This window comes from Myodes glareolus, chromosome 9 (assembly GCF_982192425.1).
Source record: "Myodes glareolus chromosome 9, mMyoGla1.1, whole genome shotgun sequence".
Classification (NCBI taxonomy): domain Eukaryota; kingdom Metazoa; phylum Chordata; class Mammalia; order Rodentia; family Cricetidae; genus Myodes; species Myodes glareolus.
The window spans coordinates 61,223,200-61,487,988 of record NC_142034.1 but is presented as its reverse complement, the minus strand read 5'-3'; the positions used below and the strand labels follow the sequence as shown (position 1 = coordinate 61,487,988).

At 45.2% G+C, this 264,789-nt stretch overlaps 7 protein-coding genes, 1 long non-coding RNA gene and 2 other non-coding genes across 13 annotated transcripts; 6 read left to right on the top strand and 4 right to left on the bottom strand.

Annotated features, from left to right (window-relative positions):
- Window positions 1-1,160: 1,160 nt before the first annotated feature.
- Trnaw-cca (transfer RNA tryptophan (anticodon CCA)) lies at window positions 1,161-1,232 on the bottom strand. The gene has a single exon. It is a non-coding gene; the product is annotated as a tRNA-Trp (tRNA).
- Window positions 1,233-12,028: 10,796 nt separating this feature from the next.
- Znf624 (zinc finger protein 624) lies at window positions 12,029-25,918 on the bottom strand. The gene is made up of 3 exons (XM_048448236.3): window positions 25,840-25,918; window positions 15,680-15,775; window positions 12,029-14,143 (listed from the first exon to the last, which is right to left on the bottom strand). Exons 2-3 carry the CDS (start codon window positions 15,750-15,752, stop codon window positions 12,234-12,236), a joined length of 1,983 nt encoding a protein of 660 aa, XP_048304193.1. The 5' UTR covers window positions 15,753-15,775; window positions 25,840-25,918; the 3' UTR covers window positions 12,029-12,233.
- Window positions 25,919-33,898: 7,980 nt separating this feature from the next.
- Window positions 33,899-34,025, bottom strand: LOC125409602 (small Cajal body-specific RNA 4). The gene has a single exon (XR_007234837.1).
- A 727-nt stretch (window positions 34,026-34,752) lies between these two features.
- On the bottom strand, window positions 34,753-55,425 carry Znf286a (zinc finger protein 286A). The gene is made up of 8 exons (XM_048448238.3): window positions 55,069-55,425; window positions 51,162-51,253; window positions 48,336-48,811; window positions 47,855-48,021; window positions 46,884-46,969; window positions 44,388-44,502; window positions 43,197-43,289; window positions 34,753-39,714 (listed from the first exon to the last, which is right to left on the bottom strand). The coding sequence occupies exons 4-8, from the start codon at window positions 47,883-47,885 to the stop codon at window positions 38,483-38,485; spliced, it is 1,557 nt and encodes a 518-aa protein (XP_048304195.3). The 5' UTR covers window positions 47,886-48,021; window positions 48,336-48,811; window positions 51,162-51,253; window positions 55,069-55,425; the 3' UTR covers window positions 34,753-38,482.
- Window positions 44,913-45,476, top strand: LOC148120933 (profilin-1). The gene has a single exon (XM_087910524.1). It carries the CDS (start codon window positions 44,991-44,993, stop codon window positions 45,411-45,413), a length of 423 nt encoding a protein of 140 aa, XP_087766650.1. The 5' UTR covers window positions 44,913-44,990; the 3' UTR covers window positions 45,414-45,476.
- Window positions 55,426-79,246: 23,821 nt separating the features above from the next.
- Window positions 79,247-101,190, top strand: Trim16 (tripartite motif containing 16). Its single transcript, XM_048448240.3, has 6 exons — window positions 79,247-79,960; window positions 89,348-89,443; window positions 94,914-95,147; window positions 96,408-96,573; window positions 96,927-97,022; window positions 100,293-101,190. The coding sequence occupies exons 1-6, from the start codon at window positions 79,460-79,462 to the stop codon at window positions 100,874-100,876; spliced, it is 1,677 nt and encodes a 558-aa protein (XP_048304197.3). The 5' UTR covers window positions 79,247-79,459; the 3' UTR covers window positions 100,877-101,190.
- Window positions 101,191-108,757: 7,567 nt separating this feature from the next.
- On the top strand, window positions 108,758-140,809 carry Fbxw10b (F-box and WD repeat domain containing 10B). 3 transcript variants are annotated; one of them, XM_048448242.3, is made up of 14 exons: window positions 108,758-109,498; window positions 112,394-112,555; window positions 114,531-114,731; window positions 114,832-114,959; window positions 116,816-116,938; window positions 119,536-119,645; window positions 121,624-121,824; window positions 124,330-124,451; window positions 128,059-128,207; window positions 129,517-129,659; window positions 135,414-135,572; window positions 136,701-136,963; window positions 137,615-137,707; window positions 139,963-140,809. In XM_048448242.3, exons 1-14 carry the CDS (start codon window positions 108,985-108,987, stop codon window positions 140,760-140,762), a joined length of 3,168 nt encoding a protein of 1,055 aa, XP_048304199.3. In that variant the 5' UTR covers window positions 108,758-108,984; the 3' UTR covers window positions 140,763-140,809. The 3 variants fall into 3 exon arrangements, with proteins under 3 accessions (XP_048304199.3, XP_048304198.3, XP_048304200.3); XM_048448241.3 differs by having other exon boundaries at window positions 137,615-137,725; XM_048448243.3 differs by lacking the exon at window positions 135,414-135,572 and having other exon boundaries at window positions 137,615-137,725.
- A 1,898-nt stretch (window positions 140,810-142,707) lies between these two features.
- Window positions 142,708-176,583, top strand: Tvp23c (trans-golgi network vesicle protein 23 homolog C). Of its 2 annotated transcripts, none has more exons than XM_087910523.1 (7): window positions 142,708-142,863; window positions 145,029-145,111; window positions 146,826-146,970; window positions 149,059-149,148; window positions 150,089-150,220; window positions 155,090-155,218; window positions 176,127-176,583. In XM_087910523.1, the coding sequence occupies exons 1-7, from the start codon at window positions 142,852-142,854 to the stop codon at window positions 176,175-176,177; spliced, it is 642 nt and encodes a 213-aa protein (XP_087766649.1). In that variant the 5' UTR covers window positions 142,708-142,851; the 3' UTR covers window positions 176,178-176,583. The 2 variants fall into 2 exon arrangements, with proteins under 2 accessions (XP_087766649.1, XP_048304203.1); XM_048448246.2 differs by lacking the exon at window positions 176,127-176,583 and adding an exon at window positions 157,455-158,570.
- Window positions 176,584-179,117: 2,534 nt separating this feature from the next.
- Window positions 179,118-181,350, top strand: LOC146892947 (uncharacterized). Its single transcript, XR_015003415.2, has 2 exons — window positions 179,118-179,301; window positions 181,105-181,350. It is a non-coding gene; the product is annotated as an uncharacterized LOC146892947 (long non-coding RNA).
- Window positions 181,351-240,909: 59,559 nt separating this feature from the next.
- Cdrt4 (CMT1A duplicated region transcript 4) lies at window positions 240,910-249,617 on the top strand. Its single transcript, XM_087909575.1, has 4 exons — window positions 240,910-240,928; window positions 241,037-241,111; window positions 241,270-241,372; window positions 249,018-249,617. The coding sequence occupies exons 1-4, from the start codon at window positions 240,910-240,912 to the stop codon at window positions 249,538-249,540; spliced, it is 720 nt and encodes a 239-aa protein (XP_087765701.1). The 3' UTR covers window positions 249,541-249,617.
- The last annotated feature ends 15,172 nt before the right edge of the window (window positions 249,618-264,789 follow it).

Below are 264,789 nucleotides of genomic sequence, written 5' to 3'. Positions count from 1 at the left end.
ATGAAATTAACCCCTTATTGTAGCGATGAAGCTGACTAGTGTGCGTGTGTGTAAATAGCATTTTAAGAAGTTTTCTTTCTCTTATCCGTATTTTTTCTTTCTCAGAAACACATTTTTGTCTGGACTTTTTATAAAATGTATGGTTATTTTGATATTTGTATAACCCGGGAAACAAATCCTTGCTAATTTTAAATGAGTTCAAGTTTAAAACTGACCACTGAAAACCTGTACGCACACACATACAAACCAGCGAAATCTGCTTTTGTAATAAAGAGGAAATTGCAAAGATAGAATATTATCTGACAACTAGGCCTTCTAGAATTTCATTTATTCATATGAGAAGGGGAAATTTTTAGCAATTCACAATCTTGAACATTAGATATTAAAAGTGTTTCCACAGAATTAATCCTTAGGATAGAATGCTGAAGAGAGACTCATTGACTATAAAAATTTTGAAAGGTTGAAGAGTCTAATGAATTTAAAGTTTATATTTAGCGCTGAATTAAACATGAATTATAGGAGTTGTGAACGAATGCAAAGCTATTTCCTGTCTTAGGGGTACCAAGACTCAGAATGCATTTAAAACCTGCTACTTTAGTTATGCTAAAAGAAAACAACAGCATCAGGAACATGCCAGAAAACCTCCCTAAGCCAGCTGAGTGAAGAAAAAATTCTTTTATCATCATTTTAATTCCTTTCATTCCTGGGTTTTAGTCTCCACTGTACTCCACAGCTTGAACTGTGGAGGACTTGAAGTGAAGGGCAAAGGACTTCAGCGAAAAATTTTTGGTCCCCAACCTCGGCTTAAATGTATTAAGCCCCAACACCCGAAATAAACCTCACCAGCCAATCAAACAAAACTCAGAGTTTGATTTAAAATTTAACTGTCATTCTGTTGTTTCTGTTCATATATTTATCAAATAACTTATACAAGCCCTCTGCCAACTGAGCTACGTTTCTAGCCCCTGTTTGTTCTTCTGTGAACTGATTTGGTCTTTCGCTTAATTCCCATAGCAGTGGGGGAGGTGGTTCTGCATTTAAGGAGTCAAATTCTCTGTCAAGGTAGAAGGGTAAGTCTTTTCTATACGTTTGAAAATGTCACCACTGTGGCCTTTCTAGTTCACTGAAACAACAAACTATTACGGGAAAACAGGTACATATGACCCCGACGTGATTTGAACACGCAACCTTCTGATCTGGAGTCAGACGCGCTACCATTGCGCCACGAGGTCCCGGACGCAAGGTTATTTTTGATCCTCTAACACTCCAACATTCTGGCAGCTTCCTGGTGCAACTCCTCTTCCTCCTCTTTCTCCTCCTCCTCCTCCAGGACCTGAGCGGAGAGCTGAGGATGCAGCCGCGAGGCAGGTCCTGTCCCCAGGGCGGGGGAGCAAGGAAAACCGCCCCAAATGACTCTGAAACAGCACTGGAACAGAACGCTCCGAGTTATGCCGTTTTTTTTCTCTTCCTTCTCTAGCTATAAAACTTAAAAGTGCTGAAAATTGGATATCATGGAAAAGGGTACCATCATAAAAATTAGTAACCACACCCACCGCCTTAAGCGTTCAGTTGCTGACAGCCAGGAGAAGGGACGGAGCCAGCTCTGCAGCCACAGCCCTGTCGGCCAGGCGCAGTCACCTCTCAGGGCGTGGTTTTACCGCCACAGGTGTACCCACCCATAAACACCGTGGCTTTGTCTGAGACGTAGCTCACTTTTAGTCTTCGGGAGGCTTACTATCCATCTGCTTTCCCTCACAGCCTCCCCTCCTCATCCTCTAAGGGAATGGCGGAGCATCCGGCATCCTGAGGCGGAGGTGGTGCATGCTGTTAGCAGGCTTTACCACTTCGATTGTGTGGTTGCAAGGGGTCCGGCTGAGTTTCTTCATTGTAAAGCCACTCTCCTCCCTTTTATAATAATACAGAGCTGGGATGGGCATACTATCGACCGCGCACGTTTCTTCGCACTGTTGCCGACACGGGTTGAGTCCCCATTTTGCCTGTACCAACTACTACTGTGGTATTTGATTAATGGCGATTTTCATTTGCAGTTATTTTTTATATTTCTCCTTTGACAGAAAGCTGGCTTTGTGTGTATTTGCACTGGCCAGATTTATGTCAACTTAATACAATCTTTAGTCATCTGAGAAAATGCCTCCATGTGATCGGGCTGCCCATCAGCCTGTAGAGCATTTTCCGTTGTGGGTGGTGCCGCCCCTGCGTGGTGGTCCTGGGTTCTGCAAGAAAACCGGTTTATAGCAATGTGGGTAAGCAGCACCCTCCATGGCCACTGCATCAACTCCTGTCTCCAGGTGCCTGCCCTGTTTGAGTTCCTATCTTGGCTTCCCTCAGTGATGGACTAGCATGTGGAAGTGGAAGCCAGATAAACCCTTTCCTTCCCAACTACTCGCTTTTTGGTCATGGTGTTTTGCAGCAACAGAAACCCTAACTAAGGCAACAATTCAATTACTTATTTGCACCATACAGACCCATGGATATTGTTAATTCATAGAGTTTTATTCTTCTTTCTGTTGCTGAGAATGTTTAACTCCAGCCATTATAAGCCCCTTCGGGCGGGCTCTTGTCCTTATGGTATACCACCACCTTCCGACTAAAAAACAGTTCGATGTATTTTATGTTTTGGATATCCTTTTCTTTTCTAAATTTACACTATAAATTTTCTTCACAATAAGTGATTTGCCATTTCGTTGAGCATCTAACCCAAGCTTGTGCTAACACAGTCTCTGTCTAACTGCAGTGTCTTCTCATTAGCGTCTAAGAATGTATTCCCGTTGCCAGCACAGAGTGGTGCAAACTCTTCCCCATCCTGGATGCTCCTCTTCTTAGGGGGCAGCATCTTCTGCATCTCTGATGGCACCTCAATAGAATCTCATCGTTTGAATGGCACACTCATAGGCACAGCACAAAAGACAGATGCTAGCAACAGGCGCTCATGTGTAGACAACCAGGAAAAGCAGCGAGCCAGTGGAATCCACTGTGATAAAAATGCCACAAGCACCCGCTAACTGCTGTCAAGAAGACGTTTTCTTTTTTCTTTTCCAATACAAAAGTTGATGGTCCAGGAGTTTGACAGGTTTGTTTACAGTGGTCTTTTAGATTTGTTTGTTTTGTTTTTGTTTTTAAGACAGGGTTTTTCTGTAGTTTTGGAGCCTGTCCTGGAACTCACTCTGTAGACCAGGCTGGCCTCAAACTCACAGAGATCTGCCTACCTTTGCTTCCTGAGTACTGGAATTAAAGGTGTGCACCACCACTGCCCGGCTTGTTTACAAAGGTCTTAAAGTTGGGCTGCTGAAGGTGGCTCAATGAAACACTGCCTTGCACACACAGAGGAAAGAGGAAAATGGTCAGTACTTGATTCCTACCTCCTGTTTTTCCACTTAAAATTACGTATGTATGTATGTATGTATGTGTATACACACACACACACACACACACACACCCATATATAATGTAGTTTTTTTTAATTCCACCAGGAAAAATACCCTAGTATTCAGAACTACCAGTGAATGTGAAGAACAGAAGTTTTGGGAGTGCATGTGTGAAATGTTCCTCACCAGGATGGATGGGGAAGCACTTTATTCTGGCATGCTGATGCCCTTTGGCATAGTTCTTACACATCTGTAACAGAAAATGTATTAAGTTGGGGACTTGGAATGGGTACCCTTCTGCTCATTTTGTATTGGCTAGTTGAGACAAATAAAGGGGAGTTAATAGGTTCACACCTTCAAGTAAACAGGTCCAGGACTGGCCTTGAATTTACCCAGCCAGCCTAAACAGTCAGTTGGAAGGGGGGGGGGCAGCTGCTGGTGGAGAAGGCCTTTGTCTTCTGGCAAGGAGAGTGAAGAAAAAGCCAGAAGTTTGCTGTCTTTGTTATTATTAGTGGCCTCTCTCTCTGTGTGGCTCCTGGGTTTTCATTTTCACCCTCTCAGAGGTCACCCTAACTGCTGCTGGAGTTTTGGGGGAGGTGTGGACCACTCTGCTTAAAGGGCACCGTAGGAAGGGGCCAGCAGTCAGAGTCCCTCCCAGGAGGGTTGGTCTATGCTGGTGAAGTGGTGCCTGTACCACACACAGTAAGGTCACTAGTATGACTATAACCCCTGAGAGTGTATAGGAAGACAGCTGGTCAGGCTTGCCCTTATTAAAGGAACAGAACAAACCATCCAAAGAACACCTGGTCAGTTTTGTCACAGGGTCAGGGAACTTGATGATGTCTTTGCCACCACTGCCCACCTTAAGGTGGACATCACAAAGAAGGCTGGTGGTCTAATTCAAGAACTTGAAGGTTTTCATGGTCCGGCTTCAGTGTAGAGCTTGGCCACTGGGTCTATTACAACTTTGTGGGAGACATTGGGAGAAAAGGTCAACGAGAACTCCTCCTCCTCAGGATTGCTATATTTTGTTTAATAAGGTTAAATGAAGGCGCCTGCTGAAATCTGGGCCCCATTCTTGATGAGGACACAAGTAGACACCAGCCTCTAGTTGACAGGCTAAGAAAGGAATACACTCCGTTGTCTTATAAGACATCCTATGATGCCCTGTAAGCTCGACTCAGGTATCTCAAACAACTTCCCCTAACCCTGTGAGTTTGACAATAGGACACTGGTAGCCTCTTTTAATTAGAGAACATGGATGATCAGGGTACAGAAGGCCATGTTACAGTTGTGGAAAGCAATCTTTCTGAGTGAGCATGTTCCATAGTTGGTAAAAACACTTTTACATTTTGTACTAGTGGTTGGGAAGGTGAGCCTGTTTGTCTTGGCCGCAGGTAGGGGCTGCAGTGTTGAACTGAACAGAGTCATGGAGTTCTATAGCTGAACAGCGTTCTCTTTATCAAGGAGAAATAAGTAGTGAGAGATCATTGTCTAAATGATGTCTCACAGGGTTAAACCTCATGTCTGCATAGTGAAGTCCCTTGAACTGTTAAAGAACCATGTTAAAGCTGAATGGTGGTGATGGACACATTTGATCCTGGCACTTGGGAGGCAGAGGCAAGTAGGTCTCTTTGAGTTCAAGGTCAGCCTGGTCTACAGAGTGAGTTCCAGGACAGGTTATAAAGCTACACAGAGAAACCATGTCTCAAAATATAAAAAGAACCCAAAAAATAAAAATCAAGCAAACACAAAAACCATTAGTCATTTTAATGCTTGGTTATACTTTTCTGCTGGGCACTTAAGACCACACAGGTGGTCAAAATCCATAATTTTCTTCATTGTCAAGGCCAGTTGAGGATTTAGTTCTCTGGGTACTTGGACTTGGAGGGACCTCTGGCTTCTTTATCCTTCCTTTACCAGTTATCCATCTGTATCAGGATAAGTCAAAGGCCTTGCTTGACCAGCTGGAGGAATTTCTCCTGTGTGTTGACCCTCCTCTTAGATGGGACACTGGCTAGAATTTACCCAGGGGATTTCCATGGCTTCCTGAACAAGAGAACAGGAAACTCATCAGAGACATGGCCACAGTTCCCTGGGATTTAGGTGACTTTGGAAAGGAGGAGGATATATTTTCCCTTTTATTCCCTCTGACCACATCAGTGCAGGACTCTAAGTATGGTTTATTGATCATGTCAGTTACTCCAGTCCAGTATTTTTAATTATTGTGTGATGCTTTGGTTTTACTTGAGCAAAACCCAAACACTTTTAAATAAGTTTTGGTGAGATACACATTTTGTTTTTGTTTGTTCGGGTTTTGTTTTGTTTTTGTTTTTGTTTTGTTTTGTTTTGTTTTTTTTTTTCTGAGACAGGGTTTCTCTGTGTAACAGCCCTAGCTGTCCTGGAATTAGCTCTTGTAGTCCAGGCTGGCCTTGAACTCACAAAGATTCACCTTCCTCTGCCTCCTGAGTGCTGAGATTAAAGGCGTGTGCCACCACTGCCCGATCACATTTTTTTAAATCTGTATTTAGAATTATTACCAAGAGTAGATTAATAATTTATGAGAACTACATTGCTTATTTCATGTAGAGGTTTGATGTTAATTAGTGTATTAGACTTTAAACTTAGAAGTTTTGATGTCATATCTATCATCTCCAAGTCTCATCTTTGCCTACTTTACATGACATCCTCAGCTCTTTCATAACATGTTTCAGGCTTTTTAGATCCTCTTTCCATTTTGGAAAATCATCCAAGCATCTTCATCGCTGTGTACAGATAATTTTATCTTTTTCTTAAAAAATATTTATTTATTTATTATGTATACAATATTCTGTCTGTGTGTATGCCTGCAGGCCAGAAGAGGGCACCAGATCCCATTACTGATGGTTGTGAGCCACCATGTGGTTGCTGGGAATTGAACTCAGGACCTTTGGAAGAGTAGGCAATGCTCTTAACCACTGAGCCATCTCTCCAGTCCCTGTACAGATATTTTTTTTTTTTTGGTTTTTTCGAAACAGGGTTTCTCTGTCTTTGGAGCCTGTCCTGGAACTAGCTCTTGTAGACCAGGCTGGCCTCGAACTCACAGAGATCCGCCTGCCTCTGCCTCCCGAGTGCTGGGATTAAAGGCGTGCGCCACCACCGCCCGGCTCTGTACAGATAATTTTAAAATATTTTATTTTTATATCTTTTTAAACAACTCTCTTACTTACTATCACTTTTTTTTTTAAAATATCCTTAAATGAGTTGAAACCAAATTACTTACACAACACATTGTAGGAAATTAAGATTACCTATTGTGGTGGTTTAAATGAGATGTCCCTCATAGTCTCCGATGGCCTTGCTGAAATATATCCCTGCAGGTGGCCTTTGGGGTTGCAAAAGCCTTTCTCCATCTACTCTCTCTGCTTCCTGTTGTAGGTTTGAGATGTGAGCTCTCAGCTTTTCCTGCTGTCATGGTGCCCTCTGCGATGGTGTCCAGTTACTTTCTATTGTTGTGCTACGATACCGTCATATGACCACGGGAACATATAGAGCAGAAAGTTTGTTGGGCCTTACAGTTTCAGAGGGTGAGTCCCTGACCATCATGCATGTGGGAAGCAAAACTACAGGCAGGCATGGTGCTGAGCAGTAGCTGGGAGCTTACATCTCAATTTACGAGAGAGAGAGAGAGAGAGAGAGAGAGAGAGAGAGAGAGAGAGAGAGAGAGAAACCATGCAGGCGCTCTGGATGGGAAAAGCCTTGGCTTTTGAAACCTCTTGAACCCTCCAAGCCTGCCCTCAGTGGCACACCTGGCCATAGTTCCAACAAGGCCATAGTTCTAATTCTTTTTTGTTTCTTTTTGTTTTTTAAGATGGGGTTTCTCTGTGTAGTTCTGGCTGTCCTGGTTCTTCTCAAACAGTTCCGCCACCTGGGGACCAGGCGCACTCAAATATACAAGCCCATGGGGGGCATTCTCATTCAAACTCTCACAGATGGAACTGGAAGCCCAAATGTTCCTTTCCTTGTATAAGTTGGGGTGGGTCACAGTGCTTTATCATAGCAAAAGAAAAGTAACTAGGACACCTGTATAGATATTTAAAAATGTATTTACTTTCATGTGTTTTGCCTGCCTGCATGTATAGGTACCAAATATGTGCAATGCCCAAGGTGCATTGAATCTCCTAAACTGGTTTTTACAAATGGTTGTGAGTTGCCACGTATATGCTGGGAATAAAACCTAGGTCCTCTGGAGGAGCAGTTTTAACTGCCATTTTTTTTTTATCATGTTGGTCATTCTTTTATATTTTTTTAAATTTTATTATTTGCTTTTGGTTTTTCAAGATGTTGTTTCTCTGTGTAGCTTGTCCTGGAACTATCTCTGTAGACCAAGCTTGCCTTGAACTCACAGAGATTCACCTGCTTCTGCCTCCCAAGTGCTGAGGTTAAAGGTGTGCCCCACTATCTCCTGGCTGGGCATTCTTTTTAAAAGTGCTTTTTTTTTTATTTGTGATATTTATTTATTTATTTAATTTTAAAAAAATATTTATTTATTTATTTATTATGTATACAATATTCTGTCTGTGTGTATGCCTGCAGGCCAGAAGAGGGCACCAGACCTCATTACAGATGGTTGTGAGCCACCATGTGGTTGCCGGGAATTGAACTCAAGACCTTTGGAAGAGCAGGCAATGCTCTTAAACCACTGAGCCATCTCTCCAGCCCCCTATTTGTGATATTTGTTAACTATTTTAGGATTTAAAAAAAAACTGTATTCTTTTGATTCCTTCCCTACATTAAAATAGGGCAGAGAGGGCTTGTGGGCTTCCTCCTTTTCAGTCTCCATTTCTTCATGATCGATTCCCCAGCAGCTGCTTCCAGGTCTTTCTGTCCTTTCATTTGTAGTTTGTACAGCCCAGAGAAGGCTCTATGCTAGCTGTACTTTTGGTTTTGAATTACTGAAAGTAGCATGTAGATAAGACAAATAAAATATCCTCAACTTGATGTCTACAACATTCCCCAAATCAACCAGGCCCTGTTAGGTCTATTATGTTGGAGTTACTGGCTGAGAGGCTCCTGGGTAGGAAGTCTTCCTCATCTTCTCCGTGGACGAACATTCCGTTAACTGATCTTACTATAGACAGAATAAACAGAGGTAAACAACAGCTTTCCAATAGTCTATCGGAAGCAGTTTATCCCTTAGCGGTCCTTACTGGCACAATGCCTTTACTCTTGGGCAGTTTCATTTTCTTTTTCCTTAGACCAACCTGACTTGGGACAGGGGCTTTGGAGGACTTGGGTCAGAAGTAAGAGAGTCGAATCCCATCTCCAGAGCTTTCTCCTCAGGGAACATAAACAGCACATGGTATTGGAACCAAGGACTGACAACAGACAGAAGGTCCTTTCTCCCCTTCAAGTGCTATGAGAGACAGAACACTTGATTTTAAAGGGTCATCCTCTGATTTCTTTAAACTTTATAAGGTCATGTCTTGGATTTTCCATGTAATCAGTTTTAACAACGTAAGCTAACATATAGCTCTATTTTTAAATTATATAGTTTTTCATGCCATTGACCTAGTGTGGAGGGCATGAGGTCCTGGTGCACACAGATAAACACCAGGGAAGCCAAGAATGTTAAAATGTAGGCTTGTCTCTTCAGTAGAAGAGATGTACACCTGCTTCCACCCAGAAAGCTGCAAATGGATGCAGTTAATCACTGGTAATCTATGCTAACTGTAGGGCCAGGCCTTACCCGAACCCCCAGATCACTATGTTTATCCCAGACTCTTTCCCCCACAGACCTTTATCCAAGCATTGTTTCTCAGTCAATGAAATCCATTTTTATGGAAGTGGTCACATGTTCTTTGCAAAAGAGTTTTGGTGTAGTCATGCCTTAAGCATTATTGTGATAACTATCACCAGAAAACTTTTCTCCAAAGTTGTATTGTGTTTAAATATATCAAAAGTTAACTGCCCAGGGTCAGACTCAGAAGTTCAGCCAACACTGGCTAAGTCGTGTTGAACCAGATTGCCTTCTTGTCTCATGTGGGTCTGCTGGCTGTGGCATTTGCAGGGACCTCCACAACTGAGAGACAATTGCATGTGTGAATGTTATAATCATTTGCTGAAAACAACAAATAAGTCAAAAGTGATCTTATACAGCAAACATCCATCTGCCATGTGTGCTGGAAGCAACATGTAGTTACTGTTTGATGAGTGGTGTGTTGGCAATCCTGTTTGTTATCTGGGTCAGTTGGAGTCAGTACCTGACCTCTTGTAAAACTCTGCAAAGAGTCCCTCACTCCTTCCCCTGTGATGTTTTTCATGCTGTTAAATATAGAACAACATCCCTAGTTACTGACACAGAGTCAGACAGTAAGAAATCAGGCAGGTGTCAACAGACACACAACAGACTACAGGCTAGCAAGAAATCATGTGATAGTCAGACAGAAGACACGGAGAGAACTGGAGAATTCAAACAGGGGCCCAGTCTTTGTCAAACTAATATAAAGGGTTTTCTGCCCCATGTGATTCCATAATGTGTTTAACCCATGCATCCAGTTACTGTAACAAAAAGCTTGAGGCAGTCAACTTACAAGGAGAGAGGCTTATTTTGGCTCAAAGACTTGGTGGCTCCGGGACATGATCAACTGGCCTTGTTGCACTGGTGTGTGATGAGAGAGAAGTGTGTGTGATGAGAGAGAAGTGCATTCTGGCAGGTGTGACTCAAATCCACATTACAGTTGAGGGAGTAAGAAAAAAAATAGGGCCCATGATACCATAATCCCTTTCAGGGGCAGGCCCCCAATGAGACACCATCTCTCAAAGGTTCTACTACTTCCAAATGATGTGTAGCATATCATGTCTTGATTTTTTGGGGTATCAAGCCCATGGTCTGGTAGAGCTTCTGGTACCTGGGGTACAATCTCTAGATTCTCTTTTGGCTCCAGGCATTTCCTAGTATTCTCAGAGAGTACTGATGTAGGGATGCACAAGTTTCTGACTGTTTCCTCTCCATGCTTGACCAAGAAGGTCTGAGAATATGCAATGAACCATCTATTGGAATCACTTTTGGTGTCGTGTGAAAGTAGAACGACTTTCTGAGGTTGTGACCATCTGATGCACATCTGATACACATCTGGTGCACAACTGATGCACATCTGGTGCACATCTGGTATACATCTGGTACACATCTGATGCACATCTGATATACATCTGATGCACAACTGATGCGCATCTGGTGCACATCTGGTACATATTCGATATACATCTGATGCACATCTGGTACACATCTGACACACAAGTTTGGGACATTGTTCAGATTTATTTTTCATCTGAAACTTCTATCACTACCTCAATGGAAATCCAGGTTAGAAGAACAAGTTGGTGAGTAACTTACCTAAAATCTTTGCAGCATCACAACCTGTTCTGTGTCCTCAGGTCTAGTGCCTAAAATGTACTTCATGGAACACAGTAGTTGTAAATTTTTTTAAAAGAAAGAAGATTTTTTCTTTTTATGTAAACATTACATGTTTATTGCAGACACATTAAGGTACAGAAAATAACAGAATCATCAAGTAACACCTGCTGGTATGATAACTCTGGAACAACCACCAACTTTTTAGAGACTATTTCTTCATTCATCTCTCTCAGAAATTCATAGAAGTACCACTATCACATGTAGTTTTATAAAACAATGCTATATTCAAATTTTTCTATGTTTATAGTCTCTTCACCCTGTAATCCTTTCTCCTTTTCTGCCTTCCCTCAGGTAGCTAATATTTATAGCCTGACGTACTTTCTTCTATATCTGTCTTCACGAAAAGCTAGTTACTCTTGTAAGTGCATGGTACTGGTGATAATTAAATCATATGTATATACATTTGTTATAACAAGCAATTACTCATAAAAATTGGGGTAATTCTGAAATTAGCATATCTATATAACTCATCTTAAAAGTTACCCAGGCTGTTCCAAAATATGGATACATCAACATTTATCTATTTTCCTATTAATTGGCATTTTCTAGTTGTGACTTTTCTGCCCTAAAAAACAATACTTCAACAAAGATCCTTATTTGTACTCTTACACTTGAGGATGCTTATTTCAATGGAGCAGATTCCCAAGCAAGCATGGGTAATTTAAATGCTATGCAACCACTGGGTTGCTGGCAGAAACATAAGCAACACAACTTTTAAGTAAGAGTACATGGTTTCCCAAAACCCTACCCTCAATGAAAGGTTAAATTTTTCCAACTCTATAAAGTAGAAGTTTCAGTTTATTAGTTTAAATTTGAATTTCCCTGAATACTAAGTAGGTTAAAATCTTTTCATGGGCTCATAGTCATTTTGAGTCTCATTCAACAGATATTCAGTCTAGATTTACATTTAAAGACTTAAACATAAATACTAAATTATCAAAAAATGTCAAACAAATTTAGATTATGTATAATTTAGGCACCAAAGATAGGCTTTCAAATAAAAAAATCAAGAACCTAAGATGAAAAATTTCACTGTAAAAATGAAAACATTGTGACTTTAGTATATAGGAGTTTAAAGACAAATATTAAATTAAGAGAAACATTTGTTACATATGTGGCAAAGAATATAGAAAAATATACAAAGCATTTAAGAAAAGACAAACCCATAGAAAAACAGGCAGAAATATATAAAGACAATTAACTTTAATTTGTTGATTGAGTAAAGTATGAACTATGGATGAAGGTTTTCATTTGTCTACTTTTAATCTCATTTGAATTATTTCTAAGAATATAACTAAATTCTTCTAACATCCATATTTAGAGTTTTTAATTTAGTGTACAGGAGCTAATTAATTTCTACTGATAAGTTCCCTAAAGTTCTTAAATACAGCTCACAGGATTCTGTGATTGAACACTGTATTGGCTGAGTCCCTCTCTGATGGAGTTTCTGCTGCACGGGGAGGCTTGAGCTGCTCCCGAAGGCTTTCCCAGTCATTACACTTGTAGGGCTTTTCTCCGGTGTGCGTTCTCAGGTGCGCAGTCAAGTCTGAGCTAGGTCTAAAGGCCTTTTTGCATCCCTCACATCTACAAGGCCTTTCCCCAGTGTGGATTCTCTGATGCACAGTCAGCCGCGATGTATTTGTGAAGGCTCTATCACATTCCTTACCTTTGCAGGGCTTCTCCCCAGCGTGCCTTCTCTGATGCACAATAAGGTAGGATTTGGTCCGGAAGAACTTCCCACAGTCGTAACACTTACAGGGCTTCACTCCGGTGTGAATTTTCTGATGCTCCCTGAGATTTGTCATTTTGGAGAACGTTCTCTCACAGTTAGTGCATTTGTTCGGCTTCTCCCCAGTATGAACCCTCTGACGCACGGTCAGGTGCGACTGTATCCCGAAAGACTCCCCGCACTCATTACACAGGTAAGGTTTCTCGTCAGTGTGAACAGGCTGGTGTATAAGGAGCGATGGAGACCGCGTGAAGACCTTTTCACACTCGCTGCATTCATAGGGTTTCTCTCCTGCGTGCACCCTGTGGTGGACAGTGAGGTAGAAAAAGTTAATAAATGCTCTTCCACACTCGTGGCATTTATAGGGCTTCTTCCCTGTATGGATTCTCTGGTGCTCTGTGAGATTTGCTATCTGGCTGAAGGCTTTCCCACACTCACTACATGCAGACGGTCTTTCCCCAGCGTGAGTTCTGGTGTGCAAGACGAGGCTTGAATTGCTCATATAGGCCTGCCCACATTCGTTACATGGAAAGGGTTTCTCTCCGGTGTGGGCTCTTTGATGGACATTAAAAATTGTGGTATTCTTGAAAGATTTTCCACACTCACTGCACTTGTATGGCTTCTCCTCAGTGTGGATCTTCTGATGGACACTAAGATAGGATTTATTTCTGAAGGCTTTCCCACAATCATCACATTTGTAGACCTTCTCATGGTTGTGCGTTTGCTGGTGTCGTGCAAGTTTGGATTTATCGCTAAATGCCTTCCCACACTGGAAGCACGTACGGGCTTTCTCTCCAGTTTGCATTCTTTGATGCTGATTAAGGCGGGCACACTGGCTAAAGGATTTTCCACAGACATTACACTGGTAAGGTTTCTCCCTAGTATGAGTCCTCTGATGTACCATCAGTGATGAAGAAGCAATGAAGGTTTTTCCACACTCACTACATTTATAGGGCTTTTCTCCAGTGTGGACTTTTTGATGCTGACTTAGATATGAGAGCTGGCTAAACATCTTCCCACATTCATTGCATTCAAAAGGCTTTTCTTTAGTGTGAGTTCTCTGATGTTGGGTGAGCAGTGGCTTACAACAGAAGGCCTTCTCACATCTGTTACATTTACAGGGTTTTTCTTTAGTACCGGATTTTTTTGTCAAAATAAATTCTAAAGTCTGCCTTATGGTTTTATGGTCTTCTGTATCCTTGCAAATCATCTTCCCCAAATGGGTATCTGTAATCAAATCTAAATTCTCTGTGAAATTTTTCTCATGTATTTGGCATTTTCTGCTCAGTTCTTCTGCGATAATTCCTGGTTCTGGAAAAGGAGCAGATCCAAGTCTAATACCCCTTTGAGCAGCAACAGTTTTCTTCTCTGCTGTGAGTCTCTGGCTCAGATGACTCTTCGGAATGTTCTGGAGTCTTAATATGCTGTTATTCCATTTCCTAAACCTTCCCACTCTGGAGCTCCATGGGCCATTCTCTGTCAGTTTCTTTACAATGATCTTCTGTGACAAATCTTTTTCAAAAACATTCTCTGATAGTGTAGCATCCTTAGTTGAAGAATTGGTTTCCAAGTCTGAGGGAAAGAAGAAAAATAAATCAAATTGCTTTTATTTCCTAAACTGGGGAACTCTCACTAAACAGGATTTTAAAAAAAGTAAAAATTGGGCATATAGTGAACATATAGTTTCACTCTTTGATATTTAACTTTATTTTCTAGGAAAAAATAGAAAGTAGAACTGACGAGAGGGTGGAGTTGAATAAAGGACCAAAATAATGAAATGTTTGTATATATGCATGTGTATATATATGTATGAGACATGTATCTCAAATTGGCCTCAAAGTATGGAGCCAAAGATGACCTTGAATCTTCCTGCCTCAACTTCCAGAATGCTGGGCTGATAGCCATGCACCACTACATCTAGGTTATATGTTGTTGGGGATTGAACCCAGGGATTCATGCATGCTAGGTATGTACTCTACCATCTGAGGTACAAATTATACCCCGATAATTTTTCTATTAAAAATCATTCAGGAGGAGGGCCAGAGATAAGGCATTTCATGACATGAACATCCGATTTTATGGTATTATCTTTATATGTTGCCAATTATTCACCTGAGTGGACACTGTTCCGACCCCTCAGGACTCTAATATCTCCCCACAGTGACCTCCCCTGGCCACTCTATTTTAAGGAGATTGTGTGTGTGTGTGTGTGTGTGTGTGTGTGTGTGTTGAGTGCCATCCTCACATGCTCTCCACCTTTTTTTTTTTGAGCCAGTCTCTCACTGAACCTGGAGCTCACTGATTTGAACAGACAAGCTGGCCAGCTAGTCCTAGGAATCCTCCTGTGTCCAGCTGGCCGCACTGGGATTACGAGCACACACTGTTTGGAGCCACCTCCCCATCCACTAGGGATGACAGCCTCCTTCTCATCACTGCTGTTCTTTCACATCCCATCCACCTCACAGCTATGAGGCATCACCATGGCTACTTGTCCACTATCTAGTTGTTGAACTAAATGTTTATAAAGACATCTTATTCATTTTTGTTGCCTTAGTATCTAACCTAATTCATAGTACTCAGGTGGATAATAAATATTAAATATTATTTTGATTCCAGCTGATTCCTTGTTTAAATTCTCAATTAGTTAAGAACCCAGAGAAGGATAAAGTGAGCCTTGTTGAGGACCCTGCAGGTGAAGAACACATAAATCGTCAGCTCAGCTCAGAAGGGATCCGGGGTGGCCCTTACCGCATTTTCAGAAGAGAAAAGGCACATCAGATGCTGGTGAGATAATGAAAGGCGGAAAAGGCACAAAGTTGACTGAAGGAGCAGAGAGGGGTACGCTATGGGATGTCTTCACACAGAGGAATAACTGTGAAAATTGTGCTCCCAAGAAAATAGGGTTGGATAGGGTTGGACAGAATCAAAAGCAGAGAAGGGAGGAGTTGGAGAAAGCGCAGAGTGAGGGGAGGTGATGGACACAGGCTGAGGAAGGGACTGGGAATGTTTCCCTTGAGAAAGCTTTGGGAAAATAGTTCACATCTTTGTTCGTATCCTCCAATGACTGTTACTGGAAATGAACCCATCTTCCTGGTTACATTAACTTACCTTCATAGGAAGTTCTTGAAGTTTCTCTCACCACTGCCCATGAACCTTTCCCATTTTCCAAATGAGATATCATGTCTGGTTTACAAACTACAAGCCCTGGTCAGAGGGAAAAACGAGAAGATTATTGGAGCTATAAACAAATACTGATAAATTCAGTCTCAGTGTTTAGCCTCTGCCTGGGGTGCTCATTATAGGAAGTTCCATCATCCAATACAGTCACCAGCAAGGTTCAGAGTACGTGACAAAGGATACTTTACCATTAATGCCTATAGAGTGATCACCTGCCAAATTTAGGGCTGCCACTACCAACAGAAACCTCCAATGGATGCTGCCAGCTCTAGGCTTCCATACCTCTCCAAGCATTCCCTGTGAACTTCCAATGAGCTGGAAATATAAGGACAGACCCAGAGGCAGTAAGGCACTTGCTCTTAATACCCTTCACAAATGATGGTAGATATCACCTTCACCGGGCTGTGTAACCTCAGAACTCTGAAGGGACACAGGAAAGGAACACTCAGTCACTGCCTAGAACCCTCGGCCTCCGTGGGCACCACCAAGCCCTGCAGCTGGAGTGCAAGTGATGGATGACCTCTTCACTCATTTACTTAGGGCTGAGATTAGGGCCCCTAATGTCCAGTCAGCATCTTCTTTCACACTGTTTGAAATGGTGACAAACACTCATAATGGAGAAAGATAACTGGATATTTTAAAAGTTTTTAAACAATAAGCCTATCAAAATAAAAACCTCGTAATAATAGGGCCGTTAGATACTGCATGCATCTCTTTCTTTCATATGGGGACTAGATCTATTTCTTAGAATTTATCTGTCGCCGGGTGGTGGTGGTGCACGCCTTTAATCCCAGCACCCTGGAGGCACAGGCAGGTAGATCTCTGAGAGTTCGAGGTCATTCTGGTCTACAAGAGCTAGTTCCAGGACAGGCTCCAAAGCTACAGCAAAAACCTGTCTTGAAAAGACAAAAACAAAACAAAAGATGCATCTGTCTTGTGCAAGAATTATTATTTGACTATTTCCAAAATCTGTGAATACCATCTGTTTTCTACAATGGGAAAGTCAGTCCAGGTCTGGGTAGACAGCCCAGCTGTGAAGTGTTGTCTTGAAAGCTGAGTTTGATCTGACACTCACAGAGAAAATGCTGGTGTGGTAGCACACACTTCAGTCCCAGTGCTGGGGGAAAGGAGGATCCTGGTGCTCACTATCCAGACACTGAAGCATTAGTTGGTGAGCTTCATGCCAACAAGAGACCCTGTTTCTCTTGGGGCTGGAAAGATGGCTCAGGCTCAGCAGTTAAGAGCACACACTGCTCTTTAGAGGACTGAGTTGGTTCTCAGCACCTACATTGGGTAGCAGCCACCTACACCTCTAGCTCCAGGTCTGAAACCCTTTTCTGGGCCCTGTGAGGAAATGCGCTCACTTGCAAGTAACCCCACACAGACATGCAAGTATATATATAATTGAGAGAGAGAGAGAGAGAGACAGAGAGAGACAGAGAAAGAGACAGAGAGACAGAGAGAGACAGAGAGAGCCCCAGTCCCTAGGGAGCTGGATAGAATTCCTGAGGATGACACCCAAGACCCAAGGTTTACCTTCTGGCCTCTACATGCACCCATATTTTCATGTGCACCTGAACACATGTACACACATAAAATAATTTTAAAAATAAAAAAATTTAAAAGAAAATTCAGTACAGTGTTGGAGGTGGGTACTAGTAGGGATGAGTATGTTTCAGTTATTATTCAAGGAATATTTCAGAAATATTCATTCATAACACTGTTTTCTTCCAAACCTGAGAGACTACATCTTTATAAGGGCTTAATTTTGATGAATGTCATTAAATTTTACATATTTTCTAGCAGTGCTTATCCATTTTACATTTTCAGCCATTGTTTAAAATCTGGGTAATAAAAACATTTCACGAGAAAATGTTATCCTAGCTATGTTCTCTTTGAGTCTTCACCTAAAAAACTAACAATACCCAGCTTCCAGAAAACGGGTGACAGTGTGAGCCACAGCTCAGGTGACAGGAAGGGTGGGAGTGATCCAGGACGTGTCACTACACGGAGCTGAATCTGCCCACGTACAGCACTTTGGTGTCCATTCATGCTTTCCTTCAACAAGTCCATATGCACTACAGAGTCTGACGACAAAGATTAATAATCACGAGTACAGGTTCGTACAGATCGTCACGTGGACAATTCTATACTTGCTCATATTACTTTTCTTCTGAATTGCCAGTCACTTCGCAGGGACTGGTATAATACAGTTTTCACCACGTTAATACTCCTCCCATACACACTTAAGGACGCACACACCTTCAGGGAAACATGAAGGTATCCAGTTTTCTCACCCTTGCATCCCCTTCTCACGGCAGCATTTTCTCTATGGAAGCTGACTCCCAAATTCCACCTGTGAATTATACCTAAATCTACTGATCCTCATGAGTTTCCATAACGAACTTAGACAGCATCAATATTCCACTCCTTTCCTTATACAGCATCCGTCTTTTAATATACTATTTGCCTAAACACATTATATAACTTTATTGTTTTCTCTTAATGAGACTGTAGCGCCTGACGGCCAAGCACTGTCTTACACACCTTTCTATGTCATTTACTAAGCTTGAGAGCATCTTAATGGGTAGAAAATAGAGATCACTAAGCATGGGCAGGAGAACCTGTGAAGTTAGGGGAACACACATATCTGTGCATGTGTGTGTGTGCATGTATATATACCCCCCAATTTCCTTGTCAATTGAAGACTATGCCATCCTACTACCTTAAAAATCAATTTCCTGTAAGACATTCCAAAATAAAATTTCAAGACTGGTATAATATTTAAAAATAACCCAGAATTTTTGAAAGACCAGGTATCCTGGTACTTTATCTCATATGTAGAGTTGAAGCGGCCCTGTAGGTGTCCAGGTAGGGCAGCAAACCGCATAGAGGTGAGACTGGAACTGCTCCGATTGGCTCTGCCAACCTGGATCAGACGTGGGGCATCTGATGCCAGATGGTTCATTAGCATATTTCAAACAGTATAATTTGGGAGTGGTTTCCATTCACCCCAATTCCAGGTGCACTCCCCCAAATGAGAGTATCAAAGATTTAAAAATGCCTGGATTGCTGACATAACTTTAAAGAGATTCATTTGACAATCCTAAATGCTTTTAAGTAAAAAAGTTTAAAAATAATTAAAACATTAAACATTTAACTAGAGAGAAAAAATAATTAAGCAACCACAAGAGGAAGAAATATTTTTTTTTTAAAAAAAACCAGTGAATAAGTCCAAAAGCTAATTCTCTAAATAATGAACTATACCAGCCACTGGCCTGTTCAAACAAAAAGGAAAAGGAGCCAATAAACCAAACAGACAGAAGTGAGCTGTAATAAATAAGTGCTGTAAAACTGTCAATAAAAAAATAAAAATTTTCAAAGAACAACTTGTGTTCAATGAAATTTCTCTAAAGTATGGGTTAGTGAAATGGCCCAGCGGGAAATGGGGCTAGCCGCCAAGCCTAATGAATCAGAACTAATGTTGGATGGACAGGACCAACTCCCACAAGGTGCCCTCCGACCTCCACACATGCTCTATGGCATGCATGTGCCCTCTGCCATAAATATGTTTAAAAATAATTAAAAGTTCTCTAAGGCTGACTCAAAGAGCGAAAATAAGTGGCCAGTGCGAAATCACCTCGCAGCATCTGTTCCCCCTTGTAACCACAGGAGCTACCCGGCTACGCAGTGTCCAGCCTCGGGGGAGGCGGGGTGGGTGGAAGCCACACCGTGTTAAAGATTCTACAAGGTTGGTGGACAAATACAAACTTTGGTGATTCTGGAGAACTAGAATGTTGCTGGTCTGGGGCCAAACTGTCGTGGACTGTCTTTAGCACTCGCAACAGCTACTCGGCCTACCTGAGTTAGCGTCTACCCTGTAACTGTTAGGTAAATCCTTTTATAATAAATAAACTTTTCTTTCATCTACTGCACAATTATCAGCAGACTTAAGGAGAAACCTCACAACCCCCCACCCAACAAAACAAAACAAAACAAAACAAAACAAAACAAAACAAAACAAAAAAGGAAGGATGTAGGCTCTGACTGGGAACTTCAGCACCTCGGACCAGCCCAGTACGACCTAATCAATAACACTTTATTCCAGGATCGTGCCAGGGAACAAGTGGCTTAAAAAGCGATCATCTTAAATGCCTTAAAATCATTTTACGTGAGGAATCAGAGCAGCTCTCAGCCCAAGCCCAGCTCCCGTGCGGCCGGCCTTGGACTAACCGCTCTCCACTCGCACGCGGGTCCACGCGAGTGCGCTGCTCTGGCGCGTGGCAGGGTTGGCGTCCTGGTGGAGCCGCAGTCCCCGTGCTCTCAGCCCTTCGCCAAGCGTTCAGGCTCCCCGGGAGGCCGTTGCTGGAGACTGCAGCACCCGGCCTCGGTGGCTACGGGCCCAGCACGCTCGCCTCTGGGATCGGCGGGTCCGCCAGGCTAGATCCGGGTCGGCCGCTCCCGGCACACCGCCCCAGCCCAGCTCCCAGGAAGGGCGCGCGCACCGGGTCCGCACGGGGCAGGTAGTACCTGGCGGCCTCTCGGTGGACTGCAGAGGGCGCTCGCACCGAGGGAACTCGCACAGCAACGGCTCCTCACGGCCGCCCGCGTCGGGCAGGCAAATGCGCCTGCGCAACCCTCGGCCTACAGCACCCAGAATCCCCTTTGCTCCTCCTAGAGTTTAGGAACAGTTATCAACCCTCGAGGCTATCTAAGAATTCAATCGTCTTGGAAATTTTGCATCTAGCGTCTATGGCCGTGTCACTCACTAGCACTAGGTACCTTAAGATCTTTCCCTCAGGTCACTTCTGTGGAGCTAAGGAAAGCCACCCGGAGAACAGAGAGGCCACCTATAACTTTAAGCAGCAGAAGATGGCAGAGCTGGTGAATGTCCAAGCTTTTGTTTGACTTGGAGTTTCTGGATCGAAAAGATTGGCGACACCTACCTACACTGTAATTTCTGGTTCTGTAACCTTCCCGAAAGGAATGAAAATATGCTAAAGGGGCCTGGTGCCAGCCAGTGTGGAAACTTGTGTCCCGGAAAGAGATATCGCACAGTTCTGACAACATACCAGTCCACGCTCTACAGCAGACTGCCTGGACCCTAGAAAGGTGACAGACAGGACCACACCTTGACCAAGACTGCCCTCTGTTTAAACCTAAACCTCAGGCCGGGGCTGTGAAGATGATCTTGGGGTGGAGGTCTCATTGAACTTCTGTTCCTTTTGTGGTCACACTGTGTGTGTATGCTGTGGGGATGTCACTAGACCTCTTTATTTGTCCTCAGTGTGACCGCATTGAATAGGTCCCAGTGGCCTTCCCCCACCGCAGTTTCAAATGGGACTGGCTGGAACCAGAGACCTCTGAGAATTTCATCTTTCTATTCACCATAGCCGCGCAACAACCCATTCCATAAGTAGTCATTCGAATTTTTATTATTTAATCTTCAGTCTGGCATACAAAAATCTCATGATGGTTTTGCTTTTGTTGGCATATTGTGATTAGGTTTTAGGCTTGTTTTCCGTTTCCCTACGCGGTCTACTATATAGGTTTCACTCACATGTCATGTACTCTATTTCTAGGTCTTCTTTCTCTCATACTTATTTTCTCCTTTAAAAAAAAAACTAATTTATAACCTTCTGTAGCTCAGATAGGTCCAGAAATCTGTCCAAAGGCATCCAAGCTTCCCCTCCTAGCTACACTTCCCACCTTTTTTTAAGCAGATGACCCTCACCCACCCTCCTTTTTCATAGGTTCTGTCAGTGGAAACATTCGTGGGACTTTGTTATGGCAGAGTTGAAGTGCGTAGTTCAGACAATAGCTCCTCAGTACAGACTCTCAGGTCGGCTGGTGCAAGAACACACAGCTGCAGGGTGTCACCACTATGCAATGCTGTACTAGCCAGTTAATGACAGTGGCCCCTTTAGCTTCATAACTGTTGAAGGGTAGACAGTTGAGTTTGTTGAGGGGTAGACAGTGAGTGGAGCATACTCAGAGCTTAGTTAGTGATTAGGGGCAGGGGCATAGAAGAAGAATCTCATTCTGAAGGCATAAAAATATTTTCAAAAGAATCATACTAATATCGTAAGTTAGGAAAAGAGGTGCCAATCCAGATTCTGGGGCATTAAAGACACCGAATGGAAAAGCCCAGAAAGGAAGCTTCTCTCGTCATCTTACAACTCAGACACTGAATATGTCAGACAAAGTCAATTTCAAATGGCAAGAGAGAAACATTAAATCACATATAAAGGCAGACCCATCAGAGTAGCAGTAGACTGGTCAATAAAAATTTTAAAAGCCTGGAAGGATATTTTTCAGGTTCTCAAAGACAACTGCAAACCAGAAAAGCTATCTGCCATACTGAAGGAGTAGCAAAAGCTTTTCATGGTAAAAATAGGTTGACGTCCTTATAACCATTAAATCATATTTCCAGAAGAAACTTTGACATCCTTCAGACTGCCGAGAAAAACAAATCCATCCATGGGGGTCACAGGAAAGATTAAACATGGTAGAATAATAACTAAGCAAGAGAAGAGGAAGAAAAAGCCAATCATCACAAAGTTAAGAAATGGCAGGGACCAATGCACATCTTTTAGCAATGATTCTGAATATCAATGGTCTGAGTTTCACAGCTCAAAGATGGACTGGAGACTGGGTCAGAAAGCAGGAACCATGCATTTGTTGATTCTAATAAACCTATCTCACCATAAAAGAGGTAGATTTCCTTCGTGTGGAAGGATGGGAAAAGATATTCCACGTACATGAACTGAGAAATAAGTGGAGCAATTGTTCTAAAATCTGCCAAAACAGACTTCAAATCAAAATTGTGAGAAGAGGTAAAGGTCACCTCATACTGATTAAGGACAGTCCATCAAGGAGACATTGCTATGCTAAACCTATCTGCCACAAACACTGCGCCCAGCTTCATGAAATAGATAACAGAGGTAAAGTCGAAGATTAGCAAGAGCAATAGGTGACTACAGTACCCCACTCTCAAAAACTGACAAACTACCCAGACAGAAAACAGAGAAATATTGGAATTTAGTGACATCATAGATCAACTGAACCTAACAGACATCTATGGAACATTCCATCCAAATACCTCAGAATATACATTTTTTTCACAGCTCATAATGATATGTATATGATAGATCATATACATCCAAAGACACACATTGGAACAAAGATAACCTCTCCAACAATTGGTGTTGGGAAAACTGCATCTCTACTTGTAGCAGCATGGTGGGCTCATGTTTACCAGAGATCCAAGAGGTAGATTCATCAAGGACCTTGGACATAGTATGAGGCTTCATTGGCTTTGTTAAGGCATGTGGTAGGATGTATGATCTTTATACTGTAGGATGGGCTTTGGTGGATCTAAGTGATCTATGCTGACTTCTAAAGTGGACTTACAAAAACCGTAAAACAATTTAGAAGAGATAAGAGAAGGGCAACCTTCTATGTAGCAACCTTCTAAGTAGCAACCTTCTATGTAGCAAGATTTGGGTCACCTTGGCATTCCTAGGGGAAACCCAGAAAGCCCAATGATGTGCTTGTGAGCTTCTGGAGGTTTTAAAGCCTGAGAAGTTCACAGGGGACATAACTGATAAAACAATACAAATTTAAAAAAGAAAAGGTTAATCAGGTCCTAGGGGTGGGTACTGGGGGTATGTGGTCTGACTTTTCTTTAGGCCGCCAGCTCACAAATATTGACACAGAGACTTATTATTAAGTATGAAAGTTTAACCTTTAGCTTAGGCTTGTTTTCAACTAGCTCTTACAACTCAAGTTAGCCCACTTATATTAATCTATGTACTGCCACGTGGCATTGCCTTTCTTCCGTCTTGTACTTCCTGCTTCCTCTCTGTCTCTGGCTGGCAACGCGGCCTTTCTTCTTCCCTGTGTTTCTCTCTGTGTCCAGAAGTCCCGCCCATACCTCCTGCCTAGCTATTGGCCATTCAGCTTTTTTATCTTTCCGATCACAGCGCTACATCTTCACACTGTGTACAGATATCCCCCAGTAGGGGTGGGGATTAGTGGGCTGTTCTGAGATCCTTTCAGCAGCTAGATGTGCTCAACAGAGAGGTGAGAGCCATGGTGCTAGTCTGGAGCCTGGCACGCCTAAGGAAGTGGCTCCCTGGCAGGCAAGCTGGCTGGAGCGCAGCCCTTATTCAACAAGACCAACTCAGAGACTGACTGGGGAGGGAAGTGCACAGTGAGCCCACAGAAATTATAGCTGATAAGGATGCAGCCAGGTGGATAAAAGGAAAATATCCGTGGATCAAAGAGCGCCAGATGAGGAGGTAATATTCGCCAATTGTGTCGCTGTACCTGACATTGCTCTTTCGACGGAACAACTGAGAAAAGCGACGGGATATTTCTATACTGTAAGCCCCTCAAGGCACAGGAGTGGCCAGGCCCCTCCCCCCAGGACCTCTAACTGCCAGGTTCCACACACAGAATACTCTAACTGCCCTAACTGCCAGACCCTGCCCCCATCCTACAGAGTGACAAGCCCAATCTATGGACATGAAATCCCACCAGTCTCCACTCTGGAGACTCCACCCCCTTGCCCAGAAACTCTCTGTCAGTTTGCTGCTGTTTATCACCCAAGCAGAGGCAGCCACCCTCCTGGGTTTTCCCCTCCCAATAAATCTCTTGTGCGAGGTTTGTTATGCGGTGTAACTTTGTGGTATTTCTTGGCTCCCGGCGGCCAGGTCCCTTTCCACTGGAACTGTAATGCTTACACACACTGCACTGGATCTTGCTGATGTTTCTTTTTCAGTATCTCTGTAGCTAAGATCAACTGACACTGATGTGGATTATGGTGAGCCTGCAGAGATGCTGCCAACTCTCTATAAATAGGTTTCTTTCCGTAATGCTAACCCCTGAGCATCTTAGAGATGTAAAAACATCGGGAGAAGCAGTGAAGACAGCAGATGAAAGTTTAAATGACAGCGCCCTGCAGGAACAGAAGTACTTCTGAGACTCATAAAAATGGTTGGGTAACAATGCAGTATCAGAAGTGGACGACCCCAGAAGGAGTTCTTGGCCAAAGAGACTGTCTCCCAGCAGCAGTTACTGTGATAAAACACAACCAAAAGAAACCAGTGGAAGAGTTAAAATATTTTGTCTTACATTTGCGGAGAGAGATTCTATAATGGAGAGGAAAGTAGGGTAGAAGGGAGCTAGAGCCCAAAGCTGGCTGATTACGAGAGTGAAGAGGAAGTGGGGAAAGGCTAAATCTCTCAAAGCCCACCCCACATTCTGAAAGTGCCTTAATCTCCCCAGAGAGCCCTTGCTGAGTCTCATGGTTTTTGTTTTTTACATTTTGCACAACTGTTGGAGGGTACATGTATTCCAGGTCCCCCTTTCCTGTTGTTGGATGTGTGAGTCACCCTGGTGGGTTCACCTGGATTAGTGTGCATCAGAAAAGCCGACTGTCACAGTAACTGTCGGTTTGACTGGGGTCCCAGTGTAACACTATGCTCTTGTTCTGTGTCCCTTATAAGGTCTGGAGACAGGAAACCCAGTTGCCCAAAATATAGTTTACAGTTTGCTTTTTCTTTCTTCTTTTTTCCTGAGCTAGGAATATCAGTGTTTAAAAACTGAGTGACAGGGGAATGTGGGAGGGAGTAAAAGTTGAGAATGAGGAGAGTACTTCCATGGGGTTGGTGGAAAGAAATAACAGGGAGGATATTGTTTATTAGCCTTGGAGAGGACAGAGCCTTTTCTTGGAGGACACAAGTTAAACACTTAAGGAGCAAAAGCATGCATGCTGAGAAAAGAACGGAAAATGTAAAACGGTATATACAAAATGAAAACATGAAAATTAAGTTTTTAAGGACAGGTATTGCACCGTATGCCTTAGAATACATCCAGATGGATCTCTGGGAGTTCAAGGCCAGTCCAGTTGGACACCCTGTCAGAAACATACATATGTGTGTACACACAAATGAAATAGAAGGTATTATGGATTTAGTCGATGCTTCATCATTGGAGAGTGCTCTGACTGTATGTTAAAAGTGTTAGTTTGTGTGTCAGGATACATATAAAGTTCTGCAGCAAACTTCCAAAGACCCAAATAGTACCTTCCTGCTAAGGCCAGAGTGAGAGATGCTGAGACTCTCTTAGCTTGACTCTTCCACCTCACTTCTGCTGCCACGCCCATAGTTTGTTTAGCTTGTGCTCTGTTGCTTGGATCCAGTGCTGTTCCACATTCCACATTCCGCTGCTTTCCTTTTCCAGGGTGCGGAGAGAGCTTTTGTTCCACGGGCAATATTGGGAGTGGGAGGATGATGAATAGGGCCAGTCTCTCAATTCTAGGGTTCCTTACCTCTCTAGAGCTGTGTCCGGAGATTCCCTAGTTGTTCTTTGGTGGTGGACCCAGCTGGGCTAAGGGCAGCTCTTCTAGGCCTCGGTGAGTTAAGGGGAGTGTGAGCTTCGGAAATCTCTCCATTTCAGATTCCCAGGCCTGCTCAGCACTTGGTGGAAATTTGTTCTTTCGCAGTTCATGACATTGATGTGGCTCTCTCTAGAATGGCTTCTCATTTGTACAGGAAGATATGGAAAACTTTCCCATAATCCCTGCTATTGAGGGCTTCTTTCCAGTATGAATTCATTGATGTTTGGTAAGTTCTGATGTCTGACTTAATCATTTGCAACATGCATGACATACAAAGGCTTCTAGTATGGGTTTTCAGAGGTTGGTTAAGATGGCCATATTCACAGATAATCTATGCATCTCTTTGGCACAAATTCCCTGAAGAAAAAGGAAGAACTTAGAAAACTATGAAATTTTTTTTTTAAATTTTCATTGTATTTTTAGTTTTTCTCTACTCTCTGGTTTTAAATGTTGATTAAGGATTCAAGTTGACTAAAAAGTTTCTCCTTGTTATTTCCAAATTACGGAGTCCCCCAAAAATCAACAAGGAGACTGAGTCTCGTATGGAAAAGCAAAGAACCTTTATTTAAGCTTAAACTTGAACTCTCCATGTGTCCAATGCATTGGCACAATTAGAGAGCCTTGAGCTTCGTTGGGGTGGGGTTTTATCGTAGCAGAGGTTGGGGTGAGGGATTTCTAAGGCTTAGGACCCCTGATTGGTCGACATTTGTCTAGGGCTGTCTTGGTGAAAGGGGATGGGTGTGAGCTGGGTAGGGGACATCAGGTGATCCTATCTACAATGGTTGGAACGGTAGGAGTTTCCTTTGGAAGGTTAGATACTTTCCCCTCGGATGGTGCATTCCTGTGTGGTGCCTGGGTGGTCTCTGTTGAGCCTGTCATGGCTGGGCCCTCTATTCCTATTCATAGATTTTACATTGTTTCTCTTTAGTATGATTTCTCTGATATTAAAAATGGCAACCCTTCCCATGTACATTGCATTGAGTTTTCTTTATTCTACCAATTTTCTCTGGATGTGAGGACTGCCTTACATTTTGATGCTGTGTTGCTTGTATGTATGTATGTACGTGTTTGTGCAATACTGAGGGTTTTGGGCATACTAAGCAAGCCACTACCACTGAGTCATATACCTAGCCTCATCTTTGACACCATTAATTGGCCTAGAAATTTTCTCTCTCAAGCAGGTTCTTGATTGAGCATCTTGGAATTATCTTTCACATATAGAATTCCATGAAATGCTGACAGACATCTGTTTGATATGGATAGATTTCTTAGGGTCTGACATCCTATTAATGTGCTATTGTTTGATCTTTGGAAAACAGCTCATTTGAAGTAGACAGACAGAAGAAACTGAATAAATTTACATGCTGAGGTCTGTTTTCTGACTGCAGTTTTTACTTGCCCAGACTGTTTTTGATATGCTGACCTCACCCTCTGTGCAAGCTGTGTGAAGAATCGACTCTGCCCTCCATTGCTCCAGGATTTGACATGCACTTAGGCCTGAGTAGTGAGAGGCAGTAATAGTTCAGTGGTCAGTAGAGCTCAAGCAAATTTTATGTCTTAGTTAGGGTTTCTATTATAGTGAAGACACACCATAATCAAGGCAACTCTTATAAAAAAGCATTAACTGGGGCTGGTTTACAGGTTTAGAAGTTTAGTTCATTATATTCATGTCAGGAAGCATAGTGGTGCACAGGCAGGCACGGTTCTGGAGAAGGAGCTGAGAATTCTACACTGGATTTGCAGGCAGCAGGAAGAGAGAGAGTGATACTGGGTCTGGCTTGAGCATCTGAAACCTCAAAGCCCACCCCCAGTGACATACTTCCTCCAACAAGGTCACACCTACTCCAACAATACCACACTTCCTAACAGTGAAGCTTCTCTATGAGCTTATAGGGACCACTTTCATTTAAACCACTACACTATGATATGTAGTCATATAATAATGCAAAACTGCATTTAGTTCAACTTTAAAAGTCTCCATCCACAGTCTCCACACTCTTTAAAAGTTCAAAGTCTCTTCTGAGACTCATGGCAATCTCTTAACTGTAACCCCCAGTAAAATCAAACTGAAAGAGCCGATCATATACTTCCAAAATGCAGTGTTACAGGATATGCGTTACCATTCCTAAAGGGGGAATACTGAACCAAAGCAAGACTGAAAACCAGCTGGGCAAACTTCAAATTCTGTATCTCCAAGTCTGATGTCAAACTGCTTTTCAGATCTCCAACTCCTTTAAGCTTTGTTGACTGCAACACACTTATTTCTCCTGGACTGGTTCCATTTCCTGTTAGCATCTTTATTCAGCAGGTATCTCATGACTCTGGGATCTCTAACATCTTGGGGTCCCCAACGTAAATCAGGTTTCACCTTCACAGCTTCACACAGTGGCCTCTCTAGGCCCCCATGCAGGGACACCATGGCACATGCCTAATGGTAGGTAGTCTTCCTTAGATGCAGAGGGAGATTCCATAACCTCTTTCTTGAATCCCCGACTCTAATGCTAGAACCATGTGGCAGAAGCTGCAAAGTTCTGCTTGTTGTGACTGGAACATGGCCCCTTGTTCAAATACATTTTTGTTTTTTTGCCAGCTTTCTGTTTTTGATAGTTTACTTCACTGCCTAAATTTGGATGTCCTGGAGCTTGTTTGGTAGAGTAGGCTGACCTTGAATTCAGAAATCTACCTGCCTCTGCTTCCAAAGTGCTGGGATTAAAGGAAGTACCACCACTCCAGACCCTATGAACTTCTTTAATTTCCTTTTACAAGTTGGAATCTGAGCTGGGTGGGGTCTTGCCCTGAAGTCACCACTCCCTTTATTTCATTGAGTGGCAGGCTTTACTTTAATCTGGTTATCTCCTTGAACACCTGACTTCCTGGTCTCTCTTTTCTCCTCAATCTGTTCATTTTGTACTTTTTCTTGTTCAGCTTGCTCTTTTTCATTACAGATCTGCATATGACTAACTACTAGTGACCATGTGACACACAAATAGGCTGTTCTGAAATCTCTTTTGCCAATGCTCTTAGTCCAAACCTCTTCAGTTTAACCTCAGGCAGATTTTTTGGACAAGGGCAAAACAGTCAGTCACATTCTTTATCAAAATATTACAAAAACAGTCTCTGGGCCACTCACCAACACTCTTCTCCTCTGAAAACTCTTGAGCCTGGCTCCCATAGTTCAGATTTCCCTCAGCACCACTGTCCTACTAGGATGGCTCTTAATCCAAGGTCCCAAAATCCACATTTTACCAAGAAGCATGGTCAGGTCTATCTAAGATTTCAAGTGCAATATTAAATAGGCACGGAGAGAGCAAACATCTTTGTCTTGTTCCTGATTTTAGTGAAAATCTTTTGAATTTCTGTTGAGGATGACGTTGGCTTTGAGCTTGCTGTTAATTGACTTTATTATGTTTAAGTATATCCCTTATATTACCAGTCTCTTCAGGACTTTCAATTATGACCGGATGTTGGATTTTGTCAAGGTCGTTTCTGCACTAATGAGATGATAACGTGATTTTTGTATTTTAGTCTGGTTATATTGTGGGTAATGTTGATTTATGGAACCATACTTGCATCTCTGGGATGAAATTGACTTACTCCCAGTGGAGAATCTTTTTTTGATGTGTTTTGAATGTGGTTTGCAAGTATTTTATTGATAATTTTTGCATGTGTTCATAAGGGGTATTGTTCTCGAATTTTCTCTGTTGGATCTCTGTGTGGTTTTGGTAGGAGGGTAATGGTAGTTTTATAAAAATAATTATTAAGCCAGGCGGTGATGGCGCATGCCTTTAATCCCAGCACTCGGGTTGGGGGCAGAGGCAGGCGGATCTCTGTGAGTTCGAGGCTAGCCTGGTCTACAAGAGCTAGTTCCAGGACAGGCTCCAAAGCTACAGAGAAACCCTGTCTCGAAAAATCAAAAAAAAAAAACCCAAAAAACAAAAAAAACAAAAAACTATTAAATGTTCCTTCAATTTCTATTTTGCAGAATAATTTTAAGTTTTGGCATTAGTTTCCTTTGAAGGGTTAGTAGAATTCAGTAGTGCCATCTGGCCTTGAATTTTTTCTTTGCTTGGGAAATTTTTAATTACAGCTTTTATTTCACTAGTAGTTATGAGTTTATTTTTCATCTTTGATTTAACTTTCATAGGTCGTATATATAAGTAAATTCATCCACTTCTTTTAGGCTTTCCAGTTTGGTGGAACAGAGATTTTTAAAACATGTCCTCATGATTTTCTGAATCCCCTTGGAGTTTATTGCAATATCTTTCTTTTCATCTCTAACCTTATTAATTGGGTCTTCTCTGTCATTTGGTAAATTTCACTAAATATTTGTCAATCTTGTTGAAGTTCTCAAATAACCAATTCTTCATTTTGTTGATTCTTGTATTGGTTTGTTGTTTTCTATTTCATTGAATTTCAGCCCTGAATTTGTTGATTTCTGCCTACTTTCTTTATTACTTCTTCCTGTTGTTTTAAGAGTTTTCAAGTGTGTTATTAATAAGATTTCTCCAGGTTTTTGATGTAGGCACTTAGTGTTAGGAATCTCTCTTAGAACTGCATACATTCTAACTCTAAGATTTGGGTATGTTGGGCTTTCATTTTCATTCAATTCTAAAATGTTTCTAATTTTCTTTTTATTTCTGTTTTGATTCAATTACCTTCTCTAAGTTTGTATGCTTTCTGCCATTTCTATTGTTGATAACAATTTCTACTCTGTGGTGGTCACTGTGATACAGTGGGTTATTTGAACTTTCTTGTATCTGCTAAGACTTGCTTTATGTCCTAACTTGTGGTTAGTTTTGGAGAAAGTTCCGTGAACTGCTCAGAAGAAAGCATATTCTTTAATGCTTTCGCGCAATGTCCTATTGATTCTGCTAGGCCAATTTGATTTACAGCATAATTTAACTCCAGAGTTTCCTTCTTCAGTTTTTTATCTGGGTGGCCTGTCTGTTGGCAAGGGTGAGGTTATCAAAGTCATCCAGTGTCACATCAGCATCTATATGTGATTTTACTTACAGGAGTTTCTTTTATGATTAACTGTTCTTGGATTATTTATTTCTTTTCCCTCTTGGGTATAATTAACCTTCTCTTCAGACTCGAGTATTCACTTTAGTGCTTTTTGTAAAGCTGGGCTGGTGGATAGAAATCGGTGATTTGTTTGCATTGTGATTTTTTTCTTTTCCTTTTTCTTTTCTTTCTTTCTTTCTTTTATTTTTTTTTTTCCTTTTTTGAGACAGGGTTTCTCTGCGTAACAGCCTGGTTGTCCTGGAACTCTGTAGACCAGGCTGGCCTCAAACTCAGATATCCACCTGCCTCTGCCTCCTGGGTGCTGGGATTAAAGGCGTGCGCCACCACCACACAGCTATGAAAGGTTTTTCTTTCCATCAGGTGTGATTGATAGTTCTGCTGGGTATATTAGTCTGAGATAGCATCTGTGGTTTCTCAGAGCTTATAGAATATTTATCTAGGCCCTTCTGGGTTTCAGAGTCTCCAGTGAAAAAGTTGTATTTTACAATGGGCCTGAATTTATATGTGAGTTGGTCTTTTCTCTTGAAGCTCTTAATAGTCTTTGTTCTGTATATTTAGTATTATATTGTTTTGTAGAAATTTCTTTTTGGTCCTGTCTATTTGATGTTCTGTATGCCTCTTATACTTTGATAAGCACCTCTTTCCTGGGATTGGAGACATCTTCTTGGTTTTGTTAAATATCTTTCCTGTGCCTTTGGGCTGGGATGCTTCTTTCTCTATAGGTATTATTTGCAAGTTTTTTTTTTTCATAGTGTCCCAGATTTGCTGGATGTTTTGTGCCTGGATCTTTTTCTACATGTAACACTTTCTTTGGCTTAGATATCTATTCCTTTTACTTTGTCTTCAAGACCAGAAATTTTCTCTTGCCTGTCTTTTAATCTGCCAGTGAGCCTTACCTCTTGATTTTCATTTGACTTCTGTATTTTTCATTTCCAGTTTTAATTTCAGTTGTGTCTTCTTTAAGAATTTTAATTTATTGAATTCTATTTTCATGTCTTGAATTTTTTTCATTATTTCATTGAAATCTTTTGTTTTAATGTTCCTCATTCAGGCATTTTTTTATCCCCTTTGAGGTCCTTGAACGTATTCATAACTGATAGTCTGAAGTTCTTGTCTATTGCTTAGCTAAATTACTATCTTCAGGATATTACAACATATTGCTGGCCACTGAGGTCAGCCTATTTATATTATGTGCATTAGTGTAAAGGTTTCAGAGCCCCTGGAACTGGAGTTGTAAATTGCCATGTGGGTGCTGAGAATTGAACCTGGTCCTCTGGGTGGAGGGGGCGTATTATATTGGTTGTTCATGGTATTGTTTTTGTGTTGGCATCTGGGCATGCGGAGTTATGTCTGAAGTATTTCTTGATGTAGATATCTAGTCTTTTCTTTGCTAGGTGGATGTTCTGCTATTTGGTTGCCGCTGTCCACTCTGGGTCCTAGCCAAGTGTGGGGGCTGTGGGTTCTCTGGTAGAGAGCTGTTCTGTACATCCTTTGGGAGTTACAAAAGAACAGAAATGGGCTAAGAGGAAAGGCTGAAAGAGGTGGCAGGGAAGGACTAGAGAGACCCTGGGTCTGCAATAAGAGGCCAGGGTCCAAAGGGATGGAACTAGGAAGAGGGGCCCAGGTGGGCAGACTGCAGGTAGGGAGAACACTAAGTCCAGAGAGACTAGAATGGAGGATAGGAAGGAAGATAAAGGTCACCTCCCTGGGTCCCAGGCAATTGTGGGTCCCTGGCAGAGTGTGATTGTGCAGTTCAGTGAGAGTCACACAGGAATGAAGATGGGCCTGTAGGAAAAGCTGAAAGGGGCAGCAGGAAAAAACTATGGAGATCCTGGACCCACACCAAAAGGCTAAATCCTAAGTGAATGGATATAAATCAGCATAATCTTAAGGCAGATTATCTCGGAATAAAGACATTATATGGTGAAAATATCTAATTACTTGACAACAACAATCAAATTATACAGAAGCCCATAAACACCATGTTATATGTATGACCACAGGGGAAGAGACCCTCCTCACATCTTGCCAATAAAACTTATGGTAAGGGTATCCCCTGTGGCTCTGGGCACCAAATGATCCAGGTGAATCCTTAAAGGAATTAAATAAAAAAAGGTATTGTGGCTAATTTTAGTGTCAACTTGATGTAGGCTAGTGTCACTGGGAAGAGGGAAACTCAACTGAGAAAATGTCTCCAGAGTGGTCTGTGGGACATTTTCTTGATTAGTGATTAGTGAGCCCCCCCCCCCCCCCCAGGGAGTGGTGTCGCACCGGAGTGGGTGTCCTGAACAGCATAAGAAAGAAGGCTGAGCAAAAAAGCATGGGGAGGAAGCCAGTGAGCAGCTCTCCTCCATGGCCTCTGCATCAGGTTCTGCCTTCAGGTTCCTTCTTTGAGTTCCTGATCTGATCTCCCTTTGTGATAGACTGATCGGTACACCACGGCTGAAATAAAACCTTTCCTCTCCACGTTGCTTTTGATCAAGTTTTATCACAGCAGTAGAGTCTAAGACAGAAGAGAAAATGAGAAAACATGGCCCACCTTGAGATTTTCTGTTTTGTTAAAAGTGAAAAATACATATGAAAAAATAACTCTGAAAGACTTGATAATCACACTAGTTACCTGACAAATTTGTAGTTTTTTTTTTACAGTGTTGCATAAGCATATCCACTTCTCTTCAATTGATGCTTGATTTAAAAAGAACAGCACAGAGAGTGCTGGAAAATGTTGGGTTGTAAGTCAAACCTGTGGTTTTCTCAAGTAAGGGCTGCTCTCCCCACCCGTTTCTCTAGGAGGAGTGTATCAGCCAAGTCCTACTTCATCAGACTCAGCCTTCCTGGCCTTCCAGTTACAGCTGGTAGTTTTATGCAATAAGTTTTATATTCTGAATTGGTGACATTAGCTTCCTCAAGTTAGATGTAATTAAAACAGTAACACTAAACCTTGGGTGTGTTCACGCACAGGCATGGGCACGTGTCCATGTGTGCTGGTGGCCAGAGAGCAATGCCAAGTGTCCTCCTCAACCATTCTCCACCTTAGTTTTTGAGATAGGCTTTCTCTTGCTGAACCTGGAGTTCACTGATTTGGGTAGGCTGGCTAGTCAACAACCCCCAGGAACCATCCAACCCGTCTCCCTAGCACTTGAGTTACTTGGGTATACTGTCATACTTGACATTTTACGTGTTTGAGTGCTGGGCCTGACGGCAGGCCCTCAGGCTTACTGACTCAGCCATTGATTGCCTGATCCCCTAAATTGTTTGTATCATGCAAAGCCTACTGTAGCTATGGTTCCCAGAAAACTCCTCTCTCCTTTCCCTTACTCATGCTAAGTGAGTGGTACTGTATCTGGCCTGAGGAATCAAGTACTGTTGGTAGAAACTCCTTTCTTTTACCCCATGACCTTCTCGCAGACACATGGCTTGCTGAGGGGTATCCTGATCTGATGCCACCAGAAGTTGTGAAGTTCAAATAAACAATTACTGGTTTATTTGAATGATATGAATGTTTATGCTTGGCCTTTCTTTACAGTTTAAAATAAACTTTAAAATATCGTACACAAGCTTCTGACGATACATATAAAAATAACATGTTTATTGACAGGCCATTAGAACAGTCAAATTCAGTTTATAAGTATCAAGACATTGAAAATGAAATAACTAAAACTTTCAAGATTCATATTCGAATACAAACATGTAGTTAGATTGAATATAAGGCATAAAAGGGACAAACACTGAAATATGAAGGACCAGAGTTCCCCAAGGAACTAACATAAAGCAAACCCGTAAGTGTGATTTAAACTGCACACTCGAGCCCATGGAACCATAAGATGGATCCTGCTTAATGATATTCAAAAGGGAAGATGGTAGTTTCTGCAGTGTCTCAAGAAAATCAAGAATGGAAGCAATGGAAGCAAAACCAGAGATACTGAAGCACCACTAAGATGGGCCAGAGCGCAGCACGGACACACCTCCGTCAGCAAACCAAGAGTGATGAGATGTACTTACGCAGTTCGCTCTGACTGATACACAGCCACTTCATTAGAACACGTATTGAAAAATATGTAATAAGTTGTGTTTATGTAAATAAAGAATGAAAGTGCTTGATAGTACACATGAGCAAGTGGGAGGACACGGTGGTGGGGTAACGTGTACTAGGCCCTTTATAAATACTGTCATCTTATTATTTATGTAATATAGTTTTTTGAGACCACATATTTGCTAAATGTGAATGGGAGAAATCAGACTCAACTTTGAAAGGCTCACATTGGTCTTATTTCACTAGCCAGATTTTGGCCACCCATTGAATTGTTTTATTTACGCTTTGAGGATACTGAAAAGGTCTTAATAATGGAAAAGTCTGTTAGTGACATGTAGTCACATCCTAAGTTAGGAATATGTGTTTACTTCCCCATTTTACTGTTCTCAATATCCTGTAAAAATCAACCAGATAGGGCTGCTGAGCTCCTGGCAGTTGCAATGGGTGTGTTCATTTGTTCTACTCTGCTTATTGGTCTGGCCTAGGAGGGTAAGTAGAATGTCTTCATTCCTGAGTGAAGGGGAAATTTGCCACCATTACGACTTCTCTACTTCATCTGACTTCTTATTGGTTTTAACTCTCTATCTGACTCCTTGACACCGGTGAGCTAGTATAGGGCCAGGAAACATTTTTTGTAAAGAGTCAGACAGCAAATGCTGTAAGATTTAGGAAATGATCCGCTACGGACGAAATATGTGCTTCCACAACTCAAGTGTTGGTACTTTAGCTCTGGGAGATGACTGGATCACTGCAGCAGAGTTCTCGTTAAGAGAATCGATATTCTTAGAAGTTGAAGAGACACCAGTTCTTGGCTCATTCTGTGAGGCTGAGGTGCCTTCTGGGAACAAGGAAGTAGCCCCTCACCAGACCCAAACATGCTGGTGTCTTGTTCTCTAGTACAAAGTTCCAAGCCTGGGTTTGAGTTTTCTCTTGGGTCATCAGGTACAGATCTGTTGTCTATAGCTCCTCAGGTTTATGAAATCGGCTACAGCGGACAACCTCTGAGCAGTCACTCCATTCTGATGTCTCACACAAAAGCAGCCAGACAGCATGTAAACACCGAGTGTAGTTTGATTTATAGACATGAATGACTTATAGAAATGAATTTGATTTATAGAAATCAATATGATTTATTAAAATAGGTGGTGGCTAGGCTCCGTCAAGAATTCCAGACCTAGTTTGCCAAATCCTGCTCTTATAGATGCTATACCGACTAAAGTAATGAAGGAGCTGAGCGCCTTTCCTGAGTCAGCCATTCTCCTGACTTCAGACCCTGCACTGGCTGGTGTTATGTCAACTTGACACAAGTTAGGGTCATCTGAAAAGAGGGAACCTCAACTGAGAAAATGCCTCCATAAGATCCAGCTGTAAGACAGTTTCTTAATTAGTGATTGATGGGGGAGGGCACAGCTCACTGTGGTTGGTGCCATCCCTGGACAGGAGGTTCTTGATTCTATAAGAAAGCAGGTTGAGCAAAGCCATGAGAGTAAGCCAGTAAGCATCTCCCTCCATGACAACTGCATCAGTTCCTGCCTCCAGATCCTACTGTTTTTGAGTTCCTGGCCTGACTTCCTTCAATGATACTACTACGATGTACAAGTAAAAGCCAAATAAACTCATTCCTCCTCAAGTTGCTTTCGGTCATGGTGTTTTATCACAGCAGTAGAAACCCTAAGACAGATACTAAGTCTTTCCAACCAACTTACCCTCCTCGAGTGAGTTTCTGTTCATCCACAAATGTCTTTATGAAGAGCCCTTTCTCCAACTTCCTGTGATTTCCGTCACTACCGAATTCATACTTCATTCACCCACCAGACAGTTCTTTCCGCTACCACCACTTCTTTAAAGTAGCCCCTAGCTTCTCTTAGTCATAATATGCAAAGTGTACTGAAACACATCATAGTGGGGAGGCAAGAGCATGAACTGGAAGGGTAGGACCCAAGAGATGAGACACTAAAAAATGGTGACTACTTTTTCCCTATAATTTTTCTGTATTTTCTTCTTATATAACTTGAAATACAGAATAATGAAAAACTGACATTGTGTATTGTTTCACTAAACACTTACTTGAGCTTTTGTTTGTTTCCCATCCTCTCACTGGCTTTTGGTCACCTCTGTCACACTAATAGATCAATATGATTTCATGCCATGTTTACTTAAGAGGTCAGGGATAAAGACCAACCAATGTACGGAAGAATAACAAAATAATGTGAGTGAAACATGAAATCCAGATAAGAGGAAGGAAGAAAGATGTTTATCCTCAGGTAAGTCACTTCAGGCTTGTCCCCATACTTGACAGGAAAGTATGTCATGGTGCCTCACAGTTCCTTCAGCTCTCTTCTTGACTGGGACCTCTAATAAAATAATGCATTGACCCCTATCAACTTTTCAGATATATTCAAATTGCAATACACCTAGGGAGTTTTCTAAAAGTGACAGAGCATAGTTCACAGAAAGCTAAATAAAGTAGAGGAACGAATGCTCCCTGATGATCTGATTATAGAAAACCGAGTGCTCCATCAGTGCCAAGATGGGCAGAGAGGATCCTGGCCAACCAAAGTGAAGACTCGGACCCATTAAGTACATTAGGATACCAAGGGAACTAGAAAATGAATCTTCAAAACAAAGGGATAACACTGTGATTCATGAGAATCAATGACCAATATTCTTCATGTAAACCTAACTTAGAACCTATTATAAACACATTTTAGTTATGTTCATCAAATTAGACAGCACTTTGTAGGGGATGGAATCCTAAGCAACTTTCACCTCTCAACCTTTCCTTTCTAACACAGAAATTAATCTCTAAGAAAATGATAGCATGTGTCTCTCTGAGTTCAGAGCAACGACTTTGTGTCTTCCCAAGGATAAGGCTGTTAAGTCTTAAGCCTAACCTACAAAATAAGATTTCCTTACTAAATGAAAGGCTCCAGCAGGCCCTGTTCTTACTAAAAACCACATCACTACTGTCTCCCAAACATTTCTTGAACCAAAAAAGAACAGGGTATTTGAAATTTTGGAAATAAAAATTTTGAGATCTATAGCCAGAATTTTTAAAATATTGAGTATTTGGAAAACTGGGAATAAAACATTTTGAGACTGAGATCCAGAGGTTTTCATTATCTGTTGTTCAAATTCATACACTGGACGTGTGAAATCATTTACATATACAAAAGTTCCCAAGGGTCCTTTCATGGACCTTCCATTTAAATATTCAAATATTAAACACAGTGATAAAGCCAACTTACAGTTCTTAACAGTCAGTAAGATCTCAGGGTTGCTCTGCAGTGTGAATTCTCTGATGTCGGATGAGGGATGAACCGCACTTAAAGCTCTTCCCGCACTCCTTACATCTAAAAGGCCTCTCTCCAGTGTGAGTTCTCTGGTGCTGAATCAGAGCTGACGAATGAATGAAGGCTTTCCCACACTCACCACACTTGTAGGGCTTCTTTCCAACATGAATTCTTTGATGCTTGGCAAAATTTGAGCTCCGGCTAAATGTTTTCCCACATTCATGACATTCATAGGGCTTCTCTCCAGTGTGAATTCTCTGGTGCTGAACGAGGTGCGTGCTCTGACTGAACGTCTTCCCACACTCGCTACACTCATAGGGTTTTTCTCCGGTGTGAACTCTCTGGTGCTTCGTAAGGGACGAGCAATGACTAAAGGCTTTCCCACACTCTTGACACTTATAGGGCTTCTCTCCAGTATGAGTTCTTTGATGTTTGATGAGTGCTGACGAATGGATGAAAGCTTTATCGCATTCGTTACATTCATAAGGCTTCACCCCAGTGTGAATCAGCTGATGCTGGGCGAGGTGTGTGCTCCGGTTAAAACCTTTCCCGCAATCGCTGCACTCGTACGGTCTCTCTCCAACGTGAATTCGCTGATGGACAGCGAGGGATGAGCTTTCCAGGAAGGTTTTCTTGCATTCACAGCACTTGAAAAGAATTCTAGTGTGTGTTCTCTGGTGCTTAGTTAGATTGGCTCTGTGGCTAAAGGACTTGGCACATTCACCGCAGGTGTAGGGTTTCTCCCCAGTGTGAACGCGCTGGTGTCGAATGAGGACAGAGTGGTATGTGAAGAGCTCACCACAGTCAACGCATTTATGAGGCTTTTTTTCTTTATGAGCTCTCTGCTTTTTCATTAAACTTGATTTCTGCTTCAATCTTCTCCCAAGTGTCTGAAAGTCATAGGACCCTTGAGGAATTCTCTCCTCGGTCATCAGGAGAGATTTCTGACTGTCATTTTCCCAATAGATATCCTGTTCACGATGCTTTTCCACAGGGAGTGAGTTCAGGTGAGTGAACATTTGTGTTAAGTGCTTTTCCTGGCTTCCTTGCTGACGCTCTACCCAGTGTTCTCCATCATGAGCTGCTTCCAAGCTGCAGTCAGAAACGGTATTTCGTGTCTGTTTTTCTGCTCTTGTAACCTGGTTTGATTCTTCTGTGGAAAACTCTTGCACTGAAGTTGAATCCTTGCTTTCAGGTCTAATTCCCACATCTGAAAAGACATTGCAAATGCAAATTTTCTGTGTTTTCTGGGCTTAACAAAAACATAGGTCACAGGTAAGAATTAATGAAGACAAAAGAATGCTTGTGTGGAATTAGTAGAGCTGACACTCTTATTGAATGGTTTTTGAAAATGAAGGAAATTGAGGGAAATAAATATGAAAATTAATAGACTTTATCTATGAGAATCAGATGGGGGAAAACGATCAGAAATATAAGAGGGAAAATGATGAAAAATGTATCTGTAAGGAGCAGCAATGAGTACATTAGATATGGAGAGTAAAAACCACATTTTATAGAATACCTTCTGCCACAATATCTAGGAAACCACATATAAAGATAGCTAAATATATGTTCATTTAATGATATGTAGCATTATTGTATAATACTATGCTATCATAAACATTATTCAGTCAAGTAATTAGAACAGTGTGGTACTGAACCATACTGACAAATAAGCCAAGAAAGAAATTCAAACATATGTAAGGGAACTGGGTGTAGTGGAATATCCCTTTACACTGTGTGAAGACGTGTCACGGTGATTGGTTTAGTAAAGAGCGGAATGGTCAGTAGTTAGGCGAGAGAATAGGTGGGATTTCCAGGGAGAGAGAGGAATGCTGGGATGAATCTCGGCACGAAAGAAATGCCAGCAAGACACTGAAGAAGTTGGATGTATGGTAGAGCGGGGGAGTAACAGAGTCACATGGCAGAATGTCGATTAATAAAACAGGTTAATTTAAGTCATAAGCATTAGTTGGGTAAAGCCTAAACTAAGGCCAAGCTTTCATAATTAATAATAAGTCTCCATGTCATTATTTGTGAGCTGGTCGCTCAAAGGAACATCTGACTACAATTAGGTTTACCAAAAGGTAGCGTTACAAATCACTGATAAATGATTACTCAATCAATGATGCTGGATTATAGGCTGTAAGATCCATTTCACATTATTTACAAAAATAAATGCCTGCACAACAAAACTTGATTATTTTATAATAAAATTCAGATTATCTTTCTGACACTGGTATGATAAAACAAGTCACGAAGAGCAAACTTAAAATTAGTGAGGATTTATCCAGGTGTAGTGACACACGCCTTTAATCCCAGCACTCAGGGAGGCAGAGGTAGGCGGATCTCTGTGAATCCAAGGCCAACGTGGTCTACAATGTGAGTTCTAAGACAGCCAGAACTATTACACATAGAAACCCTGTCTATAAAACAAAAAATTAAGCCGGGGGGTGGTGGTGCATGCCTTTAATCCCAGCACTTGGGAGGCAGAGGCAGGAGGATCTCTGTGAGTTCGAGGCCAGCTTGGTCTACAAGAGCTAGTTCCAGGACAGGCTCTAAAGCTACAGAGAAACCCTGTCTCAAAACCAAAAAAAAAAAAAAATATTAGTAAACGCTGGGGTTGGAGAGGACTCAGTTGTTAAGAGCACTTACTGCTGTGGTAGAAGACCCAGGTTCAGTTCCCAACACCCACAGGAGGCTCCTAACACGCTATAACTCCAGTACAAGGGGATCCAACACTCTAGCCAGGCCCACACTCACACACGTAAAGTAAAAATAAACGTTAAAAAATTTATCTTTAACTATGTATGTGTGTCTATATGTGGGCATGTATGTGTGAGTTGGATGCCCACAGTGGCCAGAGGCTTTTGATCCCCTGGAGCTGGAGTTATAGGCGGCTACAAGCTGCCTGATGGGTGCTCAGAATCATGCCCAGGTCCTCAACAAGAGCAGTACCTACTTCAGCTGCTGAGCCATCCTCCTCGCCCCTAAAATGATGCTTGCTTAGTGTCCACAAGGTTTTGGGCTTCAACCCCATAACTGAAAAATAGAAATCAGTAAATCTGACCTTAAAATTTAAAAGTTTAATATCCTGAATTTGGGGCTTATTAAGAAGGCCCCAAAGTGGATGAATCAATTCCTCCTCATTTGTAACACTACTGCTATCATATATTAGAATCTAAAATATACAAAGAGCTGCAACAAATGAAGGAAACTTGAATAGGCAAGAATCTCAAATGCTCATGAGGCTCGTATTTAGTCCTCAGAGAAATACAAATAAAAAAATACAAAGTGGTATTTTATATATATATATATATATATATATATATATATATATATATATATATATATATATATATATATATATGATGGACAAGAGCTACTAAGTCAAAAGTCAACTGGTGGATAAGATGGGGAAGGACCTTAACAAATCTAATAAAACTAGCAGGTGACACTAAGACCCACACATCCCCTTCCAGTCATCTACTTTAATGTCAGCTCTCAAGAGGAACACGAAGAATAATGGTCATGCAACTCTGCAAGGGCCAAAGGGAGAAACTAACTGCCCAGTTTATTCACACGACGCACCTACACCAAACTATTTAAAAGAAATACATACAATTCATGACATACTAATATAGATTGTTAACAAAATGAAATGCTGGAGCTTCTAAATAGATTACAGAAGAAAAATTGTAAAAATACACACATTTTAATGTCCATGCGTGTATGCATATATATACCTGTACACACAAATACAAGAAGAGTCACGCCCACTTCAAGACAAAGTGGTTACTTCTAGAAAATGAGACAATGAGAGGACTTTATCCGAATCTCTAAAATTTTTATTTCTTAAAAAGCAAAAGACACCACATAGCCATAGGAATGGCTAGAGTAAATACAGATAATAGTAAGTGTTGGTAAGTACACGAAAAAACTAGGAGTTGTGAGTTCTCTCAATGGAAGGATTTTTGTAAAGTCTCTTTTGCAATATCTATATTATACACACACACACACAAAACACATATATGCGTTCATAAAAAGACATGTGAAAGAACGTATACAGGAACAGCATTCACACAACCGAAACTGCACACTATACACATAGCTGTCTTTAGAAGAATGGGCAAACTGGGCTACTGCAATAATGAAAGGCTACACAGCACTGAGAACGAACTAATCTCAGCAAAATGCCACAGCATGGATCTCACTGTGAAAGCTCAGAGAAGGAAGCCCATCTCAAAAGAATATACAATGATTCCATTTAAATGAGGTCCCACAACAATCAAAACTAACTGTGGTGTTACACGTTGGGATAAGGCTACCCGTGGGAGAGCGGTGACTGCACATCGGGCACAGGGCTTCTCAGGAGATTAGTGCTTTCTTCATCTAGGCAGTACTTACATGAATGTGTTCAATTTGTAAAAATTCATATAAACGTTATAATACTTTTATGTATTTTATTGTTGCAATAAAAAAGAAAGATGAAAGGAGTGGAAAGTGAAAACAGTTTTAATTTTAGTGGTGGTTGCATTATTTTATTTTGACTTACATATTTAAAAGCTTCAAACTTTAAAATATTTTGAAAATCAAGGTGTGTAGGCATCTCTAACACTCACTCTCAAGCTCGGCAAAGTGCTATTCCGTTGCTCTTCTGCGGGACTGAAGCGCCCCGTGGGGCTCACCTACCTGAGTGAGTGCCTTTGGGAGGTTTTTTCTCAAGTTTCAATAGTTCTTTTCCATCATCCAAATTATAGTTATCAGGCTTGGAAACGGGAAGCCCTGTTTATTAAAAAGAGGAGGAGAGGAAGAGAGTAAAATGAATTAAATATGGTGGGTACAGAGATCTCTGCTGGAATTTAGTTCCATGCCTTCATCTGGACAAGATGCTGCATCTGGAGTGAGGGAGGAAGGACCTCTCAACGGGGCTTAGAATATCTGCAAGAGTCTAAGACTGGTGCAAAGTTAAACTCAGTTTATAAAGATAAATTTGTCTGTGGTAAAGGAACGGAAAGTCTCTCAATTTCCTTATTGTTTGTGGGAGTCATAGATCAATGCTGCAGATTAATCGTCATTTTAGAAAAGAATAGGTATAATAGGGGACTTTAGCGGCACCCCAAAATTGTGGCTGTTGAACTACAGTTTTTATCTTTTAATAGTTTTTTCTTTTTTTTTTCAATTACTAAAATTTTGATTTAGTACATCAGGGTTTGACATTGACCACAACACCGTGTAACACCCTCAAATAAAAAAATGCACACACCACACACACACACACACACACGCATGCACAGTGATGCGCATAGGATTTAAAATAGGCCACAAGCACCGCCTCTTTGCTCTATACTGTTTATCTGATGGATATATGCCCATTAGTTGGATTTTCAAAATATAAGTATATCTTTGCTCAGCTTTCTAACTGGAAGAATAACCTAACCCACCCGCCCACAGCAGCTGATGCCATCCTGGCCACACAGGGGTATCCTAAATTAATAGATACAACGGCAAAAACAAGCTAGTTGACTTTAAACAAACAAACAAATAAAATTCCACTGACACTTTTGTTTCCCTAAGTTCCTCCCAGTGAAGCCAGTGTATATTAGGCTGCCATTGAATCTTGATAAATAAAATGTCTAAACATCTCACCAAGGACCTAGGACAGGAATGGGGTGGCACAGAGCTCAGTGGCAGTGTGCAGGCTCAGCCTATGCAAGGCTCAGATTCAATCCTCAGCCTCCAGCAAAACAAAACACGTTTTTCCTCTATGCCCAAAAGAAATGCTTTATGACTTCTAAATGGAAACTGAAGGCTCATTAAAACATTTTATTCATGTCAGCCCCATGAGTGGATTTCAGAGCCACGGGGAGAAGCTGTTCTTACAAAGCGAGACCAGGTTCCTGTAGTTCTCCAGCATCACGGCCCTATGGGCAGGATCCAGTTTCCCCCACTCCTCTGGTGTAAAGTCCATGGCCACATCCTTGAATGTCATGGTTTCCTAAGACACAAACAGACTTTGTTCAGAGTCCTCTGGACAGTACTCTAAACTCAGCAAAATATAGAAAAACACACATCACACGGAGATTCTCTGTAGAAAGAGGTGAGGGACTGATTTGGGGAGGAAAGTTATCATACCTATATATTTCTATATTCCGTGCTGCTTATTAAGCTAAATCTAATATACATATTTTCTAAACCTACTAAGAAAAGATTTAAAAAACTTAATCAACCCAGATCTGAACACAAAAGTTCCAATATTAGCATTAAATAAAATCTAGTAAAATTAAAAAAAGAAAGTCTTTAAAAATATCCATAAAAGAAGTGGCGGTGCGAGGGCTGCTGCACAGCTAACAGAGCCGCGTTCCGGACGGCAGCGCGTGCCCCGAGCTCTCTGCCTCCCCCCCCCCCCCCCCCCCCCCGCCCGCCAGCCCGAGCCCAGCCCGCGGCCCCAGCAGCAGCCCGCAGAGCAGCCCCAGCAGCAGCGCCATGGCCGGGTGGAACGCCTACATCGACAGCCTCATGGCGGACGGGACCTGTCAGGACGCGGCCATCGTAGGCTACAAGGACTCGCCCTCCGTCTGGGCCGCCGTCCCCGGGAAGACCTTCGTTAGCATTACGCCAGCTGAGGTTGGTGTCCTGGTAGGCAAAGACCGGTCAAGTTTTTTCGTGAATGGGTTGACACTTGGGGGCCAGAAATGTTCTGTGATCCGGGACTCACTGCTGCAGGATGGGGAATTTACAATGGATCTTCGTACCAAGAGCACCGGAGGAGCCCCCACCTTCAATGTCACTGTCACCATGACTGCCAAGACGCTAGTCCTGCTGATGGGCAAAGAAGGTGTCCACGGTGGTTTGATCAACAAGAAATGTTATGAAATGGCCTCCCACCTGCGGCGTTCCCAGTACTGACCTCATCTGTCCCCTCCCCCACCGCTCCCTTCAGCTTTTGCACCCTTTCTTTCCATACACACACATACCATTATTTTTTGGGCCATTACCCCATTTCCCTTATTGCTGCCAAAACCACATGGGCCGGGGGCTGGGGCTGGACAGACAGATACCTCCCCTTACCCATACCCCCTCCTGTGTGTGTTTGGAAAAAAATTGTTTTGGTTTTTTTTTTTTCTGAATAAAAAAGATTCTACTAACAAAAAAAAAATATCCATAAAAGACAATCCACCATGATGATATAACAGTCTTTAATCTGGTATCAAGATAATGAAATGTACCACCTGTCCGCCCTTCTTTTCATATCTGTCTCCATGCTGAGCCACTCAACCCTGTGGAGAGCAGCTGGAATGTTTGGAGTCAGGGCTGGAATGTTTCTACTTATGTGTGCATTGGTATACTCCACAATTCCTCCTGGACAACACCAGCAACGGTGTAGGAGAAGACCTTATACACTGCTAGAAGTCATCCCAGAACTGGGGGAACAGCGAGCCTTCAACCTTGAAGACACAAGCCTACGCCTGTTTGATGAGGGTTCCAGAAGAAAAGCCTGTTTAAGAGCAAACCTCGTAGAGTTTTGGAAAAGGTTAACAAAATGGACAAGCCGGCTCTCCGTGTTATGGCCTAAATCCTTAACTAAACTTGCACTTTCAGTTGGGTGGGTCAATAAAGACCTCTCTTTGCACAAGCCAGTTTAAGATGAGTATCTTCAGCCTTCACTGAAGTCTCTTGGGTTGGTAAAGTCTGCGAGACTCACAGCGCAGTTGAGAAAAGTACAAAAAAAGCCACAAGTCATTTCTACAAGCATTAACATCCAGCGGAGGCTGACAGGAATCTCTGGTAGAATAACGCAAAACGAACACAGTAATTAGTGTAACCACCACCCATTGTGTATCCCATAGTTCTCCCTTGACACACTTGCTCTTTGTGGGAGGGACAAAACAATAAGCCTACGCCTTCAAAGCGGGAGGAAACTAGACCTAATGCTCCAGATTCATCCCCAGGGAGGACCGCTTCCTATCCCCAAGCTTTGAAGTCTTCAGAGCCTAGATTATTATTCTAATCACTTCCACATTTAAGATGTTTCCTAAGTTCCCATGTACCATCACAGGTGTGCTGTTTCCCCACAGAGAAATGTATGTACTGTTCCCTTAAAACAGCTTTCCACATGACCACATACAGAAATTAGCATAGCAGGGGAGGGGGGAGAAATGTGGCCCACCTGCCTGTAGGGAGACAAAGTACTAGATGGAGAAGAGAGGTGCCTATGAATAAGCAGAAAGTGTTTCCTACCAAGTCCATTAGTCTCTTGGAATTAGAACTCAGGTCTCTAGATGGGTTCTGTGGACAAAGAAATCCCACATCAAAAGGGGAGTGCACCTGCGCTCTCAGACACAAGATGGAGCTGGCTCTTAAGCAGTAGAGACTCACCTGGGACTTGGCTGTGAGTCTCAGAGCGGACACTTCTCCTTCTGCACTCTTCTCCTGGGAAAGGAGGGAGTCCTGGGAAGGCAGAGCTAAGGGCAAGCAGGCAGCAGTGACAGGGTTGAGACCCATCTCGCTACTCAGATCCCCTTCATCACACCACATGCCCTCCCTCCTAACAAAGACTGCAGAGAAACCAAACCAAACTGCTACTTTGCAGTACGGTGGGGTATGCCCAGGGACTTGGCTTCTTTGGACTTACATTCAGTTGCTCTATACATCCCAGAAACCAGAACTCTCCGGATTATAAACTAGAATAAGTAAGTTCCCATCATACTCTACTTAAAATCTTCGAAGCAGACTCATTTTTTTTTTCTCTAGGCTCTCTTAAAGCTTACTTAAGATGGAGACTGCTAAATCTCACCTCTAACCTCTAAATTATGATTGGTTGAGTTTGAGGTGTCATCTCGAAATTCGACAAGCACCCTTGAAGGGAATTCTGGCATAGAAGGTCATAGACTAAAGTTCAAGATACACTGGTCTAGTAGTGTTGATGTCAGCCCCACACTTCTGTGCCTGTCAACACATTCTGAGTTATCTGTCAGACCGTACAGTTAACTGTGTGGATAAAGTGGGATAATAGGTGTGGAAAATATTTTTGTCAATTACAAAGCTGAATTTTTGTATCCATGATGGAAACCAGGATGGGACAATAATTTCGAAGAACTTGTGCTTAAAGTTCGATAATGTCCCACTAACCCCAGTGCATTCCATTGTGCACCCATTACGTAAATAGGGACTGACCCTCACAACTGCTGCAACTTCTCAAAGCCCACTAATCCTCGGGTCAGTGTTGACAAGTCGCCCTCTTTTTCAAAGAACCACCTAACTCGAGGCAAAGGTGGGCTTTCCCTTCAAAGGGAAGAATTCAACTTTCTTTTTTCCACTGTGCAGAACCAGCCCATGCGCAACTCTACCTCTTTTCTGGGGCACTTCAACCAAATCCATCTCCACGATCACCAGCTCTTCAATGTCCCCAAGCTTCCACTTGTCTCCGGTTAGCACAATTAGGTATCAACGGAGCCTCGAGGAGCTTCTTCCCTCTGGGTCTCAACGGAGAGCGTCACTCGCATCACGTTGAGATCTGGAAACCAGGGAAAGCATCCTAAATAGGGTCCTCGCATGCCTGTCCCTGGCGCCTGGAGCTTTTCTTAGGGGACCAAGCACCTGAGAGATGGCACAGGGTACAGACAACCGCGCCTCGCACCCAGCACCTCCCGCCGCTCCAGCTGCTCCTGTCTGCACCCGGGATCCGTAGTGAGCGATCCCGGCCGGCGCGTGGGGCGGAGACGGGACGAGGCTCAAGAACTGTGAAGTTCAGTTCCATCTGGCGTGGAACCACCACTGGACCACAGCCGAGGCAAACGGAGGACCGTAGCATCCCACCAAGCAACTCACCTCCCATCCCGGGCCCGACAAAAGGCTACGAACTTCTCGGGTTAGCTCCAAGTCGCGCATGCGTGACATTCTGCGGGGCAAGGCCAGAAACTACGACTCCCAGAAGCTCCTGCGCGCAGTCAGACCCCCCCCCCCCGTTTCTTGACAGGTGGGACCTTGCATGGCTCAGCGATAAAGCGGGATTCCTCTTTCTCGCGAGAGAAAAGGGTGCATCGTCTACGATTAGGTTCCACACTTACCCGAAAGTGGGATCTGGGAGACGCGGGCTAGGTGGCTGTCTATGCGCCTTGTCTACACAATTACCTCTGTGCAGCTTCAGCCCAAATTTCTTTACTGTAGGCATGAGTATATGGTTTTTAGCCATGGTTTTGCCTTCCGCAAACTCATCCTTTGTCTTCAAACTATATGAAAGCTGTAGTTTTAGATCAGGATCCTGGCTGTACACTCATTCATTCTGATGGTCTTGTATCCAGAGACTATTTGCAATTCAAAAAAAAAACCTCATATGAGCAGAATTCAAAATATTGAGCCAGTTTCCACACACTTGAGCAGTAAGTTCTTTGCAAGAAAAAAAAAATGTTCAGCATTTATTAAAAAAGAAAAAGAAGTTGGTTTCTCAAGGGACCATGGTTAAGCCAATCCAGTTGGGAACTAACCTACCCACTTCCAATTTAACATGACTAAACAGCCCCACCTCAGTGGATGCTTTTCCTGCTAATGCATCATTTGCATCTGCCAGAATCAATATAACCAACTCTTGGTTCTCACCATCTAACCACCAGATCCTATTGCTATATTTTACCTCCCAGTTTGTTCATTTCTATTTCGGCTATGGCCTCTATCTTCTTCTCCACTTCCTTTCTTGTACCTGCATTCCCTTCCTCCTCCACCTCTTCTCGATGACCATCACGATTCCTGATGAAGACATCCCATTTCCTCCCCTTCATCCCCAGTGGTCTCTGCTTGACGTCCCTTTGTGCTCTAGAAGCCAGAGACCCAGCCTCTGTCTTTGCATTGGGAGAAGCCCTCCCCTTCCTTAGTCAGAGGAAAATTCAAGGAGAGAGAGGACTCAGAGGGAGGCAATGGCCCTTCCTAATCTGTCTCCTTTTTACTTCAGATCTATATAACTGCAAAACCTCCAACCCCTCTTTCTCTGAAAAAAAAAAAAATCCCAAGCCCTGACTTTTCTCCTAGAATTTGTCCTCTTTTCCCACTACCTCACCCGGAGTGATTGTCAACAACTTCTTATGACTCTGTTGACTTCAGTGGACCTCAAACAAGGGGCAGAGGCAAAGAAGGCCTTTTGCTCTTGGTTGCTGGTACTGATGGGAGCTGAGAGGCTGCACAATTTTGAAGAAGCCTTCCCATCCAAATGCCCTGATTGGGACCCTAATATGCATAGGGTAAAAGGGCTAGGGAAAGAACATCCTGGCCCCGACTTGACCCCAAGACCAGGTACAAGGCAAAGAACACCACCAATCCCTGAGCTTGCCCCAGAAACAGACCACAAAAATCCACCAATCCCAAGTCACCCTGGAAAACTCTGACATCTCCTCTTCCCATATAAGCCCTGTATTCTGTTCAGTTTTCTGCTGCTTTCTTATGATAGCAGAGGCAGCCCCCCCCCCCCCCGCCTCCTGGATTGTTCTCTCCCAATAAATCTTTTGAGTGAAGTTTGTTGTGTGATGTGACACTCGCTGGAGCGTCAGCTGTAACGACTTTTACCAGGGCAGCATAGAACTATAACTCTTCCATGGGGCAAAGCTGTAATGCTTACAGTGACTTTGTGGTATTGCTTGGCTCCCAACTGCCAGGGATACCTTTCCATCCGAGCTGCAACACTTACAATATGTCCACCAGTTCTCAAGACTGGATCCCTTTTTGTTGCTATCTTATGTCTGGAATTTGGGGTTCTGATCGAACACCCACTAATTTGTCTAAGACACCTGAGATTCTCTGTGAACTGGAGGAATCTCCAGTGATTACAGGAAGGCTTTCAAATTAACATGCCTTTTCACCCACTGACTCCAGAGAACCACAGGGTATTAAATTTGGCTTTTGTGACTCAGTCTGCTCCTGATACCTGCAGAAGGCTACAAAAGCTACAGGGTTTAGCTGAAATGAATACCTCCTAGCTCACAGAGACAGCCCAAAGGGTTTTCTGTAACTGAGATACTGAGAAACAAAAACAAGTAGCCATGACCACTGATCAAGTCACACATAGACAGAAAAAAATCATGATGGTTGCATTCCAGTCAGCTCACCCTGAGCCCCTAACTGCTCTTACCCAGAGAAGAGACCCACCCCCAAACAAAAAGTGGGGAAGATGGAGAACCCTGCACTGGAAAGGAATCCATGTGCCTGTAGTGAGGAAAAGGGACACTGGAGGAACCAATGTCTGAGCCATTCCAAACCCAAGAAAGCACTGACCTTCCTAACAACAAGGGAGCTGGACAACAAATCAGAACGAAGGAACCAGGGCTCTGTTCTCTTAGGCCTCCAAGAGCCCTTGGTTGAAGTATCAGTAGGCGGTTCTCCAGTTAAGCTCTTGGTAGATACCAGAGCAGAGGCTTCTGATTTTAAGAACTCTGATGGGGCTGTTTGCCAATAAAAAGAAGAGGTTCAGGGAGCCAATGACACAGTTAGGAACTACCACCTTACCCCTGAAAGGACAGTTAGCTTGGGCCACAAACAAGTGACACTTCTTTGTAGTGGTCCCAGATGGTCCCTTCCCCCTCTGGGAGAGATTTTAAAAAAAAAAAAAAACTAAGTAGAGCCATCACCTTTACTCTCCAGGAGACTAGAATTTCCTTTGCACCTACCTACCAGCTTAACTGCCCCTCTGTCTGAAGAATATCTCCTACTCCTTCCAGACTCCGCAGCAGAGGCAAACAGATTCTGGAAGCCTGCTCTGGAACCTGCAACGACAGTTTCCTATGGTATAGACTGAGACAAATCCTCTGGGCTTGGTGGCACACCACCCACCCATTGTGGTAAGTCTTTTGACTACAGTTGCACCCGTAAACATCCTGCAATACTTCATGAACCGAAAGGCTAGACCAGGAAATACCACTCATATCAGAAGGTTGTTGGAAACAGACATCCTTCCCCGTGGCAGTCAACCTGAAATATGCCTTTCCTGGTCCTTAAGCTGGGACCTCTCAGTCCAGGATCTCTGGGAGGTTAGTAAACAGACTAAGACCATTCATCCTACTATTCCAAACCCATAAACTTTGCTCAGTCTCCTCCCACCAGATCACCAGGTTTCTATGGTTCTGGACATTAAGGATATTTTGTTTTCCATTTTCCTGGTGCTGGTGAACCAGCCCATATTTGCATTTGAACATATCCAGTGTCCTGTGAGATAAGTCAGTCACCCTGACACAGCTACCCCAAGGGTTTAAAACTTCCTGTATGCTCCTTGGAGGAAATGCCTCAGGAAGACTTGATAGGGTGCAGAGTGTCCCACCCTGACTCTGTTCTCTCCAGTATGCAGAAGATTTCTTTCTGATAGCAACCTGTTTGAGAGAAACCTGCTCCTGCTGTTCTAGACATTAGGCTACTGAGTCTCTGTGAAGAATGCCCAGCTTTGCCAGATGGAAGTTTCTTATCTGGGGCACAAGCTCGTGCAAGGTAGGTGAGCTCTCAGTGCCACCCAGAAGGAAGCCATCCTCTAGCTTCCCACATTCCAAACTAAGTAGCAAGTATAGGAATTTTTGGAGCCAGCAGGATCCGACTCTGGATTCCGGAGTCTGTCCAGAGAGCCCAGCCTCTTTGTTCTGTCGCGGGAAACTTTAGTCTTTAAACTGGACAGAGGCAGGCAGAGGATCTGTGCTTTTAAGAAATAAAGCAGGCCCTAGCCCTAGCCCCAGGGTTCATTCTACGAGATGTCACCAAACTGTCTCACCTTTCCATTCATGAGACTCAAGGGCTCACAAAGGGTGTCCAGCTCAGATCCTGGGACCTTGATGGAGGCTCATAACATATCTGTCTTAAGTGTTTGGATCTGGAGGCTTCAGATTGACCATTCTATTTGAAAGCCATAGCTAAAAACATTGCACTAGTAAGGGAAGCTGAAAAGCTCATTTTAGGCTAAGGTCTGACAGTGACAGTTCCTCACAATGTGGAGACCCTCCTACAGGGGTCAAATGGCCAAGAGATGTTGTTTTACCTTACAGAACACACAATACCTTATCTTCTATGCCCTCTTGGTTAGATATCTCAATTGGATAAGTCTCTAGTTGCCTTCCCACCTTCCCTGTCTAACAGGAGCCCAAATCCTCTGCAACTGCAGACCCATGTTTAGCAACTCCTAGGACTATGGTAACTAACTCCCTGCTTGGATTCCTGCAGTGTCTGACCACCACCTCCTAAATTACATCCAACCTAAAATGGCTCAAGATTGCTGCATCTGTTTAAAGGCCTGACCTTCTTACTCTGCCAGGGAGCAGAGCCCCCTACAGCTGTGATCTCCAACTGCTCTGCCTGTCTGCATCCAGAAACCATCATTATGCATTCTGAATTAGAAGGGACCAGTTGATTTTATTCCCTTTCAGGCAACCCTACTGGAGGGATAGGAGGGCCACCCTATTCCTCTTCTCAGTATGGGTAGGAATGGAGGTGACAAGAACCTTTGCCTCACATACTCTGGCCCTAATCAGAGGAGAAGAGGGCCTAAAACAGATGGATGTAGACATTAGACATCTCTGGTTTCCTGTTGATACACACTTCATGCCCAAGTAGAGTCCTTAGCAGAAGTAGTCTTCCCAAACCAGCAAGAACTCAGAAGTGTCATTTGCCTTTAATCCCAGCACTTGGGAGGCAAAGGCAGTTTGAAGCCAGCTTGGTCTGCATGGTGTGTTCTAGGACAGCTAGGGCTACATAGAGAGACCTTGACTGGAAAAACAAAACAAAATAGAAAACAGCAAAATCAAAACCCAAACTTGGAAGGTTTAGACTTGATCTTCATGCCAGTCGATGGGGGTGGTGTGGGATCTATGTGAAGCTTGTTGCTTCTATGCTAACAAATCAGGACTTATGTAAGAGACTTTACAAAAGACTAGAGATAACCTAGAAAGAAGACAATAGGTGCATGAGTCAAATAACTCCTGGTACTCCAGATTGATTGGAACCCATGACTCACAACCCTTCTCACTGCTCTCGCTGACCCTATATTCTTCCTTTAAGTAGGACTTGCTGTGGGGCCCAGTATAATAAATTGCTTTTTAAAAATTATAAGACAAAGATTGACTTGACTAAGCTACTTCTCCTCAGGACCCAATATTTACCTTTTTGCCAGTTTGAAAGTAAATAAAAGAAATGGGGGAACAAGTGACAAAGGTAACACCATCTTGTCCTGGGTCTATTTTTGTGACTGTTTGGACATGTCTCAACATTCTACCCCACCCCCACCCCAAACAGCCATGTCAGTCTTGGCAACACACTTGAGATTGTCCATGACTCTGATTGTGGTACTGTGAGATAATGCTCATGTACACTATAAAGACTTGTTACTCATATTGGTTTAATAAAATGCTGATTGACAAGGAGCCAGGCAGGAAGTATAGGCAGGGCGATCAGACTAAGAGAATTCCGGGAAGAGGAAAGGCAGAGATGCAGTCATTAGTCAGACACAAAGGAAGCAAGATGAGAATGCCTTACTGAGAAAAGGTACCAAGCCACATGGCTAAACACAGATAAGAATTATGGTTAATTTAAGTTTTAAGAGCTAGTTAATAATAAGTCTGAGCTAGTAGTCCAAATAGTTTATAAGCCTCTGTGTGTTTCTTTGGGACTGATTGGCTGCAGGACTGGATGGGATAGAAACTTCTGTCTATAGGAGATGTATTAACCCAAATAAATAATGTTTGTACAAACTAAACATAAACTAAAATAACTGAATAAAATACTATGATATCTGATATAAATACTATGTCCTGCCAAAACAAACGTTGCAAAGTTATCCTGAGCCTCATCTAAGATTAATGTAATTATGGTCTGTGTGGTCTTTGGTCTTTAAAACCTCTGTACCCTCGAGCTTCTGTACCAAGAGTCTTTCTGAGTCTTTAACCCAATCTTGGTTGCTGGACAAAAATAAAGGGCTCCTTATACTATTTTTCTTATTATTTTCTTCTCCTTTTTCTTTTTCTTTTTTATTTTTGTTTTTATTTTTGAGACAAAGTTTCTCTGTGTAACAGCCTTGGCTGTCATGAACTTGCTTTGTTAGACCAGGCTGGCATTGAACTCACAGAGATCCATCCGCCTCTGCCTCCCGAATGCTGGGATTAAAGGCGTATATCATCACCACCCAATTAGACTCTTAATAGGCTTAATAAGTACAATGGTGTGTGACTTTTTTGTGTGCATTACTTCAATAAGACAACATCAATGGGTGAGGTATGCCATGCAGGAGAGAGTGGTGGGTAGTCCTTAGTGTGCCCCAATAGCCCCAAAGCACCACACAGAGCAGGGCCACCCCCTGATGAGAGCACCTCTGGATCATTTCTCTGCCCTTCAACTTGAAAGTTAAGGAATTCCCAGCTTGAAACATTAACTCTAACACTGACCAGAAGCTTACAGTGTTTAGACTCATTCTGAATGGCCACAGAACCCATTACCAGGCAACCTGGTAATTCACCTTAGGTGAATGCCCTGGGGTTGACTCCTCTGTCCAGAATACAGCACAGAATCAGAGACCCTCGTGCTGCCCCCAAAGGCCCTCTGAGCTCCTTACCCCATCTTTTCATACAGGTGATGGGTGAGTCCTTGACACCATAGATTTCTGTAGACTCCAGTAATGTCACCTCTATTTCCTTGGCCTGCAGTACTGTTCCTCCCAGTGACTTGCATCTGCTGATGTAGAGAAATACTTAGGCAGGAAACCAGAGGAAACCTTTTTGCCCATCAACTTTACCACAATGCTGTTGCGGCAATACCAGCCGAGGGACCGATATGTCGGTTCATTACACAGTGACTCCACCATCATCTGCTGGAGCTTGCCGTTACTCCCTCTCCTTCTGCACAACAGACGACCCTCTGATCTCATCTTTGTCTCCAACTATGGGTGACAATTGTGATGAAGCCGTCCATCTCCCCAGAGGGTGATTACGACGACAGGTGTGACTCTTCAGGTTCTAGAACAATGAACACCTCATCCCTACGTGTTCCTGTGGGTAGTTACCACCTACTCTTTCTGTCCCCATCTGCTGTGCACTCTTCCCTCTTGTGTGACCAAGCGATTAGACTGGACATTCTACACATTATCAAGAAAATGTAATTTGTTTAGTTTCTTGTCCTTCACTGGAGAATGGCAAATAGCAACTCTGCTCCATGGCTCTAGTGCTGGTCTCCGAGAAAGAGCATCTGCTGCCAAGAACCATGTGGAGGAAGGCGGGGGAGATGGAAGACTTATAGAGACCTATGGCTGAAGGACCACTTTACTCCTGAACTCCACATGGAATGTTCAGTGGAATAATGAATGAGTGACATTTGGTAAAAGGATTCCTCAGGATACACGGAATCTAACGGAATTTGTTTGGTTGCCAACGGACTGTGGACAGGAACAGTATACTCCGACTCTCAGAACCTCTCGTTCTAAGGCAACCAAACTTCAGAGTGGACGGCTTGGGTGCTCATTTGAGCATTCCCTGTCTTCAGAGACAGACTCCATTGAGAATTGTGTTGTGTGAGCTGGGCGGTGGTAGCCCACGCCTTTAATTCTAGCACTCAGTTGGCAGAGGCAGGTAGGTCTCTGTGAGACTGAGGCCAGCCTGGTCCACAGAGTAAGTTTCAGCGAGTTACACAGAGAAACCCTGCCTCGAAAAAAAAAATTGTGTTGTCTGATAGTTTGGTTGCATTCTGACAATAAAGTTTGTTTTGAATCAGAGGGTGGAGCTAGCCATTAGCTGACCAAAATTAACCATAGAGGTTTTGGAGGACTGAGAACAGGTAGAGAGGCAGGGCTTAGAGAAGATCTCAGCTTTTTGGATAGAGGAACAGAAGAGATAGGAGGTCACTGGTGGCTTCTCCACCACTTCACTGATCATTCTGGTTCTTTCCCCAACATCTTACTCCCAACTTTTTATTGATAAAGAATAAAAAAAGAAACATATCAGAATTATTCTTTTCACAGGACGGAATCAAAAGCCTGATTATAGCTTGAAGCCAATCACAATTTTGAATTGCAAGAACTGCACTGTGAGTGAGCACAGCTTTGAGCTCTGCCAGAGTGCTGTAGCGAGTAAAGGATTGTAGGAAAATAAAGATGACAAAAACCAATAGGAAACAAACAACACAAAAATGATGACGGAAGACTCCAATTCCGAGAGATTTCTCTTGCTGTCTTTGATGGAAGCAAGTAGTCGGGGAGATCCGTATCGAAGGCTCCTGCCCTTACTCATGAAGATGGCATTGCACCAACAGCCAGCAAGAAGGTGTTGCTCTCGGTTCCACCATCCACAGAACCTGGAATATTCCTGACAGTGTTCCCAGCAAGAACCCAGTCCTACCTGACCCCGTGACAGCAGGGCACAGAGAGCGCAGTTAGCAAGTGACGCGACAGCCACAAAAGTGACGAGTACGAGTTGGTTTAGGCTGGGGTGGTGGCACACGCCTTTAATCCTAGCACTTGGAGAGGCAGAGGCAGGCGGATCTCTGAGTTCCAGGTCTGCCAGAGCTACATGGTAAGACCCTGTCTCACAGGGGGAAGAGAAGGGATGGTGACAGTCAGAGAGAGGTTTTTTTGGGGGGGGGAGGGAATCCATACTAAGTATGTGATTATATTGTTAGTCAAAAAAGAGAAAATATAGTATTCTAACAAACACAATAAACAGAAAGTTTAAAAAGACACCATATAGTATAATTAAATATAGCAACATTAAAAACAAACAACACCTCCCCAAATGCATGAGGTTCTTTTCTAGAGACAAAACACAGATTCCCTAAAAATACAAAGAAATTACAATGAAAAGAAAAAGTGAGTATCCATGGTGTCCAAAGCAGTGCCTGGAATTTGTTCCCTTTCAACCAATATTAAACAGATGAACTTGATTTAGCAATAGTAGTATCGACTACAGAAGGAAAATGTAAGGTTCTTTTAAAATTCTAGAACATAGAACTCTGAATATAGAATTTTATATTTTGGGAGTTTGGAGATAGCTCCATTGTTAAGGTGTTCATCCTACAGAGGACCTGAGTTTCAATCTCCAAGCTCACATTAAGGGGAAAAAATTCCAGTACAGTAGAACAGTAGAGGTAAAGAGATGTGGGTCCCTGGGGCTCCCTGGTTAGCCAGCCTGGACAACTTGAGTTCTAGCCGATTCAGGGACACTGAGGGGCTAGGAGTGGAAAGGTGCTTTTTTTCTTTTTCCTTTTCAGCCAGAGTTTCTCTGTGTAGGCCTGGGACTTGCTCAGAGATCCACCTGTCTCCTGGACCACCACCACCCAGCATGCTTTATCTTTCACACTTGCCGTCACCCTGAGTAAGATTTCATTTCTTAGACCTGAGATCATCTCCCAGCGGGAACGAGTCGTAAATCTAAGGAGGCAAATGCAGGAGGGAGAGACTTTAAAAATTATCTGTGCATCCAGGAAAGAACAAGACTGATTAAGTTAGAGCTTCTTGCCAAAGTCCCCCAGGCATGTAGAAAATGAAGTTGAGCTCTGTAGACTTAGCTTCACTGCCGTCATATCCTGATGATTTACCTCTATTTGTTCGGAACCTCCAGGAAGAAATACATCCTCTATAAAATGGTAACTCCGGCCAGCGGATGCATTTGTGACTCATCCCAATATTTTTGTGAGACCATTTGCTATTCCTCTTACCTTCATTTACTTTGTCCTCATCATAGCTTTCTCTATAGTTTCTAGAGATTTATTATTTTATGCTTCAGTGTTTGCCTGCATGTATGTATGTGTGTCACGTGTGTGCCTGGTGTTTGTGGAGGTCAGGGCTCATGAAACTGCAGTCATGGATGGTTGTGAGTCACTGTGTAGATACTGGGAACTAAGCCTGGGTCCCCTTAAAAAGCCTCAGAGCTCTTAACCCCGGAGCCATCTCTCTAACTCTATTAGATCTACTTTCTGCTCTCGAAAATGTTAAGAGGATGAGAGAACTGTAATAATTTTGCAGATGTAAAATTGAAGGAATTTTTCTATGTAGATGTTTGAGGTAAAAGAGTAATAAACAACATAATTGCCAGGTCTCTGTTTTCAATGTTGTGTTTATCATCTTTGCATTATTACAATGAAATATCTGCAGAAACCAAGTCTATAAGGGGGGTGCATTTAGTTCCTTGATTCCTGCTGAGGCTGCTGCCCCACTGGCTTGGCTTCATGTGAAGTCTGTAAATGTCATCAGGAATATCTTGAGTGTATTAGTTAGGGTGTCTATTGCTGTGAAGAGATACCAGGACCACGGCAACTCTTGCAGAGAAAACATTTAACTGTGGTGGTTCATTTACAGTTCAGATGCTCAGTTCATTACCGTCATGAACAGACATGGCGGCTTGTAGGCCAAGGAGAGGTAGCAGTTACATGCTAGTATGTAGGCAACAGGAAGTAGACTGGGGCACTGGGTGATATCTTGAACATGGGAGACCTCAAAGCTCACCCCTATGGTGACATACTTCTCCTAGGTCACATCCACTTAAAAAAGGCCACACCTCCTAATAGTGCCATTCTCTGAGATTATGGGGCCAATCACATTCAAACTACCACAAAGGGTTAAGCATGAAAAGAGTTACAGAGAAGTCTGGAACCCTGATGAATATACATAGTTACAAACTACCAAAGGAGAAGTATTACATGTATACCTCACATATAATATTCCAGGAATAAATCTATAGGAAATAAAAACTAGTGTCTCAGAGAATTAAGTTGGCAATTTTAAATAATGAGGGCAATAAAAGAAAGTTACATAATTTTTTTTAATTAATTTTTTTTTCAGCATAGGCAAAGACATACTCAGAGTAGCCAGAACAATGAAGCAAACCAGGTTTGACTCATGGCGTGGACCTGATGGAAGGGGGTGCTTCAGGGAGAAAAGGGTTTGTAGCATTTCGTGATCAACAGTCAAATAAAGGGACCTGAGAAGTGTTAGTTAGACAATACTGTAGGTTGTTCAGTTCCTTCATTTGTGGGTTAGTTCTTCCTAACATGTCTGTTATGCACTTTTCTGCACTATGGAAGATTTCCAGAGCCACAGTGAGATTACTTTAGAAATAGTTCTCAACTTTTGAAGACACATGTGCTGTTTGTTTTGCCTGTAAAAAAGACTGAAAGAATTTTAAAGAGACTAGGTTACTCTGTGTAATCTCGACTGTCCTGAAACCCACTCTGTAGACCAGGCTGGCCTCAAACTTTGAGACCTATGGGCCTCTGCCTCCCAAGGGCTGGGGTTAAAGGTAGGCACCATCACCATCCAGCTATAATAGATATTAAATAAATGATCTTTTGACTGCCTGCCTTATTTTTGAGATTAATGAAATTGAGAGCCTTGTTATCTCCTCTCCATACTAGTGATTTCTTGGTGGTGTATGAAATATTCTTACCACATTCCATCTCTGATGTGGAGACAAGAGAGACAAAACCAAGGAAGGAACTATCTGGAAAAGAAAATCATCCTAGGGGAAAGATGTGGAGAAAGAAAGAGGCCTATGCAGAGATCTCTAGTGTCACAGAGGCCGGGGGACATGACGACTCTTGAGAAAGGAACTCAAGACTCTGGAAACAAGTTACATACACTTGCTTATGAGAAAGACCTGTAGCACACAGTAAGCCACATGTCCTGGGTCTGGCAGACATGTTGATGTGAAGCCAGACTCTGTCCTACAAGCAAGGAATATTCAAGAAGATAAAGATAATACAAATGAAAAAAGTGAGTCATTGTAATGAGTTGGTAAAACATTTAACAACTGTTCAGTTTATGTTCAACATTAGGAACCGAGATACTGTTCACTAATAAAATTACAGTTATGAGGCAACAATGAAGTAAGTTTATGACTTGGGGTTCTTCCTGAGACCATCAGAAATATGTTTTCTAATATTTGAGACCCACAGATTGAAAATGGCTACTATAGCTAATTTTAGAGAAAAAATGGAATATAATCATGAGAAGGCTTTAATTTAGAGAAAAAAATGGGATATAATCATGAGAAGGCTTTAATTGCCATTACACTCAACATTAGAAAACTGACATTAGAGAGAAAACTTATGAATGTAGAAAGTTTGTACTTTCATACATTCATATACTTTACCAAATACAAAACTATTCACAAGAAAGAATGTAATCTGCATAAAAGAACCTTAGTTCAGAATACCTCCTCATTTACAATCAGAAGCTTTATGAGTGTAGAAAAACTTAGTCATGATTCTTTCTATCATACATCATAGACTCCATACTAGAGAGAAGCCGTGACTATAGGAAGGCTTTTACTTCAGATAATGGACTTTACCAACAGCAACAGATTCATACTGGAGAGAAGTGTTATGAATACAACATATGTGGTAAGAGCTTTTGGAGTAGGTCTATATGTTACTTTCATTGATTAAATAAAAAAGCTGCCTTGTCCTTTTGATAGGCCAGCCCTTAGGTGGGTGGAGTAGACAGAACAGAATGCTGAGAGAAAGAAAGCAGAGTCAGGCAGATGCCATGAAGCTCCAGCCGGCCTGAGATGGATGTAGGTTAGAATCATCCTGGTAAGCCACGACCCTGTGATGATACACAGATTATTAGATATGGATTAAAGCAAGAGAGAGTTAGCAAAGAAGAGACTAGATATAATGGGCTAGGCAGTGTTTAAATGAATACAATTTGTGTGTTGTTATTTCAGGGTATAAGCTAGCTGGAAGGCGGTACACAGCCCGCAGCTGCAGCTTCTCTTTACAACAGGCTTTAGTCCCAATTCATCCCATAATGAACATCAGTGGGGTCACACTGGAACAAAGCCCTCTGAGTGCTGCGCGTGTGGGAAACCTTCCGTCACAGTTCTTCCTTATTACCCATCAATTTACCCACACTGGAGAGAAACCCTGTGTGTAAAGAATGAGACATTGTTTTCAGTCAGAGGTCAAACCTCTACCAACATCAGAGAATTCACACTGGAGAAAAGCCTTCGATATGTAGTGTCTGCAGAAGAGCCTTTAGTGACCAATTGGTACTGACTCCACTCCTCAGAAATCACACTGTGGAATAACCCTACAAAAGTAAGGAATGTGGTAAAACCTTCGGTCAGAGCTTAATGTTTATAAAACATAAGAAAACCCACACTGGAGAGAAATACTATAGTTGTAAAGACTGTGGGAAACCCTTCAGTGAAAGTTCGTCCCATACTCAACACCAGTGAGTTCATATAGGACAGAGACTGTTCAAATGCCAGGAGTGTGGGAAAGCCTTCAGTGAAAGTTAGTCCTGTACACAATGTCAGTGAGTTCATACTGGACAGAAACTGTCAAATGGCAGGAGGGTGGGAAAGCCTTCAGTGGAAGTGCCCATCTCACTGTGCATCAGAGGATCCACCATGGAGAGAAGCCTTGTCACTGTAAAGAGCATGGAAGAGCCTGCAGGTATAGCTCAGCCCTAAATAACATCACAGACTTCACAGTAGAGCATCACCCTAAACATAGATACAAATACATTCATGCGATTGAGGTGTTTTCATTTTTTTTTATTTTGAGTGGTGACCCCATTTTTTTTTTTTACAGCAAAGTATTAGCATCCAGGATGTCACACAGCCAGATGAAAAAAAAATATCAAAAACATCAACCTCTTTGTATGTGTACAAGTGCATTTTTTATCTGTGCCTGAAAATGACTGATGTTATCATGCATTGGTCTCCCCGTCTCCTAGCCTTAAAAATAAGCCAAAGAATTGCAGTTGTTCCTTCTTGGGCTGATGGAGATTATGCTGTGTCCAATCAGAAGAGACATTTATGGCTAATTAAGTCCCAACCCTATCTTCCCATAGGTCTTTGAATACATAGTCATTCCCCACTGCATTTCCCTTCCTGTAGTCAGCTATTGTCTGCTTTACTTTGTCCCATTGTTGTGTTCTCGTCAAAAGGAACCCCATCCTCAGTAATAACCTAAATATCAGAAGCAATGACACTTCACATGCCGTGTATTTTAAAAAGAGGGCAAAGATACAAGTTGGCCCAGGATTCTGAGAACAATGAGTAGGTTCGGGTGGGTCTTTACAGTGACTGGAGTCAGGTGCACTGAGAACTCATCATGGATAGGCTCACAGGATCCATGTTTCCTGCCAGCATTTACTTATTGTTTATCTGGGAGCTGCAAGGATCGACTCCAGAGCCTTGCACATGCTGGGCAAGTGGTCTGTCACTGAGCTGCAGCTCCAGGCCTGGGTCTCCTTAGGCATCAGACTTTGATCAGATTTTGTGGGGAATGTGGGGAGAAAATGGGGGAAACTCAGATGCTGTTGATGACCAGACATCAACATATGGGGTTAAACCCTTACATTTGTTCACCTCTCTCTCTCTCTCTCTCTCTCTCTCTCTCTCTCTCTCTCTCTCTCTCTCTCTCTCTCTCTCTCTCTCCTTGGAGCCTGTCCTGGAACTAGCTCTTGTAGACCAGGCTGGCAGGCTGGCCTCAAACTCAACAAAGATCCACTTGCCTCTGCCTCCCAAATGCTGGGATTAAAGGCTTGCCCACTTCTTTTAAATAGCTGCCTAATAGTGAGGATTTCTGTTAAGGACGAAACTAATTTTTCTTTTTCTGTCTTTCCCCTTCTTATTGTGTTTTGTTCTTTTCACTTTCCTGGAGGCTGAACTCGGAACTCTTTTTTTTTTTTTTTTTTTTTTACAAGACAGTGAGGAAATTGGCAGCCTGACCCAGTATCTCCATCTCCTGTTTCTGACGGAAGTGTTGGAGTGAAACGAGCCGACACTATTATAAAACATTTTTTGGGGGGTGGGGAGGAAAGTGCCTGTATGAATATGTTTCAGAGGATGACCAAGTTACCTGTAGTCTTCTGTAGAAGGGGCCTGTGTGTGACTCTAAGAAATTGGTTCCAGTAATACCAATTTAATTGCTTACAGAATATTTCTTGATGCAGACAATTCTTACATTGCCATAGTCATGGGATGTCGAGAGCGGGTCTTTTCTAATCGTTGATTAAAAAGAGACTTCAAACATGTAGCACAGGCCCCTTATTTACAAATGAGAACACAAGGGTCTGGAGAGGTTCAAGGGAGGGAGTTTGAGAGTTGGAGGGCTAAACTTTCATAGATTTAAAAAAAGTTCACTCAATGGCATGAACACCACAGAGGAGGAGTCCTAAGACCAGTAGACATAGATGGTGCTTCTAATGGGTATTAGGGGCTGTCCCCCAAAGCTGGAGGAAGGCCTCTGTGCTGCTGAGAGGTAGTGGATCTTTTTAGTAGGAAAGCAGTGCGCATTGACCAAGGTCTGGGGACACTATCCTTGGAAGGGATTAATAGCCCCCAAAAATGTATTTGGTGGAATTAATTAACTTTTGGGTAAGCATACCAAGTGTTATGCTTTATTGTTGAGCCATGTGTAGGGTGCTTTTCAAGTCTGTGGTTGACAGCAATAGCATCTTGTGTTTTAGGGCATTGCCATTAACCCTGTTTGGCCTATTAGCTCAGGCTTCTTATTAACAAACTCTTACATCTTAAACTAACCTATTTCTATTAATCTGTGTATTAACATGAGGCTGTGACTTATGGGGTAAGGTTCTGTTCTGGTGTCTTTCTCCTTCAGCAGCTACATGGCATCTCTCTGACTCTGCCTACTCTTTCTCTCTATTTCTGTTCTGATTTCCTGCCTGGTTTTAAGTCATTGGCTCAAACAGCTTTATTCATTAACCAATAAAAGCAACACATATATAGAAGGACATTCCCATACCACTGTAAACCAGACTGGCCTGGAACTCACAGAGAGCCACCTGCCTCTGCCTTCCAAGCACTGGGATTAAAAGCTATGTTTTTTTTTTTTTTTTGAGGAGAAGCCCTGTTCATTATAACCCTACCTTGAGCAGTTCATTATTTCTGCTCCCCTGTATTTCCACAGAGGCAGCAAGCACTGTCTTTTTAGAACCCTCTTTCTTCATCTTGGGGATTCTCTGAGGTCATAGGTTATAATCTATCAGAGGAATTATAGTTCTCCCAGGAATAAGGTTATCAGGTGGTTTTGTCCTGGGGTTTAAAACTATTTCCCCCTGGGTCATTGAACTATCTTTTGTTTTATCTTTGTTGTCAGAAATTCCAAAAGCCACATTTTGCAGCTTGCCCCTAATGCTGGGAGCAAATGTGCTGGTGAAATAAATACCCAGTAATATCTGACCATAGCAAAAACTTCGACGATCTTTAATTGTAAATGTGATCATATGCATGCTTCTTTACATTTTAATTTTCACAAATCTTCTCTGTGATTTACCTGGAACTTGTGAAAATGTGCTTAAGCATTTTGGATTTGTCCCCTCTTCTTTTTACTATTTCCATTTTGGGACAATCCTTTATTTTTTGGACAAAACTCTCATCTAACATTATTTCTCATCTCAAAGAATTTCCTTTTTTTTCTTTAATCTTCTGTATCAAAATATTCCAAACCAATAACTTTTGTCTGTTCTTTTTTACTTGATGTTTCTTTTCTTTTCTTTCTTCCTTTTTTTCTTTTCTTTTTGTAGACCAGGATGGCCTCGAACTCACAGAGACATGCCTGCTTCTGCCTCCTGAGTTCTGGGATTAAAGGTGTGTGCCACCACCACCTCGCTGTTTCCTTTAGTTTTATTTGTATTAGAAACCATTTGTTTTTAAGTGAAATAACTATATTGCAATGAAAACACAGGAAACTGTGTCTGGGATCCAGCAGAGCATGGTAGTGGTTCTTGGGCTTGCTCTTTCTTTCCTTCCTTCCTCTTTCCTTACCAATGCTTTTAAACCAACCAATACACTTGATATTTAAGTCCTGTTAGAGTAGGTTTTTAGTAATGGCTTTTGGATGCTGTCATAATTCAGGCAAGAGGCAGTGACGACTTAAGCTGTAGCAATAGTTGTGAAAGTATGACAGGTGAAGGGTTGGGAGATAGTTGGAGTGGAAAATGGTGATGGGATGGAATCAGATTAGGAGGGAAAGGATGAATGAGGGTCTTAGTTACTTTTCTATTGCTGTAATAAAATACCATGGCCCAGAAACTTACAAAAGAAAGTATTTAGTTGGGCTTATGGTTTCAGAGGAAAGTAAAGGCATAGATGAGATCTCACATCTTGATCCACAACCACAAGGCAAAGAGAAGAGAATGCTGGGAATGGCAAGTCTTTTGAAACTTGAAAGCCCACCCCCAGTGACATACCTCCTCCAACAAGGTCATACTTCCTGATCCTTCCCAAACATTTCCACCAGCTGGGGCTCAAGTATTCGATCATGTGAACCCGTGGGGGTCCTTCTCATTCTAACTACAGTTAGGAATGCTCCCAGGTTTACTTACATATCTGGTGAGGTACTGGAAGCAAACCCTGAGAAATGTGAGTAGATCACACTGGGGAAAGATCAGGGAAGGTCTTCAATTTAATTTGGGGAATGTGATTCAAGTTCATTGCTTACACCTCGTCCTTGGATGTACAGATCTGAAAGTGTGGACTGTGGACATCCATTTGGGAGTCTTGTACAGGTGGACACTGAAGCTTTAGAAATGTATGAGCTCATCTGGGGAGAGAGAATGGGTCGAGAAGGAGAGGTTACCGTCTTGGGTTGAACCTCAAAGAGTTTCCCACCTTAGTCAGATGGAGGAACAAGGAAAACGGGCTGAAAGCAATGGCTATGGGTGTGGGGAAAGGCAGTGTGGTACCTGTTGAAGGTTATCCGTTCATGATCTCGTTTCCCAACACACTCAGAGATAGTGTTCAACTTCATTCCCCTAGTGGGCAAGATAGCAGTTACAACTAACATGACCATAATCATGCCAAGCTCCATCCCTGCTAGGTTTCAGGGACACAGAATGGAGGGGAGACATTTCCAATGCTGGAACCTCTTCAGATTGTCACGTCTGAGGACAGGTAACCTGAACCATCTCTTCTAATGTGAAGAGCAGGAATTAGGTCCAGTGAGGAAGGCAGAAAACTTTGAAGGCCAGTCAGGGAGGAGTCATAAGAGGACCACCGAATGCAAGTAGCAGAAACCATGCCTCTAAGGGTTGAGGGCCATGTATTGACTGAGGCACCATCAAGTGTAGACTTAGCAGTGTTTGTACACGCTTTATGATCCAGGCTTCCTGGCAGGTGTCATTTCCTCCGGAATATTGCAAATGTCAGTTTGGGGGTAAGCTTGAAGTTAGGATTTTGTGGCAAAATAATTTGGTTACTCTCGGAATGTGGGCTTTGTGCAAAAAAATCTTCATTAGGATGTTTTCAGACTTTCTACAGTTCTAATACAAACACTTTAAAAAGAATCAATTTAAATATCAGTCAAAGGAATTATTCAGGACCATGAATGATATTTATTTGGAACTAACAGTATTTGATGGGAACACTTTTGCCATAGTAAGCTATGGGCACATTCAACACAGTTCAGGCAAAGGGGAATTTTACAGGTGGGAAAGGAGACCGCTCTTACTCCACTTAGACACACAGGTCCTTGGTCTTGGAGATGAGAAGGCTGAGTTCTTCCAGCTCACTGGTGGTGCCATCGCTTCGGGAAGAGAGCATCTGTGCGCACTGCTGCCATCTACTGAATGTTAAAGATAAACAGGACTACCGAAACCTGCGCTAAGAAGGCCAGTAAGGCTCGCTCTTAGAACCGGAAGTCTCTTGTAGGGCTTTGAAAAGTCCTTGAAGAAGAGTTTGTCTCAAATAGGCAGTCTGGCCCTAATTTTGACTAGGGGAGTGACGGGGGTGGATGGGGTGGGGTTGCGTTAATGCTAAACCTGAGAATCGGGAGAAGACGCCAAATCTTTGACTGTCCAATTAAAGCCGGCTGTATTTTGGGGTGCACTTGGGACTGGCCAGCCGGATGCCTCACCCTAAGTTGGGATTTGAGAGAGCAGCCCCCGCTAGCCTCTTTTAATCTCTTTTATAGGAGAGATAAGATGTACACAGGGGTGAGAGAGTTGTGCGTTGTTAGAAAGATGCAATGAAAGAAAGGGAGCACAGGCAAGGAGAAATATGGTGTGAGCAGGGTCGCAAGCAGTTCACATCTGAGAAATGGGAACTTATCCTTCATTACAAACAGAAACCTTAACTTGCAAGGATTTAATGCAGGACAACAGGAACTTCTTTTTTTCTGTATTGTTCCTTTTTTAAATTTGTTTTTAATTAAGCTATGTATTTTTCTCCACTCCACTCCCTTCCTTCTCCTTCCCCTTCTGCCCTCTCCCATGATCCCCGTGCTCCCTATTTACTAAGAGATCTTGTCTTTTTCTATTTCCCATGTAGATTAGGTACATGTATGTATCTCTTAGGGTTCTCTTTGTTGTCTAGGTTCTCTGGAATTGTGAACTGTAGGCTGGTTTTTCTTTGCTTTATGTCTAAAAGCCACTTAGGGGTAAGTATATATTATATTTGTTTTTCTGGGTCTGGGTTACCTTACTCAATATGATGCTTTTTAGATCCATCCATTTGCCCACAAATTTCAAGATGTCATTATCTGCCCCTCTCCCCACTCTCTGCTGTATAGTACTCCATTGTGAAAAGGTACCACATCTTCATCCATTTTTTGGTAAAGAGGTATTTAGGTTATTTCCAGATTCTGGCTATGACAAATAATGCTGCTATGAACATAGTTGAACACGTGTTCTTGAGGTATGATGGAACATCCTTTGGGTATAGGCCCAAAAGTGGTATTGTTGGGTCTTGAGGTAGATTGTTTCCTAATTTTCTGAGAAATCTCCATATTGATTTCCAAAGTGGCTGTACCAGTTTGCACTCCCACCAGCAATGCAGAAGTGTTCCCTTTACCCCACATCCTTTCCAGTATAAATTGTCATCAGTGTTTTTCATTTTGGTCATTCTTACAGGTTTGCATTTCTCTGATGGCTAAGGATGTTGAGCATTTCCTTTAGTGTATTTCAGCCATTTTAGATTCCTCTGTTGAAAGTTCTCTGTTTAGGTGTGTACCCCCATTTTTATTGGATTATTTGTTCTTTTAATGACCAACTTCTTGAGTTCTTTGTATATTTTAGAGATCAGCCCTCTGTCTGTTGTTATTATTTTTATATTTTGTTGTTTTGAGACAGTGTTTCTCTGTGTGTAGTCCTTGCTGTCCTGGAACTCACTCTGTAGATCAGGCTAGTCTTGAACTCACAGAGATCCACCTGCCTCTGCCTCCCAAGTGCTGGGATTAAAGGCATGTACCACCACGGCCCAGCTCAGGAACTTATTCTTAACTGTCTTAACTGCAAACAAAACCCTTAATTGCAAGATATGTCTTTCCTGTTTTGCTCTCCCATTAACCTACAAAGTATACTGCCCCTGTTTTTATCTCACATTAACGAGGAGCAAAGCTTGGCTAAGTGCCAGACTAGCTTGTCAGGGCCATCAGGGTCTAGTTTTTAACCCTAATAATTCAAGCAACATTTCTACCCTGCCTCAGTCTTGGGCTGTTGCCTTAGTATGTGGGGAGATAAGCCATGAAGTTTGAGTGTTTATGACATGTGTATTCTCCATTATATTCATCGACTTTTGTGACCTGCAGAATTAGGGTTTCCTTACGTCTTAGGGGCAAGTGACTAGTCTTGGGTCAGTTTTTTTTTCCCCATCTTAAGAGAACTCATTTGAAGAGGGCTTCAGTTCATCAAATTTCATGAGTATATGACCATATTAATTGCATATGAATTCATTCAGCATTTTTATGTCTTCATTACTGTTTTCTCACAAGCCCCAGTGTAAGGAAGTTACAGTGAATACTGTGTTCCTATTTGGCAGATGAGAAAAATGACACACACACACTCCAAAGATGAACCAACCAAGGCCGCACAGCCGGTAGGTGCTGGAACAGGGACTCTGACTTCTTTACACTGCTAATTCCACATTGTTTCTCTCACTGTTTCTGTAATGTGCTCACAACATATAGTCAAATATCCTGATTACAAGCCTACCTCTTCCCCACAAACTGTCCTCTGTGAGACAGTGGTCATTTACTCTCCTTCAAGTGGCAGCTCTTGTGCCTGCTGTTCACCACAAGCCCTGGGCTGGTGTTGAAAACCAGCCCACAAAAGCATGAGGAGCCGAGTGACAGAGGAAAGAGGTTGTGATGGGGCAAGACAGTGCAGCAGCTCCTCCATCTTGTATTCTTGCTGACGATGTTTCCAGGCCTAACTGGAATCTGATCTCCATGACAAGAATCCCATGGAAAACTACCAACTGGTCTAGGAGCCAAAGGGAGGATATCCTAGTTACCCTATCTTAGCTTTTGTTAAAACTGCCTGTTTGTGAGGAGCTCCACAATTAATCACTTCTCTTAGCTTCTGTTAAAACTGCTTGTTTCAGACAGCTTACTTCTGCGAAGCCCCATGCAGCTGTCAAGCACAATGCCAGGATGTGGTTTCTGTGTATAAAAATACCGTGTTTTGGATACTCGGGGCCACACCTAGGTCCCTGAACACTTGGGTATGGCCCAGCCAGCTGGAGTAAAGACTTCCAGTTGACTACATACACAGTGTCTGAGTGGTCATCCCTGGTGAGCTCCCTGCAACCACTGGGATTGCACAAAGTACAATGTACTGGACCTCCAGGTTAAAGTGTCTTAGGTAGCAGCAGAGCCAGGAGAAAGGAAGATGAAAGACCCCAAATGTCAGGGGGTCTCACTTGGAGCCCTCTGTTCAAGAACCAGTCCACTGGATGCAAAAGCACGAGGTAGTTTATTGGATACACAGGCGCCTGTGGATGCTACAGCAACCAAGTTACTGAGCATGCCGGGCTGAAGGCACATTATGTATTTATAGGGATTTAAGAGTTATATAAGAGGCTGCATAGCAACAAGCATTTCATTGGTTCTCAAATTAGCGGGCTTAGCTCACCCCGGGAATGGCCCCATGTCTATTCCCGAATTTCCCCAAAAAACTAAAAAGCTAGATAGAGAACCCTGCAGCAGGTTGACAGTTTTGGTAGAATGCCTTGGGGGTGAGGTACTCCCTCTCTTCAGCCTAGTCAGCGAGTCTGCAACCCATAGATATCCTGTTTTAGCATCGTCTGGGCCAGGGGGACTTTCCTTCTATGGCCCAGCTAAATTTCGCAGAGTCATTAGCTGAGCCTGGGGGCTTTTTTCTCTATGGCTCAGTCAAGTTTCAGCAGAGTTTAACATAGTATGTGGACATGGGGGTCTTTCAAGTATGGGGGAGCCTTTCAAAGAAAGGGTTTATGCTAAGTAGGCAAAAGTAAACTACAGGCAGTATATTCTACGGCAGTTAAGAAACAGGCTATCGGTGGGTTGCACTACACACATGGTTGACTATCTTAGGATTTTGATAGGCCTGTAGGATTTGGGGTATATACCACAATCACTGGGTGAACCAAGCAGTAGTTACATGTTGGATGGCTGTAGTCTTGTTAAATTGAATCCCCACTGTTTCTCTTGGGCATCTTGGTGCTGTGTGTACTCCCTAAGTCTATTTGCCATTGTGTTATCCAGCCTAGGAAACTGGTGTGTGTGTGATTCCTCCCCCAGACAGCAGAAGGAATAGTTGTGGAGTAAGACCAGAGCTTCTTTGGCTCCTGAGACAGAAGCCATCCCTTGGGGACCTCAGCAGTGTCAGGTCTAAAGGAAACTTCAATAACCTAAACTCCAAAAGGCAGGCCAAATATCCAGAAAGGAGCTCAACCTGAACTATAGGGTTTCTGGTGGTCAGATAAAAGCCAGCATTCCTCCGGAATTTGTGGAGCTGATTCCCCTCTTGTTAATCCTACCGATTGAGAATAACAAAACTACCACAGTTTAAAGCCAAATTTGAAGCAAGTTTTAACTAAATACTTGCCAGGTGGATGGGCTCTGACCAGGTCCATACCCAGTTCCTGGACAATAGCCCAGAATCAAGTATGACAAGGGCTTAAGAAGAAAAATGCATAATTCATTGCATTTCCCATCAAATCCAATCAGGGGCAAACATATACCCTGACATATATATGTCCTGCCTATGTACCTCCCGCCCACACGTGATCAAGCACATCTGGTGCAGATGGGTCAAACAAGATGTTTAGGGGAGTGAAAACATGTGACTTGTCATCTCCCATAAACAACGGCCTCCAGCATTTCAGATACTGTCTGTCCTTGAGCAAGGGGCTTGCAGTACAGAGGGGTTTTTGTTTCAAGGACTTCTAAGGTATAGCAATAAAAACTTAAAATGCAACTTTAGCTCTGACAGTCTTTCAAAAGATTCATTTCCCTTGCCTCTGGCAAAAAGGGGCATAGGGCTCTCCAATTAACATATACCTATGATGCCTGTTAGCATATCAAGGTCCATGCTAGCTTCCAGGTTCCCTCAGTCCCTGTTCACAAGGACTGTACTTTTCACAGTCCATGTTAGCTAGCATCCTAGCCAATCTTACCTCTTTCTCTGTCCGAAACTCCCTCCAGCTCTTGGGTTTCCTTCTCCCAGATGCTCAACCTCCTTATAAACTGATTATTCTCTCTGTTCTCTGCTCTTGTCATTCTCATTATTTATTTTCTCCTCTCTATTCCCCACTATCCATCCTCTCTATCCCCCACTATCTGTCCTCTCTATCACCCACTATCCGTCCTCTCTATTCCCCACTATCCGTCCTCTCTATCCCCCCACTATTCATCCTCTCTATCCCCCCACTATCTGTCCTCTCTACCCCACACTATTCGTCCTCTCTATCCCCCCACTATTCGTCCTCTCTATCCCTCACTATCCGTCCTCTCTAATCCCCCACTATCCATCCTCTCTACCCCCCACTGTCCGTCCTCTCTATCCCCCACTATCCGTCCTCTCTGTCCCCTGCTATTCTCCCCTCTCTCACAGATGGCCCTGGCCTTGTTGTCTGCTGACCCTGTTCACTCTACTTCTTTCTCTCTCTCTGCTCTGGATTCCTCCAGATGCTTCAGGATCTTTTCTCTCTTGCACATCTACGGTAAAAACCTTAACCTTAGCCGGGCAGTGGTGGCGCACTCCTTTAATCCCATCACTCAGGAGGCAGAGGCAGGTGGATCTCTGTGAGTCTGAGGTCAGCCTGGTCTACAAGAGTTAGTTCCAAGACAGGCTCCAAAGAAAGCTACAGTGAAACCCTGTCTTGAAAAACCAAACCAACCAAACCAAACAAAACAAAAACCCAAAAAGCCTTATGGGTCTTTTGTACTGTGGAGTGGTCGTGTCAGCAGCTTCTTTACTGCATCCCCACCTTGCACACATCTGGAGCCGAAACCCTTGCATCCAGGTAGGGCAAAGCATATATTGTTTATCTGGAAAACGACACGTGTTTTCTGACCCTATTTACATGTTAAACTTTTGGACCTAGAATGAAAAAAGGTGTGTGTGGTGGGGCGTGTAGTGTGGGTGTGGTGTGGTGTAGTGTGAATGTGGTGTGGTATGTGTGTGTGTGGTGTAGTGTGTGTAGTGTGTGTGTATGGTGTAGTGTGTGTATGTGTGGTGTTTTCCTTCCTTTAGTCAGGGCTCTGAGTCTGTAGTCCCTACTTAGTGTTAAAGATGGAAGTGTGAATTTTTCTAATTACGGCTGTTGAGAAAGTATAGCATGGGGATGACTCTCCGAGATTCCTTACTACTCTGAAGGTCTAGACCTCACTAGTAAAAACGAAACCTGGATGCTATACCCAGATCCCTCTGTAGACCCTTGCCTAGCAAGACTGACGTGCCTGGCCATTGGCCACCTGAGTTGGTGAGGCCTTGAACTTTGCTGACACACCTGGGCTGGTCTAAGGTAATTCTCCTGTTTATGAAGGTGAGTGCAGCTTTCTGGAATGCACAGCAGCCCAGCAAACTGTGAAACAGGAAGAAGGCACCGTGACTGGGGGCTGGGTACTGCCCAAGTTCCGGACGACTGGTACTCTAAACAACAGCGACTTGGGACCTCTGTCCAAGCCAACCTTGACGATTATGCTATGTCCCAGGCAGGAGGGAACATCTCACACATATTTTAAAGATTTATTTTGCTTTCTGTGTGTGCAGCATTCTGTCATTCTAGTTGGAGCCCATGAAGATAACGAGAGTTTAATTTGGGCTATTGCTCTGAGACTTCTTAAATCGTATTTCTTAGCACTGGGTGAAGGGCAATGAAACACGGGTTCAAATGTTCTAAAGAGGGTGCCTCTTAAATGCCATATTCTGTGTCTGGAATGTGTAAGTGGGGTTGGAGCCAAATTTTTACTCTTCATTCTGAGTGCATTATGGAATGCACCCCTGCGCACACCGCCCGCAGGAGGATCCACAATGAGGCTTCTGCTAGTCTTGGCCCTGTTGAGCCTGGGAAATAACAGGGAAGCTAAGAGCAGTCTGAGACCTTCTGCCAGTCAGGAAGAAAACTTGCTCTGGCGGTTTCCGAGGCTAGTGGGTGCCTCTGAAAGAGCTGAGAGAGTCCAAAGCTGATATCAGCCAGTTTTCTTTGCCCATAGCCAGAATCTTCCAGGCTCTGCTCTATTTGCTGAGCAAGACAAGCAGGCCATATTCTTCTTCCTGTGCTATTAGCAGGCTGTCCCGTGCACCACGAGAAAGTTCTCCTATGTTTGTGGAGGAAAAGCGTGTGCAATGCCCCGAGGTGACCCCTCCTTTCTGGGAGTGTGCGTCACTATCCCTGAATGAGATGTGGGAAGCTTGGTGAAGGGGAGATTACAAGAAGTATGTTTTGAAATTAGAGCAACAATCCCATAAGCCTTTGCTGCTCGGTCCTTCATTTTGTTGCCTGGCTTTTCTAGCAATAGATACTAAAGCTATCCAAGGACCTTCCTGGTATAGGGGGAAAGCTGGGCGAGAGGCTTAGACCAGGGGCAAGTTCCCCCTTCCTCATCACAAGGGGAGCCAGAAAATTCAGGGCTGTTTTCCAGAAGGGTGACACAATTTCAGGTCCAGGAGTTCTGGGATTTACGGGGTTTGCTAGAAAAACTACAAGCTAAGGTTAGAGTAATGACTTAGATCTAATTCTTCCACACAGCCAGCTGTCCGTCTCAACAGTATTCCTTTCTATTCTGCACTATTGCTTTGCTTTTGAATGAGGTTTCCCTGACACTTTGCAATCTGTGTGGCCTTTTCTGTCATCTCCGAGTCAAACACCCCCGCCCATATCCTCTCCACCAGTGACTGGTGCTCTGAGAACCTATCAGCTGCCAGGAGCTCAACTCAGAGAACAAGCTGTCATCTCCCACCCACCTGCTCACCAGTCATCCATTGGCTGTGTGTAAAGTGCGAGTCATCATTATTCTGGGTAGGGAAACCTCTTTGTATCCTTGGAAAGGACAGTAAACCACACCTGGTCCTCACATTCCTGGTGGCAGGGTTGTCCTTGGAATTAGATAAAATTATAGTGACTTTGATGGGACGGGAGAGGCACTTCAGTGCACAAGAGGCAGAATGCTTGGGGTTCCATGAAGCCAAGGAGACACAATTAGTGCCCGATGAATGTGAGGAATCTCCTCCCCCATGTGGCAAGCGAGCTTTGGATGTGGTCAGAGAGTAGGCTTACCAGTTCATAAATCTCGAGGGGAAGATTTGCAGTGGATAGGAAGTCGGGAGTGAGGAGGGAAATCTGCCACATGCTACAGCGTGGGTGAACTCTGACGATATTACGCCAAGTGGAACCAGCTAACCAAAAAAATGGTGAACACTTCTACAAAGTACCTAAAATAGTGAAGCTGGGCTGGAAGGTAGAAGGATGGCTTCAGGTCTGACGGGATAGACAACGGGGAATTACTGGTTCATGAGGGCAGCCTGTCGCTTGCGCAGGATGAAAAGCTCCAGAGATTGGTGTTGCTTGTTGCTGGACACCCCTGAAACACACACTAAACATTGATGAGGTAGACAAGTTTTTATTATTTGTGTCCTGTGCTATGGACAGTTTTCAATAATTTAAAAAGAAACCTAGGTATAACCAAAAGTTGGTGAGAAGCATTCAGAGAGTTTCCGAGATGAGCGGCAGGTGGTGAGGGAGGCTTGCATTTTCCTTCACTTTGGGGAGTCACTGGGAAGCTGGCAGAAGACAGGCAGGAAGAGAGGAGAAGATGGTACTGGGGGCAGTGCTATGGTTTATGTGAGGGTGTCCCCCTAAAGATTTGTGTGCCGAACACTTTACTCTCTATGCAAATAGACTGCTCTATAGAGAAACTGAACTTTATGTGCGGCTCTTTCTGTACATGGCTTTGTTATGTGACCAAGGGAACTTTGACCAGAAGTCAAACAAATGAAATTGTATGATCTGCGGCTTTTAGCCTCCCAAATGTGAGTTAACCCCCCTTTCTTCATAAAGTTCCAGCCTTGGATGTTTTATTCTATAGCAACAAAAACAGACTAATACAAGCAACATTTGTGAGAGGGCTGGGGAATGGCGTCTAGATATTGTAGTGGCGAAAGAGGACTCCTGCATTTGACAATTATAAGATGTGAGAAAGGGGCTAGGGCCAGTTGAGAAGTGGCAGGAGAATCAGAGAGAGACATTAGGGGACATCGAGTTTCAGTTACTGTGTAAGGGGGCAAAAGAAACTGACCAAGTGACTAAAATTGTCAGAACGGCCTGGATCTTCATGGAAAGGAGGTGTGTGTGTGGGAGGGTCATTGTGGAACACTTGGTTCAGTAGAAAATTAGAAATTGACTATAATAGAATCCATGATGTTATATCTTCAATCTTCTGGTGTTGAGGTGTTAAAGGGCCTTAAAAGCATCTGAGGGTTGGGGAGATGAGTTCCAGTCTTTGGTACTGGAGTCAACGCTTGGGCCCACAGTGACACCCCAAAGACTCTGCTTTGTAGGCTATTGTTGAAGCAATTCAGACATATTGTTGACTCCCGTGGTCCTAGAGGCTTGAGATGTGCCTATAGAGAGACCGCTGTCTTCCACTCCATGTCTCCATAGCGTTATTCCCATTCCCAGGGAGCTTGGGCACACATTTAGACCTTCTTAGACATAGTTCTCCAGGAGCCAAATCAGAACTGTTTACCAGCCTTGGCTTCGGTTGGTGTCTCAGTTAAGAAGGCAGATGATATAGCAGGTGAAGTTGGGGCCCACATTTAAGTATCACATGACTGTGTGATATCTGTTAACTCAGAGCACTGATCGAGGGACTAGCACTGCCCATGCGCTGCATTAAAGCGCTAGCAGAAAGGGCTAATGGAGATAAAGGCTGGGAATGAGGTAGTGGAGGAATGAGGGGTGAGTGGATGTCACTTGGAGACTGCAGACTCTGTTCTTTCTCTCCCACCTTAGAGGCTGTAGAGTGAGCCAGTCAGGGCAACCACTTCGCTTCCTCCTTCTGAGAAAGAGCAGAGGCATGTGGGCAAACTAGTTGAGCTTCTGGTAAGTACTAGGTCATTCTGGAAATGTTCGCTGGTATTGAAGAAGTGACTGAGAATGAACTGGGCTGGTTGGGCAAGCTTTCTTCTCCTGGCTGGGGATATACAAACCATGAAATTGGGTTCTGGGAAGCATCTTCTGGGGATCTTCTGAGGGCGGTGCACTTAGGAACAAGGACACTTGGGTCACTGTACATGGCCTAAGTACAGACACTAGGAAATCACGGTATGGGTGTTCTATGGTGTCTTCAAAGGATGCAAGGCTGCATCTGAGATGAGCTTGCAGCCTTGCAAATACTCTGATTCTGAGAAACCTGTGGATTTCTTGGGTTTTTGACCTGGGCTGCTCAGAAATATCTTTGGGTCTGTTGAGTTTAACTCCAAGGATGCAGATGCCATAGCAGAACAACCCCAATCTTTAAGTCTAGAGCTCACTGAACCCAAACTCTTCTTCCTCAGTTTGTCTCTTTCTATTCTAAAAGTTCTCCAAACCCACCTGAGTCCATATAGGGATCTGAACAAGTCCCGGGGGGAACTTAGAACATCTCTTGGATGCAGAAGTTGGAGGTACATGTGCCCTAGAATGATCCTGCTATTAAACAATGTGTTGTGGGCATGCCATATCCAGGGGAGCTCCCATTCCATCCTCTGGCTACATGCCACGAGCAGAGTTTCACCCTCTCCTCATTCCCAAACTCACACACTGTGTTACAACCCTGGTATCTTGGACCATGACTGCATTCAGAGGTCAGCCTTTGAAAGGTAATTAAGGCAAACTGAGGTAAGGACACAGATAAGCATAAGACAGATGGTGTGAAGAACAGGGGAGACACACAATCCAAGGAGTGAGGCCTCAGACAAGGGCTACGGTCATCTCTGTGCATTCCTCTCACATTGCAGAACTGTCAGGAAAGTAACTGATTTCTGTTGTCCAAGTCATCCAGTCTGTGGCACTTTGTTATGACAGCCCGAGAAGGTGAGGATGCTCTATCTAGGAACACTTTTATTAGATGGATTTAGGGCTAGGTTAGCACTTGACCCTCCCTGGAAATCTTGGCCTGGAAAGGTTGTGTGGAGCTATCTGTGAAGGAACTAGTGTCTTCCCTAGTCTCCTTGCCTCTTCCCCACCATCACCTATCCCCAGCCAGCTCCAGGAATGCACTAGAAGCTGACACTGGAGGGTCAGGATTAGAAACATGCATCATGTCCTACAGTTAGGAACCAGGTTGCTGCACAGGATGACAAATGCGGAGACCAGGAGTTTTGCAAGAGAGAAAAAAAAACTGTATTTAAAGGCAGTTGAGGTGGGCACAGAGGGAAGAAGCGCAATCAAGGGCAAGTCCTGGAGGGTGGGGTCTGGTGACATTTGTGGGATAAAGAAGCAGGGTTGGGGAAGGGTGGTGGAGGTGATGTGCTTGGTCTTCATGGCTCCTCATGGGATGCATGATCAGAACATTATCAGTGATAGAATGTTCTGAAGATAGAAGCTTTGATCCTCTGATGCCAAAAGGTCACCCCCTGGGTCACCTGTTCAGATCCAGATGAGTCAATTTCAACAAAAAGGCCTTTGAGTTTCAGAGGAGTGACCCAGACAACCATTATCATCAGACTCCACGTGAGAGGTGCTCAAGGGAGAGAGTGGAAGACCAAGAACTGGCCCAGCTGTGGGGCTCCTCAAAGGAGAGAGTTTTAAAAAAGTCAACTTGAAGTGGGGCTAGGACGATGGTCCAGTGGGTAAAGCGCTTGCGAGGCATGAGTGAGGACCCGAGTTTCATCACCAGTGCCCATGCAATGGTGCTCCATGCAATGGTGCTCACCTGTAACCCCAGCACTGGGGCAGGGAGACAAGAACATCCCTGCGACTTGCTGGCCAACTGCTCTAGATGACCTAGCAAGTTCCAGGTTCACTGATAGATTGTCTCAAAAGATGGGGTGCAGAGCAACTGAGAAAGACATCAGACTTTGAACTCTGTCTGTCTATCTGTTTGCCTATTTGTCTTTCTGTCTCTCTGTCTTTCTGTTATATATATACACACACACACACACACACACACACAAACCTACACACACATAAACAAAAATAAAATAGAAGTCAGCTAGTCAGCAAGTTATTAAGAGCAAATGGAGCTGGACGACATTATTTATTTATTTAGGTCATAGTTTTTGTGGTGGTGGGGGGACCAAGCTGGTGTCTCATTTAGGGTAAGCAGCTGCTCTACTGCCAAAGTTCTTGCATTTTGGATCCCTTTAAAACATGCAAAGCAAAATATGGCTTGTGGGAACACATAAATCTACGTAACCTTCCAAAAGAACTTGGGAATCTCTTGCTGTTTTCCAGACCCACAGGAACACGTGGTCTCCCGCAGAGCCTTTGGGAGACCAACTATTTCCATAAGAATAGAAGTTTCTGGGCTGGGCTAGGAGTGGGGAGGAGAAGTCTGAGCCAGTGAAGAGACTTCAGAGCCAAAAGGAAGTCCTGAGCCTTGTCACTGCAGCTGGCTACTGGCCAATCTGTAGGAGCCCAGTCCTGTCTGAGTGAGCTTCCTCGGGAGGAAGGGAGGGAGGAAATAGTTAATGTCTCAGGGCAGCTGCAATCAGCTAGGCGTGGCTCTTTGGTCTGACTTGGGCTACACAGCTCCCGAGCCAAGGGGCAGAGGAAGGACGCCTTAGTCCGCAGAGCCTCCAGATGGCCGAATTGGATCTGATTGCCCCAGGGCCACTGCCTGGGATCACCGTTCACCCTTTGGCCCCTCTTGGCCCAGACCCTGGGTCAGCTATCCCAGTACAAGAAGAGGACACGGACTCTCTGGGGAAGCCAGGAGAGGAAACCCAGGAGCAGGGCTGTGGTCCCGCACAGGTCAGGGCTCCTGGTGATGAGGGGGAGGGGGAGATCCTGTGTGACTTCTGTCTTGGGGCCAGCAGAGTAAAGGCAGTGAAGTCTTGTCTGACTTGCATGGTGAATTACTGTGAGGAGCACCTGCGGCCACACCAGGAGAACAGCAAACTGCACAGCCACCAGCTGACGGAACCGGCAAAGGACCAGGATCTGCGGACCTGCCCTCTTCACCACAGCCCTCTGGTTGCCTTCTGCCACACACACCAGCAGTGCGTCTGCCAGGAATGTGGTGAGGGTGAGCACAGGGACCACAACACTGTTTCCCTAGATACAGCCCGCAGGAACAAAGAGGTGAGTGATGGGGTCTGTTCACATGGGAGGGGGCAGTGGGAGATGGTGTCCCTAGGCAGAGGTCGGACATGCTGCCATTCCTGGCTCTGTGGATGTCACTTCGTGTTCTGAGTTCACAGGCAAGGACTTTAGCTTGTAGTGCCTGGGTGTTGGTTCGGTGTAAGTCAATATCTATAGCCAGTGGCTTTGGAAACAAAAGTGGGTCACTGTCCCAGTCTCTGTGTCCCCGGTACGGTGCTGTCTCTATTGTCTCTGTCGCTGCATGGGAATTTCCTCCTGTTTCTTGTTAGTGTTTGGTAACGTGTGTTTGGGTGTGGGCTGTAGAAGTTTTGCTTCAGGAGGGTGGTATTTCTCCCTGCAGGATCTGTGAGGCACAGATACTATCAGCCCACGAAATACAAGCCTTGGCGGAAGTCCAAGAGAAAAGAATAAACCTCAAAAGAAGCCAGTCTAAAAGGCTGCAGTGGAGTTTTTTTTTTTTTTTTTTTTTTTTTTTTTTAAAAAAAGCCAAGATAACAGAATTTGAAACACACATTGAGGTTAATGCCAAGGACGACTTAACTTACTGGCAAATAAAAGTTTCTTACTAGATAGGGTTGTAACATGACGGGGGCCGGCTTGTTGGGGCTTCTGTCCCGCCCGGTACCCCAACAGCTGGCAAATCCCAAAGAGAAATTACACACAGGACTCCATAAGGTTATAAACTGATTGGCCCATTAGGTCAGGCTTCTTGTTAACTCTTATAACTTATGTTACCCCATTATTCTTATCTATGTTAGCCACATGGGCTCAGTACCTTTCTCAGTGTGACAGCTTACATGTTGCCTCTTCGGTGGTCTGGACAGGAATGACAGAGGAACCTCCTTGCTTCCCAGAATTCTCCTGTTCTCATTGCATCACCTCTACTTCCTGTCTGGTTTTCCCACCTATACTGCCTACCTGGCCAATCAGCGTTTTATTAAAATATGATTGACAGAATACAGACAATTCTCCCGCATCATTTCCCTCTTTTTTTTTTTAACAAAGGAAAATACCCACAGTCCATTTGTTGGGAATGTGGGCGTAGTATTTCAGGCTACTTCCTGTTGGTTGGGGGCGCTGATAGTCTTAAGGGGACCTAAAGAAAATTTAGAGTTATAATCAAGTCATGACTGGAGTATCCTGTGAGTCTCGATCATCTCAGGCAGTAGTCTTGAATCTGTTCTGGATGTAGAACTCAGACATCTGGGCCATCTGTTCCTATCGGAGATTTTTCAGGTGGCCTCCCTTGGTCAAAGGTGATTATTCTTAACTCTGAATAAATCCAGAGTCTCTCGTTTTCTGTGGAAACAAAAGCAAAATCTCTTCTCCAAAGTAACATACCTTTTGACTTCAGTTTTGAAGCCAAGGTATTTTCAAAATTCCTATCTTGGGTTAGTTCAGCAGCATTTATAAACAAAAGTCTTTTAGCAGTTGTTGCTCCTTCCTCAGCAATCAAACAATTTAAAGAGAGCATAATAGCATACAGTATGAAGATTCTCTGTGCATTTTCCATCTTTATGTGGCTTTATTTTAACCTCTATTTCTTTTATTTTTACTTTTACTTTTTGAGACAGGATCTTTGTATATCTTTGTCCTGGAATAACACTGTAGACCAGGCTGTCTTTGAACTCACAGAGATCCTCCTGTCTCTGCCTCCCCAGTGCTGGGATTAAAGGTGTATGCTACCACACCTTGAACTCACAGAGATCTGTCTCTGCCTCCCAGGCATTGGGATTAAAGGCGTGTACTACCACACCTTGAGGTCACAGGTCAATCTACCTCTACCCCTTGAAGTCACAGAGGTCAATATGCCTCTGCCTCCCAGGCATTGGGATTAAAGGTGTGTACCACCACACCCAACTACTCTCTTTCTTTCCTTTTAACTTTAAGAACTTTAACTTTTAGCCTGCATATACACACTGTAAACCATTTAGAGGTTTTCTTCCTCTTTGAATCTCTCTTTATTGTATATTTTTCTTTTTCTGGCTATATGAGTCTAAAACCGTGGCTTTGACGGCCAGACTCATGGTAGAGGTACCACTGGAGCCTTTTACTGCCACAACTTATGGCGTTTCAAGGTCCTTGCCAGCAAGCTGCAGCATTCTGCTCACAGACCACACTCAGTCGGACTGCCTGCCTGAAAGAGTCAGAGTTTGCCCTGGCAGGACAGACAGCATTTTAAAACAGCGCAGCTTTTTTCCTGCTATGGCTGAAAACCGAAAAGCATGCGTTCAGCTTTTCCTCAACACAGTTTAAGTGTTTTGTGGCAGGACCTCTTAAAAGAGCTGCAGGGTTTTGCAGCTAAAGCTGAGTCAGGAAGCCTCTCTTATTTGAGAGCCTTGCTTGCCTCTAGCAAGCAAAGTAGACCCGAGAAATTGCTGCTATCAACAAAACATGCTTTACTCTATTCGATCCCAAGCTTTCTCAAGCTTTCTGTGGATTCAGTTATCCACGTCTGGGCGCCATATGTAACATGACGGGGGCCGGCTTGTTGGGGCTTCTGTCCCGCCCGGTACCCCAACAGCTGGCAAATCCCAAAGAGAAATTACACACAGGACTCCATAAGGTTATAAACTGATTGGCCCATTAGGTCAGGCTTCTTGTTAACTCTTATAACTTATGTTACCCCATTATTCTTATCTATGTTAGCCACATGGGCTCAGTACCTTTCTCAGTGTGACAGCTTACATGTTGCCTCTTCGGTGGTCTGGACAGGAATGACAGAGGAACCTCCTTGCTTCCCAGAATTCTCCTGTTCTCATTGCATCACCTCTACTTCCTGTCTGGTTTTCCCACCTATACTGCCTACCTGGCCAATCAGCGTTTTATTAAAATATGATTGACAGAATACAGACAATTCTCCCGCATCATAGGGTTATCAGGAGTGGTGGGGAAATACTGTGCTCTGACACTTTACTTCCATCAGATAAAGAAACCATTTCTGGAGCACTGCTCACCTTTGTCCTAAAGCCAAAAAAGCCTGGACGAGGTCTCGGGGCACGGACTCCACAGTTTCACCTGCTTTCTGGCTCCCACTTTGAGTCTTTCCCAGCAGAAGTGGGATTGACTCTTGTCCTGCTTCACACCCAAGGCCGTCCCCTCTGTGCACTGCCCACAGTTGACAGGGCCACGTGCTCTTGGGCAGTAAAGGGAAGAGGTGCCTGGGTAAAGGACTTTCCTCACCAGGGTATATGAGAGGTAGACTCTCTCTAGTCTTTCTGGGCGTTGTTCTGGAAAGTTCTGCATTCCAGATGCTAGTGAGTCACCATTTCCGGCCTGGGAAGCTACTTGTCAACTGTGTCCTGTGTTTCCACGATCAAGGGATGTCCTGTAAGGAAAGTACAGAAATCAGCAAAGGCATCAAAGGAAAGGGCCCCGCCCAACCTCCGGAGGGAAATCACCCTTGATGGGTATTGTCACTTCAAAGTTCTTTTTGTGGACTTTCCCATCCAAAATTTCAGTGATTATTGTGACGGCTCTGACTGTCTCTACTGTACTTGTTCACGTTCACACAGTTGAGTGAGGCACGGAAGCTTCTGAAATGCCACCTTATTGGAGAAAAATGAGGGAAAACTCAAATCACAACATTGTAATCTTAATACTTATCTATCTTATATGTGGGAGTCTGTGTGCATGTGGGTTTATATATGTGTTTATGCATGTGGAGGGAGAGGCTAACTTTAGGTATTGTCCTATAGGCATGCAATGAAATATGATTATATGTACCTCCTCCCATCCCCCTCCTCCTCTTCACAGTATGTCCCCTCCCAACTTCTCATCATTTGTTTGTTTGTTGGTTGGTTGGTTGGCTGGTTTTTCGAGACAGGGTTTCTCTGTGTAACAGCCCTGACTGTCCTTGAATTCACTCTGTAGACCAGGCTGGCCTCAATTCACAGAGATCCACCTGCCTCTACCTCCCGAGTGCTGGGATTAAAGACGTGCGCCACCACTGCCCAGCTGGAGCCAGAGCTCCGAACTGCTGAGCTATCCCTTCAGCACCCCCAGCTTCTTCCAATGTATGGATGTGGGATTCATGTCCTCAGGTTCGCACAGCAAGCTCTTCACTGACGGAGCTGTCTCCCCAGACCTAACTTTACTTAAAAAAAAATAACAAAACAACCATTGAAACAAAGAAACAAACCAAAAACCAAGCAAGATCTGGTGTACACACATTAGAGACATTTGGGCACAGCATGTTGCTATTCTCTTTGGAAGTAGAATCTGAATTTTACGAATTTTTAACTGGAAAACCTATGAATGAAGATGTTAAAACCAATCTCTACCAAACAATGCACCAGATTTGAGAAGTAGGGAGGAGATTCTCCACCCCAGTTCCAGATCCCATATCCACAACCTCTGCTCAGAACATCTACGCTTGGTTCCTTCAGAAATTCTCTGAGCCTATACCAACATGGATGCAATACAAACTGAAGGCTAGACCGCCTGGTACCACAGAGACGTGGGTGAGCGCTTTGGGCAGGAGGAGCAGTGTGTAGCACGTACGGAGCCCCAGATGTAGACATCTTAGGAGAGAGCTGTGCAACACCAAAGCCTGACTGAGAGGCTGTGTGTGTGTGGGGGGGGGGGGGAGTACAGTGTAACAGACCTGTGTTTTCTGGTTTACTTTAGAGAGTTGTGTCCTTTCCATCCCGTGTCCTTAGTGTTAATTCAGAGAGCAAATTTACTCTGTAGGCTCGGCCACACTCTGAGCGGCTCCACCAAGTCTGAGAAGGCAAAAGGTTTATTACAAGGAGCCCAAGAGCTCAGCTCAGAAGACAGTACCTTGAAGAGACAAGCACTATTAGGACTGTTTGGAAAGACTTACTAGACATATCGAAGATTCCAGAGACCCAGTGTCCCTTTCAGCTGGCCCACACCGCCTGCAAGTAAACTTGCTTTCTGAAGGTCACTCTGGAACCAGCCAAGGGCTAATAACTCGTGCAGGCATGTTGTGTACAGGAAATGGCAAAGCAAGGTCAGCTGGGAGGGCACAGAGTGACGTTTCCGGCAGGCATGTGAGTCCTTTCTGATGTGCCCATGGTTCCCACTGGTTAGAATGATGGATGAAAACCAGGCGTGGAGAGCTGGCTGCACATGACCTGATGAACTTCCTGATGAACTTCCAGAGCTCAGTTGCTCCTAACAGACCTCAATGCTCTTCTCGGCTCTAGATCATCGTCCTGAGGCTACTTTTATCTTGTCAGAATCTCAGGCCTGCCAGCATGGAAATGAGATCTCCATCTCTGCTGTCATCCCTAGCCTCCAACCTGTCTGTGAGTGTGAGTGTGAGTGTGTGTGTGTGTGTGTGTGTGTGTGTGTGTGAGGGAGAGAGAGAGAGAGAGAGAGAGAGAGAGAGAGAGAGAGAGAGAAACTTAGGTTCTTGGGACTACTTTTGTTATTTTCTTTGCTCCCAAAAGTGCATGTAGTTCCCTCCTGCTCTTCAGAGTGCACTTGACAGGTTAAGTGGGACATTGGCTGTACTGTGTACTCTCAGGGAATTTGGTCCAGGAAGGTATGACACATGCTATGACTTCACGGCATACCAAGGGATTGGGGCAACACAACTCGGCATGATTGAAGTGGGGAGCCGGCCTGGAAGTGAAGTCAGGCCAGTGCTCCTGGGAGAGGGAAGGCCTGAGTTAAGCCATGCCTTCGATCTTTGAAGACCACTAGTTCCAGGCTACCAGCTCAAACTTAGTATTGATTCCAAAGGTCAAGATGGATCCCGATTGTTCACACAAGATGGATCTGTGAAGAGAAGGTACCAACCATCTGAGAACTGGAAGGTTTAGAACTCTCACCCAGCATCACCCAGTCTGTTTGCTGGGAGTCAGTAGGTGCTCCAGGGCCACGCAGGGTAATAATTTCTCACAGAAACCCAAACGAGTGCCTTTGGGTCAGTGTTATATAACTTGCTTACTCACAAGCACCAGACTATCCCACTACGCTTTCCAAGAGCCAGGAGTGTGTGGCTTAGCTGATCTTATTGGCATGCAGCAGGTCCCGGTCCAGCCACGGAGGAATGGAGTCAGAGTCCAGGTCTAACTCTTGTGATCCTAAAGGCAAAGTTGGCCTTGCAGCAGAGCAGAAACTTAATGACGCTACAAGATCCTACAGTCAGGAACAAGGTCTTCAAACTCCAGTCAGCTCCATTCTCAATGCTCCCCCACTCTGCTCTCTGGGAGAAGACTGGGCTGTCTGGGCTCCCAGCCTGCACTGCCCTGCTCCCAGGCTGTTGCACCATGGCCTGGATGAGTGCAGGGCCGCTCTCTTAGGGGACTCTGAGGGCAGAGTCTCAGGAAGCCCATCATTTTCTTTCTTTCCTTTTCTTTCTTTCTCTTTTTTTTTCCTTAGCCCATCATTTTCTAGGAACAGGAATAACTGGAGAGACAAGACTCCCAGACAGTCCCGCCTTTTGTGGTAATCCGGAGTGCTTTCCTTCGTGGTGACTCAGAGGGGTCCTCCTTTGGTGCGGAGGCATCCCTTTCTCCTTTTATGGAAGTCTGAGGGCAGAGGCGTGAAGCTCCTTGCTGGATACCCTGGGTGTCTCTCGAAGGGATAATGGCTTTAAAACACCCTTGAGGCATCGCTGCTCAGATGAACCAGCTTGCTAGGGCATGCTCTGTTGTGTCTTCCGATTCCTTCAAACGAGCAGCTTGCTCGTTTCTCTCTTTGACCCTGGGACTGGGTCATTGCAAAGGTTCCAAGATTGCCCTCAAATAGGCAAGGCACCCCTCCTCTCCTTTCCCCACTCTCCACTCCTAGACATAAGATCTCAAGTGTCAAGGGTGCCATGACCGAGTCACCCTCAGCTTTATTTCAGAGACCTAGGGCTTTAGCAAAGTCTGCCTATGGGCCCTCCACAATGTCTCCGTGCTCTGCCTAGAGTTGTTCCTTCAGTGTGTGTGTGTGTGTGTGTGTGTGTGTGTGGAGGGGGGAGGGCAGGGGTGAGGGAGGTGTGAAACTCCCCCAGGCTTTGTGGGAAAGCAGCTAGATGCTTAATTTATGACTTCTGAGGTTTATTGGGCATAATGACTTGGTTGGCAACACAGACCAAAGCTATTAAAAGCACTGAGAGCTGTTTATTAAGTGTGTGTGTGTGTGTGTGTGTGTGTGTGTGTGTGTGTGTGTGTTTTGCTGTCTCACTGTGGACGTAGGAAAGTGGCAGTTCCCCTGAGGTTTGCAAAGGCTTAGGTACTCTATGTTGGCAGATTGTCTTTTTGGCAGATGACGGTGTCCTCTGAGCCTAGAAGACAAGAGTGAAGAGTCAGGACAGACAAACCTAAGATTCTCAGGCAGGCCCTTGCTTTGGCTTGGGCAGGGGTGGGGTAGGGAGGGCAGAACTTGCCTCCAGGTGCAAACACAGAGCAAGAATAGAAAGCAGTTACGGGAGCAAGCATGGTGGTGACCGATCACAGAAAGGATGAAACTATGGACACTTACGGCTCACTTACAGTGTACCTGGTGCTGTAGAGTTCTTATTAATTTCACTTAGTTTGTTATCTCATAACCTGAGAAGTAGGCATTGTATCCCTATCTCCCAGGTAAAGAAATGGATCTTTAGAGACATTATGTTGTGAAATAAAAAGAAATGCACAGATGTCGACAGCTTTTCTTGGTGTTCTGGACGAATACCTGACAAAGAGCAGCTTATGGAAGGTAGAGTTTCTGCCTTCTAGGTTAGGAGGGGTGCAGTCTGTCATGGTGGGAAGGTAAGGTGGCAGGGGCTTGGACAGCTGGTCACAGAGAGCCCAGGCTGGAGCGATGACTCAGCAGTTCAGGTCACTTGCTGCTCTTGCAGATGACTCAGCAGTTCAGGACACTTGCTGTTCTTCCCGGGGACCCAGCTTCCATTCCCAGCACCCAAGTATTCAAACACATGAGACTCTGGGAGACATCTCACTTCCAAACCACAACATTCTGCCTATCCCTGACCCCCGCAGGTACATGGCTATATCATAATAAAAAAAGTTCAAGTTACTTCTGAGACTAAAGGCAATCTCTTTCCTGGAACTAGTTCTTGTAAACCAGGCTGCCCTGGAACTTACAGAGATCTGTCTACCTCTGCCTCCCGAGTGAGTGATGGGATTAAAGGCATGTGCCGCCACCGTCCAGCTAAAGGCAATCTCTTAACTGTGGACCTCTGTACAATCAAACACAGTTTACACGGCTCTGATAAACAAGGCACAGAGTAAATATTCTCATTCCAAAAGGAAGGAATGGGACATAACAAGAAAAAAATTAAGCCAAATCAGGGTTAAAAACATATCCTTCATGCCCAGTTCTGAGACTGGGATGGAATCATCTGGGTTCCAGATGACACCCCCTATTCTGCTGACTGCAGCACACACGGCCTTTTTCCTGGGCAGGTTGTGTTCCATGTCCGCAGCTTTCCTCCGCAGTTATGACTCTGGAATGTCCTCAATTTCAACTTCCCTTCATACGGTGCCCCCTCAGGGTCTCTGCCACACACTGCCTGGTCTCACTAACTTCCTGGAATCCTGGTGCAACCCTCCACGACCCTCTGACTCTTGCACTATCATGTTTGCAAAACCAGGACCATGTGGGTGGGGTTCCTGGCTCTACTGGCAGTTCAAGATGTAGCTCAGCCCCTTGAATGACAGCCTTAGTGGGCCCTGTGTCCATCACTGGCTGAATCTTCTGAAATACATCACCAGGCAGTTGTTTCTGAGCAGAGAAACCCTGCTGTGACAGCCTTAGTTCAGAGCCTCTCTTTTCAAGTATATTTGCATCTTCAAAACCTGGCCCTTTCGATGATGAAAAGTCTTGCTCTCAAAGCACTTTCCCAATGTCCCGTGCAGACCACCGAGGATTCTCTTCGATATGGCTCATCCCTTTATTGATTGCAGATCATTTAGAATCTACCCTTGTCTGCATCTTTAGTTTCTCGTGCTAATTTCCTTGACAAGTTGCGTATTTTTTCCTACCTGCTCACGGCCTCTCTCACTGCAGACCTGGATGAGGGTAGTGAGCAGTAACCAGGACTTAGCCTGAATGTTACTCTATTCTGAGATGTCCTCTGCCTGACAAATTAGTCTATTACTTTTGAATTCACCCTGAATGAACTTCTCAGGACATGGACAGAATGCAGATTCTTTGCCAGAGTGGGACATAAATGACCCTTATCTCAGAACAGTTCAAGCTGAATTCAGTCCCAGGAGGCCACTAACACCTGTCTGTCCCTTTGCGCCTCTAGGGTGGTTTCTGAGATCAGCTTTAAAGGTCATGCTCTCCTCCCAGGGGAGAAAGGCAGGGATGCGAAGGACAGAAAGTGCTATCCTCCTTGGGGACTATCTGTATACACCAGACTCTTTGCTCCTGAATTCTCTCCTTCCTCTTCCTCAGGCTGACCTTCGGTGCACACAGCTGGAACTGGAGCAGAAGCTCAAGTTGAATGAAAACGCCATTGCCAGACTCCAAGCCAACCATAAGTCTGTCTTGGTAAGGGTGACTCGGGTGACCTCTCTGGCTTCAGCATATTTGGCTGCCACTGCAGGAGACCCATTTGGGGCTATAGGACATGGGTTAAAGATCCAGCAAAGGTCTCAGTAAGTGAAAGTAGTAGGCACAGTTGGCCACATTATGAGGTGCCTTCACCTTGTCAGGATTTCTTATAAAATTGACTTAAGTAGGATGAAGAGATGGATCAGGGGTTAAGAGTACCAGATGCTATTTAGGAGGACCCCAGTTCAATTCCCAGAATCCACGTGATAGCTCACAATTGTCTTTACCTTCAGTTCCAGGGGATCTAATGACCTCTTCTGGCCTCTATGAGCATCAGGCATGGGTATACAGACATAAATGCAGGCAAAGACCCATACACATAAAATAATAGTAAGGATATTTTAAAAATTGACTTAAGTATTAAAACTAGTTAAATGATTCACCTTTTAATAATATGAAATACACCCGGATTAGTCCCCCACCCCGCCTTCTCTGTCTGTCTCTCTCCCCCTCTCTCTTCCTTCCTCTTGGGTGGCACACACTCCCTCTTTCTTTTGACAATTTCACTTTGTAGCTCACACTAGCCTAGAACTCACTATGTCGAACAGGTAGGACCAAATTTAGCAATCCTCCTGCAGCAGCCACTCAAGTGCTGCTGGGATTCATATCAGGATTATATATGTTTTCTTAACTAACGGAAATGTGTGTGTGTGTGCTTGTGATTAGAGGTGTTTAGTCAGAGCTCCAGGAACTTTGTGTCCCCTGGCTTCTTCTATCCCAGTAAGGTGGTCTGGAAGCTGGAGAAAAGAATCAGGAACTCCTAGATTAGTCAGTGGCATTTGGTGAGGCCAGTGCTATGACAGGCAGCTTAACTTTAGTCTCTTCTGGTTTGATTTTAATTTTCCAATAGTAAGTTCCATAAATACCTCTCACTGGTAACAAGACATGAGCTACCACTCAGAAGAGAATGTAGGACACCTGCCCTGTGTCACTGAGTTGGAAATGTCATCTTAAATGCTAAGAATGAATGATTCTGTCTACTTGACTCTCCACCAGTCACCCACACTTTATCCACTACCTATTCACCTACTTATCTGTTTATCTACATACCTACCCATCCGTCCGTCCGTCCATCCATCCATCCATCCATCTGCCCATCCATCCATCCATCCATCCATCCATCCATCCATCCATCCATCCATCCATCCATCCATCCATCTGCCCACCTGTCCATCCATCTGCCCATCCATCCATTCATCCATCCATCTATCCATCCATCCATCCCCCATTCATCCATCCATCTATCCATCCATCCATCCCCCATCCATCCATCCATCCATCCATCTATCCATCCATCCATCCCCCATCCATCTACCCATCCATCCATCCATCTATCCATTCATCCATCACCCATCCATCCACCCAACTATCCATCTAATTATCCATCACCTACCCACTCACTTATAAATTTATTCTATTCTAGTATCCAACTTAATCTCTGTCTCCTGAATGTTTATAATTAACTAGGTGCTGAAGGATAAAACCCTTCCTAATCAACAGCTGTTAGGTCACAAGCCTTCTAACTACTGTGTTTTCTGTACTTCTTAGCAGTCAGGCCACACCTCTGAAGTCTCTCCCTCTTAGACACACAGTTGATAAGCTGGGCCTCTCCCTTGCAGCTGCAGGATAGGTTTATGGTCCTACTTTGTTCTTCCCTTAATGCCCCTTAGCATATAGGCTAAGATCAGGCTTACCCCTGATCTCCATAAAAACCTATAGGATGGAGGGACTCCCTTTGTTCTAGGGGCTTAAGGGAACTGACATATCTAGAGTCCTGCCTCTCTCTTCAGGGTCCTGCATAGCTGCCAAATGTCATGGGATGCACGCTCTGAACAAAGCTAAGCAATCTCTAATGTCAGATATCAGTGTCCTCTGTTCAGATCTCATTTTCTTTGTTATAGGGACAGTATCTTTCTAAAGAAAAAGAGTTGCTTCTGTAAAGTCTCAGAGACTTGATCTGTAAGTTTTGGATGATTTGGAGGATCACACAGGGCACTGTTCTGGCTCTTTAATCTGAGTCCTACTTAGTTCCCATAAAGACATGGTGGCCAGAGAGATAGTGCAATGGCCACCAGGAGTATGGAGCCACATAGAGAGTTGTTAAGACTGTCTTGGACTCTTCTAATTGACTGGATGGGAGAATATGGGATTGTTGTTTTCTTGTCCAAAGAATGATTCAGTACATCTGAATGGGTGTGTGCACATCCTCAGATTTTTAAAACCATCAACTACTGAATTTGCATGGCATACTTGTCATGGCTTGGGAAGTAATTAACATTGTTCACACATTTCATTCATATACAAATAAACATCTCCCAATGGGAAGGTTTAGGAAGGAGATGCCACAGCAGGAGCCGGAGCCTCATCCACCAACATCATCCATCATCAACATCATCCACCATCAGGTGCCTCCCTTAGGCTAGCCTTCATCAGGATGGCCACTGATGGAATGGGGAGGGATTTAGCCTTGAATTTTGTCTTCAGACTAATGCCATCTAGCCTCACATAACTGTTCTTTTCTGAGGAACCTACATATTGTAACTATGGAGGTTCTTTTCCCATGCCACCCTCATATTGATTTCCATGTCTTTTTCTGTGCCTGGATTTTAGAATCTGTTTTAAAAGTGTCCATAAGCCAGGGAAGCCAAAGTCAAGCAATGCGGCACTGCACTGATCGTAGTAACACCACTTACTAGTCTAGGAATTCTTGACTCTTTTCTCCAGTCTCTAGCACGTATGACAGGGAATCTGCTCTGCTCAGACAGAACACCCTCCGTGAGAGAAGCAGCCCACGTAATACAATTCCTGGATCTCTGAGTGAAAAGCTACACTCAACCCCTACCAGGCAAACACAGCCTGGTTCAGAAAGCATACGCAAGCTTGTCATGGTGACTCAGACCTGTAATCTCAGCACTTGAGAGGTTGAGACAGGAGGATTGCCGAGAGTTTAAAGCCAATCTGGACAGAGAGTGGGAAGGACAGGGAGTCCCTACTTGTTTCTATGACTTGTAAAACATGGATTCCTACTGCCTGATGGGTGTGAAGGGTGACTGAGCCAGAGAGCTGGAACGAGTTACTTAATGTGGAGCTTGGATGAGATACCAACAGCTCTACAGCCGCCACTCCAACCCCTTAAAGCAAAGTCTGTAAGCAAAACTGACTTGTCTTCCAAGGTGAATTCCTCCATCCTTTCTTTCATATTCTATTTTCAGTATTAAAATATAATTTAACAATTAGATTGAAATCCAGTCATGTGCTGAGAGAGTGTACAATGATGAGTTCATATTCCATGGATATATATATGCTTGAGCTGAGTTCTTTGTAAATGAAAATAAGTTTGGCTCCGTTTTGGAGGTTCATAATTGTATGTGTTCAAGGTGGGTTCTGTGAGGGTCTCATGGTGGCTAGCGTCACCGTGGCAAGAATGTGTACAGAAGAGAGACAAAGAGAGGCCAGAAGAGCAAGACTCACTTTCCTTTGTTTTGTTTTCATTTTTTTGAGACAGGTTTCTCTGTGTATCTCCGACTGCCCTAGAACCCCCTCTCTAGATCTGGCTAGCCTTGAACTCAGAGAACCACTTGTCTCTGCCTCGCTGAGTGCTGGGATTATAACAGTCCTTTCACAGGAACTCATGAGGGGTGGGGCCCAGGCAAACTACCTCAGTTCCTCCTGAGGGTACAGGCAGAGCCCTCTATGACTCTTTCATTTCCTTCTACTACAGTGCCTAACACGCTGGGGACGAAGTAGCCCAGCACATGGACAAACCGCATCTGAACCATGGCTGTCATCAAACACACGGGTGCTGATTATAACTCTTATTTTGGGCAAATCACTGAATTGCTGGTGTCTCTGTTTCCTCATCTCAGTAACAGGGAGCATCATGGAGTCTTCTTGTTAGGGTGTTTGCGATGCGAGGAGATGGGACGTTTGCTCCAGTTTCTGCAACAGAGCAGCGCTGACTCATCCTGGTTGCTGCACTTATAATTCCATATCATTGTACAAGTAACCGGACAGGCAACAAGGACCCTAGACCGCTTCATGCTGTCCTGGCTCCTGCACAGGACCACTTATCCCAGGGCTATTCCTGGGCTGGGCTGGAGGAATTTGGAGAAACTCTGTTCTCTGCATTCTTTCTTAATGGTACCACAGCGTGTGTGCTTCACGTTCTATCCAGTCCTAGCCTGAGGAAACCAGCAGATAATGGAAAAACTGACATGCAATGAGTGTGTGGGCATTCCATACACTCCTCAGGACCCCCTCCAGGAGGGATGCCCCTCGCTCTCTCCCCTTCTGCCATCAGCCGTAGATCACAAAGGCTGACTGGAGACTGTGCTCTCCCAGCCTTTCATTCCAAGGTCCAGCCTGAAGCAGGCAGTGGCTCTCCTATCTACTGCCATCTTTCCTTCTTGTCTTCTCTTTCCAAAGCTGTTGGCTCCCACCGGCACCGTGACAGCCCTTTCCTGACCAGGATACTCATTTTGAGTTGCTGCCTCCTCGGAGAGAGGGGTGCTTCTGTGCCTCCCTGAGGACATCAGCCGCTTTCACTTCTCTCAGAAGCCTGATGTAGGCCTAGCCCTGGCCCTAAATTGGCAGAACTGAAAACAGAACCTGGAGAGAGAGCTCAGCTATGTGGGCAGTGGGGGTGTGGAAGATGCTGAGGCAGGCAGAGAATGGGCCCTGGGCTATCGGGTGGGGATATGGGGATTAGGACAAAGGAATCTACATCCAGGACTGTCTCCGGAAGTGCACTCAGTGATGTGCAAGTGTTTGGGTGCCGCAGTCACCAACACTCTCTAAACCTTCGTGGGGACTGCCTGCTGGAGACCCTGTAATATCAGATGTACTTTTGGCTCAGCTAATGGTCATTTAAACAAGGCATAATTGAAACAAGGTTAAGAATACTTAAACAAAACAGCACAATCATTTCTCTCTCTCGAAATATATTTATCAAATATACTGAACACTACTACTGCCCTTATGATAGTCAGTACAGTGGTTATCACAACTTGTGGGTCACAACTCCTTTGGGGTCCAATGACCCTTTCATAGGGGTGCTACATCAGATATCCTGCATATTAGATATTTACATTATGATTCATAACAGTAGCAAAACTACAGTTATGAAATAGCAACAAAAATTTTATGGTTGGTGGGGTCACCATGGCATGAGGAACTGTATGAAAGGGTCACAGCATTAGGAAGTATGAGAACCCCAGAATTAGTGTATACCGAGAAGAGTACATCTGCTTTCCCGGGAACCCGGAATTCCCACAAGCACAGAACTGCCTCTTACGGTCTGGTGTCCCTTAATCTTTGGACTTCTCAGCTTCCTGGTTGTGGGTGTTGTGCTCTGACCACGCTGGAAGACTGATGGAGTCTCGCCTACCTCCCACTTCTTCCCTACCAGATGTCGGTGTCAGAGGTAAAGGTGGTCACTGAAGAGAAGTTTGGGGAACTCCTTGCAGCTGTGAGGAAGGCCCAGGCTGATGTCATGCTGTTCTTAGAAGAGAAGGAACAGGCTGCATTGAATCAGGTCAACGGCATCAAGACCCACCTGGAGTACAGGAGCATCGAGATGGAGAAAAGCAAGCAGGAGCTGGAGAGGCTGGCCGCCATCAGCAACACTGTGCTCTTCCTGGAGGTACGGAGGCTGGGGGCAGGGCAGGAACCCTCCATGCATCTGGCCTGAGACACACCCGTGAACGGGACTGTCGTTTCACACAGGGAACTGTAAAAGCAGGAGAGTCAGGGCTTGATTCATCCGGAAGCGGTAATCCAGGAGGGACAGAGAGAACCGCGCAGAGTGGGGACGATCCTGGAAGGGGACTCTCGCTCTAGGTTCTGTATGCGGCGCCAGATAAGAGACCACCATGTGCAAAGACGGGACTGTGAGAGACCATGACTGGCTCAAGGAGCCAAGGTGCTTTGACAAGCCATCTTGCAGGATAACGCTACACATTGTTTTAGATCTGTCACTAGATACCACTGTGAGGCATTTTTAAAAAGCCACCGAAACTCTCAAGGGTGTCATATTCCTCACTTACCAAACCGACAGGTCGGAGTAAAGAATCTGCGACTTTTCTTTCAGTTTTACGATTTCAAATACAAACAATTTCTTGCTTTTGCTTTTTAAACAATTCCTTTTTGTTTGCAGAAAATCAAATACAGTGAAAACCAGAAATATATGAAAGAAAAAACAAACAAAACAAAAAACCAAATGTGGATAGTCTCTCTCTTTCTCTGCTTTGTTTTGCTTTGCAATTCCAAACACAAAGAAAACATGGAGATTCTTTGGGTTGACAAGGACTGAGGGTTGGCTTGGGAATCTTTAGATGCAGCAGCAGTAGCCAGTTCTTCTATCCTTACCACAACCTGTACTTAAGCTATGGAAAGAGAAAGAATCAGAAATAACCATGGTAAGACTGTTCTTACTCTCTGGTCCTCAGTCTGTTTTATATATGAGAGCTGTCTGTGCTCATACATCTTTTGACAATAAGAAACCCACTTTCCAGACGGGAATTGGTGGTGCAGACCTTTAATCCCAATGCTTGCACTTGGGAGGCAGAGGTGGATGGATCTCTGTGAGTTTGAGGCCAGCCTGGTCTACAGAGTGAGTGCTAGGACAGGCTCCAAAGGTACACAGAGAAATCCTGTTTCGGAAAAAAAAAAAAGAAAAGAAAAGAAAGAAAGAAAGAAAGAAAGAAAGGGAAAAGAAAGAAAGAAAGAAACCCATTTCCCCACTTGATTTTAAGAAGACTCACTTCCTCTGTAGGGCCCAGAAGCATAGAAAACACTTTATAAGAACTTTCTCTGTGAAGCACGCGTTGCCATCAGCCCATTTCACAGATGCAGGAAGAGATAAGCTGAGAAGAGCTGCCCGACTCTGTTTCCCTTTCTGCAGGAGTACTGCAAGTTTAAGAAGACTGAAGAGGCTGCCTCCCCCAGCATTTACATAGGGCTGAAGGATAAACTCTCAGGCATCCGCAAGGTCATCACAGACTCAACTCTGCACTTAATCCAGCTGCTGGAGAGCTATAAGGAGAAGCTCCAGGAGTCTGCCAGGGAAGGTGAGGAACTACGAGGAAATCTGGGAAGGGAGGGAGAAAGAAGCATTTCAAAGCCGTTCCTCGGCTAGGCCATTGGTGACTCTTCTCTCGGCTTTGTAATTGCAACCTGAAGGAAGTAAATCTGTTATATTGCATCAGCATTTCTGTGACTGGCTTCTCAGGCTGCTGGTGTCTGGGTTTTGAGTGGCTTCTGTGTCAGCCTGGGGTCTTCTCCAGTAGGGTTTGTCTGGTACGTGGAGTGTGCCCAGGTTCCCAGGCACCAGACCCTCCAGAAGCCTGGGGGAGGGCAGCCTGTTTCTTGGGTTCTCCCAGCTACCTGGACAGGTGCTAGTAACAATTCTCTGATTTTCTAGAGGAATATGACATCAAAACTCAAGTGTCTGCCATTGTCCAGCGCAAGTATAGGACCTCAAAACCTGAGCCCAGAACCCGGGATGAATTTCTCCAATGTAAGTTGTGAAAGGTATCCCCTTCCGCATGCTGATGGCAGTGTATTGCTTTTCCAAAGCAAGAACCACCGTATCTTAAAGAGGATTTAGGTTCTTATAACCTCTCATCTATACCTAAATGATATAAAGTTTCTAACTAAAAGATTTCTTCCTAAAATAAATTAAGAAACACAAAAAATGAATAAAAATTTCTCTATACATACCTATCACTCAGTTTCTCTAAAATGTTGATGTCGTACATAACTGTGATACATCGTGCAAGAAATTAGCTTTGTTGCAATATTATTAACAACTTTGCAGATTTTTTTTTCTGGCTGTTCTAGTTACTTTTCTATTGCTGTGATACAACGTCATGACCAAGGCTGTTTACAAAATATAAAATAAAGTGTTTATTGGGGGTTGACAGTTTTAGAGGGTTAGAGTCCACGACCATTATGGCAGGGAGCATGGTAGCAGGCAGGCATGGTGCTGAAGCAGTAGCTGAGAGTTTACACACTGAAAGACAACCTAGAGGCAGAGAGAAAGAGACACTAGGAATAACGTGGACTTTTGAGAGCCCAAAGCCCATCCCCAGTGACACATCTCCTCCATCAAGCTCACACCCCCTAATCCTTCCCAGACAGTTCCACTCACTGGAAACCAAGTATTCAAATAAAGGAGCCTGTGGGGGGCCATTCTCATTCAAACCACCGCATTGGTCCAAAGTTGAACTCAGGAACACAGATGTGTGTTCTGGTTTCCTTTCTGTTGCTCTGACAACAGTCTGAACAAAAGTAACTTAGGGGAGAAAAGGGTTTATCTCATCCTACATTTCTGGGACACAGTCTCTCATTACGGAAAGTCAGGACAGAAGTTCAAGGCAGGCACTTGAAGCAGAAACCACGGGGGATGCTGCTTGACGGCTGGTTTAATCACAGCCTTATGTTTATTTAACCAAGGGCTGATGACACCCACAGTGGGCTGGGCCTTCCTGGATCAATTAATAATCAATACAACCTCCCCAGACTTGCCTACAGACGAATCTGATTGAGACAATTCTATTGGTGCTTTCGTCTTAGGTGACTCTAGGCTGTGTCAAATTGACAAAGCTAACCAGGACCCATGTTCTCATGTTTTCTTAATCCTCTCCAATCCATATCAGTCCCTCAGACTTCTTTGCATTTCATGGCTTGATATTTTGAAATGTCCTGTCCACTTACCACATGGATTATTTTTAAGTCTGCCTTGACAAAAATCTTGTTATTATTACATTGATGCGGTCTGGCAGCATTTTGGGTTTTTTTTTTTTTTTTGACATAGGGTCTCCACATGTATGTAGCCCAGGCTGGCTTTACACTTATGGTCCTTTTGTCTCTGCTTCCCAAGTGCTGCGATTAGAGATGTGCGCCCATACCCAACAGTTACCATTTTCAAAAGCACTGTATTTCTAACCAGACATTGTAGAACATGTCTATAACCTTGGCAACCTCTAAGCATAGCACTCATAAGGCCAAGGTATGGGAATGGAGTGCTCAAGGCCAGCCTAGGTTACTTGGTGAGATTCTATGTTAAGTGACCAACCAGTCAGCCAGCAGTCACTCAGCCACCTACTCAACCAGCCAGCCAACCAACCAACCAAATGAATGAATGAATGAACAAAGTACAAATAAAAGCAAAATCAGAGCTGGAAAGATAGTTCAGTGGTTAAGGATACTTGCTGCTCTTGCAGAGGATCCAAGTTCAATTCCTAGAACCCACATGGCAGCTCACAATTATCCAATTCCAGTTTCAGGGGATCTAACAACCTCTTCTGGATTCTGAGGGCACCAGGCATGCATGTGGTGCACAGACATACATGCAGGCAAACATTCACACACAACAAATAAAAGTACCCCATGCCTAAGCCATAGTTTGTGATAGAACACGTTTAAGAGGCCTATCATACAATACATGCTGTAGACTTGCAAAAAGGAAGCATCCCCACCACCCATATACAAAAGCAATGCCTATGATATATATGTGATGTTACATACATACACATGGCAGGATTTAGCCATCCTATGGTGAAAACATTTTTCCAAATACCATGTGGTATATAATAAATGCAAGCAAATGTCTATATGTCAGGCGGAACTTAAAGTGATGTGGTAGTCGACAGGTCATCATTTCACCTCCCAGCAGAAGGAACTTCACTGCAGTCAGTTGATTTTTGTGGCATCCTTCTGGAACATGCAGCTGATGCCTGCTATGTGGTTTTGGGGAGCAACCACTGTCTCCCCATTTTTGGGGGGCTTTTTTTAGTCCTGCCCAGAAGTCCTTAGCTATGTCTCGCTCTTGCTGCAACCTCGAATGTTTTGGACTTCTCCCACTTTATTCTCTCCTGTTTCCTGTCCAGAACACATATATATTTTAGAGACAAGCATAATATTGTACACTAAAATGCCATTTGGTCATAAAATGAAAAGTTAAGTATATACTAGCATTATTTGTCTTTCTTTACAAGTGTTCTTACATGTGTTAAACTTTTTAAAATATTATTTTAGGAAATAAAACAGGGTATCTTTTGAAATACTATTTTTTTATTTTTGTTGTTTTTGTTTTGTATTATTCAAGACAGGGTTTCTCTGTGTAGCTTTGGAGTCTGTACTGAAACTTGCTCTGTAGACCAGGCTGGCCTCAAACTCATATTATTCTTACTGTGGACAATAAACAAACAACTTATTACACTATACCAGGCAACAGTTGCCTATGGCTTAGATGCAGGCGAAGCAAGAGGCTTGCTTAAAAGGAGTGACTGGAGCCTACAGGACCGCCTGCTGTCTGTATCGTAGGAGGGACGAGGGCAAAAGAAACACGAGAAATGATTTTGTGTTTGACTTGAGTAGATGTGCATGGAGGTGCTGTTATTATTTTGGGGGCTGAATGCACTTGACGGCATGTCTAAGACCATGTTCAATGCTAGTCAAATGCTTAACAAATGAATGAGTGGATCACATGTAGGTATATGAGGATCTGAATCCCTGAACTCACTCCAGACCCATACAATAGTGCCTGATTTCCTGTAAACAGTCTATGAATGGATGAATGAGTTAACTTCTTTATTCAGTTCAGATATTACAGCAAGTGCCAATCAATTTGGCCTTAGAAAAGAGTGTGTTCTCTCCGCTGGTTTTCACCTACCCCTTGTGCTAGGGGAGCATGGGCTGGGTAAACAGAACCAAAAGATGGGTATATTCTCACGACTGCCTTAGGGACCAGCTGGGTTTAAAGCTGTCTTCTATGTTTCCTCAGATGCATGCGACATCACATTTGACCCAGACACAGCGCACAGGTACCTTCGCCTGCAGGAGGACAACCGCAAGGTCACCAACACCACGCCCTGGGAGCACCCCTACCCGGACCTCCCCAGCAGGTTCTTGCATTGGCGGCAGGTGCTGTCCCAGCAGAGCCTGTACCTGCACAGGTATTACTTTGAGGTGGAGATCTCTGGAGGCGGCACCTACGTGGGCTTGACTTGCAAAGGCATTGACCGTAAAGGGGAGGAGCGAAACAGCTGCATTTCCGGAAACAACTTCTCCTGGAGCGTTCACTGGAACGGCAAGGAGTTCACAGCCTGGCACAGCGACACAGAGACCCCACTCAAGGCTGGCCCTTTCCGGAGGCTCGGGATCTACGTCAGCTTCCCAGGAGGAACCCTTTCCTTCTACGGCGTGGAGTATGATACCATGACTCTGATCCACAAGTTTGACTGCAAGTTCTCAGAGCCAGTCTACGCTGCCTTCTGGCTGTCTAAGAAGGAAAACGCCATCCGGATTGTGGATCTGGGAGAGGAGCTCGAGAAGCCTGCTCAGTCCTCAGTGGAGGCTGCTCCCTAGATTCTAGGATCCGCCTCCCAGACTTTGCTAACCTCGACGACTGGCCGCAGCTGGTGTTTTAAGGTGGTAGCTGGCTCTGGGAACTGTGTGGGTCCTGATGGAACGAACTTAACTGCCTGCTTCTCATTACAGTTCATGTACAAATGCAGAAAGTCTGAGGCACTAAAGCCTCCCCTGAAATCTTCTAGTGATGGGTCTGCTCAGGTCGTTGTCACCCTTTACCCAGAATTTATGACCAGGGCTCTTCAAAGCATAACAAGACTGCACAGGAATCATAATAAATCACAAACACATCGTTGTGCATTTCTTACGGACTTGACGGTGTCTGGAGTGTTTTCTCTGTGTTGGTTCATGTCATCTTCATGGCGCAAATTGTAGCCTGAGGGCTGGCTTGTTGGGGTTTCTGTCCCTCCCAGTACCCCAACAGCCGACAAGCAACAAAGAAAATCACACACAAGACTCCATAAGGTTATAAACTGATTGGCCCATTAGGTCAGGCTTCTTGTTAACTCTTATAACTTATATTAACCCATTATTCTCATCTATGTTAGCCATAATGGCTCCGTACCTTTCTCAGCTGGGCAAGTTACATGCTGCCTCTTCGGTGGTCTGCGCAGGAGTGCTGAGGGAGCTCTGCTTCCAGAATACTCCCAGTCTCTTTGCTCCACCCCTACTTCCTGTCTGGCTTTCCCGCCTATACTGCCTGCCTGGCCAATCAGCGTTTTATTAAAATGATTGACAGAATACAGACAATTCTCCCGCATCAGCAAATGTTTACATTGTCCTCATGCTAGGTAGTAAGAGACAGTGCTAGGACAGTTAGCTTGCTTGTTCATGGTCAGTCTGACCACTCAGTAAATGAGGCTTAGAGCTGGGATTCAAGTCTGGGCGGGATGTTGTTGAACTTGGGACCATGTGTTATGCTTACCTCATTAGATCATTGTGGTGGTTTGAAAGAAAATGGCCCCCAAAGGAAGTGGCACTGTTAGGAAGTAGTATGTGTGACCTTGTTGGAGGAGGTGTGTTACCGTGGGAGTGGACTTTGAGGTGTCTTTTCCTCAAGTTTCCTTCAGTGTGACAGTCAATTAACTTCCTGTTGCCTGCAAGGCATAGCCATGCTTTCCATCATGATCATAATGGACTGAACCTCCGAACTGTAAGCGAGCCCCCACAAGTGATTTTCTTATAAGAGTTGCCGTGGTCATGGCGTCTCTTCACAGCAACAGAAACCCATAACTAAGATAGTCATGAACGTTATGGATAAGTGCTAAAACCACATGCTAAACTGCACAGCCAACAAGCAGTGTCTTCGCATCGTTCTTAGAGTTTGCTCATCTTTTTGCATGTGCCAGGCTCAGCCTGGCCATCCAGCCTTCTACCATCCGAGCCCTCAGCTCTCACACGCAGCAACCCGTTATGGTTTTGAACAGCAAGGTTTAGAATAAATGTTTTAGTGAGGTCCTTTAGGAAGGAGTCTTTGTCCTCTCCTCTAAAGTTACTCAGACTTCATGGACTTGTCTAGTTTTCTTGTGCAAAGGACTAGTTCTTCAGGAGTTTGGGGACAGTGCTCACCTCGCTTAGGAGGCATTCCATGTTTGTGGTAAGGTGATACCTCCTGCCATGGTTCCCGTGTCTCCCCAACACTCTGTTGACCCCTCCATTCTCCTTCAGACAGATGACAAACATCCACCAAGCCTTCAGGTACACCATCTTAAAGCAGATTTCTATAGACCTGAAGTCCCAGGTGGGATTTACCAGAAATATTATTTCCGTGTCTTTTCCCATGACCCGTGTCAAGGCAAAAATCTCTTCCTGTTCAACCAGTCTTGTGATCCTGTCTCAAGAGTGCTTTGCTTTAGAATTAGACTCTGCACCTTGGTCTCTAAGGACGTGGGCAGTGTGGCATTTCAGGGCTTTCGCTTCCATCCTCACCTCTGCCATGTGGAGACACTTTCACGATCGGTCATCTAGCATAGTACCCTCCCTAACAAGTAGATTTCTGGCAGATTCCACCGTCTTCTCTCAAGTTTGAATCTTGTTGGTAGATACACTGATTATGAGGGGGCCTAATCCAGAATGTTGCAGATTTGCTTAACTCCTGGGTTGAGTTACACACCAGTTACTCGGGGGTGCAGCGTCAGGGTCCACTGTTTTCTTCTTGTCCACTGGACACAATGAAACACTTCTTTCCTTTTTACTTGAGATCGGGCCTTGCTATGTAGTCTCAGCTGACCTGGGATGCACTACCTATCCTCAGCTGACCCGGGATGATCCTCAGCTGGCCTGGGATGATCCTCAGCTGGCCTGCGATGATCCTCAGCTGACCTGGGATGATCCTCGGCTGGCCTTAGACCCACAGTTTTCTTTACTCACTTTCAAGTGCTGGGGTGTAAGCATGAGTTACCAGTGTGATGCTCAGCTCAGTGAAGGACCTTCCCAGGAGCAAAATCCAATGTCTGAATTTCTTGGATATAGCTGTTAAAGGATACTCTTTGAAAGGGAAAATCATATCATCTTGGCCTGCCCCTTCCTTTTTTAAGATTAAATTTCTTTGTCTTTAATTTTAGTTTTAATTGACACACAATGAGTGTGTGTGCTTATGGAATTCAGTGTGGTGCTTCAATACATGTACATAATGTATAATAACCAAATAAGAACAACTAACATGGCTATCACCCCACATATTTATTCATTTGTTGTGAGAACAAATCCTGTTTTCCTATTGTTTTGAAATAAGCCTGCTCTGTATTATTATTATTATTGCGAGTAGTTGCCATTTTAATTACTATAGACTATCCGATAAATCATTTTAGGACTCTGCTTTAGATTAATGCAACATCTGTGAGACTGTTGTTTCCAGGATATTTTTTTGAGAGAGAGGACTCATAAATGCCGAGATTACAGGTGTGTACCACTGTGCCTGGTTTACTTGGCGTTAGGAATGGAACCCGAGGTTTCATGCATTCTGTGCAAAGCACTCTACCAACTGAACAACATCTCCAGTACTTAAAAAAAATACATTTATTTATTGACTGTGTGTGTGTGAGAGAGAGAGAGAAAGAGAGAACCACGGCACGCATGTAGAGGTCAGAAGACAACTAGTAAGTCATTTCTGACTTGAATTTATGATGTTTTTTTCACCTCAGTATTACCACAAAGCCAGGGATTTTGTGTACCACCAAACGTGATTGTTTTTAAGAAAAAAAAAATCAACAGTGCTCTCGTCTCCACCCTTCCCTCCAGTTTCTCAAAGATTCAGAGTCCTGAAATGGAATTTGATTAGGCCAAAATATCCAAGCTCATACAAAAAGAGCCATTTAGCTATTTCTTTACCTGGCTTGAACTTCTGCTTTTCTAACAGCTTTTGCCCAGTAGTTTTCAGGTTTAAGATTCCCTTTGATGTAATATATCAAAGCAGAATGAAAGAGTCTCACATATTTGCTTGCTTCCTGTCCCTCGCCTCAAGTGATAGACATACCACTTTCCGTTTTCTTCGAAAACTAAAAATTAACTATAGCACACAAATAAAAACTAAGGAAAGGAAAGAAGAGAGAGTGGGCAAAAGACTACTTTTCTATTTCTAACAAGCTGTGGACGTTCCCCAAGCTTGAGGAAGCGTGTGCGACTGTTTGTGTTCTGTCCCCTCCATCCCCGCCCCGCCCCCCACATTGTGTGACTTATCTGAAAAACAAAGCAAAGAGCAAACCAGACCTCAGAAGTAACTCACTCTGATGCAGTCAGGTGTAATTTTAGCCACTGCCTGGTTTATTTTTAAAAACAATGTGTGCACATGTGCACACGTGTATGTGTGTGTGGTGGGGGTATGTTACAAGTACACAGAAGTAGGACAACCCGGGGAATCGGTTCTCTCCTCCTACCATGCTGGCTCCAGAACAGAACTCAGGTTACCAGGGCTCTCAGCAAGGGCTTTAACTTACTGAACCATCGCCAGCCCTGACTGATCCTTAGCCTTTCGAAAGCAAAGTCCATTTTCCAGGAATCTTATGAATTCCGAGTCAGTCTCCCAGGATTGGTGACATCAGTCGTGATGAGACACCAGGGTTCTGATCTCTCGGTTTCAGTCAGGTTTGTGTTGCTATATCAGAACGTGAAAGACTGAGCAAACCGTAGAGAAAACCAGTGTGTCATTCACACCACTGGGAGGTAGTAGATACGAAGTCAGGGGCTTTGCCTCTCATCTGCATCATCTCCGAGTGGAAGGGAAGGGCAAGGAGGCCAACCTTGCAGCCTTGAACTCTTTAAAGTTAGCATTAATGTACCCATGACAATGGAATCCTCATGACCCAAACATGTCCCATCAGGCCCCACCACCCCACCTCATTTCATGGGGCATCAAGTTTTCAACACGTGTCTCTAGAGCCACATTCAAGCCACGGTACTTTTCAACTTGCTTCAACATATTTTGGCAAGGAATGCCTGCAAGTCAGGCCGATTCAAAGTGTGGCCTTTACAGTGTATGGTCTGAGACTAACCTAGAAGAAAGCAAGCCTTGTCTTTTGATCACAAGATACTGATTTAAACTGAAGTGAAATCCGTTCATAAGAGAAGAGAGAAACAGGAATCGATTCTTTAAGATGATAACAGAATACTTATGACTGCATCTGAATTCACTGCTTCTAATTCAACATCTTTTCTTGGCTTCTTCGGTGGCTGAGTTCTGTAATGTGTTGGCTACTAATCTCCCTGGTTGTTGGCCGTCCTATAGTGGACGGCATCAGAGCCTCCACTACATTAGCCTGGAGACTGGAGAAAGGAGGTGTGTGGGTTTCCTCCTTTAGAAAGATCCCTTCTGGTTTAGTACTAATGCCCAACTTTCCATCTGTATCACTCATGTATCTGGGTGTCAGGGCAGGTGACCCTTGCAGGGCCGGTCATTGTGCCACATGCACCCAAAACCCATATGCACAGCACAGATTGCATATAGCACAAATTCTAATTGTTCTTAATAATAATAAAAAGAAAACTCAGAGTCAGATATTAGGCAGGGAAAGATGAGAGATCAGAGAAACAGTGCAGCCAGCCACTAGAGAGACCTTTTACCTCTACCAATTCTCAGACCAAAGGGGCAATCCTGTCCTCAGATGGCCTCCTCAGACGGTGTCCTCAGACTGACTGCACAGACTGCACCCTCAGACTGCATCTGAGTTCCTGTCTCCTCCGGCCTTTTATTCCTCTCTCTGCCCAGCCATATCACTCCTGTCTCCACCTCTCTAGTGCGGGGATTAAAGGTGTGAGCCATAACCCTTTGGCCTCTAGTGACTTAGCTCTGCACTCTGATCTTCAGGCAAGCCTATTTGCTAAAACACAAACAAAGCATCACTACAACTGTATAACTTGCAGAGCGTGAGCCACTTAGTTTGTGAGAACATGCTTACTTTTTACCTTTAGCTTTGATTTTCTTGGAAATTGTATTCAGGAAATCCCATTGTCTTCCAGGAAGACCAGATACCAGAAAAGATGAGTGACATTAGACCATTTATAAAATACTGAGGATCAGTTCAGCAGTGCTTGGTGGTGTAATGTTAAAATCCTTTCCCCCTTGGGCTGAAGCAATGACTCAAGTGGTTAAGAGCACTGGCTGCTCTTCCGGAGGACCTGGGTTCAATTCCCAGCACCCATGTGGTAACTCACAACTGTCTGTAACTCTAGTTCCAGAGGATCTGACATCTTCACACCAATGCACATAAAATAAAGCTAAATAAATTATAAAAAAATCTTTTCCCCCAAATTAATCTTTTAAGTAGTAATGTTGCTAACTATCTAAGGAAAAAGGAAGTCATGTGTATATATGCACAAATATATATTTTTTTGCCTTATGATTTTAATGTAAACTGTCATTACAGGCTTATGTGCAGAACATTTGTCCCCCAGCTAATGCTGTTTCCTTGGGAGGCCGTGAGCATAGGAGATCTCAAAGCCCACCTCCGCAGTGACACACTTTCTCTAATAAGGCCACACCTACTCCAACAAGGCCATACTTCCTAATAGTGCCACTCCCTTTGGGGGCCATTTTCTTTCAAACCACCACAAATGCTATTTTTGAATATTGTTTCTCATTTCTTCTCTCACTCCAATCCTGGCATCCCTGAAACACGGATACTGCCTTCTCCATAACATAGATGGAAAGGGAAACATCTCCAAGATCAGAGAGGTTAAGAGAGGCCATTCTACAAGAAATCATGATGGAATTACACAATGCATCCTTATGTCTAAAGTGAGTAACTCTAACTGCTTCTGGATGCAGGTCAGTCTCACAGATTAGAATTCTAATTTAGTCAAGCCTTTGCAAACCAGGTACTTTCAGCTGTGGCACTTGTGAGGGTTACGTCCCTGCTGTTAGGTATTTTGGTGGTGTGCTTTGTGCCTCCTCTTCCTAGCTGCCTGCTTTGTGGTGACTCAGATCTCAATGCCCTCTGCCTGTTCCCCAGTTCTCTCTACACAGAAGACAGTGAGCTTTTAGAACTAACCTCATTTGTCCCCAACCCTGGGCCTTACATGTGATCACCAGTGCAGGCAACTACAGGTGATGATTTCCTCTGCCTTCCCCAACTGTTCTAGCCTTCAGACGGGCACTGGAAAGCCATCTGGTGTTACATAACACCAGAGGAGTAATGAAAATAATAGCATCAGTTGAGCCCGTGGGGTTTATCTAAATCCACGCATCAGCTCTAACACATCTGCTTTCCTCCCTGAAGGTCTCCTAAGTGGAGACACTGAGGCCAGCTCAGAGGAGCTGTAGCTTGCCGAAGACCACATAGCTAAGACATGAGCCTCGTCTTGTATGAAGGAGGAGAATTATCTCAGCGCACCGCAGTGACTGCTGCTAGGCCTTTTCCCATGATCGCTGTGCCCCATCTTCATCAGTCATTTGGAAACATTTCAGATCTCTGAGCTCTAGAACAGCGGACACTCGTGCACTCCTCATTCATTCTCACCAGTGCTGAGAATCTGGTTCTGCTTCATGGTGAATGTTTTATGAAGCTCAGGGAGGACCTCATTTTCTCCCAGGATGTCAGGGTGAGCAGAACTCTTCTTGAGGAGCCATATGTTACTTGTTACTTTTGGGGTATCATGAGTCAGGGCTGAAGGGACAATATCCCCGATAGCAGGTAAGATATACATTTCATGTGGTTTTTCTTTAAAAACACACACACACATACACACACACACACGCACACACACGCACACACACACACACACACGTGCGTGCACGCGCACAGAGACTCCTGCAGTGATGACAATGATGATGGGGCGATACTTACTGCATAGTGAGGGCGATGTAAGCGCTGGGCAGTCTTTCAGGTGTGCAGCATCTCACTTTGTCTCCACTTTCAGGCAAGGAAACTGAAGATGATCACGCGTCCTACTGGTGGCCACAGAGCAAGGAGCAGCTGCACTGGGGACCAGACTCCAAAGCCGCACCCCAGACCTCACAGTCTTCACTACCAAGCCACACCCCCCCCCCATGGGTGGGCACATGACCGAGGCTATCCTTGGGACAACTGAAACTTCTGGAGCAGGCAGTGGTTTCCTGAGGATTTCTGTCCGGCACTGAGAAGTAATTAAATAACCTACATTGATGTTAAACATTTGTGCTTTTACCACGGCAATAACTTGTGGGGCAGTGGAACAGTCTGTCTAATGGCTACAAATGTAAGAAGATTACATCTAAGTCTACATTCATGAATGTTTAAGAGTCATTTTTAACAACAACCGAAAGCTCCAGATGTTTTTTATTTTTAAAGGGGGCTGTGTATATTTCACATTTGGTTAACAGCATACCTGATAGAGAAATGAGATGAGCAGCTCTTCCAGGATATATAGCAACTGCCTCTACTTTTGCAGTGCCAGTCTTAGAAGATTTACGGTAAAGCTATGTTTCCAAGGAGGTCAGTACAAAAAGCCAGACTTCTACAGGCAGTTTCTGGGTCAGACCAGTTTTCCATCCATCGCAGTGGCTTCTGTTTTCTCCAGATGTTTATCACGAAGAGGCTCCAAAAAGGCTCTTTTTCTACTTCCCCTGTCTCTCGGGTGTTTGATATTGTTGCTAACGGGCAAGGTTAAAATGAACTGGTCATCCGAGAGTCATGGAAAACATGGAACCAAGACTTAAGCAGGCCCTCTATTTTCGCTGTGAAAGAGGACTCGACTGGGTTCCTGTGTGCCAGAAGTGTGAAACCTGTGTCTTAGCGTGGAAGATCTTTGCTACCAAAGAGTGGTTCCGGAGGGTCAGCGACATATCCCAGAGGAGGTTTCTAGTTAGCATCCTGGGGCAGTTAAATAGCCTGCATTTGTTACACTACTTCCAGAATATCCTACAGACCACCCAGGGGAAGGACTTCATCTATAACAGGTCTCGGATCAAATTCAGCGGGAAGGAGGGGAAGGAGGAGAAGGGTGTGAAGTCCTCCTTGAACCAGATGTTGGATAAAACAGTAGAGCAGAAGATGAAGGAGATCCTGTACTGGTTCAGCAACAGCACCCATCGGACTAAGGCCAATTACACCCTCCTGCTGCTGCAGATGTGTGACTCAAAGTTACTGCTTACTGCCGCCAATGCGATCAGAGTCCTGTTCGTCAAAGAGTGGAACAATATCTCAGGTGAGGGCAGAGGGCCCCAGAGACCAGAATGCAGGCTTGTGGTGGAGCACAGGTGCAGGCAGACTTGGGAGAACAGTGACCGCCCACTGTGCAGGGGACGGTTCTGTGAACCTTGTCTTGACACCCGATCGTTTACCAAAGAAGGGACTGCAGAGAGGGACTTCATTCTGGAAAACTATCTGCTGATAAACACAGACAGAAGGACCTTTCAACCACGGGGACTGAACACAGCTTGCTGTCTGCCTCGGGCTAGGAAAGGCTGGTCCCAGGCTCTGACCACTGCAAGCTGGTGTCATTTCTTTCTTGCATTAGGGTTTGACTGGGTTTGGAAGGATGTGATGGGGAAACTACGCTTTGCTTCTCAGCAGCTATGGGCAGAAGTCAAGCCAAACAACACAATTTACAGCTTAAAAAAATGTTTCATCTTACCTTATTTCTTGCTTAAGCATGAAACCAAATCTTAATAAGCTGTTTTAGAGGCCAAAATGTGGCTAAAAGTCCAAATTGCTGAGGGCACTAGCTCATAGGCAGTAGTCTACATCCAAGTCTCCAACAGGGTTTGACAAAATGAACCTGGCCCAGCAGCTGGTCTGAAGTGGTGTCTAGTGGGCCTGAAGGGTCCAGGTGTCTGTTTCTTGCTGATGCAGACATTGCTGGGCCTTGCTGAGAACCTTCTTGGTCCTGAGTATTGACAGGAAAGTCTTGGAAGCAAAGTAAAGCAGCGGGAGAGGTCCTGGCATAGAGCAGTTCAGGGAGATTAGGGACAGAAGAAGAGGTTTAGCCAGGGGTGGTGAGGTGAGCAGGAGGGGTGGTCTTACAGAGCAATTTTGGAGTTTGAGCTCTTGAAAGTGAGTATTGAGTTGTGGTCCTATCTGTAGGCTAATGGAACTGCCCCCCCCCCCACCGCTTTAGAGACAGGGTTTGTAGAGAGATGACTCAGTGGTTAAGAGCACTGCCTGCTCTTCCAAAAGTCTTGAGTTCAATTCCCAGCAACCACATGGTGGCTCACAACCACCTGTAATGAGATCTGGTACCCTTTTGAGGAAGAGACCTGGTCAGTTGTCCTCATCAACTTAGACCATGAAACCCAATATGGACAAGTTCAACAGCTTCAGCATTGCCAGGGCATAAATTTCATTTATTTATTTATTTATTTTTAGAAACTCAAGGGCATTTCTCTTCAGTCTCCCAAGTGCTTGGATTAATTATAGGCATGCATTACCATTCACGACTTTCAAAGGAATTTCAGAGTCAGACGATCTAGGATGCAATGAGATCCTCACACATGTCAGCTGGTTTCCTTCCTGTCTCCCTGCTTTTCCTCCTTCCTTCCTTCCTTCCTTCTTTCCTTCCTTTCTTCTTTCCTTCCTTCCTTCCTTGCTTCCTCCCTCCCTCCCTCCCCCTCTTCCTTCTTTTTTCTTTCCCTCCCTCTCTCCCTCCCTCCCTTCTTCCTTTCTTTTTAAAGTTGTATTTATCTTTATTCTGTTGTTTTGCCTACAGGTATGTATGTGTACCATGCAGATGTCTGATGCCTGTGGAGACCAAATGAGGGCATCAGATCCCCTGGAACTGGAGTTACAAATGATTGTGAGCTGCCATGTGGGTGTGAGGAACTGAACCTGAATCCCCTGCAAGTAGCAGTTGAGCCATCTCTCCAACCCCTCTCTGTGGATCTTTGGCGTCAAGGATATAAAGGATGAGACAGTTGAGGGAAAAAAATGAGTGAATCCAAGTGCATTAAAACTAAGCTAGATGAGTGTGCTGCTCCCTAAGTTTATAATAAAGAAACAAAAGTCTGGGGAATCCGAGCCTTGGGGCTTGATCATTCAGCATGGCAGCAGAAAGTCGGCATCTGCCCCCAACATGTTCCGCTGCACTGGGTCCTACTGTGCAATGTGCACATATGTCCCTAGTTCTCCTTCTACGACTCCATCCAATGCTGTAAGACTCAGCTACTTACACTGGATTGTAGAAGACTAGTTATAGATTAAGGCAAATTTCTTTGCCTGGGAGATCATCCCTCTTAAAAAGTTAAGAAGTTCTGGGGCTGGAGAGGTGCCTTGCAGAGGTCCCACACTGGACGCTTCATAACCTCCACTGTTGAGCTCCAAGGGCGTCTGCACTCTAGTGCACATAAAAAATAAGTATTTCTGAAAAGTTAAGATTTCTAATCTGCTACAAGGGCAGTTAGGCGTTGAAGGAAATCAGCGAGAGCTTTGGAGAGCCATCCTTCCCGCAGCTCCTCCCCTGGCTCCCCCACTCTCTCCTTAAATACAGAACGCTAACAAAATCTGCAGCATAGATTTCCCAGCGGAGGCCTGGTGGAGGCTTTCCGAGATTTTTACACAGAAACTCAAAGGCCTTGAGTAAAACTAATAAGTCTCTGGTTTGTTCTGCATGGATGCTTCTCTGTCTCTCTGTCTCTCTGTCTCTCCTTCCTTTCTTCCCCCCATGTGTGTCTGTGTCTGTACACACACACACACACACACACACACACACACACACACACACACGTGCATGTTGATTCCAGGACCTCAATATCCATAGATGCTCAAGTTCTTTTTAATCTAAAATAGTGTTTGCACGGAGCCTGTGCAAACCTCCCAGGAACATTAAGCTGCCTCTAGCTCATTTTTAAAGCTGACTCCAGACCAAATGCTGTGGCAGTTGTTACGCTGGACTGGTCAGGGACGAGGGACAACAGCTCGGTGGATGTCTGCTGCAGGTACGGGCTGCTTGCTTTCACTTTTCAGTTTTCAATTAGCAGTCGACTGAGAGATTCCGAAAACTGACTGCATTTAACCAAATGAGCAAAGACAAGGCCTTGTCTCTCTACTTCGCCTCCCTCTGTACACCTACTTCAGTGCAAACTTGTCTTGGCTTTTGTTTCACCAGGCCTCAATCAAGACTCCAACGATATAATGTTTTTCCCCGAGAAAAGCTACAACCCTGCATCTGACACTTCATATGTCCATTGGGCAGCTAGACCCAAACCCATGTCGTTCCCTATGTCCAGACCTTCACACAATAAAATGGGGGCTGAAAATGAGAAAGAAGGTAAGTTAGGCTCTAGCATCAGGTGAGTTAGATGGTTCATCTGACAGGTTTTTTTTTTGTTTTTTTTGTTTTTTTTTGTGATTGGATAGCATCCTGTGTCGGAGAACACCAGCACCTACAGAGTTTGACTTAAGATTTCTTTTTTTTTAATTTTTTAATGGTTATGGGATAGTAAAAACATTTTGTTGTGATTTTAGGCTTTTTATGTCAGTCTTACTATGCATCCCCGGCTGACCTTGAACTCATGGTCCTTCTTGACTCCTCTTATCACTTATCACAATCTTAGGCACGTGACAGCATGACATTATTTTTACTTACGGTGACTTTTCCAGTATGTGACTTCACATGAAGTAAAGGGCTTTTGTTATACGAGGTCGGGGAATCCCAGTGGAGCTGGAGGCGCTGGTGAGGCTGTAGAAGCTGGGGACTTCAGCTGTGAAAACTAGCCCGCCCGTGGCGTCATATGCCAGGCTCTTAGATTTTTTTTCTCATTTAATTCTCACAGCTGGTAAGGGTAGAAGACTACAAACTGATCATGATTGCCACTCACGCTTACGCGTTCACTTCTGTGGGCTCTCTAAGACACTCCTGAAAACAGAGCTCAGAAAGGAGCTCTTTAGAGTGGCCCCCAATTTTTCCCTCTATCCCAGGCCACAGTGTCTCTGTCCCCTGAGCTCTGGTGTGGTACACCGTGGCCCTCTGGAGTCCACCTCAACAACGACTGTTTTTGAAGCACTGGATGCAGTTTTCTGAGGGAAAATAATGTAGTGTGAAGTGTGTCTCCAGACTGGAAGACCTTCCCAAGCTGGTCTTTGAAATGAGGCACATGAACTCATGGGTCATCAGTCCAGTTGACCTGGAATCTGCTATGTAGATAACTCCAGGCTTGAACTTGTACCTCTCATCTGAGCCTCTTAAGAGGCAGGGTTACAGGTCTACAGCCACACCCTGTTAGGGATATGTTTTGTGAATTGTACTGCCAGCTGATTCTGTCGTTGTGTGAATGTCACGACATGTACGTTCATAAACCTGGATGGTGTAGCCTACTGCATAACCAGGCTAGGTCATACATGCTGTCCATCTTTGTCTGAAACACTGTGTGATTGATGACGGCCCATGAACTTGTCATGAGAAATACAAAATACCTTTTAAGTGAAAAATTCACATTTTAAAGGTACATAGAACAGCATAATAGCTAGCCATCTGACCCCTAGTCATACTAACCAACAATGATCAATGTTTTAGCAATTTTAGTAATTGTGCGATGCTGGTCACTGAACCGCAGGCCTCATCCTTGCTAGTAAGTGCTGCAGCACTGAGAGACACCTTTAACCTGGTAATTTTAATTCGTTACTTCCCTACTTTTAAATTGTTTCAATTTCTCTTTTACTAGCATTTTTGTGTGTGTGTGTGTGTGTGTGTGTGTGTGTGTGTAGATGCTGTGTGGTGTGGTGCACGTGGAGGCCAGAGGTTGACTTCAGGTATTCTTAATTATCCTCCATTTTAATTATTGAGGCAGGATCTCTCACGGAACTGGGAGCTCACTGACAGCTAGACTGTGAGTCCCAGGGATCTTTCTGTTTCCTGCCCCCGCCCCCTCGCCCCGTGCTGGGATTACAGGTGTGGACCACTGCACCTAGTTTTTAAGTTGGTGCTTGGGATCAAAACTCAGGTTGTTATGTTTGCGCGGCAAGCACTCTCTGGACTGAACTCTCTTTCATTGGAGCATTTTATAGGAAAATTTCCAGATAAGATGCCATTTCGGTCTTCACTATATATCTGGAGCTGAAAAGTACTTGTATGTTTGAGTCATGAGGTTCCGTTTCGGTGGGAAAAGAGGTTGATGAGAAGAGTCAGTGGCCCATGGCTAGACATGGAGACCTATTTGGGGGCAAGCTTTGCAGTGGATTTGTCTGGGGACTAGAGTTATCATAGATGCAATTCAACCATCTACCTTTCTCTGGCTTTGCTCTAGAGGAAAAAGGGAAGAGTTCGCTCCAGTGTATTTCCGAGATGAATAAACAGATTTCTGGAAAAGCGGGTGTATCCAGGCTGGCAGAAGATCCATGCAACCTGCTGCTGAGCCTGGATGAAGTTCAAGTCCTGTCTGCTGGGTCCAGCAAATATCGGGATTTTATCCGTTACCTGCCCCTCCACATCTCCAAGTACATTCTAAGTATGCTGGGTAGCTGGGGGGGGGGGATTTCTCAGAGACTTCCCATCTAGGCCCAGCTCTGGGGGGGTTTCTGGGTCCACCTTCCTTCTTTTTCTCCCAGGAATGCTGGATAAGAGCAGTCTGAACAAGTGTATCTTTGTGAGCCAGCACTGGGCCGCTCTGACCCAGCAGGTCAAGGTGGACATGTCCTTGCACTCCTTCATCCAGAACCAGATTACTCTCCTGCAGGTACTTTGGGTCTGAAAGGGGCATGTCTGCGGACCAGCTTTGCTTCCATAGTAACGGTGAACATTGGCATCTCCCTGATAGACCCCCAAATGACTTCCTACCCACACGTGCGGCACTTCCCAGTGATCTGACCTCCCGCCTTTCCACGGTCACTGTACTCAGCAGGGACAAACACAGAAACCTTACAGGGTGGGCTGATAAAGAAGGTTCAGTGGCTGAAGGCACCTGCCGGCAAGCCTGATGACCTGAGTTCGATCCCCTGAATCCACGTGATGAAAAGAGAGAACAAATTTCTGCGAGTTGTCCTTTGATTGCACATGTGCTGTGGTACATGTGCCCACCCCCATAGACACATACACACAAAATAAACAAATGGACCAAAAAGTCCTTTTAAAGTAGAAATCTCCAAGGAACACAGAGCCCTCAGAGGGCTGGGGCGTGGTGGTGAGCTTGTCTAGCATGTGCAAAGCTCTGGGAACATTAGCTTGTGAAATGGTTGTCTGTCCTTAACTAATGAATACATCCCCTCATATAGTGGAGAGCATGCCAATAATACTCTGCCTTTTCAAGACTATAGTCTATCATTGTTATCTACTGTGAACTTATTATACAGTAGATCTCTTGAGTCATCATCTCTGAAACTGCAAGATCCCAAACGTAGAGAGGCAGACAATTCTCCCTCTGCACAAAGAGTTACAGTGGCTTCTACAACTAGAAAGCCACAAACTTCTGAATCAGCTTCGAGCTATCCATATCTTTACAAGGCCCACATGCAGTGGGTTCAGGTTGACAGGAAGTTTTCTCCAACAGTAAGCATCTCTAGCATCTCTACCTTTGTTTCTTACCTGAGACCTAACCCCAAGCCCTGTAGTTCAGGTAGTGACAAAGAAAGAGAGGCAGGCAGTTAGCAGGCCACTGTCAGGAACTGCTTCCCCTCATGTCGGCTTCCTGCCAGGCATTCATCATCTTTCTTGATTTGTCCACACACAATTTTGTCTTAACTGTGCAGGCCTGGGCCTTCAGGCCTGACCATCTTCAGATTTCATCAAGACTAGTTTCCCCCCTTTCTCCTGGAGAGTAGAAACGAAGAGGAGTTATTTCGTGTGTGTGTGTGTGTGTGTGTGTGTGTGTGTGTGTGTGTGTTTTAAAAATATATTTAAGGCCGGGGATGTAGCTCAGTAGTAGAGTGGTTAGTTCAACACCTAGTACCACAGAGTATTTTTCTTGAGATGTAGATAACATTGTAAATATTTATCACCTAGGATATGATGTTTTGAAGTGTAACTACATTGTGAAATGGTTAAATGCCACTAATGAATGCATCACTTCTCCCTGGAGAGAGAGCACCTAGTTTTGCATTTTCAAGAATACAATATATCTTCATTAGCTATTGTGAACTTACCATGCAATAGATCTCTTGGACTTCTTCCCATCTAACTCTAATTATGTGTCCTTTGACCACAACCTCTGTCCCCTACCCCCCTGGAATCACCTCGTCCTCTGGTGATCACTATTCTTTATACTTTTTATGAGATCAACTTTGTTAGATGCTACACAAGTGAGATCATGTATTTGTCTCCATGTGTCTGGCTTATTTCATTTACCATGATGTTCTCTACTTCCGTGCACACTGTTGAAAATGACAGCATTTCCTTTGTATTTCTTTTTTCTTGCATTCCATTGTGGAGATGCATACACACACACACACACACACACACACACACACACACATGCTTTTTAAAATTCTTCTTTAATGGATATTTACTTAGTTCTACATTTTAGTTATTGTGGATAGTATAATATACATAGAGTGCTGATGTCCACGTGACGTCTTGCTTTCTTTTTAAACCATACAGGGGTCCTACACAAGGGGAATAGATCCTAATTATGCCAGCAAAGTCTCTATCCCAGTCCCTAAAATAGCAGATGACGGGAAGCGCACGCGATCAAAAAGTCAGAAGTGGAAACTGAGAACAAAGGTGGGTCTCACTGAAGTCTGGGGTAAGTAGCCGAAAGTGTCGTGTTCCTGTCGGCCATTGAAGGACAGGCTCGTGGGAGGTACCACTCTCTGAAGGGGACAAAAGTTCTGTGCTGCTACCCACATACCAGTCACTCCTACATAAGCCTTGGTGTCATCGTCTGCCGGATGAGTGGAATTCTCTGGGTGTTCCCCCAGTGGTCTATGTCAGTGGCATTAAAGTCATCTAAGTGGAGCAGTGTCAGCCACGCCTCGGATTCCCATTTGTCCTGGGAATCCACACATCTCAAGGGCACTTGAGTCTGCTGCTTTGGAATGGGAAGAGCAGGAAAAGAGGGTTAAGGCTTGTTTAGAATGCCGGATTCCTTACCTCACTGCCAGGTCCATTCTGCCTCTTGATGGGAGGGAGACTCCGTTCCCCATAGCTCTCCTCATCACTTCTTAGGCAATAATATAGAACGAAGGGAAGACATCTAGAGCATTGTGCATTTACTCTCAAGGCATTGTAGTTATCCCCGAGACCATGAGATTCCTAGTCCTTCTGCTCTGCTGAATGAAGTTCCATCTATTCTGAAGTCTATTCACTTGGTACTAAAAGGATACTTCAGGGAAGGGTGGTTTGACTTGGGGGCCCATCGGGAACCTGGGGAGTACAACTTAGAGATGGTTTGTTCATGTGTGTGCAGGGCCAGGCAGAGAACACAGAGGAGAGAGTGGGCGGCTTGGGCTGTAAAGGCTAGTGAGACTGTGATGAACCGAGAGCCTGCTGCCCTCCCAAAGGGCCCAGTAGCTCCACAGCTCCAGATAATCATGCCACCGAGGACTGCGGACTCTGACCTCCCAGACAGTTGGAGTTTTCAGGAGAAGGGAAGAATCAGAGTTACGTGAAATCTCTTATACTGCCAGGTGTGGTGGCACCTGTCTGAAATATCAGCTGAGGCAGGAGGATTGCTAGATTCCATAGTGAGTTTGAGGCCAGCTTGGACTGGCTCAGAAACAAAAGCAAGCAAATGGAACCTCTTACCTTTAAAAAAAAAAATGATAGCTGCCAGTTAGAAGACATTTTCATAAACTATGCAAACTAAGAAAAGACCTTGGTGAATCTTATTTACCTGCAAGTTTTCATCTCCATCTTTATTTTGTCAATAAAGAAACTGAGGGTCAGAAAAGCTTAAGGACTTCTAGTCAGTTGAGTGTCAGAGGCACATGTTACACACACACGCACACACACACACACGTGTGTGTCTCTGCTAAGGTTATTTCTCTCTAATGTCTGACAAGCCTGATGGGCCCTGGAGATAAGGCAGGTGTGCAGGATCTTCTGGAGCATCTCTGTGGCTACGGCGCAAGAGTTAGCAGAGGGATGAAGGCATCTGAGCAAGGGCACAGGACACAGAGGAGAACGCTGAGCTTGAAGGAGACTCCCAGGGGATGTTCTCGGGCCTGTTGATGCACACACGATGTTGTAGTCTTCGCGCTTGCGACCATCTCCCTCTTTCTCGCCTACAAGTCGAGTGTGTCTGCTTTCCACCTTCTTGAGGGCTGGGGAGAGGAACGGAAGTAGATGTTGGAAGTAGATGTTCAGTTCAGTCTGCTCTACCAGAAGTTGTCATGCCTGGCAGGCTGGAGCCACTCAGAAATTGTGTGGTGGACGCCTGGAGGGAAGGAGGGTGGGAAGCGGGAAGAAGAGGGGAAGATGAGAAGCGAAGGGAATCACGCTGTTGAGGTTTGGTAAAACTCACTTTCCCTCTCTGAGTCTCAGCTATGTCACCTGTATGGTGATGAGAGTACCATGTGGGCGAGTGGTCTACTCTTTGAGTCAGCTGCAGGGACAAGGTCAGGTGCGGACGTGCACTGGACTCAACTGTACCAAGCGCAGCACAGTTTCCCATGTGGTTGATGTTCTGCTGTGTTCTGTGCTACTGGGTACCTGGACTATAAATACAACATCCCGATTTTGTGAGATGGTTGGTCAAAGGCAGCTGTAATTAGATGGACATGCCCATGCCCATATGAGCATGCCTGTGTGAGCATGGCCATGCGATCTAGTCTGTGTGAGCATGCCCATGTGAGCATGCCTGTGTGAGCTTGTCTGTGTGAGCATATCCACGTGAGCATGTTCATGCAATCTAGCCTGTGTGAGCATGCCCGTGTGAGCATGCCCGCGTGAGCATATTCATGTGAACTTGCTCACGTGTGCTCATATTCAGAAAAGTTGCGCTCCAGGCAACACTTGGAATTCAGCCATGAAAGCACGTAGAGCTGAAGTGTAGAAAATTCCGAGATGAAACATGAAGTAGCACCCACATCTTAGTGTTTTCTCTCACAGGGAACTTTAGTGCCCGCTTATGGGCCTCTCCCCACCAACCCCACCAGCAGCTACATCCTTGAAGCTGTGGTCCATGGGAGACTGGGGATGGGGGCAGTGCATCCTGGACTCTCCTGTGGATGGGGGTAGAGCATCCTGGACTCTCCCGTGGATGGGGGCAGTGCATCCAGGACTCTCCCGTGGATGGGGGCAGTGCATCCAGGACTCTCCCGTGGATGGGGGCAGTGCATCCAGGACTCTCCCGTTGACTCCAACTATGTCTCCTTTAGAATGATTACAACTTGTGGACTGCATACCAGAACCAGGAAACGCAGATGGTGCAGATGGAGGAGAGGAACGTTTTCTGCGGCACCTACAACATCCGCATTCTCTCTGACACGTAAGCCCTGGCGTGAGGCGTTAGATCTTTAAGGACCTTTGCAGTACTCCAGCTGGCACTGTAGGCCTCTCTGGACCTTCACTGACTTGGGAGGGCAGAGTTCCTCCACTTAGGCTCCAGGTTTGAACTTGCTGTTTGAACAACAAATGTTTAACCTGCACCATTCCTGCAGCCCAGGACACCTTCATTAGTTTTAGGTATCCTGACGAAAAACTTTTGTATAGATTACACACAAGAGATCTTTGGTTCTAGGAAAATTCACTGTTGTCTTATTCCGACTTGAGAGCACACGCGGAGAAAAGTCCTATACATCCCAGCCAGTGCACAGAGAAATCCAAGTCTCCTGTAATTGTGTCACCAAGAGACAGCCACCACTAACATTTATCTTAGGTAGGGTTACTGTTGGTGTGAAGGAACACATGACCAAAAGCAGCTTGGGGAGGAAAGGGTTTTATTTACTTTACACGTCCTAAATCACAGTCCATTGAGGGAAGCCAAAGCAGGAACTCAAACCAGGCAGGATCCTGGAGGCAGGAGCTGATGCAGAGGCCATGGAGGGGTGTTCTTACTGGCTTGCTCCTCAAGGCCTGCTCAGCCTGCTTCCTTATAGAACTGAGGACCACCAGACTAGAGGTGTTCCCCACCCACAATGAGTTGGGCCTTTTCATATCAATCACTAATTAAGAAAATGCCCTACCGGCTTTCCTATAGCCCTGTGTTACAGAGGCAATTTCAGTGGAAGATCCCTCCTCTCGGATGACTCCAGCTAATTTCAACTTGGCATAATCCTAGTAAATACAATATTGACCTCTAACCTCCAGGATACTGTCTTTGAACATGTAGCAGATACTTGAAGGAAGTGGGATTATGTTATACATTTCTGTAACACATTACAACAAAACACTCTGGTATGTATTTTAAATATGAAAATGTATTTATAATAACGGTACCATGTGACATCACTTGGATATGCTACAAGGAGGTTTGCTTGCTTATTTATTTAGGTAAGGCTGGGGATAAAACATGGGGCTCAAACATGCTAGGCCTGCACGCACCTGCCACCGCGTCTGAAGTCCCAAGAAAGCATTTTAAGAGTCTATGTTTTGGCCTAGGTCCTTTCTCTTTATTCCCAAGGTTTTGTAGAGGTTGCCTGCCTTTTATTTTCAGTCGTGTGGGATAGTTTTACAAATTGTTTGGGGACAGCTGCTCTTTAGATGTGTGTGTGTCAGGATTGGGGGCGGGGGAGTATTTCACTATAGACATGACAGAAGGAATCAGGAGATGAATTCAAAGTGATCTTGCCTTCCTGTTTGCTGTGACATCGCCTCCTTATTCTGTGGCCACGGTGCACTTAATAACAGTGTCCTCCTTCACAGTCAAGAATGGCTCCACTTGGATCAATTTATTTTCTTACCCTGTTCAGAATAGCCAATTTTGTAGTAGTTTTCTGATTAAGACATCAATTCCTCTCACCTGGCAGTGGTGGGCTGACTGTAAAGGTCGCTGTGACCAAGGGCCACATCGCATCCTTGTTTACTGTCAGGGGTACCCATGGGCCTAATAATATGATCCTAACAACTGCTCCTTGGCTGCTGGTTAAGGGGGAAAGGCAGAAAGGAAACTCAGTGTGCATGGGACTTCCCAACTTTATTCCTCTCAAGTTTTCTATGAGAAACAGACTACCATGGTCAATTAGGGTTGGGAACGCCACTCCGACTAGTCTACCTTTGGGGGACATAGTGTACATAAGCAGAATATATAATTTTTAAAGTAAACTTACCCATGTCTTTGGGGTCTAATCCTCCTTGACTTCTGAAGCAGAGATGATCAGGTCACATTATCGCTTGGCCTTGCCTTCTGAAAGGCCCTACATTTCCTTATTCCACGGATGCAGGCAAAAGTCAGGTACTATGGGAGCCCAGGAAGGACACTAACTCCTCTTTCCTATAATCCATCCCCTCTACAACCTGAAACTCAGGAAGGACCAAAACAGAATCATCCACTACAGTGGGGGAAATCTGATGGCCGTATCATCCAATCGGAAGATTCACCTTCTGAACGTCATGCAGGCCAAGGAGATGCCCATTGAGTTCCGAGGCCACGCGGGCAGCATCAGGGCTCTCTTCCTGTCTGATGAGGATAGCATCCTTTTCAGTGGGAGTTACGACCTGAGTATCAGGTGAGAGACACAAGGTCATGGTCACTGTTCTGCCTAGGGCCAGTAAAAACTGGCCTTTTGTGAGGGGCACGCATGGCACGCTTCTTCCAGTTTGTATTTATTTATAGGTTATCTTGAATTATAGTAGTTCTAGAATATCTATAAAAGTAGTTTTTTTTTTTTTGCAAAATAAAAGTCAAGATTTTGTTTACTGTTTAAACTTTGAAATATATTTGTAAGTTATCAGATGGGGGCATTGAAAATCTGGTATTTTTTCATTTTTTAAAATATTCTTAAATAAAGATACAATTTATATATTTTTTTAAAAAAATAAATTCCTTCAAGGGGAACTAGTTTTTTCAAATGTGGAATATAATGTAGAATCAAATCATGTTTAAACTGTATGTTCATTTATTTTAGTTTTAGAGATTTAAAATTTTTTTAAATTATGTGTATATATGTGTGCCTGAGGATGGTTATATGGATGTGAGCACAGTTGCCTTTGGAGGCTGGAAAAGGGTGTGGGATGCTCTGGAGTTATCCGGTGTGGGTGCAGGAACCAAACTTGGGTTAATGGCTGAGCCATCCCTTCAGCTTCTTATATTTTAAAGAATGCAATGAACACTTATGCTCAGACCAGGAAAGAGCCCTTCCCTGACCTCTGAGTGACTTCCTCCTCCTCCTTTCCTTTTGTTTACAGATGGGGAAATGTTGCCCAAAGTTTTATATTGGTTAGTCTCTTGTACTTCTTTATAGATGTTTCTTCTTGCTTATAGATTTTTCAAAAATATTAACTATTTACTTATACCCATGTTTCGAGTCAAAATAAACGGAATTGTACTTTGGAAACACTTGGTTCTTGCCCTGGAGTCGGTTTAAGATTCACCATATGATGTGCACAGCAGTCAGAGCTGATGTGTGTGGGGCAGTGTTTTCCTGGGTGAATATTTGTACAGATGAATGTTTGTGTTAGTTCTGGTGTTTAGCCCTAGGGTGTTCCCACAGATGGTCTTGGTCATACCATCTGGTATCTGTGTGCATGAGTTTGGGTGATGTTTTTCTTAAGTGTCTAGCTATGTAACCGGGCTAGGCTTGAACTCAGGACAACCTTCCCTCCTTAGCCTCCTGAATTCTAGGATTATAGTCATTCCAGTCATCATGTCTGGCTTTGTGGTGTCTTCGTTAAAGCCCTATGTTATTTTATTTTTACCTTTCATTTTCATGTCTCCATTCTATCCCAAGTCACTTTTGTTCTGACTTCCTATTGTTTTAAGAGGCTCTTCACTGGTGTCCCCAACCGTGTCAGCACCATTCATGAAAAAGAATGTCCTTCTATATGGCTAGCTGTGTCCCAAGACTTGCGTCTCTATCTTGCCATTTCTGAGCTCTCAGTCTATTTTGGTTGCCTTTTTGGCAGTCCTTGCTCAACAACGTTTTAATTGCTTTGGTTTGTAAGACTTTCTATTTGGTTGGGAAAGGCCTTTATCTCACTCCTCTTGTGGCTTCTCTCTGCCTTTGGTTTAATTTGATTTGGTTTCAGTTTAGTTTTTGGACATAGGGACAGGGAAATTGGCTGCCTGTAACAGGCCAGTTGACACCATGTGATCATTACTAGTCTCCAGAAGGCTTTATTTCTGTACTCATCCATCTGTTAGATCACTCTATCTTATCTCTGCCTCTGTCTTCCCTCCTACTCCTCAGGATGCTGTCTGATCTCTGCCCCTAGGCCCAGTGTAGGAGACTGAACCTGGGACTTTCCAAATGCAAGATATTTTCTTTCTCAGTATGGAGCCACCATTTCCTTTATGAGCTCAAGTATATCACTGGCCTAGAACTCACCTAGCAGGCTAGGCTGACTGGTCAGTGAGTCTCAAGGATCTGCCACATCCCTAGGCACTCACAGTGCAGGTCACCACGTCAGGTTCTGCATTATTTGGGTTCCAGGGGTCAGACTCAGGCCTTTGTCTTTCTTACTGAGTTTTCTCTTTAGCCCCCTTCTTTGTTCTGTCTAAAACATAATACATAAACAGTCTTGTGCACTTTTATTCTATTTAACTAAGAATGGCATCACAGCCAAGTGCTTTCAGTTGGTTATGGGTAGATAGAGGAATGATTTTGAGCTTTATAGGTTGGTCTGTGCCTAGCAGACTTGCTTACCTTGGTTACTGGTCCTGAAGTACACAGGTCGCTGATTTGGTTTCTCAGTGAGGATGATCTTACCAATGCTGATAGTGACAAGGCCCAGCTGCCTACTAACTGGCTATTTATTTATTTATTAAATATTTTTTATGGTTTATTTAATGTGCATTGGTGTGAAGTTGTCAGATCCCCTGCAACTGGATCTTCAGACAGTTGTGAGCTGCCCTGTGGGTGCTGGGAATTGAACCCAGGTCCTTTGGAAGAGCAGTCACTGCTCTTAACCACTGAGCCATCTCTCCAGCCTCCTGCCTACTTATTTAAATGAACCCTGCACAATAGGACCCTTTGGGCCTTCAGAAAATCTCCACCCCACCCCCATTTCTGCAGATACTGGGATGTGACAACTGGGGCTTGCATACGAATCTTCTATGGCCACCAGGGGACAATCACTTGCCTGGATTTATATAAGAACAGGCTTGTATCTGGAGCAAAAGACGCACAGGTGAAAGGTGAGAAATCTGCCTTAATTTCTCATTTTCTCCTCTTGCCTCCCCTTCCTCTCCCTTCCCCCTCCCCTTCTTCCTTTCCCTCCTCTCCACTTTAGACAGGGTCTTCTGGATATAGCCTGGGCTGCTTTGAAGCCCTGATCCTCCTAGCTCAGCCTCCTGGGGTCTGGAATTTCAGGCACCTCACTCGGCTTGTGCTCCACTCATTTCTACACCTGCTCCTTATTCTCTTATCTGTGCATCTGTTCATATGTCTGTCAATCTACCCAGCCAACAATACTTCAGAATCTCTGCCTAGGGAATGGCACCACCCACAGTGGGTGGATCATCCCACCTTAATTAATATAATTAAGATAATCCCCAAAAGACGTGTTCTGAGGCCCATCTTCCAGGTGATTCTAGACTTTGGCACGTTGAAAAATAACACTACTGTCTCAACCCAAGACAGAAAGGTAGTCACAATCAGAACTACAAGAAGAAAAAGTAGGAATTTGAATTGACGACTGGCTCTCAGTCATGTGCTTCTAACTGCAGGCAGTGTTCAAAGGGAACATAGAAATACGGGTAAATTAGGAAAAGCTCCATTAGCAGGATGCCACGTGAGTGCGAGCGGAAGGACTAGTAGTTTCCTAGGCAGACAGTGGACAATAGTTCAAGCAGCGTGAAGAAGGACAGACAGATGTGCAGGAGGATGAAGCCAGCTGCACTGAGTCCTTTCCACTGTCTGTTGTGACTGGACTGCTGTGTGTGGTACTGGATAGTCTTCTAAGCTCCTTTGGGGACCAGTTATGGAGAGCTTTCTGCAACACGATGCAGAACTGAGCCTGGAAGCCACAGGTGTGTTTTCACCTGTGGCCCTGACATGATCGAATATGCACTTCAGACAATAACTCAGGTGAGAGTTTAGAAGAACTTGGAAGAGGGTGATGGTGTGGGGATAGGGAATCAATGAAGATACTCTGCACCCTAGAAAACTACCACGGTGTCTTCAAAATATCTGAGAACAAACACCCATGAGGAAACTCAGGTGGATGTAGCTTCATAGTCAATGGCCCAGATGAGAGACTTCCAGAGGGGAAATTGCCAGGACTTTCTCATTAACTGGATGTAAAAAAGAAGGCTATAAAAGCAAGTAATAATGCCATTTAGAAAAAACCCAGACTGACAGTCATATAAAAATATAATTCATGGACATAACAAACAGTACAGAGGGAGAACAAAGTAGGGAGAAAATAGAGAGGAGATCATGGACATTTCAAGTTTAGGATGTGTCAAGCAGGGCAGGCAGAGCAATGCCCAAGCAAAAATGTTTACATTCTAACCCTTGGAACTGGTGACTATATTATCTTGTGCTAGGTTGTGTTTCCCCTAAACGCTCAAGTGTTGGAAGTTTGGTCACCACTGTGGGAGGTAGAAGTGACAAAGGACATGGTTGGGAAGTTTGGGGGCCGACTTGAGGCATTGCTCACAGAAAGAATCAAGAGACTCCAGTTGCTCTCTAGCTTCCAGTTCAGCAATATTCCTCCTCACACATATACACGCATGCATGCACGCACACACACGTGCATTTCTACCATGATGTGATACAGCCAAGAGAGTTCCCCACAGAGCTGAGCTGATGCTAGCTAGCACCATGCCCTGGAACCTTTAGGTCACTGAACCAAAAAAGGTCTTCTCTTTGTAAACACATGTGGCAGGTATTTCATTCAAGCAGCAGCATATGGACTAAAACATCTTGGGAAGCAAAAAGGATTTTTTTCAGATATGATTAAGTTAATGACCTTAGAATGTGGAGATTATTCTAGATTATTATTGATGGTGGGTTGATATATTCGTGTGGCTCCATAAAAAAGAAGTGTTTTTGACTGTAGTCCGATGGCAGTCTGACTGTGAAAGAGGGTTGGGGAGGTGGGAGGTTGTTGACTTTGAAGGTGGAAGAATGAGTCATGAACCAAGGGATAGGGGAGCTTCTAGAAGGCCACAGAGAAATGAGTTTCCTCTGGCCTTGCTGTAGGGGAGCACACTCATGCTGACTCCTTGACTTTGGTCATGTGGTATCACGTCTCACGTCTGTAAGAGACAATTCACTTGTATTTCAGGCAAAAACCTTGAGGCAGAATGTTCTAGTAGCCTTCGAGAGAAAATGTAATGAGATTTATGAGGACATTCAAGTGAGAAATTCCTGGAAACGGATGCACTGGAAGAGGGATCTAGATAGGTGGGCTTTGATAGTTGCCAATTTCAATTGTTCCTGTCTATCCAGAGGGGACCGATGCCAGGAGCTCCTCCCATGGATACCAACTCCATCTGGGGATGCACGTGTGCCTTGTGTGAAACAGATGACACTTGTATTGAGCTCCTACACATCCTGTATGCTTTAAACCTCTAGATAATACATAATATAAAACACAATGCAAATGTCATATAAATAGTTGTTCATTATTGGATAGTTACAATGCCAAAAAAGCTCTCTCTCTCTCTCTCTCTCTCTCTCTCTCTCTCTCTCTCTCTCTCTCTCTCTGTGTGTGTGTGTGTGTGTGTACACAGCATTTAGCATAGATACCATTTTCATTACCAAATATTTTGATTTGTGGTGTTTGGTCTGAGGATGTGGAACCTGTGAATGTGGTGGAATGAACTCATAATGAAAGACACAAGACCTAAGCGTGGATCAAGTGTCTTCAGGAAATCAGGAAGAAGGAGAGAAATCAGAGACCTGGGAGTCACTACCTATGAGCGATAGGCAGAGAGAAAGGACATAGGAAATAACAGCGCTCAGGCCCAGCAAAGGAGTCACACTCCCGACTGCCATGTCCTTATCCATCTGAATGAATGTCACTGCCATCACGGTTTTGTGAGTGCAAAAGTCATGGTGAAGGCTGTCTAGATGAGGGTTTGTGATGGAAGGGCAGTCACAGCCTCCAAACCATCTGAGAGCGTCCATCCCCAAGGCCCTCAATGGTGCATTCTAAGTCCAGGGTCAGGGGTTCAAGTCCCAGCATTATGACCCATGTCACAGGGCTGGTGTGGAGGACTGCGTGCTGAATCAACAGAACACCACCAGTGAGGCTGAGACTGGGGACAGGGGAGTTAGGCCCTGACCTCGTCAAACTAACTGAGTGGTCTCAGGATAGAATTTTGAGTCCAGCATTTAAAAAGGCCAAATTAAGGCTCCAAGTCCACCATTAGCAAAATATCAATGCATCACTCTGTCAGAAACGCCAAGAAAGGATGGCAACTCACCTTCTGTGGCGAGGGAAGACGTGGCCAGTAAGAGAGCACCTGGGAAGGGTCATGGCTCGAGCTATGCCTTGACTTCCAAGAACTATGTTCAACAGCAAACATAATCCAGACTTACTGCACACTGGTTGTCCAGCAGGGCCGTTCCAAGGCAGAGCTCCAGGGCCAGAGAGAAGGCCCTCTGCATTGCTGGCTTTCCCACGGGTCTGTTGGCAGGGGACTGTGTCATGGCTGGGGAGCCCGAAGGGGTACCAGCCAGGTGAAGGTTTCTGGGGAAGATTCAGTAAGCTCAGTTGCATGACAAGGAGCAGAGCTTCACTGTAACCCTGTCCCCTTCCCCTTGCCTCTCCTGTCACCCTCTCCCGTTCAGAGTGGGACATAGACACAGGGAAGTGCCTGAAGACGTTTAAACACAAAGACCCCATCTTGGCTGCCAGGATCAGCGAGACCTACATCGTGAGCAGCTGTGAGCGAGGCACAGTCAAGGTGTGGCACATTGCCACAGCTCAGCTGCTAAAGGTGAGCAGCCAGTGGGTAGGAATGTTGGTGACTGGTTAGAAGGGACACGAAGGTCTGTCACCCTGCACAGCTCCCTAGACCACCCTCAAGCAACCAAGTTACAGACAGCAACCAGGGAAAACCAGAATGTCTCCAAAGACATTCAGGGTAGGTCAGGATCCTAGGCTCTACCCCACATCATGCTCCCCACTGTTGCACGAAGGCTGCAGAGTTTATGAGCCCCAGGGCCTTGTAACAGGCGGAGGTAAAGCACCTTTTCCTGCCCCGATGGTGGCCAGGGGATGGACACATGCTTCTTTCCTCACCAATAAATTATTTCCTCTTTTTCTAAGGAAGCCTCACCACCACTAATTTCAGAAAAAAAAAATTGAGTGTTGGAAAAGTATTTTTTGTCCTTACCAATGATAAGAGAACACCTGACATCTTGAAAGCCATTAGACGTTGTCTTAGTCCGTGTTTTGTTAGTCTAACATAGAAGTTTGCTTAGCTCATAGTTCTGGAGGCTGAGACGTCCAAGAGCAGTGCCGGCATCTAGTAAAGGCCTTTGTGCCCGGCCATGTCATGGTGAAGACGAGCATCAGATGGTGAGACAGAGAAGCATGGCAGAGACTAACTCTCCTTATTACAAAGTCTCTCCTGGGATAGGCCACACGTCCTTGACCAGATGAATGCATTCCTGAGAGCAGAGCATTACAATGCTAGCCCTCTCAGAGGCTCAACACTGACTTATGAATTTGAGGATTCAACTTCTAACACCTGGATTCTGTGGGGTGCATTCAAACCACAGCATGTGTCCATAAATATTCTTGCTGGATTTGGATTCCTGGCTCTTTAGTAGGTATTAGCAAGATCTTGCTTGTGCCAGGAGCACAAGATCACAGTGAAATGTGGGATTTTCCCATACCAGTCCTGTCATTGTGGTTGAGCCTCAGCTACGGGCACAAGGATGCCCATACACACCCTCTGAGACGTGGCAAAGAGCTCAGGATGACAGCAGGGAAGAGGGACTTGCGGGCTCTCTGCTCCAGGGAGATGGTACCCGTTCCAGCCACGAACCATCACAACAAGAACTTAACTTAGTCACATTTTTCCCGAGTGGGGGAGGAGCCCTCTGCCAACAGGGAGGCATGGGCCTCTCTGGCCTTCCTAGAGAAGTTAAGTCAGCTGAAGGACACGCTAAGCGTGGGACACTCACGGAGGAGTGGAGTATAGCATTGGGATTCAGCCAAAGAAGCCTCCAGCTCTGGCCAGCGGAGGAGTGACAGTCTGAACGGAGAGGGTCTGAAAGGAGTGGCATCTTTTCTTGCAGACTCTCACGGGACATGAGGGAGCCGTAAAGTGCCTGTTTTTTAACGAGTGGCACCTCGTCTCTGGAGGTGCCGATGGCCTGGTCATGGCCTGGAGCATGGTGGGAAAGTACGAGCGGTGCCTGATGGCCTTCAAGCATCCTAAGTAGGTGCTGGGTGTGGGGCGGTGCGTGTGGCTGTGGCCTCCCCTCCTTTCCCTATGGAGACTGCGGGCTTCAGCGGATGGGTCCCTCTGTGTACTGCCACTCTCCTGGTCCTTTTCCTCATCCCTTTCTGCTTCCTTCCTACCTCTACCCATCTCTACCACCATCCTCCCTGCCAGACATTCTTTCCCGCCCTAGCTCTCTCCTGAGAAACAATAGACATTGCTGGGGGAAATGTGGTGGAGGGAGAGTAGGTCTCCCTATGTAGCCCAGGCTGGACTTGTGGTCTTGCTCCGGCCTACTGCCTGCTGAGACCACAGAAAACATGTGACACACGATAAACTCACATCTGTTAGCTATTTGGGGCACCGACAGATTGTCCCAAATAACGCCAAATCTAAACTTAGAATTCTTGAAGTTGGTCTTCCTGCCAGGAAATGTGCTCACAAAACCTTAAAATAACCCACATGTCAAAGTTTGAAAAATAACAAAAGACATTTTAAAAGTTTATCCTTCAAAGTCTACAAACTAGGTTCTTTTCCAGCTTTTTTTTTAAAAAGTTTATTAAATTATAAAAGTTTCCATTTCCACCCCTCCTCCCAACACCCTCCCACTTCCCCCACTCCCTCTCCTCCTCCCTCTCCATCCCTAAGAGTAGTCAGGGTTTCCTGTCCTGTGGGAAGTTCAAGTTCCTCCCCCCTCCCTCCAGGTCCAGGAAGGTGAGTATCCAAACAGACTGGATCCCAAAAATCCAGTATATGCAGAGGAAACAAGTCCCAGTGTCATTGTTAATGGCTTTTCAGAAAGACTCCGGGCCAGCCACATCCAGAGAATCCAGCTTTGCAAACGGGTTCCATTTTCCATTCCAGTTCAGATTCAGTGCTGCTGGCTGCCTGGCGCCCATTCCAGCTTTCTGAGCTCACAGCTGGGCTCACTTGGAAAGGCTATTATGGCCAAGTAATGATTCTGCTGTGCCTATGGTTTTATAGGCTGCGCGGATAATGCTTTTTACCCTCAGTGCATTAAAGCGCCTAGAAACACAATGCTATATTACTTGATTAAAAGAGTAAGTGGACTCCCTCGGGGGATATCTGTTTAATATCCTGATAGCTGTTTGATCAGTCAGGCTCTCGATTTCCTGATACTCCGTATACACTGGCCTTGTGAGAGGTGTGTGGGTATGAGATCTGCGTATACACGGGTATGATCTTTGTGGTTCATGATGGCTACATTATTAGCAGGTGGGTGCTGGGAAATACCTATGCTCCGTGAATTGATCTAATCCCCTGGGAACTGTGGGCAAGCCTTCTAGTGGAGCACCTGAACAATCTTCAAAGAGGAAGTCATTTTTATGGTGTCTCCTGAAAAGGATTCATTATTTGTTTTTAAAGCTTCTTAACGGGGTCCAGTAAGACTCAGTGACTGGAAAATAGTGTTTCCAGCAAACCTGACAGTTTGACTGTCATCTGGTTAACCCATGGGCCTTCTGTCCGCTAGCGGACAGCTTTGGATACTGCCGCTCTTGCTGGATGTCGCCACTAACACACCGTTCATATTTGTTCCTTAAACATTTTCAATTAGACTTGTTCACATTATTTTATGCGTGAGTGTTTTGCCTGCATCTAAGGATGTGAACCACGTGATCCTGGTGCTCGTGGAGGTCAGAAAAGGGTGTTGGATCCCTAGAACTGGAGTTAGAGGTAGCCACAGGGAAACCACCACATGTGTGCTGGGAACCAAACGCTGTTCTCTCAAGAGCCACAGGTCCTCTTACTCTCTGAACCATCTCTCCGGCCTCATATCGGTTCCTGATACCTGGCATGGACACAGGAAGAGGATAGCTACTTGGAGGGTGTGGCTACTGCCTTTGTTTGTAGATCTCCCCAGCCCTCTGTAATCACATTACCTAGATACAAGTGCTGAAAGGCATTTGATTGGCAGCAGGTATTCGTTTATAGATTGCTTTTCGGGAGGGTTCTAGTGGTTGCACTGATATTCATCTTTTGAATGTGGCAGACAGTTACTATCTGAAAAAGGAGCTAAAGGAAGGCATCACCTGTTTGAATTCAACTATGTTTTCAACTAAAATTATGACTTCTGATTACAGTGTGGGAGAAGAGCATGAGAGAAGAAATCTGAGCACGGAGAGTTGGTTTGACAGATGGGGATCTTAAACTCTGTTTAATTGTTTATGTTTGTTCACTTTTAATAATCGTCAATATCTTTTCCCACAACTTGTATCATAATTAACTATTTGTAATTTATAATTGGGACGTAGCTTTCCTGATATACACTCTGCTACATTAATATATAGCAACTTACAGCACACTCCCAATGTTGTACACCTGTTGCCATTATCTACCTATAGAACTTCCCACCATCAGCAGAAATGTCCCCCAATTTCTTCCTGACATTAGTTTCTTGAACCTCCTCTCTTGTTTCATTTCTTTTTCAGTGCTAGGAGTTGAGAAGGGCCTCACAGCCGAAGCAAGCACCCCAAGCCACACCCAAAGTCTTTCCATCTTATTTTTTTGGTCAGTTTTAGTAAAGATTCACTGTTGATTATCTATCAAAGTTTGTTGATCGTCTCAAAGGATTAGTTTTTTGCTTCATGACTTGCTGTATTTCTTTGGTTCTCACTCTAATAACTTTTGCTATTAATTTTCATTATTTCTTGCCTTCTGCTTGATTTTGGTTGTTTTCTCCCCTTCTAGTTTTAAGGTATAAGGTTCGGCTACTGATTGGAGAAATGTGCACTTTCGTGGTGTAAAAATTGTCTTAGCTGTTCTGTTTTTAAGAAAAGGTCTTATTATGTAGCTCAGGCTGTCCCCAACCTCGCGGTCTCCTGCTTCTACCTCGAGAGGGCTGGGATCTCAGGTATGTTTTGACAGGCTGTATCTTCATTTTCATTCATCCTCAAACGATTTGCTAATTTCCTTTCTGATCTCTCCTTTGACTTGCCGTAGCACACAGGACATCAAGTGTAGCTCAAGGTTCTCTTGGACCTTTCCTAAGCAGGAGTTGGATGGGGCGGATGTTAGATCCCAGGGGATCTGCTGGAGATTTTCAAGGCTCCCGGACTTCTCATTCCCTGGCTTTTCAGTTAGTGTTATCATCTCCCCAGTGAATTTCAAGTTCCTCAGGTAGCAAGAGTCCAGTTATCTACCTGAGACTGTTCCAGCAAACACCTCTCAGGTGGCAGATACAACCCAGAAAGAATTCTTAAGTAACAAAGACAAATCTTTTGAGACAGTCTTCCAAGAAACCATTCGGCAGCACAAATAACTCATCCTGAACACAGCCTATTTGGTTCTTTCTGGTACCAAGAATGTGTCTATTTTTCCATAGCTATAACTAAAGTGAAGAATGGACTAAGGTCAGTTAACATGGCATAAAACACACCATTCTCACCGCCTCTAAAACCTATCCTCCTGTCTAAACACTCCCTAGGCTGCTGAAAACCTTCTGTGATTTCCCAGGACCCTGAAAAAGTGGATTCCGACAGTTTTTTTCAGTTTTTGCTGCTGTTACAGAAGGGCGGAATTTTGTAGTTCGCATCCCCCACCATCTTCACTGACGTCACTCTCTGAGTAAATTTCAGAAAGAAAGAGCAAAGCAGGAGACATCTCCAGGGCAGATAAAGTCTGAAAGGGTCTGAGCTAGTCTAAGACCAGTAACCAGCACTGTGTCAGGTACTGGGCAAACTTAAAAACAACAACAACAAACAAACAAACAAACAAAAACCCCAGCTAATTTAACTGTAGCAGAAATCACATGAGGTGGAAATGACTATTCCTTTCCATGGGGCATGAGCTGGGTAAGGGGGATGTGAGGGAAGACTGGGAGGCTGAGCTGCTTCCTCCGTGATGTACAACAAGCGTGTGATGGTGTCAGCTCCACAGTGGGCGCCTGACTTTCAAGCCTATGTTGTAATCATAGGCTATAATGGCACAGGTTGAACCACCAAACATGCCAGAAACATGGGGGACATGTGGGTCCCAGCTCAGCGAAAGTCAGGAAAGGCACAGGGAGGCAAACCCTTTAGTACAGGGCGTCTCTGTCCCAGTGCTTGGCTACTGCATGAGCAGCCTAAGAGGTGCTTACAGCATCGAAGCACTAGAACTTTGTTGGGCGTTTAAGTGTCTGAATAGAAGCTCAGTTTGATGTCTCCCACTACCAACTAAGGAGGAATCCAGGTCACACTGGCACTGTTGCTGTTTTGAGATATCCTGAGCAAGCATCTGCTTTCTGAGGCCTTTGCCATTTCTCTTTTTGATAGTTTGTTAAGGCATTGAAGAATCTTCATCTGGACCTGAGATCAACCAAGGTTAAGGCCAGATAGGGTAAACTTCACTCTTTTAACGTTTCTGTAATGATGACGTAGGCCACCTTTAGAATAAATATGTATTTAAGACCTGCTCCCAGCTTGGCACTGTGCCATGTGGTAAGCATCCAGTGATAAGTATGATATGAGTTGTTCCCAAGAGAAGCTGCCAGCATACGTGAAGCTTGTATACATATATATTGGGGAGGAAAATGGGAGAAATCTGTTTTATTTTTTATTTTTGTTGTTGTTGTTGCTGTTGAATGAAGTGGCAGAAGAATTAGATCTTGGCTGGTGATTTCCGGTTGCTTGAACGAACCACCCAAAGCTGGGCAAGTGGTAGAGAAAAGAGTCTTATTTAGCTCACAGTTTGGGATGCTGAAGACCAGGCAGCTGTGTCTGTGCAGCCTGTGCTGAGGGCCTCATCGGTGGCATCTTAACTTAGTGCAGACCCAGAAAGGACTGAGTGTGTGAAGTAGCCTTGCTTTCTAACAATGCCTTCCTCAGTTACTAACTGGAGAAGTGTACAAACTGAGAACTGTACCATCCCTGCTGAGGGCAGGGCCTCCAGCGATTTAACAAGCTTCTACTAGGCCCTGCCTCTTAAACAAATGTTTTTCTTAACATTGCTACCCCAGAGACCAATATTCTAGCACATGAACCATTTGGGGACACACACAACCCAATCGTAAGCAACGAGCTTGCTTTACATGCAAGATCTAGCAAGTTGATGTGATTACACTCAACTTTTCAATGCCATCAATAAAAAAGGTATTGTATTCATCAGAACTGAATAAACCAACTTGAACCGTGTAGTTGTAGTTGGAGAAAGACTGTTCTGGAGGCTTCTATCTGGGTTTTTCCTTGGCTCCTTCCTTACCTATTGGCTATCACAAAAAGACACAAATCTCATCCCAAGGAACAATTTTCTTTAAGGATGTTTATTGTTGGAAGGAATGAAAGCCACTCATTAAAGACCAAAATAAATAAATAAATAGTCTATATAGTTAAATGTCTGTTCATATAAAACTAATCCTTAGCCTTCTACTGTTCTTACACGACAGCACTGTTCTAAAAGGAATTTAAAAAAAAAACACTTCTCAGTATGAATAAGTAGCTAAGAATCAAATTGCATGAAAAAATAAATGGCCATTTGATGTATTGGACCTCTCTCCCCCATGCTCCCTTGAGAGCCTGAAGCAGTGCCCTTTCCCCTTTGCCGACTGGCGGCCTGTGACTGATCCGCAAGCCACTGCAGACGGGCATGGCATGGCTGACGGTTAAGGCTAACTCTAGACTCATAAGAGACGGAAACACCACCTCAAGGATAGATACGGCTCCCACCTCCCAACTGCACACCAACACTACAGACCATAAGCAAACCCAAGAGTCTTCCAGAAGGCAGGTACTGCCTGTTGTTGTTTCCTTCCAGAGAGGTGCTGCAGGTGTCTCTTCTCTACCTCCGGGTCATCAGTGCCTGCGGAGACGGCAAGATTCGCATTTATAATTTCCTCAATGGGAACTGTCTGAAGGTGATAAAAGTCGAAGCCAGAGGTGACCCTGTGCTAACCTTCTTTTATCAGGGCAACAGGTGGGTGGTAGGTAGGCGTGGAGGGCAGAACCATGAGTAATTCTATGTGGTTTTTTCCCCCCTCCTCTGGGACTCTGGACTTATTGGCAGAGCAGGATAGGCCATGCTTCCCTCCAGGTTGCCTGAGGGAAGTAGCTCCTGTGGAACTAACTGGCCTTTGCCCCAGACTTAGTGACCAGGGCACAGCTGGAGCTGGGTTTACTCTTAAGGATGCCGTGATGCCCAGCTTGCATGGTTTCCTCTGGGTTGAGTAAATAGAAACCTGACAGAGAGTTCTTAGCGGAATCTGATGCCTCAAACTCCATTTCAGCATTTCCAGTCCAAACAAGACACGTTTCTAGAGTTTACACTACAGGTTAGAGTCTTAAAATGACAATATTTAGGGAGGAAACACACACATGCATGCACTCATGCATTTCAGTTTCTTCTTATAGTTTCAAGAAATCTAGACACATAGAGAGGAAAGAAGCTTGCTCCGTGCGAAAAAAAAAAGTGAAAGAAATAAGTGGGAGATGGGAAGTGTGTTAGGGTGGAAAACGTGAGTTCTAAACCTTGGTCCCCTGGGGAGTGAGAACGAGGATCAGAGGCAGCAGAGATCACTATGCTTTATAAAATGTCTCCTCTATGTCCAGAGACCTAGAGGATACTGTGAAGTCATGTGGGGCTTTGTGTGGGAGCCCAGCAGAGGAGAGGAGGCTTCCCCCCATTGACAGTTTTTATTCCAAGGGTAAAAATAGAAACATTGAGTCTATACGAGGAGCTTAAAAAGAAGAAAGGAGTAAATTTCCAGCTATCTCTGTGTGGAGCTCCAAGGCTTTTGTCTTGGGCATCCTGGGTACTTGGCGCTCCAGAAAGGGAAACTCACTGAAAAGTATGCCAACCTGAGCAGTGAAGCAATCAGGACACAGGTGTCCCTTTCCTGATTAATTCACAAAAGAATACAGTTACAAAACTACCTACCCCTGTCCAGTGCTCCAGTGTTCTCTCAGCAACACCCTAAACCAGCCCATTCCTATGGTCAATCCCTGGCCCCAGCTCCTCAGCCCAGGGATTGGCTAAGACACAACTGCAACGTACGTTTTGGTGGCCTCCATGCTCCTTTTGTGCGCACTCTCATTTTGGTTTCAGGATGGTGGTTCAGACGGAGAGCAATATCCTCATGTTCCAGTTTGAAAACGTAAAATGGCAGTATAGCGCGGACAAAGGCAAAGCAAAGAAGAGCAAGGATAAGGAGGAGGAAAGGGAAGATACCAGCCTTGGGAATTTGTATTCCAAGTCCAGCACGCAGGTTCACAGCCTGAGAGAATCCATGTCTAGTAAACAGGAATTGTCATTAAATAAACCTCAGAAGGTCCGAATCCAACCGAAGTCAATCAAGAAGCTATCTTCAGGTAAAACAGCAAGATTACTGAAATTACAGTGATAACCAGTGGGGATGGGCAGTGTGTGTGTGTGTGTGTGTGTGTGTGTGTGTGCTGACAGAGAGAGATGGGGTGAGGGGAGCATTCATGAATATTTCATTAAGCTATTACTTATGTCTTCAGGGGAGATACACTAAGTTACTACCCACAGGGAACTGTCCTATACAAAGCATGTTGTCATTAGAGGACTTAGTTACAAGGCCGGTGTGTATGGACATGTAGATGGGGGCATGTACATGGTTCCATGCTATTTTTGACATCTACAGAGCAAATCATATGTGGGTTAGGCTAGCAAGACTCCTTCATGCTACCTCTCCCCTGTACAGAGAACACCAACAGGTCACCTCCAAGCACATCACACTGCAAGTGACCAGTTTTCTGGAGAAACTGAGAGTTTCAGATGCTTAAAACTTTATATTCTGTAGGGAGGGTCTGTGGAAGGGGAAGCATGATGGAACCCAGATCTGGGAGCCAGCCTACTTAGTGTCAGCGACAAGGGTCATACAGTGGTATCTCAAGTAAAAACCAGTTGAATTATTGCTGCATCCCACTACTCGGATCGAATCAAATTACATAATGACTGTGGTTTCTTCTTCAATCTTAACCTTATCATGGTAATAGATATATATGACCAAGGAAAAGCAAGCACACCCCAGAGGGATGGCAGGAAGAGAGCTGGCGGTGTCTTGGAAGATGCGCCAGAGAAACATGAAGGTGAAGAGGAGACGAATGGTGATGTTTTACTTTGAATAAGAGCTAAGGTCTCACCCACCCCCGGTCTCTCTCTCCCCTAGTTTTGTATTTCGACCTAAACTTCTGCATCTTTGGGAGTGGTGCTGTTATGCTTTCTTCAAAGAAGGACTGGTTTCCCACTGGTTCCTCCTAATAGGGATTGGTGTATTGTCTCCTTCCCAACTTAAGGCTATGGAGAGAAAATCTTTCTACGTGCCTCACCTGCTTCTTGTCTCTGTCTTCCGACTGGTTCCTTCTGATTAATGGGCACATCAGAAGAAGGAAGAGGGGTCAGGCTGGTTGGAGCGGATTTCTTGAGAGAGGAGAGGGATCTGAGTGTGTGTGGAGGGTGTGTGTGTATTTGTGTGTGATGTGGAGTGTTTGTGTGTGTGTGGTGTGCATGCATGTGTGTGTGTATGAGTTTGTGGAGTGTTTATTTATGTGTGTGTAGCATTTGGATGGTGTGTATATGTGTGTGTGTGCGCGTGTGTGGTGTGTGTGCGCGTGTGTGGTGTGGTGAGTATGTATGGGTGATGAGTGTGAGATAAGCGGAAGAAGGGGAGAGAGTGTAACAGGAATGAGATGTTAAGAAGTACTAATAGATACCATGGCTAGCATGCTTCTTTGATGATTTTGAAAGGCACTGGTAAACATTTCTAATGTTTTTTTCTAATATTTTTGACTAGTAATAATGTTCCTTTGAAACAAATTTCCCTCACAGACAGGTTTCAAAATGAGCCAAACAATGAAGATCCACCCTAGCCACGGGCACCCTGCATTGGTGCACACATCCACGTGGACACCCTGCATTGGTGCACACATACAGGTGGACCTACAGAGTGAAGTCCCAGGACAAAACTGCTGAGCCAAAGGGCGAATACACGTAAAAACTAGAGAGTTACTACCATGGTTAAACAAAAAAAGCACAGAATCAATTTATACTCCATTAACACTGTGAGTGCCCTTACCACATGCAAGCCAGCTCTGGGGACTGCCTATCTCCTCATACATGTTTACATGATGAAAAAAAATGGTATTTACATTTCCTTAAGGTTAATCATTAGTAAATAAAATGGCCATCAGAGTGAACAATGGTAAGCTCAACCCCACCACTATCGATATTACATAACCAAGATTCACACCGTGAAGATCTGTATGTGTACTGACTCGCAGCTCTAAGATATATTATCATACAAAAAAATACAAACCCCAGAAAAACCTTCCACAACAAAACCTGCAGAATAATGAGAAAGAAAAAAAATCTATGTTTTCTGGATTCGGAAGGAGAGGGGAAGATTTCGACAACCTAATTATATCTCAGATTTTTATGTTTTTATGAAACACTGTTTAACTAGCAAAGCAAAGAGCAGGGACACTTGGGAGTTTCATCTGTCCCCATCTGTCCCTTTTGAACCACCACCCAATGGCCAAAGGAAATTATATGCACAATCCCTGGTTGCTGTTCCTTCATTGGAAGAACTCTGGGTTTGGATTGTTGTTAGGTTTCAGATTATGCAACTGATTTCTTGAGCTTTTCTCGACTTAGGTTATTTTTTTTTAAACAAGGGCCTTGTTTTTCTGGAGGGACCAAAAAGAAAAAAAATGCAGGCAAACTAGGAATGATATGTCGAATCATCCAAGAAGGCATCTTTGTTAGCTTAGTGGCCTTAGATACCTTGACTATGAAGTGGTTTGTAGAAAGAATTCTGTTGTTCTGTGAATATTTGAGATTCATAGTTATTGGTCAAAACATTTTGGGGACTTCTCTTTAGGAAGTTTTAGCCATGCTGTGATACATTGCATTAGGCAGGAGTGACATTCTTAGAATCCAGGCTTGATTCTGGGGAGCATAACCAAAGCTGGTCAATTAAATGAGAACTGATCTTTGCAGTAAGATTATTGATGACAACATACTATAAATCTGCAAGACCTCTTTTATGGGAGTCATGAATGAGATGTGGGAGTCATTCTCACAGGAATGTTTTGAACTGTGTGGATTATTAGAATTACATAGGCTGCCTTCAAAATATGACACCTTACACAGGTATTAGTATAGTCATTAAAAAACAAGCCCTTTCTGCTGTCACCATTTCTGTTGTTATCTGGGATGTTTCATGACATGCCTTTTGGGCAACAAAACCACAGTGTACTCAGCAGTTAGAATGGTTTTGGCTTTTGTGTATAGATGGTCTCTATTTTCCATGGAATGCTCATGTGCCTTTGTTTTCGTTTTAAAGAAGCAGAAGATGTGGAAAGTCCTGTAGAGGAAATCAGATGTCCAGTGAAAAAGTTCTGGAAAGTCCCTATGACACCTGACCGATTCCTTCTGACTGTCAATGCTTTGCAACAAGTCCACAATTCTGAAGAATTTGCGTATCCCCACCGGCCCCAAACTGCAATCATTGATGCCTGGGAACCTTCAATTCCGTATCCAAGGAAAGTCCTAAGTTTCAAAGGAAAATCAGTTCAACATGCAGTTGATCAGCTGCGCTCCAGCAACCTTCCTACCGATGTGAAACAAACCAATATTCCCCTTGAAATCCAGAAACTGCAGCCCAACTTGAAACAATCCCTGCATAGCCCCAGAGTCCAGTCCACCATACCCCAGCCCAGACTTATCCGTTCCAGAGTGTCTGATAGTTTAAGGGGTGAAGAGCAGTTGACCAGTTCAATTGATGGGGCGAAGCGCCGTGCTGGCCCCCTGACCAGCATGCAGGTCATTAAACCGAACCGAATGCTCGCTCCTCAAGGCGGCACAGCTACCCTGACTCTCAAGAAAGAACGGCCACGTTTCTACACAACCCTCGACCCTCTTAGAATGAACACCGGGTTCATGCTGTTGACTGTGAAGGAGGAGAAAGAATATGGAGAAGCAAAGATGAAGGAATATCAAGCCAGTGAATCCACTAAAGTAGTCGACCCAGGTAAAGCCAGCAAAGCTGCGTGGATTCGTAAGATCAAAGGCCTGCCTATTGATAATTTCATGAAGCAAGGGAAAACAGCAGCCCCTGAACTTGGACAAAATGTATTTATCTAAACCAGGCTTCGGAAATCACAGCACTATTACAACAAACAGAAAATCAAGTGAGCGTTGGTGTCTGGATCTTTCTTTTCTTCTATTTACTTTGTTTATTTATTGATATTTCTTTGGCAATTCACACAAACCTTTCTAGGAATCAAGGAATGGCTAGTATTACAGTAAGACAGGAAGAGACAGGGAGAGGGTGCCATCTGCCTTCCACTTAGTGAGACGTAGGCACTGTGATGAGGTGGTCATTGGCAGTTAGATGCCACTCATTACTACCAATTTAGGGTTAGCACTGCTTCCAGAAACTTTTAAGTGACTTTCAGGATAGCATACAGAAATTTCCTAGCATTTTTGCATAGATTGAAGCTCAGTTCTGGTTAAGAGGATGGGGAGCTCAAAAGGTGGAGTTGTATTTAGAACACTGTATTTAATTTTACTGGTCAGAGCATACTCCATCTGATGGAGATGAAGCATATTCTTATTTAATAACAAAAGAGCCACTAATATCAAGTATATTGAGGCTCCTATTTAAATAATTAGGGGGTGATGTCAGGGACAAGAGAGGTAATTTTGAACAGTAGCTCACCAGCAGGGATGTAGCTCACTGAAGGAAGGCTTCAGGGCCTGTATAAAGAGTCCCTACACAGAAGCAGTCAGTCCTTCCCCTTCATTAAATCCCAGCTCTTGGGAGGCTAAGGTGGGAGGGCTGAGCATCTAAGTCAGTTGGTACTACGACGTTACACTCTGTTTCAAAAGCAAGCAAACAAACTCTCCCCAAATCTTCCAAAAAGAAAGGACACCCCTCCAAACAGGTCAGAAATTCACTTTCCTGTTAAATGTTCTAAATTTGAAAAATGTGGTAACAAATTCAAATTGCATTCATAAAAAATGAAAACAACCAAAAGATAACTAAACACAATCATAATACGGGGTGGGCCACCAAAAACATGCTCAAAGCAGGTTAGGACATAGGTCATGTGTCCACCTTTCACATGTAGGCATGTCAAGCTTTCTCTCCTTTGGGAATTATGTTCATGTTTCTTCACTATTCTGACAGTAGGTTTGAAATAGTGCTGGCAAAGAGTCAGACAAAATCAGGGTTTCAGCGAATAGAGTCTCTTCCAACAATCTGGCATAGGTCGAGGAAACAGAATACTGCTACTATTACAGTTCCAAAGATGGCTTTAAACTCTCTGAATTTGAGATCTCGGCAGGATGACACCATCAGTAGGTGACTTCAAGCAGTAATTTTAAAAAGCCTGCCATTTTACTAATTGCTCTGTGAAGCCACCACTGTCCTTCCCATTTTACAACTGAGGAAAGATGCACAGAGATTGATTCTATAATTGGTATGTAGGGGCAGTCACGGAAACCCAAGGGCCTAAGTGCTAGGGCGCACGGGGCCAGCTCTGCCTTTACAGCAGTATCCCCACCGCTCACGTTAGCCTGCTTGCTTTTTCCTTACTCATTGTTTTTTAACTCCTTCCCAAGGACACATTTATTTTTTAAGTATTCCTAAAATGTAAAACGCAAAAGTTAGACTATACAGAAATACATTTACAAAGTTAAGTTGTAGACTAAAGCCAGCCTTTTCCAGAGCATCCACGCTGGTGGTAATGACTTCCAGTTTGCACTTCACAGGCAGCAAAACCCGTTTTTCCTTCATAACTCATGAAGTTCCCTTCAGGACCTACTGTTATCCAACTCATTCCCAGGTGTTTGCTTCAGCTTTGAAATGAAGTCCCGGCCCCGCCTACTCCGGCCCCGCCCATCTCTGCCACGCTCTCTTCAGAGCCTCTGCGGCCTGGTTCCGCCCAAACGCTCCGCCTCCCACTGCGCGCGTCAGCAATTTGGACCCGCTCTCCCCGCCCCGGGCCCTCTGAGGCATGGGCCCGCCCACTGCTCTTCCGGTCCGGGGAGTTGATCCCTCCCACGAGCCTCACTGTAAAGGAAGTGCTGCCGGCAAGTGGCTTCCGGTTGCCACTATACATTGACTTCCTGTCCTGTGGCGACCAACCCGCTTCAGTTTCCCACCGGACCGGGTGGCCGCTGCGCTGACGTGGCTCCCGGAAGTGGGGGGAATTGGCGCGGGGCCGTCATGTTGTCGCAGGTGAGGGAGGGCGGTCGGGTTCCGGGAGCTGGTGCGATCGTTTGGGCTGGGGCCAGGGGGGTCTCGTCCAGCCTCTGAGGCTATTGTGTCTCTGTGTCTGCCCACTGCCAGAGTTGGACGAAGGGCAGGCTTGGTGGGCAGAAGTGCGGGGCTCCGGCCAGTTCGCTAGGGAGTTCAGTGCTCTCCGAGGGTCGGGTGGACCGGGGACCCAGGAGGTGCAGACTGGGGATGCTATGTAACATTGGCTGCAGGAAGCTCCCCGCAGCCCACCCGAATGAGGGGAGCGGCCTTCAGGCGTCAGGTTTCCTGCCCAGACACCCAAGTGAGGGGCTGTCCTGTAGGGAGAGGAGAGCACTAGCGCCTTAATTTCGAGTAGGTGTTACCACGCTGGTGCACTTACAGTCACGATGGTTATCACGTTTGTGCCCGCAGGGATCGTTGCAGTTAGAGATTAGTAAACGCAATATAGTATTTACTCCCTTTGAGTTGACTATGAACTCCCATTTAGATTATATATATATAATTTTACAAGTAATTTCCTGCGGGATTATTATGGCTCAGCAACTGCTCCAGGTCCAAAATATGAGTGCATCACACAGACAGGTTTCTTGCCCCCGTGTGAGGTTGGGTTGGGGTGTTTGCGGACTCACAAAAGGTGTGGGGAGGGGAGAGGTTAGATTGGGGAACAGCATATATTCGGAACATGATAGTAAAGGCATACTAGTGACATACCGAGTGTGTGAAGATGAGCCAGCTAGAATTTGTGACAGAACAGTCTGCTACGGGGAAAATGTGGAGTGGAGAAAACCCATTGGTGGTTCCAATTCCGCTCTCTGAAGGCTCACCCAGATTGAAGGTGCTGGGGAAGGACAACCATGCCAACTGTTCCTGTTAAGTGTGTGACTGTGAACCTTGGATCAACTCTTCCACCTGCTGGACACCAGACATTTTTGTAGTCTCTGCCTTCCCTTTCCCAGACAACCTTTGCATTAAAACTTTACTGTAACTTTGAACATTTATTCCTTGCCTTTTTTTTTTTTTTGCTCTAATAACCTTGCTTCCTGTTTCACTGAAAAGCAGCAGAGGAATTTTCATACTACTCTTCCTGTCTGCATCTTCACTCATAATCACTCGCACATTCTTTTGTGGATTGTGTGATACTCCATTTTTGAGTTGCGACTACGCAACTTCGCCCTTGCTCACTGGGAAGTGTTGAGCAGTGGCTGCACTGTTGATGCCCCCCACACCCCTTTTTTCTTTTGTAAAAGCTTGGTCCTGTTAGCGCAAAGGCATGCTTTAGTTTCTTTTGCTCTGTTTTCCTTCACCCATCTCCACCTGATGATAATCATCTTGATCCAGCCTTCCAAATGCTGGATCAAGATTACAGGTACAAGGGGCCGCCCTTGTAATTCCTATTATCTTAAAACAGTAAACTCCCCACATGCCATCTCTGGTGTCACCCCATTCATTTTCTTCCAACACTTGTGCATGCTTGTGTTTTAATTCTCTTCATTCTAGTTGGTTGCTCCCCCCCTTCCCTGCTGTTGTGCATCTCAGGAGTTCACACAAGAATCTTAGAAACTCAGTGGTTGTTTGTTTTCATCTTATGAGCAACAGTCTTCGGTTGTTGAGAGCCTTCTGGGGTTATTCACCTTCTAGGATAATCACTGCTGTGAAGGATTTTATATATTGATTAGAAAGACCAAGTTGAAAGATAATGATGGAACAAGTCCTAGGGGCATGATAGTTGTTGATTTAGCCTCTGTTAAGAAGAGAAAGCATTGCAAGGAGTCGAGGAAACAGGGTGAAGTCAACTAGGTTTTCTGAGTTTATCCTAATAGCTTCAGATTTCTCTGACTTGGGAGAGAGTAGCTTCCGATAGATGTCAGCTTTTAGGAGCATCAACTGCTCCTCGATGTTCTTTCAGGGCTCAGGCTGATGTCAGCCGACTATTAGATTGTCATGGGGAGTATTTTGTTTGTTTGTTTTCAGATTATTGGAGTTGGGGTGGAGGACCTGCAGGTGCCTCTTTTCCTAAGCTGCAAGTTCCTGGTGGTTGTAGCTCATAACCTCACCTTCCCTTTTGAGGATTGTGTAAGTTTGCATGTAGTAGGCATACAAGCACCGAGTTTCATTTTTATCATAGATATTTAATTTCCTAATAGGACAGTAATGATGACACTGAAGACGTCTCACTGTTTGATGCAGAAGAGGAGACAACCAATAGACCAAGAAAATCCAAAATCAGGTACAAGGTTAAGTTAGAGTTGTGTTTCTGTCTAATCTGCGTGTCCACTGTTGGTGTCAACCTGTGGGATTTGTGTTGACTTTTGTTTATTTTTGGTTTTTTGACACAGCCTCACTGTGCAGTCTTGGCTGTGCTTATCTGGGCTCAGAGATATGCCTGCCTCCTCTGCCTCTCTATTGCTGGGATTAAAGGTGTGCGCTACCACACCCAGCTCTGTGTCCCACTTTTTGATGTGAGAAAACATCTGACAGAACCAAAGAGAAAAGAAAAATACTTTTAAGTGTATTGGGAGGGTTTCAGTGCATGGACCCTGCTATTGTTTGGCTCTGCTTCTGGGCCCCTGGTGATGCAGGACGTTTTGGCAGAAGGGTGTAGTGGAGAAACACTGCTCACCTCATGGCAGACTAGACACAGAACCATCATAACCTGTCCTAAGTGGCCCACTCCCTCTAGATAGGCCCACCTAAGGTCTCCAGCACCTTTCACCCCACTTCTGCCAACTTGGGGCCTGGTCTTCAAAAGAGCCCATGGGGATACCAAGGCAGAATAGGTTAGGCATGTTGTTGATTTGATGTAGCATGCGGCAGCGGTAAGATTTTCCTAGGAGTAGTTGGCATGTCAAATCTTGTTCAACACTGAGTTTTCAAATGAGCTAACTTGACAAATCACTTATGTGAGCACTGATGTTTTAAAGTCTGTGCTAATGGCTATTTTCTGAGAATACACCATCTCTTTATATATTTTCTATAGGAGGTGTGGTTTAGTTCAGTGGTAGAACAGAAAGCCCTGGGTTCAGGTCTCAGTTAAAAAAAAAAAAGACAAAATCACAAAAACCAAGGAAGCTATTATTTCTGTAGATACATTTTTAGATACATTTTTATTTCTTTTGTAAATTTCAGAATTGTATCTTGTATAAATAATAAAATTCAATATACTTGTAAATATAGTCTCTCTAAAGAAATTCACTTAATAAAATAAAATTCTACTTGAATCTTGAAAATACTGTGCAGAGTGAAAGGCACTGGTGATAGGAGACAAAGTGTTGTGTGATTTTTCTTACACAGATGTCCACATGGGTAATCTATAGAGACGGAAAGATGATTGGCTGCGTAGGGCTGAAAGGGTTGGGAGCAAGAGAGGATGATTGCCTGTGGGTACAGACTTGCTCTTTGACATCATTGTACAGTGTTGTAAAATTGATTATGGTGATGGTCACACAACTGACTATATTAAAAAATGTTAATTTGTAGACAAATTGTGTGGTATTTGAATCAGTGTCAATAAGCATACATACATACATGTATAATGATGCATACATGTAATTTCAGAGGTGAGAACTGGAAGATTATGAATTTGAGGGCAGCCTGAGCTACCTAGTAAGACCCTATCTTAAAAAAAAAAGGAAGAGGAAAAAAAGGAGGAGGAAAGGAAGGAAGAGATAAAAAGATAAAGTTTAGGCTCTTGTGATGTAATTAGATTTATCTAAGCTGGTGTGGTTCCAGTTAGGTGCTTTGAAAGTTTATACTCCGTGAGGAGTTAGAGTCAACTCATGCAATATATTTCTTTGCAACAATAGAACCTAGTTAAGTGGTAGGGACTTAAGGAAGAGGTAAACTGTGCTTTCTCCTTCCCAGGACACCCCTGATTGCATGGTTACGGGTCTGCTAGTACTTTCTGTAAAATATAACGTTGCTTATTGTGTCTTGATTTCCAGACACCCCGTGGCATCCTTCTTCCATCTCTTCTTTCGAGTCAGTGCGGTTGTAGTCTATCTCCTGTGTGAGCTGCTCAGCAGCAGCTTCATTGCCTGTATGGTGACGATTATCTTGTTGCTGTCATGTGACTTTTGGGCAGTGAAGGTAGGTTCCATTGGTGTTAATTTTCTGTTACTTTAGGCCTCCTGTTGTTAAAGTGCTGGGTATATTTGATCACATGAACTCTGCTCAGTGGTGGTGCTGTGGGCGAAACTACAAAGATGTCAATAGCAGCCATAGATTCTACGTATTTTATTCCAGTGCCATTTAAATATTCTGGGTATAATTTCTATGTAAAGTTCCAATGTAGTTTGCTTACAAGTGTTTAGGAAATACCCTTTTTTTTTTTCTTTTTTTCAAAAACTGAAGGGTACTTGGGGTCAGTCTTTCTCAACCAGGGTCGAGTTTGCTCTATAGGATTTTTGTTTGTTTGTTTGTTTTGTTTTGTTTTGTTTTTCCTGTGCAGCTCTGGCTGTCCTGGAACTCACTCTGTAGACCAGTCTGGCCTCAAACTCAGAGATTCTCCTGCCTCTGCCTCCCAAGTGCTGGAATTAAAGGTGTGTACCAACACTGCCCAGAAAGGTTTGTGTGTGTGTGTGTGTGTGTGTGTGTTTGCATTTTTCAATGTCTGAAGCATTTTTGGTGCTTACAGGTGGGATTGGAAGTAAGGGCACTTTTGTTTCAGTAGTAAATATTATACTTTTAAGGAAATAAATATCGATTAAAATCCCATTCTAAAGATAATTCCGAGATTGGACCTAGAACAAAGCTCGACCAAAAGGATTAGACTGAAACAGTGCCTTCAGATGAAATAAAAGCGGCACAGCTAACGTCGGACCAGTTCAAATGTAGCGGACTCTCTTTTGGGCCACCAGCCAGCTCCTCAGTCATTACACAGAGACTTATATTAGTCAGGAATACTCAACCTTAGTTTAGTCTTATTTCTGGCTAGTTTTTTAAACTTATATTAACCCGTTTCTCTTCATCTACATTTTGCCTCGGGGTCTTCTACCTTTCTTTCCTAATGTATGTCCTTCTTCCCTACTCCCTCTGTGTCTGGCTGACTGGCTCTCTGGGCCCAGATGTCTCACTCTCTTTCTCCCTTGTTCTCTCTTCTATGCACTCTCTCTGCCTGCCAGCCCCACCTATCCCTCTACTGCTTAGCTTTTGGCTGGTGAATTTTTTGTTAGACTAATCAGGCGCCTTAGGCAGGCAAAGCAACACATCTTTACATCATTAAACAAATGCAGCATAAATAAATGCAACAACACCTTCATACAGTTAAAGGAATAGTCCGCAACAAAGAAACTTGGCAGTGTAAGATTAGAAGCAATAGGGACCTAGGATGGGTATGGTATTGCATACCTATAGTCTTAGCACTTGGGAGGCATGAGCAAAATGATCACAAACTCAAGGCCACCTTGGTCTCCTTGTGAGTTCTAGGTCAGCGAGGGCTATGACGTGAGACCCTGTACGCCATGGCTAGTTTTATGTCAACTTGACATTGGCGTTATTAGAGAGGAGGGATCCTTAGTTGGGAATATACTTTTAAAATAATGGGCTGTAGGCAAGCCTATGAGAAATTTTCTTAATTAGTAATTTATCAGGGAGGGCCAAGCCCATTTTAAGTGATGCCTTCCCTTGTCTAGTGGTCCTGTGGTCTATAAGAAAGCAGGCTGAGGAAGCCATGGAGAGCAAGCCAGTAAGCAGCACTGCTCCATGGCCTCTGCATCCGCTACTGTCTCCAGGTTTGTGCCCTGACTTCCTTTAATGATGAACTGTGATGTGGAAGTGTAAGCTGAATAAACCCTGTCCTCCTTGAATTGCTTTGATCATGGGTTTTAATCACAACAATAGTAGTACTAAGACAGACCCCATCTTAAAAGTTAAAAATAGAAAGAAGGAAGGGAAGATCTAGGGAGGAATTAGAGGTTTAGAGGAAGGAAAGGTCCTCCATCTTAGGGAGAAGAAAGGATAGCGCATCTGGGTATGCCTGCTGCTTATCGTGTGAGCTCCATGCACCCTGGCCTTGGCATGGCCACTTGGTTTAGTCTTTAGCCAGGACTGATACATAGGAGTTAATTGGCTATTCTGGGGGAGAGCCAAAGAATTTTGTGAAATAGTGCACTAAGATGGGATTTATAATGCTTTAAATAATGCTTTAAAATGTGTGTTCATATTTGTCTTTCCCAGAATGTCACTGGTAGACTAATGGTTGGCCTGCGTTGGTGGAATCATATCGATGAGGATGGGAAGAGCCACTGGGTGTTTGAGTCCAGAAAGGTAAACTGATAAAGAATGTGCAGGTTCTTTTGAGTACTGAAGGAGGGGTCAGGATTGACAGTACCACTGCAGATCTCTTGACCTGTTAGTACTAAGTCAGACAGCCTCCAAGCATAGTGTGCGTCTGTCTGGTAACAGGCATACACAGGCAGGATTCTAAGAGCCGGCCATGCTAAGCTGCCTGTCTGCCTGCTGATGAAAGTCTTCTGGGTGATCCCCAGCTTTGTTGCCTTGATGGCCGTCACCCTGGATTCTTCTCTGTCCAATAGACACTTCCTCCCATGTCTTTACTCCCATTGTCATTTCCTATTTGTCAGGAAGATTGCAGCTGGGTGCAGGGTCAGCATCATTGGTCCATTCTTTAAGCCGGTGCCCTCAGGAGCCATGGGAGTCTGTTTTGGGTCACCCTACTTCCTAATAGTGAACATTCTACTTCCTTGTAGAAATCTTTTGGGAGACAGAGGATAAAAATCTTGCTAACACTACCAGTCAAATTGCTTGTGTATTGCTTGGAAGAGCCTTTGCAAGCAACACTTCTCAGAAAGCAGCACTGTGCTCAGTGAGCTTGTGTTCCTGACATCAAATCTGCAGTCACCCTAGTCAGCTCCTGGGTTTGGCCGAGACATGAAATCTAGATGATGCTTGGAATTCCTTAACTCTGACCTAGAAAAGCTTCAATGCTTTCTTATGAATAAACAGTGCTAGTGCAAGGTCATGCCTTCCTGTTCTGCTGCAAACATGCAGCAAAGTAAATAATTCATTTATTAAGGTTGTCATGGTGGTAGAGCCGTTAGCTTGTGTTTGGTTCCAACAAGAGGGATGTGGATCGTCTCTGTTAATCTTTGAATTTGAGCACAGTGTGTTTTCTGTTTAAAAAGAAACTTTTACTGATACACCTGATTAGTGGTTGAATTGACTTTTATATTAATTGTTTTTGCAGTCAACTCCACAAGACAACAAAACTATTTCTGAAGCCGAGTCAAGAATCTTTTGGTTAGGACTCATTGCCTGTCCGATCCTGTGGGTGATCTTTGCCTTTAGTGCGCTCTTCTCCTTCAAAGTGAAGTGGCTGGTGAGTAACAGAGTCATCACGTGACCTGTGCATTGGGCCATCCTGACTGGGCAGCTTCATCTTGTGTTTCTGAGTTTCAGTCCCCAACTCTGCTTTTCCCTGAGTATCTGGGCATAGCCGCTTTCCAGTTTCTGTGGTGTTAGTGGTTGTTGTGGTCTTTTAAGGAAACTGTGGTTGGTACCTCTTGTGCTTACTCGTTGCTAGGCTAGTTGATCATCCCAGACCTCAGGAGCTTAGAACAGCTGTCAGCTGTGTGTTGACCTATGGCAGTGGGCAACCCTTGGAGTGGTCCAGCCCATGGGCTGAATCACTGGTTGAACTCATTGTCACTGTTGCTGCCACTCACCATGCTCAAGGCATTGGAAGTCAGGATCTCTCTTCTGGGAATTAGGAGGTTGTGGAAGAGCATCTGAAACAAATATAGTTAGTTGCTGCTGTATTTGAAAGATGCAGTCTATCACCTGAGCCAAACTGCGAGTCTAGATTCTGTAACAGTTGAGTTCATTGCATTTGATGCACTCTGGCTTCATGTATTTTGGTTTTCACTAGACCCCTGCTCCCCAGACTTTATAGCTCCTGTCCCTGACTTGCTGTGAAAACTTGGTTTTGTGTGTTGTACACTAATGTTTTCCTGTTAGGATGTGAGTGCTGTTGGTTTTTACTTTAGTAATCTTTATATATTTGCATCATAATCTCCTTTCACAAATATGAGATGTGTTCAGTGTCTGTGGGTCTGCTGCTGTGGTGCAGTCAGCAGTTGTGGATCTCTCTTGTGGATCTTGGTGTGTTGTTTTATTTTAGGTGTAGTGCTTCTCTATCTCACTGAATGCTATACTTAGATGTGTTTATTGACTTAAAGACTTGCTGTGGGTGAAAAGAAACATTCCCGTGTCTCTGTAGTTTTTCCATTTTTGTTTGTTATTGTGTTATTTTGTTTGATAGACTTGATAATAATTTCCTCTGAAATACTTCTCTGATTTTTTTTTTGCTCTTGATCTGCTTGTGGGTTTGCACGTGTTTGTGTGAAAGTAGCACACAGGTGTGTGCACATGTGCATGTGGAAGGTAGAGCACAGCCTCAGGTGGCCTCTTTGTTTTGCACCCAGGGTTGCGCTTGGAGCTCAGTGGCAGGCCAGTGGTTTTGCCAGGCTCTGCTCTCTGCACCTGATTACAGTGTGTGCCACTTCACAGGGCTTTGAACTCAGCTCCTTATGTGTGCTTGGCAAGGGCTTTCCTGACTGTTTTCACATGCATCGCTTCACACGTCCTTTTACTGCAGCTTCTTGTGTTGCTTGGTTGGCTACATTCTACTGTGGAGTGAAATTTTAAAAAAACAACTTATAGGTTTATTCTTTAATGTTTTTATGCCAAAGAATATGTCTCTGACTTTCCATGAAGGATGACTGATTATGTTACTCCAGTTTATTTTAAGCTAGTGAGTATTCAAGAGAAAAAACCCTAACTCCCATGTGAATAAGTCATTTTTCTCTCTCTTTGATATCTCTTTCTTTCTCTCTCTTTTCTTCCCTCTCTCCCCCCTTCTTTTCTCCCCCTTCTCCCCCAATGATAAAGCATCACAGGCAGGACATGTCTGTATTTATTGTGTATGAGTCTTTCTGGAACCCTGGGCCCATTCACTGTGCAAGATTATGTTTTGCTTTAACAAGAAAATTGGCTTTTGATAAATTTTTAAATTTAATTTTTTTGTTTTTGTTTTTTGTCTTTGCGATTGTCTAGTTCTGAGACACTACTTGTCTCTCCGTCTTGGGTCGTTTATGTGTTTTCATCTGTCTTCTACTTGCTCACTCTTCCATTGTTTATCTTATTCGGTCAGCAGATGTTTTAAGAGTTCTCAGTCTGTCAGCTGCTTGAGGACATGGATATCACAATTAGACAAGCAAGGAAACTGTCCTGTAGAGCATGTTTTCTAGTGGAGTGGTTGACAGGCACTTAAAAGTAGAGCTGGGGATATTACATGGTGATGTCAGGGGTGGAGGAAAGTGCTGGAGACGGGCGGCAGCAGCCGGTTACAGGCTGTAAAGAAGCACGGTGGGCCTCCTGACTGTCAGCCTCCTCTCTTGCTCTTAGCTTCCTTCATGGACCTTGACTCTCAGCTTCAGGTCTTCTAGAGGGTGGCTTCTGCCCTCCCAGCATGGATTCTGCCCTGTCTTTGGCAGTGTGCTGCTTTGTTGTCTCCTGCTGTGGTTTGGTGGAGTGGCTTTTCTTTTTCCCTGTCCATTTTACTGCGGCTCACATTGGCAGCTCTTGTGTAGACCATCTTGCCTTTGCTGCTGTCTTACAAGGAACTGTTCTTGATGTCTTCCCTGTATTTACTGAGGCCCACGGTCACTGCCATGAGGCTGGGTTGGAGTGCTGTGATTGATGGTCTGCACACACAGGTGTGAGGAGGAGCACAGCCAGGCTCCGCTGCCTTGACTAGCTTCTGGGAGTCTTGCCTTCTCCCAGGGAGTGGCATTTCTGTCTTCTGGTAGGCTGTGAACACTTGTCTGAGCCTCTGGTCCTGCCATGGTCACAGCTCCGGGAGAGTCAGTCCAGTCTCACATTTCCGCATGTTTCCTTACAGCTGTATATGCCTTTGGCCTTGTGCTTCTCTGTGAGTCGTGAGATGGCAGTTTTTAGTTTATTTCTCTGGGGACCTCTTGCAGAATGGCGCCAGGTTGGCTCTTTCTCTGACCAGCAGCTCTTCTCTGTGCATGCCGGCTTATTTGCTTTTCCTAAAATCTACCGTGGGCTGGGAGACAAGACAGCTCAGGACAGCTCAGGTGGTGAAGTGCTTTCTGCTCAAGCATGAGGACTTGAGCCAGACCCCGAGCTTCCTCATAAAAGGCTGGTGCAGCAGCAGCGCGCACCTGTAATCCCAGCCCTGAGGAGGCAGAGACGGGAGGCTCCCTAGGGCTTATTGCCCACCAGTCTTCACAACTTAGCAAATTCTGCATTCAGTGAGAAACTCTGTTTAAAGTAAGGTGTAGAGTGAGTGAGAAAGATACCCAGTGTTGACATAAGTCTTTACATGCATGTATTCCCACACACATGCACATGAACATGTACATATATGCGCCATGCACACACATACACACACAGAATTATAATAATTTAAAAACCATACTTGTTGACTCTCAAGGGAAGGGAGATTGTGATGTGTGACTTCACTGTCCATCCTCAACTTAGAAATACGTTTTAAAATTTGTTTTCATTTAACACAGTTGATGTCTCAGCAGGATCCATGCTCCATCTACAAGTGGATTTGCTCCATGGCATGTAGGTATGCATACCTAATGCCCAGGAGCATCCCATGTGAACTTGGGAAGTTGCTGGAGGTCACTGAAGTAGACATGAGGTTTTAAATTTACTTAGGCATCTGGCAATTGTCTCTATTCTATACATTCCATGAAACATAAGATTAAAGCAGAAAGTATAAACTCTGCATTTTTATTTCATTTTAATAAAGATATTTCAGAACTCTACTAAAATATTTGAGGTAGTAAGGTCATTTTGCAGTGTTTCCCAATGTGGTTGATTATTTTCAGGTTTATATACATACTGCTTTTTAAAAAAATTTAACTGACTGGTTTATATAGTGATAAGTTTCATAAAGACATTTTAATTCCAATATATCTTGTACTTTAATAGAGTCTCTGCTCGTGCCCTCTCTTTTGGATGCCCCCTCCTTTCTTTTGCTCCTTTTTTAGTTAAACATTTAGATCTTACTTAAAAGCATTTATTCAGCTTGTCTTGGGTTAAGGAAAGTATGAGCAGGAGATCAGCATCTGTCTCGCTGTTTCACTTTTCACAGCAGTAAGTGTTTCCTGCGTGGACTTGCTGATAGTAGGATTGGAGAGCAGGGGCTGACCCACTGGGTTTCAGGCCTGCCCAGCCCAAGTTTGTTCTTGTATAGTGCTATTGAAGCACAGCTTGGTCTGTTTGTTTGCATGTTGCCTGTGACTACTTTGGGACTGAAAGTGGTAAAATTGAGAAACAGACCTTGATTTATGGTCCATGGGATCTAAATTATCGCGTTGTTTCCAGAAATTGTTGACTGATTTTTGTAGCATGTTTAATTGCAGAACATCCTCTTGTTAGTTCTTTTGTAATCATGTTTAAAAAGAGTGGTCATGAGTCTCCTCTCTCAGTTCTAGGTGTCTGTCATGTCTCCAGGGCCAAGCAGTTCTGTACAGAGTGTTCCTCCTGCCTTGGGAGAGTGGCTTGTTCTAGTTTCATCAACCAACAACACGTGCTCGTCATGTGCTACATAGACCCCCATCTGCCTCACTGTGCTCAACTTAAGCATATGAGAGTGAATATGGCTAGTGCAGTGGTTTAAATGAGATGTTTCAGGCATTCGAATGCTTGGTCCCGAGTTGGTGGTGCTTTTTGGCAAGGCTCCTGAGTTGTGACCTGCTGGAAGAAGTGCCACTGGGCAGACTTGGGAGAGCTTAAGGTCTCACCCTGCTCCCAGTTTGCTCTCTGCTTTGTGCTTGTGGTTTAAGGTGTGAGCCCTCAGCCTGTGCTCCAGCTGCTATGCCTGACTGAGCCCTTGCCCTGCCGTTATGAGCTCTAACCCTCTGGAACCATAAGCGAAAATAAGCCCTGTTGTCTTGATCATGTTGTTTTATCACAGCAGTAGAAAAGTAACTAAAACAAATATGAATGCAGATGATGCCGCTTGAATGGTCTGGTGTCTTCCCCAGAGTAACATCAGTGAGGTCCCTTCTGCAGGCTGAGGAGTATCATTGCTTTAGCCTCTGACTTCCAGCACTTCCTTTTGTCCACACTCTACCTTGTCTCATTTAGTGGCGTAGAGAAAAGTCAGTTTGGACTAGTAACTATTGATTGTCTCCCCCTCTCCCAGGCTGTGGTAATCATGGGTGTGGTGCTGCAAGGTGCCAACCTTTATGGTTATATCCGATGTAAAGTGGGCAATAAGAAGAACTTAACCAGCATGGCTACCTCATATCTTGGAAAGCAGTTCCTAAGACAAGTAAGTGTTTTTTTAAATATGATCTATGACTGATACAATAATGTCTGACTTATGTAGAGTTTATTTTTTAACACGTGCTTGTTTTTTAATTACTTTACATTTTTTATGTGTGGCTGTTTGCCTGTGTGTCTGTACACCACATGTGTGCAGTGCTCCAGAGAGGCCAGAAGAGGGCATTGATTGGATCCCATGAAACTGACCTTAGACATGGTTGTGAGCCACCATGTGGGTGCTGGAACACCCTGTCCTCTTCAAGAGTGATGAGTACTTTTAACCACGAAGCTGTTTCCTCAGTCCACCGGATGCTTTGTAATTAGTTACATGACTATTTCAGCAAGAGACGACAGATGTACTCTACTTGCTCTTTGGAGGCTTGTAGGACATTTCAGAAATGTATCATTCATTATTAAAATTATTTTGAAACCAAGAGAAATAAACTAACATAGACAATCACTCATATCTCATAGATCATCTCAAGTTCAGTTGCTTTTCATTAATTATGATTGCTTTAAGTGAAAGTTCTTGAAAAATGTATATTGCATGGTTTCAGGATTTATAAGAAGAAACAAATTCAGAAGGCTTTATCATTAGAGTTGCTTTAAAGTACTTTGATTCCCCCCACTCAGAACACAGGGTTTATTTGTTTATTTTTAGAATTATTCTTATTTTATTTTGTATGTGTATGAGTGTTTTACCTACATGTGTGTCTCTGTGTGTGCCGCATTTGTGCCTGGTGCCTACAGAAGCCGCGGGCGTTAGGTCCTGAGACTGGAGCTATAGATGGTTGTGAGTGGTGCTAGGAATCGAGCTCCGACTCTCCACAAGAGCAGCCAATGTTCTTATCCACTGAGTCATCTTTCCAGCCCTCTTAGAATTTTCCAATATAATGGTTGAAATCAAGGTGTTGAGTGGGATAATGAAGTAGTTATGGTTACAGGTTTGGTTAAATGTCTTGGAAAAGCCCACTAGGCCTCTCTGTGAATCCCCTCAGTGAGGCTTGGCTTAGTAGCAATGTTATAAAGGACAGTGGATCTCAAACTCCAACATGTCACAGTAGATGCTTGGGCTTCACCCGTGAGGCTTCTTATTCAGCAGATGTGGGCATGGTGCCATGGTCAGCATTTCTAAAGACTGCTGTCTGAGAGTTACACTGAGTAACCAAATGGAGAGAAGACATGATGTGCTCAAGAGTAGAAAGCCTGCTGGCTGCCTCTGTTCCAGAGATTCCTTCTTTTCTTCATTTTACTTCAGTTTCCCATTACAGAAGATAAGAAGTAGGGGAAACAAATAGTCTTTTTAAATGACACTTGTTTATTGGTGTACACGCACATACACGGGGCGGGGGGCATGAGTGTGCAAGGGCATGCATGTGGACGTCAGAGGGCAACTCTGGTTCTCTCCTTCCCTCATGGGGATCATGGAGATCAAGCTGAGATATCCAGTGTGGTGACAAAGCACCTTTCCATGCCGAACCATCTTATAGGGACTTGATTCACTGTAGAATTTTGTGTGGTTCCATGCTATGGTCTGTGTCATGTATGCTTTACTATTGTAGGATTTTCTTTCTTCCCTCCCTCCCTCCCTCCCTCCCTCCCTCCCTCCCTCCCTCCCTCCCTCCCTCCCTCCCTCCCTTCATCTCTCCCTCCCTCTTTCCCTCTCTCCCATCTTCCTTCTTTCCTTCCTTCCTTCCTTCCTTCCTTTTTCCTTCCTTCCTTTTTTCCTTTTGTCTTTTTGAGATGTGTCTCACTGTGTACCCTTGGCTGGCCTGGAACTTACTGTGTAGACCAGACTGGCCTTGAACTCACAGAGATCTGCCTGCTTATACCTTCTGAGTGCTGAGATTAGAGGTGTGTGTGCCACTACCCCCGATCGTGATGACTTTTAGTTTTACTGTATAAATCTTTCCCCTTATGATTTTCAGTGTTTTAAGTTAGGAGGGATTTTGCTGTTGAACCTTGGACCTGGTATGATATTAATGTTATATCTCAGGAAATCTGGTGACACCTTGCTTAATATGATGAGCTGGATGTCGGGGTGGATGATGGAATCCACAGGTTTCCTTCTATTTTTGTCCTTGTTTCTAATTAGCATGAAAATAATAACAATAAGGTGTTGAAAACGGTGCAGTGCCGCAGCTGGCACTGCTGCAGGTGTCCCCAGCCCTGGCCCTGTGAGTTGCACTGCTAGGCGAGGTGAAGAAATGTTTCTCTTAAGGGGTTGTTTTTCTCTGTTGCAGAATGCTGGGGGTGATCAGGCATCGTGAGTAAAGATGGAGCTTGTGTGCCATGGACCCTGGGGACAGCGGACAAGATTCTTGATCTTCAGAGCTCAGTCTGTGTTGCAGTGGGGTGTTAATTTTCTCTCTTAAAAGCATAATTTAGAAGAAGGAAACCTGGTTTCATCTTAAGCCGTATGGGGTTAGAAAGTTTGGTGTTGCTGGAGACAGAGTTTGCTGGGGGTGGTGTTTGTGTCTAGACAGTCCTGTGACAACAACATGCCCCAAGTTCGTGTGTCCTCCACCTGACGGATCTTTGCATTTTGATCCATAGAATGCAGGAAGAGGGCTTCAGTCTGTCTCGTCTCTGTTTTCAGAGTATTTCTGTACATTGTTCTCAGAGGTAAGTTTTGACTTAGTGCAAGGGTGAACATGTTAGTTTATGTATGAATTAGAAAGTTATTAATTTTTTGTGGCTTTTCAAGACTGTTTCTTTGTGTTCTTTATGGTAAAATTTCTTATCTTAGACGTATATAAGCAAGTAAAAGCTAAATTAGGACAGTTGTGTTAACTGATTTCTAAAATTTTGTTTTTACTTGGTAATAAGTCATTTACTCAAGGTCTGTTTGACGTAAATGGATATTTGTAGCTGTGTGGTGGATTCCCCCCCAGGGGCTACTGCTGCTGTGTTTCTTTTGTGGCCACAATTCACTGTAGAACCATCTAAAATCTCTTGGTGGTTGGTGGGTTAATGGAATATTGCCTTTTAATAAGAATATTCTTATGTAATAATGGGAATAATTGTTTAAATACTTGGCATAATAAATGCCTATGAAACATAGTATGAATCTATTTTTTCTTGTTATAATGGGAATATTGTAAACTACACATTTGTATTAAAGATATCTCCTAAGACAAAGCAATATAGTATAGAGTAAACCAAATGTAAACTTTTGTAGGCAGCTGATTCTTTTGTAGCTATTGTGAATTTGTTGGAATCTTTAGATTATGTTTTGAAAACATTTGTCCATTGTTGACATTTTTAAATGTCTGTTTATTAAATAAGGGTCTTTATTAAGAGTATAGCTAGGCAGGTGCATAACTTTATATTTATATAAAACTGGAGTTTACAAAGCATTAGGTGTGTGGTCCCGTTTAATCATGGCATTTGTGACACCTTTGGATGTTGACTTACTTAAGGAGACACTTGACCACAGGAGACGCTAAAGCAGGACAAGGCTGTTTGGGGAAGAAACACTTATCCAAAGGCTGCTGCTCGCTGTCCATTTGACTTTCCTCCATCCGTTGGTTCACCTGACGAGGCAGGCAGCTACTTACTAGCGATAGGTTTGTACTTGATCAGAAAGATATAAAATTTGAGGATTGGGAGGCAGACCTGCTCTGTTGGGGGGTAACCATGTTGTTTTTGCCTTAAATTCTAAACAAACAACGGATTTGATTTTGGACTATGCATGCGGCAGGATCTACCACCTGCCTCCTTAGTTTACTTCTTTTCTGACTGGAGCATGACAACCATCCTGAATTTCATCAGTGAGACTTGGTGTGACCATGCGACCAGGTTCTGTCCAGTGGATACAGGACAAAGGGTGGGAAAAGGAAAGGGTGCAGACATTCTCATCCTTTCCTCATTTTCATGCCACTGTCTGAGGGAAGATGGAAGCAGATGCCTGCCACCTCCTTTGAAGGTCCCAATGGCAAACTAGAGGTGATTCCACCTGAACCCGGGGTGGTGAGCCAGGGCGTTTATTGGACTCACACAGCGCACCTATCTAAGTGCTGTACCTAATCATTGCATCGCAGTTGAAAATGGCTCCGGAGAGATTGCAGGCCAGTGGTGTTTTCTTTGTACCTTTCCCATCAGCGTAGGTCCCGCTGACGTAGTGGATGGTGCTGTAGAAATGAAGACACTGCCATGCCCTTCAGCCCTCAGTGTCTGCTCTCTGACTCCCGTGTGAATAAAGGGACAGTGTGTATACAAGTGAAGGCACATTGACTCCACTGCAGTGCTTGTCCTGCAGTCACTTTAACCTTGCCTTCTCAAGTGTTCAGTGATGTTCCTGTGTGAATTCTTTCACTTGCTCTACCCCGTAACCCCAAGGGGGAGGAGGACCATTGTGTACCATGTAACTTCCTGTTTCAGATTCACAACCAAGGTTAAGCAAAGAAACAATGCACTCGAGGTTACTTGTGTTAGAGACACAGCATCCACCAAGTTCCCCAGGCTGCTTAATTAGTTGAGGTCATGTTCATTGTGGCTAATGAAACTGGGGTGGAAGTGGTGTTGGATGTGACTGATTCTCCAGTCTTTTGCCCCTTACCGTGGCACCTAGTAGTATTCCAGGTGGTGGGGCCTCAGGCAGCTCTGGAGATGTGGACAGCAAAGTCCCTCTGCCTGGTCCAGTTGGGCCAGACTGCAAGTGAAAACTAAACCTGTGGAAAACGAACCCATTGGCTTCCTGGTTAATTGGTTACCACAACACGGCAAAAAAATTGCATGGCAGAGCAGCCTGCTTAAGCAGTCCAGAGGTACAGCCAATACGCTGTAGCCAGAAAACTTTAAAAATGCTAATTATTCTATTTGGTGTTTGCTTGCACCCCTGCAGCAGTCAGAGACAACTTGCCGGAGTTGGTTTTCTCCTTCTACCCTGTGTGTCCTGTGTATCAAATTCAGGCCTTCAGACTTGGTAGTAAGCACTTCTCTCTACCCACTGAACCGACTCTATGGCCCCAGAAAACATTTTCTAGAATTCTCAGCTCGGTTACCTTTTCATTGTTTGATGCTGTTTCCTATTGCAAAGAAAGTTGGAATCTTTGTCGTTAGTGCAAGGCCACTGTGCAGGTGGGGCTACAAAGACTTTCATGACTGCGGCCACTCAGGTAGGAGCTGTTAAGCCCGTGTCCCATCTAAGTGGACAAGAAGCTTTTCATTTCTAGCCTTCTGTTGTCACTTTCAGGTGTGGGACCATGCTGCCAGGCCTTTCAGGTTTTTAAGAGAAACGGAGAGTTTATGTGAAATCTGACCTTTAAATACATATGTTAAATTTAAAAGGGAGAAAACTATGTATGAAATCAAATTAAATATACTTGCAGGCCAAATATAGCTGTGCTAACTTTGGCACGGTGTAATGATTTTCATAGCTTCTCACTAGTGGGGCTCCCCTGTGTCAAGGCCTGGTGGCATTAGTAAAGCAGAGGGTGGAGACTCTGGGGTCACCTGTCAGCCCTCTCCACAGTTTTCAAACAGCATCCTGGGTTGTTTGGAAGGGCAGAGAAACCAGAGTTTATCTTGAGCTTCGAGGAAGACATTGATAGTATGTCCAACTAGTCATTCCAGAGCAAAGCCCAGATTTAGTATTCTCTTTTGAGAAACAAGAAACACTTCTTAAAAATAATTATTTTGTCCTTAGTAAGAAAAGAAGAGGAAACATCTCAATGCTTTTTAGAGGATGACATTGCACATGTAATTTCTTCCCCTGAGGGGCACTGTCCCCATGGTTTTCTGACAGCCCCCAAATCACAGTTATATCTGAAAATGACACTTGTTTTTAAGTTTGAAAAGAGGACAGGCGTTCAAGTCTCCTATTGAAAAGGGGGCTCAGAAATCACTGCTGATGTGGCTTCTACTGGATGAACATGTTATCTGTCAGCCAGCTGCAAGGAGGTCTGGGAAAACAGCTATTTAGTAGGCATACTAATGCCTTTAATGAGAGATCTGTTAATAAGGAGGAAGTGGGCTGGGGTAGCAACAGCTAATGTGGCCATATTCCTCATGTGGATCTTTATGTAGAAGATGTCCGGCATTTGGCGGCTCTTAGCATTGTTCATATAACAAATGGGCCAAATAGCCTTTTATCCTGACAGGTTTTTTTTTTTTTTAAAGGGATGAAGTTAATTCATTAAGTATAAGCTGGGGTAGATGATTCTGTAAGGGTGAGGGCTGCTTCACTCTTAGTGTACAACTGTTTTAACCTGACTTAGGAGTTGGATTTAGACTCTCCAGGGGGGTCTCATTAGCTGGGGCTCCCTAGACAGGGTAAGAGCTACGGATACCAGTTGCCTATAGGACAGTTTTGTGCAACATTGAATTATATATATCATAACTTTCTAATACTTTTATCTCTGGAAGTCCTGTTATAATGAGAGGGCTGATGCTGACCTGGCCCTAACTCTGGACTGCCATTTTGACAAGGCTACTTTGTCACTGATGGAGTAGGATGAGAACAAGAACAGCCCCTACTCAGAGCATGGATCCAGGGTGCTATGCAAACCACAGATGGTGACTGAATGTCCCCTCTCCTAGCTCATATGACTGATGCTAATGCATTAACAGTCACATCTTTAGAGCACTTGGTTCTTCCTGCTTTCTAGATTAATATTAACATCTTGACCCAGAATTGCCCATGCTCTCTGGAGGCTTCCAGCCTGAGCAAAACTGATTCCCAGAGCCCTCCTCTGACCACAGTGGAGGTAAGTGGGAAGTCAGCAGCAGAAGTGAAGGGGGAGATCCATGGATGTGGAAATGAAAACACATTCTGCTAAATGACTAGTGGGTGAAAGGAAAAGCCACGGGAGGATTAGAAAATCCCGAGACTTGAAAAGAGTGTCACAGCAAACCAAGACTCAGAGAAAGTACTGAGAGCAGTGCACTTAAGTAAAGGACAGAAAAACAACGATGAAACCCAGCAAAATGGATCAATAGAGTTGATAGTCTTTAGCTAGACTGGTAAGGGCGAAAAAGAAGACTACAATTAAAATTGGTTGAACATGGGACTCTTAATCCCAGGGTTGTGGGTTCAAGCCCCATGATGGGTCCCAAATGCAGCACAAATAATTAAAAACCCAGAGATAGAAATTGGGGTTCAACCCCAAAACCAGAAAAACAAAACAGCCAATCCACTAGAGAAGTCTTAGCTCTACCAAGGCTAGGCAACCACAAACTAAGCCTCTCCCATTTTATATTCCTTCTAGTGCTGAGATTAAAGGTGTAGGCCACCATCACCTGGATTTATTTCTGCATTAATCTTGTGTAGCCCAGGGAGTCCTTGAACTCACAGAGATCTATCTGACTCTATCTCCCAAATCCTGGGATTAAAGATGTGTGTCACCATTACCTGACCTCTAGTGGCTTTAACTTTGCTTCTGGTCTTCAGGCAAGATTTATTTATTAAAATACAGATAATATACCGCTACAAGAGGTGGGTCCCTGCTGACAGTACTGAGCTATGGTGAATACTGAATACTGTTTATATCTGGTTGGAGTGTGGAGCATTTGCATCTGCCTTGCTAGTGTTAACCTGAGACTTAAGGACTTAACTAACCTTGTGCTTTCCCAAGCCTGTTTCTTGTCAGTGGTTTCCTCCGTTCAACATTCTTAGCAAGCAGGGATTGTTGTATTAGTAACATGTAATCCTGAGGACTGGATACCTGTCTTCATCCAGGGTGTGATTATAGAGAGGCAGGAGGTTGAGAGTCATGTGCATTTACTCCAGACGGGAATAGTTCATGGGGATTAAATGAGAGGATCCCTGTAAAATGTTCAGTGGATTTCCAAGCCCACAGCGATCACTGTTGGTGGTCGTATAAACAGAATGGAAAACCATCCTGCAGATAGCTAAAGACCAGAGCCCAGGAAATAAACCCCTAGGTGAGTAGCTCCCCTTAGGTTCTGGTTCTAACCCAGAGCAAGGCACGGAGGGTCCAAATGGAGCAGAGCAGTCAGTTATAGGAAAAGATGTGAATCATAGGTCTTAGTTTGCTTAAAACAAAGTAGAGATAATAAAAAGTGGACAAAATGCACAGCGTCCTGAGCACATGAATTGGGCAGCCTTCGTGATGAGAAGACGTTCAGTGTACTCTAACACATGCATGGAACACTTGGTAGGAGGAAAACGGGAAGAAAGAAGATTGGTTGTAGAGTGAACGTCTGCTGCCTAGCGGGATCCCTTAACTCCCTTGCTTTCTCAGAGGGTCAGAGCTATGCTTGAATTGGTGGTGTGGAACTTTGACACAAGGCACTCTGATTTGATTATTTTCTTTTGAAGTTTAGTGCAGAGCTCAGTCCAAATCAATGGCCACTGTAAAGATCTTGAGAGATCCTAAGATATGAACTGGTAATTTACTATGTTGTTCGCTTCTAATTTTATAGTTGAAACACATTCAGCTGAGACCACGCTAGGATACCTTTCTCTGCCTGCAGGTCCCTCTTTGTGTAACTTGCATGTGGTCCACTAGATGGCAGTATACCAATGTATGCATGTTGTATATGGACCTGCTAGGTACTGCAGCAGCCAATTGCAGGGTTTACGTGGGAAATGGTGGGATTCTAGTTTGCCTTTATGGGAGCCAGGGCTAAATCCATCCCTCCTGTTCGCCAATTAATTGAAATCATTGCCAATGACTGGATAGATGCCGAGTGACTAAGTGTGGTGAGAGAGTACCTGCTTGGTTAAGTTTAGGAAAACACCTGTGTATTTTGAGTATAGCAAGACACTTGCGTGTAGTGAGTATAGCAAAACACCCGCGTGTAGTGAGTGAGTAGAGCAGGACACCCGCGTGTCGTGAGTAGAGCAGGACACCCGCGTGTCGTGAGTATAGCAGGACACCCGCGTGTAGTACCCGCGTGTCGTGAGTAGAGCAGGACACCCGCGTGTAGTACCCGCGTGTAGTGAGTATAGCAGGACACCCGCGTGTAGTACCCGTGTGTAGTGAGTAGAGCAGGACACCCGCGTGTAGTGTCCGTTTAGCAAAGTGCTTCACACCGAGGCACAGGAACCTGCATGACGGTGTCGCCCTTCCTGATAGCTTCAAGTCCCCAGCTGGAAGGTGAGAAGACTTTGCCTGGAGGGTCTGCAGCTTTCCCAGGGTCAGGTAAGTGGAGACAGGTGAAGCTGGGACTTGCAGAAACTAAGGGAAAGGTGCCTAGCATGGGAAGTTTAGGAAATGCTGACTTGGAAGTCAGTGTGTCACCACCAAGCGGAATGGAACCTTGGGACTGAGCCAAAGCTACACAGTTAAAAGACATCTCTGTTATCGGTACAGAAAATGTAACAATGTATGATGTCTGTAACAAAAGTGTTAAGGAACATTTCGAGAGCTAAGGGGCATGAAGCTGCATGGATGGAGCTGAGGTTAAACACAGGGTTCCTAACTACCAGCTGTATATTCCTGAGCAAATCACTTATCACTTTGACCCTCTGGCGGCAGCGACAGGAGGGAGATAGCAATCTACATTTTATAGTGGAGGAAACAGGCTTAGAGGTGTAGGACTTGATCAAAGGTCATGGAGCAGTTAGAATAAATGGCTCTAAGATTTGGATCTGAATGTCTGCCCTAGGCTTACACTGTTAAGCACTCCGTAGGAGATCTCCTCAACCTGTAGCACCCAGGCCCTGCCGGTGCTGTCTCCTCACATTAGTCTAGGTCCCCGGAGAAGCACATGTGTGAACACAAAGAGGTTTAGATCAAGACTTTGGCTTTAATAATGATGGAAGTTGGCAATATCAAAATCTGTAGGTGGAAGGCCGGAAACTTGCCTGTTGCAGCCTCAAGGACAAATCTCCCTCAGGAAAAGAAGTCTCTTGCCTTTAAGGCCTTCAACTGGCCAAACCTAGCCATACACTGGGGTAGCATTAGAGACAGGTTTTCACTCTGTAGCCCAAGTTGGTCTTGAGTTTGTGGCAAGCCTGCCTCAGTCTCCCAAGTTCTAGGATTACAGGTATGAAGTACTATACCCTGTGGGGATCCTCTTTCCTTCTTGGCCTGTTGGCCATCAGCCCGAGAGAGGAAAGAGGCTTCTGGGACAACAAAGCTTTATGTGTGGCTCATGAGCGGAGATGGCCCTCCAAGAGACGGATGTCGGTGAATCAACTCAATTTTATTTCAGAGTATGAGGACTAGATAGGATTGGGGAGCCTGGTGACAAACCCTAATTTGCATTAAGTGGCATGCTCCTATCACAAGGCTCAGTATGTGGCAGTCGGGTCCGGGTCCGATAGCAGAGCCCCTAGCACAAGACTTCTCAGCAGGGATCTGTGCCAAGGGTCCAACTAAAGAGGAATCAGTCCTCTGGTTTGTAGACAGCTTTAGATAAGATCAGTCCTTCAGACCTAGGGACTTCTCCAGATGAGGACAGGTAGAGAGCAGGAAATCTCCTGGGGAGGGAGGGAGTTTCCATTGACCTTAGAGAAAGCTGCCAGGCCGGGCAGTGACCTCTAACCAGCCACCAATGTTCCAACGACACCTAGCAGAATATAGTCTTTTTGATAATGTTAACTGTGTACATAATACCTTCACAGTAGTGCCTGTTACTGTTTGATTAGCCACACACTGTCACAACATTGACGGGGACAGCTAAACGGCACACCTTCCAGGTGTCTGTAAGCACTGTCAGCAGGGGTCTCCCTTGTTATCTCTGCATCAGCACATAGCCTACTGCACCCATTCAGCAAACAGAAAGTGTGTTCCACCTCATACCTACCTTAGTGAAGGCAAACGTGTTCTCACCTAGTTTAGGCACTCATGCATTGCTTTCTTTCTCTTGGGCCTCGCAGCACGTCAGGACTTCTGTAGAAGCAGTTGGGTGAATATCCTTGGCTATCCTTGTCTCTTCCAATGAAAGCGTGAAAGTTTCAAACAACAGAACTAGCTGAGGTTAGACCAGCATGTGTAATTATGGATCTGAGAGTGCCTGTGACCGTGGTGTGCATCCTTCTGAGGCTGGGATGTCCCTTCTGAGACAACAGATAGGGTTGTGGACAACACCCACTTGGTACAAATAGACTTTGGAGAGCCTTCTGTCTGTGTTCTATTGCTGTGAAGAGACACCAAGGCCAAGGCAACTCTTAGAAAAGAAAGCATTTAATTGGGGGCTTGCTGACAGTTTCAGAGGGTGAGTCCATCATCATCTTGGCAGGAAAGAGAGAAGCATGGTGCTGGAGCAGTAGCTGAGAGCGGTACTATAAGAGCCAGATTTAGCCAGCAGGCCCCACATGCCCAAGGACCAGATAGCTTTCTGGAATCTTGGGAGTTGTAGTTGTTGGAAAATAATGACGCCATGTGGAGAATATGATGGCCGTGTGGTTCTGTCTTTAAAAAGCCCCTCCAACACATGTCTTGTTGCCGCTTGCTGAGATTCTAGTGAGTGGACCTGGTCAAAGTTCATCTACCTGCCCAGTATTTAATACTTAATTAAAGCTTGCTTCAAATTGACTCAAAACTGTGGGACTATGTTTTCTCTTGCAAATCTCAGGATTGACAGCACTTAATTACACACTTCCTCCTCTGCATCAAAGAGAGAGACATCCCTTGTAGTTGAATTGTGTAAACACTGTGTCCGTTCTCCTCTTTCTGGTATTACATCATATCATAGCCTCCTAGAAAGCCATCTCTCACTCCTTTCTTTAGGTTATAGCCGCACAGATCCTTTGGGAAACACTTATCCGTGTCCAGTAGTATAACCCCGGACAGAGGTAGGCCTGTGGCTGATGCAGATTGCCTGGTACATCAGAGAGAGCTCGTGTTGAGAGTAAGGCATTCTGGGAGGGTACTACTGTTCATAAAAAGTGCCATCTTGTAAAACTTGTCTAATAGGTGGTGAAATAAGCCAGAGAGCCTGGCAGTGGTGGCGCATGCCTTTAATCCCCACACTCAGGAGGCAGAGACAGGCATAGCAGAATTTGAGGTCAGCCTGGTCTACAGAGCAAGTTTCACAACAGCCAGAGCTACACAGAGAAACCCTGTCTTGAAAAACAACAACAACAACAACAACAACAACAACACCGTGTCCCCAGGGAAAAAAAACCAACAAACAACAACAAAGAAACCAGAGAAGCATCAAGGAAGGTAATGCAATTTTTTTTCAGGGAATTTTTTGCTATCTCTAGGAGTAAAATGGAGAAACGACATACTAAGTTACAGGAGCCGTGTCTGCAAAGTGTGGGGTTCACACTTTTCTAATTAGAATTATAAATTCTAATTAATTCTTTTCTGTTGATATATGTTGCAAATGTCACTTTAAACTACTGAGAACATTGAGATGATCAGTCTCATATATTTCTTCTCATCTGTCCTGTCTGGACATCTCTAACCCTAAGGATGTATTTTCCTACATGGTGCCCAAAAGTTTCCAGCTCCTCCCTGTGAACTTACCTGAGCTGATTTGCTTTGGTTAACAGGATGGGAAGAGATACAATGTTTGATCCACATTCAATGACTCTGGTTTATCCTTAGATTCTTTATCCGCCACATAAGAAGTACTTGCCCCAGGTGACCACTGCTCAGAATAGGAAAGATGCTGGGCGTGGTGGCGCACACCTTTAATCCCAGTAGTAGGGAGTCAAAGACAGGTAGATGAGTTTGAGGCTGGCCTGTTCTACATAGTGGGTTCTAGGACAGTCAGGGCTACCTAGATAGACCATTACTTTAAAACTACTAATAATGTGGAGACACATAGAGTGGACCTGAATGTAACCTGAAATATGTCAGTTGACTTTGTTTAGATTTGGGAGATGCTTGTTACATAGCATCATGGCAGTAACATGGCTGACTAACACAATATCTAGTTTATTTTTGATAAGGATAGTCAATTATTGGCACACCCATTCTTCCCACATTGGTGGCCTACTTTGACTCTGTCGCACAATTCCTGTTTATATGGGTGTCTGTTTCTGGACTCACTTTTCCATTCCGTTTCTCTATTGGAACATCCGATATCAATGTAAATCAGTGTACATTTCTTTTAATTAATTTTTTCAGACTTTTTTTTCAAGACAGGATTTCTCTGTGTAACTGGCTATCCTGGAACTTACTCTGTAGACCAGGCTAGCCTCAAGCTCACAGAGATCCACCTGCCTCTGCCTCCCAAGTGCTGGGATTAATGGTATGAGCCACCATGCCCTGCAGGATTATTATCATTTGAGTATAAATAAATGTTTCTTCATTTCCAATACTCATCTATTTATTTATCCTTTGCTACACTAGCTTGGAATTTCAATTATTTGAGAGTAGATATATTTGTTTTTTCATTTCCAATACTTGTCTATTTATTTATTCTTTGCTACACTAGCTTGGAATTTCAGTATATAATATTGTAAGAACATGTTGGTGTCAAGCACCCTTGTTTGTTATCAGTATTTGGGAGATTTTAAACAATAATATCACATTTAATGGTAAAAGTTTGAAAACACAGATTTAAAGTGCTGTTCACTTCCCACCTCGATGTGGTAAAGGGGAGGCCTAGGCGGCTAGGAAGCTGGATGGGCTGCATGGCCGTCCACCAAGCACGGGACAAGAGGGCATGCGAGCCCGTGATCTAGAGGAAAGGGTGAGTCGACAAAGGAGTGCCAGGGAGGAGATGGAGAATGGTCCAAAGATCGAGATCGGGGTAGGTTGGGCTGTTGGAAACCTCGCGGTTTAAACTGTCATGCTGGGCATGTGTCCTGGGACACAGCTTGAGAATTAGAGAAGAAAATCTTGGCTGAACTCCAGGTAGTGCTTTCTAACTGGTGTGGTGGATGAGGCTGAAGAGACCTGCTTCCTTGCCCCCTTCCCGATGAAGGAACTGAGTGAGCATGCAGGGCGATGTTGGTCGGATGAGCTCAGTTTACCAGCGACCCATTCATAGTGAATTTTTTTATGACACGATGTTTATAGCTTAGCCTTGGAACCAAACTCATCATCATATTGTGAAGAGTTTCTGTCAGTCTTGCACGCACCGCATTTATAGTTGAACATCTAACCCTCAGTGCCTCATAATGGGGCTATGATTAGCAGTAAGGCCTTTAAAGAGATGTTGAGGGTAAAATGACACCTGGGAGGACTCTAGTCCAACGTAACCAGTGTCTTTGTAAGAAGAGGTTTTGATCCAGGCACGTGGAGGGGAGTCGCGGGAAAATACAGCGAGAAGATGACCACTGACCAACCAAGAAGAGCAGCCGTGGGGCGCCACCCTACTGAGTTATAGTCCCTAGAACTGTGGGACGGGAATTTATCTTAAGCCCTGTAGTTGTGCTGCGTGCTACAATAGGTCTCACACTAATAACCTGAGCATCTTTACCCCAACTCTCACATTTGGTCACCCTTATGACAATCGCCAGCATCTCGCCTCCGTTCCTGCTGTTGTTTCCTGGCTGTGCACTGCTGTAGCAACCCCTATAGGGCCTTGAATTTCTACTGCTAAGGCTTTCAGGCCAACTCAGTCGATGATCAGAGATGTCTGTGTGTGTGTGTGTGTGTGTGTGTGTGTGTGTGTGTGTGTGTGTGTGTGTGTTGGTGAGGAGGTGTGTGAAAACTGAGTTTTACGGTAACTGTAATCCTGGCTCCTTGAGCTCAGATTCAGAGGCTTGAAATCTCTTTCCTGGCTTCACAGTTCCGGTTTTTCACAAGCAAAAACAATGAAAAACTCGGTGCCTTTTCCCATTCCTGTCTGAATCCTAACGGCTTTGGTGACATCTCAGCATGAAACGCTTTCCCATTGTGATTTCAGCCTTCTACCCAGGCCTCTGCTTTCTGAGGAGACGGTCCTGCTCCCACGGATGGCAAATTCCTCAGCAGCACCTGGCCAGGTAGCCCACGTCACACAAGTGTTTGTCGTGGGTCACCTCCAGGAGCAGCCACTGAGCCGAGCATTCTTGTGCAAGCTGAGGAAATACGTTTTTAACTCTGAGGAGTGTGCTCACTGCTACCCTGGTGGTCCACCCTAACTTTAGGACCCAGCATCTCTGACCCTAGCAGTTAGTTGAAGGTAAATGACTGCACTTCATTCATAGTGAAAGAAAGTTCTCTTGGTTCGGTGTAGTCTGTCACTTGATGCTGTGGTCTCCTGGCTGGTGGCAGGCCCTGGGTGTGATGGTTTGAATGTGGTGTCCCCTGGTGACAGGCTTTGGGTGTTATGGTTTGAATGTGGTGTGTTCCCTGGTGACAGGTCCTGGGTGTTATATTTTAAATGTGGTGTGACCCCTGGTGACAGGCCCTGGGTGTGAAGGTTTGAATGTGGTTTATCCCCCTGGTGACAGGCCCTGGGTGTGATGGTTTGAATGTGGTTTGCCCTGGTGACAGGCCCTGGGTGTTATTTTTTGAATATGGTTTGTCCCCCTGGTGACAGGCCCTGGGTGTTATGGTTTGAATGTGGTGTGTCCACAGGATCAGGTATTGAAGGCTCGGTTCCCTCTTACTGGTCCTAGAAACTTTATTAGTTATTCTATCCTCAACCCCCACCTAGCTGGAGAAAGTAGGTTACTGGGGAATGGGTCTCTTGATGTCTCTCTGTTCCTTGTCCACCATGATATTAAATGGCTTTTACACATGATCCTCCCACCATGGGCTGCATGTCAAGATGCTGTGTCAATAAAGCTAAGTCAAACCAAACCACCCCCACCAAAGCTAACAACCACACAGGGTTATGGTAATGGTAGTTAGAAGGGCTGGCTTGCCTCCTTCTGCCCTTGGCCTCAGGGCTCGTTTGAGAAAACCACTGCAGACGCCGTGTGAATCTAACTCCTCCCTTACGCTGAGAGTCCATTTTACTTTGCTATAATAGATATTTGCCTTCTTTGTGCCTTCAAGGGCACATGAGTGGGGACCAGGGGGAAGTTGTTCTCCTTGTGTCCTTGTTGCTGTGAAACAGTTCCCTGAGAAAGGTGACTCGGAAGAAGAGTTCATTTCAGCTCACAGTTCCAGGGTATGACTCATCACAGTGAGGGAAATCAAGGCAACAGGGATTCGAAGCAGCTAGCCACATCCGCAGTCAGGAGCAGAGAGGAGAAAGAATGGACGCACACGTAGTCTCAGCTCTCTTTCCACAGTCTTAAACAGCCCAGGACCCAAACCCTGGGAGTGGCGACACTCACTTTTAGACAGGGTCTCTCATGACAATGACGGTAGTCAGAAGCCCCACAGGCCAACCTGATGAGGACAGCCCCTCATCAAGCCCCCTTTTCCCAGTGACTGTGGACTGTGTCTAGTAATGGTTAAAAATAGCCGTGGTTGCTGCACAGAGTTATGACCACGGTGGTAACACTGAGTTTTCCATTTTACTGGAAATGTTTCAGACCACCGAGGAGCTCATGGTTTGTGTCTTGCTTTGGAAAGTCAAGCAGTCCCAGACACTAAGTACTTGGCAGACACAAATTTGGCTCCTGGTTGAAAATGTCTATGCCCTTTGTCCTGCTGTTTGACAATGTGAAAGAGAACCTTCACATTTTCAGATGGGCGAAAACAACACTGTGCCTCATTGCTTTGAGAATGCAAATCATTTAAGAGATTTAAACTTTAACGTTTCTGTCCCCTATTATGGGATCTAGAAGGAAAAGCCTTTCGGGTCATGGTGTTCACCCCATCCCTGTCTGAGGCTTGCGTGATTCTAGTGACCACCCACCCAAAGGAAGGAAATGGGTAACTCTCAAGGAAGAAGCACTCAGTTGTTTCCACAAAGAACATTTTTTTTTAAAATTCAGTTCACTTTTGGGAAATATTTTTAGCTTCTTGAGAATGTTCCAGATTGCTGACTCAGTAAGCCCAGGCTCTTAAAAATGCCTGTTTTTAAGCACCACAATGCAACATTGTCTAAGTTCCTTACCATCTGAGACTGACTGTATATTCTGAAGTCTGCCTGGGTTGCCTAGGGACTCTGAATTCACAGCCTTTCCCAGCCTCAGACATCCCTCCTCCCTAAATGTGATGAGAGGGCACGTTCCCAGCATAGTACAGAGAAGGGGGAACCCAGAAGCGGCGTGCGGAAGAACAGAAAGTTACTGTGCTTCTGGCTCAGGGTTGAAAGGGTGTCTCAGCTAATGAAACTTAGCATCCTAGCTTTGAAGAGAAAGAGATAAAGGCCCTGGGAGGAGAGGCACATGTCCATGAGGTCCCGCTGATCCCATTTGCTCCCTCTCCTTCAGCCTTACATCAGGGAGGGTGCTGTGGAGTGCCTGGACCATTTCCCTTCTGATTTGATGCAGTCACGACTTGGGTATCTTTCTATGGGACACTTAGGTTTGTTCACAAGTAGTAAGGCCAAAACACAGTGGCTGCTTCCAGAGCTGGAAGCAGGAGGTATAACTCAGTGTTCCCGAGTCTGAGCTACATAACAGTAATAAAAATATATTCCTTGCCTTCTCTGGGCTGTTTGAAATTTGCATGACTCCATAGACATGGAAAAACAAATGATTTGATATCGTGATGATACAGAAGCTAACCCACACATTCTACTATTCATGCCCAACGTAGTGTCTGTGCTGGCTAGTCTTACGTCAACTCGACATACAAACTATCTGAAGGAGGGAACCTCAGTTGAGATCTGGGTTAAGGATGCATCAATTAGTGATTGATGTGGGAGGGCCCAAACTATTGTGGGTGGTTCCATCTCTGGGCAGGTGGTCCTGGGTCCTATAAGAAAGCAAACTGAGCAAGCCATGGGGAGCAAGCCAGTAAGCAGCTTCCCGACATGGCATCTGCATCAGCTCCTGCCTCCAGGTTCCTGTCCTGTTGAGTTCCTGTCCTGACTTCCTTCAGTGGTAAGAAGAGATATGGAAGTGTAAGCTGAAGGAACCCTTTCCTCCCCAACTTGCTTTTTGGTCATGGTGTTTCATTGCAGCAATAGAAACCCTCACTAAAGTGTTCAACAAGAACTGTTTTCCAGCTCTAGGCCCCTGCAGTGCCCTGGCACACAGAAGGTAGGCAAGGCTCAGCTACGATGTTTAGGAGGTTAGGCATATTAAATGCAGCTTTGATTTAGGATATTTTAAATATACTATGAGTCTATCAGGATACAAACTGAGAACCACCTATCTTTCTACCTAGTTTCTCCCAGCGTCAGCAGGCACAGCAGAGACAGTGACCCCAGTATTTTGGGGACCAAGAAACGGATTGTTTTCCACCATCTTGCAGTCAACAAAATACTTCTTGTGATCCCCTAAACGTTGTGTGGTTTGAGGCGGGGGAGCTGGTATTGTTGTATTCTCCTGGTAGCCTTGGTCCCATAGAATTCTCTCAGGGGAAGCCCCATACAATCCCAGGGTCATATGGAGACAGAGCAAAGCACCCAGGTCTCATGATTCCTAGGTCAGCAGCAGAGCCTGCCAGGGTGCGACTGAAGTCTGTTTAAGGACATGTCGTGGTTTGAATGAGAAATGTCCCTCATATAGGCTCAGGTATTTGAGCCCTTGGTTCACAGTGAGTGGTGCTATTTGGACTTTTAGGAGGTGGAGCCTTGTTGGAGGAAATGTGTCTCTGTCACCGAGGGTGGGCTGTGAAGGTGTGCAGCCCTACCCCACTTCCCATTCACTCTCCCTGCTTTCTGCGGTTGAAGCGGCTGAAGCTGTGATCTCAGCTTCCTCCGCTGACTACCTGATGCTATGCCTTCTTCGCCATTGTGAACTGTCCCTCTGGAACTGTAGCCAGAATAAACTCTTCCTGAAGAGTCTTTTGTCATGGTGTCTTTTAACCACAGCAGCACAGCGTAACTAATGCAGGAAGGGTATCTGACAAAGGTTTGACAGGTGCTCGCGGTCAGCCTGCTCCACACTCGGTTGCCTGAGTCCAGTCTCTTCTAGATCCTCCGCTCAGCGTGCCTCTAGAGAAAAAGGAGAGGAAGCTTCTAGGGTTTGTCTTTGCTGATTCTCCCAATAGTTGTCTCAATGAGTGACTCTCTAGTGGGGTCCCTGGACCAGTAGTTTCAGCATCACCTGGGAATGTTCCTAGAGATGCAAATGACACTGTCCAGCCCACCTCCTAGGTCAGCAGCTCTGGGGAGGAGGCACAGTGAGCTGTATTCAAACAGGAAGTTAAGTGAACTTCTGAGAATCACTGTTCTAAGTAAGCACGGATTAAGCCATAATCTACAACCACAAGTCTTCTTGGCTCTTCTGTAATTTAAGTTTGATATTGCAAGATAAAGATATCAGATTAATTTTTACAAATTAGACATTAAAGAGTCTAATATGATATCAATACTTAATAATATCAGTCTACACACTGGAAGTATCTATCAATTTTCCCAGAGAGTTTTAATACGCTGTTTAAAATGGTTAATAAAGACTGTAACGGTGGTGTTTTTGCCGCTAGAGCAAGCGCATTAATGTAATCTGGGCCATTCTGATTTGGGGAAGGAGAGAAATGGCAACAGTTTTCTGATGATAGCAGAGAGATGGGGAGCATTTTTAGAGAGCCCTCTACAGTCTGGCTTATTTACTGTGTGAACATTTACATGGCAGAACTACAGGTATGTATCTGACTGCTTTGTATACCTTTCACGTGCGCCGGGACTCCAGATGAGTTTGTTTGGGTTTCTGGAAATGAGAAACCTAATGAGTTCAATTCTCAGCATTCCCCAAGCTAGAACAGCAGGACAAAGTTCACGTCTTTAGATCAAGGACACTGTCTTCCAAGACCACACAGGGGAACAGGATGACGAGCCCTGGTGGGTTTGGGCTGCCGCTGCGCACAGGTCTCTGCCTCAGTGGTTTTCCAAACTCCTTCTGGACATTTGCTCCTCTATTTTCCCATCATGAAAAGGTCCTCAAGGTGAACCAAGCTTGGTTGCTATGACCCTGCTTCTTTGGTTTTGAGATGCAGGAAGCTGCAGGTTGAGGTCTGATGAGCTGTGGGCATTGCCTGTCTCATCTTTGGAAAAATAAAAACATCCAGTAATTTAATAGTTTAATTTTTCAGGAAGATACATAAGTCTGTAATAAACAAAGCAAAGTGAAAAACAAAGTCACTGAGTGTTGCTCGGAGTTGGTGAACGGGAGTGAGCATTATCTTATGACTTCATTTGGGGACTCTCAGAGGAAGGACTCAAGTTTTGGTGGCACACAGGCCATTTGCAGGTGGAAAGGAACCTTTCTAACTTTAGACTCCTTTCCTTCATCTGAGGAAGCAGAGGGCAGCACATCCGACTCTCCTTACACTCCGGCCCTGGTCTTTGGTCCCTGATCTTATCATTATCATTAGCTGCATTGGTTTCTCTGCCTCCTTTTCTGGAACTCTGCGCTAGAATCTTTCCTAAAGCAGGGTGTGTAGGAAGGCCAAGAGAGTGCCACATGTCACTCATTCTAAAGAGCATTTTTGCCTTTTAAGCTGGCAGTGGAAGCTCAGGCCTATAATCTCAGCCCTCAGGAAGCTGAGGTAGTAGGATTGCGAGTTTTTAAGCTAGCTACATAGTGAGATCTTGTATCAAGATGAAATAAAGAATGTGAAAAAACAATATAATAATTTCAACATCTCTGAATTGAGGAATGTCTTAGTGTTTTGTATATTGACAGGGATACTAGTTATTTTATTGCTGTGGGAAAACACTGTGATCAAAAGTGATTGATGGAAGAGTTTATTTTGATTTTGGCTTTTGGTGTGTGTGTGTGTGTGTGTGTGTGTGTGTGTGTGTGTGAGAGAGAGAGAGAGAGAGAGAGAGAGAGAGAGAGAGAGAGAGAGAAGTGGCCAGAGCAGGAAGCCAAGAGCTCACCTTTGAACAACACCAAGGAAGCAGAGAGAGTGAACTGGAAGGGGGTGGAGCTATAAACCTTCCAAACCCACCTCCAGCCACCTATTTCCTCAGGAAAGCGGCACCTATGAGGTTCTGTGACCTCTTCAAACAGTACCGCCAACTGGGGACCTGAGTCTGGAAGATGACAACATTTTCATTTCAGACCATAACCATTCTAATAGCTCTTTGCTCTCCCGCAGGCATGTGAAGCAGAGGTGCACTCTACATCGATGTTAACTAAGTTTTGTTGAAACACGGCTGTCTTTCTTCTCAAAGAGCTTCCATCTCCATGGTGAGAACTGGAGAGAGGCTTCAAGCAAGCCTCGCTGTGACACAGAGCAGCCATAGCTAAGGGAGTGTTGCAGTTTGGCTGAGAAATGTCCAACAAATGGCTCACCTGTGGTTGAGTTCCAGCTAGTGGCTGTTTAGGGGAAGATGTTGGGAGGTGGGTGTCCAGTTGAAGAAAGCAGGTTACATGTATTTTCCCAGTCCCCATTAGTTTCTCGTTGCTTCTTGTTCGACATCTTGCAGGTAGCCTGAGCCCAATGCTCTCAACACAGTGATGTTCTGCCTCCCTACAGGCCAGAATCCGTGGACCTGAGGGCTATAACTTTCCCCTTGGAAACTGTGAGCCCAAATAAACAGTTCCTCCCTTGGGTTGTTCTTTCAGGTGTTTCGACGTCGCTACATAAGATGGCCTGACATGGGAGAATGCAGAGGGCTGAGGGAAGGAGGAACACTTCCTCCTGCCCCTGAGCACTAGAGGGTTCTCTATGAGGGCTGGATAATCTGAATAGATTTAGAAAGATGAATAGGATGTTAACCACTGGGGTTGGGGTGGGGGCGGAACATCCTCTGGAAACCAGCAGAAACAACCCATGGAAGACTGTGGTTACAGAGTTGATGCTTAGTACAGCTGGAATCTGTCAGCTTTCTGAAAAGGTTCTCTACCGCAGAGGGTTCTGGGTGGAGTCTGATTCGAGGTGTGAACATGACATGTATTCAGTACAAACCGTACTTTCAGTTCCTTAGCCCCTCTCGTGATTGGCCATGCCCATGAGCAGCAGCCCCCACTCAGCCAGCCAATAGCCAGGAGGGAAAACACTGATACCCAAGCGTCCCATCTCTAAGCTAGAGTAATGGGTAAGTTGGGTGAATCGGATGCATTTTGGGCTTGATGCTTTCGTCTCGTGCTGTTTATCAGGACCTGTCGCTGCAGGCAGTGACTGTCTCAAACCGTCCCATGTGTGTCTTCACCACCTGGGCTGACCCCACTGTCCCCTCCCCAAATCTATCCACAACCAAGCAGTAAAATCTTGCTGCTGCCTCATCCCTGAGCCCCCAGGTCCCCCTAACTGGCTAGTGCCAGACTCCCCTCTCTTTCCAGGGAGTGTTTTTTTTTTCCCACTAGGTGGAAGGAGAATCATTGGTGAAGACCACCCTGCAGCCAGATCTAGAGAATGACAGACAAGCAGTGTGAGCCAGAATCCTGGAATCAGCTTTTAAAATTGTGCCTTTCCATGTTTGTTTGCATCTCCTCAGGGGCCATGTGTTTATTTATAGAGGTCAGCAGCCACCACCGGGCTGTGCCCAGACCAGATGTTTCAGAAATAAATAAAGCAAACAGAAACCCAAGGTGGAGCAGCTTTTGTCCACAGCGCAGTGAACCAGGGGCAAGACAGCAAGCGCCCGTCAGCTGCTAGGGCACCGCTGGGGCAGGACAGACCCCAGGGTTAATACTGGTGAGCAGGTACTTGGCTTCCCGAATGGCTTTGCAAGAGTAGCAAGACAACTTCAAAAATGAATCAATAGTGCAGATTAGATACTGCCCTCTCTCTGCTCTTCAGTATGAACCCCCCTCGAAAGCGGTGCCCTGCAACAAGCTCCTCAAGTTTCATTTCTTATTCAAGTGAATCTTAGCCTGCTCAGAAACCAAAGTTCCAGGACTGCGACACCGGACTCTCCCCCCCTCCCTTTTTTTTTTTTTTTTTTTATCTTTCCTGACTGCTGCTTCTGTGTCACTGACCCCGAGGGAGGCGACAAAGATGAAGGTTTCTTTAGCCAGAAGAGAGAGGGTGTCAGGGCACAGACGCTTACATGCTAAAATTTTTCCTTCTTGTGGGTGCTGCATAAGAAGCCCTGGACTGGAGGAGTCCCTGGCCCTGGGCCTGCTGGCATGCTCAGTAGTCAGCATGCTGGATGCCCATCCAGTCCAGCCTTGATGGAACGTGGGCTGTGGTTGGGCTGCACACAGCTGTCAGACCTGGTTTTCATGCTCCTCCTGAGGCCCCAGGTTGGGCCTCCTTCCTAGGCAGTGGGACTTCATTCCTGACTGCCTCGTGACCTCCCCAGCCCTTCATTCCCCACGGCCAACAGATTTGACTCCATTTTCAAGACCTGGCATAACCCACCCTCTTCACAGCCTCCACACCACCCTGGAGCTCCTTCTACTGACACTGCCCTGGCTACAGTTAGCGCTTTCGTCTCCACTTTCCGACCTCTACTGATCGGTGTCGCCAGGCCGGACACTTAGAAGTTAATTTGCAGAGTCCCGAGTTTTCTTTAGCGAACACAAGCAGGGATGTCAAAATCTCTGCTCTTCAAAGAATGTGATGTTAAAAACCACACAGCTGGGTCCCAGACTGTAATTAAAAAGGAAAATAGTGGGGGGGCGTGGGGAGTGGGGAAAAAAAGAAAAGCAGCCAAAGAGTGAGACCGTGAATGAACTCGAGGGCTCTCAGACGCCGCAAGTCTTCAGTCCCTTCCTGTCAAGGACTAAAGCGTTCTGATTTACACACCATTTCTCTCCCAGATAACCTGAATTTTTCCAACAGAGCCTGTTACTTACAGGAAATCAGTCCTGCCCCACCTTATCCACCTCCTCCCCTTCTTTAGGCTTCTGGAAGCTGCCGGCAGATGGCGCCAGCCTGCATTTTTGTTTTCCTTGTAGCCTTGGGAGCCAGAAAGGGGGTGGGGGTGGGGGTGGAGGAGAGGTCCGAAGTCAGAAGAACACTGAGCCCAGGCCAAGATTTCTTCTGGCATCTGGAATGCATTAAAAACAACCCACAGAGCTGAATATAATTCTCCTTCGAAGAGAGTGGGGTGGAGAGAGAGAGGGAAGAGGGAGAGAGGAAGACAGAGGAAAACAGAGGACGGGGTGGGGTGTGTGTGTGTGTGTGGGGGGGGTGCAGGGAAGCCCATACTGAAAACCGTGTGCCTCCTCTCACTTGGCCACACCAGCTTCCAGCATTTTAGCTCTGGGTGGACAGGGTGATGCTGTTGAGAGAAAGAAGGAAGCAACAAGCAGAGGATTCTAACACAGGATGGCAGGATGGGATTCCCAGCGGTCTCCCGCTAGCGAGCCCCTCCTCCTTGGTATGGAGGTATCTCCTATGGTGGTGGTGGTAGGGGGGGCATCTCCTCTGCACACAGCCCTATCAGCTTGCGGTGTGACATGCCCATCGATATTGAGGCGGTGACTCATGGGTAAGATCTTGCAGGTGGAATTCCAGGGATAACCAGGCCTTCGCTGTCACGAACTCTCCTTCCTCCAACTCCCAATTCCGTTTCATGTTCCATTTTCTTCTGGGCCTTGGTGAAAAGTGCTTTTAGTTGTTGCTCAGTTCCACCACTTAGCATTCGCAGGTGCTGTATTGACCAGCAAGTAAGTGACAGCGGGGCCAGCTCCGAGTGGGGACAGGGATCCTGCGGGGCAAGTCATTTGGGGACGAGGCAGTTGAACCTCAGTGGTGATCAGTCTCAGGTTTGGGGACCGGTTCTTCTTCCTACTCCTGATACCAAAGGGCACCCATTCAGCTAGGCTGGGAGAGAGCTGGGCTTGTGTAGCTCTGTCCAGGCCACGCTCTTCACCAAACTCATTTCTGCCTCAATTCTACTGCTGCTGGCTGCAAACCGCGGGTGACCATTTGCTTTTCTGTTGCTCCCGATGGCTATCTTACAGGACAGGTGTGAAGGAGAGGGGACAGAGCTATGGGACAGAACAACCAGGCCAGGCTAAGCTGCCTGTGGCTGTGGTTTGTCCTTCACAGATGCAGACTTTGAGAGTTTGATCCCCAGTATGCAGTACTAGGGGGTGGTGTGGAAACTCCAGACATGGCCTGGTGAGAGGGCCACCAGTGTGTGCTTTGTCCGTCAACATGAAGGCATCCACCAGGAAGCCTACGCCAGATACTGGCGCCCTGCCCTTGAACCTTTGGAACTTTGAACTAAAATCCTTTTTGCTTAATGAAGTGCGCAGTCATGGGTGTTTTGTTTTAGCCACAATTAGCTAGTACAACCACCCTGTCAGCTAGTACAACCACCTGTCTAATTTCCATGGTTATGCTGAGCATAATTGGGGAGATGGGCCACCATGAACTGTGCCTTCACAAACAACAGCTCCCAAACGACCCTTAGAGTTCTCCACACGGTGCTTGCTGAGTGATGGACACAGTTGAGCTCCAGCCTGACCTTGGAGCCCGTGGCCACTTTCTTTCCTTTGAAATCCTGCCACCCATCCTCCTGGCTTTTCAGTTCTGTCCCCACAGTCAGCCCCCTCAGGCCATCTCACCCTCCTGAGCCCCACCTCTTCTCTCCTCTTGCTCTCTGTCTGACAGGGCTTCCTTCCGTGTTCCCTCTGGGGACAACACAAAGTAGTGTTATAGCACCATAGACTGGAGCTGGTCCAAGAGGTCAGGTCCTGCCCCCTGCTGTCTGATTTGAGCCCATTGTGGAAGCCACCATGGCCTTAACACTAGCAGCTCTGCCATTGGTCTGAGGGCTGAGTTGACACAAGTAAGTTGTTTACATGGGGCAAGCACCTGATAATGGGAGCTGTTGCTAATAGCTTCCCTTCTCTCAAATCTGGTTGTCTTCAGGAAGTTCTGTTCTGTGGGAAAGGGAATGTGGGTGTCTGTGTTAGTCTGTGTCTGGCCCTCCAGACTAATAGTTTCCAAATAGGGAGGTATACACCCCACGGGATGCTCAAGCACTCTTCTAGGACATATGGGCGAGCAGGGAACTTGATTTTCTGTGCAGAGTTTGCTGTATATCCACCAAAGTCCATGACTATTTCCTCTTGGAGACAAGCTACTCTACATTTCTCAGCCTCCCTTGTAGGCGGGCGATCTGTGTGATGTAATCAGGGCCTCCGTGATGCCAGAGTGCTGTCCTTTCCAGGTCTTCTCCTAAGCTCCCACGGACCGGTTAATTCTCAAGGCTGGCTCCTTCACCATCTATCGGTTGATTGGAGAAGACTCCGGAGTCCTGAGATAGAGCACTCAAGATGGAAGAATCCTCCATCTTCAGATGAACAAGAAACAACTCCAACCTAAGGAAGACATAAAGTTTGTTCCGTTAAGCTCACAAAACTGATGATTATTCCATACCAACTCAACTTGGATTAAAATTTATTCTGCAACATTATCTGTTAATCTTCCTTCTTATGTTATACATGTTTCAATAGAGAGAGATACAGCATCCCACACTTACAATTTCGTGCCCAACATTTTAATAACACATAAATGGAACATTTGGGATCTTCTCTCCCTTGTGTTTGAGCGACTTAAATCCTCACTCAGATCAGTGCCCACAAGATTGGCCCCCCTCATTTTCAGAAAAACCCTGTCATCTCAACTTTTAGCCGGGCTCTATTGTCTGTCTCCTGGAGAAAGCACAGGGAAAATGAGCAAGAAAGCAAGCAAGCAAACAAAACATTTTGTAAAGGGTCATAAGTTAGAATGTTCTATAGAATAGTAGAGTAACTATGTTTGACAACAATTAACTGGCTATTTCAAAATAGTAGTTAGCAGAGGGCATTTTGAATGTTCCCCATGCAAAGAAATGATAGCTCTTGGAAGTGGAGGCTTATGTCAGTTGCCCCATCTCATCATTATATACCAGTATCACGATATCACACTAGACCCCATTAAATTTTAATAATATGTGTCAATAAAAAGGTAAAAAGACAATGCTAGCAATGGAGGAAAGCTGACGAGGATTTAGAACACTAGAGTTTCAGCTCCAGTCCTAACTAACTTGGTAACTATGGGCAGGAGATGTTTTCCCTGGGTGTCCAAGTTCTTAACTCCAGAGTTCGGTTGTCCTGCTGGACAGTTCTAGAAACACTTCTTAGTTCTACATTTGATGGACTCCAAGGTCAGCCGGATCAGTGGGTGTGGGCTTCACTTGGGACTAAGCCTTAAAGAATGGCTTTAAAGCAACCAAGGTCAAGTCCTTGCTGTGTCCCACCTCTGGCTGAGGCTGCTCCCACGGAGGCATCTCTTAAGCTGCTCTCTGGGAATTTGCATCTGCAAGGAAAATTTAAGATTGGCCCTGTGTGAGACGGCCTGTTTTCTTCGATTGAGAGGAATCCATGGGTCCTCTGAACTCTAACTTCTTGTAACCATCTCCTCTTCCCAGTTTCTGCCCCCACACTACTTCCTGCAAAGAAAATTCTTGTGTTCCTAAAGACCCCAACGCCCAAGCTGCCTGTTCCAAGGCAATGTTCTGAGTTACAGATGTTTGTTCTCCATGGCCTCCAAATGCCTCTGAGGCCAGCATGCTCCTGGCACAAGCCATGGACCATGTGTTCATATTGCTAGTTAGGACCAAAGCCAAAGCAAGAGCGTTGGTCTCAGGGCTGGGATTTAAATGGTATGATGTTAGCGCCTCCAGGGCGAGCACTTGCTCTTCTGAGCTTCGACCAATCCACAGACAAAAACTCCATCTTTCCCAGAGATGTAGGAGTCCTACATAGACCAGTGTGTACGATGGGAGTTTCATTTCCAAAGCTTGTGCTTGGCCTCACACACAGAGAGCTGTGCCACCATCACCACGCCATGGCCAACATCTTCGGTCCACCTTCAGGTTCTCCCGCTAGTAGAACCCTTACCCTTGCCAAGTGGGCCCATTGATTAATTGCAAACATTTTCTGAGTTTCTCAAGCCCAGACTTCTTCAACATCTACGGTGTCTCTCTTGCAGGGAACATACCTGAGTTCAGGCACACATCATCTAACATGGGAATGGTTGGGGTAGTTATGTCACTGTGAAAAACTGCCCAACAAAGACAGCTTAAGGGGGAGGGAGGAATTCGTCTGGGTTGCTGATCTCAGAGAGGTTAGTCTGCCCTAGATGGGAAGGCATGGCAGAAGGGCTCCTTCTGTGGTGGTGGCAGTTTGAGTTAGAGAGTGCTGGAAGCAAAGGCAGGATTAGAACCATCAAAGGTTGACCCTATTATCCTTCTTCAACCAGTCAGGCCTTATTTCTGAATAAAATAAGGAAATATGGTTCAAAATAGAGCCACCCACTGAGGTCAAGCATTGAAATCAGGGGTTTCTTGGGGGACATTTCAGATTCAAACCACAACAGGTGGGATGAGTGGAAGCGAGAGGTATCAGAGCTGTAGGGATGCTGTAGGCCAGTGCTGGCCGGCTGCTGCTTTGTCCTGTCTGCGATGGAGCTCCCTGTTGGTCAGACCTCATGTCTGATGGCCGTCCATTGTTTCTGTTCCTCTCTATGCGACATTGGGGAATAAGCATGCAGCAGCTCGCTAACTCCTGGGAGATGTTCAGGACTCTATGAGGCCACTTGAGGCTCAGTTATCTGGGCACGGCATTCCAGAATCTATCCTTTGTCTTGATGGTCACTTGTCTGTCAGGGGGTGGAGATTTCACTGAACAAGAGGTAGAAACTCTGGCAGGGAGGGAGGTGGGAAAGGGGAGAGAGGTGGAGAGGGGAGGGAAAAAGGTGGGGAAGGGGAGGGAGAGGGAAAGAGAAGAAAAGAAGGAATCCACAAATTGGAATAAATTCCGATGAAGTGCAACTTACATTCCCCTGAAGTCCTTAAGTAGTTTTGCCCCTGAGGGTCTGTGTCTTTCGGGTGAACTGGGAGGGTCTTATTGTGGAGATCTTGAGAGGGAAGCCTGCGGGGCGGTTCTTCACTGGCCACAAGCTGGTTGGATTCACAGTATTCCTGCCTAACTCACTTTAAGAAGGACCCACTCATTGGGCCGAGCTCTGCTAATAGGAAGGGTGTGGGACACATCTTCACCATGACATCACGATGCTGAAAGCAACACAGGTAGGTGACAACCGCTGACCCAGCCTCAGCATCCTTTCTGCAGCGTAGACTTTACGAAGACAGAGATACAATCCTCAGGCCTTTAATTTCTCTTCCCTTCTCCCCTGACCTCTCCTGGCCTCCTCTGCAGTCTCTTTCCCCTTTCCCCTCTTTAGCCTTCCTGGGTAGCTGATGCTCATTTGCATGGCAGTGGTTTACACATTGGAGTTTGTAAGCCAGCACCTTGGACATCACGACGGGGGGGGGGGGGGTGTTCCTTGATGATGTCAGCTTCCTTGACTTCTCCAGCATCAGGAACTCTGCCTTGTCACCTCCTCCTCCACAAAAGCAACAACCAAAACCACTGCTACTCACCGCTAGATACTCCTGTCAGGTGGAACCGACCCTGGCTGAGAACCACACTGGTTCAGACAAATTACAAATGTTAAAAAAAAAAAAATCTCAGCAGCAACTGCTTTTATGTGCTGTATATTATGGTGCCCACGAGTAGTATATGGTGAGAAGTTACTGATAGGCCACTGGGCTCTATTCTGAGCCTAATACTTTTTTATTTGGTTGTCCTCCACCCCAGCTTCATGGAAATAGTCTGAAGCCCGGAGAGATGCCTCAGCAGTTAAGAGCACTGGCTGTTCTTCCAGAGGTCCTGGCTTCGATTACCAGTACTCACAAGACCCTTCACAACCACCTGCAACTCTGGTTCCTGTGCTCTAGTGCCTCCTGCTGGCCTCCTGCGGCACCATGGGGACACCATGTACATGCAGGCAAACATCCATGCATGTGCACAGTTAAAAACAAAAGGAGTGTGATCTGTTTGTTTACATGATGCTTTTATGTTTTGGTCTCTTCTTTACCTTTAGTGAAGAAGTTTTTGTTTTTGCTTTTTGGAAAGTATAAAAAGTTAACTGATTTCCCGTATGTGATTTAACATTTTTTTTTAAAAAAAAACTTATAATTATTTACAGTCTGACATGGGATTAGTATTCTAAGGAAATTCAATTCCAAGGCATAAATTGTTGTAATTTCAACCACGTATTTCTTTCTCCTGCCATTGTGTACAGAAAATAATTTGTGTATTTGATAGGCCCAGTCAGATAGATCCTCAGCCTTTCTTATGTGGTTGACTATTACACATTTCAGTTTTGTTGTATTTATTACATTATTCCAGATGTACTTACTATTACCATTTTCATAGCTATTTTATTGTGCATCAGGTTATTTTCTGAGCCTTTGATCCATTTTGTGTTGAGGGCTGCAGTAAATGCAGGCTGCAGTACAGTATGAGCCTGTGGTAAAGGGGGGGCTCTAGCGCAGTGGGGGTTGCAGCAAGTAGGAGCTGTCGTATGAGCCTGAAGTTATTGTGGGCTGCAGCATGAGGCTGCAGTGAGTGTCAGCAAAACAAAGTATAAGCAGTGTGAGCAGTAGCAAGAATGGAAAATGGCTCTTGAGATGACCTGGGTGTCGCCAAATGCATGCTGACCTTGCGGTTTCTATAACTTGGACCTAGAACTTAGGTTTAACAATCCGGGTTCGACTAACTACCAGAAACATGCTTTTACTTTAGAATATGTGAAATAAGGGACTGAAGAGAGTCCAGTGGCTGACAGGACTCACTGCCTGCTCTTTCAGAGAACCCGGGTTTGTGTCCCACATCCACGCGGTGGCTCACAATTCCAGTTCCAGGAGATCTGAGGGCCCCAACTTGCCTCTTCCTGCTCCAGGTGCATGGGTGGTGCCCAGACATACACACAGGCGAAACATCCAGATACGTCAAATGAAATACATTTTTAACTGAAAGAACTATGTGAACTGTGAAGAATTAGAGTCATGACAGTCTTAGGCTAGCGTCTTCATTAGTTTGGGCTGGTTTACCAGAATGCATCGACTGAGGGTCTTAGAGAGCAGACATTGGCTTCTTACAGTCTGGAAGCTGGGGACTCTAAGGCATAGCATCTGGTGTCCAGGCTTTCCTGGCTTTGCCTGTAGTCATTTTCTCCTGGGGCAGAGAGAGAAATGAAGAGAGTGTGCACACTTGCTCTGGTCCCTTCATCTGTTCATAAGAATCCAATCCACGACCTAACTATTTCTAAAGCCCTGTTAAACATACCAGAAGTACTTATGTTCTCTAGTACCCATCAGAAAGGTACTGTTTCTGTTCTTAAAGTGGTTTTTTTTTTTTAAATGAGAAAGATGGTTCTCAAGAAAGACAATACTTCCAATTCCACATAGTTTCTTCTGGGGCTAGGAAACAACCCCCTGAGGATAAGCAGAGGTTGCTGTAGTTCCTGTGAATTCACCCACTGTCCCCAGCATGTGGCTCTGGCCCAAATCAGACTAGGCATTTCCATAGAAGGTGCTGTGGGTTCTGCCCTGGTGCCCTTACAACTGGAGAACCGCTGTCCCCAAAGGGTGAAGCCTGGAGTTGAAATGCAGACAGACAGGTCCACAAAAGCAGAGCCTTATGGGCTTTAGCCCTGCAAATCTGCCCTTTTGACAAGGCTGGTGCTCTTTTGGCATAGCACAGCTCAGCAGTGAGGACTGGTCCTGGGGTGGCTCAGCTCAGAGAGCTGGCCCCAGGGTGGCTCTGCACACCATGACTGGCCTTGTGGTGACTTTGCACACCATGGATGGCCCCATGGTGGCTCTGCACATCATGGCTAGCCCTATGGTAGCTTTGTACATTATGGCTGACACCAGGGTGGCTCTGAATATCATGGCTAGCCCTATGGTGGCTCTGCACACCATGGCTGGCCTTATGGTGATTTTTCACGCCATGGCTGGCCCCAGGGTAGCTCTGCACATCATGGCTAGCCCTATAGTGGCTCTGCACACCATGGCTGACCCCATGGTGGCTCTGCACATCATGGCTAGCTCTATAGTAGCTCTGCACACCACAGCTGGTTCCATGGTGGCTCTGCACACCATGGCTTGCTTGTTGTTGTCCGGAAGACAGACAGTTGTCTTCCCCAGTTGGCAGCTGTTTCTCTTACAACTGATTGGCTTCTAACTCAGCTATGGGGAGAAGTAAGGGTTGTGTCTATTCCTTCCTGAGAGAAGTTTTAGGAACATAGACAACCTTCATTTCTCTCAGCCTTGTCCTGTTGTTCGATCAGTCTACTCCTCCAATCAATCCACGCCCATTTCTCCTAGAGTTTGGATGTCCATTTACGGGGGCTTCAAGCACTGCTGCTCCTTTGAGTCACCTCCTTCCCTAGGGCTCCCGAATGCAGGAACGAGCTGATGGTTTCTCATCTTTATCAAAGACAGGATAGAGAAACTGATGATGTAAAGAATTGAAGCTAGACTCTCTTATATTAATTCTAGTTTTGAAAATCTCATCAAAGGATCTAGCATATTGGTTAGGAGGATGGCACTGAGGTGTGGTTCTGGGGTGGGAAACACAGGGAGCAGGACAGAAGTATGGTAGTAGCAATGACACCGTGAAAATTGTTCTGGTAACATTTAGTGTACAGCTACTGTGGCAAGGCACAGGATGTTTCTCTCATGTATTCCTCATAATCCTGTTGTCATCCCCACCTAAGAGTTGAGGAGACAGACAAGAGAGGTTTGCTCGCCGTGAGCTATGGTGTCCAGTTGCCATGCATCCGCTTCTCCCGGTTCCTGGAACTGTGGTAATGTGTGAAGGGTCATGACCTCTACTGACCTTACTTTTGCTCTGACAAGTACCCCTTTCTAATCTTCAAAAGTCTCTATACAAGGGTCACACCCTAAAATGGGTGAAGTAGAACCTCTATCTGTGTTTCTTCCCTCCCCCTCTTCTCTAGGGCTCCCTCTAGCCCTCCTTGGAGGCCAGTGGCTTTGCACAATTTATCATTATTTCTGCCTTCAACGCCAATCTGCTCAGATGATTTGATTCTCCTGGAGGAAATGAATGATGACAGCGTAAGGCATTCGCGTTCTATCTGATGAAGGAACGCTACTGGCCGGCAGGTAGTAGTGAGTGACGCATGGAGGCCATCGCAGGGGCCAATATCGCTCCAGTTGCAAGTGCTGTCCCCAAGAGCATGCTCCATCCTGCTTTCATTCTCAATTGGGCATGTGAGGTAACTAAGACACACAGAGAGGTTCATTAACTGTGACTGTCAGTTCTTTGGAAATCTGGAGCAGAATTCTGGTTTTGGATCTTCGGTCCGGAAATCACACATAGGGATAAATAACTTGAAGCTGGCTCCGACTCTGGGAGTGCTCAGATTCTTGGCCCACAGTGATACAAGGGGCTTGGAACATTCCAAAGGAAACAAAAGCAAGACAAATAAAGAAACAAAGAGCTAGGAACGCTGGATAGAAGGTGATTGGGTGAGGGTGGCTGCAAGTGACCAGAGCATTGGTGGTGCCCTGGTTTAAAGGGCACCAAAGGTTCCTTGGGTTAGGAGGAAGGCCCGGCTGTGCCTACTACAGGCTTTGCTCTTGTGAGACCTCTGTGCTTTGAGAGATGGACCAAGGTGACTCACACTTCCTGAGAAGTGTCTTATCTCCACCAGCCAGACATCTGTGCCTTCCCTTGACCCAGAAGTCACCCATGTAGGCCATTCCCTCTCAGACAGATCAGGGGCTCTTTTATTGCCCCCTAGGGTGGATCCTAAGAACAGCCCCATGGCAAAGAAGGAAGGAGAGCTTGCTGACTGTCTCTCTGGAATTTCTGCATCTTTTGCTTTTTTGTAATCCCCTCTCTGTTCAGAAGCTGCCGACAGAGCAGAAGGAATTGACTAATTCTCCCCATGAACTTCTTGCCTTCGGGAGGAATAAAGCCATCTCTATAGCGACCACATTTTGCTAAAAGGGGGTAAGAGCTTTAATAAAGATGCACCCTCCTGGCTAGAGGGCCATCGGTGGCTTGAGAGTACTTGGGACTGGCTTTATGGATGGGTTCCCTGGATAGACTGCCCACAGGGAGACAGTAGGGTGGGTACAAATCACACACACGCTGTCCCTGGGCTGAGTCTCTTCTACTTGGCTCAGGCAGAGGTTCATTACACACAGTCTCCTTGAGAGACCAAGCAGGAAGGACTAGCTTGGAAGACTAGCTTGGGAGATAAACAACCCCATGGGGGTTTGCTTGTCAATGGTGGTGGGAACCGAGGAGTTTTGTTGCCTGAGACAGTGTAATATGGTCATCAGAGTGGATGTGTGACCGTGTTGAACGCCATGCAGAGAAGGCACTGTGGCTATCTGTACGGGGCTTACCATGTCTGGCATCGAACAAGCACTGCCATCACGACTGTAGCAGGCATGATAAGGGTGTGAATAAAGTTCGGCTGAGACTTGAGACTTTGCATTAGCTCAAGGGACTTCATAGACAGGTCAATGTCAAACTGGGTTCTGAAGCAAGAGTGTGATTTCTGCTGCCAGGGAAGGGAGAGGACTCTAGGAGCTAGAACTGGGGAGCAAGCAGAGACTTCTGAACTGACAGGAGTCCTGTTTGACGAGGTGGTGTCCTTAAGACATGTTCCATGAAACTCCAGGCCCTGGAGATGAGCCATTGCTGGGGATCGTGGGTCAAATTATTTAGAGTTTGCCTCCTTGGTAGCTTTCATAGAGTTCTGTGATTTGTGGCAGCTTATTGAAGGTCATTATTGAGACAAAGAAAACAAGACAAAACCTTTTGGCCATTTTAAAAGGAGGTACTCCCTCTTTTTGTGTCAGAAAAAATATTCCCACTCCGGGAACCTGAGCTTGGTTGGATTCTTTTTGGCCTAGGCAGGAAGGGAGGAGAACATGATTTTCAAAGGGCTCAGGAGTCTAGCGTCTCATCTGGGAGGTGATGTGGGCAGTAGGGGCCCTGCCTGCCTTGTAAAACAGTTTTTTCTAGTGCATAAATAAAAGGTTTTAACATTAGAAGGAAGGAGAAACAGGAGAAAAGAAACCCGCGCCTGCCTGCCTTGTAAAACAGTTTTTTCTAGTGCATAAATAAAAGGTTTTAACATTAGAAGGAAGGAGAAACAGGAGAAAAGAAACCCGCGCTTTCCTGCTGAGCGGTACACAGAGGTGTTCTTCAACCACGGACGTGTGTCGGTACAGAGTGTGTTCTGGGGACCATTCTGCTCTGGGCGCACTGAACACAGCTGATTCCACTCCCCTTCAACTTACCATCTGTGGTCAGTTGTGGACACAGACTACGGACGGACAAAACGAATAAGCCTGCAGCAGAGTAAGCAGTGAGGGAAGGCTGAGAAGCAAGCACAGTGAGAGACAATGGGGGTTGGGGGGCTCCTCACTGAAGGTATGGGGGTGGGGGCTGCCTGGACCAGATGACTAGATGTATTTGGGATGAGGAATTGAGGGAGGCGAAAGAGTGAAACCTGCAGAAAAGAGAAATAACGCACGCAGTGGGCCAAGTGTGGAGCAAGGGAGAGATTGTGCCCATAGCAGTCCCAGTGAGGGGAGCGATGGTGGCTGGAATAGCCGCAGAGGATTGGCTGAGGAGAAATGAAATACTAGAGAGCTACTGTGGGCAGGATGGGGCCTTGCATGAGTAGGCTTTGCTTGTAAGATATAGGATGCTGTGTTAATGCTTTTAAAGGGCCACCAAATGAACTCATGCAAATGACTCCATCAGGTATTTTGTACTGCATGCATAGAGTCGTGCCGTCAACTGGAATGTAATTCTAGAAACTTCACCCCGGTTATCAGTCATTGTCTATCCCTCTATCTCTCCCCCAACCCTTGACCTCATCAGTCTGCCTTCTGACCCTGATGGTTTACCTATTCTAGTCACTTCACATAAACGGCATGATTGTTGTATAATATGGTATGGGTTTTTTCGTCATTGGTTTCTTTCACGGCAGGTTGACAAGGTCAAGTTTTAAGCACATTGTAAACTATTTACACTTTACTTTTAGGGCTCAAAAATGTTCCACTACATGATGTACCACACCTAGGTTACTCCCCCCTCCCCCCCGCCATGGTGACTTCTGAGCAGAGAGAAGCAATGGGATCTGTCTTTAAAGAGAACACTGTGTCCTCTTCATGGAGAATGGATTGAGGTGAGTGAGTGAACCAGGGAAACTGACCAGGAGGAGGCGGGATGTGGTTGGGGTGTTGAGCTTGGAGCCAGTTGATGTCACCAGAAATGGTAAGGAGTGTCAAATGCTCCAGGGCTTGGTCCTGTTTTTTTTTTTCTCTATTATATTTACTTCTTAGGTTGTACTAGTTCCCTAGTGTTGTTTTGTTTTGTACATGCATGTGTACATGGGTGTGTGTGTGTATAAAACATGTTTGTGTATGTTTTTATATGTGCACAGATGCACATGTGTGAAGACTAGAGGTTGATGTTGGGTGCCTTCTGCCATTTTAGTTTCTAAAAAATAGTTATTTTATTTTATTTTATTTTATTTTATGTATGAGTGTTTTGCCTGCATGTCTGTGCACCACATTCATGCAGTGCCTGCAGAAGCCACAAGAGGGTGTTCAACCCCCTCTCCCCGGAACTAGAGTTAAAGAAGGTTGTAAGCCTCCACGTAGGTGCTGGGAAACAAACTCAAGACCTCCGCAAGAGCAGACAGTGTTCATAACTCCTGAGCCTCCTCTCCAGCCCCCGCCTTTCATTTTATCACCCACTCTTTTGAGACTGGGGGTCTCTGAACCTAGAGTTCACTGACTTGGCAAGATTAGCTGGCCTGCTGGCTCCAGGCATTCTCCTGTCTCTGCCTCTTCAGTTCTAGGTATGTATCATCTCATCTGTTTTCTTCCTGGGCTTCTGGGAATCCGAACTCAGGTCCTGATGCTTGCACAGCAAGTACCTTGCCAACTGAGCTGTGCCCCAGCCCAGTCTCCAACTGTCACAAAGGCTAATCGAACAATCACCTTTCCCTCCTCTAGACTCAGGCATTGAAATCCTCATACCCAGTAGGGTCAGAATGAGACCTCTGAGGAGCAATTAGGTCACCAGAGTAGAGTGCTCAAGAACAGAGCTAGCAGGGTTAAGAGAGGGAGCCCATTGTGTTTACCTTGTGAAGGTACAATAAGAAGTCAGCAGTCTGCCATCCAGGAAAGGGCTTTCACGAGAATCATGCTATCACCCTGTCGCCATATCTCCAAACTCTCTAACTTTGAGAAGCTCATTTCTGTAACTTAGAAATCATCCAGTTCATAGATTTTCACTTATCACAGACTAAGATTACTACGGAGCAGGGTACTGAAACTGTTCCCACTCACGGCCTCTTTCAGCCTGAGAAATTGGTGTGTATTAGGATGTATAGTTATGTAGAACCAAGCATTTATTGACAGGAAATCATAACTCTTAAGCTTCTGAGTGATTGCTTGGGAGAGGCTGGGGGACAGAAACTTCTGCCTACATACTGCCCCTATGTGTCTCATGCCCTGAAGGGTCTTGCTGTCTTTACCACAGACTACTGTGTACTCTATTTCTTCTGGAAAGGTTCCCCTTTCTTTTTAACTTATCTTCTACTCAACCCCACAAATTTTAAGGTAGTAGGCCCTTCCTTAGAGACATCTGCTTTGACTTTCCTAATGGGGTCAAGTCTCCACATCTGGGCTTCAAGCAATGTGTAATTGTGTGAGATGGACTGAGGCCAGTTTTCAGGTTGCACAAACCGTAACTAGGTGTTTTAGTTACTTTTGCATAGTGGTGACCAAATACCGACAGAAACAACTTCGGGAAATATTTATTTTGGCTCATGGTGTCAGAGGGCTCAGGCCATAGTCTCTTGGCCTCGCGGTCTTGGGCAGACATTACAGCTCAGAAAAGGATCTGCTGATTAGCGGAGGCAGACACGAACACTGAGGGTTCTGAAGGTGGCGAATGTGCCTTAAAGCCAGTGTCACTTGTTTTGCCTTGGCACAGGAATCTTTCTCAGAGGCTCAGAATCTCCCTCATGGGGAGCTCTTGTTCCCGAATTCTCCCCTGAAGCTCATCAGCTCAGCTGTAAGCACTCACTGCGTCTGTGATCTCATCCAGGGAGGGAGCATTTGGAGCCCAACACATTTGGCTGTTGCATGATCCAGATTGCAAAATCTGGTGACTTCATGCTCCTTCCTTTCTTCCTTAGAGTGGACACAGTTCTCATGGCACTGGGGCAGCTTGGCAAGAGCTCCTTAGGAGAACAGAAAAACAGCATCAAGGAGACATCCAGTTTTAACTCCATAAAAGGATTAGTGTCATAACGGTTTTTGTTTTTGTTGTTGTTTTAATTATTGATTTTTTTGTGGATTTCACATCATGAATCCTGATTCCACTCATCCCCTCTCCCCTTGCCTGCACCCCCTGCCTTTGTGGATGCCTTCCCAAAATGAAACAAAATAAAAATCTGAGTGTGGAAGCTGTAGTATGGCCCAGAGAGACACACTTCCATCCTAGTCCATACATCTTTGCAACGTGTTCATTGCAGTGAACCATTGCTTTGACGCGAAGCCTCTGGCTTCGGCTACGCTATTGATACTGGGTCCTCACTGGGGCTCCTCCTGGATGTCCTGTTGCTGCCGGGTGCCAGGGAGGTCCCGTAGTTTTAAAACCCAAACCCATCACATGCTCCAGCAGGTCTTAGACGAGGTGGCTGTTGGGGTGGGTTAACTCATAGCCCTGGTTCTGGGTCGGGGTTGGAGCTGGGTTGGTCAGCCTGCCAGCTTTCCCTCATCGACACCACCAGGGTGAGAGAGTTCTCCAGCACGGCCCCGGCTAGCTCACACAACGCAGCAGGCAACAAGGAGCCGGCCAGTTCTGTTCTGGTGCCCTCAGGTCCGGCTCTCCCAAACTCCCGTCGCCAGGGCCAGGTCTACTGTTTTGCCCAGGTAAGGTGTGTGGTATGATCTCCTGATTGCTGCAGCTGGCGAAGGAGAGAGCCATCTCTTCCATTCTCATGCCCCTCCCCCCACAGGCTTGTTCTCCTGTCTGCCACATTTGGCAATGGGGGACATGTTCCCCCCACACCCACGCCAACGCATGGAATACAAGGGGGGGGGGTGCCGCTCTTCTGCTCTCCTGTCCGCAGGCCGAGATTGCCTGTGCCTCTCCTCCCTCCGCCAATCGCATCAGCTCTGATGCACACCCCAGACGAGGTGCACTCCCTTGTACCGCAGCTGGTGAGGGGCAGGACCAGCTCTCCTGCTCTTGTGACCCAGGGGCCAGTTCTCCTGTCCATTGCAGGGGGGGAGAGGTGAGGTGGGAAGGGCATCTTTCCGTCACCCCTGCCACCACAGAGCTGACGAGGGAGGTGAGGCCAGCCTGCTTGCTCTCATACCCTTCTGACTGTCTCTCCTGCACCCTCACCAAGGCAAGAGCGTCAGTTATACCTGTGATGCCTGGGTGAGCAGCAATGCTAATTCCCCTACTCGCATGCCCCCAGGCCAGCTGTCCTGTCCATCACAGGTGGTGAGGACCTGGGGACGTGGGTCTTCTCTCCCTTGCCCACTCCGTCATATGACAGATGAGGATGGGGCCAGATCTTCTAGACACTTTCATGGGGGTGGATCACCTGTGCCCCCATCAACTGTGCTGCCCAGGTGAGGGCAGGACCTGCTCTTCCTAGTGCTGCATCTAGTGAGGGGTGGGACCAACTCTGTGCAGCCCTAGCCTCACTGCTTTCAGTGGCAACAAGAGCCACAGAGACTTCACCATAGAGAGCGGTTGCAGCAGAGCCATTACCTAGACATGGCTCGTGGCAGTAGTACAGGCCTGCGTGACACCATGGCTCTGGGTAGTAACATAGGCCACTCAGGTCTGCATGGCACAGCAGAAGCTCAACCCTTGGGTGCTAAGATGGCTCTAGGTTGTGGCCCAGACCCTTGTCTTTCACATGGCCCTTGGTAGCAATACAGGCCATGAATATTTCTACACAGATCCAGCTGCAGATGGACCATGGACCCAGACATGGTCCTTGGCAGCAGCCCAGGTCCGGATCCACCATGGCCCCAGTTGGCAGCACAGGCCACTGGCATTGACCCTGATTGGTTTAATGAAATATCTGATTGACTGGTAGCTAGGCAGGAGATGTAGGCAGGACAGCAAGACACAGAAGATGCTGGGAAGAAGAAGAAGGGTGGAATCTTGGGAGTTGCGAGCAGATGCAGAGGAAGCAAGATAAATGTGCCCTGTTGAAAGAAGGTATTGATACATGGCAGGGGGTAGAGAAGAAATAAGAGATAATTTAAAACATAAGATTTAGCTAGTAACAAGCCTGAGCTATCGGCTGAGCATTTATAATTAATAATAAGTCTCTGAATGGCTGTTTGGGAGTGACTGCCGAGATACAGAGAAACTCTGCCTACAGGCCAAGTCACAGAGTGTTCCTTGAACACTTACCTGGCCTGAGGTGGTGGCTCAGACTCTGGGTCATCACATGACCTTAGGTGGTGACAGAAACCTATTCATCAACACAGACCCTGGCTGTGGCAGGGCCCCAGACCCAGACATGGCCCTTGGCATGGCCCCTGATGTCATTCAGCTCTGTATGGGCCCAAGAGCAGCACAGCCCTCTGACACCAACACAGCTAGGTGGTGTCCCAGATCCTGGACATCTGTGTGGCTTTTCATGGCAGCACAGGCCACAGACATCAACTGTAACATGTAAGACCGTGAACCTAGATGTGGTCCTTGGTTGGTATTGTAGAGCAGCCTAGGCTCAGATGTCATCGTGGCCCTAGTTGGTATTGTAGATTTGCCTGGATCGGCATGGCCCTTGATGGCAGGCAGGCCATCTGCGTCAGTCTGTTCCTCACTGTCCTCATCTCTGCAGAGCCACCTCTCCAGTACGTATATCTTTCTGCCCCTCTTTCTCTCCCATTTCTTCACCATAATGGTGTCTGACTGGCGGGCACCAAAATGGGTGGTCTCGTGGTTGATTTTCACCTGTGGGGAAGCTGTCTCTGTCCTCTCTATGCCCACTCAGGCCTGGGAATGCTGAGGAGCTCATGATTGATTTTGTCATAAGGTTCTTACATACCCGCTTCTCGTGTGTTTGTTAAGGAACGACACATTTGTGGGTAGCAGGCTCTTCACTGAGGGTGAAATTACAATCACCTTCCGGAGACACAGAACCCAACTTCCTCTTTGTTCACTGATGTCCCAATCTATGGAGCATTGGGAACCAATAATCCACCCCCATATCTTTACTCTTCTCATGTCTGTGTGTTTATTCATTCAATAAACCTTTAGAACACATGAGAGGGCAGGCCCTAAACTGGCCATTGTGGCTTCCTGGCCTTCTGTGACTTACTTTCCTTCCATTAGAGTGAAAAGTTCCAGAGGTGCAGTGATCTGTGCATTTTCCTCTCTAGAATAATGACTTACACTTAACAACTGAGTAACCATATGGACGCCATAGGTGACTGGGTTCAGGTACCTGCCTGATTGACTGTCTAACACTCGGCATACTCTTCTCTCTGCTTGGTACTGAAAGCTTGGTTCTCTCTCTCTCTCTCTCTCTCTCTCTCTCTCTCTCTCTCTCTCTATCTCTCTCTGTCTCTCCACCCTCTCTCTTTCTCTCTCTCTTTGTGTGTATGTGTGTGTGTGTGTGTGTGTGTGTGTGTGTGTGTGTGTGTGTGTGATGTGCTGAACATGTAACCCAGGACCTCAGTTGCATGTGTAAATGCTCTAGCCATATAGGAAAATCTTTCGATTGAGTTTAGAGCCTGTGGCGTGATGGAGCTAACTCCACTTTGAGTTCAAATCAGTTGACTTGATTCCCAGCCTAGGGCAGAACAAACGTGGACAAAAGAGAGGCAGTGAGGACAAAGACCGAAGACAGGGTGACCCATCCACAAACTGATATACAGGAGCGGTTCACCAGAAAACCACCAGACACAAGGTGAGGGGCAGGGAGCACGCCTCCCTCACAGCCTTCAGAAACTGCCATCTCTCCCCTGAGAGGATGTGAAGCTGGAGGACTGCAAGGCTGGCACAGCTGTGGGTCACCATGTCATGGCTGCTTGCCTGTGGGTGGAGCCCAGAATAAGGAAGGCAGAAGTTAGAACAATCCAGTTGGGCTGGGTTCTGATGACTTTGCTTTTTTTTTCTGGGTAAGATCTCAGATTCCTGGAGCTGTTGTACCATGTGCTACAGATTGAACACTTTTTTTTTTTAAGACAGGGCCTCACTATGTAGCCCTGGCTATCCTGGTAATTGTTAAGTAGACCAGGTTGGCCGTGATGGGATAGAGATCCTCTTGCCTCTGCCTTCTGGGTTCTGAGACTAAAGGCATGCAACACCACATCCAGTTAACATGACATCTTAAACAGTGAGAACATGTTGCTCCCAGTGTGAGTAGTTCAGTGTCAGCATCTGCAGGCTTGGTGGGTTCTGAGGGCTCCGAGGAGGCTCTGTCTCCTTCCCCCTCCTCTTGTTTTCGGCTTCCTACAGATGCATTACTCTGACTGAGTCCCCCTGCCCTAGTCACACTGATTAGGACTGTCCTAAGGACCTCACAGTTTGCAAATAACTCCACCCACACAGGTCCTCCACTCTGTGACGTTCTCTTGTGGCTGAGGGCCTTCTCTGCTTAGGGATTAAGTTATCTAAAACAAATCCTATATTTTGCAGAAAGCCATTCAAAGAAAGGGTGGGGAAAATTCCACTACTTTCTACGTGATCTTTCCATATGATGGGAAGCAGGAGACCAGAAACAGAAGAAACTGGATGTGGGAGGGAAGGGCAGCATGGTGTCTGTTTCCATGTACATATAACTCCAGCTGCCTTTGCAGGGAAGCTCATCCCTTTGCTTGTTGTCTTCTCTGACTGATGGTCCAGGTACAATGGGTGAACAGTTACTGTTAATCCCACTGGGTGAGAATAAGACCACTACCGCATTTTTTGAGCCAAGTTTGAAGGAAGCTTTATTAAATACTGGCCAGATCCATACCCGGAACTCCTAGAATAAGGCCATGAACCACATTAGTCAGGGGCTTATAAAGACAAACCCCACGAGGCTATGCACTTCCCACCTTCGTCCAATCAGGGCAAGCATACACCCTGATGTACTTCCCGTCTACACACCTCCCGCCTACATGTGATCAATCCCATCCTGTGCAGTTGGGCAAGCAAGCTTGTTTACAGAAGCAAAACCACCTGGCTTCTTACCTAGGGCGAACAACAGCCCTCACCATTCTAGGAAGATATCCATTCTTGGGCAAAGAGGAGCTTGCAGGTTAGAGGCATTTTGTTTAATAGATCTCTTCAGCACAGAAATTTAAACTTAAAAGCTCACTTTATCCTTCACAGTGTTTGCTCTTCTTTCAGTGGTCTTCTTTGTGAGGCAACCAGAGAATAGCTGGAGTGGCTTCTGATCAGATCTTGTTCTAGGGGCTCAGGAGGCAGCACAGGGGCTTGCATGTTCACAGACCTTGTTTTCTTTCTATCTCAGTGGGGAGAAGTCAGTCCTACTTAGCGGAGCCCCAGCACCACATGATTTAAGGGAGAAAGCAGAAACCTTGCCCGTCTTGTTGTTCTCAGAGTTCCGGGTCCGTGTTCCCAACCTGGTCTCATTTTCCTCATCAAGAGAACTCCAGTTTGTGAAGCTGTAGGCCCAGCCTTGTACCTGGAGAGGGTATAGGTGGCATTCTCACCACACCGGGGCCTCATCTGAGCCTGTGAGCAGGAGCGAGTATTTGCTATAGTAGGCAAGGTTGGAATCTGTCTTGTCCTCTGTGTGTTCATGGTTTGAATACCTGGTCCCTTGCACATAGCATTAATTTAACAGCTGGGGAGCCTTTAGCAGGTGAGGTCTGGCCAGTGGAAGGTGATCACATGATTTGGGACTTTGAAGGTTTTGCTTGGTCTCCTTTCTCTGCACTTCATGTCTGTTACCATGGGAACCAGCTGATTCCACCCCTCCCCCCTACTCCTGTAGCCCTGGCCTGAGCTGGCCCACTGCCAGACCTTCACTGGCATAATGGATTGAAATTCTCCTGAAATGTGAGCCGAGGTAACCTTTTTCTTTGCTAAGCAGCTTCTCTCAGGGGGCAGGTGTCTGCTCTGGTGTCCCCAGCTCCCATGTGCTCTCCTTCGGATTTCATTTCACCACTTTTCCAAAAGGCCACAAAGCCCAGGAACTGTTGTTTTCAGTTTTCAGCACCGGTTGTCATGGTTCCTACACTCCTGACAATTCAAGTTATTTCCAGTGTTTCACTACCGAAGTCAGCACGGATCAAAGACTCACAGAGTTCCCTTAGCTTTAGCGGGCTCCACTCATGACGTGTAGAACAAACCTACATGGAAACGTAACGAATGTTTTAATCCAGGGCGTTTTAAAGACTTTCTAGAGAATGTTTTAAGCGTCAGGCTGGGTGGAGGCTGATTCCTTAGAAGGGAGTTGGGCTTTCAGGAAAGTAGAAATGACCTCGGTTCTGTCCCAGAGATGAAAGCCCACAGCTGTTCCCCACCCAGGGTGGAGCACGGTCACCCGGGGGAGTGGAGGCTCTGGGGCTCTCAGAGCTCTGTCTGGGGTGTGGGGCGGTCAAGAAGGGTGGCCTGGGGCAGACTGGGGTTTGGAGCTTGGTCCTGTAGCCCTCTTAGGGAGTCGCCAGTAATTGAGAAAGTATTTGTAAGGTGTTTAGCAGAGGCATTAGCTTTTATTATACTAACTATCCGGAAATAAAATAAAATAGCTCATGACCCCAAGAGAGCAAAGGATTAAATCAGAATCATGATATTTAATATTTTTATTAATTAGAAATCTCAAAAAGTATTAAAAGAATGAATTATATGTGCAATTTTTTTCTGAAGATGAGTTAAAAAAAAGTTGCAGAATATCGACTATCACACAATAAAATCAGCTTCCTATTGCTCTGTGCGCCATCAACTCTTGCTTACTATAGTGTCACCATGCGTTGACTCTTTTTGGCCCGTAAATGGCAATGTTCTCAGCACCAAGACAGGTTCCATATACAGGGTAGTAGAAGCTTATGGCAGAACTTGTCCATCTGTGTGGCCTGATAGGAGTCCCCGAAATGGTTCTTTCCGTCTGGGACTCGGGAGCATCCTCGCTGCATGAATAGTGCAGATGTTACCCCAGCTCCCTTTAGAAAGGAAGAAGTCCAGCTCCCCTAGAGGAAAGAGATTTTGCAGAGGTATTAATAGGGGGAGGCAGAACCGGGTAGCCTTCTGCCAAGTGCTTGGAACAGATGTGTGGAATGCCTAGCCCAAGCAGGTACTCAGAGAGTGACGTGGGTCAGTAGGCAGGTCTGCTCTATGGGGTAGGTAGCATGTCTTTTAATGGAACTAGCAAGGAAAGAGAGAAATACCAAATTTATTTCCCATAGAAAGCCCACTAGCTTCTGGCATGGCACCGTCCTGAAGGGCTCATGCAATGAGCAAACCATTGACCGATATTTATTTCTCAGGCATTTTCTGTATAAGACTTTGGTGTTCACAAAGGCAGGTGACGTCAGGTTCCTGGGATCGCAGTAAGCAGAAATGAGAAGATTCTAAACACGTTGTAGTATTCTTTCAAATATTATTAAATTTTATTTGTATGCGTCTGTGTGAGTATATTATGCTCGTGTGCACTCACGCACGCCTGTGTGTGCATGTGTGTATGTTTGTGTGCAACTATAGAGGCCAGAAGAGAATGGTGGGTCCCCTGGAGCTGGAATTGCAAGAAGTTGTGAGCTGCCACGTGGATGGATACTGGTCTGGGAGAGAAGGAGGCACTCTTAACTACTGCCATCTCTCTAGCCCTCCTTGTAGTATTCTTGATGCTCACACTGAAAAAACAATGCCAACCAAGACATGCAAAATGCCTTGCCTGACAAGGACATTATTTTGCCTAAACTGTGGGATTTCAATAGCCCACAGCAGGAGGGAAGTCAGGCCCAGCATCCACCTTAGATAAGTCTCTTACATAACTCATGTGACAATGGGATCAGAAGGACAGGGGTGTCAGGGAAGCTGCCCACAGGACCTGAGAAGACCACAGAGAGGGAAGAGAGCCCTAACCAGAGGGTCCAGACTCTTTACTCTGAGCAGCAGCTTTCTCCTCAGTTCCCATCTGCTCACGTTCATCCCGCTGGGCCCTCTCTACTTCCTAGGCTCCAGTCTGGCCTTGGTGGGCAGAAACATGCTCTTTGTTCACTTGCTCCCAGATTTCCTTTTCAACTAGGGAAGTGATTTGGTTTCTTTGTGGCCGCTTTACATGAAACGGCCTCCTGCGGGGGGGGGGGGGTATGTAGGAAATAAACTAATTAGCCCTTTACAACTCAACACTGCTCCTGTGGCCTGGTTGCTGTGTGGGGCCTGTGAGAGTAGCGCTGAGGGCTGGGGAAGCTGTTGAGATGGGGTTCTGCACTGAGGTGGGGTGTACGTGTTGTCTAGTACTGGGGAAGTAGGTAGTGAGGAGCCTTTGTGGAGAACAGCCGGGCCCAGAGCAAAACTGTGGGTTTGAAAGAACTCCAGCAGCCACACGGGGGGAATCTCCCCTAGTGCGGACAGGCCAGATGCTGTGGTCACCCCAAATTTAGTTCCAGTGTCTCGGCCACTGGCATCACACATGCCGAAAGGGCTGTAAAGGAAGCATGAGGCTTTCTGGGAAGAGGAGGGCAGACTTTGGAAGCTGGCTCAAAATGGCTTGAAAAGAGGGAGAGGAGACAGGCTGGTGTTTTTCATGGTGGTTACAAAATATTGCTAAGTCTGGGGTATGGCCTATGGGCAGAGGCTTGTGTGTTTTAAATCTCTTGGTGGTGCCAAAAAAGTGAGCGGCCAGACTTTTAATCACCTTGTCTCACAGAGGCAGGAGGATGGAGCGTTCAAGGGCAGCCCAGTTACATAGTAAATTGAAGACCCCTTTGGGTGTATAGCAAGGTCCAGTTTAATACAGATCAACCAATCAGTTAACTAGCCAAGCAGCCCATCAACCAACCAGCTAACCAATCCAAAATAAGCTTCTTATTCTTCTAGCAGTTTCAAATCCAGTCAGTCATGTACCCCTGACTGTGGGATATATTTCATGGATGAATGAATCACTAGGTGATTCTGTCATCATATGAGTATCCCAGAGTGTTCTTAATACCAACTAAGGCAGTTAGTTGTCACTCAGGGATAGTCTATAGAATCACGCTCTGTATCCCAGAGTGTACTTAATACAAACTAAGACAGTTACACTGTCACTCAGGGATAGTCTATAGAACCACGCTTTGTGTGTTCTCTATTGCTGACTAAGTGTTTTGCAGATCATGGCTGCGGCTGCACACATTATTATTAATTATGAGCACTCTCCAACTTAATAAGTCAGTAAAACTTGTTCTCCCGTCTAACTGAAATCTGGACCCTCTACTCCCTCCCTTCCTAGCCACTTCTCTCTCCCCACTCTCCCTCTCTCCACTCCCAAACACCTTTCTGCTATTTCTATGAAACTGACTAGCTTATTTTTTTTTTCAGTTGCACATTTAAGTGAGACCACACAGAATTTGTCATTCTGTGCTTGGTTTATTGCATTTAACACAACGCCTTCCAACTTCATTTTGTCACGAATGGCAGATTTCTTTCTTTTTAAGGGTTGTATAGTGCTGTTTATATGTATCTATGTACATGGATGTAGAAGGAAAATGTGTGTGACCACATTTTTCATATTGATTGTTGGACTCCTGAGGTTGGTGCTACATCCTAACTCTTGTGTGTGTAGCACATCAGTGAACACAAGAGCACAGTTGTCTCTTCCACAGGCCAATTTTAATCCCTTTGTTTGACTTTGTATCCAGGAGTGAGATTTCTGGGTCATATGGTGGTTTGGTTTTGAGGTTTTTTTTTTTTTGAAGAATCTCATGGTCTCCCCAAATGACTGTCCTAATACACATTTTCATCAAGAGCTTCCAAGTTTTCCCCCAACATATATATATATATATATATATATACACATATATATACAAATATACATATATGTATATATATATATGTATATATTTTGCCAGCGATTGCAGTGATATTTTGTTTGGGTCTTAGCAAATAAAGCTTGCCTAAAGATCAGAGTGCAGAGCTAAGCCACTAATGGCCAGAGAGTGGTGGCACATATCTTTTATCCCAGCACTTGGGAGACAGAAACAAGAGATCTCTGATTGTTCAAGGCCTCCCTGGGCTACCCAAGGTTGAATCTGTCTAAAAGAAACAGAGCTCACACAGAGGTGATTCCAGTACTTGGGATTCTATGCCTTTTATCTCAGTACTAGGGAGGTGGAGACAGGAGTGATATGGCTGAGTGGAGAGAGAAATGTAAGACAGAAGGAGACAGGAGCTCAATGGAGTCTGAGGTTTGGTGGAGACAGATGCAGTCTGGAGATGCAGTCTGAGGACAGGATCGCCCCTTCGGTCTGAACATTGGTAGAGGTAAAAAACTCTCTAGTGGCTGGTTCTCTGCTGCTCTGATCTCCAGCATTAACTCTTGTATCTGACTCTGGGTTTTTATTATTAATGCCAATTAGAATCCGTGCTACAAGGTATCATTTGTCTTTTTGAGAACAGCCATTCCAGCGGGGCCAAGTGTGATCTCACTTTATTCCTTTGGTTATCACCGTTGTTAAGTGTCTTTCTTGTTTCTGATGACCGTCTTCTTCCTTCCTTTCCTCCCTCCCTCCCTCCTTCCCTCCCTTCCTCCCTCCCTTCCTTCCTTTTTCTTTTCTTCCTTCCTTCAGACCCTTAGTTCATTTAAAGATATTCCTACTGCAAAAGTAATAAAGCTGTCAGTTGGTGGATTTTTGGGAAGAGTACACATAGATCCAAAAACGTCAAACACACTGTACCCCACAGGCAACACAATTATTTATCAATAAAAATAAAAAAGTAAACAGAAACGAACTAAAGCACAAAGCTTCCCAGACTGTGCCCCAGCACTAATGAGAGCCATTCCTGGTGTAGACTGTGGAAATCTGTGTTTGTAACTTTCCCCAAGTTATTTGGACGACTATTTCATGGAATCGGGAATATGAAGCTACAACACTGAGAGGAAGGACCGAGAACACCAAACAAGGGTCCCAGACCCGAGGCCTGGGGAACTGTCTCCTTCGAGGAGCTACACGTTTTTTTGGGATGGTTTCACATGCGGTTGTGTGGCCACTTTGTAGATCTGGGGAAGAGAACAGGAGATCTGGGTCTTCCTTGAAATCTGGGTGCAAGTGACTGTAAGTCAGCCCTGTGTTCTTCTGTGCATTCCCCGCGGTCTGCAGACACACAGGGCAAACATTCTCTCACTTCCCGGACTTCTCCAGCCGTGGTGCTCCATGTCTTTCTTCAGAACTGTCCAAGGAGTGGAACCTTATAGGAACTTGCCAATGGAAAATGGAATTAATTAGCGATGAGACTGTCTTGCAAAATAAATGACGTAATGTGTTCCAGAGATAAAAGCAGCTCCATGAGATTGTCTGCGACGCTGGGCAACAACACCACAGCGTTCTTTCTGCAGCTGAGAGCTGAGGGTTGAGTCGGGAGACTCTGGCTCGGCTTTGTCAGGACGGCTTAGCTTGAAGCTGGATGCTTGATGTATACCCAGGAGAGGAAACTGACACCCAAAAGATGAGGGCTGTCAGGGCTGATGAGGACGTGGGGCAGCCAGAGGATGCAGCACTTGTGTGTGTTTGGGTGGTGCTCTGCTGTTGTCTTGATGACGAAGCCACCTTTGTGATTTGTTGATAGTCTTCTGTCCTTCCAGGTTGCTAGAGCAGGGCATGAGAAGAGAAATAAACAAACATTGGTCTCTAAATCTATCAACTATCCCGCTCTCTAGACAGTTGTATATTTGACTAGTTAAAAAAAAAAAGGTTTATGTGCATGTGCAGGCATAGACATGCACATGTGTGCAAGTGTCTGAAGAAGCCAGAAGAGGGCGCTGAATCCCTTGGATTTGGAGTCACAGGCAGTTGTAAGCTGCCTAGTGTGGGTGCTAGGAACCAACATGGGTCCTCTGGAAGAGCAGCAAGTGTTCTTAACTGCGGAACCATCTCTCTAGTTCCAACAACTAGCTTTTTCATATGTAACTATCACCGTTCCTTGTTCATAGCCCTCCCCTCAATTGCCCACCCCATCTCTTGTTGATCTCCTTCCTCGTTGCTGAGTGCTCTCCCTTCTGCTTCATTCTGTATGTATGTATGTGTATTTAAATCTGGATTCCATCTATGAGAGAAAACATGCAATATTTGACCTCCCTCATTATCTTTTTATTTCCACTCCCTTTCCTGTAGAACTCTTTTTTTCCCCTACAAGGTTTCCTTCTACCTTTCTCTGTTCTCTTTCTCCCACCCCCCACCTTACACACACACACACACACACACACACACACACACACACAAGGGAGAGGAGAGGGGGGTGGAGAGAGGGAGAGCAGAGAGAGAGAGAGAGAGAGAGAGAGAGAGAGAGAGAGAGAGAGAGGAGAGAAAGCAAACATGCCCTGTTTTATATTTGTACTTCTGAGTGTGGCTTATAGTGATGTCCTGGTCATCTGTTTTCCTACAAGTGACCTGATTTCCGCAGTCGCCTGCTGATGGCCCCTCTAGCTGTTACTAACTACTTACCAGTGATGTCTTTCATTTATTCCGTTTCATCTCCACTGTGGCATAGGTTAGAACACGGTCCAGTAGGTCTCTTAAAAAGCTTTATTGAGATGAAATTCTCATTCCATATGACTTACCAGCTGAACACCTAACATTTAACTTTGCCTATCCTCCCAGGTTATGTAGCCATCATCACAACCAATTTTAGGACACTTTTGTCACCACAACCCTGTATACTTTAGCCGTCACCTTCCAGAACTGCTGTGTCCCCTCAGCCCTAAAGAAGTGTCTACGCTGAACAGTTCCTATAAATGCAATCCTAGACTTTGTTTTGGCGACAGGCTTTCACTTAGCCAATGTTTATAAGAGTTATCCACATGGCAGAGCGTAGAACACCAGTCCTGTCTTCCTAACATATTGTGTTGACCAAAATGAATAGATTCTGGAGCCAGACAGCCTGGGTTCAAATCCCGCTCTGCCCATATGGCCATGGCTAGTTGTCTGAGCTGAAGCAAGTTATCTTTCCATCTTGGATTCAGTCTTCTTACTAGAAAACAGGGATAAGAAATTTGCAGCTTATTTCAAGAGTGCCCATGAGATCCAAATGAGAGCCTGGCTGTAAAACTCTTGGCCTGTTGCCCAGTCTCTGATAGGCTTGCAATAAGGCTGGCAATGACTGTCATTAATTATTCAAAGAGCTGTAGGCCCCAAAGGCACATGAATGACTGTAGTACATTGAAAGTTCATGAGAGGACTGTAATGAAAGGCCATGGGGCACAGCGACAGGGACCCTCAGGTCTGCAGAGGGGAGGGAGCCTTTTTTAAGTGATCGCTACTAGAGCCTGTATCTATAACCAGGCCATTGTTGATTTTTTGGGACACCGCTGTCCTTTTTTCAAAGACTTTTGAAGTTTGTCACTTTAGGCAAATTGAGACCCTATCATTTCCTAAAGAGTCAAACCAACTTGTTTGGGATATTTATACTATTGCTTTAAGTTCTGTGCCATGTGTGGGAAATGACCTTTGACCCAGAGCTTAAAGGTTGGCACAGAATGTATCAGGCAGGGAAGGAGAGGATTTCACACTTGCTGGCTTACTCCAGTGTGTGCACACTTACCAGATGTCTGGTGTCGCTTTCAGGGGCTTCGTCCTCGAGGTTAGTTTTTCCATAATGACTGTGCTGCGCTGGCTTCTGGAAACCTTCCTGCGGGGTGGAAAGCCTGTCTCCACCTCTGCTGGTCTCCCATTCCCTCCTCATTAGTTAGGAGCTGTTTGCAGTCTAAAGAGCCGCCTCATGCATCCTAAATGTGTATCTAAAAGCACATTTCAGTGTTTAAATGAATACTTATCACTTTTCCTTTCCCAAGGCAAATATTTTGTACCCTTTTTCTTTCTACAGTGCCAAGAATGGAATTCTGAACCTCATGGACTAGACAAGGGTTTACCACTGAAACATAGTCTCAGTTCTGAAAATGTTTTTTAAATAAAAAGCTATAGAATAAAACAGATATTAATTAAAGACAGGGCTCAATATCATGTGATCTTATTTATATTTTCATCTTAATACCAGAGTTTTCTCAAAGGAATGCAAACGTGGAGAGGCCAATACACTGAGTTCTTACACAGCCACCACCGAGCTTCCAGGGTTGTCAAGATTTGTCACCTTCCTTTATTTGTGTCTGTTTTATTTTTATGTGGTTTTTCTTTGGGGCTGTAGTATTTTGAAGGCCATGGCATTTTTCTCTCCCACACAGACAGCTTTGCCTTATTAGATTAAAGAGGCATAGAATTTCCATTATGGAGGCCTTTCAGACTTTAATCAGCCTTCCCTTGATTGCTGTGGATATTTCCAGAATCTTGAGAGTATTTTGCCAGGCCCCCACATACCTTCAGTTTTATGTGGCTACATTTGTCTGAGGTGCCCATTCTCTTGATGTTGGCAGTCTGGTAAAATCAGTATTTCTTACTAGTGCTGGTAATAGCGTTGGTTCTAGCACAGGTCCACACAATCAGTTTCTGCACACCCTGATAGTGAAGGGTTCTGTTTCTGTCTTTAGTTTGGAAAACATTTACACACCATCTGTAGATGGGGCACTCATTTACAGAGGCCCTGGAGACGCAAGGAACGAAAGCACTGTGCTACATCAGCCAGTGTTACACTCCCTTGTGAGTGGTAGAAAGGCCGGCTGAAGTCAGGCGGAGGTTAACTTTATCTCATGTGAGCATCTGTCTGGACGGCCCAGCGTGGGACTGGCCCTCCGTGTGTGAAGGACTTCAGGTCTGCATGTTCTCTGCCATTTCTCTTCTCAGGGGCAGTGTACGGTACAGAAGGCACCAGCTCTGACCATTGCGTCTGCATCCTGTCAGCGAGAAAGGAAAAAGACAACACAAGGCACACACCCTCCGCTGTTAGAAACCTTCCCAGAAGATGCTCTCATTTACATCCCAAGGCTGAATCTGAGTCTCCAGCCAGCTGCTGAGGGTGGTCTAGGTTATTGTCTTTATACAGGGCAGCTGTGAACTCAGCTATAAACCAGCCTCCTGCTGCTGGCTGTTAGGAGCCCAAGACATAACAGTATTCCCGAGGAAAGGCTGTGAAATAGTGGTGAGATTTATGTAAAACAACCAGGTAATGATGAGGGAAATCGACAGAAAAAAACAACAACCCTATACTTTTCCACATCTTCCAAATTTTGTATGAAGTCTTAGGACAGTTGTGAACCTCCGTGAGGGTGTTGGGAATTGAACACTGGTCCTCTGCAAGAACTAAGCCATCTCTCCAGCTCCCCATATAAAGCTTTAGGAAGAATTTAAGGAAAACAAGTTCTCCAAGGACAAGAGTCAATCTGCAGCAGAGACTCACCACAGACTGACAAGGATAGATTTGATTGCTCAGAATAGAGAGACCCTCCATAGGAGTTAGCTTGTGGGGTTCCTGACTGGAAGTGTCTAGGTTCATGTTATTGTTTACACTGTGTATAGGTTTGATTGTGTTTAGTTTAAAGGTGCTGAAGCAAACAGCCTTTCACATGCAACTGTAAAGCGTTACTGCGATTGTTTGTTGAGTAGAAGAAAGAGTAAGTGACCCAGGGGCAAGTGTTTGTGAGTGGCAGTGCTTTGTGTGGACAGTCTGGAAATGTGAGCAGTTAGTCTCCCGTGGTGCTTAGCTTGCAAATTTGCTGTTGGACATAGGAAATAGTGTAGCGCTGGCTGAATGTTGTAGATCCTAAGTACCTGGAAACAAGAAGGGTTTTGGATTTGGGTTTTCTTTTCTGATTTGGGAGTACTTGTGTGCATAATGAGATGTGGGTCTGAGTCTAAGCACAAAGTCTGTTAATGTTCATACACATTGTATAAGAACAGCCTGAAGGTAATTTCACACTCCTGCATTTTGACTGTAGCCTTTCACATGAGTTTATGTGGCAAATTCTCTACTTGTAACATCATGGCTTTTTTTCTTAAAAAGTTTCAGGTTTTGGGGCATTTCAAACTTAGGGTAGGGACAGTCTACCTGTCTTAGTCATTGTTTTATTGCTGTGAAGAGAGACCAGGTCCAAGGCAGCTCTCAAAAAAGAAAATATTTAATGAAGGGGGCTTGTGAGAGTTTCAGAGATTTGGTCCATTATTATTGTAGCAGGAAGCATGGTGGCATGCATGGTGCTGAAACAGTAGCTGAGAGCTACATCCTGATCCACAGGGAATGGGGAGAGGGATGGAGGAAGAGGGAGAGAGAGAGAGAGAGAGAGAGAGAGAGAGATAGAGAGAGGTAGTGCCATGTGTAGGTTTTGAAACCTCAAATCCCAACCCCAATGACACACTTTCACCAGCAAGGCCACACCTCCCAATACTTCTAATCCTTTCAAATGGTCCCACATCTCCCAATCCTTCTAATCCTTTCGAATGGTCCTATGCCTCCCAATCCTTCTAATCCTTTCAAACGGTCCCATGCCTCCCAATCCTTCTAGTCCTTTCAAACAGTTCCACTCCAAGGCTTCAAATACAAGAGCCTACAGGAGCCATTCTCATTCAAACTGTCACATCACCTCATGCAGGACCTGGAGTTGCAAGAGTGTGGAGGTAGTGTCCTTGGAGTATATTTCCCATAGACATTACAAGGACCCAACAATTTTGGTTGCTTTTGGAGTATTACAAGTACACACTTTATTGTTTCAGAAATTAGTAAATAAAGGAGAAATTCTAGCATTTGTCTTGCTTTTCTTATGAACCATACTTCTGTGAAACCAGAGTTGGTAAGATATGCCACTTTCCAGAAACATCCCAATGGTTTCTTTAAAAGGGAGGGTAAAAATATTAATAATCTTCAGTTGTTAATAAAATAATTTTACTAGTCAACAGATCAAGAGCTCTTAAGATTAGGAAGGGAGGGGCAACTGCGAATTACATTAACACCTGCTGTATTACAGCACATTCTGTAGACAAGTGTCTTAGTTAGGGTTTCTATTGCTGTGAAGAGATACTATGACCATGGCAACCCATATAAAGGAAAACATTTAATTGAGGGTGGCTTACATTTCAGAGTTTCACTCTACTGTCATCATGGAAGCCTAGTGGCACACAGACAGACATGGTTCTGGAGAGGTAGTTGAGAGTTCTACGTCTGAATTGGCAGGCAGTAAGAAGAAAGACTTGGCCTGACTTGAGTTTCTGAAATGTGGAGGCCCAAAAATGTGAACCTATGGCCACCTTGTCTGGTAGTCAAGAGAGTTGGAGGTTGCTCAAAATGAATGACAAGTGTAGCTACACATCCTGACAGGATGTGATTACTTGTTTTTTTTTTTTGACATTAATATGGCCCATACAAGTAGATCCATTCCATCCTGAGAGATGGTCAGAATCTGCAAGTGTACTTCTTTTCCTTCTTTTGTAATATGAGGTTACCTGGGGAATGGCTGCCTTCAGGATACTTGATCTAGTGTGGCTTCACTGCCTAAACAACAGAATACTAATGACTTGATGCCTCGAAGTGTTAAAGCAATTAACTGTTTGAGTTGTCCTTTGTATCATGACAAAGAAATCTTTTGTTGCCTTCTCCCTTTTGTATTGGGGTATAAAAGTGTATGGAAAATTAAACATGGATGATTTCAGTATTCACTGAAATGCCCTCCCCGTATTATTCTATGGTTTCTGTTTTATTATTTTTCACGTGTCTTCGTCTTCATATTCTTTACTTATATTTCTAAATTCCCATGCCTCTACCCTGGCAAGTGGTATTTTTGTTGAGGCTGGTCCCTGACACTGAAACCTCAAAGCTCACCCCCAGTGACACACCTCCTCCAACAAGGCCACACCTCCTCCAACAAGACCACACCTCCTCCAACAAGGCCACACCTCCTCCAACAACAAGGCCACACCTCCTCCAACAACAAGGCCACACCTCCTCCAACAACAAGGCCACACCTCCTCCAACAACAAGGTCACACCTCCTAATAGTTCTACTCCCTATGAGCCTCTGGGGGATGTTTTCATTCAAGCCACAAGTGAATGCAAATCTACCCAAGCCTCTAGATGCCAACTTACAGGAACAGAGGGACCTGTGAAAAGGTCGGTGGCAGTGTAATCAGTGACTCTACCTTCATGTCCTGTCCACCCTTCATGGCTCTGTACCCTGTCCTGTCTTTATTTTGAACATCCTACTCCAGAGAGTGTCCCCTTGTCATGGCTTGTGTTCTGCAGTTTGAGCTTTGATTCTTTTACTAACTGTGTTCTCTAGCAGTCATACTGGAAATTGGAGCCCCTGAGTCATGTGTTTGTAACTGGAGGTTTCTTCCCCACCCACCAGTCTCTGAATAACCACTCTTACTACTAATTATCAACTGTTTGACTTATTAGCTCAGGCTTATTATTAACTTACTCTTACAGCTTAAATTAACCCATTTATATTATTCTATATTTTTATCACAAGGCTCGTGGCTTGTTATCTCACATTTTGCTTCTCCAGTGTCTCCTGACATCTCCTTGATGCTTCCCTTCGTCTCCCTGTCTCTCTGCTTAGATTTTCCCCCCTGACTCTATTCTGGTTATTGACCAAATCAGTTTCTCTATTAACCAATGGTAATAAAACATACTCACAGCATATAGAGGAGCATCCCACATCATGTGTTACTGGTATTTGGAGGTGGATGTCTTTGGTTTTTGGGGTGACTGGGGCATGAGGATCTGCTCTTATGAGTGGGCTAGTCTGCATGTAGATTAATGTGTTACAGGGCTATCAAGGGAGTGGTTTTGATATGGAATGAGCATTCTCTGATACACTTTCCCACATATGTTTGCCATTTAGGAAGCAAGAATCTTCCCTCATCAGTGACAATGCAGATGCCAATATTAGGCTCTTGAACTTCCTAGTCTCCAGAACTAAGAGTTGAGAAACTTCGTTTCCAAGTTTCCAGTATTGGTTGCTGAATTCCTTCTGCCTGGAGTGAAGGGGAAAGGCCACGGTCAGTACCTATCTTGTGGAGGTCACCAGATGCTAGTGTTGAGGCCAGTTCACGGTGTACACTACTCGGTTTGACCCTTCTTGCAGCTGATGAAAACATCTGGTGATGCCTCACACACTGCATCTGACTTGTGAGGAATGTGCTGCCCACAGAGGAAGGAAAAGTGCATCTCCCTGGAGCCAGCTGTCAAAGGCCAGGCAAGCCTGTGGGAGGCAAGCAACTCAGGCTTTCGACTTCTTTTCTTGGTTTGGAGTCTTGCCAGGGATAACATAGACACACACAGCAAGCGAGCATCACGATCCCCTAAAGTCCTATGTGCACAGGCAGGCATCTCTCTGAGTGGCTCTATCCAGTGGTATGTCTGCCTCTAGGCCGTGGGCCGTTTTACACAATCTGTGTCTATACAGACATCTGGAACCAGATACAAGCAGCTGTGTCCTCTCGCTCCAGAGGAAGCTCATGGTTTGTGAGTTTTGAAGTTTGTGGGAGTCCTAGGATAGTTACCTGCCCTCCTTTGCACTTCTAACTCAATCTCTGCCAGATCTTTGAACACAAGAATGCCCAATGACTCCCCAGGCTTGCTGGCTCAACACAAATTCCACATCTTTGTCTTGAAGTAAGCGTTTTCCATATCCTAACACCTGAGCCTCTCTGTACCCACACGCCCACCTTTCCACATGATCTTTCCCTTGTGGGAGCATATAACCCCTCACCCCCACGGAAAGGAGCTTGTTAGAAGGTTGAGTGAAACACAAAACAAACAAAAACAGGCAGTGGTGGTGCACGCCTTTAATCCCAACACTTGGAAGGCAAAGGCAGGTGGATCTCTGTGAGTTCAAGGCCAGCCTGGTCTACAAAGCTAGTTCCAGAACAGCCAGAGCTACACAGTGAAAGCCTATCTCAACCCCTCCCCCTGAGAAAAAAACCCAAGAAATATTGAGTGAAGACAGATGGGACTGGGATGTGATGATCCACAAAAAAGAGAACTCAGTGGCTCCATGGTGTAACGGACCCAGGAGCTGCCAAATGAGCAGGCCCTGAGGAGGGACTGGGGTCTAGGGAGGTGAGAGCCCAGACAAGAAGGCAGGACAATGATAGGTCTACACGAGCTTTCGGTTGGAGAAGCTGGCGCTGGAAAATGCTGATGATTCCAAGGAAGGCCAGGTACTTGCTTTAATGACGGCTCAAGTGTTTGTCTGAGGCTTAGAAGGGAAGCTTCATATTCCTTCTGGACAAGTGCAGGACAGGCTTGAGAGCAGTGGGAAGGGATGAAGAATGATTCCAGCGAGAAGCATTGAGCAGAATTATAGCTAGGCTTAGAGGAGGAACTGCAGAGCAGTCTGGTCTGTCTCTTAAGTGCTGTCCAAAGCGGTTGGAGAAAGAAATTCTCTCTAAGTTTCTCCCAAAGTACCTTGTTAATGGGGCCAACTCTTTGTTTCCACCCTAGGCCTGTGAGTCAGCCATGTGCACCTGGTGATCCTGGCACAAAAGAAGTAGACTCCAGAATGCACTTGTTTCAGAACTGGTTGGTTCTGGCTCAGATATCTGCTTGTTGGAAGTGAGATAAAGTCAGCGTCTTCCTCATTCCCTGAGTCTGGACATCCTAAGTGCGGTCATTTACACAGAGTGCCTGGCCTCAGGCTTCCTGTCTAGGGCAGAGATGACTACCCTAACAACAGCCTTTAATGACCATCTGCAGCCAGCAGGATCCCCGAGGAAAGGCAGAAGGTTCGGGGCACGGAAGCGTGACAACTGCTGATGTCACAATGTCTCTAACTCACTTTGGATGCCTGACTACTGGACCACCTCAGGGCAGCAGCAAGACCATGGCTGGCTGCAACAGATAAAGGACAACAGGGGACCTGGGATCCAGAGTTCAGGGGACTGCAGGAGACAAAGAATAATCCCTGGGCCAGGAAGCAGCCAAGCGATCCAGACAAAGATGTGGAACTCCAGAAACCTCTCGGGTACCATTGACCGGGCCCTCCGCCCAAGCCAGACACTTGTGTTGACAAAGAGGGAAGGCTAGGCACAGAGTCAAAGGCACATATCCAAATTCTAGGGGTCGTGCCCTTTGCAGGACAATTCTCCCACTTGGTAAAAAAGAGTTCAAGTTCTCAGCGTTTCTTGCCCTTCTCCAGTTTACAATCCCCATCACCTGTCACTGCTGGGACTCTATCCAACACACACATGCTGATGTTTAAGGTCTGCCCCCCTGTTCTCAGGATTCTGACTGTTGCAGGGACCTGACCCTGGAAGTTTATAAGAATGGTTAAGTGACAGGCAGGTATGCTGGTCCACACCTTTAGCCCCAGTCCTTGGAGGCAGAGACAGCAGATCTCTCAATGTGAAGCCATCAGATCTACATAAGAAGTTCTAGGCCAGTCAGGGCTACACAGCAGACCTGCCTAGTTTCAAAAACAAAATGTTCAAGTAATTGTCCTATACAATCAGGGTCAACAACTGCATGTAAATAAACAAAACCACACAAAAACACACAAAAACGTGTGTGTGTGTGTGTGTGTGTGTGTGTGTGTGTGTGTGTGTACGGCCCCTGAAGAGATGGAGGTCGGGGCTTCTATCATGTAAAAAAAGTTTTATTTTTCTACCCATTTTAAAGTTTTTGGCTAGAATACAAAGAGATGGGTTTATAATGATACACACACACACACACATCTGTCTCTGTCTCTGTACATTTACACAGATATCTCATTACACATTGTTAGTCGGAGGGGTGTATACTCTGGTGTCCACACAGATGCATGACTGAGACTTGACAAAATGTAGAACCAAAAAGAAATGTCCTACCAGGCCTGGTTTATGTCTTTATTACTAAGTATCTGTCAGGCTAGACATGATGGTGAACATTTGTAACCCTAACACTCTGGAGGCCGAGACAGGAGGACTGCCATGAATTTGAGACCAGCCTTGGCAACATGGTGAGTTCAAGGCTAGCCAGAGTTACGTAGCTAGAGTTTGAGGCCTCCATAGTGGAGGAATACTGTCTGATTTCTTATTCTCTGCAAAGATAATCTGTGAGAAAAATTAAGAGCCAGTCACACATCCAAGAGACTTTCTTCAAAGGAATAATTCATATTCAAGTTGATTATTTAGAAAGAAATCAGAGCAAGGATTAAAAAGCAACAGTAAATAAAATGGAAAAAATTGCTGGGAAACCATATGATCTACAAGGCACCTTAACTGGTAGATTGAGATAGGGAAAGATGAGGGAGAAAAGACCCCCATCTGTGCAGATGAGACCTGGGCTTGGGCTAGATGAAGGCAGGGCCTTGCACCCTACCTCAGGGCAATGTTTAAGGGGTTCAGAGCCCCCAGAACCTCCTTTCCAGGCCAACAGCTTCTGTTTGTGGGCACTTGAGCTGTGCTGAGTTAGCGTGAGAAGACTGGGAAGCAGAGATGGCTACGAGTCCAGGAAATCAGAGCTCTGAGTTCAAATTCAGAATCCGCAGCTTGTCTGGGAGAGGCCTGGGGTGGACAAGCCCTGCAGCCTCCCATCTTTCTTCCTGTCTGGAGATGCAATGCCAGTGGCACACCATCCAAGCACTTAGACCATTGGGGAGTGCTGAGCCTCCTGTCCCAGGACACAGAACAATCTACGGGCCCTGTGAGACCTGCCCCTCCTCAAGGGCAGCGATTCTGAGGTCTTTCTTTCCTCCTGCTCTGCCAGCATCTGGGGTTGTGGCCTTAGTGGATGGCCCCGGGCTTCCTGCCTCTTCTGGAAAATGGGATAGTATATGTGTACGTGTCACTGTGTGTCTTCCAGGGTGTGGATGAACACAGGAGTTCTCTGCCTGTCTGCATGTGTGCATTGTGTGGTGTGTGTTGTGGGGTCTGCACATATTTCTGTTCTGCATCTGTGTGTGTATGTGTTGAACATTTCTAGGCGTGTGCCCGTGTTCGTGTGTCTCAGTCTGTTGATGTCCATGCTGGTAGACCTGTGTGTGCCCATCTGCACGTTTTCAAAACTAGTTCTGTGTTTGCACGCTAGGAAAGTGCTCTTCCACAGAACGGAATCCTCAGCTCGCCTTTACCTTCTGTTTTCGACAGTCTCATAAAGCTGGGCAAGCATCCTCAAACTCACCGTAATTCCCTCAGGCCTTGAACTTGCAATTCTCCTACCCCATCCTCCAGAGCAGCTGAGATCCCAGACCTCTGCCTGGGATGGGAGGTCGGCCCCCTTCTGCACTTGCCAGGGCCCTAAATTCTGCGCTCTCAGTAGCGTCCTGGTGTCAGCCGGGCCCTGAGAATGGACAACTGGCATGGAACCCGGATGATTGTGGGAAAGCTGGCAGAGAGTATGGCCTCTTACTAGTGGGTTTGGGACAGAGAACAGAGGGACAAAATGGAAGGAAGGCTTGGAGTCAAGGGAATGTTTTTAGAGGTGAGACTTGGGGATGTCCGAGTGGAGAGAAGGGGCATAGTGGGGAGGACAGAGATGTTTCTGAGAAAACGGGCAAAGGGGTCTGGTAGAGGTGAGGATCCTGAGTCAAGAGTGCAGGGAAAGGACACAGAAAATGATGCTGGCAGCTCCTCCTCTGCCCAGGACCTGGTCTTCAACCATAGTTGACTAATACCATAAACTATACGACTGCCACTCAGGATAACTCCTGTTCTCCCAACAGCACAGGAAAGGGCAGAAACTGCTTAGAAAAGCAGCCAGTGCTTCAGGAGGCTGATGGCCCAGAGCACAGATGCTCATTAACTGCTGGGTACCAAGAACCAAGCTTAGGCCAGGAGGCAGCCTCCACCTTTGAAAGACTCAAGAGCTATTTGTGACGCAGGGGATGAACTCTTAGACCTGTGTGTAGTCTTGCCTGGCCTGGGACCTTTGCCACACCCCACCCCACTCCATCTCTACTTTATCCCTATCCCAAGCTCACAGGTATGTCACTAGAAAAAAAACGAGGCCAGAGAGGACAGTTCCTTGCCTAAGGTCACACAACCGGTAAATGCTAGAATTGGGACTTGAACCTCATACCATCTGACACCAATATCCCAATAGGGAGCGTCTATGTTCTGTTTTGACAACCTGGGCTCTGACCTCTGACTTTGACATGTTTAAGCTTGAAATATGGCTTGGACTGTCCTCCTCCGACTCTCTCTCCCTTGTACCTTAGCTGATCAAAGCTAGCCAACTTTGCAACTCAGCCTAGACTTTGCTCTGACTACCTCTCCCAGCTGGAGAGATAATGCTTCTTTCATTGAATGCTTCCTCAGCCCTACTTGTCCTTGGGCCACTCTTACGGTCTCTGTGACAATTTAGGAACAGAGACACAACATAGATGCAAGGGCTGGGAAGGAGGTATTTCAAGGTGGAATGGGCATTGTGGCTTCTGATGGGCTGTAGTCACTGGTGGCAAGGGAGGGAGGTCACCGTGAGGAAACAACTGCAGGGTGGGACTGTATGGAATGTACTAGGAAGTCATTGAGCAAGGAGAAAAGCAGGGCCAAGTTCTAGCAAGTGCCTGGTTGAAGCCAGACATCAGGAATGCGAAGCCGGCCGGGCCCATGCTTGCAAAATATTTGCCTACTTAGATTCAATTTTGAGTCTTTATTTCTAAAATAAATGTTTGCTTTACCTTTGTAGTCATAAAGTTTTTAGGAGCATAGAGAAGAAAGACTTTGTTCGAGGTGTAGCAATAGGCTTTGGGCCTAGGAGGCCCTTGCATGTCATGGTCTGCATCCCTAGTATGCAGGTACCTGTGGTCTGTCTGAGGTCTTTGTAGTCACACCCACGAAGGACCTTCTCTTAGCCTGAATCCTCCTTGTCTGTAGTCACACCTGATCTTCTCCCTCCTGTCCATCCCAGAACCTCAGACAGATGCTAGAGGTTAGCCGAGCACACTAACTCCCACCCCAACCCTGTGATCCCATCCTGGCGCTCCGCAGTGGTCCATGGGTCCTACGTGACAGTAGCTTTTCTAGATAGTCTTTCATCTCTCTCCTCTTAGCAATTTTTGTTCTCGTCTGCCCACTTCCACTCTTTCCACCTGCTCTGCCATCCTTGTGTCTTTAAAAGGCAAACATTTTAAATGAGATATATGGGCCAGCAAGATAGCTTAGAAGCTCAAAGTACTTGTTGTCAAGCTCGACTTGAGTTTGGTCTCCGGAACCCACGTGACAGGAGGGGAGAACTGACTCCTGACGTCTTCTTTGGCTTCCTCATGGGTTCGTCTACTGCGACTGGGTTGGGGTTAATCTGTGTCCTAAAGTCTAGGGGAATGAAACAGGAAAAGAAGCTGAGACAGGTGTTCAGCATCCTGCTTTCATGTTGATGGCCAAGTGATATAACATCGTTTCTTGACAGTACACGCCTGTGCCCACAGCTCTATGGTGCCTTTAGACCGGGTGTCCCCTGGGTGCTCTGTTCAGTGACCTTTGTCTATTTTCTTGTTCTGATAGGTCACTATCTGATTATCACAGCCTGATAGCAGAGTCTGAAAGGCATGCACGAGTTCACTCACCCCCGCCCCCCAATTCCCAGATCACCTTTTCTAATCTCAGCCTTTGCCCTGGCCATGAAAAGTCTAAATCAGTTTGTCAGTTTCTCCAAAAGGAAAAACAACCCTGGTATGATTTTGATTGGGGTTGCATTGAATTTATGGGTGACATGTAGAGAAATGACATTGTTTTATAATTGCTCTTGTGTTTCTACAATGACCATGGCACATCTTGCTACTGAGATCTTATCTTTTTTTTTTTTTTTTTTTTTTTCCGAGACAGGGTTTCTCTGTAGCTTTGGAGCCTGTCCTGGAACTAGCTCTGTAAGCCAGGCTGGCCTTGAACTCACAGAGATCCACCTGCCTCTGCCTCCCGAGTGCTGGGATAAAAGGCTCGTGCTACTACTGCTTGGCGAGATCTTAATTTTTGTTCTTGAATTTAATTTAATTTTAGTCCAGTTTTTGAAAGCCACACTATCATTGAATGTCTTTTTAGAAATTTTATTTTCTTTGGTTGGTGGAAATTGGAAAAATTGAAGCATTTTTAGGTATGTGGACCTTGTGTCTGCTAGTCTTGCTGAACTCAATAATTCCATTTGTAGATTATTTTGGATTTCTACATAATCATAGTGTGCAAGTTGAAAACCCCAGTTTAAAGTCAGACTGTTCTGGGTTTGAGTTTTAATCTTATTTTACTAAGCATCAGCCTTGAAGGGAAGTTGTTTCCTCCTAAAGTCCTTCTTCTGTCTAAATGTGACTTCTAGTGAAGTCTGAACGAGACGAAGCACAGGGCCTCATCTGTTCGGATTTTCCCAGTCATGGCCTTGGTGCCCTCCCCTTCCCTTCACTCCGCCGCCTTCAGTTCTGGCTTTGGCCATTTGTGGACTGCCCTCCCGTTCTCTGGCAGCTCCACAAATGGTCCATCATCAGCTCCAGTGGATTTTGTAACAGATCTGTTGCCTTAGCATCCACCACTTTGTGGAGTTCGGGAGGCAGATGCCACTCTTCCATGGATAGGCAGCTGGAGGACTCTGTTACAAATATTTTTCTAAAGAGAGCCGATAACGCTAGTCCCTCCTTACAGTCATTCAGCAGTCTCCACAATGCTTGCAAGACACAGAATTCTTGAGTGTGAATGTTCCATGCCTTTGGTTATCAACCTGTGGGTCATCACCACCCACCCCACTTTGGCGGCAGAGTCAAACGATCCTTTCACAGGGGTAACATATTAGATATCCTGCATGCTGATATTTATTTTGATTCATAACTGCAACAACATTACAGTTATGAAGTAGCAATGAAAATATTTTTATGGTTGGGGGGTCCCCCACAATATGAGAAACCTTATTAAAGGGTTGCAGCATTAGGAAGGCGGAGAACTAATTATTGTTCTCAGCAGAGGAAACACAACACAAAAGTCCAACAACACAAGATCTTTCATAGTAGATTCTCACCTGTTAAAACCCACTCAGCATAGCCCTCTCCCACAGCACAGGTGCGCCCCGTGTGTTGAGTGTGTTGGCGGTCACTTCCGAAGTTAGTGCTTTGTCCTTTCTTCAGCTTTTTCCTCATCTTTTTCTTCCTTATTCTCCATCACGCCTGTTCTTCATTCAAAAGTAAGCCAAGTGCCTGTTCCTTCAAGGACTCTCCTCTTGGGTCTCTTCTTGGTGCTGTCCCCTCACACCCCTGGAGCAAACGCCACCCTGGTACTGGGAGCTGTGCTCGGTTGTCTTATGGTGCTCTGGAGTAAGGAAAAGGGGTGTTTTGGGGATTCTCAAGGACTTAGACCAATAACATTGATTTTCACCTGGGAATTTGTTAGAAATGCAGATTATTGGCCTTTATCCCAGATCTCTCGAATCAGAGATTCTGGGCACTCAGCAGCCTGCATCCTCATAGGTATTCTAGGTGGTCCAGAACCAGACTGCTAGTCACATTGGTCTCTAAGATTGGTTAGGTGTGTGCCAGAGCATCTGTTAAAATGAAGGGACCACACATCACCCACCCCAGGAGTCTTTTTAACTTCCCGGGCTGTGTATAGAGTTGGACCACTGCACATTCATGAAATCTTATGGTCTCCTTTTGCTACCCGTGTTGGGTGACTCTCAATGGCCTCTAACTCCAACTCCAGGAGATCTGATGTCCTCTTCTGGCCTCTGTGTGTACCTGCATGCATGTGGCATACACTCACACAGACTCACATCTGCATAAATAAAAATAAAACAGTAAAAATTCCATCCAAACAGTTTCAGACAGTGATATGCACTGTATGACGATACCATGAGGTGATAGGGTACTGGATAGTCAGCCAAATAACTGAAACCAGTCAAATTGAAATCTGCAGGGTTCAGCGAGCTGGGGAAGGTGTACTAGGGAAGGTGAATGGGAGATCTGAAAATAGTGGGCAGAGGCAGTCACGGACAGAGTTTGGAGCTTTACTGCCAGGCATGCTTGGCAGGTGCCTGGGGAGGGATATGTAGGTTCAGGAACACCACATGCACTGGTGCCTGTCTGTGAAAGGTGACTCTGGCTGCTGAGTATATAAACTATGCTCCATGAGCGCAAGAGTAGAGAGGAGGAGTTGGTTTGGGGGCTGTGGGATACCTGGGTGGACACTGAGGCAACAGAGGGAACAGGTGTTTGACCACGTGTTCCTGGTGCCAGCTACTCAGATTTGAGTCTTGGTTCTATCATAATAGGCTTCGAGCAAGTCTCCGAAGCTTCCTCTGCCTCAACTTTATAATCTGTAAGAGATTAATGATGGCATTCAACTCTTAGTTTGTTGGGAAGACTCAGTAAGCTAACGCAGGTGAAATGGGGCCACCATGGTATGTTGTTATTACTACTGTTCTGTTGATAGCAGTAGCAACGGTTGTCGTCATTAGTAAAGCAATGGATTTAGGGTATGCGTGCAAGCTGAATTGACATGGTTTACTGGTAAATTGAGTCTTGAAGGGAATGGGAAGATTAGATTTCTAGGTTTTTTTTCTTAACCAACTAATTAGTGTTGTTTAATAAAGAGCAAGCCACAGGAGGAGCTGGTTTTGTGGTGTGATGGGATGGGGTTACCGAGAGGTCAGTTGAATGGGGAAGGGCTGAGGTACATGTAACACATCTGAGGTGACTGAAAGGTGGTTAAATGGATGGACCCGACAGTGAAGGAAGAGCTAGCCTAGAGGCCCAGAGACATACCTCTGGAAGAGTGGGCAGATGGGAAAGCCCAGGGTAGAGTACTGGGTCCCTTTCTCTAAAGGTGGACTGGGACAAAAAGCCAGTTTGGATCCCAAGATGACCAGTCTGGGAGGTGAAACCCAGAAGGTGCCCACATGGGCCCCACGATGAGCCCAGGTGGTTGAGCTCAGGGGCATAGAAGGCGTTTGTAGTAAGTGATCAGAATTTTACATCATCAGCTGGTGCTCAAAGCCCCTCAGTTAGAAAGGTCTGTGTCTGTCACTTCTTGATGCCAAGAATTAACAAGAAGAGAGGAGATATCCCTGAGGACGGCAGGACAAACAGCCTTCCCAGAGCTGCCTCGAACAGGGTAGCAAAGCATCTAGGGAAGCCTGTTGCAAGCCAAAATAACCCCACCTGCTTTACTGCTCAGAGGGAGGAAGCCTCCTGCCTTCTTTTAAGAGACCTCCTGCCTTCTTTTAAGAGACAGAGACCCACATTGGAACACTGGACTTAACTCCCTAGGTCCAAATGAGAAGCAGATGGAGGGAGATCGTGAGCAAGGAAGGCAGGAGCAGAGGGAACCTACACCCGATGATGAATGGAGAATGAGACAGAGACCCACATTGGAGCACTGGACTGAGCCCCCAAGGTCCAAATGAGGAGCAGAAGGAGGGAGAACATGAACAAGAAAGGCAGGACCGTGTGGAGTGCGTTCACCCACTGATACAAGGGGACTGATCTAATGAGAGTTCACCAAGGCCAGCTGGACTGGGTCTGAACGAGCACACAATCAAACCGGATTCTCTGATTGTGGCCGGATTCTCTGAATGTTGCTGGCACGGGGACTGTCTGAGAAGCCATTGATAATGGCACTGGGACTTGTTTCGTCTGCATGTACTGGCTTTTTGGGATCCAGTCTGTTTGGATGCTCACCTTCCTAGACCTGGAGGGAGGGGGGAGGAACTTCAACTTCCCACAGGGCAGGAAACCCTGACTGTTCTTAGGGCTGGAGAGGGAGGAGGAGAGAGAGTGGGGGGAGTGGGAGGGTATTGGGAGGAGGAGCGGAAGTGGAAACTTTTATAAATTAATAAATAATAATAATAATAAAAAAGAATAAAAATATTCAGAAGTCGAGAACTCACCATGAAAGGCTGACTGAACCGAGGTGGAAAATGTCTAACAGGGAGGGAAGAGTTTCCGGGGCTACCATAGCTTGACACGGCTGTCCTGTGTCCCGGAGCCTATGGACACTCAGTCTTGTGACCTTCCCACCCAGGCCTTGCATGTTTTCATTGACAAAGAACTTAAGTTACTATAAATAGTGATAGTTCTCATTGTGATGTTTAAAAATTGTAATTAAAACATAATTATATTACTTTTCTCCTTCCATTTCCTCTCTCTAACCTCTGCCATGTTTTCTCTCTCTCGCTCCTGCCATGTCCCATTCTTCCAACCCCTCCCAAGTCTCTCCCCACTCCCTTTCAAATTGATGGCCTCTTTTTCTTGGATTATTGCCATACATATGCATAAATATATAAACACAACCTGCTTGCTGAGTCCATTAATGTTGTTTGTGTGCACATGATTTCAGGGCTCACCATTTGATGTTGGATTACCAATTAGGGCGTTTAGTTTTAGGAAGTCTCACTTTTCAACTGTTGGCCTTAATTCTTGGGCAAATTACGTCCTATTCGGGAAAGTCCTTTCCTGCACCTACACCATGTAGGTTACTGCATATGTTTGCTTCTATCCGTTTTTGAATCTCAGGTTTCAAATTGAAGTCTTTGATCTACTTGGAGTTGATTTTTGTGCAATGTGAGAGATATGGGTCTAGTTTCACTCTTCTGCAAGTGGGTATCATTTTCCCAGTATCATTTGTTGAGGGTGCTGTCTTTACTCGTGTGTGTTTTTGGCATCTTTGTCAAATATCAAATAACTGCATTTGTGTGTGCTTATGTTTGGATTTCTGTATTTCGTTGGTATACATGTCTGTTTTTGCATCAGTACCATGCTGTTTTACTACTGTAGATTTGTGATATACTTTAAAATTTAGAATTGTAATTCTTTCAGTATTATCCTTTTTGTTCAGGTTTGTTTTGACTATCTATGGTATTTTCTAGTTTCATCTAGTTTAAGGATTTTTTTTCTATTTCTATGAAGAATATCCTGAGGATTTTGATTGAGATTGCATTGAATCTGTAAATTACTTTTGGTAGGATGGTCATTTCCACAATATTAAGTTCACCAATCCATGAGCATAGTAGGTCTTTCTATGTTCTAATGCATTCTTCAATCTCTTTCAGAAATTTGAAGTTTTCATTGTGAGGTCTTTTTCTGCCTTGGTTATGTTTATTCCAATATATTTGTCTTTTGACAAATTGTCTTTGGGTCTGTAAATGGAAGTGTGCCCACGATCTCCTCACTCAGCTTGTACGTTGTTGATGTGTAGAAAGGCTACTGAGTTTTTTGCTGTTGTTTTTCTTGGATTACTCTATGTAGTCCTGATTGTCCTGGAACTCACTATGTAGTTCAGGCTGAACTCAAACGCAAGATCACCTACCACTGCTTCCTGAGTGCTGGGATTAAAGACATGTACCATTATGCCTAATTAGCTACTGATTTTTATAAGTTGATTTTTATTCTGCCAGTCTGATGAAATTAATAATTGTTTCTAGAAGTCTTCTGTTGAAATTTTTGCAATCTTATGCATATATTATCATATACTATGCAAATAGGGATGATTTGACTTCTTTTCCTGTCTGTATCCCTTTAACTTCCCTCTCTCGCCTATTGCTCCAGTTAGTACTTTGCACATTACCTTGAAAAGGAGTGAGGAAAGCAGACAGCTCTATCTCATTCTCATTTTAACGGAATTGCTTTGAGTTTTTCTCTACATAGAAATGATGTTGGCTATGGGTTGTCATACATAGCCTTTATTATGTTGAGGTATGTTCCCACAAGCCCTACTCTCTCCAGGACTTCTAACATGGAAGCATGTTGGATTTGCCGAAGGTGTTTTCTGTCTCTACTGAGATGGTCATGTGATTTTTATAGAGAAGACTACACTTGTTGTTCTTCACCCTGTTCCTCTGTCCTGCAAACAGCCATCTTCTGCCTTCAGATTACCACATTCCATTTCTGCCCCTTTCTCCCCCGCAACCCTCCCCTAAGATCTCATCTTCCCTTCATGGAAGGGATCCTTCCTGGTCCCCTTTGTGCCCACATGGACACACATTGCACACACAAGCGCACAATGTATGATATTATGTGTGTGCATCTGTGCACACGCACAAGTGTGAGTGGAACTAGGGGTGTGTGTGTGTGTGTGTGTGTGTGATTAAAAGACAATCTCAGGTATGGGCCTTTATCTTCCATGTTGTTCGAGATAGGGTCTCACTTGCCGTCTTTCATGCTAGCTGGTCTAAGAGCTTTTGGGGATTCTCCAGTCCCTGCCTTTTACCTTGTTGTAGATGCTGGGATTACAGATGTATGCGACTATACACAGCTTAATGTAGGTTCTGAAACTTGAACTCGGGTCCTCATGATAGAGCATCAACAGCAGAATCTGCTGAGCCATCTTCCCATCCTAACACCTGTACATTTAAATCTAGGTTCCACAGATGGGAGAAAACATGTGGTATTTGTCTTCTTGAGTTTGACTTATTTCACATAACATAAGGGTTTTCGGTTCCATCCATTCTCCTGAGAATGTTATAGTCACATTTTTTTTAAATAGCAGAATAGAATTTCACAGTGTATGTGCAGCACACCCTCATTATCCAGGAATGTGTTGATAGAAATGTAGGTTCCCTTTCTGAGTTTCTGTATGTTGACTTGGATTCTCGGTATATACACTGGAGTTACATAGCTGGGTCATACAATAGGTACAATTTCAGCTTTTTGGAACCCCCATGCTGATTTCCATAGTGGCTGTGCTATGCTATAGTCCCACCAGCAATGTATAAGTGGTTCTTTCCCCACATCCTTGCCAGCTCTGCCTGTCATTTATGTCCTTGGTGCTGGTATTCCGACTGGACTTCTCTGATGCTGAGGATTTGGAGCACTGTTCCAGGTCCTTGTTACTTGCCGTGTTCTTCTTTTGAGAACTGCCTGTTCCCTTCATCAGTCCGTGCACAGACTGGAAGGATATTTTTTTGCATTGTACCTTTGCAGTTCTTTCTATGTTCTGTGACCCTCCTGTCGGATGTGCAGCTGGTAAAGATGCTCTCCCATCCTGTAGCCCGCTCTGCTCTTCTCATGGTTTTGTTTGCAGTGCAGCAGCTTCTACATTTCATGTAACACTGTTGATCAAGTCTCAGGATTACTTCCTGTGCTGCTGGAGTCTTTGCGGAAAGTCCTTGTATATGTTTTGAGGTGTTTTTTACCAACGTTTTCATCTGGTAATTTAAAGTCTTTATTAAGGCCTTTGATTCATTTTGAATGTATTTTCATACACAGATGTATTTCATTCTTCCACTGTGAAGAGTCAGTTTTCCCAACACTGTGTGCTAAAGAGGCTGCCCTTTCTCCCAGCATATTTTGACAGTCAAAAGCCAGGTGGCTGGAGCTGTGTGGGTGTATTTCTGGGCTCTCTATTCTATTCCAACAGTGTGAGATTCTGGTTTTGTGCTCAGACCAGCTCCAGGGCACTGTCCACCGGGACGGAGAAGTCATGGCAGCTGGCCACACTGAATCCACCATCAAGCAGAGGCAGATGAAAGCCTGTTTTACCTTACTTTCTCCTTTTCATTCAGAGGCCCCAGCCCCTGAGCTGCCCACAGAACCCCACCCCCCATGAATCTAATCAAGAGGATCCTTCACAGGCATGCTCTGTGGTGAGCCAGATCTAGGCATTCTCTCGCAGGTGTGCCAGAGGCATGTCTCCTAGGTGATCTTAGATCCTGTCGCGTTAACATTGACCACTACGACCTCATATTGGGGATCAAATTTTTCCTTCCTTCCTTCCTTCCTTCCTTCCTTCCTTCCTTCCTTCCTTCCTTTCTTCCTTCTTCCCTCCTTCCCCCTTTTCTTTCTCTCCCCTCTTTTCTTTCCTCTTCCCTGACTCCCCTGTTATTCCTTCTGATGATACAGGGCCTCACTTTCAGAACTTCCTGTGCAGTCCAGACTGGCCTTGAACTGACTCTCATCTCGTCCTTATCTCCCAAGTGTGTCCTTAGTCCCCTCAGGACTTGAATTTCAACCTGAGATTTCTGAGGACTTTCAGAACCCAACAACGGCCATGCGTGGACTTCTTGCATCCCTCACAAACCGTTCCTCACCCAGGTTTTCTCCCCCTCCTCCTGGGGCTGTGAAAAAAAGTCTCACCACTGTTTGTTTCAGCCCTGTGCCTCTGTGTGAGGAGGATGTAGGCAGCCCTTTAGGCCGAGGGACAGAGTGACAGATGATTAAACATGAACCAACGTTTTGGAAGCCATTTTACAGCCCATGGATAAAGCAATTCTTTCTTTCTACTGTTCAGAGTTAGCGGAAGCCGGGCGAGGACCTTGGCACAGGACTTTGGAGAAATGGAATTAGTTAAGGAGCAGGGAAAGGGGAGGCATGTCGGTGGCCCTGTCCTGTCCGGGGAGCACACACACATGGGCAGGAGACAGCTCCTTCGCCACTGCCACAGAGCCTCCTTTCTTCTCCAGGAAAAGCGACTCTTTCACAACCCTTGGAAGCGAAGGAAATGGAAAGTCCCACAGCATCACAAGTCCTCTCCCCTCAGGAGGGTTTTCTGCTTCTCAAGGTCAGGGGCGGAGCTTGTGCACAAACCGATTACCCAGAGGGTCCCTCTCCGTGTGTGCAGCCTGGTGCAGGGCACGGGGCGGTTTAGTAGGGGCTTTTCTGAGAAGCAGCTGAGCTCAGACCCTGCCGGCTCCACATTCCTGCATGATGAGGGAGGGATTCCAGTGTTTACTTTGAACAATGTTTTCCTGTGTCTGAACCGAACCCACTACGTGTTAAATTCTTCCAGATTTCTGGCTCCACACTGCAGCTCCAGCGGGACAGAAACAGGTTTACGGCCATTGGCAGAGGCACGAGCGAACGCAGGGTTGGTCTGAACACTTTCTGCATCTAGAATTTCCACTCCGTGGATGGAAAAGTCGATCAGCGCCCCTTTGGGCGCAGTGCCTGGGAGGGGCGTGTGGTCTGGATACAGCAGCATGCATGGTTAGGCCTGTGCCTTTCGCATTTCCCACTCTAGAGGGCAAAAGTTAGCTTTTCTCCTTTGAGTGGCATCCGGGAATGAGAACAAGAGAGTTTTGAAGGTTGGGGCTGGCAATGTTTTCTTGGGTAGGGGAAATCCAGAAGGAATGCGTTTTGTGGGATGTTGATGGCCTACTAACCATTCCAGTTCTCAGGCCTGCTGCTGTGTGAGAAGAGACAGGAACACACAGGGTTAGAGACGGAAGACACAGGTGTAGTTAAGCCCGGTTCTTACTGCACAGAGAGGCAAAGTGACAATGGGGGTTGAACTCGAAGGGTACCCCACCCCAGCTGAACAAGACCGTTGGGAGGGGGTGGGGTGAGGTGCAGGGGCCTTTTGGGCAGTGAACAGTTTTATTCTTGTGTCTGGAATGATGAGCAGTTCAGGATAAATTCTCATGGGAGCCCATGAAGATTTGGGCCTCATGGAATCTATTATGGAGATCCACACTCCAGGCAGCTGGGTCCCTGTCAGCCCAGACAGCCTAAGTCCAAGGAGGGCATGTGGCAGGCAGGCAGATATTTTAAGCCCACCCTGTTTCTAGAACCTGTGCCCTCAGTAGAAACCTACTCCTAAGCCCCCTCGTAATCATGTGTGTTTATGTGTACACGTGTGCTCATAAACAAGCAACAAACGAAGATGGACCGTGGTCTTGAAGGCGTAGGTAGAACTCAGATAGTGTTTGTATAGCAGTATTGAGAAAACAGTCCTGTGCTAAGGCCTAGTGTTTGGATGTTGATATTTTCACAAAATCTTTTGGATAACGTGGACATTAACTTGATCTTCAGAAAGAAAAATTACAAAATTTCTATGCATCAAGGAATGTGTGAGGCAAGTACCTTAGCCATCTAGAGCTCCCTCTTACACTTGACTCCATCCCTGCTCCAGCCCTGGTCCCTTGGGTAGCATCGTATACCTACTGTGTCATGTGACCTTGTCAAAATCAGCTTTGCTAGAAGCACCCCTTCAGTTCTGGAGCAGTCAATGGACTTTGATTCCTTACATATTGTATAAGTTACTATAACATGAGGGGGCCTGCTTGTTGGGGTTTATGTCCCGCCCAATACCTCACAGCCGGCAAGCTCCAAAGAAAATCACACAGAGATCTCCATAAGTTATAAAACTGATTGGCTCATTGGCTCAGGCTTCTTGTTAACTCTTGTAGCTTATATTAACCCATTGTTCTTATCTATGCTAGCCACATGGCTCAATACCTTTCTCAGCTGGGCAGGTTACATCCTGCTTCTTCCGTGGTCTGGGTAGGACTGCCGAGGGAGCTTCCTGCTTCCCAGAATACTCCTGTTCTCATTGCCTCGCCTCTACTTCCTGTCTGGTTGACCCACCTATACTTCCTGCCTGGCCAATCAGCTTTTATTTAAAACATGATTGGCAGATTACAGACAATTCTCCCGCACCAAGTTACACTTCTCATTGATGTCACAAAGTACTCCCAAGAAGAGCAGGACAAGAAAGGGTTGATTTCGGCCCATGGTTTGAGGTCACTGTCCACCATGGCAGGGAGGCGTGGCGGTGGAGTGAGGCGGCTGGTTTCAGTGCGACTCCATTTCAAAAACAAAGAAATGCATGCTGGGGTCCAGATGGCCTCTCCTTTCAGCCTCTTTTGTTCAGTGCTGACCCAGCTTACTAGATGGTATCACTCACATCCAGGGTGATTCCTTGTCCCTCAGTTAAATTCCTCTGAAAATGCCCTCACAAATGTGTCCCTTCGGTGGTTTTAAACTCAGTCAAGTTGACACTGAAGACTAAAGCCATCACACTTCCAAGTTCGCTTCTTTTGGTAGGTCATTCTGTTGTCTCCTAGAGGTGGGAGTGGATGACGGAGGAGCCATCCAATCACCTCTCTCCCAGTGCTGCCAGCATAGAAAGCCCTTCTAGGTCTCAATCTCATGTGCAGAATGCTTTTCTTAGACCACCGGGGAAAGGGCCTCGTACCGGTTATCTCTCACTGTGGAACAGGTTACCCTAAATTTAGTTACTTAGTACTTTGATCTCACAGTGTGTGTGGGAGGGTGTGGGGTGGGGATATGAATGTGCCTTCACTGTCCATCTCTGTCCCCTGGTTTCTCTAGGAAACACGAGTTACATCTCTGATTGAGGTTAAGCTCTCACAGTGAGCGTGGGAGGGTGGGGCATCTGAATGTGCCAGGTTGGTCTCTGACCCCCTGGTCTCTTTAGGAAACATGAGTTACATCTCTGACTGAGATTAAGCTTTCCTCTGAAACTCAGTAACATGAGACTCCATCTCCAAATGATTCACCTGGTGATTCTCATTAAGCTTAAGTTCCTTACCAGCCACTCGACTAAAGGCTTCAGTTCTTTGTTGGCTGTGGACTGAAATCTCCCAGGGCAACTTAAGCACACGGGACATCTCAGTAGGGCAGTTTCTACCTCAGCACAAGCAACGGATGCCATGCATAAGAAACTGATGAAGCCAGAAGCCCAGGAAATGCTCAGTAGTTAGAGCATTTGCCTCTCAAGGCCCGGGACTAGAATCTGGAACCATATAACCCATGTGAATGACTAATGGGTGCAAAGGCCCACCTGTCATTCCAGTCCAGAAAAGCAAAGATGGGATTCCCCAAAGCAAGTTGGCTGGTGTGGCTAGCCACATCAGAGAACCCTGGGCTTGATTGAGAGGCTCTTCCTCAATGAATAAGATGGAAGAGTAATCAGGGTTGATTGATGACACCAACCTCAGGCCTCCACATGCATGCGTACCTCAACCCCCATCCGTGCTGAAGGATAATGTTTAAAGGTGTGAACTGCAGGCTGGGAATGGCAGTGCTTGTCTTTCCAGTCAGCACTCAGGAGGCAGAGAGAGGCAGATTTCTGGGAGTCTACGGCCAACCTGATCCACACAGCAAGTTCTAGAGCAGCCAAGGCTATATAGTGATATCTGATCCTAAACACCAAGCACAAATAATGAGCAAACGGATAGTAGGAATAGCAGGAATCGTAGAAGGTGAGATCATTGGGGCGCCATCTTGCAGTTTGTCTAGCACAGGTCTATGGACCTGGTTGCTGTTGAGTCTTTATTTAGCTGTGTGCACTGAACCTTCCTTTGAGATTGAGGTTTTACTCTGTGTGTGTGTGTGTGTGTGTGGTTTTGGTATGTGTGATGTGATATGGTGTGTGTGTGTTGGGGTATGTGGTATGTATATGGTGTGTTTGTGCTCTGTGTGTGTTTGTGTATCCTGCTGCCCAGCCTTTCTAAGCTACAGGCTAGGAGAGGCACAGGAATGAGCTCTCTGTTTGCCATGACTCTCCTGGGAGGTAGCTTTCTTCATTGGTATCACATCCTAAATGGGTAAATATTTCTGAGTTTCCAATCCAGTAACCTTTAGCTTCCACCTCAGGGAAAAAAGGTGAGCCCTATGCTCCACCAACACCAGACTGCGGTCTTTGTCAGGAACACATGACCATGCGTTCCCTGCAGTTCATTTTGTCTTCATCCTGGACAGCCCCGTTAGCAGCTTTCTTGTTTATTATGAAACCTAAGTGAAGTTATAAACTGCAGAATCCAGTTTGTGCCCGTGGCTCGGGGCTTTGTTCTTCATGAAAGCCAGAAATGCTGCTCTTTGCAGACCAGCATTGCGTTCTGTCAATTAGGATGCCACCGGTTCTGAGTGAGGAAACCGGGGGTCAACAGATTCAGGAAATTGAGAGAAGTCAGGTCAGAAACTCAAGGTAGGAACCTCGAGGAAGGGACCATGGAAGAATGTGGCTTGTTGTCTTGCTGTCTGGCTTGCTAACAGACTCACACTCAGCTAGCTTTCTTGTACAGCCCAGGAGAAACACCTGCCCAGGATGGCACCACTCACAGTGGGCTGGGTCCTTCCATGCTGGTCAACAGTGTATTGACTATATTCCATAGACATGGCTACAGGCCAATCTCACTGGGAAATTCTTCAGCTGAGACTCCCTCAGATGACCCTAGGCTGGGTCAAGTTAACATCTGAAGCTTACTAGGACAAGAGGTGAAGCTGGATGTTTCCTTGACTTCAATTTTTGCTTTTTCTTATGATTCCGTTAGCATTCTTTTCCTACGTAAGCCCCAGATTACTTCCAGGGGGAATATGATGCTTCTTGGCCCACTTTTGCTTACGAAATCATTCTAGACTATGGCCACAGACATCCAAGAAGAGAAACAGGTCCCAGATGGGATAAGAGACATCAAAACTGTGAGTGGTGTGTGGGTGTTACAGACGTGAATGGTAACTTACATGTGTGGATGCATGTATTCATATGCATGTGTGTGTGTATTCATAAATGCATTTGTGCATGGCTCATACACTCTTACGCCAAGGAGTAGGTGGATGTTCTGCTCAGAACTGTGTGTTTGAATGCTGCCTATGTAATCTGTGTGGCTGCAGGTGAACATAGATACTCCAGACTTTCCTGAACTCAGAAATCAGCTCCAAGGAGTGTTATTTTGGTAGACAGATGGTGTAAACAGTTCTCTTGGCCCTCAAAAATAAACTGGGTGGGTCAAGATCGGTGATGGGGAGGATCATCACCTATGATGATCAGAGAGGATGGAGAGGTGTCGAAGGGTCCCCTAAGCACATCTTCTTCTATACTGCTTTAAGGCTCTCCCTAATTTTTTTTTCACGCATTGGCTCATTTTTAGTGACATGAATTTCATTGTTAGTTTCTCAAGCCTGGACATTGGATCCTGTTGTGTTGGCACTGTGGGAGACACCCATCCCGAATATTAACCGTGATGATAACAGTCTAACCAAGAGGCTCTTATTAGCATGTGGCTAAATCTGTATTCAATACTCAGTGTGAATTAGCTTCTTAAATCTTCACTGCAATCCCCAAGTCCTCTCACTGCCTCTGTGTTAAAGGTGAGTCGCCCAAGACTTATGAATTTCAAGTGTCTTGTTCCTGATCAGACAGCCACGTTCCTGGCCTTTCTTGAACTCGCACTGTTAATTCTGTGCGATACTATATTCAGAATGAACTGCTTTATGTGCGCTATCTTCACAATGGGAACATTGGCGAATTCTGTCAGTCGCCCCCTGGAACGTCAGAGAGAGGGCTGTCTCTCAAAGGTCAAGCCCTTGCCAGGGAGAGGACACCCACATGACACTGCAAAGGGCTTGTCCTGGATCCTGGAAGTATTTGATGCATCCCTCCACCCTGCCAAGGAGACACATTACAATCTTTGTTGTTTAGTTGGGTTTCTGACCCGACAAGAAATTCTTTGGTCAGGACTCCCAGATTTGCTGGCATGGTACCCGCAGATGTTTTCTATGTGGCTAGCCATTCTGCTCCGCTGTGTACTGCTTGTGTATAGTCATGCCTAGAAAGACCCCTGTAAAACTACTAATTACAGATTGCTCCACGATTGGAAACCACTTCTTTCCTGGTCTTTAGGGAAGGAGACACTGCTCTTTTCATTGGAGGTCAGGGTTCTCCCAGGACTATCCACCTTAGTTACATTGTATCTTTTTCACTCTGTGTTTCCAGGGATCTGCAAGATCTGGGAGAAGTCAGGGCAATGAAAGGTTTGGGTGGGATCGTTGGACAAGGAAAGATGTACACTGATCGTTTGACAAGTAAAGATGTACATTTGGCATTTAGATTTGTACTTGACATCTGGTGAGATACAGAGCCAAATAATTGTTGATGTGGCATCGGGGATGTGTGGAGACGAAAGGGAGAAAGACCGCAGAAATAACCCATGGAGGGGGAGGGGGAGGGTACCAAGTGACACGGGAAGAGATTTGGTCTGCTAGACGTCATGAAAGCTAAGTGAGAAAGGTTTGGAAAGTCTAAGAATGCTCAGCTCTACCAAACACCATTACGTTTCGGGAGATAAGAGGGTAGAGGGCTGGGGCATAAGTGGAAAACCATTCTTTAATAACAGTAGGGCTTCTTCATCCACCTAGTGGAAGGAAGGCAGAAGTCGGGAGCGGGCAGGTTGGTAGGAGTTTTAGAGGGAGGTGAGAGCATTCTTGGATCGTGGATTCTTGGATCTTTCTGGAATTAGAAAGGACAGTAGCTGAGAGTGAGAAGGGGAAGCAGGCGACAGGAGTTTGGAACCATTTCTTGGGAACAGAGAAAGTGGAAAGATCAGCTGAAGGGAGGGAGGCCCAGGGCTAGGTTAGCAATAGGCCACACTTCCAAGACCAGGGTGATAACAAAGTAGAGGCTTTGGCAGCCAGCCAGCCTGAGTGTCAATCCTAATGCCTGTCATTTAGTCGCTGTGTACCCTTGAACAGGCTGCTCTATAGACTGCACAGGCTCTAACTTCTTTGCCTGTGAAATGGGGATAAACCTGAATTTTGTCAGAATTAATTAGCTAACATACGATGTTTAGAGTGTGCTTGACACACAGCACAGCATAGAAATGCCAGCTGTTCACATTTCACGTGAGACCAGAGCACAGCGGCAGATTCTTCTTCCAGGAAGTCCAGTGGCTGAGGTGGAGGCCCTTGAGGAAGGATCAGCTTTTGTTTAACTGGAGCTGGGATTTTGTCATGCAAACAGGGCAAGGTGGTGTTTTAGTTCCTTTCTTATCCAGACAAAGGCAACAAGACAAGGGTTTACTTCAGCCTGCGGCTGAGAAGGCCTGGCTGCAGGAGTGTGAGACGGCCTGCGGCATTGCACCTACAGCCAGCAAGCAGAGAGCCATGGATTCTGGCATCAACCTGCTTTCTCCTTAGTGGGATCCCAGCTCCGAGCGGTGCCGCCCACGTTCAGAATGGGTTTTCCCTCCTCAGCTGCTAGACTTCCTTTCTGGACACACCCTCAGATAGACCCAAAGGTGGGCTTCCACGTTGACTCTAAATCCAGTCAAGCTGATAACGCAGGTTAGCTCTCATGGGTGGGTTGCCAGGAATAACAATTTGGCACCACGAAATTTAAGCAGAATACGGCAGGAAGTCAGGACACTCTGGAGATGGATAGGTAGACAGACATTGGTTGCTGGAGGTGACCAGTCCTTGGGATGTTGGGCTAGAACTTTGCATGAACTCTGACATGAAGCCTTATTGGCAGTGATAGCGGCAGACTGTTAGAGATGGAGGAGCCGGGCCAGCTCTCAAAAACTGCCAGTACCTGGTGAGGGAAAGGCTTGTGTAGTCTGGTGGCCTGGTCTTCGGAGGAGGATCAAGGAAGAAAAATGACTTGAGAATCATAGGGGAAGAGATCAAGGATCTAGTGTCATGCAGAAACCTGTGGACTCAGGTGGCAGCTGGGATGGGGAGCATCCCAGGCTTCCACAGGGGACTCTGTTAGAGGACCAGGAAACAGGTTATATTCTTTGTCCTTTTTCAATAAAGTACTCCTGGCAGAACGTCTGTAAATTGGTATGTATGTGTATGTGTTTGCATGTGTGTGTGTGTGTGTGTGTGTGTGTGTGTGTGTGTGTGTGTGTGTGTGTGGTGGGGAGTGTTTCTTAATTTCTGCCCCAGTCTCAACCTCAGCTTCAGTTTTCCAGATCTTGAATAAATTTGATCAGGTGATTGCTGGCTTCCAGGCAAATCCCAAGCCTTTTTGATCCCTGATGGTTCCTCACTATCATGTAGTAAGTGCTATGTACAATGGGGTCTTTTCCCCTACCACCAGTGATATGTACTTAGAGCGTGGCATATGTGTGTGTACATGTGTATACATGTTGTGTGCCCATACATGTACATTTGGGTATAAAGGAGTCATGTGTACACATACTTATGTATATACATGGTCACAAGTCTGTACCTATTTTGTATACATATATATGTTCAAATGCATATAATTCAGCTTTTTGTAGATGTATGTGTGCAGGTACATGTGTATTGTGTGTGTACAGAGCAGACTTATGGCTGTAGAAGCCAAGATGAGGATTGTCTTAGGGATTCTATTGTTGAGCTAAAACACTGTGACCAAAAGCAACTTAGGGAGGAAAGGGTTTATCTCATCTTAAAGATTGTAGTGCTTCATCAAGGGAAGTCAGACCAGGAACCTGGAGGCAGAAACTGAAGCAGAGGCCACGGAAGAATGCTACTTACTGGTTTGCTCCCCATGGCTTGCTTGCTCAGCCTGCTGTCTTATACAACCCAGGATCATCTTCCCAGGACTGAGACCACCCATAGTAGACTGGTCCCACCCCACATCAATCATTAAACAAGAAAATGCCCCACAGGCAAAACTGCCTATAGGCCAGACTTCTGAAGGCATTGTTTCAACTGAGGCTTTCTCTTCTCAAATGATTAGCTTTGTGTCAAGTTGACATAAAATTATCCAACATGGGGATACTTTGCTGGGATGCAGTGTTGAAGAGTTTGGTCTTCCAAAGCTAGGAGCATTGCCTTTTATAGTTTAGGCAGTACATAGTGGGCTTTAAACAGGAGTGTGACATAGTTAGATTTTGCTCATTTCCTTCCAGGCTTAGGAAATGTCATATCTGTTGAGTGCTTGGCACTCAATGAGCCATCAGCACAGATTTGTTGAAGGAATGAATGTATTTATAAGGGCTTCTACCTGTAGCTTTCAAGTGGAGAACAAATCAGAAAGAGAATGAAGTAAGAAGACATGTTTGGGGCACAGATCCTGAAATTGAGGTACAAGAGTGGAGGTGGAGTTTAGTTTCCGTTTCCTCTTGGGGAAGCAGGAAGGATGGCCATGCCCTCAACAGAAACTGTCCTGGAGACAGAGGAGATGTTTTCAGAAGTACAGCGTGACAATAGACACGGACCTAGGTTCCGGTTGAAGAAATGCAACAGCACAGGGAGGAGCTTGTTCAACAAGCAATAGGGATTGGAATCTACTCTGAGAAGAGACTGGTCGGAGGAATGTGTTTTGGTCGCTTTCAAGGCATTAGTGGTACTGAAGACATGGAGTGATAAGGCTTTGGCAAAGTGGTTAATTCTGACCAAGCTCATTTCAAAGGAAAGTGGTTGACAATTCAGTGTCCCAATATAACAATTCACAATGTACTTATATCTATGAATTATTAAATGTCATTCTCCAGAAGATTGCCTAGCAAACATCAGCAGAAGAAATTATAGTCCCCAGTGTGATCAGATCATGATTTAGCCTTTGTGTGTGTGTTCATGTGTGCAGTCATGTGCACGTGTGTGGCTGTGCATATACATATGGGCATGTGTGTGGAGGCCAGAGGTCAGCCTCAGCTACTGTCAATATATTGTTTTGAAACTGTCTCTTGCTGATCCAGAACAGGCAGGCTAGGTTGCTGTCCAGTGAGGCTCTTTACCTTCCCAGCACTACCTCTATACTCAGCTTTTTAATGTGGGTCCTGGAGATCACACTCTCCTTGTGCTTGCAAAACAATCTTTACCGACTAAGCCTTCTCCCCTGTCCATGATGCACTCTTCTTATTCACTTCTGAAGCCTCATTGATGTTCCTGCATCTATGGTACCCTTGCCTAGTGTATGCTGGAGGATAAACTTGACAAACCTCCCTGTACTTCTTTGCTTTCTCCATAGACAGTATGGAACAGAGTTTGGCAACTTCCTTTTTAAGAGCATCTTCCCGAGCTATGACAGACATATCAAAGTTTATATTTGTTTGAGTTTACAACTTGAGTTTGCACATATGCATGCACCTGCGATAGCCTCACTGTAGGAAAGGCACACACCCATCAGAGCTCCCTTTTATTGAAGTGTGAGATTTGCCCTCAAACACTTAAGGGAGCAAACGCTGTGTTAGCTATGGGTACAACACATCCAGCAGATCTCTAGAGTTTACTCCCTTCATATAACTGAAACTTTGCCGCCAATGAACCTCCACTTCCCTCTCCTCACGGCCCTTGACAACTGTTTCCATGGGCTTGGCTTTCAAATACCACAGAGTAGAACCCTACCGTGTCATTTTGACCCTGGTTTATTTCACTAACTATAACTTAAGTGATAATTTCTCAAAGATTCAGAAGCTTCATTAAGGGCCTCTGTGACATGCGTTTTGTGTGACAGTTCTGGGCTGGCCTCTGTTCCTGTGGGAACATGTGATGCTGGTGGCCTTGTCGCTGAACAGTTTGTGCCCGCTGTGGCTTTGGTTTGCTTTCCATGGTTCTTTGGCCTGGAAGCAGTCACCTGGCTTGTTGCCGAATGGGACTTCCGTAGGCTGGGGAGCTTAGCACCCAGTGGTTTGGAGACGACTCTTGGTGGGCTCCACACTGCTCCTGCAGCTTGAGCGCTCGTACTTTCTCATTGGCTCTGTTGCTTTTCTTCCTGTCATATCGAGAAGCATCCAGCTTTACTATTTACCTCACAGATGCATCCCCTCCATCTGCAACCTTCCTGTCCACAGTAGACACAGCTACACGACTGGTCTCTTGGGCTTCTTTTGTTCATTTGATTTTGCTCTGCTTATTTCTTGGTACCAGGCTTTGAATATAGCTCTCTATGTATGCTTGACAGAGAATATAACCTCTGTGAGCTATAATCCCTGAGTTGTAATGAAGTTTTCACTCTCCAAATGATTTTTCTATTTAGACTCAATATCTTCCATAGTTACTAGGCTGGCATTGACGTTGTAAGCCTCCTGCCTTAGCTTCCTGAGTAGCTGGGTTTATAGGCCTGAGTCACCAGGTAAACGGATTCTTCCCAGCTCCTTCTTTGACGCGTCTGTGACAGGAATGACATCTGGGGGCTTTTGCCACACAGTCCTCCAGCATGAAGATCTTTCCGGGAGGCCCCTGCCTTGCTTCGGTGGTGGTCACAGAGGTCATCTTGTTTCCTGTTCTTATTCTTGTTCTGGGCGGCCCTGCATTGAAGGGGGAGACCTGGAGCCGGTAATTCAGAGCCCTAGAGTCCACCAGGCAAAGATCTCACCTGTTTTCTTTTGTCCATGAATATAAGGGAGGAGCTCACCTCACAGCGGAGGGGCAGTGGCTTTGGGCATGTGGAAATCTTTGCCGAGGAGAAACCTTGAGCAGGCAGCATTAACTGGGCAGAACCTCACAAAAATCAGAAAGCTGTTTGAATTCTGTTTTAAAAGACATTGCTCATCACTTCTAGTGGCTAGAACTGGAAACACCTTAAAAATCCCCAAACAGAGGCATCGCGGATAATGATTCATTCCTTAGATGGATGCTTGAGTAGCCTCTAAAATAATGATGAGGAATTTTTAACACTGCAAACAAAGGCGAGATAATGGCTGCAGAAAGGGATAGACTTAGACGGATCTATGTCAGGATGAGAGTGAGATTTCAAAAACAGATCATTCAAACTTGATAAATATAATGCTGATAAATAATGTCTATTATAAGAACACATACAAATGCCTTTGACAAAATGTGTACTTAAATTTGGGAAACAGAAACAAAGAGATAGCCATCTTCCCCACGGTTCATGACTCAAGCTGCTTTCCTAGGGGGCTGACAATTCGGTCTACTTCCTGGCCACAGTTTTCTAGTGACCATGGTGGCAGGCCACAGGTGGAAGGAAATAAGGAACCCTATTGCAAGGCAGTGTTTGCACATACCTTTGAACCCCACCTACTTCACTCTGTCTTCCCAGTTTGCACAATGCTCTAGTTCCCGATCCGAGCTTCCTTGCTTGCCAAGTGCTCCAACATCCTTTGGTTTAATTTCTACTCTCTAGGTTGTGTTAGGGAGACAGTTATCGCCAGGTATGCATGAAGGGCGTTTGTGACACTGTGCAAACTCATCAGTTTTCATTGTGACAATTCGGATTGTTGTTCAACAGTGGTCCGTTCACCCCCGACAACTGGGAGTTTGAATCAATCATAATTTGGAGTCACCTGTGACCTGAGCGTTGGGCACATGTGGCAATAGTCTTTTTTTTTTTTTTTTATCACGTTCTGGCATGAACTGGGACCCAGCTGTCAATAACAAAAGAATAATGAAATCTTACAGGAGTGAGTGTTTACCTTCATTCTTTGCTTCTAGAAGAGTCTCAAGTGCCAGTCACTCTCGTCAGAGTCTGGGCTCCTGGCCTTCCATTCCTAAGCTCCAAGCATCTGAGAGGAGGTTGAGATCAGCCCTGGGAAATGCTGGCTGTTTCCCCGTGTGTTCTCTAGGTTCACAATGCCCCATTGTTCCAGTGGGAGCAGGACTTCCTCTTTCTGATTGATTAGTCATTGTGCGGCCGTGCATTTTCACGGCTCCATTGCTCGGGAGGCAGCTGTCAGCAGTAAGGGGGTCTCTGGGCACAGGCTGCCTAAGTCTTTTCATGTTTGGTTTCCTGGGTATGGGCTCTTAGGCTTGTTTCTCCATCTCTTTCCTATCTGACTAGCTGATTAGTGCATAAGTCTACCCTCAGTGTCCATGCAGGAAAAGGCAGAAAGGCTCCTTCGTGCCTGTTTGGTTTGTTCTAGAAATTTATTTTTAAGTTGGAGCTCAGTGTGTAGATAACAGCCCATGTGTGCTTTGCGCCTAATGGGTCTTCATATTAGATCTTTCCAAAGGAACAGTGTGTTAGATGGAGTTGTTCTTGAATAGATGTAATATTCATGTTTGTGGTTGTTCCTGAGAGCTGTGCACCGCTCAGCACTTCTTGCAGTAGGGAATTTGGGGAGTGTTTGCACATGAATTATTATGCTGAACTGGTTGAAGCATCCTGATAATTCATGCACAGGAAGCAGCCCGTTTGGAGACAGCAATGGCTGCCTGTGGGAGGAATGTGTCCTGAGCAGAGAAGAGGGAAACGTCAGGACTGTCATTAAGACCGAGATCTGGTCATCACTCTCCTTGCCCTTTGCGATTCAGCAGAATCCGTGTTCCTTCCTGATCCTCTTTCCATTTCTCCCTTCCGCATCCAAGGGGCCCTGTCTTCTTCACAGGCCTGCGAGCAGCTTGCCCTGTCTTCGTCTGCTCAGTCTGGCTGCAGATGGGATATGTTTAGACTTATGCTCCAGACTTTCTCCGCTCTTCTTTCTGATGACATGGATGGCATCTGTTAGTCTTGTTTGATCTCTTGTGAATATGGGAAATCTGCTTTGCAGATCCTGGATGCCGAGAAGGGCAGATACCAGAGCGAGAGGTGAATGCACGAGCGAATGCACTGAGGTTCTGAACCCACGCTGCATTGCAGTTACAGGGAGCGAATAAACGCCGCATATCTGCAGGTGCACAGACCGTTTCCATGCCTGGAAAACAAAGCACCTGAAAGTTATGACATTAATCCTTAGAGCACATGTGTACCGCACAGTCTATTAGCCAGAAGCATGGCTCCTCCCATACACGGTAGGTGGGATCCGGTAATGGAAGGCTGGTGTTAGAAGATGGGCAGCACTGATCAGACTGGCACGGCAACACCCCAGATGGAGTGGTGATCCTTGGTTTTCCCCAAAGAGGCCTGGTCCGTGTCAGAACTTACCACTATCAAAGTGGCCCACCATTTGCAAGTTGACCCATTAGACAGTGCAGGTAAGGCCTTGTTTCTCTTCTTGAGAGTGTACGTAGAGAGAGGCAGCGGTGAGGAAGAGAAGGTGGCCGTGCACTGTCACACAGGGAGAGGGACACATAACGTTCTTCTTTCCTGAAAGACCAACTTGTCCCCTCCCTGCACCCCTCTGTCTTTGTAGTTCTAGGTTTTGTGGTGCTCCTCAGCTATCTAGCGACTCTCCTGTATGCCCCTCCTCCAGAGCCCATGGCAGATTGGGGGTGTTCACGGGACAGGGATGACGGGTAAGAAAGCAGGGAGAGTAGTGATAAGGATAAGGTGTGGTGTGCACCCACTATTTCCTCCAGGTGTAAAATGCAGGCACCCTGTGAAGGCCCTCGGTCTGCACAGTAGAGCATGGCAGGCTCCCGGAAGGTCCTTCTGGCTGGAGATCTCCCCTCCCCTGCCCCCAATGCTTGCACATGCTGCACTGAGCTGGTTCCCATCCTGGTACACCTCAGAGATCAGCTTTCCAAAACACTTCCGCTCTTAATGGCAGCTTCCTCCTTTGCCAAAAGTAAGTGGGGAGTGGCTGGACAGCAGAAAAAGAAGCAGGGCAGGGAAGGAAATGGACATCTGAGGAAGACAAAGTGCAGAGAGGAGAAGAGCCTTTGCACCAGGAGAGAAGGCCAGACTCCTCCTGAGAAGGATGATTCCCTGGGGAAGGGGGAGGGGCGGGGGGGATGAGTCCAGCAAGATAAGCACGCCGACAACAGCAGGAAAGAGAGAGATGAGGCCACTGAGAGAAACACCGGGCCCTCACGCTGGCCTGCTTGTCTACATCTGGAGTTTTGTGGGACCCTGAGGAGGATTTCAGAAGGCTACAATAAGGACAGAACCAGCTGTGCCCCTCATCTTCACCCTCCGTGCCCCTACACTGTCACATTCTCTGAGGTGTGCAGTCCCGAAGGCTGGGGAAGGACCTTGTTTAAAAATTTGCATGAATGTTTCATTGGCTTCTAGTTCCATGAGATTCCCTACCTAATGCATGTGTGACCGACAAGTCAAAGGAAATTATCATGCGTGTTCACTCTGCCTCTTGAAAGGCTACGAAACAAGTCAGCACGTAACAAGCCCTGAGAAATTCTGGGGTGTTTAAACAAACTTGGTTGGCAATATGCCTGCCATCTTGTATAAAATGGATCCTATTAATGGTGGCTCTCAGGTTAAATGATCTATATGACTGTGTGGGTGGCCCCTGTTCTGGACTTTTTCCTCTTCTTAAACAGCGCCTATTAACATCTCGAGAGATTCCTACACCCTATGGGACACAATTTAGGCATCATCAAATGAAGCTAGCGCCTCACTCTTGAGTCTACCCTGTCTTACAGCATCAGGCAAAAAGCCTGAGTGGAGCTGACTTGTATCAATGTACTAACTAACCCATTAATCCTGCCTGGAACCACAAAATCCTTTTGGGAGATGATTTCCTGAGATAAGGGCACAGCTTGCAGCAGTCAGAGTGAGGTCATCGGTTTTGGAGATTCCCATCCACACCGCTGGTCCCTCGTTTCCAATGCTGTTCAGCCACTGACTTGCTTCTGCCTTTGGTCCAAGTCTTTCTACCACTGTCACGTGGTTGTGGAAATGTACCGTGGTCCCATTAACTGTTTCAAAGGACGCTGAGAAAGTGAACACAGAAAGAAAGCTGGCATTGTAGACAACTTTCTGGTCCTGTGTCCTGTCTCTAGATAGTTAATATCACCTTACAAATTGCCAGTGTCTGGGGGGACAGATTCACGAGCATCCAGACATAAGCCATACTGCGCGTTGGAATCACCTGGTGTTCACCTCTTCTCTGTTGCTGTGAGAAAAGACTCTGACCAAAAGCAGAAGTCTTGATTTGGCTTGCATGTCCATCATGGAGGGAAGCAGGAATCACAGAGGAGTGTTTGCTGGCTGGCTCACATGGTCATGCTTAGCTAGCTCTCTAATCAGGCCAAGACCACCTTCCAGTGATGACACTGCTCTGAGGGGACTGGGCCCCCCATGACAGTTAAGACAACACCCACCCCATCCTTTCCCCCAGGCCAGTTGGAAGGTTTTCCTTTCATCTCCAGGCTGTACCAAGTTTACAGTTAAAGCTAACTCTCTTAAAATGTTTTGGTTCGTATGTGATACACGCACACACATTATTTGTGCATAATAATGGGGCTCGATAGCATATTTCAATACAAATATACAATAGCACACTGATCAAATCCAGCCTCCATTTACCTACCTTCCCCAAGGCCTTTTGCCCTTTTTTAATTCCTTTAAAGCTTAATTCCTTTTAAGCTTTAATTCCTGCTCTGTCTCTCATTCCTGGCACACCGCAAGGTTGGCAAAGAGAGCCGGCACCATGGTTTTAAAGATCTGCAGTCCTCCCAATGCCCAACAAAATCTGAATCGTGCTGGGTTAAAGCACTTTACTATCCATCCAGACATCCTTAAGACAGCTAGGTCTCCCTGTGCTGGCCAGTCTGAGGTCAACCTGACACAAGCTAGCATCATCTGAGCAGGGAGCCTCAACTGAGAAGATGCCTCCACAAGACCCAGCTGTAAGGCATTTTCTTAATTAGTGACTGATGGGAGGAGACCCAGCCCATGGTGGGTGGGACTATCCCTGGGCTGGTGGTTGTGGGTTCCATAAGAAAGCAGGTTGAGCAAGCCATGGGGAACACGCCAGTAAGCAGTACCTTTCCATGGCCTCTGAATCAGCTCCTGCCTCCATGTTCTTGTCCTGTTTGAATTCTTGACCTGAGTTTCTTCAATGATGACCAGTGATATGGAAGTGTAAGCCAAATAAACCCTTTCCTCCCCTAATTGCTTTTTGGTTATGGCGTTTCATCACAGCAATAGAAACCACAACTAAGACAGTCCCTAAGGGAAGCAGGGCAGGGGTTCGCTGCTGTTTTCATTTCATAAGAAACATCAGAATCCCTACCAATCTAAGGAACATAATCCCGGCCACAGTTATGCCACACTCCAGGGCAATGCCACTTTTTTGAGTCTGAATCTAGTCAAAGTTTAGATTCTAAATATGTTGTGATGAGAAACTGAGTGGGGACTGAGGAGCGCTCGCCTTGGGCACCCGGTTGCTTGGACACAGACCTTAGTGTCTGTGGGAGCAAAAAGAAAGCTACTTCAGCATGGCCTCCCACCCCTCCCATCAATGCTGTTTCTGTCTGGGGACTGTGGCTTTGCAATTCATTTACAGGAAGACAGAATAGAACCTTTGTGCTGGACTTGAAGGAAATTATGAAAGGCCGCGGCTTATGTCAACTATTTATCTCCTGCTATTTGCAACAAACGAGCCCTCTCCATGCATTTTGAGAGCGTCTCGGTCGTTGGTTTTCTCGAGCTTTCCCAGTCCTTGTTGCAGCAGGTATGAGGAAAACCTACCATTGGGTGGCGTGGTCCACCAGCCACTCCGGGTTGTGGCACCGAAGCTCAGTGAGACAGCGTGCAAGGCGCCGCGTCCCACACAGCACAGTGGTGCTAGAACAGGGCCCACTGGGAACCGGGCTCCATGGTTGCTTCAGATTTGTTAATTTAGAAGCAAGGGTGAAAGGAGTTATTCCCAGTCCCCTAAATATTATCATCTCCCAGTGTGTTTCCCCCATCTGGCACTGTGTGTGTGTGTGTGGGGGGCACAGATTCTAACTGTTCTACAAACACGCGTACTAAGTTGAGTCCTCTCTCACTGAAGGTGGGCAGGCAAGAGCTCGGTGGCCTCTTTAGAGGCTCTCTCTTTGAGGGAACTTGAAATGGATGAGCTTAACGTTTGAGAACCGGGCACTGGTCTTAGAAAACCAAGATGCCTTAAATTTTACTTTAAAATTATCCCAGATATCTCTTTCTAGGTTAGAGGACAATTTGAGCATGATTTGTTCTGTGGCCTCAGAAAACTATATCGATGCTGTATTTTAAAACGCCTTGTTGTGGAATATTGCCGCTGAAACTCACAGGAGACTCCTACAAGACCTGGATCTAAAATGTCTTGACTTTTGTCCTCTTTTTTTTTTTCTTTTTAACTTAAAAAAATCTCCAGGATGCTATCATTTGTAGGTGTTTTGAATAAAATGTTGAAATTTACGGATAGCATATTTTATGAAAGCATCAGAACTTAGTTTCTGTTAACGACATATTCAAATCCCATAAACAGTTCCCTGATTGGGGAGGAACAAAAGGTGTGGAGACATGGGGCCTTTCTGTGTCAGAGGTGGGTGACCCATGGGTGAACAAGCTGGCAGACCACAGCTCACTTCTGTTGCACTGACAGAAGTGGCACCAACTACTCATGCTGGGCGCAGGCAGGGTGGCACTCAGCATGGTCCGTGCATCGAGAGCATTGTCATCCTTTGGAGTTATCTGTGGAAGCAAATTCTCAGAGACTCCCAGGAGCTCCACTGGATTGGAGCATCTGGGAGGAAGGCACAGCCACAGGCTCTGTGGGTTATTCTAGGAATTGTTAGATTTGGGAAGCACTGACCCTCGGTACAGAGTTCTCGGGCTTCGGTGCCCAGTAACACTGACATCTCCTGGGAACTCATAAAAATCCTCTGCAGCGTGTTTTTATGGGACTTTGGCAGGTGAGGGCTGAAAGGCTCCATGACCCTTTCAAATGCTTAAGGGCCAGAGAGATGGAAAAGCTGAGTAATACATAATGAAATCTTGGAGCAGAGGAGCGATGACTTAGCCAATAAAGTGTTCACCATGCTAGTGTGAAGGCCCGATTCCATCTCCAGCATCTGCTTGCTTGGACAAGCTCTCTCTCCAGGTGGACGGACCTGCGTAGTTGAGAACCACTGACCATGGAGCACACAGAATATTATTCTGATTTTCGCCCCTCCTTGGGGCCCCTCTAGAAGTCTCCTGGCAGCTGCCTGACCATCTCAGCCACTTCTGACCCAGCTGCAGGCTGGGAAGCACAAGTTAGTGGGCGGGGCCCTGCCCCTGCCCTGCTTGTAGGAACAAGACCTGGACTCTCCAGGACTGCCCACTGCTCAAACTGAAAGCCAGGGCATCTGAAATCAGGACTCCTGAAGAACTGGCCATGACAATCTAAGAAGCTGGAGCAAGGCCACACTAGCAGGCATTGGGACTCACCCAGCTCTCCCCAAAGGGGCAGACCACGGGACTTAGGATCCTCAGGGTGGCTATCGATCACTTGTCAAGCCAACTTTGGGAGACCCTGGCTTTCACATTTTCCCAAAGCCATTCGGCCCTGAGATAGAAAGAAAACTCTAACAATGGGAGAGAACTGGGGCAGAAGAGTCAGGGGATAGGCAGAGGGGGTCGGCTCTTGAGCTGGTAGAAAATACGACATTTAGCAGACACCATGTCCAACCTGCAATATATTTGCACTTGCTTTGAGGATACGAGGAGAGACTGGGGAGGAGGCGACATCTACATCTGTACTTGGAGCCTCCATAGGTCTTTCTTAGTGGAAGGCCGTGCAGGTGTGTTCTGCGGGCGGGGGATACATGACCACAGCAGAGATATGGAGCCCTTTGCAGTACACTCCTTGTTGACAGATCTGTTCCCCAACTCCAGCTTCTCCATGTTCCCCAAGGCCATATGGTAATAACTGTGCACAGTAGTTCCTGTCCCCTAGGGGATGTGTCCCAAGACACCTACGAGTGATTGAAGCAGCGTATAACACTAAACCCCATATCTACTGTCGTCTTCTAGGTGTGAGTGTCCACGATGAGGCTTATAAAGTAGACTCGCTAAAGCTAGCAGTAGTAACAGTAGTAACTAGTAATAAAATAGGAAATTATAACATCATCTTTTTTAAAAAAATCAGTGAATTATTTATTCCTGGAATTTTCTGCTTAATAGTTCCAGGTAACTGGCAATCACGGAGAGTAACACAAGGGCTGGGAACTTTTCTCTTGACTAATACCAATTACCATGTTTGTTTGCTTCTCTGAACGCAGGTTAGAGATGGCAAGATGAACTTAATTCTTCTGCCTCCCAAACTCCCACTGAAATGACCTAAGGCTATAAAACCAGGGAAAGGATGCACCACTGGGAAAAATGGGGGCAGCGGCAGATGCAGGGGAGGTGCTTGTCATTTCTGGTACACATAGTGCAACCACGATGTGAGAAAGAAAGCCTGCTGTACCCATAACTCAGTACCGGCTAAGGACCTAGCAAATGGGTGGGTAGAAATCTCAGCAAAGCTCCCACCAGGGTCTCAAGCATCAGAACTTCTGGGCAGCAGTTGCACGGAGGAACATGTTACCATTGAGTTCAGACCCACCATTAGTGAGCTGCACCAAATTAGCAACCTCAGTTCCATCCTCTGTTAAAATAGGGAGGGTGGCTACATTATAAAGATGCAGTAAGGCCAGGCAGTGGTGGCGCAGGCCTTTAATCCCAGCACTCGGGAGGCAGAGGCAGGCGGATCTCTGTGAGTTCGAGGTCAGCCTGGTCTAGTGAGCGAGTTCCAGGACAGACTCCAAAGCTACACAGAGAAACCCTGTCCCGAAAACAACATCAACCACAACAAAAAGATGCAATAAGGATGAAATGCAGTACAGTACACATCCAGAGACGCCCCTGGAAGGTAACAGCTGCCCATTAGTGATTACTGATTACCAGGAACTGCTGAGGGTTTGGCTCGAGTTTTTGCGAAGCTGCAAGGGAAGCCTTTGGAAAGGGGTCTCCTTCAGCTAAGTCAATGCTGCTAATGAGGCAGCTAGAGATCAGAAAGGGCGAGCACTTGCTCAAGGTTCATCCTGTTTCAGGTGGAGCAGGCCCATGCTCCGAGTCCTAAGCCCATTTTGCTCTTGTGTCTGCTCCTTTTCTTTCTTGTCTTGTCTTGTTTTGGCAGTTTCTCATGTAGCTCAGGTTGACCTCAAACTCCCGATCTTCCTGTCTCTACTGAGTTCAGGGGTTATAAGCCCAAATGGCCACATCCAGCTAAAATTTCTCTTTTTGCAGTACTGGGTCTCAAACATGGGCCTCATGCATGCAAGGCGAGCATTCTACCAGCAAACTCTAGTCTCCTAAGGTATATTCTTCCAGGCCGTTAACACATCCTTGATGGTACGTATCTGGGTAGTATAAATGCTTGAACTCAACAGTGCATCCAAAGACTCAATTAATGGTGCATCCCAAGCATTGCCTGTTACATAGTACAGTCTGATGACCACTCACAGAGCATTGATTGTGTTAGTGTTTTGTTTTCTAGAGGTAATTTCAAAGCATGAAGAACTACTTTGGTTTTACACACATACTGCATCTTGCTTTTTCTACTGAAAGAAAAAATAGAGATAGTCTATGTAGCTCAGTGTATCCTTACACCAATGATCCACCTGCCTCAGCCTCCTGAGTGTTGATTTCACTAGTGTGCACCTCCATGTCCAGCACATAACATTTTGCAATAAGGAGCTTAGACACACCCAGAGTTTGGTAACTGTGGGGGGACCCTGGAATGAACTTCCTGTGAATACTCAGAGGTCACTAGATTACAGTCCTTCAACAACTTGCTTTATCTTTTTGTTTTGTTTTGTTTTGTTTTTGTTTCTGCTTTTCAAGACAGAGTTTTGGAGCCTGTTCTGTAACTCACTCTCGTAGACCAGGCTGGTCTTGGACTCACAGAGATCCGCCCGTCTCTGCCTCCCCAGTGCTGGGATTAAAGGCATGCGCCACCACTGCCCAACTCTTCAACAACTTCCTAAGCAGACATTTAGTTGAGGACACTAGAATTTGGGACTTAAAGAAACAATTGGATAAAAACATTTGAAAGCAAGCCAGCTTAATCCAAGTCTCTCTCTTTAGTAGTATTGTGCTATTCTTTAATCGATATAGTCAGTAGAATATCATTCTGTTTATTACCATTAGGTTGGGTTTTACTCCCATTCTATAAAGGGGGGAGGCTTCAAACTGTGATCCCAGACCCCTGCAGTTCTTTGATGCACTGCTGAGTGTGCAAGTGCTTCTAAACCACTGCGTTTCTTTTCTAGTGGAGCTCACAGAAAACCTCGGACTCCCCGTGACACTGCTTGAAAATCACAACCCCTGGCCAGCCTATGTCACCTACACCTCTCCAGCAGTAAGGCGCCTCATTGACAAAAGCAGAGCCCGGGACCTGGAGTGCATTCATTCTTACGAGGAGAGCTGCAAACCGACAAGGCTGAGCAAACCTAGTTTCATGCACCTGAGAAGGAAGAAGTCATCCAAGTCCTCAGAGCTTGTGCTCAAGGATGCCCTGTCAGAATCCAGGCAGTCCACGTGGGATCCTTGCTCTGCCACAAACGTGAGTTCCACACTCCTTCCAGAACCTACACAATCACAGATGGAAGCCAGAGAGGGTCCCACGTTCAACTACAACAAGATCATCTTCTCCAGGAGGCCTGCGATGAGGAAGCTCCCCTACGGCTTACTACAGGCCAGCAAGGAGCTGCATGCCAACACTTAGCAAAGAGCCCTGCAGCCATCCCCTGAGAATGTACAACGGTTACACTCCATTCGCTACAATATACCATGTTCTTGAAACTTGCCGTTGTTTCTGTTTAGACATAGGTTGGCAGACAGGGACCATATCAGAAAGCGGGCTGTGGGTAGACAACCCCAACACTCTTGGGGTGGGGTAATTGGAGCCGCTGAAGGCCCAACTGCATGGGTGTTTGTCCATGTCCTGAGAGCAAACAGAAACCACAGTAGTGGCTTTACCAGTCTTAATTTAATAGGCTCTTTAACTAGGTGACTAAAGAAGACAAAGTTAAGAATCCAGTTATTGACGGGGTAGCCCCCAAGGGAACCGGTGCGGTCCCTGGCGTTATTGGAAGTTAGATGCCTGCAGGAGGGAGATGTGTGGTGACGCTCAGACATTCCCCTGTGGGGGAGTAGGTTTTGCCCAGCTTGTATTGCTGACTCAGGGCTGAGGAGAGCCCCTGCAGGGTCCTATCCCTCACCCCTGAGAAGGGGTCCCTGTCTTCCTTCACTGAAAGACGTCAGTGAGGCTGTCTCAGTGAGTGTTAAAGAACTCAAAATTTGAATTCAAATGCTGGAAGGCGTTTCCACTGCCTGGCTGACAGAAAGGGTTCCAAGGGAAGCTGCCAGGGGTGGGAAGGAGGTGGTAGGAACCACCAGGAAGCAGCCTGTGAGTTCCTTCTTCTCCCTGTAACCGTGCGAACTCCTGCTAGCGCCCTCTGTAGGCAGGGCATGGTAGGACATAAACAGGAAAGCCACCGGCTGATTCCCAGTCTTGCCATAGCCCAGGGTGTGTGTGTGTGTGTGTGTGTGTGTGTGTGTGTGTGTGTGTGTGTGTGTGAGAGAGAGAGAGAGAGAGAGAGAGAGAGAGAGAGAGAGAGAATTGGAGGGTTTCTCTTTGTTTCCAAAAAAGATATTTTTAACTTTTTTTTTTTTTAACTGTGTGTCCATGTATAAGTGTGTCATAGCGAGTGTGCCACAGTGCTTGGGCTCTGGCACATGTGGAGGTCTGAGGACAACTTTGGGGGAGTTGGTTCTCACTTCCCTTTATGTGGGTTCTGAAGACTGACCTCAGGTTGTCAAATTTAGTGGCAAGCACCTTTACTCGTGGAGACGTCTTGCTGACACTCTCTTGTACGTCTGTATGTTAGCTTGGGGAGCAGACCTGATGTGACTATGGGGGATGGACTAGGATTCAGGGGTCCCTGAATGGGTCTGGACACCAGATGCCATTTGTCAGGTGACAACTAGACATGGCCCCACCCACACTCTTCATTTGGCTGCAAAGCAAGTAAATTCTCCTCAGCCACGAAGTCAACAAGCTTTCTCTTCAGGCTCGGACAGCCTCCTATTTGGGTTTCTCTGTTGTCATGGATGACGCTACCCATGCTTCTGAGTATTTTCAGGGCAGTTAATGTACGTCTCCCCCCGATCCAGAGGACAGGGTGTGTTGGACTGATAGTTGCAGCTGCCATCTGAAAAAGCCCAGTTCTCCTTGCGGCGTGTCTTCTCTATTGACTGTAAATGTTTGGCATCACCCGAGGGTGTAGTTTTTAGTCTCTGGCTTCTGGGCAGTTCTGTCTGAATGCCACTGTCAATCACAAGCTCCCAATCCAGTCCTGGGTTCTTCACCCTGGGTCAGTATGAGTTCTGCAAAATCATAGCCATTTTCCAGCGAATCTCAATAAGTACAGTTGTGTGCTGGAGATACAAGATAGTTCTTCTAAGGAGAATTGTTATCTTAAGACTGTGATGTAGCGATATACACCTATAGTTAGAGCATTCAGGAGACTGAGGCAGAAGAATGGTGGGCTACATAGTCCCTGTCTTCAAACAAACAAGCTAAAAACAAAAGCAAAACAAACAAACAAAGCAAAGCCTCTTTTAGTCCTTCATGGGCATTTCTGGCCAGGGTACATCTGGGAGACCGTGGATTACAGCATCTCTGTGAGCGCTAGCAGAGATCAAGTGACTGTGGTTATTTCTCTAATTCCTTTAAGGGCAGAGTGGTGTGGAGTTGCATAAACCTATCAGTATTATCTTCTTTGTCTTCAATAAATTCTCTCAAAATGTACTCTACAGTAATTGGTTTTTAGATAGCATGATTTAGAATAATTTCTTCCTCTGCCTAGTGTATAATAACAGAGACATGAGCCAGGGATGTGAGTCACACTTTCTGCCCTGGTGGAAAGGGCCTGAGCTTTGTGCATGCAACGTCTTATGGGACTCTGTGCATGCGATGTCTCATGGGACTTTGTGCATGCAACATCGCATGGGAATTTGTGCATGCAATGTCTCACGGGGCTTTGTGCATGCAGTGTCTCACAGGGCTTTGTGCATGCAATGTCTCACAGGGCTTTGTGCAAGCAGTGTCTCACAGGGTTTTGTGCATGCAATGTCTCATGGGGTTTTGTGCATGCAATGTCTCACGGGGAAATTTTAAGACAGAAAAAAGAATCCACTTACTTTTGAAATGGAGAACTCAGCTTAAGTCTGGATGGGGACTCATGGGTCTGGCCACTGGCTATATTTGCAAGGGAACTGGGGATGCTGCAGGAAGACACTGCTGGGCAGGACTAGCTGGTGTGTAAGAAAAGCTTTGGTCACTGGGTTCAGGATGATCCTTAGGCTCAGTGACTTACTGCGTCCAGTGTTATCAAGTGACCTTCCTGAGGGCTATGTGGATGAGGATCAGTGACTCCAGTCACTGAGGATGGCTTGACTACAGTCCAGAGGCTCTGGAGTACCAAGAAAGAGCTATCTTTGGCTTCACAGGCCACTGGAACACAGGTCCCACTGCCCTAGATGTGGCCTTGAAATCTCGAGGTCTGGGAAAGCCCAGAACATACTTGTTGGGACCAGCTTTTCTCATCCCTCATACTTCCAGAAATAAACACGGATCCTTTCCAAGACCCTGACATCCGTTCAGAGCGGACAGGGCATGCATGAAGTGGAATGTGGATTATTTCCATGTAACCTCATCTGCTTGTTCAAAGCAGGGAATCCTGGTGTATCTCAGGTTACTCTGAGCAAGCTAGTTGGCAGTCTTAAAGAAGGAACTGACTTTCTCTGATGCTACACGGCCTACAGCCTCCTCTCATTTACCTTCTCTGTCCGTGGTATTTTTTTTCTTTTCTTATCAGAGTTGCTGTTACAGTGAGTTTGCCTGCTTTTGTGGTCTGTGTGGGGCCAGAATGTGGACTTTGTCAGTCCGTCTGTGTTGCTGGTAGCTCAGGCCACATTCTGACACATTTCACTCAGCCGTTTTACACAGAGTCCTCGGCTTTCTGTGCACAGTATGGTATCGACCATGTGCCAACTCCGAAGGGGTGTCAGACGTTTGATGTTTAACCTCTATGGCATATCTGAGCCACCGGTCAGTTTTGTTTTGGACGTCAAGCAGTTCTACATTCTGGAGCTTCCTTAGCTGCTGGCCTGGGGCCCGTCCTGGTGGAGATTAAGCCTGCTCGACTGATAAGAGGCTGCAGGAATCTTCAGGGCAACTTCCAAACAGAGGCTCTGGTATGGGTGTGTCAAAGGAGACATTTAGGGGTCATCTGGGACCTCTCTAACTGGGGTGGGAGGGAGAGGTGGGGCCTAAGCAGGTAGGATAGCTACGGTGTGAGCAGGTATAGCGGATGCAGCATACCCAGTGTGCCTTTTTGTTTTTGCGGCCCAGTGTCCTTATGTAGGAGGGTAACCATCACACAGTTGTACAGCCTCCCCCTTTAGGACAGGAAGAACATAACAGGCACTTGAGGCAGATGATTTCTGGGCCTTGCCAGAGCTCTTTCAAGGCAGCTAAGCAGTCAAGGGACCCAGCACCAGACAGAGACCAGCTCCCCGTACTGGAATTCCAGTCAGCTCCTGACCGTGCGTCTGTGGAGATAAAGAACAAGGCTCAAATGCCCCAACACTCCTTCTACTCTTTGTGTCTTGCTAGCAGCTGTGATAAAAAAGATTATAAAGTGTTTTGTAAGCTGTGTCCAAGCCAACAGGGCCATTCACACCACATGGTCCTTTCCGGCTTTAACTCACGTTCCAACCCCACAACCCTGTAGGTACAGACCAAAAGGCAAATTTCCAGAGGCCTTAAGCTATCTGTGGCAGATAGAACATAGACTGAGAAAGCCCCAGAAGAGACGTTGGGGAAGGCAAGTAAACAGAAACCTGAATGGAGCTCAAAGTTGAGTTTCTGTTCGTTGAAAACTCTCTTCCTACCTCTTACTCCTCCCTGGTCCATATCCCTTATCTGGGACTCAGGGTCTCAGTCGACTTCTTGGAAATTGTAGGGTGACAGTACTAACCTGTAGGGCACAACTAGGCTCTTGGGAAGAGCCAGGAGGCAACATGGAACACCTGTATAACCGTGTCTTCACGGGGTTCTAACACCTACACTTGACACGCGTTGGTAGGATGCCTGGCAGCGCACTACAAACACGGACTGAGAGAACAACTTAAGTGTGCTATTATGTTCCTCCTGGTAGAGGCTACAGAAGGAACGTGCACTTGAAATTTCATCACCCGATAGTTTGTGACCCCCCCCCCCCAATTCTGGGCCTCATTCTAACCGTGACTGATTTCTCCATGCCACAGGTAAGATATGCAGATGTGTGGCTGCCTCCTGTGGGTACACAAGCCAAATGTGGGTGGCATGGCCTTAGCTTCATATTCCAGAGACGATAAAAATTTCCGCCCCACCTCTGACATTTCTAGGCAACTCTTTTACCAAGGGCCCGGCACAGCTTACGGTGTGAGTTCACTTCCTGCCTCTCTTTGGTTCTTCAGTGACCCAGAGTGTACCTTATTTTTAGCAAATTCAGGGACCCAAGAAAACCCAGACTTTCAGACAAGTTGGGAACATGACTCCTGGCACCGTTTCTGCACATGTACCAAGTTCTGTTGTCAAGAACAGTTGAGGGAGGTTGACCTGAGTGTGGCTGCCTCTGTTCACACTTCTCTGCACACTGGAACCTGTCCGCACGCATCTTACTGCTCAGAATCCTGGGGCAGGCTTACCTGGGTAAGCGGATGATGACGGAAGTAGGAGAGCCCTTGGGTGGCCTCCAAGCCGTTCAACGCCAAGTGTGGGATCACTTAGCCTTAGATTTTATCAGCGACAGTCCTGCTGGGGTTGGGTCTGTGATTGCTGAGCTCAGGATGAATTGTAAAGCAGTTTTATTTGAGACCCCTCTTTATGTGGTCAGCTTGCTCTGTGCCTGTGGCCCCACAGATATCGGACAAGCCTGGCCATATTCTCCTGTCTATGTCCTGGAGTCTGGTGTGTGTGGTCTGGCCTGGGACTGGTGCTCAAGTATTACTTAAGTAAAGCGTTTATGAGAGCAAGCCCTAAGACTCAAAACTAAAGTACCGGCAAGAGAGTTAGTTCTTCAGGGACAAGAGGCTGGTAAACAACGCGTATTTGGAGGCAGGAAGAGGCAGTCTTGTTGTGGAGTTCACTCCTAGTCTCAATACTATTATTCGAGTAAAGTAGACAATGGATACCTTTTATGTGCTTTTCTTTTAGGATCCTAGAAAAAAATAGAAGGAACACGGGACACAAAATCATAAAACATCCGGTTATTCTGTTCCTTTAAAAAGGCCCAATTCAAGCCCATGTGACGAAATTCCAAGTTTATTTTTTTTTCCTCTAGCTTTTATCAGAAAGGACATAATTTCACAACCCTAACACAGCATGCTGACAGGCATTCTGCAAATGCGCACCAAGTGCTTGCTTGTGCCAGGCGGCGTGCCAGGGCCCTGGGTGGACACGGCAGACATGGGATTCTATTTTTGTGATAGAGACACCGGACAAGCATACCATCCCGGCAGAGTGTAAGGCCTGCTCTGCAGGAACCCCGGGGTGCTGCTGCGTGAGTGTATTTGCTGAGGGCTCATGACCTCCCTTCCTCATGCGGAGAGGATTATGGGAGGAGGCAGGATTAGTGTCCGGACAGCTGCTCATAAAAGAGAGTGAGGTCATGTCGAAGCTGGGGCCAAATTGAATTTTCATGGCTGGGTGAGTTTTTCAAACTTTGCAAAGCTGTCTTCAGTTTATATTCAGCCCTGGTTCCCTTCCATGTTTGTTTCTGTAGCACCATGGAGCTGATCCCTCGTGCAGGCTGGCTTTCACAGCGAGCATCTCGCTTTCTGCTCCTGGTGACAGCGCAGAGGAAGTGCCAAGCATTTGCAGTTTGTCCCAGGGCTTACTCTCAGCCTGATCTTTCTGTCCTGGAGGACTGGGCAGGGCAGCAACAAAGGAGACCTTGAGGTCTCTTGAGTGTTCACCCTAGACTTGGGAAGGTGCCAGGCCCCAGCCTCCAGTGTCCTTCAGAGTCCAACCTCCATTTCCCGAGTTCTCACACACAAAGGGGCCAGTTCTGTCCTTTGTGTCTTCTCTATGACAGTGACCCTGCAGCCTGCTTGCTGTTCCAGGTCCCTGTAGCTGGGGAATGGGGTGCACTTCCACCTTGACATTATTGCTGTGGTTCTTTCCCTTTTCACTGTCCCTTCCTTTCTTTCCTTTCTTCCTTCTTTCCCTTCTTCCTCTCCTACTTCCTGCTTTCCCTTCCTTCCTGCCTTGTCTACTTCCTGTTCTTCCTTCTCTCCATCACTACTTCCTGCTCTCCTTTCTCATCATTATCTTTTGATCTCCGTTGTCTTTTTTGTAATTGCAAAATAAAACGATGCTGCTTGTTAGTAACTGGTTTTCTTACAATCTGTCAAAGAGGATTCTGATCTCTGCAAACCTAAGGACAGTGTGTTCGTCTCATGTTCAGGTATCAGGAGTAGGAGCCTTCATCCTGAGGACAACAGGATGTTCCCAAGCACTTCCTGCCAAGTGCTGAGGAATGCTTGCATATTCCGCAAAACTGTCCCAATGGCCACTTGTCACCCTGGCCACCTATCCCATCCCAGAAAAAAAATTATCTTCCTTTACCTCAACATAGCCACTGGGTCTTTGCAGCTTCCCAAAGCACAGCCCTGACAGGGTGTAAAGGCCAAACCTTGAAGGCCTGGGGGGAAGAGCTACTCGGTGAGGTTACTTTCAGGAGACCATAACCTAAACTTGGTTTCTGTCCTCTGCTGAGGGTCAGCTTCACCTTGAACGTGGATCTCAGTACCTCCATGTTGTTAGGAAAAAAATCTTAAGATGAGCCGCTCCGCTGACACAAAAGAACTCCAATCAGACCAAATCAAACCAAATAAAATGCCCATGTTTAATAGACGGCACACTCCCGAGAGTGTGGTGAGGGGAAGACAGAGGGAGCGCACAAGCAAACCCCAAACCACATGTTCCTTGTTCTGGCGTGACCCTAAATACCCTGTGGGAGTGGTCAGTGCTTAGCAGGCTGGGAGTTGGAGTCCAAGCGAAGCACTTGGCAGGCTGGCAGTGACACTTCTAACTCAATATTACACATGCTGTTTCTAAACCCCCACAATTCCCTGTTAATCTTAGCGCTATTGCAGCCTCCCGCACCTCCCTTTCTCCTGCTAATAGCTTCGTTTTTCCACCACGGAGACAGTGCCACTGGTACTACTGACGCTCTATTCCTAAGATGTGTCTAGTCTGTGACCTAGAAAAGGCAATGACAACACTCAGTAGGGTATTTCCTATTGCCTACCTTCTCCCATCTGGCATAAGAGAACAGTTGGGACTTCATAATGGCTTAGCAGAGCAGAGGACTTCTGTATACTCATATCCCCTCTAGATTATAAACGTGGTAATGTGGAGATTATGAAAATGTTACTGTTCTGTGTGGTTGGTGAACAATGACAACCAAAGGCTCTGCATGTTCAATACCTTTTAAAATGTTATTTAAAATACTGCCTATCAAGTTTGTTGAATGTGGACCCAGTACCTCTGAATATGGAGGGCTATATCTATATTCAAGGACATACCACATGTAGTGCGGGACAACTGTCTATATTCTGTCAATTATGTTTTAAATAAATGCTGATTGGACAGTAGTTGGGCAGGAAGTATAGGTGGGACAACCAGACAGGAAGTGGAGGTGGGTCAATGAGGACAGGAGAATTCTGGGAAGGAGGAAGCCCATTCCTCCCCCGTCCTGGCCCATCCACTGAAGAAGCAGGATGTGATTGCCTCACTGAAAAAAGTACTGAGCCATGTGGCTAACACAGATAAGAATAATGGACTAACATAAGTTATAAGGGTTAATAAGAAGCCTGAGCGAATGGGCCAATCAGTTTATCATTAATATAGACCTCTGTGTGATTTCTTTGGGGCAAAACAGCTGTGGGACCTGGTGGGAGTACAGAAACCTCAGTCAACACACACGTTCAGTTTTCTCACTTGATGCCAGTACTGAGGGACAGATACTGAGGGAAATTCATCTCTGAGATTCAGGGGCCTAGGTAAACAGAATGCAAAGCTACCACAGTAGAGAAATGAGCCATCCTTCCAGATCTCAGCCTTCCTTGGTAGGCATGCAGCCTCCCCACATGGGTACCATCACACTCCCAGCTCCGCAATCCTTGCTCTGGATCCTCCTCTTGCTGGCAGATCACAGTCCCTTCAATGAGGGCGCGGTGCAGACACCACCCAGGACACGTGCCCAGCAAGCAGTCATGGAATTCTGATCTGATTAGAAACAGAACTCATGTGTATCAGCATTGCCAGCTGTGGAACCTGAAGCACAGTGAACTGGGCAGCTTTGGGCTGAAGGTCCATGTGGGGAGTGGACAAGGGAAGCTCTCTGCTCGAAGTCTAGGGCTGGCAATGGAATGTGTAAGGTGGCTTGTGGGGCTCCTGAGGTAGGGCTCCATTGGGGACATCACCTGATCTCACACATCGCTGTCACACATTGGAGTTCTGAATTGGACTGTACCTTAAGACTTTTTGGCCACGGACTGGAAATTGTTTCAATAAATATGCAAAATTATAGTGACATGGGGTAAGGTCATGCCGTCTAGAATTGTATAGTAGACAGGTCTGCAACTAGACGGGAACTCTGGAAGGAGATCCTCTCCCTGTGTGGAAGGGTGAGGAAGAGTCTGTCTGCTGTGCGTGCACTGGTGTGTGCATTTAGAAAAACGGCATTGTGGGGCTGGAGAGATGGTTCGGCAGTTAAGAGCATCTTAAGGATGCTCTTTGAGGATGCAGGTTAAATTCCCAGCATCCACATGGTGGCTTACAGTGCAACCCCAGCGAACAACTCTTGAGATTGTGAGGATCCCTCGGCTAGATGTGTGAGTCATTTTTCTGTAGCTGTCACAAACTAGTTTTACAAGCTGAGATGAGAGACCATGGGCAGCAACAAACCCACTCTCTTCTCCTCTCTCAGATCCCTCTCAGTAACTCTGCTCAAGCCCCTGTGGCCTTGCTGAGCCTCATCCACACCAGCAAGCTCCTTCCCCAGGCCTTCCTACCTGCCTGCCTTCTGAACCGTCTAGAACCTTCCTCCAGCTGCCTAGTTCCCTTCTTTATCCTCTTCAAGTCTCCACCCATGTGTGCTGCGCACAGGAGCTGTTTGCTGAGGGCCTCATCTGAGTTGCCCCCTTCTCTTCTCCACGCATTCATTTTCTCCACATCTCTGCACCGTGGGGCACAGCACAGGCTCTACTTCCTATTTTCGGTTGTTCTCCTTCATTAATGACACTCTACGAGAGCAGAGGGCTCGTCTGTTTTGTTCACTGCTGTGTCCATAGTGTGTGGAATGGGGCCTGGCACACAGTAATTGCTTAGTAAAGCGAAGACCAATGAATGCACACACGACCCCACCCATCACCCACATACAAATACATTCAATACTCCACACTGTTCTCTTGCGTTTCCAAGTTCTTTGAAATCGCAGAGGCTGTTGCCTCTGAGTACAGAGTCATCTCATGCTTCTAAATGCTGCTTAGAGTATAACACTGAGAATGCTTAATTATTGGTCCTCTTGACGAATATTAGGATTTCAATTCCATATCCATGGTGATTAGTGCTATAGAGTGCCTTATAGCCTGCCTGGCCCCTTTCTTTCTGCCTGCGCAGCGAAAGGACCCTGTGCAAACCAAGCCTTCACTTTACTAGACCCCTTGGTTTTCATTTTTATATTCCCCCTCATTGTTTTGCTCGTTAACATAATTGTGGTTTTGACCTTGACTTGTGGGCTGCAAGTCCGGCCTCTGTAGTAAGACCTTTGTATTCAGTTCCTTGTTCATATCTGTCTTTTAAACATCTCACCCACCATTTCACTTGTATTTTGACATTTTAGTGTTATTGTATAGATGTAAATATTTTACAGTCAACCTAGTTAGTACCTCTATTTGTGACTTCTCAATTCTATCTCCATTGTAAAGGTTTTGCTCAAGATGATTTGCAAAAAATTGTCTCACATTTCTTCTGCTACTCTTGTCAATTTTTCTTTCATTTAAATGTCTACTTTCTCCTGTAATCTTTTATATGAAGGCACAACAGAGATTTGCTTTACTCCCCCAATCCCATACTTAGCCAGCTTTATCAATAGCATTTATTTAACTGTCTTCCCTACTGTGATGTTAATCTTGCTTCATATGCAATTCTCAGCTCTCTAGTCTGCCCTCAGACTATTTCAACTTGTTAATCTAAGTCCCAGAATTAAATTGCTTCACTAACACAGCATTATACTCTTTTTTTTTTTTTAAAAATAAAATTTTGAGACGGGGTTTCTCTGTGTAGCCCTGGCTGTCCTGGAACTCAATCTGTAGACATTCCTGGCCTTAAACTCAGAGATCCACCTGCCTCTGTCCCCGAGGTCACAGCCCTGCTGTGCTGAGTGTGTTGAAGAGGTGCTTAGGTTACCTTCAGCAGGTATGATAGGAAGGGCCAGGATTTGAACTTTCCAACTGATGTAGCAGTCTCAAGAAAGAATTTATATATAAACAAGCAAGCAAGGAAGAAAAGAAGGAAGAAAGAAAGGAAGAATAGAAAATGCAAATCAGAAAAAACCCACCCTTGATAACCTTGGTGTTTGACTGTTGAATAGGACACACTGGGTAGGCTGTGGGGCCACCCTGTGGCCCCAGCTAGTGTAAACACACTTTCTTTAGCCCTTCTGCATTGTCCAGGGATTCCTATGGTTCTCAGATGCAGTGGGAGGTTGGTATGAAGTTAATGTTTGGAGTGGGTGAGTGTAGGAAACAAAAGCAGATCTTTAGACATTTTTTCCTTCTCTGCTTCTTTCTTATATTCTTAAAGCATCCACAGAAACAGGCTCCCCATTGTGCACCCCTGTCCTGGGCCTTCTGCAAACTCTTTGAGAGGTTTGGAAAGTGAAATTCCAGTCTGTGGAGAAGCAGCTCCAAGGGAGCCTGACTCACTGGGACCCTTACCTGGGAATCATTTAAGTCATGTTGGAAACCCGTTTCCCTCCTCCAAGTATCTATTGTGGTTGCATTCTTGGCACCATAAGTGCTTAGACTTTGCTTCTTTTCTAGGATGAGCACAGTCAGCTTCATACACACCAGAGGCAATGTACAGATCCTAGGGTTCTTGCCTCCTATTTTTAGAGACCTGGCTGACATGCAGAGAGGAGTGGCCATGAAGCAGCGAGCACTTTGATTTGTGTGAATGAGCTGTGAGTACTGCTCAGGTGAGAAGAAAGTCATTTGCCTTCAGCCCAGAGCATCTTCCCTGGGAGTTCAGTGTCAATCCCATCTCCCAAGTATCCCACTGGGCCTGAACCAGGGGTGAGCATTCCTGGTCTATAGAATGTCATCAGGGGTGTTGTTGCTACAGACGTGATCCAGAGCTAGAGTTCTGGCAATCTGAGGTGGCGTGTGCTAAATTGCCCTGTATTCTTTTTATTTTCATGTTCTTCACACTGCAGAAGGTCCTCCCACTTCAGGAGCATTCTCAGAGCTCACCACTGCATCAGTCCCAGGGGAGTCTTGGAAATCAGAGAGGCTAGGATGAAGAGATGAAGGGTAACATTGCCTTCTTGGGTGAACCAGCTGGAGGCTCAGGGTCTCGGCTCCATCCACAGTCATGTCCACCAGAACAGGGCTCCTGTCCTCTATGAAGTGGAGATTTGCTTCACAGGCAAGGGGGAATGATAATTATGGCTGTGTGTGTGTGTTGAGTGGCAGACACTGCTGTAGACCATGACGGGTGTCTTACCTCATTCAAGCTCCACAAGCGTTGGGAGGCAGCTGTTCATAGCATCTCCATTTTTATCACAGTGACAGGCAAGGATTCAGTGAGTCTAAAAAGGTCTCCAGCTCATTGTAAAATCTCATCAAGAGTGGTGGCAATTGTACACATCAATCAGAGACTTTATGTAGTAGCTTAAAACTGCCCACCATTGGAGTAGCCACACTTGGGAAACTGACCATCATGGCAATTCAGGTGTTTGTGCGCATGTGCTTGTGTGTGTTTTGTCCCACCCCCCCTTTTTTTAATAGAAATAATCTAAAATCTGGCCCCTATTAAAATCAATATCCTAAAAGAGACCCTCCCAAAATTCTTTAATAGAGGACACGTAGATCTGTAGCTTGCTGTCACCACGTGGATCATAAAATCCAATCAGGGAAGAGTTTGACTTCAGTGGACTTGGCCTGCAAGAGCCTTGGCAGGAAAGTGGGAATTACAATGATGGACAAGTGGCCTGGAGAACACTGGGTACTGCCTGGCAAGTCACTGTGTTTTGCTATCTCTTGGAAGAAGAGGCATGTGCCCTGCTACAACACTTTCCTAAGTCCTGAATGCAAAAATGCTGCCCAACAATTAGATCACTTGGAGGGAGCTCTGAAAGGAGAAGTTCACTGCCACTTCAGGACGTGCTGAGGCAGGAGAGCTGCTGGGAGGAGCGGGCTTAGCATGAGCTAACAGGCGCTTCTGGTTCCAGTTCTGTACGGACCTCCCTGTGGGAACTCAGGACAGATCCCAGGAAGCTCTGTTGGTGAGTAGAGATGATGCAATGTACAAAGAACCCCCATCGAGGCAATCACTGGCTCACAGAAGAGCCTTGTGCACAGGAGGCTCTTGGACTATAATACACTGCCCAAGTGCAACTGTCATGGCTTTCACAACAATGTTTTCTCTTATCGTAGCCTGAAACCAGATGTGTACTGTACAGAATGAAAGCTGACTTGGTGTTTGAATGGAATAATAAAAAAACAGAGAAAGAAAAATTATTTTGTGTATGTTGTTTGTCAAGCAGTTAAATATGTATGGTGGTGTTGCAAGGGAGGCAGCTTGTTGGTTCCTGACTGCTCCAGCCCTGAAATAATCACACAGAAACCATATTATTTAAATCACTGCTTGGCCTATTAGCTCTGGCTTCTTATTGACGAACTCTTACATCTTAATTTAACCCATCTCCATTGATCTGTGTATTGCCACACGGCAGTGGCTTACCAGGTAGAGTTCTGGCATCTATCTCTGACGGGGCTAAATGACTTCTCACTGACTCTGCCTCCTTTCTCCCAGCATGCTGTTTAGTTTTCCCTGTCTACTAAGTTCTGTCCTATCAACAGGTCAATTCAGTTTCTTTATTCCCTAATGGTATTCACAGCATACAGAGGGGAATCCCACAGCATGGTGGGTATCTATCTATCTATATCTATCTATCTATCTATCTATCTATCTATCTATCTATCTATCTATCTATCTACCTATCTATCTATCTCTATCTATCTATCTATCTATCTATCTATTTCTCTATCTACCATCTATTATCTACCTGCTTGTATATCATCTCTCTATCAATTATATACCTGTTTATCATTCATCTATTTACCTATGTATCTGTGCTGGTTAGAAAGAAAATGGCCCCCAAAGGGAGGGGCACTCTTCAGAGGCATACCCTTGTTGGAGGAAATGTGATACTGTGGGGACAGGCTTTGAGATCTCTTGTACTCTAGCTTCCCCTAGTGTAGCCGTCAGTTGCCTTCTGATTGCTTACAAGATATAGCACTCTCAGGTTCAGCACCATGTCTGCCAGAATGCTGCCATGCTCCCCGCCATGAGGATAATAGGCCGAACCTCTGAAACTGTAAGCAAGTCACCCCAATTAAATGTTTTACTTTATAAGATTTTCTGTGGTTATTTGTCTCTTCACAGCAATAACACCCTAACTAAGATATTATCCATCTATTATCTATTATTTATTTATCTTATGTTACTGATTCCAGAATATAGGCACTCGCACATAATAGCAAAATTTTCTACCTCTTAGATGCACAATAAGCCTGGACCTGTATTAATAAACTCCCATTTCTGTGTAATTTCTCTATCTTGTCCATACCCCTCAGTCTTGGTTACAGTTACAAGTTGGATATCTTTAACCTAAAATTTCAAAATCAAAAATACACCCAAATTGGGAATATTTTGCATGCTAGCATGATTCTACAAGCAGACAGTTTCCTACCTGGCCTCAAATGATAGGCTGCCATCAGAATAAAAGTTCAATAAAAACATTAGGCAGTGTGAAAGAAGGGAAAGAAAGAAAAAGAAAGAAACATACATGAATTTCATGTTTACATTTGGGTCTGTCGTAGTAACTTTTCTATCGTGGTTATAAGATACCATGACCAAGACAACTTCTAGAAGAGTTTATTGTGTGCTTACAATTCCAGGGGGTGAGAGTCCATGACCGTCATGGAGGAAGGCATAGAAGCAGGCTCGTAGGCATAGCATTGGAACAGTAGCTAAGAGCTTATATCCTGGTCTACAAGCATGAAGCAGAGAGAGAGCTAACCAGGAATGGCATGGGCTTTTGGAATCTCAAAATCCTCTCTCAGTGACACACCTTCTTCAGCAAAGCCACACTTCCTAATTCTTTCCGAGCAGTCCTTCCAACTGGGGTCTAAGCATTCAAATATAGGAGCCTATGATGGCTATTCTCATTCAAGCCTTCATGAGGTCCCATCCCTTAGATATCTTACCCTATATGCAATTAATGAAAACTTCCAAGAAATCTAAAATTGAAAGCATTCCTGATACCAGGTATAACTGACACCATTAATTACCCTCTATAAGTTATAACTTTCCTGTCTCTTGTAGTAAATGACACATTTTAGGGCAAGGCTCAGATTGCGCTCATTCTCTCATTCAACAAGCATGCCCTGAAAATTACAATTTGTGGCAAAGGAGACCTGCGAAGGACAAAACCAAATGTTTCACTGCTGGAGCTTGCTAGGAGAATACATCAGAGAGGAGCCCAAGGCAGGTTAGTGTAGTATACTTACAATACTCATAAGAAGCAGTTCAAATGCCTAAGTAGTTAAAAAAAAAAGGAGCGGTGTG

Coding starts and splice junctions, on each gene's coding strand:
- Znf624 (XM_048448236.3), bottom strand. CDS start 15,752: ATGATATCTCATTTGGAAAATGGGAAAGGTTCATGGGCAGTGGTGAGA. Junction 14,144..15,679: donor TTCAAGAACTTCCTATGAAG/GTAAGTTAATGT, acceptor TCTTTCCCTCAG/ACTTGGAAACCAATTCTTCA.
- LOC148120933 (XM_087910524.1), top strand. CDS start 44,991: ATGGCCGGGTGGAACGCCTACATCGACAGCCTCATGGCGGACGGGACC.
- Znf286a (XM_048448238.3), bottom strand. CDS start 47,885: ATGGATTTGGTTGAAGTGCCCCAGAAAAGAG. Junction 44,503..46,883: donor GACTCACAGCCAAGTCCCAG/GTGAGTCTCTAC, acceptor TTTGTGTCTTAG/GAAACCATGACATTCAAGGA. Junction 39,715..43,196: donor TCCCAAAGGCACTCACTCAG/GTAGGTGAGCCC, acceptor ATGTCTTTTCAG/ATGTGGGAATTAGACCTGAA.
- Trim16 (XM_048448240.3), top strand. CDS start 79,460: ATGGCCGAATTGGATCTGATTGCCCCAGGGCCACTGCCTGGGATCACC. Junction 89,444..94,913: donor CCAACCATAAGTCTGTCTTG/GTAAGGGTGACT, acceptor CTTCCCTACCAG/ATGTCGGTGTCAGAGGTAAA. Junction 96,574..96,926: donor CCAGGAGTCTGCCAGGGAAG/GTGAGGAACTAC, acceptor CTGATTTTCTAG/AGGAATATGACATCAAAACT.
- Fbxw10b (XM_048448241.3), top strand. CDS start 108,985: ATGGAAAACATGGAACCAAGACTTAAGCAGGCCCTCTATTTTCGCTGT. Junction 114,960..116,815: donor ACCAGATTACTCTCCTGCAG/GTACTTTGGGTC, acceptor TAAACCATACAG/GGGTCCTACACAAGGGGAAT. Junction 119,646..121,623: donor ATCCGCATTCTCTCTGACAC/GTAAGCCCTGGC, acceptor CCTGAAACTCAG/GAAGGACCAAAACAGAATCA.
- Tvp23c (XM_087910523.1), top strand. Junction 146,971..149,058: donor GTGACTTTTGGGCAGTGAAG/GTAGGTTCCATT, acceptor TGTCTTTCCCAG/AATGTCACTGGTAGACTAAT. Junction 155,219..176,126: donor GAAAGCAGTTCCTAAGACAA/GTAAGTGTTTTT, acceptor GCTCTCCCGCAG/GCATGTGAAGCAGAGGTGCA.
- Cdrt4 (XM_087909575.1), top strand. Junction 241,112..241,269: donor TGACCCATTAGACAGTGCAG/GTAAGGCCTTGT, acceptor CTGTCTTTGTAG/TTCTAGGTTTTGTGGTGCTC. Junction 241,373..249,017: donor TCACGGGACAGGGATGACGG/GTAAGAAAGCAG, acceptor CTGTGATCCCAG/ACCCCTGCAGTTCTTTGATG.